General features: G+C 61.5%; 58 non-coding genes across 58 annotated transcripts; all 58 read left to right on the top strand.

Moving 5' to 3' along the window:
* The first annotated feature begins 25,752 nt into the window (after positions 1–25,752).
* Positions 25,753–25,871, top strand: LOC142863038 (5S ribosomal RNA). The gene has a single exon (XR_012913920.1). It is a non-coding gene; the product is annotated as a 5S ribosomal RNA (ribosomal RNA).
* Positions 25,872–29,643: 3,772 nt separating this feature from the next.
* LOC142862729 (5S ribosomal RNA) lies at positions 29,644–29,762 on the top strand. The gene has a single exon (XR_012913827.1). It is a non-coding gene; the product is annotated as a 5S ribosomal RNA (ribosomal RNA).
* A 3,792-nt stretch (positions 29,763–33,554) lies between these two features.
* LOC142862727 (5S ribosomal RNA) lies at positions 33,555–33,673 on the top strand. The gene has a single exon (XR_012913825.1). It is a non-coding gene; the product is annotated as a 5S ribosomal RNA (ribosomal RNA).
* A 3,792-nt stretch (positions 33,674–37,465) lies between these two features.
* LOC142862726 (5S ribosomal RNA) lies at positions 37,466–37,584 on the top strand. The gene has a single exon (XR_012913824.1). It is a non-coding gene; the product is annotated as a 5S ribosomal RNA (ribosomal RNA).
* Positions 37,585–41,371: 3,787 nt separating this feature from the next.
* On the top strand, positions 41,372–41,490 carry LOC142862725 (5S ribosomal RNA). Its single transcript, XR_012913823.1, has one exon. It is a non-coding gene; the product is annotated as a 5S ribosomal RNA (ribosomal RNA).
* Positions 41,491–45,281: 3,791 nt separating this feature from the next.
* LOC142862731 (5S ribosomal RNA) lies at positions 45,282–45,400 on the top strand. Its single transcript, XR_012913829.1, has one exon. It is a non-coding gene; the product is annotated as a 5S ribosomal RNA (ribosomal RNA).
* A 3,793-nt stretch (positions 45,401–49,193) lies between these two features.
* Positions 49,194–49,312, top strand: LOC142862724 (5S ribosomal RNA). The gene has a single exon (XR_012913822.1). It is a non-coding gene; the product is annotated as a 5S ribosomal RNA (ribosomal RNA).
* A 3,792-nt stretch (positions 49,313–53,104) lies between these two features.
* LOC142862723 (5S ribosomal RNA) lies at positions 53,105–53,223 on the top strand. The gene has a single exon (XR_012913821.1). It is a non-coding gene; the product is annotated as a 5S ribosomal RNA (ribosomal RNA).
* Positions 53,224–56,997: 3,774 nt separating this feature from the next.
* LOC142863037 (5S ribosomal RNA) lies at positions 56,998–57,116 on the top strand. Its single transcript, XR_012913919.1, has one exon. It is a non-coding gene; the product is annotated as a 5S ribosomal RNA (ribosomal RNA).
* Positions 57,117–60,889: 3,773 nt separating this feature from the next.
* LOC142863036 (5S ribosomal RNA) lies at positions 60,890–61,008 on the top strand. The gene has a single exon (XR_012913918.1). It is a non-coding gene; the product is annotated as a 5S ribosomal RNA (ribosomal RNA).
* Positions 61,009–64,784: 3,776 nt separating this feature from the next.
* LOC142862722 (5S ribosomal RNA) lies at positions 64,785–64,903 on the top strand. Its single transcript, XR_012913820.1, has one exon. It is a non-coding gene; the product is annotated as a 5S ribosomal RNA (ribosomal RNA).
* Positions 64,904–68,678: 3,775 nt separating this feature from the next.
* Positions 68,679–68,797, top strand: LOC142863035 (5S ribosomal RNA). The gene has a single exon (XR_012913917.1). It is a non-coding gene; the product is annotated as a 5S ribosomal RNA (ribosomal RNA).
* Positions 68,798–72,570: 3,773 nt separating this feature from the next.
* Positions 72,571–72,689, top strand: LOC142863033 (5S ribosomal RNA). Its single transcript, XR_012913915.1, has one exon. It is a non-coding gene; the product is annotated as a 5S ribosomal RNA (ribosomal RNA).
* Positions 72,690–76,463: 3,774 nt separating this feature from the next.
* Positions 76,464–76,582, top strand: LOC142862721 (5S ribosomal RNA). Its single transcript, XR_012913819.1, has one exon. It is a non-coding gene; the product is annotated as a 5S ribosomal RNA (ribosomal RNA).
* A 3,774-nt stretch (positions 76,583–80,356) lies between these two features.
* LOC142862720 (5S ribosomal RNA) lies at positions 80,357–80,475 on the top strand. The gene has a single exon (XR_012913818.1). It is a non-coding gene; the product is annotated as a 5S ribosomal RNA (ribosomal RNA).
* Positions 80,476–84,255: 3,780 nt separating this feature from the next.
* On the top strand, positions 84,256–84,374 carry LOC142862719 (5S ribosomal RNA). Its single transcript, XR_012913817.1, has one exon. It is a non-coding gene; the product is annotated as a 5S ribosomal RNA (ribosomal RNA).
* Positions 84,375–88,148: 3,774 nt separating this feature from the next.
* On the top strand, positions 88,149–88,267 carry LOC142862718 (5S ribosomal RNA). The gene has a single exon (XR_012913816.1). It is a non-coding gene; the product is annotated as a 5S ribosomal RNA (ribosomal RNA).
* Positions 88,268–92,044: 3,777 nt separating this feature from the next.
* On the top strand, positions 92,045–92,163 carry LOC142862716 (5S ribosomal RNA). The gene has a single exon (XR_012913814.1). It is a non-coding gene; the product is annotated as a 5S ribosomal RNA (ribosomal RNA).
* A 3,774-nt stretch (positions 92,164–95,937) lies between these two features.
* Positions 95,938–96,056, top strand: LOC142862715 (5S ribosomal RNA). The gene has a single exon (XR_012913813.1). It is a non-coding gene; the product is annotated as a 5S ribosomal RNA (ribosomal RNA).
* Positions 96,057–99,831: 3,775 nt separating this feature from the next.
* Positions 99,832–99,950, top strand: LOC142863029 (5S ribosomal RNA). The gene has a single exon (XR_012913912.1). It is a non-coding gene; the product is annotated as a 5S ribosomal RNA (ribosomal RNA).
* Positions 99,951–103,722: 3,772 nt separating this feature from the next.
* On the top strand, positions 103,723–103,841 carry LOC142863018 (5S ribosomal RNA). The gene has a single exon (XR_012913905.1). It is a non-coding gene; the product is annotated as a 5S ribosomal RNA (ribosomal RNA).
* A 3,774-nt stretch (positions 103,842–107,615) lies between these two features.
* LOC142862714 (5S ribosomal RNA) lies at positions 107,616–107,734 on the top strand. Its single transcript, XR_012913812.1, has one exon. It is a non-coding gene; the product is annotated as a 5S ribosomal RNA (ribosomal RNA).
* A 3,778-nt stretch (positions 107,735–111,512) lies between these two features.
* Positions 111,513–111,631, top strand: LOC142862713 (5S ribosomal RNA). Its single transcript, XR_012913811.1, has one exon. It is a non-coding gene; the product is annotated as a 5S ribosomal RNA (ribosomal RNA).
* Positions 111,632–115,408: 3,777 nt separating this feature from the next.
* On the top strand, positions 115,409–115,527 carry LOC142862712 (5S ribosomal RNA). Its single transcript, XR_012913810.1, has one exon. It is a non-coding gene; the product is annotated as a 5S ribosomal RNA (ribosomal RNA).
* A 3,779-nt stretch (positions 115,528–119,306) lies between these two features.
* Positions 119,307–119,425, top strand: LOC142862711 (5S ribosomal RNA). Its single transcript, XR_012913809.1, has one exon. It is a non-coding gene; the product is annotated as a 5S ribosomal RNA (ribosomal RNA).
* A 3,774-nt stretch (positions 119,426–123,199) lies between these two features.
* LOC142862710 (5S ribosomal RNA) lies at positions 123,200–123,318 on the top strand. Its single transcript, XR_012913808.1, has one exon. It is a non-coding gene; the product is annotated as a 5S ribosomal RNA (ribosomal RNA).
* Positions 123,319–127,096: 3,778 nt separating this feature from the next.
* Positions 127,097–127,215, top strand: LOC142862709 (5S ribosomal RNA). Its single transcript, XR_012913807.1, has one exon. It is a non-coding gene; the product is annotated as a 5S ribosomal RNA (ribosomal RNA).
* Positions 127,216–130,993: 3,778 nt separating this feature from the next.
* Positions 130,994–131,112, top strand: LOC142862708 (5S ribosomal RNA). Its single transcript, XR_012913806.1, has one exon. It is a non-coding gene; the product is annotated as a 5S ribosomal RNA (ribosomal RNA).
* A 3,778-nt stretch (positions 131,113–134,890) lies between these two features.
* Positions 134,891–135,009, top strand: LOC142862707 (5S ribosomal RNA). The gene has a single exon (XR_012913805.1). It is a non-coding gene; the product is annotated as a 5S ribosomal RNA (ribosomal RNA).
* A 3,792-nt stretch (positions 135,010–138,801) lies between these two features.
* Positions 138,802–138,920, top strand: LOC142862705 (5S ribosomal RNA). The gene has a single exon (XR_012913803.1). It is a non-coding gene; the product is annotated as a 5S ribosomal RNA (ribosomal RNA).
* A 3,774-nt stretch (positions 138,921–142,694) lies between these two features.
* On the top strand, positions 142,695–142,813 carry LOC142862704 (5S ribosomal RNA). Its single transcript, XR_012913802.1, has one exon. It is a non-coding gene; the product is annotated as a 5S ribosomal RNA (ribosomal RNA).
* Positions 142,814–146,591: 3,778 nt separating this feature from the next.
* On the top strand, positions 146,592–146,710 carry LOC142862703 (5S ribosomal RNA). The gene has a single exon (XR_012913801.1). It is a non-coding gene; the product is annotated as a 5S ribosomal RNA (ribosomal RNA).
* Positions 146,711–150,487: 3,777 nt separating this feature from the next.
* Positions 150,488–150,606, top strand: LOC142862702 (5S ribosomal RNA). Its single transcript, XR_012913800.1, has one exon. It is a non-coding gene; the product is annotated as a 5S ribosomal RNA (ribosomal RNA).
* Positions 150,607–154,383: 3,777 nt separating this feature from the next.
* On the top strand, positions 154,384–154,502 carry LOC142862701 (5S ribosomal RNA). The gene has a single exon (XR_012913799.1). It is a non-coding gene; the product is annotated as a 5S ribosomal RNA (ribosomal RNA).
* Positions 154,503–158,281: 3,779 nt separating this feature from the next.
* LOC142862700 (5S ribosomal RNA) lies at positions 158,282–158,400 on the top strand. Its single transcript, XR_012913798.1, has one exon. It is a non-coding gene; the product is annotated as a 5S ribosomal RNA (ribosomal RNA).
* A 3,778-nt stretch (positions 158,401–162,178) lies between these two features.
* LOC142862699 (5S ribosomal RNA) lies at positions 162,179–162,297 on the top strand. The gene has a single exon (XR_012913797.1). It is a non-coding gene; the product is annotated as a 5S ribosomal RNA (ribosomal RNA).
* Positions 162,298–166,075: 3,778 nt separating this feature from the next.
* On the top strand, positions 166,076–166,194 carry LOC142862698 (5S ribosomal RNA). The gene has a single exon (XR_012913796.1). It is a non-coding gene; the product is annotated as a 5S ribosomal RNA (ribosomal RNA).
* Positions 166,195–169,972: 3,778 nt separating this feature from the next.
* Positions 169,973–170,091, top strand: LOC142862697 (5S ribosomal RNA). The gene has a single exon (XR_012913795.1). It is a non-coding gene; the product is annotated as a 5S ribosomal RNA (ribosomal RNA).
* A 3,773-nt stretch (positions 170,092–173,864) lies between these two features.
* LOC142862696 (5S ribosomal RNA) lies at positions 173,865–173,983 on the top strand. The gene has a single exon (XR_012913794.1). It is a non-coding gene; the product is annotated as a 5S ribosomal RNA (ribosomal RNA).
* A 3,777-nt stretch (positions 173,984–177,760) lies between these two features.
* On the top strand, positions 177,761–177,879 carry LOC142862694 (5S ribosomal RNA). The gene has a single exon (XR_012913792.1). It is a non-coding gene; the product is annotated as a 5S ribosomal RNA (ribosomal RNA).
* A 3,777-nt stretch (positions 177,880–181,656) lies between these two features.
* Positions 181,657–181,775, top strand: LOC142862693 (5S ribosomal RNA). Its single transcript, XR_012913791.1, has one exon. It is a non-coding gene; the product is annotated as a 5S ribosomal RNA (ribosomal RNA).
* Positions 181,776–185,554: 3,779 nt separating this feature from the next.
* Positions 185,555–185,673, top strand: LOC142862692 (5S ribosomal RNA). Its single transcript, XR_012913790.1, has one exon. It is a non-coding gene; the product is annotated as a 5S ribosomal RNA (ribosomal RNA).
* A 3,779-nt stretch (positions 185,674–189,452) lies between these two features.
* Positions 189,453–189,571, top strand: LOC142862691 (5S ribosomal RNA). The gene has a single exon (XR_012913788.1). It is a non-coding gene; the product is annotated as a 5S ribosomal RNA (ribosomal RNA).
* Positions 189,572–193,361: 3,790 nt separating this feature from the next.
* Positions 193,362–193,480, top strand: LOC142862690 (5S ribosomal RNA). Its single transcript, XR_012913787.1, has one exon. It is a non-coding gene; the product is annotated as a 5S ribosomal RNA (ribosomal RNA).
* Positions 193,481–197,255: 3,775 nt separating this feature from the next.
* LOC142863008 (5S ribosomal RNA) lies at positions 197,256–197,374 on the top strand. The gene has a single exon (XR_012913895.1). It is a non-coding gene; the product is annotated as a 5S ribosomal RNA (ribosomal RNA).
* Positions 197,375–201,146: 3,772 nt separating this feature from the next.
* Positions 201,147–201,265, top strand: LOC142862689 (5S ribosomal RNA). Its single transcript, XR_012913786.1, has one exon. It is a non-coding gene; the product is annotated as a 5S ribosomal RNA (ribosomal RNA).
* A 3,772-nt stretch (positions 201,266–205,037) lies between these two features.
* Positions 205,038–205,156, top strand: LOC142862688 (5S ribosomal RNA). The gene has a single exon (XR_012913785.1). It is a non-coding gene; the product is annotated as a 5S ribosomal RNA (ribosomal RNA).
* A 3,773-nt stretch (positions 205,157–208,929) lies between these two features.
* LOC142862687 (5S ribosomal RNA) lies at positions 208,930–209,048 on the top strand. Its single transcript, XR_012913784.1, has one exon. It is a non-coding gene; the product is annotated as a 5S ribosomal RNA (ribosomal RNA).
* Positions 209,049–212,821: 3,773 nt separating this feature from the next.
* LOC142862686 (5S ribosomal RNA) lies at positions 212,822–212,940 on the top strand. Its single transcript, XR_012913783.1, has one exon. It is a non-coding gene; the product is annotated as a 5S ribosomal RNA (ribosomal RNA).
* A 3,772-nt stretch (positions 212,941–216,712) lies between these two features.
* LOC142862685 (5S ribosomal RNA) lies at positions 216,713–216,831 on the top strand. The gene has a single exon (XR_012913782.1). It is a non-coding gene; the product is annotated as a 5S ribosomal RNA (ribosomal RNA).
* A 3,772-nt stretch (positions 216,832–220,603) lies between these two features.
* On the top strand, positions 220,604–220,722 carry LOC142862683 (5S ribosomal RNA). The gene has a single exon (XR_012913780.1). It is a non-coding gene; the product is annotated as a 5S ribosomal RNA (ribosomal RNA).
* A 3,773-nt stretch (positions 220,723–224,495) lies between these two features.
* On the top strand, positions 224,496–224,614 carry LOC142862682 (5S ribosomal RNA). Its single transcript, XR_012913779.1, has one exon. It is a non-coding gene; the product is annotated as a 5S ribosomal RNA (ribosomal RNA).
* A 3,772-nt stretch (positions 224,615–228,386) lies between these two features.
* On the top strand, positions 228,387–228,505 carry LOC142862681 (5S ribosomal RNA). The gene has a single exon (XR_012913778.1). It is a non-coding gene; the product is annotated as a 5S ribosomal RNA (ribosomal RNA).
* Positions 228,506–232,277: 3,772 nt separating this feature from the next.
* On the top strand, positions 232,278–232,396 carry LOC142862997 (5S ribosomal RNA). The gene has a single exon (XR_012913887.1). It is a non-coding gene; the product is annotated as a 5S ribosomal RNA (ribosomal RNA).
* A 3,772-nt stretch (positions 232,397–236,168) lies between these two features.
* Positions 236,169–236,287, top strand: LOC142862680 (5S ribosomal RNA). The gene has a single exon (XR_012913777.1). It is a non-coding gene; the product is annotated as a 5S ribosomal RNA (ribosomal RNA).
* Positions 236,288–240,071: 3,784 nt separating this feature from the next.
* LOC142862679 (5S ribosomal RNA) lies at positions 240,072–240,190 on the top strand. Its single transcript, XR_012913776.1, has one exon. It is a non-coding gene; the product is annotated as a 5S ribosomal RNA (ribosomal RNA).
* A 3,774-nt stretch (positions 240,191–243,964) lies between these two features.
* LOC142862986 (5S ribosomal RNA) lies at positions 243,965–244,083 on the top strand. Its single transcript, XR_012913877.1, has one exon. It is a non-coding gene; the product is annotated as a 5S ribosomal RNA (ribosomal RNA).
* Positions 244,084–247,856: 3,773 nt separating this feature from the next.
* On the top strand, positions 247,857–247,975 carry LOC142862975 (5S ribosomal RNA). Its single transcript, XR_012913867.1, has one exon. It is a non-coding gene; the product is annotated as a 5S ribosomal RNA (ribosomal RNA).
* Positions 247,976–250,009: the final 2,034 nt, after the last annotated feature.

The following is a 250,009-nucleotide window of genomic DNA, read 5'->3' as shown; positions in this document are numbered from 1 at the left end:
GAAAATCTGGGGGGTGGGCGGGGGGGATTTCAGGGTTTCTAGAACAAGTGACAACGAACAGGCATGCATGTGTCTTGGAGAAGAGGGAGCTCACAATTGGCAGCACAAGGTCCCGCCTCCACCCCACGTGGGGCAGGGGTGGAGCGGCCGTGGTCCCGGCTCCCAACAGGTGGCTGAGCCTGGGAGAAGCATCCTCTCACGGTGGCCTCCAGGAATCCCACAGGGCTGGGGCTGTGGAGGGAATTTTCACTAAGAGGAGGATTAAGGCATCTTCGTGGACCATGGCCGGAACAACCTCATGAGTAACTGAGCACTTAGTGTGCTCCGAGACAAGGTAGCTTTCAGAGCGAGGTTAATTGGCCTTGCCTCTTTGCAACCAGTTTGTTCAGGGGAGACAAAAATGGCCACGTGTGTGGTGACAATTTGCTTTCTACGTGCCCAGGAACTGATGCACAACAACAGTCATCCCAAAACAACAGCAGCAATAACCAGTGCTTACTCTGGTCGGGTGCCACGCTTCCGTTGTTTAGACCAGGCGTCCTCAAACTTTTTAAACAGGGGGCCAGTCCACTGTCCCTCAGACCGTTGGAGGCCGGACTATAGTTTAAAAAAAACAAACTATGAACAAATTCCTATGCACACTGCACATGTCTTATTTCGAAGTAAAAAAACAAACGGGCAAAAACACCCACGTGTGGCCCTCGGGCCGTAGTTTGAGGCCGCCTGGTTTAGAGCCATATTTATTTAATTCTCACCAGGTGTTACAAGGTAGATGTGATTGTTTTTCTGGTGCTGAGGGTTGTTAAATAAATTATCTTAGACCGCCCGGGTAGGGAGAACTGCTGGAATTTGGCTGCAAAATTGAATTTAGCTCATTTTCTTGTGATTCACTGTCTCTTACTACTTATTCTAAGGCAGTGGTCGCAAAGCCTTGAGTCAAATCCAGGTGTGGGTTGATCTGCGCAGCTTATTAAAGAAGGAGGCTTTTCTCTAGCAATACAATCCAGGTTTCCAGCTTCTCTTGAAAAATCTGAAGATGGGGTCACTTCGGGGCCACTTTTCTTACATGACAGTAACTGGCAGGACATGAGTAGTCTCTGTTTAGAGGGGCATGACCTTGGTTTCTCTCTTGTCTCCAACATTCAGGGACCTCTCCAAATATTTAGGCTACCTGCCAGGTACCGGAAATGATTGGAGTTTGTAGATCCTGAACGAGCCATCCTCATCTCTCCAAAAAAGGTTTCTAAAAATAGTTAAGCTTCTCCGGTAGTTACCGTTCTAAAAGCATGGAGGATGCCAGGCAAATGTTTGACATCCTTTGTACCTTATCATTTGTTACAGCCCTGGGCGAGGGGTGCAGTTATTGACACCCATTTTAATAGGTAAGGAAACTGAGTCTCAGAGAGGGTCAACTATCTGCCTGAGGTTGCACAGCCAACTAGTCAATGGTATTCTGACTTCAAAAGTCTGTGTTCTGGCCCAGGACTTCAAACATCACTTGCATGTGAATTACCAGGAGATCTTGTTCAAATTCAGATTCCAATTTTGTATGTTTGAGGTGGGGCCTGAGATTTTGTCTTCCTTCCTTCCTTCCTTCCTTCCTTCCTTCCTTCCTTCCTTCCTTCCTTCCTTCCTTCCTTCCTTCCTTCCTTCCTTCCTTTCTTTCTTTCTTTCTTTCTTTCTTTCTTTCTTTCTTTCTTTCTTCTTTCTTTTTTCCTTCCTTCCTTCCTTCCTTCCTTCCTTCCTTCCTTCCTTCCTTCCTTCCTTCCTTCCTTCCTTCCGTCTTTTCTTTTCCTTCTCTCTCTCTCTCTGTTTTTTTTCCTCCCTCCCTCCCTCCCTCCCTCCCTCCCTCCCTCCCTTCCTTCCTTCCTTCCTTCCTTCCTTCCTTTTTTATAGAGACAGACTAGAGTGCAGTGGCATGATCCTGGCTCACTATAACCTCAAACTCCCAGCCTCAATCCATCCTCCCATTTCAGCCTCCCAAGTACCGGAAGATGCCACAAAACCCGGCTAATTCTTTTACGTTTTTTCTAGAGATGGGATCTCACTATGTTGCCCAGGCTGGCATCAAATTCTCGGCCTCAAGCAATCCTCCCCCCTCGGCCTCTCAAAAGATTTTGCATTTCTAACAAGCTTGAGGACTGGTCTATGGACCATATGTTGAATAGTGAGGGTCTAGGTCATGGTCAGTAAACTGGGCCAGCTGGTCAAACTTGACCCTTCACCTGTTTTGTGTGGTTCACAAGGTGCATTTTTAAGTGGTTGGGGGAAAAAATCGAAAGAAGAATAATATTTCATGATGCATGAAAATTATACAACATGCAGATTTTGGTGCCCATAAATGAGGTATTATCCGAACAAAGTCACGCCTGTTTGTTTACATCTTATTTCTGGGCTGTTTTGGTGCTGCAATGGTGCAGCTGGTAGCTGGAGCTGAGATTGTTTGGCTCGGAAACCCTAAAACATGAAGTATCTGGCTCGTTGCAAAAAATGTTTGCTGACCCCTGGTCTATACCACTATCTAGGGCAGGGGTCCTCAAGCTTTGTAAACAGGGGGCCAGTTCACTGTCCCTCGGGCCATTGGAGAGTGTGCACTGTGGGCCTGGGACCAGTCGGCTGCTAAGCAGGACAGGCAGTGGCAGCAAAAACACCCGGTGGCTGCATAAATGTGCTAAGTGGCCTGCATGTGGCCCTCGGGCCGTTTGATGACACCTGCTCTAGGGCAATATGCAAGCAGCTTCTCTCGGTTTAGAGTAAAAGAGTCTGAGAATCTTCTGGAATCGGGGCTGGAGGACACATCCCCTCCAACCTGGATGTGAGCTCTGGTAAAATCAAAGGCAGCCAAAGAACCAGGGTGTGGATCAAAGCGATCTCTTACAGGGCACGAGCTGAAGAGGCTCGCAAGACTGGATCAATGAACCTCCCGGGGCTTCTAAGCCCCCTTGTAATCCCTTTAACGTTTCGGCTTTGCAGATAAATGCAGATCGGACTGGAGCATTAAAAGGCGGGCTCTCCGATCCAGCTTCCTGGAGTCCCAGTTTGATGGGCAGCTGACAAGGGAAGCCCAGAGCAGGGGGGAGCGTTGCGAGTGTGCTGTGATTATGCAGAGCGGTTGGTCTCCAGACGACGGGACACTTTTGGTCATGGTGCAGTCGCTCGCTGCAGAGGCAGGACTGGCTGGGGCAGCCAAGGCTGCTCCCTGAAAAGCATCTTTCCTCAGTTGCCCTGGCGATTGTGTTGATGCACAACTGAGGCAGTTATTCAGGATGACCCTGGCCCGGCTTCCTTCAGCGGGTTGTAATTTGGCCAAAGAAGTGGGTTCCCACCGATTATTTTGCTTGGGCTGGAAAACACTCTGTCTAAATCAACTGACTTGCCAAGAAAAGGGAAAACAAGAGAAAGAGAAAAAGAAAGAGAGGGAAAGATTTATGCCTAGAAATTTAAGGCAGGGAGAAAGACACTTAGCCAGCTAAGAAGGTCCCTGATCATGGCATTTAATAATATACTTGATAGAAGATACAATATCTCATAGGATTTTCCTCTAGACCAGGGGTCCTCAAACTTTGTAAACAGGGGGGACAAGGTTACTGTCCCTCAGACCGTTGGAGAGTGCGCACTGTGGGCCCGGGACGAGTCGGCTGCTAAGCAGGACAGGCAGCGGCGGCAAAGACACTGGGCGGGCCGGATAAACAAAGACACTGGGCGGGCCGGATAAATGTTCTTGGCAGCCCACGGGCCATAGTTTGAGGACGCCTGCTCTAGAGGAAATATATCAGTTTATCCAAATATATCAATATTAATCTCTCTGTTTTTTTTTTAAAAAATAGACACAGCTATTATAGAAGATACAAAATCTCTCTCTCGCACACATCCGCATATAAAACATACATATCACAGAGAGGAAAATACTTCTTAGCTGTACCTTCTAGACTGGGAGTCGGCAAACCAGCTGGTGGGCCCAAAATTAGCTTGCTACCTGTTTTGTATAGCATGCTGGCTAAAAATGGTTTTCACATTTTTAAATGGTTGAAGCAAAATCAGAAGAAGAGTCACATTTTGTGGCATGTGAAAACTGCACAAAATCTCAGTTTCAAAGTCCATAAATAAAGTTGCATGGGAACGCAGCCATGCTCATTCATGTAGTGGCATCTGAGGCTGCTCTGGCAATGGCTGAGTGGTGGAGACAGGACTTATGTCCCACAAAACTGAAGCATTTGCTACCTGGCTCTATAGCAAAGCAGTTTGCTGACCCCTAAGCTGGAGCCATGTGTTTCCTTAGATTCAATCAAATTATTTCTTAATATTACTTTCCAGGCCAGGCGCGGTGGCTCACGCCTGTCATCCTAGCACTCTGGGAGGCCGAGGCGGGAGGATCGCTCAAGGTCAGGAGTTCGAAACCAGCCTGAGCAAGAGCGAGACACCGTCTCTACTAAAAATAGAAAGAAATTAATTGGCCAGCTAAAAATATATAGAAAACATTAGCCGGGCATGGTGGCGCATGCCTGTAGTCCCAGCTACTTGGGAGGCTGAGGCAGGAGGATCGCTTGAGCCCAGGAGTTTGAGGTTGCTGTGAGCGAGGCTGATGCCACGGCACTCTAGCCCAGGCAACAGAGTGAGACTCTGTCCCACCCCTCAAAAAAAAAAAAATTACAGAAAATGTGCATTCTACATACTGTCTTTTACAGCTTACTTTTGTCATACTTAGAAATACTTTGGAGATATCCTTCCATGTCAGTCTATAAAGGGCTAAAAGGCCTAATACATTTCTTAGCTTTTAGAATCCATTGTGTGGATTCTCACTGAGTCAAAAATTTCTCCATTCATGGCCACTTTGGTGATTTTCCATTGTTCCCAATTATATACTACAGGACACTAGCTTTTCTTACGCTACAACATGCCTGCGTGCATTTACCCAATTTTATGTTTCTGTGGGGTAGTTGCAATTGCTAGATCAGAGGATAGTCACATTTAAAATTTTAAGAGCTCTTGCCAAATTGGCCTCCAAAATAATGGTGCCCGTTTCTAGCCCCCTTCTTTTAAAAATTGAGCGTATCTGTGTGCTCTTTGGGCTGAAGCTTGGAAATATCTCAGCTTATACAGCAACCTGGTAATTAATTCTTATTGAATTACCCTGAGTGACAATTTATGCCTTACGAATAGTGAGAAAACAACAGAGTATCAATGTCAGTCATTGTTTTTTTTTTCAAAATAAATGTTACTTGTTTTTAATCATAAAAAATGATGCCCACACACACTCTGTTGGAAGGTTGCCATTCATCCTAACGCTTTTGTAGTTTAAGGTTTGTGAGATGAGGGCGAACCTAATAAATTTGTTATTTTGTGGTCTCTTGGTTCAACAAGCTCAAGGGTTTCCCTTTAACCCTGTGATTAATGAGTATCCCAGAGGGATTTCTCTACGGAGAGAAGGAGGATTCCCTAATGGGAATGATTCCCAGATCTTGAGATTTTTAAGATCAAAGAGATTCTACCGTGGGGATGATCTCTGGGGAGAAATGTGTATTTCCAGCCAGTGTTGTAGAAATTTCTATGAAGCTTGTAGAGGCTTATATGGGAGCATTATAAATGAGAAGTTAAAAAGACAGGTTTTGAAGACAGATTGCTGGGATTGTGGTTTTTTGTTCTGTCTTTTACTAGCCAAATGGCCTTGGGCAATTGACTTAACTCCAGCCTCGGTTTTCCGATCCGAGAAATGGGGATGCCATTACTTGTCTTGTGAGGTTGTTTTGGGGCAACGCATGTCATGTCTCCCCACCCCCCACTGTGCATGGCTGATAGCTGGCCTTGATGCTATTAATAGTAGTTGCTTGTGCTTTCAAGAGGAGTTTAATAGAAACAGGACGTGATAAAGGAGTAAGAAGATCTGAATTCAAGACCCTGGAAATTGTAGGTCATGTCATGGATAATAAGTCACTTCCTTATCATGGGCCAAAGCCCTTCATTAGTTAAATGGGAGTGATGATTCTTGTCTCACGGACTAAAGCAGAAGAGATAGAATGGAGCCCCTCCTTACGTGGGACTTCAGGTTCTAAAGGAATGAAACTCCTGGCAGAATAGTACATTCATATTGCATGTCACACGCTCACCTAGTGGCTCATGCGCTTAAGGTGACTAGCGTTTGGTAGAATTGGACCCTAAACCCTCACGATCTCTTTGCCTAAGCGAAATATGCACATGATGTTTATAAAAACGGTTTGCAAGCTATAAGAGGAAGGTAACTTTCAAATTCTGCCCCTGGGATCAGTGTATGAAAAGGGGCTTCTGGCTGGGCAAGGTAGCTCACGCCTGTCATCCTAGCACTCTGGGAGGCCGAGGCGGGAGGATCACTCAAGGTCAGGAGTTCGAAACCAGCCTGAGCAAGAGCGAGACCCCGTCTCTACTAAAAATAGAAACAAATCAATTGGCCAACTAAAAATATATAGAGAAAATCAGCTGGGCATGGAGGCGCATACCTGTAGTCCCAGCTACTCGGGAGGCTGAGGCAGGATCGCTTGAGCTCAGGAGTTGGAGGTTGCTGTGAGCGAGGCTAATGCCTCGGCACTCTAGCCTGGGCGACAGAGTGAAACTCTGTCTCAAAAAAAAAATGGGGGGCTTCTTTTGGGTTCTGTGTCTCACCGATTAGACAGTGAGAAATTCACATCCAAGTTGAGAATCACACAGCATTAAGGAAATTCTTCATCAGTGTCACCGTCGCCTGCTTAATAAGTATGAGTTTTTGTAGCCATGCTAAACAAATGTAAATGCATTTAAAGATCACAAGTGCTTAAGGAGAAGCTCACTCTTCTGAGGCCTGAGAAATAAGGATCTTTGTGCAATATTTGAACCTGAGATCATACCCTGGAAACTCCTGAGATTAGATCTGGCCTGTAGGTGTATTTTGTTAGCATTGCACAAGATCTTACATTTTGAATTACCATGTTTCCCTGAAAATAAGACAGGATCTTATATTTAGTTTTCCTCAAGAATTATCTTCCTCAAGAAGATGTTTTTGTTTTTTTTTTTTAAGTACGGTACAACCATCTACATTGATTCAAATAGAGTGAAGTCGTCTTCTTCTGGAACATCATCCTCACTCTCCAAACCCTGGATTCCATCCTGAATGTCTTGCGACTCTATTTCTTTTAGAACCATTGGCCCCAATCTCTCATGTGGAGCCATAGAGCTCTCACGGGGTAGGTGAGAAGGGCTGCTCGTGTTCTTTCCCACTCTGCAACGACATGCATGGGTTGTGCAGATGCACTGCGTAGCCACGCCCATCACTAGGGCTTATTTTCATAGCCACGCCCAGCACCAGGGCTTATTTCCATAGCCACGCCCAGCACCAGGGCTTATTTCCATAGCCACGCCCATCTCTAGAGTTTATTTTCATTGCCAAGCCCATCACCAGGGCTTATTTTCATAGCCACGCCTACCACTAGGGCTTATTTTCATAGCCACGCCCAGCACTAGGGCTTATTTTCATAGCCACACCCATCACCAGGGCTTATTTTCATAGCCACGCCCAGCACTAGGGCTTATTTTCATAGCCACGCCCAGCACTAGGGCTTATTTTCGGGGTGGGGCTTCTATTGTGCACATGCTTAGACATCCTGCTGGGGCTTATTTTATGGGTAGGTCTTATTTTCGGGGAAACACGGTCGTTCCCAGCCTTTATGATTTTGTATAAAAAAATTCAGATCTGGGCTTCCCCTGGGAAAATGAAAAGACTATCTTTGTTGACTCTGGTCTTGCATTTCTTCTTTCCTTTTGGAAAGAATGTGTATCCATCATTGTCACTGTCCCCACCATTCCCCGTTCCCCACCTTGCCCTGGCCGGGATCACCATCAGAGTTGGTGGCTACGGAAGGGCAGTGAGTGATCGATCGCACGTGGCCTGCAGGATGGTGGGAGTGGCGGCTTAGCAAGCAGTGGCCCAGCTCGGGGACGGCCCTGCCGGGCGAGCCATCCAAGCGAGCAGCCAAGTCCTCCCTCCCTTGGCCACACTCCCGGGAGGAGCTCCCGTTGTTTCATTTATGTATTTTTATTTCCCAGTTTTATTGGGGGCCATCGGGGAAGGGGGGCCTCCTCCCTGCCAACAGCGGTGCTCACAGTTTCTTCGGCCTCTGCAAGCTGGGGCCCTGGGGGTGGCTGGGCTCACCAGGCACGTGGGTGGCTGTAGGGTGCAGCCTGGCAGGTCACAATGACATAGCTGGTATAGGGTCAGGGGTCCTCAAACTTTGTAAACAGGGGGCCAGTCCACTGTCCCCCAGACCGTTGGAGAGTGCGCACTGTGGGCCCGGGACGAGCCAGCTGCTAAGCAGGACAGGCAGCGGTGGCAAAAACACCCAGTGGCAGTCCGGATAAATGTGCTAGGCGGCCCGCATGTGGCCCAAGGGCCATAGTTTGAGGACGCCTGGTGCAGGGGCCGAGGGGAGGGGGCAGAATTATAATGAGGTCCCCGGTGAAAGACATGACCAGCACTGGCTCCTTGGTTCAGGCGTTCTTGAGGACGGCAGGGGTGTCACCGCCCTCCCGGCCTGGTGGCAGTGGTGGCAGCCAGGAGCTGACGTGATCGGGCACCAGCTTCGTGCGTAGCTTTGCTCATGTGTTTCTCTCCATGTCCTGCTGAAAGCAGCCTCCTTCCTGGGGCTCCTCTTTTATCCTCCACTTTTCTAGTTTTTATTTTATTTTATTTTTTGAGACAGAGTCTCACTCTGTCACCCGGGCTAGAGTGAGTGCCATGGCATCAGCCTAGCTCACAGCAACCTCAATCTCCTGGGCTCAAGCGATCCTCCTGCCTCAGCCTCCCGAGTGGCTGGGACTACAGGCATGCGCCACCATGCCCGGCTAATTTTTGTGCTTTATATTTTTAGTTGGCCAATTAATTTCTATGTATTTTTTTAGTAGAGACGGGGTCTCGCTCTTGCTCAGGCTGGTCTCGAACTCCTGAACTGGAGCTATCCTCCCGCCTCGGCCTCCCAGAGTGCTAGGATGACAGGTGCGAGCCACCACGCCCGGCCTGTCCTCCACTTTTTTAAAGACAAGGAAACAGGGAAGTTAGATAACATGCCCTGGTCCACACAGGACTAAATAGTGGAGTCAAGGCATGAAATCGGGTTTTTGGGGGTTCAAGATGACAAGTTCTTGGTTCTTGGTTGCGACAGAGATCTGGCATTTTTTTTGACTCTCCTGGGTGTAAATAGAAAACTGTAGCTTGGGGGAAATATAGTCTTGCATTCTGTATGGCTTGGGCATGAGATCAGACCAGTGTCTGCCAGGAACAGGGTGTCTGAAGACCCCTGGGCTAGTTGGTTTATTTGAGGCTGGGGTCTTAAGAGTGAAATGCCTGTCTCTCAAATCAGAGTACGTGGTGTCCAGCTTACCGAGGTATCAGAAAGATGCAGCATAGTGAGAAAGCGAATCAAATGTAACTCGATTTCCGGTTACTCAGGAGGCCACTTGCAGTTTTCTAATCAGATCTTCCAAATCCTCTGTTCACCATGCAAAAAAATGTGGCGTTAAATTGGGCCGAATGGGACAGATCGTGAAAGGAGCTGCTGCTATTTTTTTTTTTTTTTGAGACAGTCTCACTCTGTCACCCAGGTGTGAGTGAGTGCCGTGGCGTCAGCCTCACTCACAGCAACCTCCAACTCCTGAGCTCAAGCCATCCTCCTGCCTCAGCCTCCCGAGTAGCTGGGACTACAGGCATGTGCCACCATGCCCGGCTAATTTTTTCTATGTATTTGTAGTTGGCCAATTAATTTCTTTCTATTTTTAGTAGAGATGGGGTCTCGCTCTTGCTCAGGCTGGTTTCGAATTCCTGACCTTGAGCGATCCTCCCGCCTCGGCCTCCCAGAGTGCTAGGATGACAGGTGTCAGCCACTATGACCGGCTGATTTTTTCTATATATTTTTAGTTGGCCAATTAATTTCTTTCTATTTATAGTAGAGATGGGGTCTTGCTCTTGCTCAGGCTGGTTTGAACTCCTGACCTTGAGCGATCCTCCCACCTCGGCCTCCCAGAGTGCCCGGATGACAGGCGTGAGCCACCGCGCCCGGCTGGGGGCTGCTTCTTTGGAAATGCCATTCGCCTAACGTTCCCTAGAAGAAAACGCCCCAAAAGGGATCAGTGGAGGGATGGAGTTTGCAGTTCATCCAACCGCGGCCAACTGCACATCAACAAGCATAAAAACAAACAAGAAGGTCATCATCCGGACTTTGGACCCAAGCGTTTGAACATGCGACCCCCAATGCTTTAGGGTTATTGCTGCCACCCACGTTGGGAAAAGAGACTGGAGCAAAAGCACTTTTGGCCGTTGGAAGGCGTTTAACGAGGGCGTTTTTTGATTTTATGTTTGGTAAACCTCTTGGTGATGCGGAAATTGCTTTCACAGTTCTTAAAACATTGGCTCGTTATGTGATTGTGCGTGTGCATGTGACACCCAGAGTGGCCCCTCCAACTTGGAGTTTGAATTGGGCCTCCGGGGTACCTATTAGAAGAATGCAGGGGTTTTCTTTCTTCAAGGATGCTACGAAATTACCCTGATGACACAATTTCTCTGGTGTTTGACCCACAGTCAGGCGCCCAGGAGTGATCCTGGTATTGTCATCCCCGACCACTGGGCCGTTGGACCTTCTCCACCCATTTATTCAATTGTTGGGAGATCCCAACAACAGACTGCTCTCATCTTCTTGAAGTCCCAAATCTGGAGACAGTAGGGCACGTGTCTGTCATCTCGGGCCTGGAATATCTGTAGCCACCGGGAAGGGGACAGACATACGTTTTCCTGGGTTCCGAGAAGGTGGAATGACCTCATAGATGTGTCCCACTGCTTGGCATTGCAGATTTTTAAAACAGAGTTTCAACATCTTGGTGATAACAGCCGTTTTATTTGTTTATTTATCTTTTATTTTTGTTCATGTAGAATGGGTGAACTTTTTTTTTCTTTTTCTTTTTTCTTTTTTTTTGATAACAGCATTTTTAACCCTTTGCACTCGCTTGCTTTTTTCTCATTTTCCACTCGACATTATCCACACTCAACATCCGAGTGCAAAGGGGTAAGACAGGTTTACTTCTTATTTTATTTTATTTTATTTTATTTTATTTTATTTATTTTTGAGACAGAGTCTTGCTTTGTTGCCCAGGCTAGAGTGAGTGCCGTGGCATCAGCCTCACTCACAGCAACCTCGAACTCCTGGGCTCAAGCAATCCTCCTGCCTCAGCCTCCCGAGTAGCTGGGACTACAGGCATGCGCCACCACGCCCAGCTAATTTTTTCTATATATATTTGTTGGCCAATTAATTTCTTTCTATTTATAATAGAGATGGGGTCTCGCTCTTGCTCAGGCTGGTTTCGAACTCCTAACCTTGAGCGATCTGCCCGCCTCGGCCTCCCAGAGTGCTAGGGTTACAGGCGTGAGCCACCACGCCCGGCCCACTTCTTATTTTAAATTAATTTTGATGCACTTGTTGGATAATAAATGTCCGGCTTAGATAATTTGGAAAATGCGGCAAACTCAAGTGATTTCTGGAAAAAAAAATTAGCATAATTCCATCGTCTAGTAATGAATACTCTTAGCGTTATGTTGTGATTTCCTTCTAGTCTGTTTTTCTTGCCGTGGAGTTTTACACGGTTGTGTTGGTTTCCTAGAATTGCTGGAACAAATTACTGTCAACTGGGTGACTTAAAATGACAGAAGCTTCTTTTTCTCACATTTCTGGTGGCTTGAGGCCGCAAATCAAGGTGTCTGCAGGATCGATTCCTGCCTGAGGCTCCAAGGGCAATCTTTTCTGTGTCGCCGTCCTAGTTTCTTGTGGCTGCTGGCATCTTTGGTGTTCTGGGCCGTGGACACGTCACTCCTGTCTCTGGCTCTGTCGTCACTTGGCGTGTTCTTTGTGTCTCTCTGCTTCCCCTCCTGTCTCTTATAAGGACTTACTGAATTTAGACCCACCCTAATCCAGCCTGCTCTCATCTCAAGATCCTTAACCTCATTACATCTGCAAAGACTTTTTTCCAAATGAGGTCACATTTGGAGGTGACATGTCTTTTGGGGGGACCACTATTTAATCCATTGTAATAGTTATGACAATAAAGTATAAAGCACATGCGGGTTTCTTCTTTTCTTCTTCTTCTTTGAGACAGGGTCTTGCTCTGTGGCCCGGGCTGGAGTGCAGTGGCGCCAGCATAGCTCACTGCAGCCTCTAACCCCTGGGCTCAGGCGATCCTCCTGCCTCAGCCTCCCGAGTAGCTGAGACTACAGGCACATGCCGCTGCACCTGGCTAATTCTTTTTTTTTTTTTTTTGAGACAGAGTCTCACTCTGTCGTCCAGACTAGAGTACCATGTGGTCAGCCTCGCTCACAGCAACCTCAGACTCCTGGGCTCATGCGATCCTCCTGTCTCAGCCTCCCGAGTAGCTGGGACTACAGGCATGTGCCACCATGCCCGGCTAATTTTTTCTATATGTTTTTAGTTGGCCAACTAATTTCTTTCTATTTTTAGTAGAGATGGGGTCTTGCTCTTGCTCAGGCTGGTCTTGAAGTCCTGGCCTCAAGAGAGCCTCCCGCCTCGGCCTCCCACAGTGCTAGGATTACAGGTGTGAGCCACTCAGCCCAACCCAAACACAGTTTTATATTCTAAAGCAGTGTGCACAAGCAGGACTTCCTGCATATATTACCTGTGAAAGGTGGTGGCACTGGTTAAGTTAAGGGCGGCGCCTTAACCTTGGGGCAGCCACGTGAGGAATATGCTTTGCATGCTTGCAACAGGAAGCGATTGCACAAGCTGCTGCAAATGCATGGAATTCCGTGATGGAATTTGCTGCCCCCTGTATTGATGAGGTCAGCTCTCTGAATCAGCTGAGCCCAGGTCACTCTACTGAGTCCATTCATCTTCTCTTTGCTTTTGTTGAACCTTGCCAGAGTGATGGATAAGAAATGAACTGGTAGTGTGTGCACAGTTATTTGGAGGAAGAGCTTTCGGCCCTGGGGCCTTTCAATTAATGTCTGGGTAATAAATCCACTTTCAAAGGAAAAGAACAGGCTTCCTCAGAAAAGGAAATGCTTAGTAATTTTAGAAATGGGTCCCATCTCCACAAAATCCTGCCAAAGCTGGCTCGTTCCACCTCCCACTTCTCTGTAAATACAACCAGAAAAAAATGTATATCATTAATTGTACTTTCTACTCTCCGATTTCTTTAAATCCAGTGGGAAAGGATCTAGGTTTATCAGAATATAAATTATCTGAAGTAATAATAGATCATGATTTTTTTTTCTTATTTAAGACAGAGTCTCGCTTTGTTGTCCAGGCTAGAGTGAGTGCCATGGCGTCAGCCTCGCTCACAGCAACCTCAATCTCCTGGGCTCAAGCGATCCTCCTGCCTCAGCCTCCCGAGTAGCTGGGACTACAGGCATGCGCCACCACACCCGGCTAATTTTTTCTATATATATTAGTTGGCCAATGAATTTCTTTCCATTTATAGTAGAGACGGTGTCTTGCTCTTGCTCAGGCTGGTTTTGAACTCCTGACCTCGAGCAATCCGCCTGCCTCAGCCGCCCAGAGTGCTAGGATGACAGCCGTGAGCCACCCGGGCTGGGCCCAGATTATGAATTTTATCATCATCCTATTAGTTATCTTTAATTGAACATTTACAATATGCCAGGGATATCATAGTCTAAGCACGTTCTTGCATTTTCGTATTAAAGCCATTTATGAGATAGACATCATTATTCACACGAGGAAACTGGGGTTGCTGCAAATGTTTATGTGACAGGCAGACTTCAGAGACACTGCAGGGTCACTTCTAGACCACTGCAATAAAGTGAATGTTGCAATAAAAGCAAGTCACACAAAGTTTTTGGTCTTCCAGTGCAGATATAAAAGTTATGTTTATATTATACTGTAATCTATTAAGTATGCAATAGCATCTTGTCAGAAAAAATAATGTACATACCTTGATTTAAAAATACTTTATTGGCCGGGTGCAGTGGCTCACACCTGTCATCCTAGCACTCTGGGAGGCCGAGGCAGGCAGATTGCTCGAGGTCAGGAGTTCGAAACCAGCCTGAGCAAGAGCGAGACCCCGTCTCTACTATAAATAGAAAGAAATTAATTGGCCAACTAAAAATACATAGAAAAAATCATCCGGGCATGGTGTCGCATGCTTATAGTCCCAGCTACTTGGGAGGCTGGGGCAGGAGGATCGCTTGAGCCCAGGAGTTGGAGGTTGCTGTGAGCGAGGCTGACCATATGGTACTCTAGTCTGGGCGACAGAGTGAGACTCTGTCTCAAAAAAAAATTAAAAAATTAAAAATATAACTAAATAAAAATACTTTATTGCTATAAGTGGTAATGACCATCTCAGCCTTCCGTTGAGTCTTAATGTTTTTTTTTTTTTTTTTGCTGATCAAAGGTCTTGCCTGCATATTGGTGGCTACTGATTGATTAGGGCGGTGGTCACTGGAGGTTAAGGTAGCTGTGGCAATTGCTTAAGATAAGAGACCTGTGCAGGTTGCCTCTTCGATGGACTCTTCCTTCGGCAAAAGGTTTCTCTTGAGCACGTGATACTATTTGATCAGCCACAGGACAACTCCTTTCGACATTGGAGTCAGTCCTTTCCAAGGCTGCGGCCGCTTTACTCACTAAGTTGCTGGAATGTTCTAAATCCTTGGTAGCCATTTCAGCAATACTCACAGCATCTTCACCAGGAGTAAATTCCATCTCAAGAAACCACTTTCTTTGGTCACCCATAAGAAGCAACTCCTCCTCTGTTCAAGTTCCATCATGAGATTGGATCGAGTTTAGTCGCATCTTCGAGCTCCACTTCGAGCTCTCTTGTTATTTCCACCTTTGTGGTCATTCCCTCTGCTGAAGCCTGAAGTCCCCAAAGTCATCCACGAGGGTTGGAATCCACTGATTGCAAGCTCCTGTTCACCTGGCTATTTTGACCTCCTCTCATGAATCACAGGGGTTCTTAATGGCATCTAGAATGCCGAATCCTTTCCAGAGGGTTTTCAGTCGACGTTGCCCAAATCTATCAGAGGATTCGCTATCTATGGCAGCTGTAGCCTTACAAATTATACTTATTAAATAATAAGACTTGAAAGTCAGAGTTACAACTTGATCCATGGGTTGCAGAATGGAGCATGAAAGTAACATTCATCTGTGTGTATATCTCCATTAGAGCTCTTGGGTGACCAGGTACCTTGTCAACAAGCTGTAATAAATTTCATATATATATATATATATATATATATATTTTTTTTTTTTTTAGACAGAGTCTTGCTCTGTCACCTGGGCTAGAGTGCCGTGGCATCAGCCTAGCTCACAGCAACCTCAAATTCCTGGGCTCAAGCGATCCTCCTACCTCAGCCTCCCGAGTAGCTGGGACTACAGGCATGCGCCACCATGCCCGGCTCATTTTTTCTATATATTTTTAGTTGGCCAATGAATTTCTTTCTATTTTTAGTAGAGAAAGGGTCTTGCTCTTTCTCAGGCTGGTTTCGAACTCCTGACCTCAAGTGATCCTCCTGCCTTAGCTTCCCGAGTAGCTGGGACTATGGGCATGTGCCATCATGCCTGGCTAATTTTTTTTCTATATATTTTTAGTTGGCCAATTAATTTCTTTCTATTTTTAGTAGAGACGGGGATCTCGCTCTTGCTCAGGCTGGTTTCGAACTCCTGACCTTGAGCGATCCTCCCGCCTCGGCCTCCCTGAGTGCTAGGATTAACAAGCTGTTCATATTTGAAAGAAATCTTTCTTCTGAGCAGCAGGTCTCAGCAGTGGCTGAAGATATTTGGTAAACCATTCTGGAAACACGCACGCTGTCATCCAGGCTTTGTTTAGCCGTTTATAGAGCACAGGCAGAATAGAGATTTAGCAAGATTCTTTGAAGGGCCCCAGGTTTTCCAGAATGGTCAGTGAGCATTGGCTGAGAGTTATCGGCTGCATCGGCCCCTAACGAGAGTCAGCCTGTCCTTTGAACCTTCAGATTCAGGCATTGACTTTTCTTCTCTCTTACGTCTCTTTGCAACTAGCAAGAGCAGATTCTAATAAAGAGCTTTGGAATCGGGGCAGCTGTAGCTTCTGTAAAAGGGGAAAACCAGGAAATATTTTTTTAAAAAAAGAACTTATCCACTGTCATGGCATGAAATATATTTTTTTAATGGTGGTACAATATTTATACCATAAACTTTGGCCCCTTGCCCATTTATAAGTGTGTCGGTTAGTGGCACTGAGCACATGCACAGTGTGGTGCAGCCATGATGGCTGAGTTCTCAGGAATCACCCGTCTGGCGTCTTCAAGGCCACCTAGAGAAGCCTGTGCTGCATGGAAGTGAGGGCGAGCTTTGGAATCAGCTCTGGGTCAGACGTCTCCTCTCTCCTCGAAGCCACTAGCTGTGTGGCTTTCGGCCAGTCAGCAACCTCTCTGAGCTGCAGTGTTACTTCCCTGTAAAATGGTGAGAAGCCTGCTCCTTCAACAGACTGTTCTCCAAGACCGAACTGAACCGAGAGCCTTCTCTAAATGCCTTGCGCAGTGCTGGTGAGTAGCCCATAAAATGTTGGGTCCCTCTCTTCTTTCTTCTCCTTTTTCAGTGTGATTTTTTTTCTTGGTGCAAATGCTAGAGCAATTCAACTCTCCCCATCCCCATCTTCACAGCCTAGAAATTTGTCCGGGAGTCCCAGGAATAAATCTGGGAGTCAGGAAAAAGAAGAAAGCAAGCCCATGACCATGCATTTTGCCAGTTGGCCTGCCTCTGCCTTTTCCAGTTGGAGTCTTAAGTAGCGAAGTGGTTATTTCTTTTTCTTACCCGTGCGTGTGCATGCGCGTGTGTGTGTGTGTAGGATAGTGTTTGGCACACATTGTTGTGTGCATGTGTGTGGGTGTGCCAAAATATAGAGAAAAATGACAGAAAGAGGCCCACTTGAGACGTCACTTCTCTGTGCTGCAAGCCATAGCTGACGAGGAAACCCCCTCTGAAGACCCCAGTGGATTTGGGGAGCATCTTGGATCGGAGAGAGGCACCAACGGTCCAGGACGCCATTCTTGTCCCACGAGAAAAGTATTTGAGGCTCAGCAAAAACACAGGAGGCTACGCTGTCAAACCGGAGCGGTTGGTTATTTTCAGCTCCGTAGAAAATCATATTGTGACAATATTGTGACAATGTGACGTTGTGAAAATCATATAGTGACAATATTATGAGATATTGTGACATGTTGTGAAAATCATATTGTGACAATATTGTGACATTATGACATGTTGTGAAAATCATATTGTGACAATATTGTGATATGTTGTGAAAACCATATTGTGACAAAATTGTGACATGTTGTGAAAAACATGTGACAATATTGTGACACTGTGAAAATCATATTGTGACAATATTGTGATAATATTGTGACACGTGAAAATCATATTGTGACAATATTGTGACATGTTGTGAAAATCATGTGACAATATTGTGACAAACAAGTGACAATATTGTGATAATATTGTGATAAACGTGACAATATTGTGACAAACATGTGACAATATTGTGACAAATATGTGACAATTTGGTGACAATATTGTGACAAAATTATGACAATATTGTGAAAACCATGTGACAATATTGTGACATGTGACAATTTGGTGAGAATATTTTGACAACATGTGACAATTTGGTGACAATAATGTGACAACATGTGACAATACGGTGACAAAATTCTGACAAACATGTGACAATATAGTGACAACATGAGACAATATGGTGACAAACGTGATAATATTGTGACAACAGGTGACAACATGTGACAATTTGGTGACAACAGGTGACGATATGGTGACATGTGACAATTTGGTGACAACAGGAGACAAATTGGTGACAATATGGTGACAACATGTGACGATTTGGTGACAATATGGTGACAACTTCGTGACAATTTGGTGACAATTTGGTGACAACATGCGACAATTTGGTGACAATATGGTGACAATTTGGTGACATGGTGACAACGTGACAATTTGGTGACAATTTGGTGACAATATGGTGAAAACAGGTGACAACATAGTGACAAAATGTGGCAACTTGGTGATAATATGGTGACAACATGCGACAATTTGGTGACAATTTGGTGACAATTTGGTGACAACAGGTGACAATATGGTGACAACAGGTGACAACATGGTGACATTATGGTGACAAGATGTGACAATATGGTGACAATTTGGTGACAACATGTGACAATTTGGTGACAATTTGGTGACAACAGGTGACAACATGTGACAATTTGGTGACAATATGGTGACAATAGGTGACAATTTGGTGACAATATGGAGACAACATGTGACATTTTATTGACAACATGGTGACAACAGGTGACAACAGGTGACAATTTGGTGACAACAGGTGACAATTTGGTGACAACAGGTGACAACAGTTGACAGTATGGTGACAGGTGACAATATGGTGACAACAGGTGACAATTTGGTGACAACAGGTGACAACAGGTGACAATTTGGTGACAACAAGTAAAAACAGGTGACAACAGGTGACAATATGGTGACAACAGGTGACAATTTGGTGACAACATGTGACAATTTGGTGACAATTTGGTGACAATTTGGTGACAATATGGTGACAATATGGTGACAATATGGTGACAACAGGTGACAACATGGTGACAAGATGCGGCAATTTGGTGACAATACAGTGACAACATGTGACAATTTGGTGACAATATGGTGACAACATGCGACAATTTGGTGACAATTTGGTGACATGTGACAATTTGGTGACAATATTGTGACAAAATTATGACAATATTGTGACAAACGTGACAATATTGTGACATGTGACAATTTGGTGAGAATATTTTGACAGCATGTGACAATTTGGTAACAATAATGTGACAACATGTGACAATATGGTGACAAAATTCTGACAAACATGTGACAATATAGTGACAACATGAGACAATATGGTGACAAACATGTGATAATATTGTGACAACAGGTGACAACATGTGACAATTTGGTGACAACAGGTGACGATATGGTGACATGTGACAATTTGGTGACAACAGGTGACAATATGGTGACAACAGGTGACAACATGTGACAATATAGTGACAACATGCAACAATTTGGTGACAATACGGTGACAACATGTGACAATTTGGTGACAACAGGTGATAATTTGGTGACAACAGGTGACAACATGTGACAATTTGGTGACAATATGGTGACAATTTGGTGACAATACGGTGACAACAGGTGACAATTTGGTGACAACAGGTGACAATTTGGTGAAAACAGGTGACAACAGGTGACAACATGTGACAATTTGGGGACAATATGGTGACAATTTGGTGACAATACGGTGACAACATGTGACAATTTGGTGACAACAGGTGACAATTTGGTGAAAACAGGTGACAACATGTGAGAATATGGTGACAATTTGGTGACAACATGTGACAATTTGGTGACAACAGGTGACAACATGTGACAATTTGGTGACAATATGGTGACAATAGGTGACAATTTGGTGACAATATGGAGACAACATGTGACATTTTATTGACAACATGGTGACAACAGGTGACAATTTGGTGACAACATGGTGACAACATGCGACAATTTGGTGACAACAGGTGACAAGAGGTGACAATTTGGTGACAACAGGTGACAATTTGGTGACATCATGGTGACAACATGCGACAATTTGGTGACAACATGTGACAATTTGGTGACAACAGTTGACAATATGGTGACAACTGTGGTCATTGTCACTGCCGATGTCATTGTCACTGCCGATGTCATCACTTTTCATTGTCACTGTCGATATTGTCACTGTGATTGTCATTGTCACTGTCGATGTCATTCTCATTGTCACTGTCGATGTCATTGTCACTGCCAATGTCATTGTCACTGTTGATGTCATTGTCACTGTCATTGTGATTGTCACTGTCGATGTCATTGTCACTGTCACTGTCATTGTCACTGTTGATGACATTGTCATTTTCACTGTTGATGTCATTGTCATTTTCACTGTTGATGTCATTGTCACTGTCACTGTAGATGTCATTGTCACTGTTGATATCAATGTCACTGTCCATGTCATTGTCATTGTCACTGTTGATATCATTGTTACTGTCGATGTCATTGTAACTGTCGATGTCATTGTCATTGTCACTGTTGTCATTGTCACTGTCAATGTCATTGTCACTGTCGAAGTCATTGTCACTGTCGATGTCATTGTCACTGTCGATGTCATTGTAATTGTCACTGCCAATGTCATTGTCACTGTTGTCATTGTCACTGTCGATGTCATTGTCACTGTCATTGTCACTGTTGTCATTGTCACTGTTGATGTCACTGTCACTGACATTGTGATTGTCACTGTCGATGTCATTGTCACTGTCACTGTCATTGTCACTGTTGATGACATTGTCATTTTCACTGTTGATGTCATTGTCACTGTCACTGTAGATGTCATTGTCACTGTTGATATCAATTTCACTTTCCATGTCATTGTCATTGTCACTGTTGATATCATTGTCACTGTTGATGTCATTGTAACTGTCGATGTCATTGTCATTGTCACTTGTCATTGTCACTGTCGATGTCATTGTCACTGCCACTGTCATTGTCACTGTTGTCATTGTCACTGCCGATGTCATTGTCACTGTTGTCATTGTCACTGCCGATGTCATTGTCACTGTCATTGTCACTGTTGTCATTGTCACTGTCCATGTCATTGTCACTGTTGTCATTGTCACTGTCATTGTGATTGTCACTGTCGATGTTATTGTCACTGTCACTGTCATTGTCACTGTCCATGTCATTGTCACTGTTGATGTCATTGTCATTTTCGCTGTTGATGTCATTGTCACTGTCACTGTAGATGTCATTGTCACTGTTGATATCAATGTCACTGTCCATGTCATTGTCACTGTTGATATCATTGTCACTGTCGATGTCATTGTCATTGTCACTGTTGATGTCATTGTCACTGTCGAAGTCATTGTCACTGTCATTGTCACTGTCGAAGTCATTGTCACTGTCATTGTCGATGTCATTGTCACTGTCATTGTCACTGTTGATGTCATTGTTACTGTCGATGTCATTGTCACTGTTGTCATTGTCACTGTCGATGTCACTGCTGATGTCAGTGTCACTGTTGTCATTGTGACTGTCGATATCATTGTCACCGTCAATGCCATTTTCGATGTCATTGTCACTGTCATTGTCATTGTCAATGTCATTGTCACTGTTGATGTCACTGTCCATGTCATTGTCACTGTCGATGTCATTGTCATTGTCAATGTCACTGTCACTGTCATTGTCACTGTTGATATTATTGTCACTGTCGATGTCATTGTCACTGCCGATGTCATTGTAACTGTTGTCATTGTCACTGCCGATGTCATTGTCACTGTTGTCATTGTCACTGTTGATGTCACTGCCGATGTCATTGTCACTGTGGATGTCATTGTCACTGTCATTGTCACTGTCGATGTCATTGTCATTGTCAATGTCGATGTCATTGTCATTGTCACTGTCGATGTCATTGTCACTGTTGATGTCATTGTCATTGTCACTGTTGATGTCATTGTCACTGTTGATGTCATTGTCACTGTTGTCATTGTCATTGTCATTGTGATTGTCACTGACGATGTCATGGTCACTGTCCATGTCATTGTCGATGTCATTGTCACCGTGCATGTCATTGCCACTGTTATTGTCACTGTCGATGTCATTGTCACTGTCATTGTCACTGTTGATGTCATTGTCACTGTCATTGTGATTATCACTGTCGATGTTATTGTCACTGCTGATGTCACTGTCACTGTCATTGTCATTGTCAATGTCGATGTCATTGTCACTGTTGATGTAATTCTCACTGTCGATGGCATTTGTTCTGTCACCATTTGGAGAGCACGGCGGGGGTCCAGGGGGGTGACCCCAACCCTCAGCACCCACCACCGTGCCTGGCACCCCAGCCCACTCCGTGGGGCCTCCTCTTGCCCAAAGTTGCAGCACTGCAGCCAAGCGACAACAGGCATGGCATCGGGACTGTCGGGACTCAGACCAAGGGTCTGGTCTGTGGGAACCAACAGGCTGGAGAAAACCTTGAGAGTCTGAGAGGGGAGGGAGTTGTAGAAGGCCAGGATGTCATTTTGAGGGAGTATGTGACCAGAACTCTTTCCATTGATTTTGGCGTTCTATGGACTACACGTAGGAATCTTTGGTGGTGGCACCGGATGTTGGGGGATGCACAGTCACACACAGACGTGCTCGACAGGCCTACTTTTACTTTTCATTTCGGAGTCATTTTTTAAAAAAAAAATGCCTCTTGGCCGGGCGTGGTGGCTAACGCCTGTAATACTAGCACACTGGGAGGCCAAGGTGGGTGGATTGTTCGAGGTCAGGAGTTCGAAACCAGCCTGAGCAAGAGCGAGACCCCGTCTCTACTAAAAATAGAAAGAAATTAATTGGCCAACTAATATATATATATATATATATATATATATATATATATATATATATATGCAAAAAAAATGTTAGCCGGGCATGGTGGCGCATTCCTGTAGTCCCAGCTACTTGGGAGGCTGAGGCAGCAGGATTGCTTCAGTCCAGGAGATTGAGGTTGCTGTGAGCTAGGCTGACACCATGGCACTCAATCTAGCCGGAGCAACAAAGCTAGACTCAGTCTCTAAAAAAAAAAATGCATCTAACCTCCATTATTGCATTTTCTTTTCTCTCTATTTTCAAGCAGATTATGGGAGTACAAGTATTCAGGTTCCAGGTATTGCCCGTGCCCCCCTACCCCTGTTGCCTTGTTCATTTATCTCTCATGTTTTAGCAGCGAATTGTGTGGGTACCAATGTTAAGGTCGGGTACATTGCCCTCTCCTCGCCTCCCCCATCTGGTGAGAGCTTCAAGTGCGCCCATCCCCCAGTTGGTGCGCACCCACCCCATTCCTAATGGATTTGGATGCCCATCCCTTCCCCCCACACGACCGACCTCCACCCTATCACGGTGATTCCTCTACGTCCCATTAGGTGTCCATGGGTTACTCCCAATTTGACAGTGAGCACGCAGGTGGTGTTCCTGTGTCCATTCTTGGGATACTTGACTTACTGGAACGGGTTCCAGCACCGGCCAGGAGAACACGAGAGGCGCCCTCTCACCGCTGTTCCTCATAGCCAAATAGCATTCCGTGGTGTCCACGCGCCACATGTTATTAATGCACTCCTGCATGGATGGGCACTCCAGTCGCTTCCACATCTTTGCGATTGTGAATTGTGCCCTAACTGTCACCCTACCCCTTACCCAGCCCGTCTCCTCTGCCCCTGCGTGACGCGCTCCTCCCCCGCCAGGCCCGTCACTGTCCTCAGGACCTGCACATGCCTGACCAGCTCCTTCCTGCCCCGGCCAGTCACCGTCACCGTCGCCGTCCTCTGCCCCTGCCTGACAGGCTCCTCCCCGCCCGGCCCACCACCAGGGCCACTGTCTGACTCGCTCCTCCCCGGCCAGGCCCGTCGCTGTCCTGGGCCCCTGCCTGACCACCTCCTTCCCGCCCGGCCTGTCACCGTCCTCCGCCCCTGCCTGACCGGCTCCTCCATCGCCTGGGCCTTCCAGGGGCTTGGTGTGGACGCTGATTACAGGAAGACCTCCAGAAACCCGGCAGCAGGGCGGCCACAGCAGTCTGGCGCAGGCATCGCTAAGTCGCCTCCAGGGGACGTGCCCCGCTGTGCCGCGGGGGCCCAGCCTGGTGTCTTCCCTGAGGCCCTGGGGCTGCTGCTCCCCACAAGGGGAGAGCCTCGGAGGTGGGGACCGCCTCCTGATGGGGACGTCCACGCAGCTCTCCACGTCGGATTCCGGGGCTCTCTGTCCTGCCTGAAGGCCCAGCTGGCCTGCAGGTCCTTAGTGACAGAAACATCCTCAAACTGAGATTGCGAGTCCGGTGGTTGTCTGCACTTTTGTGCTGGGCACCCCAGGGAGGCCCAGGGGCTGGCTGGACAACGCGGTCTGCTCGGGGGCTTTGGAGGAGCAACCGATGCCCTTTGGACTTTGGTAGCAGCCTCCGAAGTGTCTCTGAGACCTGCGCCATGTCGGGGAGGAGGTGGGAGGGGCCGCGACCTGCAGTCCTGTTCCCGGGGTGGCGCGGCAAGTGGCTTCTTCCACAGGCTGCTTGGCCTGGGCTCCCCGCACCTGGGCCTTTGGAAGACTGGCCCTGTTCTTGCCAACGCTTCCTGCAGGGACCTGGAGCTGGGAGGTGGCATCTCCCAGCCCTGGGTCGGGCAGAGCCCCAGCGGGCCATGCCCACAAGCTCTCTCAGCACGGGTCCCCCAGAAGGCTCCTTTGAGACCAGGATTCTCCTGCGGGTGACTTCTTAAAGTCTGGCCCCTGGATGGAGGGGCACCAGGAATAGAGGAGCCGGAAGCGGAAGGGGGTGCCCATGCAAGGGGACATTTTCAGGCCAAGTCCCAGCTTCAGCCTGATCCTCCTGGGAACCCCGGGGTGTACGTCACACCTGGTTGTCCCGCTCTGAGACAAGGAGCCGGGCTTCGCATTCCCACAGCAGCCAGTCGTGGGCTGAGGACACCTGGGGCGTTGGGAACTCCCTGGCTTCTCCTTGGTTTAACATCTAGAGCTGCTTGTGAATCGCGCCGCCACACACACCCGAGCGCAGGTGTCTTCCGCACAGACTGCGGGCCTCGCTCTTCTGAATGCCGCTAGCTCGCCACCCACCCACGGGTGAACCTGGTCAGGGTGCTTTCTCTCAGGGGCAGACTCTTTTCCGGGCGGGCTACCGGTGTCTCTGTTTGCTCGTTTCTTTCTTCCATTTCGGGAAAGTCTTCCTTGCTGGGTGTGGAAATCTCCTATGCCTTCCCTCGCCTATTCTGTCAGCTTTAAAATTCTCTTTCAGTGGCCACCCTCACAGATGGATTAGGAAACTCTTTCCGGTGCACTCATTAGTGAAATGACCTCCAGGAAGCTGGAATCCAATATCTAATGGCCGATTTTTAGCGAGTCCACACGCCAGGGTGGTCGGGGTCCAATGCAGCCCCGGCCAGGCCCAGGCCCGTTGGACTGGGCCACAGGAGGACACGGAGGAGGGTCCCGGCCCCCACGAAGCGGTGCCGGCAGTTCTCCACGGGCTTGGGCGTTTTCCAGAGGTAGGAGATGGAGGGGACTGATTTCTTCAGCGCCCCCCAGACCACGCCACCCCACCCCACCCATGGGACACATCCCCAGAGAGAGACGCCCCATACACTGGCTGTGCCCCAGCCCTGGCCCGGGGGAATAGGCGGCAGCCCACCCACAGGGCGAGGGGGGGGGCGCAGCTGAAAGGGGTTGTGGGGGAGGGCGGCCCCTGGCTGGGGTCAAAGGGCGAGCGTCCCGCGCGTGCGCAGTCAGCGGCAGCGACGCGCTGGGGGTGGGCAGCGGGTAGGTGAAGGAGGCCGGGCGAGGAGACGAGGGGGGCTGGGAGGGCTCCACCTTGGCGAGTCCAGCCGTGGAGGCGCATCTTGTGTGAGTGTGAGTGAGTGTGAGTGTGTGTGTGTGTGTATAGAGAGACAGCCCCCCACCCCGCCCCGCCCCGCCCCGCCCCGCCCATCACCCCCGTCCCTGGGAGCCAGCGGGACCCGCCGGCGAACTCAACCGGCCCGGCCCGGCCCGGCGCGGGGCCTGGGGCGGGAGGCGGCGGCGGGGAAGCCCAGAGAGGCTCGGCTTCTCGAGCGGGGCAGGGGCGCCCTCCGCCGCCGTCTAGGGCCACACCACCCTGAACGCCCCCGATCTCGTCTGGTCTCGGAAGCTAAGCAGGGTCGGGCCTGGTTAGTACTTGGATGGGAGACCGCCTGGGAATACCCGGTGCCACAGGCTGCTTCTTTTTTTTTTTTTTTGGCCTCTTGTTCTGTCCCCTTTCTGGGAGCGCGGCGGCGGCCCGGGGTGGGGGTCACCCCCACCCTCAGCGCCCGCCGCGGTGCCTGGCGCCCCAGCCCGCACCGTGGGGCCTCCTCTTGTCCCAAGCCGCGACACCGCCGCCACGCGGCAGCATGCGTGGCATCTGGACTGTCAGGTCTCAGACCAAAGGTCTGCTCTGTGGGAACCGACACGCTGGAGGAAACCTTGAGAGTCTGAGAGGGGAGGGAGTTCCAGAAGAAGGCCAGGATGTCATTTTGAGGGAGTATGTGACCAGAACTCGTCCCGTTGCTTTTGGGGTTCTATGGGCTACACGCAGGAATCTTTGGTGGTGGCACCTGATGTTGGGGGATTCGGAGTCACACCCAGACCTGCTCCACAGGCCTCCTTTTACTTTTCTCTTCGGATTCATTATTTTTAAAAAGTGTCTCTTACCTCTAGGATTGCATTTTCTTTTCTCTCTCTTTTCAAGCAGATGATGGGAGTACAAGTATTCAGGTGACATGTGTTGCCCGTGCCGCCCTCCCCCCTGTGTTCCTTTTTTTTTTTTTTTTTTGAGACAGAGTCTCGTTTTGCTGCCCAGGCTAGAGTGAGTGCCATGGCGTCAGCCTAGCTCACAGCAACCTCAATCTCCGGGCTCAAGCAATCCTGCTGCCTCAGCCTCCCGAGTAGTTGGGACTACAGACATGCACCACCACGCCCGGCTGTGTTTTTCTATATATATTAGTTGGCCAATTAATTTCTTTCTATTTTTAGTAGAGACGGGGTCTCGCTCTTGCTCAGGCTGGTTTCGAACTCCTGACCTGGAGCAATCCGCCCGCCTCGGCCTCCCAGAGAGCTAGGATTACAGGCGTGAGCCACCGCGCCCGGCCCCCCCTGTGTTCTTATTCATATACCTCTCATGTTGTTCCAGCGTATTGTGGGGGTACCAATGTTAAGGTCGGGTGCCTTGCCCTCTCCAAGCCTCCCCCCTCGGGTCAGAGCTTCAAGTGCGCCCATCCCCCAGTCGGTGCGCACCCACCCCATGCCTAATGGATGTGTATGCCCCTCCCCTCCCCCCACCCGCCCGACACCCACCCGATGAAGGTGATTCCTCTCTGTCCACTTAGGCGTCCATCCGTTCGTACCAATTTGCTGGTGAGCGCGCTCACGTGGTGCTCGTGTGTCCATTCTTGGGATACTTGGCTTCCTGGAACGGGTTCCAGCTCTGGCCAGGAGAACACGAGAGGCGCCCTCTCACCGCTGCTCCTCACAGCCGAATGGCACTCCGTGGTGTCCACGCGCCACATTTTATTGATGCACTCCTGGATGGATGGGCACTCGGGTCGCTTCCACGTCTTTGGGATTGTGAATTGTGCCCTAACTGTAACCCTAACCCTTACCCAGCCCGTCTCCTCTGCCCCTGCCTGACGCACTCCTCCCCGGCCAGGCCCGTCACTGTCCTGGGCCCCCGCCTGACCGGCTCCTCCCCGCCCGGCCGGTCACCGTCCTCTGCCCCTGCCTGACACGCTCCTTCCCGCCCGGCCTCTCACCGTCCTCGGCCCCTGCCTGACCGGCTCCTCCGTCGCCTGGGCCTTCCAAGGGCTTGGTGTGGACGCTGCTTCCAGGAAGCCCTCCAGAAACCCGGCAGCAGGGTGGCCGCAGCAGTCTCCAGCAGCCGTCCCTAAGTCGCGTGAGTGCGGGGGACGTGCCCCCGCTGTGCCGCGGGGGCCCAGCCTGGTGTCTTCCCTGAGGCCCTGCGGCTGCCGGCTGGGCTGCCGCTCCCCGCAAGGGGAGAGCCGCGGAGGTGGGGACCGCCTCCTGATGGGGACGTACACGCAGCTCTCCACGTCGGATTCCGGGGCTCTCTGTCCTGCCCGAAGGCCCAGCTGGCCTGCGGGTCCTTAGAGTGGCAAAAACCTCCGAAAACTGAGACTGAGGGTCCGGTGGGTGTCTGCACTTTTGTGCTGGGCACCCCAGGGAGGCCCGGGGGCTGGCTGGACAACGCGGTCTGCTGGGCGGGGGGTTTGGAGGAGCAACTGATGCCCTTTGCACTTTGGGTAGCAAGAGTCTGAGGTGTCTCTGAGCCCTGTGCCATGTCGGGGGGGGGTGCGGGGCGGAGGAGGAGGAGGAGGAGGTGGGAAGGGCCGGGGCCTGCAGTCCTGTTCCCGGGGTGGCACGGCAAGTGGCTTCTTCCACAGGCTGCTTGGCCTGGGCTCCCTGCACCTGGGCCTTTGGAGGACCGGCCCTGTGCTTGCCAACACTTCCTGCAGGGACCCAGAGCTGGGAGGTGGCATCTCTCAGCCCTGGGTCGGGCAGAGCCCCAGCGGGCCATGCCCACAACCTCTCTCAGCACCGGTCCCCCAGAAGGCTCCTTTGGGACCAGGATTCTCTTGCGGTGACTCTTTAAGGTCTGGCCCCTGGATGGAGGGGCACCAGGAGTAGAGGAGCAGGAAGGGGAAGGGGGTGGCCATGCGAGGGGACACTTTGAGGCCAAGTCCCAGCTTCAGCCTGATCCTCCTGGGAACCCCGCTCTGAGACAAGGAGCCGGGCTTCGCATTCCCACAGCAGCCAGTCGTGGGCTGAGGACACCTGGGGCGTTGGGAACTCCCTGGCTTCTCCTTGGTTTAACATCTAGAGCTGCTTGTGAATCGCGCCGCCACACACACCCGAGCGCAGGTGTCTTCCGCACAGACTGCGGGCCTCGCTCTTCTGAATGCCGCTAGCTCGCCACCCACCCACGGGTGAACCTGGTCAGGGTGCTTTCTCTCAGGGGCAGACTCTTTTCCGGGCGGGCTACCGGTGTCTCTGTTTGCTCGTTTCTTTCTTCCATTTCGGGAAAGTCTTCCTTGCTGGGTGTGGAAATCTCCTATGCCTTCCCTCGCCTATTCTGTCAGCTTTAAAATTCTCTTTCAGTTGCCACCCTCACAGATGGATTAGGAAACTCTTTCCGGTGCACTCATTAGTGAAATGACCTCCAGGAAGCTGGAATCCAATATCTAATGGCCGATTTTTAGCGAGTCCACACGCCAGGGTGGTCGGGGTCCAATGCAGCCCCGGCCAGGCCCAGGCCCGTTGGACTGGGCCACAGGAGGACACGGAGGAGGGTCCCGGCCCCCACGAAGCGGTGCCGGCAGTTCTCCACGGGCTTGGGCGTTTTCCAGAGGTAGGAGATGGAGGGGACTGATTTCTTCAGCGCCCCCCAGACCACGCCACCCCACCCCACCCATGGGACACATCCCCAGAGAGAGACGCCCCATACACTGGCTGTGCCCCAGCCCTGGCCCGGGGGAATAGGCGGCAGCCCACCCACAGGGCGAGGGGGGGGGCGCAGCTGAAAGGGGTTGTGGGGGAGGGCGGCCCCTGGCTGGGGTCAAAGGGCGAGCGTCCCGCGCGTGCGCAGTCAGCGGCAGCGACGCGCTGGGGGTGGGCAGCGGGTAGGTGAAGGAGGCCGGGCGAGGAGACGAGGGGGGCTGGGAGGGCTCCACCTTGGCGAGTCCAGCCGTGGAGGCGCATCTTGTGTGAGTGTGAGTGAGTGTGAGTGTGTGTGTGTGTGTATAGAGAGACAGCCCCCCGCCCCGCCCCGCCCCGCCCCGCCCCGCCCATCACCCCCGTCCCTGGGAGCCAGCGGGACCCGGCCGGCGAACTCAACCGGCCCGGCCCGGCCCGGCGCGGGGCCTGGGGCGGGAGGCGGCGGCGGGGAAGCCCAGAGAGGCTCGGCTTCTCGAGCGGGGCAGGGGCGCCCTCCGCCGCCGTCTAGGGCCACACCACCCTGAACGCCCCCGATCTCGTCTGGTCTCGGAAGCTAAGCAGGGTCGGGCCTGGTTAGTACTTGGATGGGAGACCGCCTGGGAATACCGGGTGCCACAGGCTGCTGCTTTTTTTTTTTTTTTTCTTGCCTCTTGTTCTGTCCCCTTTCTGGGAGCGAGGCGGCGGCCCGGGGTGGGGGTCACCCCCACCCTCAGCGCCCGCGCGGTGCCTGGCGCCCCAGCCCGCACCGTGGGGCCTCCTCTTGTCCCAAGCCGCGACACCGCCGCCACGCGGCAGCATGCGTGGCATCTGGACTGTCAGGTCTCAGACCAAAGGTCTGCTCTGTGGGAACCGACACGCTGGAGGAAACCTTGAGAGTCTGAGAGGGGAGGGAGTTCCAGAAGAAGGCCAGGATGTCATTTTGAGGGAGTATGTGACCAGAACTCGTCCCGTTGCTTTTGGGGTTCTATGGGCTACACGCAGGAATCTTTGGTGGTGGCACCTGATGTTGGGGGATCCGGAGTCACACCCAGACCTGCTCCACAGGCCTCCTTTTACTTTTCTCTTCGGATTCATTATTTTTAAAAAGTGTCTCTTACCTCTAGGATTGCATTTTCTTTTCTCTCTCTTTTCAAGCAGATGATGGGAGTACAAGTATTCAGGTGACATGTGTTGCCCGTGCCGCCCTCCCCCCTGTGTTCCTTTTTTTTTTTTTTTTTTGAGACAGAGTCTCGTTTTGCTGCCCAGGCTAGAGTGAGTGCCATGGCGTCAGCCTAGCTCACAGCAACCTCAATCTCCGGGCTCAAGCAATCCTGCTGCCTCAGCCTCCCGAGTAGTTGGGACTACAGACATGCACCACCACGCCCGGCTGTGTTTTTCTATATATATTAGTTGGCCAATTAATTTCTTTCTATTTTTAGTAGAGACGGGGTCTCGCTCTTGCTCAGGCTGGTTTCGAACTCCTGACCTGGAGCAATCCGCCCGCCTCGGCCTCCCAGAGAGCTAGGATTACAGGCGTGAGCCACCGCGCCCGGCCCCCCCTGTGTTCTTATTCATATACCTCTCATGTTGTTCCAGCGTATTGTGGGGGTACCAATGTTAAGGTCGGGTGCCTTGCCCTCTCCAAGCCTCCCCCCTCGGGTCAGAGCTTCAAGTGCGCCCATCCCCCAGTCGGTGCGCACCCACCCCATGCCTAATGGATGTGTATGCCCCTCCCCTCCCCCCACCCGCCCGACACCCACCCGATGAAGGTGATTCCTCTCTGTCCACTTAGGCGTCCATCCGTTCGTACCAATTTGCTGGTGAGCGCGCTCACGTGGTGCTCGTGTGTCCATTCTTGGGATACTTGGCTTCCTGGAACGGGTTCCAGCTCTGGCCAGGAGAACACGAGAGGCGCCCTCTCACCGCTGCTCCTCACAGCCGAATGGCACTCCGTGGTGTCCACGCGCCACATTTTATTGATGCACTCCTGGATGGATGGGCACTCGGGTCGCTTCCACGTCTTTGGGATTGTGAATTGTGCCCTAACTGTAACCCTAACCCTTACCCAGCCCGTCTCCTCTGCCCCTGCCTGACGCACTCCTCCCCGGCCAGGCCCGTCACTGTCCTGGGCCCCCGCCTGACCGGCTCCTCCCCGCCCGGCCGGTCACCGTCCTCTGCCCCTGCCTGACACGCTCCTTCCCGCCCGCCCGGCCTCTCACCGTCCTCGGCCCCTGCCTGACCGGCTCCTCCGTCGCCTGGGCCTTCCAAGGGCTTGGTGTGGACGCTGCTTCCAGGAAGCCCTCCAGAAACCCGGCAGCAGGGTGGCCGCAGCAGTCTCCAGCAGCCGTCCCTAAGTCGCGTGAGTGCGGGGGACGTGCCCCCGCTGTGCCGCGGGGGCCCAGCCTGGTGTCTTCCCTGAGGCCCTGCGGCTGCCGGCTGGGCTGCCGCTCCCCGCAAGGGGAGAGCCGCGGAGGTGGGGACCGCCTCCTGATGGGGACGTACACGCAGCTCTCCACGTCGGATTCCGGGGCTCTCTGTCCTGCCCGAAGGCCCAGCTGGCCTGCGGGTCCTTAGAGTGGCAAAAACCTCCGAAAACTGAGACTGAGGGTCCGGTGGGTGTCTGCACTTTTGTGCTGGGCACCCCAGGGAGGCCCGGGGGCTGGCTGGACAACGCGGTCTGCTGGGCGGGGGGTTTGGAGGAGCAACTGATGCCCTTTGCACTTTGGGTAGCAAGAGTCTGAGGTGTCTCTGAGCCCTGTGCCATGTCGGGGGGGGGGTGCGGGGCGGAGGAGGAGGAGGAGGAGGTGGGAAGGGCCGGGGCCTGCAGTCCTGTTCCCGGGGTGGCACGGCAAGTGGCTTCTTCCACAGGCTGCTTGGCCTGGGCTCCCTGCACCTGGGCCTTTGGAGGACCGGCCCTGTGCTTGCCAACACTTCCTGCAGGGACCCAGAGCTGGGAGGTGGCATCTCTCAGCCCTGGGTCGGGCAGAGCCCCAGCGGGCCATGCCCACAACCTCTCTCAGCACCGGTCCCCCAGAAGGCTCCTTTGGGACCAGGATTCTCTTGCGGTGACTCTTTAAGGTCTGGCCCCTGGATGGAGGGGCACCAGGAGTAGAGGAGCAGGAAGGGGAAGGGGGTGGCCATGCGAGGGGACACTTTGAGGCCAAGTCCCAGCTTCAGCCTGATCCTCCTGGGAACCCCGCTCTGAGACAAGGAGCCGGGCTTCGCATTCCCACAGCAGCCAGTCGTGGGCTGAGGACACCTGGGGCGTTGGGAACTCCCTGGCTTCTCCTTGGTTTAACATCTAGAGCTGCTTGTGAATCGCGCCGCCACACACACCCGAGCGCAGGTGTCTTCCGCACAGACTGCGGGCCTCGCTCTTCTGAATGCCGCTAGCTCGCCACCCACCCACGGGTGAACCTGGTCAGGGTGCTTTCTCTCAGGGGCAGACTCTTTTCCGGGCGGGCTACCGGTGTCTCTGTTTGCTCGTTTCTTTCTTCCATTTCGGGAAAGTCTTCCTTGCTGGGTGTGGAAATCTCCTATGCCTTCCCTCGCCTATTCTGTCAGCTTTAAAATTCTCTTTCAGTTGCCACCCTCACAGATGGATTAGGAAACTCTTTCCGGTGCACTCATTAGTGAAATGACCTCCAGGAAGCTGGAATCCAATATCTAATGGCCGATTTTTAGCGAGTCCACACGCCAGGGTGGTCGGGGTCCAATGCAGCCCCGGCCAGGCCCAGGCCCGTTGGACTGGGCCACAGGAGGACACGGAGGAGGGTCCCGGCCCCCACGAAGCGGTGCCGGCAGTTCTCCACGGGCTTGGGCGTTTTCCAGAGGTAGGAGATGGAGGGGACTGATTTCTTCAGCGCCCCCCAGACCACGCCACCCCACCCCACCCATGGGACACATCCCCAGAGAGAGACGCCCCATACACTGGCTGTGCCCCAGCCCTGGCCCGGGGGAATAGGCGGCAGCCCACCCACAGGGCGAGGGGGGGGGCGCAGCTGAAAGGGGTTGTGGGGGAGGGCGGCCCCTGGCTGGGGTCAAAGGGCGAGCGTCCCGCGCGTGCGCAGTCAGCGGCAGCGACGCGCTGGGGGTGGGCAGCGGGTAGGTGAAGGAGGCCGGGCGAGGAGACGAGGGGGGCTGGGAGGGCTCCACCTTGGCGAGTCCAGCCGTGGAGGCGCATCTTGTGTGAGTGTGAGTGAGTGTGAGTGTGTGTGTGTGTGTATAGAGAGACAGCCCCCCACCCCGCCCCGCCCCGCCCCGCCCATCACCCCCGTCCCTGGGAGCCAGCGGGACCGGCCGGCGAACTCAACCGGCCCGGCCCGGCCCGGCCCGGCGCGGGGCCTGGGGCGCGGGGCCTGGGGCGGGAGGCGGCGGCGGGGAAGCCCAGAGAGGCTCGGCTTCTCGAGCGGGGCAGGGGCGCCCTCCGCCGCCGTCTAGGGCCACACCACCCTGAACGCCCCCGATCTCGTCTGGTCTCGGAAGCTAAGCAGGGTCGGGCCTGGTTAGTACTTGGATGGGAGACCGCCTGGGAATACCGGGTGCCACAGGCTGCTTCTTTTTTTTTTTTTTTGGCCTCTTGTTCTGTCCCCTTTCTGGGAGCGCGGCGGCGGCCCGGGGTGGGGGTCACCCCCACCCTCAGCGCCCGCCGCGGTGCCTGGCGCCCCAGCCCGCACCGTGGGGCCTCCTCTTGTCCCAAGCCGCGACACCGCCGCCACGCGGCAGCATGCGTGGCATCTGGACTGTCAGGTCTCAGACCAAAGGTCTGCTCTGTGGGAACCGACACGCTGGAGGAAACCTTGAGAGTCTGAGAGGGGAGGGAGTTCCAGAAGAAGGCCAGGATGTCATTTTGAGGGAGTATGTGACCAGAACTCGTCCCGTTGCTTTTGGGGTTCTATGGGCTACACGCAGGAATCTTTGGTGGTGGCACCTGATGTTGGGGGATCCGGAGTCACACCCAGACCTGCTCCACAGGCCTCCTTTTACTTTTCTCTTCGGATTCATTATTTTTAAAAAGTGTCTCTTACCTCTAGGATTGCATTTTCTTTTCTCTCTCTTTTCAAGCAGATGATGGGAGTACAAGTATTCAGGTGACATGTGTTGCCCGTGCCGCCCTCCCCCCTGTGTTCCTTTTTTTTTTTTTTTTTTGAGACAGAGTCTCGTTTTGCTGCCCAGGCTAGAGTGAGTGCCATGGCGTCAGCCTAGCTCACAGCAACCTCAATCTCCGGGCTCAAGCAATCCTGCTGCCTCAGCCTCCCGAGTAGTTGGGACTACAGACATGCACCACCACGCCCGGCTGTGTTTTTCTATATATATTAGTTGGCCAATTAATTTCTTTCTATTTTTAGTAGAGACGGGGTCTCGCTCTTGCTCAGGCTGGTTTCGAACTCCTGACCTGGAGCAATCCGCCCGCCTCGGCCTCCCAGAGAGCTAGGATTACAGGCGTGAGCCACCGCGCCCGGCCCCCCCTGTGTTCTTATTCATATACCTCTCATGTTGTTCCAGCGTATTGTGGGGGTACCAATGTTAAGGTCGGGTGCCTTGCCCTCTCCAAGCCTCCCCCCTCGGGTCAGAGCTTCAAGTGCGCCCATCCCCCAGTCGGTGCGCACCCACCCCATGCCTAATGGATGTGTATGCCCCTCCCCTCCCCCCACCCGCCCGACACCCACCCGATGAAGGTGATTCCTCTCTGTCCACTTAGGCGTCCATCCGTTCGTACCAATTTGCTGGTGAGCGCGCTCACGTGGTGCTCGTGTGTCCATTCTTGGGATACTTGGCTTCCTGGAACGGGTTCCAGCTCTGGCCAGGAGAACACGAGAGGCGCCCTCTCACCGCTGCTCCTCACAGCCGAATGGCACTCCGTGGTGTCCACGCGCCACATTTTATTGATGCACTCCTGGATGGATGGGCACTCGGGTCGCTTCCACGTCTTTGGGATTGTGAATTGTGCCCTAACTGTAACCCTAACCCTTACCCAGCCCGTCTCCTCTGCCCCTGCCTGACGCACTCCTCCCCGGCCAGGCCCGTCACTGTCCTGGGCCCCCGCCTGACCGGCTCCTCCCCGCCCGGCCGGTCACCGTCCTCTGCCCCTGCCTGACACGCTCCTTCCCGCCCGCCCGGCCTCTCACCGTCCTCGGCCCCTGCCTGACCGGCTCCTCCGTCGCCTGGGCCTTCCAAGGGCTTGGTGTGGACGCTGCTTCCAGGAAGCCCTCCAGAAACCCGGCAGCAGGGTGGCCGCAGCAGTCTCCAGCAGCCGTCCCTAAGTCGCGTGAGTGCGGGGGACGTGCCCCCGCTGTGCCGCGGGGGCCCAGCCTGGTGTCTTCCCTGAGGCCCTGCGGCTGCCGGCTGGGCTGCCGCTCCCCGCAAGGGGAGAGCCGCGGAGGTGGGGACCGCCTCCTGATGGGGACGTACACGCAGCTCTCCACGTCGGATTCCGGGGCTCTCTGTCCTGCCCGAAGGCCCAGCTGGCCTGCGGGTCCTTAGAGTGGCAAAAACCTCCGAAAACTGAGACTGAGGGTCCGGTGGGTGTCTGCACTTTTGTGCTGGGCACCCCAGGGAGGCCCGGGGGCTGGCTGGACAACGCGGTCTGCTGGGCGGGGGGTTTGGAGGAGCAACTGATGCCCTTTGCACTTTGGGTAGCAAGAGTCTGAGGTGTCTCTGAGCCCTGTGCCATGTCGGGGGGGGGGGTGCGGGGCGGAGGAGGAGGAGGAGGAGGTGGGAAGGGCCGGGGCCTGCAGTCCTGTTCCCGGGGTGGCACGGCAAGTGGCTTCTTCCACAGGCTGCTTGGCCTGGGCTCCCTGCACCTGGGCCTTTGGAGGACCGGCCCTGTGCTTGCCAACACTTCCTGCAGGGACCCAGAGCTGGGAGGTGGCATCTCTCAGCCCTGGGTCGGGCAGAGCCCCAGCGGGCCATGCCCACAACCTCTCTCAGCACCGGTCCCCCAGAAGGCTCCTTTGGGACCAGGATTCTCTTGCGGTGACTCTTTAAGGTCTGGCCCCTGGATGGAGGGGCACCAGGAGTAGAGGAGCAGGAAGGGGAAGGGGGTGGCCATGCGAGGGGACACTTTGAGGCCAAGTCCCAGCTTCAGCCTGATCCTCCTGGGAACCCCGCTCTGAGACAAGGAGCCGGGCTTCGCATTCCCACAGCAGCCAGTCGTGGGCTGAGGACACCTGGGGCGTTGGGAACTCCCTGGCTTCTCCTTGGTTTAACATCTAGAGCTGCTTGTGAATCGCGCCGCCACACACACCCGAGCGCAGGTGTCTTCCGCACAGACTGCGGGCCTCGCTCTTCTGAATGCCGCTAGCTCGCCACCCACCCACGGGTGAACCTGGTCAGGGTGCTTTCTCTCAGGGGCAGACTCTTTTCCGGGCGGGCTACCGGTGTCTCTGTTTGCTCGTTTCTTTCTTCCATTTCGGGAAAGTCTTCCTTGCTGGGTGTGGAAATCTCCTATGCCTTCCCTCGCCTATTCTGTCAGCTTTAAAATTCTCTTTCAGTTGCCACCCTCACAGATGGATTAGGAAACTCTTTCCGGTGCACTCATTAGTGAAATGACCTCCAGGAAGCTGGAATCCAATATCTAATGGCCGATTTTTAGCGAGTCCACACGCCAGGGTGGTCGGGGTCCAATGCAGCCCCGGCCAGGCCCAGGCCCGTTGGACTGGGCCACAGGAGGACACGGAGGAGGGTCCCGGCCCCCACGAAGCGGTGCCGGCAGTTCTCCACGGGCTTGGGCGTTTTCCAGAGGTAGGAGATGGAGGGGACTGATTTCTTCAGCGCCCCCCAGACCACGCCACCCCACCCCACCCATGGGACACATCCCCAGAGAGAGACGCCCCATACACTGGCTGTGCCCCAGCCCTGGCCCGGGGGAATAGGCGGCAGCCCACCCACAGGGCGAGGGGGGGGGCGCAGCTGAAAGGGGTTGTGGGGGAGGGCGGCCCCTGGCTGGGGTCAAAGGGCGAGCGTCCCGCGCGTGCGCAGTCAGCGGCAGCGACGCGCTGGGGGTGGGCAGCGGGTAGGTGAAGGAGGCCGGGCGAGGAGACGAGGGGGGCTGGGAGGGCTCCACCTTGGCGAGTCCAGCCGTGGAGGCGCATCTTGTGTGAGTGTGAGTGAGTGTGAGTGTGTGTGTGTGTGTATAGAGAGACAGCCCCCCACCCCGCCCCGCCCCGCCCCGCCCATCACCCCCGTCCCTGGGAGCCAGCGGGACCCGGCCGGCGAACTCAACCGGCCCGGCCCGGCCCGGCCCGGCGCGGGGCCTGGGGCGCGGGGCCTGGGGCGGGAGGCGGCGGCGGGGAAGCCCAGAGAGGCTCGGCTTCTCGAGCGGGGCAGGGGCGCCCTCCGCCGCCGTCTAGGGCCACACCACCCTGAACGCCCCCGATCTCGTCTGGTCTCGGAAGCTAAGCAGGGTCGGGCCTGGTTAGTACTTGGATGGGAGACCGCCTGGGAATACCGGGTGCCACAGGCTGCTTCTTTTTTTTTTTTTTTGGCCTCTTGTTCTGTCCCCTTTCTGGGAGCGCGGCGGCGGCCCGGGGTGGGGGTCACCCCCACCCTCAGCGCCCGCCGCGGTGCCTGGCGCCCCAGCCCGCACCGTGGGGCCTCCTCTTGTCCCAAGCCGCGACACCGCCGCCACGCGGCAGCATGCGTGGCATCTGGACTGTCAGGTCTCAGACCAAAGGTCTGCTCTGTGGGAACCGACACGCTGGAGGAAACCTTGAGAGTCTGAGAGGGGAGGGAGTTCCAGAAGAAGGCCAGGATGTCATTTTGAGGGAGTATGTGACCAGAACTCGTCCCGTTGCTTTTGGGGTTCTATGGGCTACACGCAGGAATCTTTGGTGGTGGCACCTGATGTTGGGGGATCCGGAGTCACACCCAGACCTGCTCCACAGGCCTCCTTTTACTTTTCTCTTCGGATTCATTATTTTTAAAAAGTGTCTCTTACCTCTAGGATTGCATTTTCTTTTCTCTCTCTTTTCAAGCAGATGATGGGAGTACAAGTATTCAGGTGACATGTGTTGCCCGTGCCGCCCTCCCCCCTGTGTTCCTTTTTTTTTTTTTTTTTTGAGACAGAGTCTCGTTTTGCTGCCCAGGCTAGAGTGAGTGCCATGGCGTCAGCCTAGCTCACAGCAACCTCAATCTCCGGGCTCAAGCAATCCTGCTGCCTCAGCCTCCCGAGTAGTTGGGACTACAGACATGCACCACCACGCCCGGCTGTGTTTTTCTATATATATTAGTTGGCCAATTAATTTCTTTCTATTTTTAGTAGAGACGGGGTCTCGCTCTTGCTCAGGCTGGTTTCGAACTCCTGACCTGGAGCAATCCGCCCGCCTCGGCCTCCCAGAGAGCTAGGATTACAGGCGTGAGCCACCGCGCCCGGCCCCCCCTGTGTTCTTATTCATATACCTCTCATGTTGTTCCAGCGTATTGTGGGGGTACCAATGTTAAGGTCGGGTGCCTTGCCCTCTCCAAGCCTCCCCCCTCGGGTCAGAGCTTCAAGTGCGCCCATCCCCCAGTCGGTGCGCACCCACCCCATGCCTAATGGATGTGTATGCCCCTCCCCTCCCCCCACCCGCCCGACACCCACCCGATGAAGGTGATTCCTCTCTGTCCACTTAGGCGTCCATCCGTTCGTACCAATTTGCTGGTGAGCGCGCTCACGTGGTGCTCGTGTGTCCATTCTTGGGATACTTGGCTTCCTGGAACGGGTTCCAGCTCTGGCCAGGAGAACACGAGAGGCGCCCTCTCACCGCTGCTCCTCACAGCCGAATGGCACTCCGTGGTGTCCACGCGCCACATTTTATTGATGCACTCCTGGATGGATGGGCACTCGGGTCGCTTCCACGTCTTTGGGATTGTGAATTGTGCCCTAACTGTAACCCTAACCCTTACCCAGCCCGTCTCCTCTGCCCCTGCCTGACGCACTCCTCCCCGGCCAGGCCCGTCACTGTCCTGGGCCCCCGCCTGACCGGCTCCTCCCCGCCCGGCCGGTCACCGTCCTCTGCCCCTGCCTGACACGCTCCTTCCCGCCCGGCCTCTCACCGTCCTCGGCCCCTGCCTGACCGGCTCCTCCGTCGCCTGGGCCTTCCAAGGGCTTGGTGTGGACGCTGCTTCCAGGAAGCCCTCCAGAAACCCGGCAGCAGGGTGGCCGCAGCAGTCTCCAGCAGCCGTCCCTAAGTCGCGTGAGTGCGGGGGACGTGCCCCCGCTGTGCCGCGGGGGCCCAGCCTGGTGTCTTCCCTGAGGCCCTGCGGCTGCCGGCTGGGCTGCCGCTCCCCGCAAGGGGAGAGCCGCGGAGGTGGGGACCGCCTCCTGATGGGGACGTACACGCAGCTCTCCACGTCGGATTCCGGGGCTCTCTGTCCTGCCCGAAGGCCCAGCTGGCCTGCGGGTCCTTAGAGTGGCAAAAACCTCCGAAAACTGAGACTGAGGGTCCGGTGGGTGTCTGCACTTTTGTGCTGGGCACCCCAGGGAGGCCCGGGGGCTGGCTGGACAACGCGGTCTGCTGGGCGGGGGGTTTGGAGGAGCAACTGATGCCCTTTGCACTTTGGGTAGCAAGAGTCTGAGGTGTCTCTGAGCCCTGTGCCATGTCGGGGGGGGGGTGCGGGGCGGAGGAGGAGGAGGAGGAGGTGGGAAGGGCCGGGGCCTGCAGTCCTGTTCCCGGGGTGGCACGGCAAGTGGCTTCTTCCACAGGCTGCTTGGCCTGGGCTCCCTGCACCTGGGCCTTTGGAGGACCGGCCCTGTGCTTGCCAACACTTCCTGCAGGGACCCAGAGCTGGGAGGTGGCATCTCTCAGCCCTGGGTCGGGCAGAGCCCCAGCGGGCCATGCCCACAACCTCTCTCAGCACCGGTCCCCCAGAAGGCTCCTTTGGGTCCAGGATTCTCTTGCGGTGACTCTTTAAGGTCTGGCCCCTGGATGGAGGGGCACCAGGAGTAGAGGAGCAGGAAGGGGAAGGGGGTGGCCATGCGAGGGGACACTTTGAGGCCAAGTCCCAGCTTCAGCCTGATCCTCCTGGGAACCCCGCTCTGAGACAAGGAGCCGGGCTTCGCATTCCCACAGCAGCCAGTCGTGGGCTGAGGACACCTGGGGCGTTGGGAACTCCCTGGCTTCTCCTTGGTTTAACATCTAGAGCTGCTTGTGAATCGCGCCGCCACACACACCCGAGCGCAGGTGTCTTCCGCACAGACTGCGGGCCTCGCTCTTCTGAATGCCGCTAGCTCGCCACCCACCCACGGGTGAACCTGGTCAGGGTGCTTTCTCTCAGGGGCAGACTCTTTTCCGGGCGGGCTACCGGTGTCTCTGTTTGCTCGTTTCTTTCTTCCATTTCGGGAAAGTCTTCCTTGCTGGGTGTGGAAATCTCCTATGCCTTCCCTCGCCTATTCTGTCAGCTTTAAAATTCTCTTTCAGTTGCCACCCTCACAGATGGATTAGGAAACTCTTTCCGGTGCACTCATTAGTGAAATGACCTCCAGGAAGCTGGAATCCAATATCTAATGGCCGATTTTTAGCGAGTCCACACGCCAGGGTGGTCGGGGTCCAATGCAGCCCCGGCCAGGCCCAGGCCCGTTGGACTGGGCCACAGGAGGACACGGAGGAGGGTCCCGGCCCCCACGAAGCGGTGCCGGCAGTTCTCCACGGGCTTGGGCGTTTTCCAGAGGTAGGAGATGGAGGGGACTGATTTCTTCAGCGCCCCCCAGACCACGCCACCCCACCCCACCCATGGGACACATCCCCAGAGAGAGACGCCCCATACACTGGCTGTGCCCCAGCCCTGGCCCGGGGGAATAGGCGGCAGCCCACCCACAGGGCGAGGGGGGGGGCGCAGCTGAAAGGGGTTGTGGGGGAGGGCGGCCCCTGGCTGGGGTCAAAGGGCGAGCGTCCCGCGCGTGCGCAGTCAGCGGCAGCGACGCGCTGGGGGTGGGCAGCGGGTAGGTGAAGGAGGCCGGGCGAGGAGACGAGGGGGGCTGGGAGGGCTCCACCTTGGCGAGTCCAGCCGTGGAGGCGCATCTTGTGTGAGTGTGAGTGAGTGTGAGTGTGTGTGTGTGTGTATAGAGAGACAGCCCCCCACCCCGCCCCGCCCCGCCCCGCCCATCACCCCCGTCCCTGGGAGCCAGCGGGACCCGGCCGGCGAACTCAACCGGCCCGGCCCGGCCCGGCCCGGCGCGGGGCCTGGGGCGCGGGGCCTGGGGCGGGAGGCGGCGGCGGGGAAGCCCAGAGAGGCTCGGCTTCTCGAGCGGGGCAGGGGCGCCCTCCGCCGCCGTCTAGGGCCACACCACCCTGAACGCCCCCGATCTCGTCTGGTCTCGGAAGCTAAGCAGGGTCGGGCCTGGTTAGTACTTGGATGGGAGACCGCCTGGGAATACCGGGTGCCACAGGCTGCTTCTTTTTTTTTTTTTTTGGCCTCTTGTTCTGTCCCCTTTCTGGGAGCGCGGCGGCGGCCCGGGGTGGGGGTCACCCCCACCCTCAGCGCCCGCCGCGGTGCCTGGCGCCCCAGCCCGGACCGTGGGGCCTCCTCTTGTCCCAAGCCGCGACACCGCCGCCACGCGGCAGCATGCGTGGCATCTGGACTGTCAGGTCTCAGACCAAAGGTCTGCTCTGTGGGAACCGACACGCTGGAGGAAACCTTGAGAGTCTGAGAGGGGAGGGAGTTCCAGAAGAAGGCCAGGATGTCATTTTGAGGGAGTATGTGACCAGAACTCGTCCCGTTGCTTTTGGGGTTCTATGGGCTACACGCAGGAATCTTTGGTGGTGGCACCTGATGTTGGGGGATCCGGAGTCACACCCAGACCTGCTCCACAGGCCTCCTTTTACTTTTCTCTTCGGATTCATTATTTTTAAAAAGTGTCTCTTACCTCTAGGATTGCATTTTCTTTTCTCTCTCTTTTCAAGCAGATGATGGGAGTACAAGTATTCAGGTGACATGTGTTGCCCGTGCCGCCCTCCCCCCTGTGTTCCTTTTTTTTTTTTTTTTTTGAGACAGAGTCTCGTTTTGCTGCCCAGGCTAGAGTGAGTGCCATGGCGTCAGCCTAGCTCACAGCAACCTCAATCTCCGGGCTCAAGCAATCCTGCTGCCTCAGCCTCCCGAGTAGTTGGGACTACAGACATGCACCACCACGCCCGGCTGTGTTTTTCTATATATATTAGTTGGCCAATTAATTTCTTTCTATTTTTAGTAGAGACGGGGTCTCGCTCTTGCTCAGGCTGGTTTCGAACTCCTGACCTGGAGCAATCCGCCCGCCTCGGCCTCCCAGAGAGCTAGGATTACAGGCGTGAGCCACCGCGCCCGGCCCCCCCTGTGTTCTTATTCATATACCTCTCATGTTGTTCCAGCGTATTGTGGGGGTACCAATGTTAAGGTCGGGTGCCTTGCCCTCTCCAAGCCTCCCCCCTCGGGTCAGAGCTTCAAGTGCGCCCATCCCCCAGTCGGTGCGCACCCACCCCATGCCTAATGGATGTGTATGCCCCTCCCCTCCCCCCACCCGCCCGACACCCACCCGATGAAGGTGATTCCTCTCTGTCCACTTAGGCGTCCATCCGTTCGTACCAATTTGCTGGTGAGCGCGCTCACGTGGTGCTCGTGTGTCCATTCTTGGGATACTTGGCTTCCTGGAACGGGTTCCAGCTCTGGCCAGGAGAACACGAGAGGCGCCCTCTCACCGCTGCTCCTCACAGCCGAATGGCACTCCGTGGTGTCCACGCGCCACATTTTATTGATGCACTCCTGGATGGATGGGCACTCGGGTCGCTTCCACGTCTTTGGGATTGTGAATTGTGCCCTAACTGTAACCCTAACCCTTACCCAGCCCGTCTCCTCTGCCCCTGCCTGACGCACTCCTCCCCGGCCAGGCCCGTCACTGTCCTGGGCCCCCGCCTGACCGGCTCCTCCCCGCCCGGCCGGTCACCGTCCTCTGCCCCTGCCTGACACGCTCCTTCCCGCCCGCCCGGCCTCTCACCGTCCTCGGCCCCTGCCTGACCGGCTCCTCCGTCGCCTGGGCCTTCCAAGGGCTTGGTGTGGACGCTGCTTCCAGGAAGCCCTCCAGAAACCCGGCAGCAGGGTGGCCGCAGCAGTCTCCAGCAGCCGTCCCTAAGTCGCGTGAGTGCGGGGGACGTGCCCCCGCTGTGCCGCGGGGGCCCAGCCTGGTGTCTTCCCTGAGGCCCTGCGGCTGCCGGCTGGGCTGCCGCTCCCCGCAAGGGGAGAGCCGCGGAGGTGGGGACCGCCTCCTGATGGGGACGTACACGCAGCTCTCCACGTCGGATTCCGGGGCTCTCTGTCCTGCCCGAAGGCCCAGCTGGCCTGCGGGTCCTTAGAGTGGCAAAAACCTCCGAAAACTGAGACTGAGGGTCCGGTGGGTGTCTGCACTTTTGTGCTGGGCACCCCAGGGAGGCCCGGGGGCTGGCTGGACAACGCGGTCTGCTGGGCGGGGGGTTTGGAGGAGCAACTGATGCCCTTTGCACTTTGGGTAGCAAGAGTCTGAGGTGTCTCTGAGCCCTGTGCCATGTCGGGGGGGGGGGTGCGGGGCGGAGGAGGAGGAGGAGGAGGTGGGAAGGGCCGGGGCCTGCAGTCCTGTTCCCGGGGTGGCACGGCAAGTGGCTTCTTCCACAGGCTGCTTGGCCTGGGCTCCCTGCACCTGGGCCTTTGGAGGACCGGCCCTGTGCTTGCCAACACTTCCTGCAGGGACCCAGAGCTGGGAGGTGGCATCTCTCAGCCCTGGGTCGGGCAGAGCCCCAGCGGGCCATGCCCACAACCTCTCTCAGCACCGGTCCCCCAGAAGGCTCCTTTGGGACCAGGATTCTCTTGCGGTGACTCTTTAAGGTCTGGCCCCTGGATGGAGGGGCACCAGGAGTAGAGGAGCAGGAAGGGGAAGGGGGTGGCCATGCGAGGGGACACTTTGAGGCCAAGTCCCAGCTTCAGCCTGATCCTCCTGGGAACCCCGCTCTGAGACAAGGAGCCGGGCTTCGCATTCCCACAGCAGCCAGTCGTGGGCTGAGGACACCTGGGGCGTTGGGAACTCCCTGGCTTCTCCTTGGTTTAACATCTAGAGCTGCTTGTGAATCGCGCCGCCACACACACCCGAGCGCAGGTGTCTTCCGCACAGACTGCGGGCCTCGCTCTTCTGAATGCCGCTAGCTCGCCACCCACCCACGGGTGAACCTGGTCAGGGTGCTTTCTCTCAGGGGCAGACTCTTTTCCGGGCGGGCTACCGGTGTCTCTGTTTGCTCGTTTCTTTCTTCCATTTCGGGAAAGTCTTCCTTGCTGGGTGTGGAAATCTCCTATGCCTTCCCTCGCCTATTCTGTCAGCTTTAAAATTCTCTTTCAGTTGCCACCCTCACAGATGGATTAGGAAACTCTTTCCGGTGCACTCATTAGTGAAATGACCTCCAGGAAGCTGGAATCCAATATCTAATGGCCGATTTTTAGCGAGTCCACACGCCAGGGTGGTCGGGGTCCAATGCAGCCCCGGCCAGGCCCAGGCCCGTTGGACTGGGCCACAGGAGGACACGGAGGAGGGTCCCGGCCCCCACGAAGCGGTGCCGGCAGTTCTCCACGGGCTTGGGCGTTTTCCAGAGGTAGGAGATGGAGGGGACTGATTTCTTCAGCGCCCCCCAGACCACGCCACCCCACCCCACCCATGGGACACATCCCCAGAGAGAGACGCCCCATACACTGGCTGTGCCCCAGCCCTGGCCCGGGGGAATAGGCGGCAGCCCACCCACAGGGCGAGGGGGGGGGCGCAGCTGAAAGGGGTTGTGGGGGAGGGCGGCCCCTGGCTGGGGTCAAAGGGCGAGCGTCCCGCGCGTGCGCAGTCAGCGGCAGCGACGCGCTGGGGGTGGGCAGCGGGTAGGTGAAGGAGGCCGGGCGAGGAGACGAGGGGGGCTGGGAGGGCTCCACCTTGGCGAGTCCAGCCGTGGAGGCGCATCTTGTGTGAGTGTGAGTGAGTGTGAGTGTGTGTGTGTGTGTATAGAGAGACAGCCCCCCACCCCGCCCCGCCCCGCCCCGCCCATCACCCCCGTCCCTGGGAGCCAGCGGGACCGGCCGGCGAACTCAACCGGCCCGGCCCGGCCCGGCCCGGCGCGGGGCCTGGGGCGCGGGGCCTGGGGCGGGAGGCGGCGGCGGGGAAGCCCAGAGAGGCTCGGCTTCTCGAGCGGGGCAGGGGCGCCCTCCGCCGCCGTCTAGGGCCACACCACCCTGAACGCCCCCGATCTCGTCTGGTCTCGGAAGCTAAGCAGGGTCGGGCCTGGTTAGTACTTGAATGGGAGACCGCCTGGGAATACCGGGTGCCACAGGCTGCTTCTTTTTTTTTTTTTTTGGCCTCTTGTTCTGTCCCCTTTCTGGGAGCGCGGCGGCGGCCCGGGGTGGGGGTCACCCCCACCCTCAGCGCCCGCCGCGGTGCCTGGCGCCCCAGCCCGCACCGTGGGGCCTCCTCTTGTCCCAAGCCGCGACACCGCCGCCACGCGGCAGCATGCGTGGCATCTGGACTGTCAGGTCTCAGACCAAAGGTCTGCTCTGTGGGAACCGACACGCTGGAGGAAACCTTGAGAGTCTGAGAGGGGAGGGAGTTCCAGAAGAAGGCCAGGATGTCATTTTGAGGGAGTATGTGACCAGAACTCGTCCCGTTGCTTTTGGGGTTCTATGGGCTACACGCAGGAATCTTTGGTGGTGGCACCTGATGTTGGGGGATCCGGAGTCACACCCAGACCTGCTCCACAGGCCTCCTTTTACTTTTCTCTTCGGATTCATTATTTTTAAAAAGTGTCTCTTACCTCTAGGATTGCATTTTCTTTTCTCTCTCTTTTCAAGCAGATGATGGGAGTACAAGTATTCAGGTGACATGTGTTGCCCGTGCCGCCCTCCCCCCTGTGTTCCTTTTTTTTTTTTTTTTTTGAGACAGAGTCTCGTTTTGCTGCCCAGGCTAGAGTGAGTGCCATGGCGTCAGCCTAGCTCACAGCAACCTCAATCTCCGGGCTCAAGCAATCCTGCTGCCTCAGCCTCCCGAGTAGTTGGGACTACAGACATGCACCACCACGCCCGGCTGTGTTTTTCTATATATATTAGTTGGCCAATTAATTTCTTTCTATTTTTAGTAGAGACGGGGTCTCGCTCTTGCTCAGGCTGGTTTCGAACTCCTGACCTGGAGCAATCCGCCCGCCTCGGCCTCCCAGAGAGCTAGGATTACAGGCGTGAGCCACCGCGCCCGGCCCCCCCTGTGTTCTTATTCATATACCTCTCATGTTGTTCCAGCGTATTGTGGGGGTACCAATGTTAAGGTCGGGTGCCTTGCCCTCTCCAAGCCTCCCCCCTCGGGTCAGAGCTTCAAGTGCGCCCATCCCCCAGTCGGTGCGCACCCACCCCATGCCTAATGGATGTGTATGCCCCTCCCCTCCCCCCACCCGCCCGACACCCACCCGATGAAGGTGATTCCTCTCTGTCCACTTAGGCGTCCATCCGTTCGTACCAATTTGCTGGTGAGCGCGCTCACGTGGTGCTCGTGTGTCCATTCTTGGGATACTTGGCTTCCTGGAACGGGTTCCAGCTCTGGCCAGGAGAACACGAGAGGCGCCCTCTCACCGCTGCTCCTCACAGCCGAATGGCACTCCGTGGTGTCCACGCGCCACATTTTATTGATGCACTCCTGGATGGATGGGCACTCGGGTCGCTTCCACGTCTTTGGGATTGTGAATTGTGCCCTAACTGTAACCCTAACCCTTACCCAGCCCGTCTCCTCTGCCCCTGCCTGACGCACTCCTCCCCGGCCAGGCCCGTCACTGTCCTGGGCCCCCGCCTGACCGGCTCCTCCCCGCCCGGCCGGTCACCGTCCTCTGCCCCTGCCTGACACGCTCCTTCCCGCCCGCCCGGCCTCTCACCGTCCTCGGCCCCTGCCTGACCGGCTCCTCCGTCGCCTGGGCCTTCCAAGGGCTTGGTGTGGACGCTGCTTCCAGGAAGCCCTCCAGAAACCCGGCAGCAGGGTGGCCGCAGCAGTCTCCAGCAGCCGTCCCTAAGTCGCGTGAGTGCGGGGGACGTGCCCCCGCTGTGCCGCGGGGGCCCAGCCTGGTGTCTTCCCTGAGGCCCTGCGGCTGCCGGCTGGGCTGCCGCTCCCCGCAAGGGGAGAGCCGCGGAGGTGGGGACCGCCTCCTGATGGGGACGTACACGCAGCTCTCCACGTCGGATTCCGGGGCTCTCTGTCCTGCCCGAAGGCCCAGCTGGCCTGCGGGTCCTTAGAGTGGCAAAAACCTCCGAAAACTGAGACTGAGGGTCCGGTGGGTGTCTGCACTTTTGTGCTGGGCACCCCAGGGAGGCCCGGGGGCTGGCTGGACAACGCGGTCTGCTGGGCGGGGGGTTTGGAGGAGCAACTGATGCCCTTTGCACTTTGGGTAGCAAGAGTCTGAGGTGTCTCTGAGCCCTGTGCCATGTCGGGGGGGGGGGGTGCGGGGCGGAGGAGGAGGAGGAGGAGGTGGGAAGGGCCGGGGCCTGCAGTCCTGTTCCCGGGGTGGCACGGCAAGTGGCTTCTTCCACAGGCTGCTTGGCCTGGGCTCCCTGCACCTGGGCCTTTGGAGGACCGGCCCTGTGCTTGCCAACACTTCCTGCAGGGACCCAGAGCTGGGAGGTGGCATCTCTCAGCCCTGGGTCGGGCAGAGCCCCAGCGGGCCATGCCCACAACCTCTCTCAGCACCGGTCCCCCAGAAGGCTCCTTTGGGACCAGGATTCTCTTGCGGTGACTCTTTAAGGTCTGGCCCCTGGATGGAGGGGCACCAGGAGTAGAGGAGCAGGAAGGGGAAGGGGGTGGCCATGCGAGGGGACACTTTGAGGCCAAGTCCCAGCTTCAGCCTGATCCTCCTGGGAACCCCGCTCTGAGACAAGGAGCCGGGCTTCGCATTCCCACAGCAGCCAGTCGTGGGCTGAGGACACCTGGGGCGTTGGGAACTCCCTGGCTTCTCCTTGGTTTAACATCTAGAGCTGCTTGTGAATCGCGCCGCCACACACACCCGAGCGCAGGTGTCTTCCGCACAGACTGCGGGCCTCGCTCTTCTGAATGCCGCTAGCTCGCCACCCACCCACGGGTGAACCTGGTCAGGGTGCTTTCTCTCAGGGGCAGACTCTTTTCCGGGCGGGCTACCGGTGTCTCTGTTTGCTCGTTTCTTTCTTCCATTTCGGGAAAGTCTTCCTTGCTGGGTGTGGAAATCTCCTATGCCTTCCCTCGCCTATTCTGTCAGCTTTAAAATTCTCTTTCAGTTGCCACCCTCACAGATGGATTAGGAAACTCTTTCCGGTGCACTCATTAGTGAAATGACCTCCAGGAAGCTGGAATCCAATATCTAATGGCCGATTTTTAGCGAGTCCACACGCCAGGGTGGTCGGGGTCCAATGCAGCCCCGGCCAGGCCCAGGCCCGTTGGACTGGGCCACAGGAGGACACGGAGGAGGGTCCCGGCCCCCACGAAGCGGTGCCGGCAGTTCTCCACGGGCTTGGGCGTTTTCCAGAGGTAGGAGATGGAGGGGACTGATTTCTTCAGCGCCCCCCAGACCACGCCACCCCACCCCACCCATGGGACACATCCCCAGAGAGAGACGCCCCATACACTGGCTGTGCCCCAGCCCTGGCCCGGGGGAATAGGCGGCAGCCCACCCACAGGGCGAGGGGGGGGGCGCAGCTGAAAGGGGTTGTGGGGGAGGGCGGCCCCTGGCTGGGGTCAAAGGGCGAGCGTCCCGCGCGTGCGCAGTCAGCGGCAGCGACGCGCTGGGGGTGGGCAGCGGGTAGGTGAAGGAGGCCGGGCGAGGAGACGAGGGGGGCTGGGAGGGCTCCACCTTGGCGAGTCCAGCCGTGGAGGCGCATCTTGTGTGAGTGTGAGTGAGTGTGAGTGTGTGTGTGTGTGTATAGAGAGACAGCCCCCCACCCCGCCCCGCCCCGCCCCGCCCATCACCCCCGTCCCTGGGAGCCAGCGGGACCCGGCCGGCGAACTCAACCGGCCCGGCCCGGCCCGGCCCGGCGCGGGGCCTGGGGCGCGGGGCCTGGGGCGGGAGGCGGCGGCGGGGAAGCCCAGAGAGGCTCGGCTTCTCGAGCGGGGCAGGGGCGCCCTCCGCCGCCGTCTAGGGCCACACCACCCTGAACGCCCCCGATCTCGTCTGGTCTCGGAAGCTAAGCAGGGTCGGGCCTGGTTAGTACTTGGATGGGAGACCGCCTGGGAATACCGGGTGCCACAGGCTGCTTCTTTTTTTTTTTTTTTGGCCTCTTGTTCTGTCCCCTTTCTGGGAGCGCGGCGGCGGCCCGGGGTGGGGGTCACCCCCACCCTCAGCGCCCGCCGCGGTGCCTGGCGCCCCAGCCCGCACCGTGGGGCCTCCTCTTGTCCCAAGCCGCGACACCGCCGCCACGCGGCAGCATGCGTGGCATCTGGACTGTCAGGTCTCAGACCAAAGGTCTGCTCTGTGGGAACCGACACGCTGGAGGAAACCTTGAGAGTCTGAGAGGGGAGGGAGTTCCAGAAGAAGGCCAGGATGTCATTTTGAGGGAGTATGTGACCAGAACTCGTCCCGTTGCTTTTGGGGTTCTATGGGCTACACGCAGGAATCTTTGGTGGTGGCACCTGATGTTGGGGGATCCGGAGTCACACCCAGACCTGCTCCACAGGCCTCCTTTTACTTTTCTCTTCGGATTCATTATTTTTAAAAAGTGTCTCTTACCTCTAGGATTGCATTTTCTTTTCTCTCTCTTTTCAAGCAGATGATGGGAGTACAAGTATTCAGGTGACATGTGTTGCCCGTGCCGCCCTCCCCCCTGTGTTCCTTTTTTTTTTTTTTTTTTGAGACAGAGTCTCGTTTTGCTGCCCAGGCTAGAGTGAGTGCCATGGCGTCAGCCTAGCTCACAGCAACCTCAATCTCCGGGCTCAAGCAATCCTGCTGCCTCAGCCTCCCGAGTAGTTGGGACTACAGACATGCACCACCACGCCCGGCTGTGTTTTTCTATATATATTAGTTGGCCAATTAATTTCTTTCTATTTTTAGTAGAGACGGGGTCTCGCTCTTGCTCAGGCTGGTTTCGAACTCCTGACCTGGAGCAATCCGCCCGCCTCGGCCTCCCAGAGAGCTAGGATTACAGGCGTGAGCCACCGCGCCCGGCCCCCCCTGTGTTCTTATTCATATACCTCTCATGTTGTTCCAGCGTATTGTGGGGGTACCAATGTTAAGGTCGGGTGCCTTGCCCTCTCCAAGCCTCCCCCCTCGGGTCAGAGCTTCAAGTGCGCCCATCCCCCAGTCGGTGCGCACCCACCCCATGCCTAATGGATGTGTATGCCCCTCCCCTCCCCCCACCCGCCCGACACCCACCCGATGAAGGTGATTCCTCTCTGTCCACTTAGGCGTCCATCCGTTCGTACCAATTTGCTGGTGAGCGCGCTCACGTGGTGCTCGTGTGTCCATTCTTGGGATACTTGGCTTCCTGGAACGGGTTCCAGCTCTGGCCAGGAGAACACGAGAGGCGCCCTCTCACCGCTGCTCCTCACAGCCGAATGGCACTCCGTGGTGTCCACGCGCCACATTTTATTGATGCACTCCTGGATGGATGGGCACTCGGGTCGCTTCCACGTCTTTGGGATTGTGAATTGTGCCCTAACTGTAACCCTAACCCTTACCCAGCCCGTCTCCTCTGCCCCTGCCTGACGCACTCCTCCCCGGCCAGGCCCGTCACTGTCCTGGGCCCCCGCCTGACCGGCTCCTCCCCGCCCGGCCGGTCACCGTCCTCTGCCCCTGCCTGACACGCTCCTTCCTGCCCGCCCGGCCTCTCACCGTCCTCGGCCCCTGCCTGACCGGCTCCTCCGTCGCCTGGGCCTTCCAAGGGCTTGGTGTGGACGCTGCTTCCAGGAAGCCCTCCAGAAACCCGGCAGCAGGGTGGCCGCAGCAGTCTCCAGCAGCCGTCCCTAAGTCGCGTGAGTGCGGGGGACGTGCCCCCGCTGTGCCGCGGGGGCCCAGCCTGGTGTCTTCCCTGAGGCCCTGCGGCTGCCGGCTGGGCTGCCGCTCCCCGCAAGGGGAGAGCCGCGGAGGTGGGGACCGCCTCCTGATGGGGACGTACACGCAGCTCTCCACGTCGGATTCCGGGGCTCTCTGTCCTGCCCGAAGGCCCAGCTGGCCTGCGGGTCCTTAGAGTGGCAAAAACCTCCGAAAACTGAGACTGAGGGTCCGGTGGGTGTCTGCACTTTTGTGCTGGGCACCCCAGGGAGGCCCGGGGGCTGGCTGGACAACGCGGTCTGCTGGGCGGGGGGTTTGGAGGAGCAACTGATGCCCTTTGCACTTTGGGTAGCAAGAGTCTGAGGTGTCTCTGAGCCCTGTGCCATGTCGGGGGGGGGGGTGCGGGGCGGAGGAGGAGGAGGAGGAGGTGGGAAGGGCCGGGGCCTGCAGTCCTGTTCCCGGGGTGGCACGGCAAGTGGCTTCTTCCACAGGCTGCTTGGCCTGGGCTCCCTGCACCTGGGCCTTTGGAGGACCGGCCCTGTGCTTGCCAACACTTCCTGCAGGGACCCAGAGCTGGGAGGTGGCATCTCTCAGCCCTGGGTCGGGCAGAGCCCCAGCGGGCCATGCCCACAACCTCTCTCAGCACCGGTCCCCCAGAAGGCTCCTTTGGGACCAGGATTCTCTTGCGGTGACTCTTTAAGGTCTGGCCCCTGGATGGAGGGGCACCAGGAGTAGAGGAGCAGGAAGGGGAAGGGGGTGGCCATGCGAGGGGACACTTTGAGGCCAAGTCCCAGCTTCAGCCTGATCCTCCTGGGAACCCCGCTCTGAGACAAGGAGCCGGGCTTCGCATTCCCACAGCAGCCAGTCGTGGGCTGAGGACACCTGGGGCGTTGGGAACTCCCTGGCTTCTCCTTGGTTTAACATCTAGAGCTGCTTGTGAATCGCGCCGCCACACACACCCGAGCGCAGGTGTCTTCCGCACAGACTGCGGGCCTCGCTCTTCTGAATGCCGCTAGCTCGCCACCCACCCACGGGTGAACCTGGTCAGGGTGCTTTCTCTCAGGGGCAGACTCTTTTCCGGGCGGGCTACCGGTGTCTCTGTTTGCTCGTTTCTTTCTTCCATTTCGGGAAAGTCTTCCTTGCTGGGTGTGGAAATCTCCTATGCCTTCCCTCGCCTATTCTGTCAGCTTTAAAATTCTCTTTCAGTTGCCACCCTCACAGATGGATTAGGAAACTCTTTCCGGTGCACTCATTAGTGAAATGACCTCCAGGAAGCTGGAATCCAATATCTAATGGCCGATTTTTAGCGAGTCCACACGCCAGGGTGGTCGGGGTCCAATGCAGCCCCGGCCAGGCCCAGGCCCGTTGGACTGGGCCACAGGAGGACACGGAGGAGGGTCCCGGCCCCCACGAAGCGGTGCCGGCAGTTCTCCACGGGCTTGGGCGTTTTCCAGAGGTAGGAGATGGAGGGGACTGATTTCTTCAGCGCCCCCCAGACCACGCCACCCCACCCCACCCATGGGACACATCCCCAGAGAGAGACGCCCCATACACTGGCTGTGCCCCAGCCCTGGCCCGGGGGAATAGGCGGCAGCCCACCCACAGGGCGAGGGGGGGGGCGCAGCTGAAAGGGGTTGTGGGGGAGGGCGGCCCCTGGCTGGGGTCAAAGGGCGAGCGTCCCGCGCGTGCGCAGTCAGCGGCAGCGACGCGCTGGGGGTGGGCAGCGGGTAGGTGAAGGAGGCCGGGCGAGGAGACGAGGGGGGCTGGGAGGGCTCCACCTTGGCGAGTCCAGCCGTGGAGGCGCATCTTGTGTGAGTGTGAGTGAGTGTGAGTGTGTGTGTGTGTGTATAGAGAGACAGCCCCCCACCCCGCCCCGCCCCGCCCCGCCCATCACCCCCGTCCCTGGGAGCCAGCGGGACCCGGCCGGCGAACTCAACCGGCCCGGCCCGGCCCGGCCCGGCGCGGGGCCTGGGGCGCGGGGCCTGGGGCGGGAGGCGGCGGCGGGGAAGCCCAGAGAGGCTCGGCTTCTCGAGCGGGGCAGGGGCGCCCTCCGCCGCCGTCTAGGGCCACACCACCCTGAACGCCCCCGATCTCGTCTGGTCTCGGAAGCTAAGCAGGGTCGGGCCTGGTTAGTACTTGGATGGGAGACCGCCTGGGAATACCGGGTGCCACAGGCTGCTTCTTTTTTTTTTTTTTTGGCCTCTTGTTCTGTCCCCTTTCTGGGAGCGCGGCGGCGGCCCGGGGTGGGGGTCACCCCCACCCTCAGCGCCCGCCGCGGTGCCTGGCGCCCCAGCCCGCACCGTGGGGCCTCCTCTTGTCCCAAGCCGCGACACCGCCGCCACGCGGCAGCATGCGTGGCATCTGGACTGTCAGGTCTCAGACCAAAGGTCTGCTCTGTGGGAACCGACACGCTGGAGGAAACCTTGAGAGTCTGAGAGGGGAGGGAGTTCCAGAAGAAGGCCAGGATGTCATTTTGAGGGAGTATGTGACCAGAACTCGTCCCGTTGCTTTTGGGGTTCTATGGGCTACACGCAGGAATCTTTGGTGGTGGCACCTGATGTTGGGGGATCCGGAGTCACACCCAGACCTGCTCCACAGGCCTCCTTTTACTTTTCTCTTCGGATTCATTATTTTTAAAAAGTGTCTCTTACCTCTAGGATTGCATTTTCTTTTCTCTCTCTTTTCAAGCAGATGATGGGAGTACAAGTATTCAGGTGACATGTGTTGCCCGTGCCGCCCTCCCCCCTGTGTTCCTTTTTTTTTTTTTTTTTGAGACAGAGTCTCGTTTTGCTGCCCAGGCTAGAGTGAGTGCCATGGCGTCAGCCTAGCTCACAGCAACCTCAATCTCCGGGCTCAAGCAATCCTGCTGCCTCAGCCTCCCGAGTAGTTGGGACTACAGACATGCACCACCACGCCCGGCTGTGTTTTTCTATATATATTAGTTGGCCAATTAATTTCTTTCTATTTTTAGTAGAGACGGGGTCTCGCTCTTGCTCAGGCTGGTTTCGAACTCCTGACCTGGAGCAATCCGCCCGCCTCGGCCTCCCAGAGAGCTAGGATTACAGGCGTGAGCCACCGCGCCCGGCCCCCCCTGTGTTCTTATTCATATACCTCTCATGTTGTTCCAGCGTATTGTGGGGGTACCAATGTTAAGGTCGGGTGCCTTGCCCTCTCCAAGCCTCCCCCCTCGGGTCAGAGCTTCAAGTGCGCCCATCCCCCAGTCGGTGCGCACCCACCCCATGCCTAATGGATGTGTATGCCCCTCCCCTCCCCCCACCCGCCCGACACCCACCCGATGAAGGTGATTCCTCTCTGTCCACTTAGGCGTCCATCCGTTCGTACCAATTTGCTGGTGAGCGCGCGCACGTGGTGCTCGTGTGTCCATTCTTGGGATACTTGGCTTCCTGGAACGGGTTCCAGCTCTGGCCAGGAGAACACGAGAGGCGCCCTCTCACCGCTGCTCCTCACAGCCGAATGGCACTCCATGGTGTCCACGCGCCACATTTTATTGATGCACTCCTGGATGGATGGGCACTCGGGTCGCTTCCACGTCTTTGGGATTGTGAATTGTGCCCTAACTGTAACCCTAACCCTTACCCAGCCCGTCTCCTCTGCCCCTGCCTGACGCACTCCTCCCCGGCCAGGCCCGTCACTGTCCTGGGACCCCGCCTGACCGGCTCCTCCCCGCCCGGCCGGTCACCGTCCTCTGCCCCTGCCTGACATGCTCCTTCCCGCCCGCCCGGCCTCTCACCGTCCTCGGCCCCTGCCTGACCGGCTCCTCCGTCGCCTGGGCCTTCCAAGGGCTTGGTGTGGACGCTGCTTCCAGGAAGCCCTCCAGAAACCCGGCAGCAGGGTGGCCGCAGCAGTCTCCAGCAGCCGTCCCTAAGTCGCGTGAGTGCGGGGGACGTGCCCCCGCTGTGCCGCGGGGGCCCAGCCTGGTGTCTTCCCTGAGGCCCTGCGGCTGCCGGCTGGGCTGCCGCTCCCCGCAAGGGGAGAGCCGCGGAGGTGGGGACCGCCTCCTGATGGGGACGTACACGCAGCTCTCCACGTCGGATTCCGGGGCTCTCTGTCCTGCCCGAAGGCCCAGCTGGCCTGCGGGTCCTTAGAGTGGCAAAAACCTCCGAAAACTGAGACTGAGGGTCCGGTGGGTGTCTGCACTTTTGTGCTGGGCACCCCAGGGAGGCCCGGGGGCTGGCTGGACAACGCGGTCTGCTGGGCGGGGGGTTTGGAGGAGCAACTGATGCCCTTTGCACTTTGGGTAGCAAGAGTCTGAGGTGTCTCTGAGCCCTGTGCCATGTCGGGGGGGGGTGCGGGGCGGAGGAGGAGGAGGAGGAGGTGGGAAGGGCCGGGGCCTGCAGTCCTGTTCCCGGGGTGGCACGGCAAGTGGCTTCTTCCACAGGCTGCTTGGCCTGGGCTCCCTGCACCTGGGCCTTTGGAGGACCGGCCCTGTGCTTGCCAACACTTCCTGCAGGGACCCAGAGCTGGGAGGTGGCATCTCTCAGCCCTGGGTCGGGCAGAGCCCCAGCGGGCCATGCCCACAACCTCTCTCAGCACCGGTCCCCCAGAAGGCTCCTTTGGGACCAGGATTCTCTTGCGGTGACTCTTTAAGGTCTGGCCCCTGGATGGAGGGGCACCAGGAGTAGAGGAGCAGGAAGGGGAAGGGGGTGGCCATGCGAGGGGACACTTTGAGGCCAAGTCCCAGCTTCAGCCTGATCCTCCTGGGAACCCCGCTCTGAGACAAGGAGCCGGGCTTCGCATTCCCACAGCAGCCAGTCGTGGGCTGAGGACACCTGGGGCGTTGGGAACTCCCTGGCTTCTCCTTGGTTTAACATCTAGAGCTGCTTGTGAATCGCGCCGCCACACACACCCGAGCGCAGGTGTCTTCCGCACAGACTGCGGGCCTCGCTCTTCTGAATGCCGCTAGCTCGCCACCCACCCACGGGTGAACCTGGTCAGGGTGCTTTCTCTCAGGGGCAGACTCTTTTCCGGGCGGGCTACCGGTGTCTCTGTTTGCTCGTTTCTTTCTTCCATTTCGGGAAAGTCTTCCTTGCTGGGTGTGGAAATCTCCTATGCCTTCCCTCGCCTATTCTGTCAGCTTTAAAATTCTCTTTCAGTGGCCACCCTCACAGATGGATTAGGAAACTCTTTCCGGTGCACTCATTAGTGAAATGACCTCCAGGAAGCTGGAATCCAATATCTAATGGCCGATTTTTAGCGAGTCCACACGCCAGGGTGGTCGGGGTCCAATGCAGCCCCGGCCAGGCCCAGGCCCGTTGGACTGGGCCACAGGAGGACACGGAGGAGGGTCCCGGCCCCCACGAAGCGGTGCCGGCAGTTCTCCACGGGCTTGGGCGTTTTCCAGAGGTAGGAGATGGAGGGGACTGATTTCTTCAGCGCCCCCCAGACCACGCCACCCCACCCCACCCATGGGACACATCCCCAGAGAGAGACGCCCCATACACTGGCTGTGCCCCAGCCCTGGCCCGGGGGAATAGGCGGCAGCCCACCCACAGGGCGAGGGGGGGGGCGCAGCTGAAAGGGGTTGTGGGGGAGGGCGGCCCCTGGCTGGGGTCAAAGGGCGAGCGTCCCGCGCGTGCGCAGTCAGCGGCAGCGACGCGCTGGGGGTGGGCAGCGGGTAGGTGAAGGAGGCCGGGCGAGGAGACGAGGGGGGCTGGGAGGGCTCCACCTTGGCGAGTCCAGCCGTGGAGGCGCATCTTGTGTGAGTGTGAGTGAGTGTGAGTGTGTGTGTGTGTGTATAGAGAGACAGCCCCCCACCCCGCCCCGCCCCGCCCCGCCCCGCCCATCACCCCCGTCCCTGGGAGCCAGCGGGACCCGCCGGCGAACTCAACCGGCCCGGCCCGGCCCGGCGCGGGGCCTGGGGCGGGAGGCGGCGGCGGGGAAGCCCAGAGAGGCTCGGCTTCTCGAGCGGGGCAGGGGCGCCCTCCGCCGCCGTCTAGGGCCACACCACCCTGAACGCCCCCGATCTCGTCTGGTCTCGGAAGCTAAGCAGGGTCGGGCCTGGTTAGTACTTGGATGGGAGACCGCCTGGGAATACCCGGTGCCACAGGCTGCTTCTTTTTTTTTTTTTTTGGCCTCTTGTTCTGTCCCCTTTCTGGGAGCGCGGCGGCGGCCCGGGGTGGGGGTCACCCCCACCCTCAGCGCCCGCCGCGGTGCCTGGCGCCCCAGCCCGCACCGTGGGGCCTCCTCTTGTCCCAAGCCGCGACACCGCCGCCACGCGGCAGCATGCGTGGCATCTGGACTGTCAGGTCTCAGACCAAAGGTCTGCTCTGTGGGAACCGACACGCTGGAGGAAACCTTGAGAGTCTGAGAGGGGAGGGAGTTCCAGAAGAAGGCCAGGATGTCATTTTGAGGGAGTATGTGACCAGAACTCGTCCCGTTGCTTTTGGGGTTCTATGGGCTACACGCAGGAATCTTTGGTGGTGGCACCTGATGTTGGGGGATTCGGAGTCACACCCAGACCTGCTCCACAGGCCTCCTTTTACTTTTCTCTTCGGATTCATTATTTTTAAAAAGTGTCTCTTACCTCTAGGATTGCATTTTCTTTTCTCTCTCTTTTCAAGCAGATGATGGGAGTACAAGTATTCAGGTGACATGTGTTGCCCGTGCCGCCCTCCCCCCTGTGTTCCTTTTTTTTTTTTTTTTTTGAGACAGAGTCTCGTTTTGCTGCCCAGGCTAGAGTGAGTGCCATGGCGTCAGCCTAGCTCACAGCAACCTCAATCTCCGGGCTCAAGCAATCCTGCTGCCTCAGCCTCCCGAGTAGTTGGGACTACAGACATGCACCACCACGCCCGGCTGTGTTTTTCTATATATATTAGTTGGCCAATTAATTTCTTTCTATTTTTAGTAGAGACGGGGTCTCGCTCTTGCTCAGGCTGGTTTCGAACTCCTGACCTGGAGCAATCCGCCCGCCTCGGCCTCCCAGAGAGCTAGGATTACAGGCGTGAGCCACCGCGCCCGGCCCCCCCTGTGTTCTTATTCATATACCTCTCATGTTGTTCCAGCGTATTGTGGGGGTACCAATGTTAAGGTCGGGTGCCTTGCCCTCTCCAAGCCTCCCCCCTCGGGTCAGAGCTTCAAGTGCGCCCATCCCCCAGTCGGTGCGCACCCACCCCATGCCTAATGGATGTGTATGCCCCTCCCCTCCCCCCACCCGCCCGACACCCACCCGATGAAGGTGATTCCTCTCTGTCCACTTAGGCGTCCATCCGTTCGTACCAATTTGCTGGTGAGCGCGCTCACGTGGTGCTCGTGTGTCCATTCTTGGGATACTTGGCTTCCTGGAACGGGTTCCAGCTCTGGCCAGGAGAACACGAGAGGCGCCCTCTCACCGCTGCTCCTCACAGCCGAATGGCACTCCGTGGTGTCCACGCGCCACATTTTATTGATGCACTCCTGGATGGATGGGCACTCGGGTCGCTTCCACGTCTTTGGGATTGTGAATTGTGCCCTAACTGTAACCCTAACCCTTACCCAGCCCGTCTCCTCTGCCCCTGCCTGACGCACTCCTCCCCGGCCAGGCCCGTCACTGTCCTGGGCCCCCGCCTGACCGGCTCCTCCCCGCCCGGCCGGTCACCGTCCTCTGCCCCTGCCTGACACGCTCCTTCCCGCCCGGCCTCTCACCGTCCTCGGCCCCTGCCTGACCGGCTCCTCCGTCGCCTGGGCCTTCCAAGGGCTTGGTGTGGACGCTGCTTCCAGGAAGCCCTCCAGAAACCCGGCAGCAGGGTGGCCGCAGCAGTCTCCAGCAGCCGTCCCTAAGTCGCGTGAGTGCGGGGGACGTGCCCCCGCTGTGCCGCGGGGGCCCAGCCTGGTGTCTTCCCTGAGGCCCTGCGGCTGCCGGCTGGGCTGCCGCTCCCCGCAAGGGGAGAGCCGCGGAGGTGGGGACCGCCTCCTGATGGGGACGTACACGCAGCTCTCCACGTCGGATTCCGGGGCTCTCTGTCCTGCCCGAAGGCCCAGCTGGCCTGCGGGTCCTTAGAGTGGCAAAAACCTCCGAAAACTGAGACTGAGGGTCCGGTGGGTGTCTGCACTTTTGTGCTGGGCACCCCAGGGAGGCCCGGGGGCTGGCTGGACAACGCGGTCTGCTGGGCGGGGGGTTTGGAGGAGCAACTGATGCCCTTTGCACTTTGGGTAGCAAGAGTCTGAGGTGTCTCTGAGCCCTGTGCCATGTCGGGGGGGGGGGTGCGGGGCGGAGGAGGAGGAGGAGGAGGTGGGAAGGGCCGGGGCCTGCAGTCCTGTTCCCGGGGTGGCACGGCAAGTGGCTTCTTCCACAGGCTGCTTGGCCTGGGCTCCCTGCACCTGGGCCTTTGGAGGACCGGCCCTGTGCTTGCCAACACTTCCTGCAGGGACCCAGAGCTGGGAGGTGGCATCTCTCAGCCCTGGGTCGGGCAGAGCCCCAGCGGGCCATGCCCACAACCTCTCTCAGCACCGGTCCCCCAGAAGGCTCCTTTGGGACCAGGATTCTCTTGCGGTGACTCTTTAAGGTCTGGCCCCTGGATGGAGGGGCACCAGGAGTAGAGGAGCAGGAAGGGGAAGGGGGTGGCCATGCGAGGGGACACTTTGAGGCCAAGTCCCAGCTTCAGCCTGATCCTCCTGGGAACCCCGCTCTGAGACAAGGAGCCGGGCTTCGCATTCCCACAGCAGCCAGTCGTGGGCTGAGGACACCTGGGGCGTTGGGAACTCCCTGGCTTCTCCTTGGTTTAACATCTAGAGCTGCTTGTGAATCGCGCCGCCACACACACCCGAGCGCAGGTGTCTTCCGCACAGACTGCGGGCCTCGCTCTTCTGAATGCCGCTAGCTCGCCACCCACCCACGGGTGAACCTGGTCAGGGTGCTTTCTCTCAGGGGCAGACTCTTTTCCGGGCGGGCTACCGGTGTCTCTGTTTGCTCGTTTCTTTCTTCCATTTCGGGAAAGTCTTCCTTGCTGGGTGTGGAAATCTCCTATGCCTTCCCTCGCCTATTCTGTCAGCTTTAAAATTCTCTTTCAGTGGCCACCCTCACAGATGGATTAGGAAACTCTTTCCGGTGCACTCATTAGTGAAATGACCTCCAGGAAGCTGGAATCCAATATCTAATGGCCGATTTTTAGCGAGTCCACACGCCAGGGTGGTCGGGGTCCAATGCAGCCCCGGCCAGGCCCAGGCCCGTTGGACTGGGCCACAGGAGGACACGGAGGAGGGTCCCGGCCCCCACGAAGCGGTGCCGGCAGTTCTCCACGGGCTTGGGCGTTTTCCAGAGGTAGGAGATGGAGGGGACTGATTTCTTCAGCGCCCCCCAGACCACGCCACCCCACCCCACCCATGGGACACATCCCCAGAGAGAGACGCCCCATACACTGGCTGTGCCCCAGCCCTGGCCCGGGGGAATAGGCGGCAGCCCACCCACAGGGCGAGGGGGGGGGCGCAGCTGAAAGGGGTTGTGGGGGAGGGCGGCCCCTGGCTGGGGTCAAAGGGCGAGCGTCCCGCGCGTGCGCAGTCAGCGGCAGCGACGCGCTGGGGGTGGGCAGCGGGTAGGTGAAGGAGGCCGGGCGAGGAGACGAGGGGGGCTGGGAGGGCTCCACCTTGGCGAGTCCAGCCGTGGAGGCGCATCTTGTGTGAGTGTGAGTGAGTGTGAGTGTGTGTGTGTGTGTATAGAGAGACAGCCCCCCACCCCGCCCCGCCCCGCCCCGCCCCGCCCATCACCCCCGTCCCTGGGAGCCAGCGGGACCCGCCGGCGAACTCAACCGGCCCGGCCCGGCCCGGCGCGGGGCCTGGGGCGGGAGGCGGCGGCGGGGAAGCCCAGAGAGGCTCGGCTTCTCGAGCGGGGCAGGGGCGCCCTCCGCCGCCGTCTAGGGCCACACCACCCTGAACGCCCCCGATCTCGTCTGGTCTCGGAAGCTAAGCAGGGTCGGGCCTGGTTAGTACTTGGATGGGAGACCGCCTGGGAATACCCGGTGCCACAGGCTGCTTCTTTTTTTTTTTTTTTGGCCTCTTGTTCTGTCCCCTTTCTGGGAGCGCGGCGGCGGCCCGGGGTGGGGGTCACCCCCACCCTCAGCGCCCGCCGCGGTGCCTGGCGCCCCAGCCCGCACCGTGGGGCCTCCTCTTGTCCCAAGCCGCGACACCGCCGCCACGCGGCAGCATGCGTGGCATCTGGACTGTCAGGTCTCAGACCAAAGGTCTGCTCTGTGGGAACCGACACGCTGGAGGAAACCTTGAGAGTCTGAGAGGGGAGGGAGTTCCAGAAGAAGGCCAGGATGTCATTTTGAGGGAGTATGTGACCAGAACTCGTCCCGTTGCTTTTGGGGTTCTATGGGCTACACGCAGGAATCTTTGGTGGTGGCACCTGATGTTGGGGGATTCGGAGTCACACCCAGACCTGCTCCACAGGCCTCCTTTTACTTTTCTCTTCGGATTCATTATTTTTAAAAAGTGTCTCTTACCTCTAGGATTGCATTTTCTTTTCTCTCTCTTTTCAAGCAGATGATGGGAGTACAAGTATTCAGGTGACATGTGTTGCCCGTGCCGCCCTCCCCCCTGTGTTCCTTTTTTTTTTTTTTTTTTGAGACAGAGTCTCGTTTTGCTGCCCAGGCTAGAGTGAGTGCCATGGCGTCAGCCTAGCTCACAGCAACCTCAATCTCCGGGCTCAAGCAATCCTGCTGCCTCAGCCTCCCGAGTAGTTGGGACTACAGACATGCACCACCACGCCCGGCTGTGTTTTTCTATATATATTAGTTGGCCAATTAATTTCTTTCTATTTTTAGTAGAGACGGGGTCTCGCTCTTGCTCAGGCTGGTTTCGAACTCCTGACCTGGAGCAATCCGCCCGCCTCGGCCTCCCAGAGAGCTAGGATTACAGGCGTGAGCCACCGCGCCCGGCCCCCCCTGTGTTCTTATTCATATACCTCTCATGTTGTTCCAGCGTATTGTGGGGGTACCAATGTTAAGGTCGGGTGCCTTGCCCTCTCCAAGCCTCCCCCCTCGGGTCAGAGCTTCAAGTGCGCCCATCCCCCAGTCGGTGCGCACCCACCCCATGCCTAATGGATGTGTATGCCCCTCCCCTCCCCCCACCCGCCCGACACCCACCCGATGAAGGTGATTCCTCTCTGTCCACTTAGGCGTCCATCCGTTCGTACCAATTTGCTGGTGAGCGCGCTCACGTGGTGCTCGTGTGTCCATTCTTGGGATACTTGGCTTCCTGGAACGGGTTCCAGCTCTGGCCAGGAGAACACGAGAGGCGCCCTCTCACCGCTGCTCCTCACAGCCGAATGGCACTCCGTGGTGTCCACGCGCCACATTTTATTGATGCACTCCTGGATGGATGGGCACTCGGGTCGCTTCCACGTCTTTGGGATTGTGAATTGTGCCCTAACTGTAACCCTAACCCTTACCCAGCCCGTCTCCTCTGCCCCTGCCTGACGCACTCCTCCCCGGCCAGGCCCGTCACTGTCCTGTGCCCCCGCCTGACCGGCTCCTCCCCGCCCGGCCGGTCACCGTCCTCTGCCCCTGCCTGACACGCTCCTTCCCGCCCGGCCTCTCACCGTCCTCGGCCCCTGCCTGACCGGCTCCTCCGTCGCCTGGGCCTTCCAAGGGCTTGGTGTGGACGCTGCTTCCAGGAAGCCCTCCAGAAACCCGGCAGCAGGGTGGCCGCAGCAGTCTCCAGCAGCCGTCCCTAAGTCGCGTGAGTGCGGGGGACGACGTGCCCCCGCTGTGCCGCGGGGGCCCAGCCTGGTGTCTTCCCTGAGGCCCTGCGGCTGCCGGCTGGGCTGCCGCTCCCCGCAAGGGGAGAGCCGCGGAGGTGGGGACCGCCTCCTGATGGGGACGTACACGCAGCTCTCCACGTCGGATTCCGGGGCTCTCTGTCCTGCCCGAAGGCCCAGCTGGCCTGCGGGTCCTTAGAGTGGCAAAAACCTCCGAAAACTGAGACTGAGGGTCCGGTGGGTGTCTGCACTTTTGTGCTGGGCACCCCAGGGAGGCCCGGGGGCTGGCTGGACAACGCGGTCTGCTGGGCGGGGGGTTTGGAGGAGCAACTGATGCCCTTTGCACTTTGGGTAGCAAGAGTCTGAGGTGTCTCTGAGCCCTGTGCCATGTCGGGGGGGGGGTGCGGGGCGGAGGAGGAGGAGGAGGAGGTGGGAAGGGCCGGGGCCTGCAGTCCTGTTCCCGGGGTGGCACGGCAAGTGGCTTCTTCCACAGGCTGCTTGGCCTGGGCTCCCTGCACCTGGGCCTTTGGAGGACCGGCCCTGTGCTTGCCAACACTTCCTGCAGGGACCCAGAGCTGGGAGGTGGCATCTCTCAGCCCTGGGTCGGGCAGAGCCCCAGCGGGCCATGCCCACAACCTCTCTCAGCACCGGTCCCCCAGAAGGCTCCTTTGGGACCAGGATTCTCTTGCGGTGACTCTTTAAGGTCTGGCCCCTGGATGGAGGGGCACCAGGAGTAGAGGAGCAGGAAGGGGAAGGGGGTGGCCATGCGAGGGGACACTTTGAGGCCAAGTCCCAGCTTCAGCCTGATCCTCCTGGGAACCCCGCTCTGAGACAAGGAGCCGGGCTTCGCATTCCCACAGCAGCCAGTCGTGGGCTGAGGACACCTGGGGCGTTGGGAACTCCCTGGCTTCTCCTTGGTTTAACATCTAGAGCTGCTTGTGAATCGCGCCGCCACACACACCCGAGCGCAGGTGTCTTCCGCACAGACTGCGGGCCTCGCTCTTCTGAATGCCGCTAGCTCGCCACCCACCCACGGGTGAACCTGGTCAGGGTGCTTTCTCTCAGGGGCAGACTCTTTTCCGGGCGGGCTACCGGTGTCTCTGTTTGCTCGTTTCTTTCTTCCATTTCGGGAAAGTCTTCCTTGCTGGGTGTGGAAATCTCCTATGCCTTCCCTCGCCTATTCTGTCAGCTTTAAAATTCTCTTTCAGTTGCCACCCTCACAGATGGATTAGGAAACTCTTTCCGGTGCACTCATTAGTGAAATGACCTCCAGGAAGCTGGAATCCAATATCTAATGGCCGATTTTTAGCGAGTCCACACGCCAGGGTGGTCGGGGTCCAATGCAGCCCCGGCCAGGCCCAGGCCCGTTGGACTGGGCCACAGGAGGACACGGAGGAGGGTCCCGGCCCCCACGAAGCGGTGCCAGCAGTTCTCCACGGGCTTGGGCGTTTTCCAGAGGTAGGAGATGGAGGGGACTGATTTCTTCAGCGCCCCCCAGACCACGCCACCCCACCCCACCCATGGGACACATCCCCAGAGAGAGACGCCCCATACACTGGCTGTGCCCCAGCCCTGGCTCGGGGGAATAGGCGGCAGCCCACCCACAGGGCGAGGGGGGGGGCGCAGCTGAAAGGGGTTGTGGGGGAGGGCGGCCCCTGGCTGGGGTCAAAGGGCGAGCGTCCCGCGCGTGCGCAGTCAGCGGCAGCGACGCGCTGGGGGTGGGCAGCGGGTAGGTGAAGGAGGCCGGGCGAGGAGACGAGGGGGGCTGGGAGGGCTCCACCTTGGCGAGTCCAGCCGTGGAGGCGCATCTTGTGTGAGTGTGAGTGAGTGTGAGTGTGTGTGTGTGTGTATAGAGAGACAGCCCCCCACCCCGCCCCGCCCCGCCCCGCCCCGCCCATCACCCCCGTCCCTGGGAGCCAGCGGGACCCGGCCGGCGAACTCAACCGGCCCGGCCCGGCCCGGCGCGGGGCCTGGGGCGGGAGGCGGCGGCGGGGAAGCCCAGAGAGGCTCGGCTTCTCGAGCGGGGCAGGGGCGCCCTCCGCCGCCGTCTAGGGCCACACCACCCTGAACGCCCCCGATCTCGTCTGGTCTCGGAAGCTAAGCAGGGTCGGGCCTGGTTAGTACTTGGATGGGAGACCGCCTGGGAATACCGGGTGCCACAGGCTGCTTCTTTTTTTTTTTTTTTGGCCTCTTGTTCTGTCCCCTTTCTGGGAGCGCGGCGGCGGCCCGGGGTGGGGGTCACCCCCACCCTCAGCGCCCGCCGCGGTGCCTGGCGCCCCAGCCCGCACCGTGGGGCCTCCTCTTGTCCCAAGCCGCGACACCGCCGCCACGCGGCAGCATGCGTGGCATCTGGACTGTCAGGTCTCAGACCAAAGGTCTGCTCTGTGGGAACCGACACGCTGGAGGAAACCTTGAGAGTCTGAGAGGGGAGGGAGTTCCAGAAGAAGGCCAGGATGTCATTTTGAGGGAGTATGTGACCAGAACTCGTCCCGTTGCTTTTGGGGTTCTATGGGCTACACGCAGGAATCTTTGGTGGTGGCACCTGATGTTGGGGGATCCGGAGTCACACCCAGACCTGCTCCACAGGCCTCCTTTTACTTTTCTCTTCGGATTCATTATTTTTAAAAAGTGTCTCTTACCTCTAGGATTGCATTTTCTTTTCTCTCTCTTTTCAAGCAGATGATGGGAGTACAAGTATTCAGGTGACATGTGTTGCCCGTGCCGCCCTCCCCCCTGTGTTCCTTTTTTTTTTTTTTTTTGAGACAGAGTCTCGTTTTGCTGCCCAGGCTAGAGTGAGTGCCATGGCGTCAGCCTAGCTCACAGCAACCTCAATCTCCGGGCTCAAGCAATCCTGCTGCCTCAGCCTCCCGAGTAGTTGGGACTACAGACATGCACCACCACGCCCGGCTGTGTTTTTCTATATATATTAGTTGGCCAATTAATTTCTTTCTATTTTTAGTAGAGACGGGGTCTCGCTCTTGCTCAGGCTGGTTTCGAACTCCTGACCTGGAGCAATCCGCCCGCCTCGGCCTCCCAGAGAGCTAGGATTACAGGCGTGAGCCACCGCGCCCGGCCCCCCCTGTGTTCTTATTCATATACCTCTCATGTTGTTCCAGCGTATTGTGGGGGTACCAATGTTAAGGTCGGGTGCCTTGCCCTCTCCAAGCCTCCCCCCTCGGGTCAGAGCTTCAAGTGCGCCCATCCCCCAGTCGGTGCGCACCCACCCCATGCCTAATGGATGTGTATGCCCCTCCCCTCCCCCCACCCGCCCGACACCCACCCGATGAAGGTGATTCCTCTCTGTCCACTTAGGCGTCCATCCGTTCGTACCAATTTGCTGGTGAGCGCGCGCACGTGGTGCTCGTGTGTCCATTCTTGGGATACTTGGCTTCCTGGAACGGGTTCCAGCTCTGGCCAGGAGAACACGAGAGGCGCCCTCTCACCGCTGCTCCTCACAGCCGAATGGCACTCCGTGGTGTCCACGCGCCACATTTTATTGATGCACTCCTGGATGGATGGGCACTCGGGTCGCTTCCACGTCTTTGGGATTGTGAATTGTGCCCTAACTGTAACCCTAACCCTTACCCAGCCCGTCTCCTCTGCCCCTGCCTGACGCACTCCTCCCCGGCCAGGCCCGTCACTGTCCTGGGCCCCCGCCTGACCGGCTCCTCCCCGCCCGGCCGGTCACCGTCCTCTGCCCCTGCCTGACATGCTCCTTCCCGCCCGCCCGGCCTCTCACCGTCCTCGGCCCCTGCCTGACCGGCTCCTCCGTCGCCTGGGCCTTCCAAGGGCTTGGTGTGGACGCTGCTTCCAGGAAGCCCTCCAGAAACCCGGCAGCAGGGTGGCCGCAGCAGTCTCCAGCAGCCGTCCCTAAGTCGCGTGAGTGCGGGGGACGTGCCCCCGCTGTGCCGCGGGGGCCCAGCCTGGTGTCTTCCCTGAGGCCCTGCGGCTGCCGGCTGGGCTGCCGCTCCCCGCAAGGGGAGAGCCGCGGAGGTGGGGACCGCCTCCTGATGGGGACGTACACGCAGCTCTCCACGTCGGATTCCGGGGCTCTCTGTCCTGCCCGAAGGCCCAGCTGGCCTGCGGGTCCTTAGAGTGGCAAAAACCTCCGAAAACTGAGACTGAGGGTCCGGTGGGTGTCTGCACTTTTGTGCTGGGCACCCCAGGGAGGCCCGGGGGCTGGCTGGACAACGCGGTCTGCTGGGCGGGGGGTTTGGAGGAGCAACTGATGCCCTTTGCACTTTGGGTAGCAAGAGTCTGAGGTGTCTCTGAGCCCTGTGCCATGTCGGGGGGGGGGTGCGGGGCGGAGGAGGAGGAGGAGGAGGTGGGAAGGGCCGGGGCCTGCAGTCCTGTTCCCGGGGTGGCACGGCAAGTGGCTTCTTCCACAGGCTGCTTGGCCTGGGCTCCCTGCACCTGGGCCTTTGGAGGACCGGCCCTGTGCTTGCCAACACTTCCTGCAGGGACCCAGAGCTGGGAGGTGGCATCTCTCAGCCCTGGGTCGGGCAGAGCCCCAGCGGGCCATGCCCACAACCTCTCTCAGCACCGGTCCCCCAGAAGGCTCCTTTGGGACCAGGATTCTCTTGCGGTGACTCTTTAAGGTCTGGCCCCTGGATGGAGGGGCACCAGGAGTAGAGGAGCAGGAAGGGGAAGGGGGTGGCCATGCGAGGGGACACTTTGAGGCCAAGTCCCAGCTTCAGCCTGATCCTCCTGGGAACCCCGCTCTGAGACAAGGAGCCGGGCTTCGCATTCCCACAGCAGCCAGTCGTGGGCTGAGGACACCTGGGGCGTTGGGAACTCCCTGGCTTCTCCTTGGTTTAACATCTAGAGCTGCTTGTGAATCGCGCCGCCACACACACCCGAGCGCAGGTGTCTTCCGCACAGACTGCGGGCCTCGCTCTTCTGAATGCCGCTAGCTCGCCACCCACCCACGGGTGAACCTGGTCAGGGTGCTTTCTCTCAGGGGCAGACTCTTTTCCGGGCGGGCTACCGGTGTCTCTGTTTGCTCGTTTCTTTCTTCCATTTCGGGAAAGTCTTCCTTGCTGGGTGTGGAAATCTCCTATGCCTTCCCTCGCCTATTCTGTCAGCTTTAAAATTCTCTTTCAGTGGCCACCCTCACAGATGGATTAGGAAACTCTTTCCGGTGCACTCATTAGTGAAATGACCTCCAGGAAGCTGGAATCCAATATCTAATGGCCGATTTTTAGCGAGTCCACACGCCAGGGTGGTCGGGGTCCAATGCAGCCCCGGCCAGGCCCAGGCCCGTTGGACTGGGCCACAGGAGGACACGGAGGAGGGTCCCGGCCCCCACGAAGCGGTGCCGGCAGTTCTCCACGGGCTTGGGCGTTTTCCAGAGGTAGGAGATGGAGGGGACTGATTTCTTCAGCGCCCCCCAGACCACGCCACCCCACCCCACCCATGGGACACATCCCCAGAGAGAGACGCCCCATACACTGGCTGTGCCCCAGCCCTGGCCCGGGGGAATAGGCGGCAGCCCACCCACAGGGCGAGGGGGGGGGCGCAGCTGAAAGGGGTTGTGGGGGAGGGCGGCCCCTGGCTGGGGTCAAAGGGCGAGCGTCCCGCGCGTGCGCAGTCAGCGGCAGCGACGCGCTGGGGGTGGGCAGCGGGTAGGTGAAGGAGGCCGGGCGAGGAGACGAGGGGGGCTGGGAGGGCTCCACCTTGGCGAGTCCAGCCGTGGAGGCGCATCTTGTGTGAGTGTGAGTGAGTGTGAGTGTGTGTGTGTGTGTATAGAGAGACAGCCCCCCACCCCGCCCCGCCCCGCCCCGCCCCGCCCATCACCCCCGTCCCTGGGAGCCAGCGGGACCCGCCGGCGAACTCAACCGGCCCGGCCCGGCCCGGCGCGGGGCCTGGGGCGGGAGGCGGCGGCGGGGAAGCCCAGAGAGGCTCGGCTTCTCGAGCGGGGCAGGGGCGCCCTCCGCCGCCGTCTAGGGCCACACCACCCTGAACGCCCCCGATCTCGTCTGGTCTCGGAAGCTAAGCAGGGTCGGGCCTGGTTAGTACTTGGATGGGAGACCGCCTGGGAATACCCGGTGCCACAGGCTGCTTCTTTTTTTTTTTTTTTGGCCTCTTGTTCTGTCCCCTTTCTGGGAGCGCGGCGGCGGCCCGGGGTGGGGGTCACCCCCACCCTCAGCGCCCGCCGCGGTGCCTGGCGCCCCAGCCCGCACCGTGGGGCCTCCTCTTGTCCCAAGCCGCGACACCGCCGCCACGCGGCAGCATGCGTGGCATCTGGACTGTCAGGTCTCAGACCAAAGGTCTGCTCTGTGGGAACCGACACGCTGGAGGAAACCTTGAGAGTCTGAGAGGGGAGGGAGTTCCAGAAGAAGGCCAGGATGTCATTTTGAGGGAGTATGTGACCAGAACTCGTCCCGTTGCTTTTGGGGTTCTATGGGCTACACGCAGGAATCTTTGGTGGTGGCACCTGATGTTGGGGGATTCGGAGTCACACCCAGACCTGCTCCACAGGCCTCCTTTTACTTTTCTCTTCGGATTCATTATTTTTAAAAAGTGTCTCTTACCTCTAGGATTGCATTTTCTTTTCTCTCTCTTTTCAAGCAGATGATGGGAGTACAAGTATTCAGGTGACATGTGTTGCCCGTGCCGCCCTCCCCCCTGTGTTCCTTTTTTTTTTTTTTTTTTGAGACAGAGTCTCGTTTTGCTGCCCAGGCTAGAGTGAGTGCCATGGCGTCAGCCTAGCTCACAGCAACCTCAATCTCCGGGCTCAAGCAATCCTGCTGCCTCAGCCTCCCGAGTAGTTGGGACTACAGACATGCACCACCACGCCCGGCTGTGTTTTTCTATATATATTAGTTGGCCAATTAATTTCTTTCTATTTTTAGTAGAGACGGGGTCTCGCTCTTGCTCAGGCTGGTTTCGAACTCCTGACCTGGAGCAATCCGCCCGCCTCGGCCTCCCAGAGAGCTAGGATTACAGGCGTGAGCCACCGCGCCCGGCCCCCCCTGTGTTCTTATTCATATACCTCTCATGTTGTTCCAGCGTATTGTGGGGGTACCAATGTTAAGGTCGGGTGCCTTGCCCTCTCCAAGCCTCCCCCCTCGGGTCAGAGCTTCAAGTGCGCCCATCCCCCAGTCGGTGCGCACCCACCCCATGCCTAATGGATGTGTATGCCCCTCCCCTCCCCCCACCCGCCCGACACCCACCCGATGAAGGTGATTCCTCTCTGTCCACTTAGGCGTCCATCCGTTCGTACCAATTTGCTGGTGAGCGCGCTCACGTGGTGCTCGTGTGTCCATTCTTGGGATACTTGGCTTCCTGGAACGGGTTCCAGCTCTGGCCAGGAGAACACGAGAGGCGCCCTCTCACCGCTGCTCCTCACAGCCGAATGGCACTCCGTGGTGTCCACGCGCCACATTTTATTGATGCACTCCTGGATGGATGGGCACTCGGGTCGCTTCCACGTCTTTGGGATTGTGAATTGTGCCCTAACTGTAACCCTAACCCTTACCCAGCCCGTCTCCTCTGCCCCTGCCTGACGCACTCCTCCCCGGCCAGGCCCGTCACTGTCCTGGGCCCCCGCCTGACCGGCTCCTCCCCGCCCGGCCGGTCACCGTCCTCTGCCCCTGCCTGACACGCTCCTTCCCGCCCGGCCTCTCACCGTCCTCGGCCCCTGCCTGACCGGCTCCTCCGTCGCCTGGGCCTTCCAAGGGCTTGGTGTGGACGCTGCTTCCAGGAAGCCCTCCAGAAACCCGGCAGCAGGGTGGCCGCAGCAGTCTCCAGCAGCCGTCCCTAAGTCGCGTGAGTGCGGGGGACGTGCCCCCGCTGTGCCGCGGGGGCCCAGCCTGGTGTCTTCCCTGAGGCCCTGCGGCTGCCGGCTGGGCTGCCGCTCCCCGCAAGGGGAGAGCCGCGGAGGTGGGGACCGCCTCCTGATGGGGACGTACACGCAGCTCTCCACGTCGGATTCCGGGGCTCTCTGTCCTGCCCGAAGGCCCAGCTGGCCTGCGGGTCCTTAGAGTGGCAAAAACCTCCGAAAACTGAGACTGAGGGTCCGGTGGGTGTCTGCACTTTTGTGCTGGGCACCCCAGGGAGGCCCGGGGGCTGGCTGGACAACGCGGTCTGCTGGGCGGGGGGTTTGGAGGAGCAACTGATGCCCTTTGCACTTTGGGTAGCAAGAGTCTGAGGTGTCTCTGAGCCCTGTGCCATGTCGGGGGGGGGGTGCGGGGCGGAGGAGGAGGAGGAGGAGGTGGGAAGGGCCGGGGCCTGCAGTCCTGTTCCCGGGGTGGCACGGCAAGTGGCTTCTTCCACAGGCTGCTTGGCCTGGGCTCCCTGCACCTGGGCCTTTGGAGGACCGGCCCTGTGCTTGCCAACACTTCCTGCAGGGACCCAGAGCTGGGAGGTGGCATCTCTCAGCCCTGGGTCGGGCAGAGCCCCAGCGGGCCATGCCCACAACCTCTCTCAGCACCGGTCCCCCAGAAGGCTCCTTTGGGACCAGGATTCTCTTGCGGTGACTCTTTAAGGTCTGGCCCCTGGATGGAGGGGCACCAGGAGTAGAGGAGCAGGAAGGGGAAGGGGGTGGCCATGCGAGGGGACACTTTGAGGCCAAGTCCCAGCTTCAGCCTGATCCTCCTGGGAACCCCGCTCTGAGACAAGGAGCCGGGCTTCGCATTCCCACAGCAGCCAGTCGTGGGCTGAGGACACCTGGGGCGTTGGGAACTCCCTGGCTTCTCCTTGGTTTAACATCTAGAGCTGCTTGTGAATCGCGCCGCCACACACACCCGAGCGCAGGTGTCTTCCGCACAGACTGCGGGCCTCGCTCTTCTGAATGCCGCTAGCTCGCCACCCACCCACGGGTGAACCTGGTCAGGGTGCTTTCTCTCAGGGGCAGACTCTTTTCCGGGCGGGCTACCGGTGTCTCTGTTTGCTCGTTTCTTTCTTCCATTTCGGGAAAGTCTTCCTTGCTGGGTGTGGAAATCTCCTATGCCTTCCCTCGCCTATTCTGTCAGCTTTAAAATTCTCTTTCAGTGGCCACCCTCACAGATGGATTAGGAAACTCTTTCCGGTGCACTCATTAGTGAAATGACCTCCAGGAAGCTGGAATCCAATATCTAATGGCCGATTTTTAGCGAGTCCACACGCCAGGGTGGTCGGGGTCCAATGCAGCCCCGGCCAGGCCCAGGCCCGTTGGACTGGGCCACAGGAGGACACGGAGGAGGGTCCCGGCCCCCACGAAGCGGTGCCGGCAGTTCTCCACGGGCTTGGGCGTTTTCCAGAGGTAGGAGATGGAGGGGACTGATTTCTTCAGCGCCCCCCAGACCACGCCACCCCACCCCACCCATGGGACACATCCCCAGAGAGAGACGCCCCATACACTGGCTGTGCCCCAGCCCTGGCCCGGGGGAATAGGCGGCAGCCCACCCACAGGGCGAGGGGGGGGGCGCAGCTGAAAGGGGTTGTGGGGGAGGGCGGCCCCTGGCTGGGGTCAAAGGGCGAGCGTCCCGCGCGTGCGCAGTCAGCGGCAGCGACGCGCTGGGGGTGGGCAGCGGGTAGGTGAAGGAGGCCGGGCGAGGAGACGAGGGGGGCTGGGAGGGCTCCACCTTGGCGAGTCCAGCCGTGGAGGCGCATCTTGTGTGAGTGTGAGTGAGTGTGAGTGTGTGTGTGTGTGTATAGAGAGACAGCCCCCCACCCCGCCCCGCCCCGCCCCGCCCCGCCCATCACCCCCGTCCCTGGGAGCCAGCGGGACCCGGCCGGCGAACTCAACCGGCCCGGCCCGGCCCGGCGCGGGGCCTGGGGCGGGAGGCGGCGGCGGGGAAGCCCAGAGAGGCTCGGCTTCTCGAGCGGGGCAGGGGCGCCCTCCGCCGCCGTCTAGGGCCACACCACCCTGAACGCCCCCGATCTCGTCTGGTCTCGGAAGCTAAGCAGGGTCGGGCCTGGTTAGTACTTGGATGGGAGACCGCCTGGGAATACCCGGTGCCACAGGCTGCTTCTTTTTTTTTTTTTTTGGCCTCTTGTTCTGTCCCCTTTCTGGGAGCGCGGCGGCGGCCCGGGGTGGGGGTCACCCCCACCCTCAGCGCCCGCCGCGGTGCCTGGCGCCCCAGCCCGCACCGTGGGGCCTCCTCTTGTCCCAAGCCGCGACACCGCCGCCACGCGGCAGCATGCGTGGCATCTGGACTGTCAGGTCTCAGACCAAAGGTCTGCTCTGTGGGAACCGACACGCTGGAGGAAACCTTGAGAGTCTGAGAGGGGAGGGAGTTCCAGAAGAAGGCCAGGATGTCATTTTGAGGGAGTATGTGACCAGAACTCGTCCCGTTGCTTTTGGGGTTCTATGGGCTACACGCAGGAATCTTTGGTGGTGGCACCTGATGTTGGGGGATCCGGAGTCACACCCAGACCTGCTCCACAGGCCTCCTTTTACTTTTCTCTTCGGATTCATTATTTTTAAAAAGTGTCTCTTACCTCTAGGATTGCATTTTCTTTTCTCTCTCTTTTCAAGCAGATGATGGGAGTACAAGTATTCAGGTGACATGTGTTGCCCGTGCCGCCCTCCCCCCTGTGTTCCTTTTTTTTTTTTTTTTTTGAGACAGAGTCTCGTTTTGCTGCCCAGGCTAGAGTGAGTGCCATGGCGTCAGCCTAGCTCACAGCAACCTCAATCTCCGGGCTCAAGCAATCCTGCTGCCTCAGCCTCCCGAGTAGTTGGGACTACAGACATGCACCACCACGCCCGGCTGTGTTTTTCTATATATATTAGTTGGCCAATTAATTTCTTTCTATTTTTAGTAGAGACGGGGTCTCGCTCTTGCTCAGGCTGGTTTCGAACTCCTGACCTGGAGCAATCCGCCCGCCTCGGCCTCCCAGAGAGCTAGGATTACAGGCGTGAGCCACCGCGCCCGGCCCCCCCTGTGTTCTTATTCATATACCTCTCATGTTGTTCCAGCGTATTGTGGGGGTACCAATGTTAAGGTCGGGTGCCTTGCCCTCTCCAAGCCTCCCCCCTCGGGTCAGAGCTTCAAGTGCGCCCATCCCCCAGTCGGTGCGCACCCACCCCATGCCTAATGGATGTGTATGCCCCTCCCCTCCCCCCACCCGCCCGACACCCACCCGATGAAGGTGATTCCTCTCTGTCCACTTAGGCGTCCATCCGTTCGTACCAATTTGCTGGTGAGCGCGCTCACGTGGTGCTCGTGTGTCCATTCTTGGGATACTTGGCTTCCTGGAACGGGTTCCAGCTCTGGCCAGGAGAACACGAGAGGCGCCCTCTCACCGCTGCTCCTCACAGCCGAATGGCACTCCGTGGTGTCCACGCGCCACATTTTATTGATGCACTCCTGGATGGATGGGCACTCGGGTCGCTTCCACGTCTTTGGGATTGTGAATTGTGCCCTAACTGTAACCCTAACCCTTACCCAGCCCGTCTCCTCTGCCCCTGCCTGACGCACTCCTCCCCGGCCAGGCCCGTCACTGTCCTGGGCCCCCGCCTGACCGGCTCCTCCCCGCCCGGCCGGTCACCGTCCTCTGCCCCTGCCTGACACGCTCCTTCCCGCCCGGCCTCTCACCGTCCTCGGCCCCTGCCTGACCGGCTCCTCCGTCGCCTGGGCCTTCCAAGGGCTTGGTGTGGACGCTGCTTCCAGGAAGCCCTCCAGAAACCCGGCAGCAGGGTGGCCGCAGCAGTCTCCAGCAGCCGTCCCTAAGTCGCGTGAGTGCGGGGGACGTGCCCCCGCTGTGCCGCGGGGGCCCAGCCTGGTGTCTTCCCTGAGGCCCTGCGGCTGCCGGCTGGGCTGCCGCTCCCCGCAAGGGGAGAGCCGCGGAGGTGGGGACCGCCTCCTGATGGGGACGTACACGCAGCTCTCCACGTCGGATTCCGGGGCTCTCTGTCCTGCCCGAAGGCCCAGCTGGCCTGCGGGTCCTTAGAGTGGCAAAAACCTCCGAAAACTGAGACTGAGGGTCCGGTGGGTGTCTGCACTTTTGTGCTGGGCACCCCAGGGAGGCCCGGGGGCTGGCTGGACAACGCGGTCTGCTGGGCGGGGGGTTTGGAGGAGCAACTGATGCCCTTTGCACTTTGGGTAGCAAGAGTCTGAGGTGTCTCTGAGCCCTGTGCCATGTCGGGGGGGGGGGTGCGGGGCGGAGGAGGAGGAGGAGGAGGTGGGAAGGGCCGGGGCCTGCAGTCCTGTTCCCGGGGTGGCACGGCAAGTGGCTTCTTCCACAGGCTGCTTGGCCTGGGCTCCCTGCACCTGGGCCTTTGGAGGACCGGCCCTGTGCTTGCCAACACTTCCTGCAGGGACCCAGAGCTGGGAGGTGGCATCTCTCAGCCCTGGGTCGGGCAGAGCCCCAGCGGGCCATGCCCACAACCTCTCTCAGCACCGGTCCCCCAGAAGGCTCCTTTGGGACCAGGATTCTCTTGCGGTGACTCTTTAAGGTCTGGCCCCTGGATGGAGGGGCACCAGGAGTAGAGGAGCAGGAAGGGGAAGGGGGTGGCCATGCGAGGGGACACTTTGAGGCCAAGTCCCAGCTTCAGCCTGATCCTCCTGGGAACCCCGCTCTGAGACAAGGAGCCGGGCTTCGCATTCCCACAGCAGCCAGTCGTGGGCTGAGGACACCTGGGGCGTTGGGAACTCCCTGGCTTCTCCTTGGTTTAACATCTAGAGCTGCTTGTGAATCGCGCCGCCACACACACCCGAGCGCAGGTGTCTTCCGCACAGACTGCGGGCCTCGCTCTTCTGAATGCCGCTAGCTCGCCACCCACCCACGGGTGAACCTGGTCAGGGTGCTTTCTCTCAGGGGCAGACTCTTTTCCGGGCGGGCTACCGGTGTCTCTGTTTGCTCGTTTCTTTCTTCCATTTCGGGAAAGTCTTCCTTGCTGGGTGTGGAAATCTCCTATGCCTTCCCTCGCCTATTCTGTCAGCTTTAAAATTCTCTTTCAGTGGCCACCCTCACAGATGGATTAGGAAACTCTTTCCGGTGCACTCATTAGTGAAATGACCTCCAGGAAGCTGGAATCCAATATCTAATGGCCGATTTTTAGCGAGTCCACACGCCAGGGTGGTCGGGGTCCAATGCAGCCCCGGCCAGGCCCAGGCCCGTTGGACTGGGCCACAGGAGGACACGGAGGAGGGTCCCGGCCCCCACGAAGCGGTGCCGGCAGTTCTCCACGGGCTTGGGCGTTTTCCAGAGGTAGGAGATGGAGGGGACTGATTTCTTCAGCGCCCCCCAGACCACGCCACCCCACCCCACCCATGGGACACATCCCCAGAGAGAGACGCCCCATACACTGGCTGTGCCCCAGCCCTGGCTCGGGGGAATAGGCGGCAGCCCACCCACAGGGCGAGGGGGGGGGCGCAGCTGAAAGGGGTTGTGGGGGAGGGCGGCCCCTGGCTGGGGTCAAAGGGCGAGCGTCCCGCGCGTGCGCAGTCAGCGGCAGCGACGCGCTGGGGGTGGGCAGCGGGTAGGTGAAGGAGGCCGGGCGAGGAGACGAGGGGGGCTGGGAGGGCTCCACCTTGGCGAGTCCAGCCGTGGAGGCGCATCTTGTGTGAGTGTGAGTGAGTGTGAGTGTGTGTGTGTGTGTATAGAGAGACAGCCCCCCACCCCGCCCCGCCCCGCCCCGCCCCGCCCATCACCCCCGTCCCTGGGAGCCAGCGGGACCCGGCCGGCGAACTCAACCGGCCCGGCCCGGCCCGGCGCGGGGCCTGGGGCGGGAGGCGGCGGCGGGGAAGCCCAGAGAGGCTCGGCTTCTCGAGCGGGGCAGGGGCGCCCTCCGCCGCCGTCTAGGGCCACACCACCCTGAACGCCCCCGATCTCGTCTGGTCTCGGAAGCTAAGCAGGGTCGGGCCTGGTTAGTACTTGGATGGGAGACCGCCTGGGAATACCGGGTGCCACAGGCTGCTTCTTTTTTTTTTTTTTTGGCCTCTTGTTCTGTCCCCTTTCTGGGAGCGCGGCGGCGGCCCGGGGTGGGGGTCACCCCCACCCTCAGCGCCCGCCGCGGTGCCTGGCGCCCCAGCCCGCACCGTGGGGCCTCCTCTTGTCCCAAGCCGCGACACCGCCGCCACGCGGCAGCATGCGTGGCATCTGGACTGTCAGGTCTCAGACCAAAGGTCTGCTCTGTGGGAACCGACACGCTGGAGGAAACCTTGAGAGTCTGAGAGGGGAGGGAGTTCCAGAAGAAGGCCAGGATGTCATTTTGAGGGAGTATGTGACCAGAACTCGTCCCGTTGCTTTTGGGGTTCTATGGGCTACACGCAGGAATCTTTGGTGGTGGCACCTGATGTTGGGGGATCCGGAGTCACACCCAGACCTGCTCCACAGGCCTCCTTTTACTTTTCTCTTCGGATTCATTATTTTTAAAAAGTGTCTCTTACCTCTAGGATTGCATTTTCTTTTCTCTCTCTTTTCAAGCAGATGATGGGAGTACAAGTATTCAGGTGACATGTGTTGCCCGTGCCGCCCTCCCCCCTGTGTTCCTTTTTTTTTTTTTTTTTTGAGACAGAGTCTCGTTTTGCTGCCCAGGCTAGAGTGAGTGCCATGGCGTCAGCCTAGCTCACAGCAACCTCAATCTCCGGGCTCAAGCAATCCTGCTGCCTCAGCCTCCCGAGTAGTTGGGACTACAGACATGCACCACCACGCCCGGCTGTGTTTTTCTATATATATTAGTTGGCCAATTAATTTCTTTCTATTTTTAGTAGAGACGGGGTCTCGCTCTTGCTCAGGCTGGTTTCGAACTCCTGACCTGGAGCAATCCGCCCGCCTCGGCCTCCCAGAGAGCTAGGATTACAGGCGTGAGCCACCGCGCCCGGCCCCCCCTGTGTTCTTATTCATATACCTCTCATGTTGTTCCAGCGTATTGTGGGGGTACCAATGTTAAGGTCGGGTGCCTTGCCCTCTCCAAGCCTCCCCCCTCGGGTCAGAGCTTCAAGTGCGCCCATCCCCCAGTCGGTGCGCACCCACCCCATGCCTAATGGATGTGTATGCCCCTCCCCTCCCCCCACCCGCCCGACACCCACCCGATGAAGGTGATTCCTCTCTGTCCACTTAGGCGTCCATCCGTTCGTACCAATTTGCTGGTGAGCGCGCTCACGTGGTGCTCGTGTGTCCATTCTTGGGATACTTGGCTTCCTGGAACGGGTTCCAGCTCTGGCCAGGAGAACACGAGAGGCGCCCTCTCACCGCTGCTCCTCACAGCCGAATGGCACTCCGTGGTGTCCACGCGCCACATTTTATTGATGCACTCCTGGATGGATGGGCACTCGGGTCGCTTCCACGTCTTTGGGATTGTGAATTGTGCCCTAACTGTAACCCTAACCCTTACCCAGCCCGTCTCCTCTGCCCCTGCCTGACGCACTCCTCCCCGGCCAGGCCCGTCACTGTCCTGGGCCCCCGCCTGACCGGCTCCTCCCCGCCCGGCCGGTCACCGTCCTCTGCCCCTGCCTGACACGCTCCTTCCCGCCCGGCCTCTCACCGTCCTCGGCCCCTGCCTGACCGGCTCCTCCGTCGCCTGGGCCTTCCAAGGGCTTGGTGTGGACGCTGCTTCCAGGAAGCCCTCCAGAAACCCGGCAGCAGGGTGGCCGCAGCAGTCTCCAGCAGCCGTCCCTAAGTCGCGTGAGTGCGGGGGACGTGCCCCCGCTGTGCCGCGGGGGCCCAGCCTGGTGTCTTCCCTGAGGCCCTGCGGCTGCCGGCTGGGCTGCCGCTCCCCGCAAGGGGAGAGCCGCGGAGGTGGGGACCGCCTCCTGATGGGGACGTACACGCAGCTCTCCACGTCGGATTCCGGGGCTCTCTGTCCTGCCCGAAGGCCCAGCTGGCCTGCGGGTCCTTAGAGTGGCAAAAACCTCCGAAAACTGAGACTGAGGGTCCGGTGGGTGTCTGCACTTTTGTGCTGGGCACCCCAGGGAGGCCCGGGGGCTGGCTGGACAACGCGGTCTGCTGGGCGGGGGGTTTGGAGGAGCAACTGATGCCCTTTGCACTTTGGGTAGCAAGAGTCTGAGGTGTCTCTGAGCCCTGTGCCATGTCGGGGGGGGGGGTGCGGGGCGGAGGAGGAGGAGGAGGAGGTGGGAAGGGCCGGGGCCTGCAGTCCTGTTCCCGGGGTGGCACGGCAAGTGGCTTCTTCCACAGGCTGCTTGGCCTGGGCTCCCTGCACCTGGGCCTTTGGAGGACCGGCCCTGTGCTTGCCAACACTTCCTGCAGGGACCCAGAGCTGGGAGGTGGCATCTCTCAGCCCTGGGTCGGGCAGAGCCCCAGCGGGCCATGCCCACAACCTCTCTCAGCACCGGTCCCCCAGAAGGCTCCTTTGGGACCAGGATTCTCTTGCGGTGACTCTTTAAGGTCTGGCCCCTGGATGGAGGGGCACCAGGAGTAGAGGAGCAGGAAGGGGAAGGGGGTGGCCATGCGAGGGGACACTTTGAGGCCAAGTCCCAGCTTCAGCCTGATCCTCCTGGGAACCCCGCTCTGAGACAAGGAGCCGGGCTTCGCATTCCCACAGCAGCCAGTCGTGGGCTGAGGACACCTGGGGCGTTGGGAACTCCCTGGCTTCTCCTTGGTTTAACATCTAGAGCTGCTTGTGAATCGCGCCGCCACACACACCCGAGCGCAGGTGTCTTCCGCACAGACTGTGGGCCTCGCTCTTCTGAATGCCGCTAGCTCGCCACCCACCCACGGGTGAACCTGGTCAGGGTGCTTTCTCTCAGGGGCAGACTCTTTTCCGGGCGGGCTACCGGTGTCTCTGTTTGCTCGTTTCTTTCTTCCATTTCGGGAAAGTCTTCCTTGCTGGGTGTGGAAATCTCCTATGCCTTCCCTCGCCTATTCTGTCAGCTTTAAAATTCTCTTTCAGTTGCCACCCTCACAGATGGATTAGGAAACTCTTTCCGGTGCACTCATTAGTGAAATGACCTCCAGGAAGCTGGAATCCAATATCTAATGGCCGATTTTTAGCGAGTCCACACGCCAGGGTGGTCGGGGTCCAATGCAGCCCCGGCCAGGCCCAGGCCCGTTGGACTGGGCCACAGGAGGACACGGAGGAGGGTCCCGGCCCCCACGAAGCGGTGCCGGCAGTTCTCCACGGGCTTGGGCGTTTTCCAGAGGTAGGAGATGGAGGGGACTGATTTCTTCAGCGCCCCCCAGACCACGCCACCCCACCCCACCCATGGGACACATCCCCAGAGAGAGACGCCCCATACACTGGCTGTGCCCCAGCCCTGGCTCGGGGGAATAGGCGGCAGCCCACCCACAGGGCGAGGGGGGGGGCGCAGCTGAAAGGGGTTGTGGGGGAGGGCGGCCCCTGGCTGGGGTCAAAGGGCGAGCGTCCCGCGCGTGCGCAGTCAGCGGCAGCGACGCGCTGGGGGTGGGCAGCGGGTAGGTGAAGGAGGCCGGGCGAGGAGACGAGGGGGGCTGGGAGGGCTCCACCTTGGCGAGTCCAGCCGTGGAGGCGCATCTTGTGTGAGTGTGAGTGAGTGTGAGTGTGTGTGTGTGTGTATAGAGAGACAGCCCCCCACCCCGCCCCGCCCCGCCCCGCCCCGCCCATCACCCCCGTCCCTGGGAGCCAGCGGGACCCGGCCGGCGAACTCAACCGGCCCGGCCCGGCCCGGCGCGGGGCCTGGGGCGGGAGGCGGCGGCGGGGAAGCCCAGAGAGGCTCGGCTTCTCGAGCGGGGCAGGGGCGCCCTCCGCCGCCGTCTAGGGCCACACCACCCTGAACGCCCCCGATCTCGTCTGGTCTCGGAAGCTAAGCAGGGTCGGGCCTGGTTAGTACTTGGATGGGAGACCGCCTGGGAATACCGGGTGCCACAGGCTGCTGCTTTTTTTTTTTTTTTTCTTGCCTCTTGTTCTGTCCCCTTTCTGGGAGCGAGGCGGCGGCCCGGGGTGGGGGTCACCCCCACCCTCAGCGCCCGCGCGGTGCCTGGCGCCCCAGCCCGCACCGTGGGGCCTCCTCTTGTCCCAAGCCGCGACACCGCCGCCACGCGGCAGCATGCGTGGCATCTGGACTGTCAGGTCTCAGACCAAAGGTCTGCTCTGTGGGAACCGACACGCTGGAGGAAACCTTGAGAGTCTGAGAGGGGAGGGAGTTCCAGAAGAAGGCCAGGATGTCATTTTGAGGGAGTATGTGACCAGAACTCGTCCCGTTGCTTTTGGGGTTCTATGGGCTACACGCAGGAATCTTTGGTGGTGGCACCTGATGTTGGGGGATCCGGAGTCACACCCAGACCTGCTCCACAGGCCTCCTTTTACTTTTCTCTTCGGATTCATTATTTTTAAAAAGTGTCTCTTACCTCTAGGATTGCATTTTCTTTTCTCTCTCTTTTCAAGCAGATGATGGGAGTACAAGTATTCAGGTGACATGTGTTGCCCGTGCCGCCCTCCCCCCTGTGTTCCTTTTTTTTTTTTTTTTTTGAGACAGAGTCTCGTTTTGCTGCCCAGGCTAGAGTGAGTGCCATGGCGTCAGCCTAGCTCACAGCAACCTCAATCTCCGGGCTCAAGCAATCCTGCTGCCTCAGCCTCCCGAGTAGTTGGGACTACAGACATGCACCACCACGCCCGGCTGTGTTTTTCTATATATATTAGTTGGCCAATTAATTTCTTTCTATTTTTAGTAGAGACGGGGTCTCGCTCTTGCTCAGGCTGGTTTCGAACTCCTGACCTGGAGCAATCCGCCCGCCTCGGCCTCCCAGAGAGCTAGGATTACAGGCGTGAGCCACCGCGCCCGGCCCCCCCTGTGTTCTTATTCATATACCTCTCATGTTGTTCCAGCGTATTGTGGGGGTACCAATGTTAAGGTCGGGTGCCTTGCCCTCTCCAAGCCTCCCCCCTCGGGTCAGAGCTTCAAGTGCGCCCATCCCCCAGTCGGTGCGCACCCACCCCATGCCTAATGGATGTGTATGCCCCTCCCCTCCCCCCACCCGCCCGACACCCACCCGATGAAGGTGATTCCTCTCTGTCCACTTAGGCGTCCATCCGTTCGTACCAATTTGCTGGTGAGCGCGCGCACGTGGTGCTCGTGTGTCCATTCTTGGGATACTTGGCTTCCTGGAACGGGTTCCAGCTCTGGCCAGGAGAACACGAGAGGCGCCCTCTCACCGCTGCTCCTCACAGCCGAATGGCACTCCGTGGTGTCCACGCGCCACATTTTATTGATGCACTCCTGGATGGATGGGCACTCGGGTCGCTTCCACGTCTTTGGGATTGTGAATTGTGCCCTAACTGTAACCCTAACCCTTACCCAGCCCGTCTCCTCTGCCCCTGCCTGACGCACTCCTCCCCGGCCAGGCCCGTCACTGTCCTGGGCCCCCGCCTGACCGGCTCCTCCCCGCCCGGCCGGTCACCGTCCTCTGCCCCTGCCTGACATGCTCCTTCCCGCCCGCCCGGCCTCTCACCGTCCTCGGCCCCTGCCTGACCGGCTCCTCCGTCGCCTGGGCCTTCCAAGGGCTTGGTGTGGACGCTGCTTCCAGGAAGCCCTCCAGAAACCCGGCAGCAGGGTGGCCGCAGCAGTCTCCAGCAGCCGTCCCTAAGTCGCGTGAGTGCGGGGGACGTGCCCCCGCTGTGCCGCGGGGGCCCAGCCTGGTGTCTTCCCTGAGGCCCTGCGGCTGCCGGCTGGGCTGCCGCTCCCCGCAAGGGGAGAGCCGCGGAGGTGGGGACCGCCTCCTGATGGGGACGTACACGCAGCTCTCCACGTCGGATTCCGGGGCTCTCTGTCCTGCCCGAAGGCCCAGCTGGCCTGCGGGTCCTTAGAGTGGCAAAAACCTCCGAAAACTGAGACTGAGGGTCCGGTGGGTGTCTGCACTTTTGTGCTGGGCACCCCAGGGAGGCCCGGGGGCTGGCTGGACAACGCGGTCTGCTGGGCGGGGGGTTTGGAGGAGCAACTGATGCCCTTTGCACTTTGGGTAGCAAGAGTCTGAGGTGTCTCTGAGCCCTGTGCCATGTCGGGGGGGGGGGTGCGGGGCGGAGGAGGAGGAGGAGGAGGTGGGAAGGGCCGGGGCCTGCAGTCCTGTTCCCGGGGTGGCACGGCAAGTGGCTTCTTCCACAGGCTGCTTGGCCTGGGCTCCCTGCACCTGGGCCTTTGGAGGACCGGCCCTGTGCTTGCCAACACTTCCTGCAGGGACCCAGAGCTGGGAGGTGGCATCTCTCAGCCCTGGGTCGGGCAGAGCCCCAGCGGGCCATGCCCACAACCTCTCTCAGCACCGGTCCCCCAGAAGGCTCCTTTGGGACCAGGATTCTCTTGCGGTGACTCTTTAAGGTCTGGCCCCTGGATGGAGGGGCACCAGGAGTAGAGGAGCAGGAAGGGGAAGGGGGTGGCCATGCGAGGGGACACTTTGAGGCCAAGTCCCAGCTTCAGCCTGATCCTCCTGGGAACCCCGCTCTGAGACAAGGAGCCGGGCTTCGCATTCCCACAGCAGCCAGTCGTGGGCTGAGGACACCTGGGGCGTTGGGAACTCCCTGGCTTCTCCTTGGTTTAACATCTAGAGCTGCTTGTGAATCGCGCCGCCACACACACCCGAGCGCAGGTGTCTTCCGCACAGACTGTGGGCCTCGCTCTTCTGAATGCCGCTAGCTCGCCACCCACCCACGGGTGAACCTGGTCAGGGTGCTTTCTCTCAGGGGCAGACTCTTTTCCGGGCGGGCTACCGGTGTCTCTGTTTGCTCGTTTCTTTCTTCCATTTCGGGAAAGTCTTCCTTGCTGGGTGTGGAAATCTCCTATGCCTTCCCTCGCCTATTCTGTCAGCTTTAAAATTCTCTTTCAGTTGCCACCCTCACAGATGGATTAGGAAACTCTTTCCGGTGCACTCATTAGTGAAATGACCTCCAGGAAGCTGGAATCCAATATCTAATGGCCGATTTTTAGCGAGTCCACACGCCAGGGTGGTCGGGGTCCAATGCAGCCCCGGCCAGGCCCAGGCCCGTTGGACTGGGCCACAGGAGGACACGGAGGAGGGTCCCGGCCCCCACGAAGCGGTGCCGGCAGTTCTCCACGGGCTTGGGCGTTTTCCAGAGGTAGGAGATGGAGGGGACTGATTTCTTCAGCGCCCCCCAGACCACGCCACCCCACCCCACCCATGGGACACATCCCCAGAGAGAGACGCCCCATACACTGGCTGTGCCCCAGCCCTGGCTCGGGGGAATAGGCGGCAGCCCACCCACAGGGCGAGGGGGGGGGCGCAGCTGAAAGGGGTTGTGGGGGAGGGCGGCCCCTGGCTGGGGTCAAAGGGCGAGCGTCCCGCGCGTGCGCAGTCAGCGGCAGCGACGCGCTGGGGGTGGGCAGCGGGTAGGTGAAGGAGGCCGGGCGAGGAGACGAGGGGGGCTGGGAGGGCTCCACCTTGGCGAGTCCAGCCGTGGAGGCGCATCTTGTGTGAGTGTGAGTGAGTGTGAGTGTGTGTGTGTGTGTATAGAGAGACAGCCCCCCACCCCGCCCCGCCCCGCCCCGCCCCGCCCATCACCCCCGTCCCTGGGAGCCAGCGGGACCCGGCCGGCGAACTCAACCGGCCCGGCCCGGCCCGGCGCGGGGCCTGGGGCGGGAGGCGGCGGCGGGGAAGCCCAGAGAGGCTCGGCTTCTCGAGCGGGGCAGGGGCGCCCTCCGCCGCCGTCTAGGGCCACACCACCCTGAACGCCCCCGATCTCGTCTGGTCTCGGAAGCTAAGCAGGGTCGGGCCTGGTTAGTACTTGGATGGGAGACCGCCTGGGAATACCGGGTGCCACAGGCTGCTTCTTTTTTTTTTTTTTTGGCCTCTTGTTCTGTCCCCTTTCTGGGAGCGCGGCGGCGGCCCGGGGTGGGGGTCACCCCCACCCTCAGCGCCCGCCGCGGTGCCTGGCGCCCCAGCCCGCACCGTGGGGCCTCCTCTTGTCCCAAGCCGCGACACCGCCGCCACGCGGCAGCATGCGTGGCATCTGGACTGTCAGGTCTCAGACCAAAGGTCTGCTCTGTGGGAACCGACACGCTGGAGGAAACCTTGAGAGTCTGAGAGGGGAGGGAGTTCCAGAAGAAGGCCAGGATGTCATTTTGAGGGAGTATGTGACCAGAACTCGTCCCGTTGCTTTTGGGGTTCTATGGGCTACACGCAGGAATCTTTGGTGGTGGCACCTGATGTTGGGGGATCCGGAGTCACACCCAGACCTGCTCCACAGGCCTCCTTTTACTTTTCTCTTCGGATTCATTATTTTTAAAAAGTGTCTCTTACCTCTAGGATTGCATTTTCTTTTCTCTCTCTTTTCAAGCAGATGATGGGAGTACAAGTATTCAGGTGACATGTGTTGCCCGTGCCGCCCTCCCCCCTGTGTTCCTTTTTTTTTTTTTTTTTTGAGACAGAGTCTCGTTTTGCTGCCCAGGCTAGAGTGAGTGCCATGGCGTCAGCCTAGCTCACAGCAACCTCAATCTCCGGGCTCAAGCAATCCTGCTGCCTCAGCCTCCCGAGTAGTTGGGACTACAGACATGCACCACCACGCCCGGCTGTGTTTTTCTATATATATTAGTTGGCCAATTAATTTCTTTCTATTTTTAGTAGAGACGGGGTCTCGCTCTTGCTCAGGCTGGTTTCGAACTCCTGACCTGGAGCAATCCGCCCGCCTCGGCCTCCCAGAGAGCTAGGATTACAGGCGTGAGCCACCGCGCCCGGCCCCCCCTGTGTTCTTATTCATATACCTCTCATGTTGTTCCAGCGTATTGTGGGGGTACCAATGTTAAGGTCGGGTGCCTTGCCCTCTCCAAGCCTCCCCCCTCGGGTCAGAGCTTCAAGTGCGCCCATCCCCCAGTCGGTGCGCACCCACCCCATGCCTAATGGATGTGTATGCCCCTCCCCTCCCCCCACCCGCCCGACACCCACCCGATGAAGGTGATTCCTCTCTGTCCACTTAGGCGTCCATCCGTTCGTACCAATTTGCTGGTGAGCGCGCTCACGTGGTGCTCGTGTGTCCATTCTTGGGATACTTGGCTTCCTGGAACGGGTTCCAGCTCTGGCCAGGAGAACACGAGAGGCGCCCTCTCACCGCTGCTCCTCACAGCCGAATGGCACTCCGTGGTGTCCACGCGCCACATTTTATTGATGCACTCCTGGATGGATGGGCACTCGGGTCGCTTCCACGTCTTTGGGATTGTGAATTGTGCCCTAACTGTAACCCTAACCCTTACCCAGCCCGTCTCCTCTGCCCCTGCCTGACGCACTCCTCCCCGGCCAGGCCCGTCACTGTCCTGGGCCCCCGCCTGACCGGCTCCTCCCCGCCCGGCCGGTCACCGTCCTCTGCCCCTGCCTGACACGCTCCTTCCCGCCCGGCCTCTCACCGTCCTCGGCCCCTGCCTGACCGGCTCCTCCGTCGCCTGGGCCTTCCAAGGGCTTGGTGTGGACGCTGCTTCCAGGAAGCCCTCCAGAAACCCGGCAGCAGGGTGGCCGCAGCAGTCTCCAGCAGCCGTCCCTAAGTCGCGTGAGTGCGGGGGACGTGCCCCCGCTGTGCCGCGGGGGCCCAGCCTGGTGTCTTCCCTGAGGCCCTGCGGCTGCCGGCTGGGCTGCCGCTCCCCGCAAGGGGAGAGCCGCGGAGGTGGGGACCGCCTCCTGATGGGGACGTACACGCAGCTCTCCACGTCGGATTCCGGGGCTCTCTGTCCTGCCCGAAGGCCCAGCTGGCCTGCGGGTCCTTAGAGTGGCAAAAACCTCCGAAAACTGAGACTGAGGGTCCGGTGGGTGTCTGCACTTTTGTGCTGGGCACCCCAGGGAGGCCCGGGGGCTGGCTGGACAACGCGGTCTGCTGGGCGGGGGGTTTGGAGGAGCAACTGATGCCCTTTGCACTTTGGGTAGCAAGAGTCTGAGGTGTCTCTGAGCCCTGTGCCATGTCGGGGGGGGGGGTGCGGGGCGGAGGAGGAGGAGGAGGAGGTGGGAAGGGCCGGGGCCTGCAGTCCTGTTCCCGGGGTGGCACGGCAAGTGGCTTCTTCCACAGGCTGCTTGGCCTGGGCTCCCTGCACCTGGGCCTTTGGAGGACCGGCCCTGTGCTTGCCAACACTTCCTGCAGGGACCCAGAGCTGGGAGGTGGCATCTCTCAGCCCTGGGTCGGGCAGAGCCCCAGCGGGCCATGCCCACAACCTCTCTCAGCACCGGTCCCCCAGAAGGCTCCTTTGGGACCAGGATTCTCTTGCGGTGACTCTTTAAGGTCTGGCCCCTGGATGGAGGGGCACCAGGAGTAGAGGAGCAGGAAGGGGAAGGGGGTGGCCATGCGAGGGGACACTTTGAGGCCAAGTCCCAGCTTCAGCCTGATCCTCCTGGGAACCCCGCTCTGAGACAAGGAGCCGGGCTTCGCATTCCCACAGCAGCCAGTCGTGGGCTGAGGACACCTGGGGCGTTGGGAACTCCCTGGCTTCTCCTTGGTTTAACATCTAGAGCTGCTTGTGAATCGCGCCGCCACACACACCCGAGCGCAGGTGTCTTCCGCACAGACTGCGGGCCTCGCTCTTCTGAATGCCGCTAGCTCGCCACCCACCCACGGGTGAACCTGGTCAGGGTGCTTTCTCTCAGGGGCAGACTCTTTTCCGGGCGGGCTACCGGTGTCTCTGTTTGCTCGTTTCTTTCTTCCATTTCGGGAAAGTCTTCCTTGCTGGGTGTGGAAATCTCCTATGCCTTCCCTCGCCTATTCTGTCAGCTTTAAAATTCTCTTTCAGTTGCCACCCTCACAGATGGATTAGGAAACTCTTTCCGGTGCACTCATTAGTGAAATGACCTCCAGGAAGCTGGAATCCAATATCTAATGGCCGATTTTTAGCGAGTCCACACGCCAGGGTGGTCGGGGTCCAATGCAGCCCCGGCCAGGCCCAGGCCCGTTGGACTGGGCCACAGGAGGACACGGAGGAGGGTCCCGGCCCCCACGAAGCGGTGCCGGCAGTTCTCCACGGGCTTGGGCGTTTTCCAGAGGTAGGAGATGGAGGGGACTGATTTCTTCAGCGCCCCCCAGACCACGCCACCCCACCCCACCCATGGGACACATCCCCAGAGAGAGACGCCCCATACACTGGCTGTGCCCCAGCCCTGGCTCGGGGGAATAGGCGGCAGCCCACCCACAGGGCGAGGGGGGGGGCGCAGCTGAAAGGGGTTGTGGGGGAGGGCGGCCCCTGGCTGGGGTCAAAGGGCGAGCGTCCCGCGCGTGCGCAGTCAGCGGCAGCGACGCGCTGGGGGTGGGCAGCGGGTAGGTGAAGGAGGCCGGGCGAGGAGACGAGGGGGGCTGGGAGGGCTCCACCTTGGCGAGTCCAGCCGTGGAGGCGCATCTTGTGTGAGTGTGAGTGAGTGTGAGTGTGTGTGTGTGTGTATAGAGAGACAGCCCCCCACCCCGCCCCGCCCCGCCCCGCCCCGCCCATCACCCCCGTCCCTGGGAGCCAGCGGGACCCGGCCGGCGAACTCAACCGGCCCGGCCCGGCCCGGCGCGGGGCCTGGGGCGGGAGGCGGCGGCGGGGAAGCCCAGAGAGGCTCGGCTTCTCGAGCGGGGCAGGGGCGCCCTCCGCCGCCGTCTAGGGCCACACCACCCTGAACGCCCCCGATCTCGTCTGGTCTCGGAAGCTAAGCAGGGTCGGGCCTGGTTAGTACTTGGATGGGAGACCGCCTGGGAATACCGGGTGCCACAGGCTGCTTCTTTTTTTTTTTTTTTGGCCTCTTGTTCTGTCCCCTTTCTGGGAGCGCGGCGGCGGCCCGGGGTGGGGGTCACCCCCACCCTCAGCGCCCGCCGCGGTGCCTGGCGCCCCAGCCCGCACCGTGGGGCCTCCTCTTGTCCCAAGCCGCGACACCGCCGCCACGCGGCAGCATGCGTGGCATCTGGACTGTCAGGTCTCAGACCAAAGGTCTGCTCTGTGGGAACCGACACGCTGGAGGAAACCTTGAGAGTCTGAGAGGGGAGGGAGTTCCAGAAGAAGGCCAGGATGTCATTTTGAGGGAGTATGTGACCAGAACTCGTCCCGTTGCTTTTGGGGTTCTATGGGCTACACGCAGGAATCTTTGGTGGTGGCACCTGATGTTGGGGGATCCGGAGTCACACCCAGACCTGCTCCACAGGCCTCCTTTTACTTTTCTCTTCGGATTCATTATTTTTAAAAAGTGTCTCTTACCTCTAGGATTGCATTTTCTTTTCTCTCTCTTTTCAAGCAGATGATGGGAGTACAAGTATTCAGGTGACATGTGTTGCCCGTGCCGCCCTCCCCCCTGTGTTCCTTTTTTTTTTTTTTTTTTGAGACAGAGTCTCGTTTTGCTGCCCAGGCTAGAGTGAGTGCCATGGCGTCAGCCTAGCTCACAGCAACCTCAATCTCCGGGCTCAAGCAATCCTGCTGCCTCAGCCTCCCGAGTAGTTGGGACTACAGACATGCACCACCACGCCCGGCTGTGTTTTTCTATATATATTAGTTGGCCAATTAATTTCTTTCTATTTTTAGTAGAGACGGGGTCTCGCTCTTGCTCAGGCTGGTTTCGAACTCCTGACCTGGAGCAATCCGCCCGCCTCGGCCTCCCAGAGAGCTAGGATTACAGGCGTGAGCCACCGCGCCCGGCCCCCCCTGTGTTCTTATTCATATACCTCTCATGTTGTTCCAGCGTATTGTGGGGGTACCAATGTTAAGGTCGGGTGCCTTGCCCTCTCCAAGCCTCCCCCCTCGGGTCAGAGCTTCAAGTGCGCCCATCCCCCAGTCGGTGCGCACCCACCCCATGCCTAATGGATGTGTATGCCCCTCCCCTCCCCCCACCCGCCCGACACCCACCCGATGAAGGTGATTCCTCTCTGTCCACTTAGGCGTCCATCCGTTCGTACCAATTTGCTGGTGAGCGCGCGCACGTGGTGCTCGTGTGTCCATTCTTGGGATACTTGGCTTCCTGGAACGGGTTCCAGCTCTGGCCAGGAGAACACGAGAGGCGCCCTCTCACCGCTGCTCCTCACAGCCGAATGGCACTCCGTGGTGTCCACGCGCCACATTTTATTGATGCACTCCTGGATGGATGGGCACTCGGGTCGCTTCCACGTCTTTGGGATTGTGAATTGTGCCCTAACTGTAACCCTAACCCTTACCCAGCCCGTCTCCTCTGCCCCTGCCTGACGCACTCCTCCCCGGCCAGGCCCGTCACTGTCCTGGGCCCCCGCCTGACCGGCTCCTCCCCGCCCGGCCGGTCACCGTCCTCTGCCCCTGCCTGACATGCTCCTTCCCGCCCGCCCGGCCTCTCACCGTCCTCGGCCCCTGCCTGACCGGCTCCTCCGTCGCCTGGGCCTTCCAAGGGCTTGGTGTGGACGCTGCTTCCAGGAAGCCCTCCAGAAACCCGGCAGCAGGGTGGCCGCAGCAGTCTCCAGCAGCCGTCCCTAAGTCGCGTGAGTGCGGGGGACGTGCCCCCGCTGTGCCGCGGGGGCCCAGCCTGGTGTCTTCCCTGAGGCCCTGCGGCTGCCGGCTGGGCTGCCGCTCCCCGCAAGGGGAGAGCCGCGGAGGTGGGGACCGCCTCCTGATGGGGACGTACACGCAGCTCTCCACGTCGGATTCCGGGGCTCTCTGTCCTGCCCGAAGGCCCAGCTGGCCTGCGGGTCCTTAGAGTGGCAAAAACCTCCGAAAACTGAGACTGAGGGTCCGGTGGGTGTCTGCACTTTTGTGCTGGGCACCCCAGGGAGGCCCGGGGGCTGGCTGGACAACGCGGTCTGCTGGGCGGGGGGTTTGGAGGAGCAACTGATGCCCTTTGCACTTTGGGTAGCAAGAGTCTGAGGTGTCTCTGAGCCCTGTGCCATGTCGGGGGGGGGGTGCGGGGCGGAGGAGGAGGAGGAGGAGGTGGGAAGGGCCGGGGCCTGCAGTCCTGTTCCCGGGGTGGCACGGCAAGTGGCTTCTTCCACAGGCTGCTTGGCCTGGGCTCCCTGCACCTGGGCCTTTGGAGGACCGGCCCTGTGCTTGCCAACACTTCCTGCAGGGACCCAGAGCTGGGAGGTGGCATCTCTCAGCCCTGGGTCGGGCAGAGCCCCAGCGGGCCATGCCCACAACCTCTCTCAGCACCGGTCCCCCAGAAGGCTCCTTTGGGACCAGGATTCTCTTGCGGTGACTCTTTAAGGTCTGGCCCCTGGATGGAGGGGCACCAGGAGTAGAGGAGCAGGAAGGGGAAGGGGGTGGCCATGCGAGGGGACACTTTGAGGCCAAGTCCCAGCTTCAGCCTGATCCTCCTGGGAACCCCGCTCTGAGACAAGGAGCCGGGCTTCGCATTCCCACAGCAGCCAGTCGTGGGCTGAGGACACCTGGGGCGTTGGGAACTCCCTGGCTTCTCCTTGGTTTAACATCTAGAGCTGCTTGTGAATCGCGCCGCCACACACACCCGAGCGCAGGTGTCTTCCGCACAGACTGTGGGCCTCGCTCTTCTGAATGCCGCTAGCTCGCCACCCACCCACGGGTGAACCTGGTCAGGGTGCTTTCTCTCAGGGGCAGACTCTTTTCCGGGCGGGCTACCGGTGTCTCTGTTTGCTCGTTTCTTTCTTCCATTTCGGGAAAGTCTTCCTTGCTGGGTGTGGAAATCTCCTATGCCTTCCCTCGCCTATTCTGTCAGCTTTAAAATTCTCTTTCAGTTGCCACCCTCACAGATGGATTAGGAAACTCTTTCCGGTGCACTCATTAGTGAAATGACCTCCAGGAAGCTGGAATCCAATATCTAATGGCCGATTTTTAGCGAGTCCACACGCCAGGGTGGTCGGGGTCCAATGCAGCCCCGGCCAGGCCCAGGCCCGTTGGACTGGGCCACAGGAGGACACGGAGGAGGGTCCCGGCCCCCACGAAGCGGTGCCGGCAGTTCTCCACGGGCTTGGGCGTTTTCCAGAGGTAGGAGATGGAGGGGACTGATTTCTTCAGCGCCCCCCAGACCACGCCACCCCACCCCACCCATGGGACACATCCCCAGAGAGAGACGCCCCATACACTGGCTGTGCCCCAGCCCTGGCTCGGGGGAATAGGCGGCAGCCCACCCACAGGGCGAGGGGGGGGGCGCAGCTGAAAGGGGTTGTGGGGGAGGGCGGCCCCTGGCTGGGGTCAAAGGGCGAGCGTCCCGCGCGTGCGCAGTCAGCGGCAGCGACGCGCTGGGGGTGGGCAGCGGGTAGGTGAAGGAGGCCGGGCGAGGAGACGAGGGGGGCTGGGAGGGCTCCACCTTGGCGAGTCCAGCCGTGGAGGCGCATCTTGTGTGAGTGTGAGTGAGTGTGAGTGTGTGTGTGTGTGTATAGAGAGACAGCCCCCCACCCCGCCCCGCCCCGCCCCGCCCCGCCCATCACCCCCGTCCCTGGGAGCCAGCGGGACCCGGCCGGCGAACTCAACCGGCCCGGCCCGGCCCGGCGCGGGGCCTGGGGCGGGAGGCGGCGGCGGGGAAGCCCAGAGAGGCTCGGCTTCTCGAGCGGGGCAGGGGCGCCCTCCGCCGCCGTCTAGGGCCACACCACCCTGAACGCCCCCGATCTCGTCTGGTCTCGGAAGCTAAGCAGGGTCGGGCCTGGTTAGTACTTGGATGGGAGACCGCCTGGGAATACCGGGTGCCACAGGCTGCTTCTTTTTTTTTTTTTTTGGCCTCTTGTTCTGTCCCCTTTCTGGGAGCGCGGCGGCGGCCCGGGGTGGGGGTCACCCCCACCCTCAGCGCCCGCCGCGGTGCCTGGCGCCCCAGCCCGCACCGTGGGGCCTCCTCTTGTCCCAAGCCGCGACACCGCCGCCACGCGGCAGCATGCGTGGCATCTGGACTGTCAGGTCTCAGACCAAAGGTCTGCTCTGTGGGAACCGACACGCTGGAGGAAACCTTGAGAGTCTGAGAGGGGAGGGAGTTCCAGAAGAAGGCCAGGATGTCATTTTGAGGGAGTATGTGACCAGAACTCGTCCCGTTGCTTTTGGGGTTCTATGGGCTACACGCAGGAATCTTTGGTGGTGGCACCTGATGTTGGGGGATCCGGAGTCACACCCAGACCTGCTCCACAGGCCTCCTTTTACTTTTCTCTTCGGATTCATTATTTTTAAAAAGTGTCTCTTACCTCTAGGATTGCATTTTCTTTTCTCTCTCTTTTCAAGCAGATGATGGGAGTACAAGTATTCAGGTGACATGTGTTGCCCGTGCCGCCCTCCCCCCTGTGTTCCTTTTTTTTTTTTTTTTTTGAGACAGAGTCTCGTTTTGCTGCCCAGGCTAGAGTGAGTGCCATGGCGTCAGCCTAGCTCACAGCAACCTCAATCTCCGGGCTCAAGCAATCCTGCTGCCTCAGCCTCCCGAGTAGTTGGGACTACAGACATGCACCACCACGCCCGGCTGTGTTTTTCTATATATATTAGTTGGCCAATTAATTTCTTTCTATTTTTAGTAGAGACGGGGTCTCGCTCTTGCTCAGGCTGGTTTCGAACTCCTGACCTGGAGCAATCCGCCCGCCTCGGCCTCCCAGAGAGCTAGGATTACAGGCGTGAGCCACCGCGCCCGGCCCCCCCTGTGTTCTTATTCATATACCTCTCATGTTGTTCCAGCGTATTGTGGGGGTACCAATGTTAAGGTCGGGTGCCTTGCCCTCTCCAAGCCTCCCCCCTCGGGTCAGAGCTTCAAGTGCGCCCATCCCCCAGTCGGTGCGCACCCACCCCATGCCTAATGGATGTGTATGCCCCTCCCCTCCCCCCACCCGCCCGACACCCACCCGATGAAGGTGATTCCTCTCTGTCCACTTAGGCGTCCATCCGTTCGTACCAATTTGCTGGTGAGCGCGCGCACGTGGTGCTCGTGTGTCCATTCTTGGGATACTTGGCTTCCTGGAACGGGTTCCAGCTCTGGCCAGGAGAACACGAGAGGCGCCCTCTCACCGCTGCTCCTCACAGCCGAATGGCACTCCGTGGTGTCCACGCGCCACATTTTATTGATGCACTCCTGGATGGATGGGCACTCGGGTCGCTTCCACGTCTTTGGGATTGTGAATTGTGCCCTAACTGTAACCCTAACCCTTACCCAGCCCGTCTCCTCTGCCCCTGCCTGACGCACTCCTCCCCGGCCAGGCCCGTCACTGTCCTGGGCCCCCGCCTGACCGGCTCCTCCCCGCCCGGCCGGTCACCGTCCTCTGCCCCTGCCTGACACGCTCCTTCCCGCCCGGCCTCTCACCGTCCTCGGCCCCTGCCTGACCGGCTCCTCCGTCGCCTGGGCCTTCCAAGGGCTTGGTGTGGACGCTGCTTCCAGGAAGCCCTCCAGAAACCCGGCAGCAGGGTGGCCGCAGCAGTCTCCAGCAGCCGTCCCTAAGTCGCGTGAGTGCGGGGGACGTGCCCCCGCTGTGCCGCGGGGGCCCAGCCTGGTGTCTTCCCTGAGGCCCTGCGGCTGCCGGCTGGGCTGCCGCTCCCCGCAAGGGGAGAGCCGCGGAGGTGGGGACCGCCTCCTGATGGGGACGTACACGCAGCTCTCCACGTCGGATTCCGGGGCTCTCTGTCCTGCCCGAAGGCCCAGCTGGCCTGCGGGTCCTTAGAGTGGCAAAAACCTCCGAAAACTGAGACTGAGGGTCCGGTGGGTGTCTGCACTTTTGTGCTGGGCACCCCAGGGAGGCCCGGGGGCTGGCTGGACAACGCGGTCTGCTGGGCGGGGGGTTTGGAGGAGCAACTGATGCCCTTTGCACTTTGGGTAGCAAGAGTCTGAGGTGTCTCTGAGCCCTGTGCCATGTCGGGGGGGGGGGTGCGGGGCGGAGGAGGAGGAGGAGGAGGTGGGAAGGGCCGGGGCCTGCAGTCCTGTTCCCGGGGTGGCACGGCAAGTGGCTTCTTCCACAGGCTGCTTGGCCTGGGCTCCCTGCACCTGGGCCTTTGGAGGACCGGCCCTGTGCTTGCCAACACTTCCTGCAGGGACCCAGAGCTGGGAGGTGGCATCTCTCAGCCCTGGGTCGGGCAGAGCCCCAGCGGGCCATGCCCACAACCTCTCTCAGCACCGGTCCCCCAGAAGGCTCCTTTGGGACCAGGATTCTCTTGCGGTGACTCTTTAAGGTCTGGCCCCTGGATGGAGGGGCACCAGGAGTAGAGGAGCAGGAAGGGGAAGGGGGTGGCCATGCGAGGGGACACTTTGAGGCCAAGTCCCAGCTTCAGCCTGATCCTCCTGGGAACCCCGCTCTGAGACAAGGAGCCGGGCTTCGCATTCCCACAGCAGCCAGTCGTGGGCTGAGGACACCTGGGGCGTTGGGAACTCCCTGGCTTCTCCTTGGTTTAACATCTAGAGCTGCTTGTGAATCGCGCCGCCACACACACCCGAGCGCAGGTGTCTTCCGCACAGACTGTGGGCCTCGCTCTTCTGAATGCCGCTAGCTCGCCACCCACCCACGGGTGAACCTGGTCAGGGTGCTTTCTCTCAGGGGCAGACTCTTTTCCGGGCGGGCTACCGGTGTCTCTGTTTGCTCGTTTCTTTCTTCCATTTCGGGAAAGTCTTCCTTGCTGGGTGTGGAAATCTCCTATGCCTTCCCTCGCCTATTCTGTCAGCTTTAAAATTCTCTTTCAGTTGCCACCCTCACAGATGGATTAGGAAACTCTTTCCGGTGCACTCATTAGTGAAATGACCTCCAGGAAGCTGGAATCCAATATCTAATGGCCGATTTTTAGCGAGTCCACACGCCAGGGTGGTCGGGGTCCAATGCAGCCCCGGCCAGGCCCAGGCCCGTTGGACTGGGCCACAGGAGGACACGGAGGAGGGTCCCGGCCCCCACGAAGCGGTGCCGGCAGTTCTCCACGGGCTTGGGCGTTTTCCAGAGGTAGGAGATGGAGGGGACTGATTTCTTCAGCGCCCCCCAGACCACGCCACCCCACCCCACCCATGGGACACATCCCCAGAGAGAGACGCCCCATACACTGGCTGTGCCCCAGCCCTGGCTCGGGGGAATAGGCGGCAGCCCACCCACAGGGCGAGGGGGGGGGCGCAGCTGAAAGGGGTTGTGGGGGAGGGCGGCCCCTGGCTGGGGTCAAAGGGCGAGCGTCCCGCGCGTGCGCAGTCAGCGGCAGCGACGCGCTGGGGGTGGGCAGCGGGTAGGTGAAGGAGGCCGGGCGAGGAGACGAGGGGGGCTGGGAGGGCTCCACCTTGGCGAGTCCAGCCGTGGAGGCGCATCTTGTGTGAGTGTGAGTGAGTGTGAGTGTGTGTGTGTGTGTATAGAGAGACAGCCCCCCACCCCGCCCCGCCCCGCCCCGCCCCGCCCATCACCCCCGTCCCTGGGAGCCAGCGGGACCCGGCCGGCGAACTCAACCGGCCCGGCCCGGCCCGGCGCGGGGCCTGGGGCGGGAGGCGGCGGCGGGGAAGCCCAGAGAGGCTCGGCTTCTCGAGCGGGGCAGGGGCGCCCTCCGCCGCCGTCTAGGGCCACACCACCCTGAACGCCCCCGATCTCGTCTGGTCTCGGAAGCTAAGCAGGGTCGGGCCTGGTTAGTACTTGGATGGGAGACCGCCTGGGAATACCGGGTGCCACAGGCTGCTTCTTTTTTTTTTTTTTTGGCCTCTTGTTCTGTCCCCTTTCTGGGAGCGCGGCGGCGGCCCGGGGTGGGGGTCACCCCCACCCTCAGCGCCCGCCGCGGTGCCTGGCGCCCCAGCCCGCACCGTGGGGCCTCCTCTTGTCCCAAGCCGCGACACCGCCGCCACGCGGCAGCATGCGTGGCATCTGGACTGTCAGGTCTCAGACCAAAGGTCTGCTCTGTGGGAACCGACACGCTGGAGGAAACCTTGAGAGTCTGAGAGGGGAGGGAGTTCCAGAAGAAGGCCAGGATGTCATTTTGAGGGAGTATGTGACCAGAACTCGTCCCGTTGCTTTTGGGGTTCTATGGGCTACACGCAGGAATCTTTGGTGGTGGCACCTGATGTTGGGGGATCCGGAGTCACACCCAGACCTGCTCCACAGGCCTCCTTTTACTTTTCTCTTCGGATTCATTATTTTTAAAAAGTGTCTCTTACCTCTAGGATTGCATTTTCTTTTCTCTCTCTTTTCAAGCAGATGATGGGAGTACAAGTATTCAGGTGACATGTGTTGCCCGTGCCGCCCTCCCCCCTGTGTTCCTTTTTTTTTTTTTTTTTGAGACAGAGTCTCGTTTTGCTGCCCAGGCTAGAGTGAGTGCCATGGCGTCAGCCTAGCTCACAGCAACCTCAATCTCCGGGCTCAAGCAATCCTGCTGCCTCAGCCTCCCGAGTAGTTGGGACTACAGACATGCACCACCACGCCCGGCTGTGTTTTTCTATATATATTAGTTGGCCAATTAATTTCTTTCTATTTTTAGTAGAGACGGGGTCTCGCTCTTGCTCAGGCTGGTTTCGAACTCCTGACCTGGAGCAATCCGCCCGCCTCGGCCTCCCAGAGAGCTAGGATTACAGGCGTGAGCCACCGCGCCCGGCCCCCCCTGTGTTCTTATTCATATACCTCTCATGTTGTTCCAGCGTATTGTGGGGGTACCAATGTTAAGGTCGGGTGCCTTGCCCTCTCCAAGCCTCCCCCCTCGGGTCAGAGCTTCAAGTGCGCCCATCCCCCAGTCGGTGCGCACCCACCCCATGCCTAATGGATGTGTATGCCCCTCCCCTCCCCCCACCCGCCCGACACCCACCCGATGAAGGTGATTCCTCTCTGTCCACTTAGGCGTCCATCCGTTCGTACCAATTTGCTGGTGAGCGCGCGCACGTGGTGCTCGTGTGTCCATTCTTGGGATACTTGGCTTCCTGGAACGGGTTCCAGCTCTGGCCAGGAGAACACGAGAGGCGCCCTCTCACCGCTGCTCCTCACAGCCGAATGGCACTCCGTGGTGTCCACGCGCCACATTTTATTGATGCACTCCTGGATGGATGGGCACTCGGGTCGCTTCCACGTCTTTGGGATTGTGAATTGTGCCCTAACTGTAACCCTAACCCTTACCCAGCCCGTCTCCTCTGCCCCTGCCTGACGCACTCCTCCCCGGCCAGGCCCGTCACTGTCCTGGGCCCCCGCCTGACCGGCTCCTCCCCGCCCGGCCGGTCACCGTCCTCTGCCCCTGCCTGACATGCTCCTTCCCGCCCGCCCGGCCTCTCACCGTCCTCGGCCCCTGCCTGACCGGCTCCTCCGTCGCCTGGGCCTTCCAAGGGCTTGGTGTGGACGCTGCTTCCAGGAAGCCCTCCAGAAACCCGGCAGCAGGGTGGCCGCAGCAGTCTCCAGCAGCCGTCCCTAAGTCGCGTGAGTGCGGGGGACGTGCCCCCGCTGTGCCGCGGGGGCCCAGCCTGGTGTCTTCCCTGAGGCCCTGCGGCTGCCGGCTGGGCTGCCGCTCCCCGCAAGGGGAGAGCCGCGGAGGTGGGGACCGCCTCCTGATGGGGACGTACACGCAGCTCTCCACGTCGGATTCCGGGGCTCTCTGTCCTGCCCGAAGGCCCAGCTGGCCTGCGGGTCCTTAGAGTGGCAAAAACCTCCGAAAACTGAGACTGAGGGTCCGGTGGGTGTCTGCACTTTTGTGCTGGGCACCCCAGGGAGGCCCGGGGGCTGGCTGGACAACGCGGTCTGCTGGGCGGGGGGTTTGGAGGAGCAACTGATGCCCTTTGCACTTTGGGTAGCAAGAGTCTGAGGTGTCTCTGAGCCCTGTGCCATGTCGGGGGGGGGGTGCGGGGCGGAGGAGGAGGAGGAGGAGGTGGGAAGGGCCGGGGCCTGCAGTCCTGTTCCCGGGGTGGCACGGCAAGTGGCTTCTTCCACAGGCTGCTTGGCCTGGGCTCCCTGCACCTGGGCCTTTGGAGGACCGGCCCTGTGCTTGCCAACACTTCCTGCAGGGACCCAGAGCTGGGAGGTGGCATCTCTCAGCCCTGGGTCGGGCAGAGCCCCAGCGGGCCATGCCCACAACCTCTCTCAGCACCGGTCCCCCAGAAGGCTCCTTTGGGACCAGGATTCTCTTGCGGTGACTCTTTAAGGTCTGGCCCCTGGATGGAGGGGCACCAGGAGTAGAGGAGCAGGAAGGGGAAGGGGGTGGCCATGCGAGGGGACACTTTGAGGCCAAGTCCCAGCTTCAGCCTGATCCTCCTGGGAACCCCGCTCTGAGACAAGGAGCCGGGCTTCGCATTCCCACAGCAGCCAGTCGTGGGCTGAGGACACCTGGGGCGTTGGGAACTCCCTGGCTTCTCCTTGGTTTAACATCTAGAGCTGCTTGTGAATCGCGCCGCCACACACACCCGAGCGCAGGTGTCTTCCGCACAGACTGCGGGCCTCGCTCTTCTGAATGCCGCTAGCTCGCCACCCACCCACGGGTGAACCTGGTCAGGGTGCTTTCTCTCAGGGGCAGACTCTTTTCCGGGCGGGCTACCGGTGTCTCTGTTTGCTCGTTTCTTTCTTCCATTTCGGGAAAGTCTTCCTTGCTGGGTGTGGAAATCTCCTATGCCTTCCCTCGCCTATTCTGTCAGCTTTAAAATTCTCTTTCAGTGGCCACCCTCACAGATGGATTAGGAAACTCTTTCCGGTGCACTCATTAGTGAAATGACCTCCAGGAAGCTGGAATCCAATATCTAATGGCCGATTTTTAGCGAGTCCACACGCCAGGGTGGTCGGGGTCCAATGCAGCCCCGGCCAGGCCCAGGCCCGTTGGACTGGGCCACAGGAGGACACGGAGGAGGGTCCCGGCCCCCACGAAGCGGTGCCGGCAGTTCTCCACGGGCTTGGGCGTTTTCCAGAGGTAGGAGATGGAGGGGACTGATTTCTTCAGCGCCCCCCAGACCACGCCACCCCACCCCACCCATGGGACACATCCCCAGAGAGAGACGCCCCATACACTGGCTGTGCCCCAGCCCTGGCCCGGGGGAATAGGCGGCAGCCCACCCACAGGGCGAGGGGGGGGGCGCAGCTGAAAGGGGTTGTGGGGGAGGGCGGCCCCTGGCTGGGGTCAAAGGGCGAGCGTCCCGCGCGTGCGCAGTCAGCGGCAGCGACGCGCTGGGGGTGGGCAGCGGGTAGGTGAAGGAGGCCGGGCGAGGAGACGAGGGGGGCTGGGAGGGCTCCACCTTGGCGAGTCCAGCCGTGGAGGCGCATCTTGTGTGAGTGTGAGTGAGTGTGAGTGTGTGTGTGTGTGTATAGAGAGACAGCCCCCCACCCCGCCCCGCCCCGCCCCGCCCCGCCCATCACCCCCGTCCCTGGGAGCCAGCGGGACCCGCCGGCGAACTCAACCGGCCCGGCCCGGCCCGGCGCGGGGCCTGGGGCGGGAGGCGGCGGCGGGGAAGCCCAGAGAGGCTCGGCTTCTCGAGCGGGGCAGGGGCGCCCTCCGCCGCCGTCTAGGGCCACACCACCCTGAACGCCCCCGATCTCGTCTGGTCTCGGAAGCTAAGCAGGGTCGGGCCTGGTTAGTACTTGGATGGGAGACCGCCTGGGAATACCCGGTGCCACAGGCTGCTTCTTTTTTTTTTTTTTTGGCCTCTTGTTCTGTCCCCTTTCTGGGAGCGCGGCGGCGGCCCGGGGTGGGGGTCACCCCCACCCTCAGCGCCCGCCGCGGTGCCTGGCGCCCCAGCCCGCACCGTGGGGCCTCCTCTTGTCCCAAGCCGCGACACCGCCGCCACGCGGCAGCATGCGTGGCATCTGGACTGTCAGGTCTCAGACCAAAGGTCTGCTCTGTGGGAACCGACACGCTGGAGGAAACCTTGAGAGTCTGAGAGGGGAGGGAGTTCCAGAAGAAGGCCAGGATGTCATTTTGAGGGAGTATGTGACCAGAACTCGTCCCGTTGCTTTTGGGGTTCTATGGGCTACACGCAGGAATCTTTGGTGGTGGCACCTGATGTTGGGGGATTCGGAGTCACACCCAGACCTGCTCCACAGGCCTCCTTTTACTTTTCTCTTCGGATTCATTATTTTTAAAAAGTGTCTCTTACCTCTAGGATTGCATTTTCTTTTCTCTCTCTTTTCAAGCAGATGATGGGAGTACAAGTATTCAGGTGACATGTGTTGCCCGTGCCGCCCTCCCCCCTGTGTTCCTTTTTTTTTTTTTTTTTTGAGACAGAGTCTCGTTTTGCTGCCCAGGCTAGAGTGAGTGCCATGGCGTCAGCCTAGCTCACAGCAACCTCAATCTCCGGGCTCAAGCAATCCTGCTGCCTCAGCCTCCCGAGTAGTTGGGACTACAGACATGCACCACCACGCCCGGCTGTGTTTTTCTATATATATTAGTTGGCCAATTAATTTCTTTCTATTTTTAGTAGAGACGGGGTCTCGCTCTTGCTCAGGCTGGTTTCGAACTCCTGACCTGGAGCAATCCGCCCGCCTCGGCCTCCCAGAGAGCTAGGATTACAGGCGTGAGCCACCGCGCCCGGCCCCCCCTGTGTTCTTATTCATATACCTCTCATGTTGTTCCAGCGTATTGTGGGGGTACCAATGTTAAGGTCGGGTGCCTTGCCCTCTCCAAGCCTCCCCCCTCGGGTCAGAGCTTCAAGTGCGCCCATCCCCCAGTCGGTGCGCACCCACCCCATGCCTAATGGATGTGTATGCCCCTCCCCTCCCCCCACCCGCCCGACACCCACCCGATGAAGGTGATTCCTCTCTGTCCACTTAGGCGTCCATCCGTTCGTACCAATTTGCTGGTGAGCGCGCTCACGTGGTGCTCGTGTGTCCATTCTTGGGATACTTGGCTTCCTGGAACGGGTTCCAGCTCTGGCCAGGAGAACACGAGAGGCGCCCTCTCACCGCTGCTCCTCACAGCCGAATGGCACTCCGTGGTGTCCACGCGCCACATTTTATTGATGCACTCCTGGATGGATGGGCACTCGGGTCGCTTCCACGTCTTTGGGATTGTGAATTGTGCCCTAACTGTAACCCTAACCCTTACCCAGCCCGTCTCCTCTGCCCCTGCCTGACGCACTCCTCCCCGGCCAGGCCCGTCACTGTCCTGGGCCCCCGCCTGACCGGCTCCTCCCCGCCCGGCCGGTCACCGTCCTCTGCCCCTGCCTGACACGCTCCTTCCCGCCCGGCCTCTCACCGTCCTCGGCCCCTGCCTGACCGGCTCCTCCGTCGCCTGGGCCTTCCAAGGGCTTGGTGTGGACGCTGCTTCCAGGAAGCCCTCCAGAAACCCGGCAGCAGGGTGGCCGCAGCAGTCTCCAGCAGCCGTCCCTAAGTCGCGTGAGTGCGGGGGACGTGCCCCCGCTGTGCCGCGGGGGCCCAGCCTGGTGTCTTCCCTGAGGCCCTGCGGCTGCCGGCTGGGCTGCCGCTCCCCGCAAGGGGAGAGCCGCGGAGGTGGGGACCGCCTCCTGATGGGGACGTACACGCAGCTCTCCACGTCGGATTCCGGGGCTCTCTGTCCTGCCCGAAGGCCCAGCTGGCCTGCGGGTCCTTAGAGTGGCAAAAACCTCCGAAAACTGAGACTGAGGGTCCGGTGGGTGTCTGCACTTTTGTGCTGGGCACCCCAGGGAGGCCCGGGGGCTGGCTGGACAACGCGGTCTGCTGGGCGGGGGGTTTGGAGGAGCAACTGATGCCCTTTGCACTTTGGGTAGCAAGAGTCTGAGGTGTCTCTGAGCCCTGTGCCATGTCGGGGGGGGGTGCGGGGCGGAGGAGGAGGAGGAGGAGGTGGGAAGGGCCGGGGCCTGCAGTCCTGTTCCCGGGGTGGCACGGCAAGTGGCTTCTTCCACAGGCTGCTTGGCCTGGGCTCCCTGCACCTGGGCCTTTGGAGGACCGGCCCTGTGCTTGCCAACACTTCCTGCAGGGACCCAGAGCTGGGAGGTGGCATCTCTCAGCCCTGGGTCGGGCAGAGCCCCAGCGGGCCATGCCCACAACCTCTCTCAGCACCGGTCCCCCAGAAGGCTCCTTTGGGACCAGGATTCTCTTGCGGTGACTCTTTAAGGTCTGGCCCCTGGATGGAGGGGCACCAGGAGTAGAGGAGCAGGAAGGGGAAGGGGGTGGCCATGCGAGGGGACACTTTGAGGCCAAGTCCCAGCTTCAGCCTGATCCTCCTGGGAACCCCGCTCTGAGACAAGGAGCCGGGCTTCGCATTCCCACAGCAGCCAGTCGTGGGCTGAGGACACCTGGGGCGTTGGGAACTCCCTGGCTTCTCCTTGGTTTAACATCTAGAGCTGCTTGTGAATCGCGCCGCCACACACACCCGAGCGCAGGTGTCTTCCGCACAGACTGCGGGCCTCGCTCTTCTGAATGCCGCTAGCTCGCCACCCACCCACGGGTGAACCTGGTCAGGGTGCTTTCTCTCAGGGGCAGACTCTTTTCCGGGCGGGCTACCGGTGTCTCTGTTTGCTCGTTTCTTTCTTCCATTTCGGGAAAGTCTTCCTTGCTGGGTGTGGAAATCTCCTATGCCTTCCCTCGCCTATTCTGTCAGCTTTAAAATTCTCTTTCAGTGGCCACCCTCACAGATGGATTAGGAAACTCTTTCCGGTGCACTCATTAGTGAAATGACCTCCAGGAAGCTGGAATCCAATATCTAATGGCCGATTTTTAGCGAGTCCACACGCCAGGGTGGTCGGGGTCCAATGCAGCCCCGGCCAGGCCCAGGCCCGTTGGACTGGGCCACAGGAGGACACGGAGGAGGGTCCCGGCCCCCACGAAGCGGTGCCGGCAGTTCTCCACGGGCTTGGGCGTTTTCCAGAGGTAGGAGATGGAGGGGACTGATTTCTTCAGCGCCCCCCAGACCACGCCACCCCACCCCACCCATGGGACACATCCCCAGAGAGAGACGCCCCATACACTGGCTGTGCCCCAGCCCTGGCCCGGGGGAATAGGCGGCAGCCCACCCACAGGGCGAGGGGGGGGGCGCAGCTGAAAGGGGTTGTGGGGGAGGGCGGCCCCTGGCTGGGGTCAAAGGGCGAGCGTCCCGCGCGTGCGCAGTCAGCGGCAGCGACGCGCTGGGGGTGGGCAGCGGGTAGGTGAAGGAGGCCGGGCGAGGAGACGAGGGGGGCTGGGAGGGCTCCACCTTGGCGAGTCCAGCCGTGGAGGCGCATCTTGTGTGAGTGTGAGTGAGTGTGAGTGTGTGTGTGTGTGTATAGAGAGACAGCCCCCCACCCCGCCCCGCCCCGCCCCGCCCCGCCCATCACCCCCGTCCCTGGGAGCCAGCGGGACCCGGCCGGCGAACTCAACCGGCCCGGCCCGGCCCGGCGCGGGGCCTGGGGCGGGAGGCGGCGGCGGGGAAGCCCAGAGAGGCTCGGCTTCTCGAGCGGGGCAGGGGCGCCCTCCGCCGCCGTCTAGGGCCACACCACCCTGAACGCCCCCGATCTCGTCTGGTCTCGGAAGCTAAGCAGGGTCGGGCCTGGTTAGTACTTGGATGGGAGACCGCCTGGGAATACCCGGTGCCACAGGCTGCTTCTTTTTTTTTTTTTTTGGCCTCTTGTTCTGTCCCCTTTCTGGGAGCGCGGCGGCGGCCCGGGGTGGGGGTCACCCCCACCCTCAGCGCCCGCCGCGGTGCCTGGCGCCCCAGCCCGCACCGTGGGGCCTCCTCTTGTCCCAAGCCGCGACACCGCCGCCACGCGGCAGCATGCGTGGCATCTGGACTGTCAGGTCTCAGACCAAAGGTCTGCTCTGTGGGAACCGACACGCTGGAGGAAACCTTGAGAGTCTGAGAGGGGAGGGAGTTCCAGAAGAAGGCCAGGATGTCATTTTGAGGGAGTATGTGACCAGAACTCGTCCCGTTGCTTTTGGGGTTCTATGGGCTACACGCAGGAATCTTTGGTGGTGGCACCTGATGTTGGGGGATCCGGAGTCACACCCAGACCTGCTCCACAGGCCTCCTTTTACTTTTCTCTTCGGATTCATTATTTTTAAAAAGTGTCTCTTACCTCTAGGATTGCATTTTCTTTTCTCTCTCTTTTCAAGCAGATGATGGGAGTACAAGTATTCAGGTGACATGTGTTGCCCGTGCCGCCCTCCCCCCTGTGTTCCTTTTTTTTTTTTTTTTTTGAGACAGAGTCTCGTTTTGCTGCCCAGGCTAGAGTGAGTGCCATGGCGTCAGCCTAGCTCACAGCAACCTCAATCTCCGGGCTCAAGCAATCCTGCTGCCTCAGCCTCCCGAGTAGTTGGGACTACAGACATGCACCACCACGCCCGGCTGTGTTTTTCTATATATATTAGTTGGCCAATTAATTTCTTTCTATTTTTAGTAGAGACGGGGTCTCGCTCTTGCTCAGGCTGGTTTCGAACTCCTGACCTGGAGCAATCCGCCCGCCTCGGCCTCCCAGAGAGCTAGGATTACAGGCGTGAGCCACCGCGCCCGGCCCCCCCTGTGTTCTTATTCATATACCTCTCATGTTGTTCCAGCGTATTGTGGGGGTACCAATGTTAAGGTCGGGTGCCTTGCCCTCTCCAAGCCTCCCCCCTCGGGTCAGAGCTTCAAGTGCGCCCATCCCCCAGTCGGTGCGCACCCACCCCATGCCTAATGGATGTGTATGCCCCTCCCCTCCCCCCACCCGCCCGACACCCACCCGATGAAGGTGATTCCTCTCTGTCCACTTAGGCGTCCATCCGTTCGTACCAATTTGCTGGTGAGCGCGCTCACGTGGTGCTCGTGTGTCCATTCTTGGGATACTTGGCTTCCTGGAACGGGTTCCAGCTCTGGCCAGGAGAACACGAGAGGCGCCCTCTCACCGCTGCTCCTCACAGCCGAATGGCACTCCGTGGTGTCCACGCGCCACATTTTATTGATGCACTCCTGGATGGATGGGCACTCGGGTCGCTTCCACGTCTTTGGGATTGTGAATTGTGCCCTAACTGTAACCCTAACCCTTACCCAGCCCGTCTCCTCTGCCCCTGCCTGACGCACTCCTCCCCGGCCAGGCCCGTCACTGTCCTGGGCCCCCGCCTGACCGGCTCCTCCCCGCCCGGCCGGTCACCGTCCTCTGCCCCTGCCTGACACGCTCCTTCCCGCCCGGCCTCTCACCGTCCTCGGCCCCTGCCTGACCGGCTCCTCCGTCGCCTGGGCCTTCCAAGGGCTTGGTGTGGACGCTGCTTCCAGGAAGCCCTCCAGAAACCCGGCAGCAGGGTGGCCGCAGCAGTCTCCAGCAGCCGTCCCTAAGTCGCGTGAGTGCGGGGGACGTGCCCCCGCTGTGCCGCGGGGGCCCAGCCTGGTGTCTTCCCTGAGGCCCTGCGGCTGCCGGCTGGGCTGCCGCTCCCCGCAAGGGGAGAGCCGCGGAGGTGGGGACCGCCTCCTGATGGGGACGTACACGCAGCTCTCCACGTCGGATTCCGGGGCTCTCTGTCCTGCCCGAAGGCCCAGCTGGCCTGCGGGTCCTTAGAGTGGCAAAAACCTCCGAAAACTGAGACTGAGGGTCCGGTGGGTGTCTGCACTTTTGTGCTGGGCACCCCAGGGAGGCCCGGGGGCTGGCTGGACAACGCGGTCTGCTGGGCGGGGGGTTTGGAGGAGCAACTGATGCCCTTTGCACTTTGGGTAGCAAGAGTCTGAGGTGTCTCTGAGCCCTGTGCCATGTCGGGGGGGGGGGTGCGGGGCGGAGGAGGAGGAGGAGGAGGTGGGAAGGGCCGGGGCCTGCAGTCCTGTTCCCGGGGTGGCACGGCAAGTGGCTTCTTCCACAGGCTGCTTGGCCTGGGCTCCCTGCACCTGGGCCTTTGGAGGACCGGCCCTGTGCTTGCCAACACTTCCTGCAGGGACCCAGAGCTGGGAGGTGGCATCTCTCAGCCCTGGGTCGGGCAGAGCCCCAGCGGGCCATGCCCACAACCTCTCTCAGCACCGGTCCCCCAGAAGGCTCCTTTGGGACCAGGATTCTCTTGCGGTGACTCTTTAAGGTCTGGCCCCTGGATGGAGGGGCACCAGGAGTAGAGGAGCAGGAAGGGGAAGGGGGTGGCCATGCGAGGGGACACTTTGAGGCCAAGTCCCAGCTTCAGCCTGATCCTCCTGGGAACCCCGCTCTGAGACAAGGAGCCGGGCTTCGCATTCCCACAGCAGCCAGTCGTGGGCTGAGGACACCTGGGGCGTTGGGAACTCCCTGGCTTCTCCTTGGTTTAACATCTAGAGCTGCTTGTGAATCGCGCCGCCACACACACCCGAGCGCAGGTGTCTTCCGCACAGACTGCGGGCCTCGCTCTTCTGAATGCCGCTAGCTCGCCACCCACCCACGGGTGAACCTGGTCAGGGTGCTTTCTCTCAGGGGCAGACTCTTTTCCGGGCGGGCTACCGGTGTCTCTGTTTGCTCGTTTCTTTCTTCCATTTCGGGAAAGTCTTCCTTGCTGGGTGTGGAAATCTCCTATGCCTTCCCTCGCCTATTCTGTCAGCTTTAAAATTCTCTTTCAGTGGCCACCCTCACAGATGGATTAGGAAACTCTTTCCGGTGCACTCATTAGTGAAATGACCTCCAGGAAGCTGGAATCCAATATCTAATGGCCGATTTTTAGCGAGTCCACACGCCAGGGTGGTCGGGGTCCAATGCAGCCCCGGCCAGGCCCAGGCCCGTTGGACTGGGCCACAGGAGGACACGGAGGAGGGTCCCGGCCCCCACGAAGCGGTGCCGGCAGTTCTCCACGGGCTTGGGCGTTTTCCAGAGGTAGGAGATGGAGGGGACTGATTTCTTCAGCGCCCCCCAGACCACGCCACCCCACCCCACCCATGGGACACATCCCCAGAGAGAGACGCCCCATACACTGGCTGTGCCCCAGCCCTGGCTCGGGGGAATAGGCGGCAGCCCACCCACAGGGCGAGGGGGGGGGCGCAGCTGAAAGGGGTTGTGGGGGAGGGCGGCCCCTGGCTGGGGTCAAAGGGCGAGCGTCCCGCGCGTGCGCAGTCAGCGGCAGCGACGCGCTGGGGGTGGGCAGCGGGTAGGTGAAGGAGGCCGGGCGAGGAGACGAGGGGGGCTGGGAGGGCTCCACCTTGGCGAGTCCAGCCGTGGAGGCGCATCTTGTGTGAGTGTGAGTGAGTGTGAGTGTGTGTGTGTGTGTATAGAGAGACAGCCCCCCACCCCGCCCCGCCCCGCCCCGCCCCGCCCATCACCCCCGTCCCTGGGAGCCAGCGGGACCCGGCCGGCGAACTCAACCGGCCCGGCCCGGCCCGGCGCGGGGCCTGGGGCGGGAGGCGGCGGCGGGGAAGCCCAGAGAGGCTCGGCTTCTCGAGCGGGGCAGGGGCGCCCTCCGCCGCCGTCTAGGGCCACACCACCCTGAACGCCCCCGATCTCGTCTGGTCTCGGAAGCTAAGCAGGGTCGGGCCTGGTTAGTACTTGGATGGGAGACCGCCTGGGAATACCGGGTGCCACAGGCTGCTTCTTTTTTTTTTTTTTTGGCCTCTTGTTCTGTCCCCTTTCTGGGAGCGCGGCGGCGGCCCGGGGTGGGGGTCACCCCCACCCTCAGCGCCCGCCGCGGTGCCTGGCGCCCCAGCCCGCACCGTGGGGCCTCCTCTTGTCCCAAGCCGCGACACCGCCGCCACGCGGCAGCATGCGTGGCATCTGGACTGTCAGGTCTCAGACCAAAGGTCTGCTCTGTGGGAACCGACACGCTGGAGGAAACCTTGAGAGTCTGAGAGGGGAGGGAGTTCCAGAAGAAGGCCAGGATGTCATTTTGAGGGAGTATGTGACCAGAACTCGTCCCGTTGCTTTTGGGGTTCTATGGGCTACACGCAGGAATCTTTGGTGGTGGCACCTGATGTTGGGGGATCCGGAGTCACACCCAGACCTGCTCCACAGGCCTCCTTTTACTTTTCTCTTCGGATTCATTATTTTTAAAAAGTGTCTCTTACCTCTAGGATTGCATTTTCTTTTCTCTCTCTTTTCAAGCAGATGATGGGAGTACAAGTATTCAGGTGACATGTGTTGCCCGTGCCGCCCTCCCCCCTGTGTTCCTTTTTTTTTTTTTTTTTTGAGACAGAGTCTCGTTTTGCTGCCCAGGCTAGAGTGAGTGCCATGGCGTCAGCCTAGCTCACAGCAACCTCAATCTCCGGGCTCAAGCAATCCTGCTGCCTCAGCCTCCCGAGTAGTTGGGACTACAGACATGCACCACCACGCCCGGCTGTGTTTTTCTATATATATTAGTTGGCCAATTAATTTCTTTCTATTTTTAGTAGAGACGGGGTCTCGCTCTTGCTCAGGCTGGTTTCGAACTCCTGACCTGGAGCAATCCGCCCGCCTCGGCCTCCCAGAGAGCTAGGATTACAGGCGTGAGCCACCGCGCCCGGCCCCCCCTGTGTTCTTATTCATATACCTCTCATGTTGTTCCAGCGTATTGTGGGGGTACCAATGTTAAGGTCGGGTGCCTTGCCCTCTCCAAGCCTCCCCCCTCGGGTCAGAGCTTCAAGTGCGCCCATCCCCCAGTCGGTGCGCACCCACCCCATGCCTAATGGATGTGTATGCCCCTCCCCTCCCCCCACCCGCCCGACACCCACCCGATGAAGGTGATTCCTCTCTGTCCACTTAGGCGTCCATCCGTTCGTACCAATTTGCTGGTGAGCGCGCGCACGTGGTGCTCGTGTGTCCATTCTTGGGATACTTGGCTTCCTGGAACGGGTTCCAGCTCTGGCCAGGAGAACACGAGAGGCGCCCTCTCACCGCTGCTCCTCACAGCCGAATGGCACTCCGTGGTGTCCACGCGCCACATTTTATTGATGCACTCCTGGATGGATGGGCACTCGGGTCGCTTCCACGTCTTTGGGATTGTGAATTGTGCCCTAACTGTAACCCTAACCCTTACCCAGCCCGTCTCCTCTGCCCCTGCCTGACGCACTCCTCCCCGGCCAGGCCCGTCACTGTCCTGGGCCCCCGCCTGACCGGCTCCTCCCCGCCCGGCCGGTCACCGTCCTCTGCCCCTGCCTGACATGCTCCTTCCCGCCCGCCCGGCCTCTCACCGTCCTCGGCCCCTGCCTGACCGGCTGCTCCGTCGCCTGGGCCTTCCAAGGGCTTGGTGTGGACGCTGCTTCCAGGAAGCCCTCCAGAAACCCGGCAGCAGGGTGGCCGCAGCAGTCTCCAGCAGCCGTCCCTAAGTCGCGTGAGTGCGGGGGACGTGCCCCCGCTGTGCCGCGGGGGCCCAGCCTGGTGTCTTCCCTGAGGCCCTGCGGCTGCCGGCTGGGCTGCCGCTCCCCGCAAGGGGAGAGCCGCGGAGGTGGGGACCGCCTCCTGATGGGGACGTACACGCAGCTCTCCACGTCGGATTCCGGGGCTCTCTGTCCTGCCCGAAGGCCCAGCTGGCCTGCGGGTCCTTAGAGTGGCAAAAACCTCCGAAAACTGAGACTGAGGGTCCGGTGGGTGTCTGCACTTTTGTGCTGGGCACCCCAGGGAGGCCCGGGGGCTGGCTGGACAACGCGGTCTGCTGGGCGGGGGGTTTGGAGGAGCAACTGATGCCCTTTGCACTTTGGGTAGCAAGAGTCTGAGGTGTCTCTGAGCCCTGTGCCATGTCGGGGGGGGGGGTGCGGGGCGGAGGAGGAGGAGGAGGAGGTGGGAAGGGCCGGGGCCTGCAGTCCTGTTCCCGGGGTGGCACGGCAAGTGGCTTCTTCCACAGGCTGCTTGGCCTGGGCTCCCTGCACCTGGGCCTTTGGAGGACCGGCCCTGTGCTTGCCAACACTTCCTGCAGGGACCCAGAGCTGGGAGGTGGCATCTCTCAGCCCTGGGTCGGGCAGAGCCCCAGCGGGCCATGCCCACAACCTCTCTCAGCACCGGTCCCCCAGAAGGCTCCTTTGGGACCAGGATTCTCTTGCGGTGACTCTTTAAGGTCTGGCCCCTGGATGGAGGGGCACCAGGAGTAGAGGAGCAGGAAGGGGAAGGGGGTGGCCATGCGAGGGGACACTTTGAGGCCAAGTCCCAGCTTCAGCCTGATCCTCCTGGGAACCCCGCTCTGAGACAAGGAGCCGGGCTTCGCATTCCCACAGCAGCCAGTCGTGGGCTGAGGACACCTGGGGCGTTGGGAACTCCCTGGCTTCTCCTTGGTTTAACATCTAGAGCTGCTTGTGAATCGCGCCGCCACACACACCCGAGCGCAGGTGTCTTCCGCACAGACTGCGGGCCTCGCTCTTCTGAATGCCGCTAGCTCGCCACCCACCCACGGGTGAACCTGGTCAGGGTGCTTTCTCTCAGGGGCAGACTCTTTTCCGGGCGGGCTACCGGTGTCTCTGTTTGCTCGTTTCTTTCTTCCATTTCGGGAAAGTCTTCCTTGCTGGGTGTGGAAATCTCCTATGCCTTCCCTCGCCTATTCTGTCAGCTTTAAAATTCTCTTTCAGTTGCCACCCTCACAGATGGATTAGGAAACTCTTTCCGGTGCACTCATTAGTGAAATGACCTCCAGGAAGCTGGAATCCAATATCTAATGGCCGATTTTTAGCGAGTCCACACGCCAGGGTGGTCGGGGTCCAATGCAGCCCCGGCCAGGCCCAGGCCCGTTGGACTGGGCCACAGGAGGACACGGAGGAGGGTCCCGGCCCCCACGAAGCGGTGCCGGCAGTTCTCCACGGGCTTGGGCGTTTTCCAGAGGTAGGAGATGGAGGGGACTGATTTCTTCAGCGCCCCCCAGACCACGCCACCCCACCCCACCCATGGGACACATCCCCAGAGAGAGACGCCCCATACACTGGCTGTGCCCCAGCCCTGGCTCGGGGGAATAGGCGGCAGCCCACCCACAGGGCGAGGGGGGGGGCGCAGCTGAAAGGGGTTGTGGGGGAGGGCGGCCCCTGGCTGGGGTCAAAGGGCGAGCGTCCCGCGCGTGCGCAGTCAGCGGCAGCGACGCGCTGGGGGTGGGCAGCGGGTAGGTGAAGGAGGCCGGGCGAGGAGACGAGGGGGGCTGGGAGGGCTCCACCTTGGCGAGTCCAGCCGTGGAGGCGCATCTTGTGTGAGTGTGAGTGAGTGTGAGTGTGTGTGTGTGTGTATAGAGAGACAGCCCCCCACCCCGCCCCGCCCCGCCCCGCCCCGCCCATCACCCCCGTCCCTGGGAGCCAGCGGGACCCGGCCGGCGAACTCAACCGGCCCGGCCCGGCCCGGCGCGGGGCCTGGGGCGGGAGGCGGCGGCGGGGAAGCCCAGAGAGGCTCGGCTTCTCGAGCGGGGCAGGGGCGCCCTCCGCCGCCGTCTAGGGCCACACCACCCTGAACGCCCCCGATCTCGTCTGGTCTCGGAAGCTAAGCAGGGTCGGGCCTGGTTAGTACTTGGATGGGAGACCGCCTGGGAATACCGGGTGCCACAGGCTGCTTCTTTTTTTTTTTTTTTGGCCTCTTGTTCTGTCCCCTTTCTGGGAGCGCGGCGGCGGCCCGGGGTGGGGGTCACCCCCACCCTCAGCGCCCGCCGCGGTGCCTGGCGCCCCAGCCCGCACCGTGGGGCCTCCTCTTGTCCCAAGCCGCGACACCGCCGCCACGCGGCAGCATGCGTGGCATCTGGACTGTCAGGTCTCAGACCAAAGGTCTGCTCTGTGGGAACCGACACGCTGGAGGAAACCTTGAGAGTCTGAGAGGGGAGGGAGTTCCAGAAGAAGGCCAGGATGTCATTTTGAGGGAGTATGTGACCAGAACTCGTCCCGTTGCTTTTGGGGTTCTATGGGCTACACGCAGGAATCTTTGGTGGTGGCACCTGATGTTGGGGGATCCGGAGTCACACCCAGACCTGCTCCACAGGCCTCCTTTTACTTTTCTCTTCGGATTCATTATTTTTAAAAAGTGTCTCTTACCTCTAGGATTGCATTTTCTTTTCTCTCTCTTTTCAAGCAGATGATGGGAGTACAAGTATTCAGGTGACATGTGTTGCCCGTGCCGCCCTCCCCCCTGTGTTCCTTTTTTTTTTTTTTTTTTGAGACAGAGTCTCGTTTTGCTGCCCAGGCTAGAGTGAGTGCCATGGCGTCAGCCTAGCTCACAGCAACCTCAATCTCCGGGCTCAAGCAATCCTGCTGCCTCAGCCTCCCGAGTAGTTGGGACTACAGACATGCACCACCACGCCCGGCTGTGTTTTTCTATATATATTAGTTGGCCAATTAATTTCTTTCTATTTTTAGTAGAGACGGGGTCTCGCTCTTGCTCAGGCTGGTTTCGAACTCCTGACCTGGAGCAATCCGCCCGCCTCGGCCTCCCAGAGAGCTAGGATTACAGGCGTGAGCCACCGCGCCCGGCCCCCCCTGTGTTCTTATTCATATACCTCTCATGTTGTTCCAGCGTATTGTGGGGGTACCAATGTTAAGGTCGGGTGCCTTGCCCTCTCCAAGCCTCCCCCCTCGGGTCAGAGCTTCAAGTGCGCCCATCCCCCAGTCGGTGCGCACCCACCCCATGCCTAATGGATGTGTATGCCCCTCCCCTCCCCCCACCCGCCCGACACCCACCCGATGAAGGTGATTCCTCTCTGTCCACTTAGGCGTCCATCCGTTCGTACCAATTTGCTGGTGAGCGCGCGCACGTGGTGCTCGTGTGTCCATTCTTGGGATACTTGGCTTCCTGGAACGGGTTCCAGCTCTGGCCAGGAGAACACGAGAGGCGCCCTCTCACCGCTGCTCCTCACAGCCGAATGGCACTCCGTGGTGTCCACGCGCCACATTTTATTGATGCACTCCTGGATGGATGGGCACTCGGGTCGCTTCCACGTCTTTGGGATTGTGAATTGTGCCCTAACTGTAACCCTAACCCTTACCCAGCCCGTCTCCTCTGCCCCTGCCTGACGCACTCCTCCCCGGCCAGGCCCGTCACTGTCCTGGGCCCCCGCCTGACCGGCTCCTCCCCGCCCGGCCGGTCACCGTCCTCTGCCCCTGCCTGACATGCTCCTTCCCGCCCGCCCGGCCTCTCACCGTCCTCGGCCCCTGCCTGACCGGCTCCTCCGTCGCCTGGGCCTTCCAAGGGCTTGGTGTGGACGCTGCTTCCAGGAAGCCCTCCAGAAACCCGGCAGCAGGGTGGCCGCAGCAGTCTCCAGCAGCCGTCCCTAAGTCGCGTGAGTGCGGGGGACGTGCCCCCGCTGTGCCGCGGGGGCCCAGCCTGGTGTCTTCCCTGAGGCCCTGCGGCTGCCGGCTGGGCTGCCGCTCCCCGCAAGGGGAGAGCCGCGGAGGTGGGGACCGCCTCCTGATGGGGACGTACACGCAGCTCTCCACGTCGGATTCCGGGGCTCTCTGTCCTGCCCGAAGGCCCAGCTGGCCTGCGGGTCCTTAGAGTGGCAAAAACCTCCGAAAACTGAGACTGAGGGTCCGGTGGGTGTCTGCACTTTTGTGCTGGGCACCCCAGGGAGGCCCGGGGGCTGGCTGGACAACGCGGTCTGCTGGGCGGGGGGTTTGGAGGAGCAACTGATGCCCTTTGCACTTTGGGTAGCAAGAGTCTGAGGTGTCTCTGAGCCCTGTGCCATGTCGGGGGGGGGGTGCGGGGCGGAGGAGGAGGAGGAGGAGGTGGGAAGGGCCGGGGCCTGCAGTCCTGTTCCCGGGGTGGCACGGCAAGTGGCTTCTTCCACAGGCTGCTTGGCCTGGGCTCCCTGCACCTGGGCCTTTGGAGGACCGGCCCTGTGCTTGCCAACACTTCCTGCAGGGACCCAGAGCTGGGAGGTGGCATCTCTCAGCCCTGGGTCGGGCAGAGCCCCAGCGGGCCATGCCCACAACCTCTCTCAGCACCGGTCCCCCAGAAGGCTCCTTTGGGACCAGGATTCTCTTGCGGTGACTCTTTAAGGTCTGGCCCCTGGATGGAGGGGCACCAGGAGTAGAGGAGCAGGAAGGGGAAGGGGGTGGCCATGCGAGGGGACACTTTGAGGCCAAGTCCCAGCTTCAGCCTGATCCTCCTGGGAACCCCGCTCTGAGACAAGGAGCCGGGCTTCGCATTCCCACAGCAGCCAGTCGTGGGCTGAGGACACCTGGGGCGTTGGGAACTCCCTGGCTTCTCCTTGGTTTAACATCTAGAGCTGCTTGTGAATCGCGCCGCCACACACACCCGAGCGCAGGTGTCTTCCGCACAGACTGTGGGCCTCGCTCTTCTGAATGCCGCTAGCTCGCCACCCACCCACGGGTGAACCTGGTCAGGGTGCTTTCTCTCAGGGGCAGACTCTTTTCCGGGCGGGCTACCGGTGTCTCTGTTTGCTCGTTTCTTTCTTCCATTTCGGGAAAGTCTTCCTTGCTGGGTGTGGAAATCTCCTATGCCTTCCCTCGCCTATTCTGTCAGCTTTAAAATTCTCTTTCAGTTGCCACCCTCACAGATGGATTAGGAAACTCTTTCCGGTGCACTCATTAGTGAAATGACCTCCAGGAAGCTGGAATCCAATATCTAATGGCCGATTTTTAGCGAGTCCACACGCCAGGGTGGTCGGGGTCCAATGCAGCCCCGGCCAGGCCCAGGCCCGTTGGACTGGGCCACAGGAGGACACGGAGGAGGGTCCCGGCCCCCACGAAGCGGTGCCGGCAGTTCTCCACGGGCTTGGGCGTTTTCCAGAGGTAGGAGATGGAGGGGACTGATTTCTTCAGCGCCCCCCAGACCACGCCACCCCACCCCACCCATGGGACACATCCCCAGAGAGAGACGCCCCATACACTGGCTGTGCCCCAGCCCTGGCTCGGGGGAATAGGCGGCAGCCCACCCACAGGGCGAGGGGGGGGGCGCAGCTGAAAGGGGTTGTGGGGGAGGGCGGCCCCTGGCTGGGGTCAAAGGGCGAGCGTCCCGCGCGTGCGCAGTCAGCGGCAGCGACGCGCTGGGGGTGGGCAGCGGGTAGGTGAAGGAGGCCGGGCGAGGAGACGAGGGGGGCTGGGAGGGCTCCACCTTGGCGAGTCCAGCCGTGGAGGCGCATCTTGTGTGAGTGTGAGTGAGTGTGAGTGTGTGTGTGTGTGTATAGAGAGACAGCCCCCCACCCCGCCCCGCCCCGCCCCGCCCCGCCCATCACCCCCGTCCCTGGGAGCCAGCGGGACCCGGCCGGCGAACTCAACCGGCCCGGCCCGGCCCGGCGCGGGGCCTGGGGCGGGAGGCGGCGGCGGGGAAGCCCAGAGAGGCTCGGCTTCTCGAGCGGGGCAGGGGCGCCCTCCGCCGCCGTCTAGGGCCACACCACCCTGAACGCCCCCGATCTCGTCTGGTCTCGGAAGCTAAGCAGGGTCGGGCCTGGTTAGTACTTGGATGGGAGACCGCCTGGGAATACCGGGTGCCACAGGCTGCTTCTTTTTTTTTTTTTTTGGCCTCTTGTTCTGTCCCCTTTCTGGGAGCGCGGCGGCGGCCCGGGGTGGGGGTCACCCCCACCCTCAGCGCCCGCCGCGGTGCCTGGCGCCCCAGCCCGCACCGTGGGGCCTCCTCTTGTCCCAAGCCGCGACACCGCCGCCACGCGGCAGCATGCGTGGCATCTGGACTGTCAGGTCTCAGACCAAAGGTCTGCTCTGTGGGAACCGACACGCTGGAGGAAACCTTGAGAGTCTGAGAGGGGAGGGAGTTCCAGAAGAAGGCCAGGATGTCATTTTGAGGGAGTATGTGACCAGAACTCGTCCCGTTGCTTTTGGGGTTCTATGGGCTACACGCAGGAATCTTTGGTGGTGGCACCTGATGTTGGGGGATCCGGAGTCACACCCAGACCTGCTCCACAGGCCTCCTTTTACTTTTCTCTTCGGATTCATTATTTTTAAAAAGTGTCTCTTACCTCTAGGATTGCATTTTCTTTTCTCTCTCTTTTCAAGCAGATGATGGGAGTACAAGTATTCAGGTGACATGTGTTGCCCGTGCCGCCCTCCCCCCTGTGTTCCTTTTTTTTTTTTTTTTTTGAGACAGAGTCTCGTTTTGCTGCCCAGGCTAGAGTGAGTGCCATGGCGTCAGCCTAGCTCACAGCAACCTCAATCTCCGGGCTCAAGCAATCCTGCTGCCTCAGCCTCCCGAGTAGTTGGGACTACAGACATGCACCACCACGCCCGGCTGTGTTTTTCTATATATATTAGTTGGCCAATTAATTTCTTTCTATTTTTAGTAGAGACGGGGTCTCGCTCTTGCTCAGGCTGGTTTCGAACTCCTGACCTGGAGCAATCCGCCCGCCTCGGCCTCCCAGAGAGCTAGGATTACAGGCGTGAGCCACCGCGCCCGGCCCCCCCTGTGTTCTTATTCATATACCTCTCATGTTGTTCCAGCGTATTGTGGGGGTACCAATGTTAAGGTCGGGTGCCTTGCCCTCTCCAAGCCTCCCCCCTCGGGTCAGAGCTTCAAGTGCGCCCATCCCCCAGTCGGTGCGCACCCACCCCATGCCTAATGGATGTGTATGCCCCTCCCCTCCCCCCACCCGCCCGACACCCACCCGATGAAGGTGATTCCTCTCTGTCCACTTAGGCGTCCATCCGTTCGTACCAATTTGCTGGTGAGCGCGCGCACGTGGTGCTCGTGTGTCCATTCTTGGGATACTTGGCTTCCTGGAACGGGTTCCAGCTCTGGCCAGGAGAACACGAGAGGCGCCCTCTCACCGCTGCTCCTCACAGCCGAATGGCACTCCGTGGTGTCCACGCGCCACATTTTATTGATGCACTCCTGGATGGATGGGCACTCGGGTCGCTTCCACGTCTTTGGGATTGTGAATTGTGCCCTAACTGTAACCCTAACCCTTACCCAGCCCGTCTCCTCTGCCCCTGCCTGACGCACTCCTCCCCGGCCAGGCCCGTCACTGTCCTGGGCCCCCGCCTGACCGGCTCCTCCCCGCCCGGCCGGTCACCGTCCTCTGCCCCTGCCTGACACGCTCCTTCCCGCCCGGCCTCTCACCGTCCTCGGCCCCTGCCTGACCGGCTCCTCCGTCGCCTGGGCCTTCCAAGGGCTTGGTGTGGACGCTGCTTCCAGGAAGCCCTCCAGAAACCCGGCAGCAGGGTGGCCGCAGCAGTCTCCAGCAGCCGTCCCTAAGTCGCGTGAGTGCGGGGGACGTGCCCCCGCTGTGCCGCGGGGGCCCAGCCTGGTGTCTTCCCTGAGGCCCTGCGGCTGCCGGCTGGGCTGCCGCTCCCCGCAAGGGGAGAGCCGCGGAGGTGGGGACCGCCTCCTGATGGGGACGTACACGCAGCTCTCCACGTCGGATTCCGGGGCTCTCTGTCCTGCCCGAAGGCCCAGCTGGCCTGCGGGTCCTTAGAGTGGCAAAAACCTCCGAAAACTGAGACTGAGGGTCCGGTGGGTGTCTGCACTTTTGTGCTGGGCACCCCAGGGAGGCCCGGGGGCTGGCTGGACAACGCGGTCTGCTGGGCGGGGGGTTTGGAGGAGCAACTGATGCCCTTTGCACTTTGGGTAGCAAGAGTCTGAGGTGTCTCTGAGCCCTGTGCCATGTCGGGGGGGGGGGTGCGGGGCGGAGGAGGAGGAGGAGGAGGTGGGAAGGGCCGGGGCCTGCAGTCCTGTTCCCGGGGTGGCACGGCAAGTGGCTTCTTCCACAGGCTGCTTGGCCTGGGCTCCCTGCACCTGGGCCTTTGGAGGACCGGCCCTGTGCTTGCCAACACTTCCTGCAGGGACCCAGAGCTGGGAGGTGGCATCTCTCAGCCCTGGGTCGGGCAGAGCCCCAGCGGGCCATGCCCACAACCTCTCTCAGCACCGGTCCCCCAGAAGGCTCCTTTGGGACCAGGATTCTCTTGCGGTGACTCTTTAAGGTCTGGCCCCTGGATGGAGGGGCACCAGGAGTAGAGGAGCAGGAAGGGGAAGGGGGTGGCCATGCGAGGGGACACTTTGAGGCCAAGTCCCAGCTTCAGCCTGATCCTCCTGGGAACCCCGCTCTGAGACAAGGAGCCGGGCTTCGCATTCCCACAGCAGCCAGTCGTGGGCTGAGGACACCTGGGGCGTTGGGAACTCCCTGGCTTCTCCTTGGTTTAACATCTAGAGCTGCTTGTGAATCGCGCCGCCACACACACCCGAGCGCAGGTGTCTTCCGCACAGACTGTGGGCCTCGCTCTTCTGAATGCCGCTAGCTCGCCACCCACCCACGGGTGAACCTGGTCAGGGTGCTTTCTCTCAGGGGCAGACTCTTTTCCGGGCGGGCTACCGGTGTCTCTGTTTGCTCGTTTCTTTCTTCCATTTCGGGAAAGTCTTCCTTGCTGGGTGTGGAAATCTCCTATGCCTTCCCTCGCCTATTCTGTCAGCTTTAAAATTCTCTTTCAGTTGCCACCCTCACAGATGGATTAGGAAACTCTTTCCGGTGCACTCATTAGTGAAATGACCTCCAGGAAGCTGGAATCCAATATCTAATGGCCGATTTTTAGCGAGTCCACACGCCAGGGTGGTCGGGGTCCAATGCAGCCCCGGCCAGGCCCAGGCCCGTTGGACTGGGCCACAGGAGGACACGGAGGAGGGTCCCGGCCCCCACGAAGCGGTGCCGGCAGTTCTCCACGGGCTTGGGCGTTTTCCAGAGGTAGGAGATGGAGGGGACTGATTTCTTCAGCGCCCCCCAGACCACGCCACCCCACCCCACCCATGGGACACATCCCCAGAGAGAGACGCCCCATACACTGGCTGTGCCCCAGCCCTGGCTCGGGGGAATAGGCGGCAGCCCACCCACAGGGCGAGGGGGGGGGCGCAGCTGAAAGGGGTTGTGGGGGAGGGCGGCCCCTCCCCTGGCTGGGGTCAAAGGGCGAGCGTCCCGCGCGTGCGCAGTCAGCGGCAGCGACGCGCTGGGGGTGGGCAGCGGGTAGGTGAAGGAGGCCGGGCGAGGAGACGAGGGGGGCTGGGAGGGCTCCACCTTGGCGAGTCCAGCCGTGGAGGCGCATCTTGTGTGAGTGTGAGTGAGTGTGAGTGTGTGTGTGTGTGTATAGAGAGACAGCCCCCCACCCCGCCCCGCCCCGCCCCGCCCCGCCCATCACCCCCGTCCCTGGGAGCCAGCGGGACCCGGCCGGCGAACTCAACCGGCCCGGCCCGGCCCGGCGCGGGGCCTGGGGCGGGAGGCGGCGGCGGGGAAGCCCAGAGAGGCTCGGCTTCTCGAGCGGGGCAGGGGCGCCCTCCGCCGCCGTCTAGGGCCACACCACCCTGAACGCCCCCGATCTCGTCTGGTCTCGGAAGCTAAGCAGGGTCGGGCCTGGTTAGTACTTGGATGGGAGACCGCCTGGGAATACCGGGTGCCACAGGCTGCTTCTTTTTTTTTTTTTTTGGCCTCTTGTTCTGTCCCCTTTCTGGGAGCGCGGCGGCGGCCCGGGGTGGGGGTCACCCCCACCCTCAGCGCCCGCCGCGGTGCCTGGCGCCCCAGCCCGCACCGTGGGGCCTCCTCTTGTCCCAAGCCGCGACACCGCCGCCACGCGGCAGCATGCGTGGCATCTGGACTGTCAGGTCTCAGACCAAAGGTCTGCTCTGTGGGAACCGACACGCTGGAGGAAACCTTGAGAGTCTGAGAGGGGAGGGAGTTCCAGAAGAAGGCCAGGATGTCATTTTGAGGGAGTATGTGACCAGAACTCGTCCCGTTGCTTTTGGGGTTCTATGGGCTACACGCAGGAATCTTTGGTGGTGGCACCTGATGTTGGGGGATCCGGAGTCACACCCAGACCTGCTCCACAGGCCTCCTTTTACTTTTCTCTTCGGATTCATTATTTTTAAAAAGTGTCTCTTACCTCTAGGATTGCATTTTCTTTTCTCTCTCTTTTCAAGCAGATGATGGGAGTACAAGTATTCAGGTGACATGTGTTGCCCGTGCCGCCCTCCCCCCTGTGTTCCTTTTTTTTTTTTTTTTTTGAGACAGAGTCTCGTTTTGCTGCCCAGGCTAGAGTGAGTGCCATGGCGTCAGCCTAGCTCACAGCAACCTCAATCTCCGGGCTCAAGCAATCCTGCTGCCTCAGCCTCCCGAGTAGTTGGGACTACAGACATGCACCACCACGCCCGGCTGTGTTTTTCTATATATATTAGTTGGCCAATTAATTTCTTTCTATTTTTAGTAGAGACGGGGTCTCGCTCTTGCTCAGGCTGGTTTCGAACTCCTGACCTGGAGCAATCCGCCCGCCTCGGCCTCCCAGAGAGCTAGGATTACAGGCGTGAGCCACCGCGCCCGGCCCCCCCTGTGTTCTTATTCATATACCTCTCATGTTGTTCCAGCGTATTGTGGGGGTACCAATGTTAAGGTCGGGTGCCTTGCCCTCTCCAAGCCTCCCCCCTCGGGTCAGAGCTTCAAGTGCGCCCATCCCCCAGTCGGTGCGCACCCACCCCATGCCTAATGGATGTGTATGCCCCTCCCCTCCCCCCACCCGCCCGACACCCACCCGATGAAGGTGATTCCTCTCTGTCCACTTAGGCGTCCATCCGTTCGTACCAATTTGCTGGTGAGCGCGCTCACGTGGTGCTCGTGTGTCCATTCTTGGGATACTTGGCTTCCTGGAACGGGTTCCAGCTCTGGCCAGGAGAACACGAGAGGCGCCCTCTCACCGCTGCTCCTCACAGCCGAATGGCACTCCGTGGTGTCCACGCGCCACATTTTATTGATGCACTCCTGGATGGATGGGCACTCGGGTCGCTTCCACGTCTTTGGGATTGTGAATTGTGCCCTAACTGTAACCCTAACCCTTACCCAGCCCGTCTCCTCTGCCCCTGCCTGACGCACTCCTCCCCGGCCAGGCCCGTCACTGTCCTGGGCCCCCGCCTGACCGGCTCCTCCCCGCCCGGCCGGTCACCGTCCTCTGCCCCTGCCTGACACGCTCCTTCCCGCCCGGCCTCTCACCGTCCTCGGCCCCTGCCTGACCGGCTCCTCCGTCGCCTGGGCCTTCCAAGGGCTTGGTGTGGACGCTGCTTCCAGGAAGCCCTCCAGAAACCCGGCAGCAGGGTGGCCGCAGCAGTCTCCAGCAGCCGTCCCTAAGTCGCGTGAGTGCGGGGGACGTGCCCCCGCTGTGCCGCGGGGGCCCAGCCTGGTGTCTTCCCTGAGGCCCTGCGGCTGCCGGCTGGGCTGCCGCTCCCCGCAAGGGGAGAGCCGCGGAGGTGGGGACCGCCTCCTGATGGGGACGTACACGCAGCTCTCCACGTCGGATTCCGGGGCTCTCTGTCCTGCCCGAAGGCCCAGCTGGCCTGCGGGTCCTTAGAGTGGCAAAAACCTCCGAAAACTGAGACTGAGGGTCCGGTGGGTGTCTGCACTTTTGTGCTGGGCACCCCAGGGAGGCCCGGGGGCTGGCTGGACAACGCGGTCTGCTGGGCGGGGGGTTTGGAGGAGCAACTGATGCCCTTTGCACTTTGGGTAGCAAGAGTCTGAGGTGTCTCTGAGCCCTGTGCCATGTCGGGGGGGGGGGTGCGGGGCGGAGGAGGAGGAGGAGGAGGTGGGAAGGGCCGGGGCCTGCAGTCCTGTTCCCGGGGTGGCACGGCAAGTGGCTTCTTCCACAGGCTGCTTGGCCTGGGCTCCCTGCACCTGGGCCTTTGGAGGACCGGCCCTGTGCTTGCCAACACTTCCTGCAGGGACCCAGAGCTGGGAGGTGGCATCTCTCAGCCCTGGGTCGGGCAGAGCCCCAGCGGGCCATGCCCACAACCTCTCTCAGCACCGGTCCCCCAGAAGGCTCCTTTGGGACCAGGATTCTCTTGCGGTGACTCTTTAAGGTCTGGCCCCTGGATGGAGGGGCACCAGGAGTAGAGGAGCAGGAAGGGGAAGGGGGTGGCCATGCGAGGGGACACTTTGAGGCCAAGTCCCAGCTTCAGCCTGATCCTCCTGGGAACCCCGCTCTGAGACAAGGAGCCGGGCTTCGCATTCCCACAGCAGCCAGTCGTGGGCTGAGGACACCTGGGGCGTTGGGAACTCCCTGGCTTCTCCTTGGTTTAACATCTAGAGCTGCTTGTGAATCGCGCCGCCACACACACCCGAGCGCAGGTGTCTTCCGCACAGACTGCGGGCCTCGCTCTTCTGAATGCCGCTAGCTCGCCACCCACCCACGGGTGAACCTGGTCAGGGTGCTTTCTCTCAGGGGCAGACTCTTTTCCGGGCGGGCTACCGGTGTCTCTGTTTGCTCGTTTCTTTCTTCCATTTCGGGAAAGTCTTCCTTGCTGGGTGTGGAAATCTCCTATGCCTTCCCTCGCCTATTCTGTCAGCTTTAAAATTCTCTTTCAGTTGCCACCCTCACAGATGGATTAGGAAACTCTTTCCGGTGCACTCATTAGTGAAATGACCTCCAGGAAGCTGGAATCCAATATCTAATGGCCGATTTTTAGCGAGTCCACACGCCAGGGTGGTCGGGGTCCAATGCAGCCCCGGCCAGGCCCAGGCCCGTTGGACTGGGCCACAGGAGGACACGGAGGAGGGTCCCGGCCCCCACGAAGCGGTGCCGGCAGTTCTCCACGGGCTTGGGCGTTTTCCAGAGGTAGGAGATGGAGGGGACTGATTTCTTCAGCGCCCCCCAGACCACGCCACCCCACCCCACCCATGGGACACATCCCCAGAGAGAGACGCCCCATACACTGGCTGTGCCCCAGCCCTGGCTCGGGGGAATAGGCGGCAGCCCACCCACAGGGCGAGGGGGGGGGCGCAGCTGAAAGGGGTTGTGGGGGAGGGCGGCCCCTGGCTGGGGTCAAAGGGCGAGCGTCCCGCGCGTGCGCAGTCAGCGGCAGCGACGCGCTGGGGGTGGGCAGCGGGTAGGTGAAGGAGGCCGGGCGAGGAGACGAGGGGGGCTGGGAGGGCTCCACCTTGGCGAGTCCAGCCGTGGAGGCGCATCTTGTGTGAGTGTGAGTGAGTGTGAGTGTGTGTGTGTGTGTATAGAGAGACAGCCCCCCACCCCGCCCCGCCCCGCCCCGCCCCGCCCATCACCCCCGTCCCTGGGAGCCAGCGGGACCCGGCCGGCGAACTCAACCGGCCCGGCCCGGCCCGGCGCGGGGCCTGGGGCGGGAGGCGGCGGCGGGGAAGCCCAGAGAGGCTCGGCTTCTCGAGCGGGGCAGGGGCGCCCTCCGCCGCCGTCTAGGGCCACACCACCCTGAACGCCCCCGATCTCGTCTGGTCTCGGAAGCTAAGCAGGGTCGGGCCTGGTTAGTACTTGGATGGGAGACCGCCTGGGAATACCGGGTGCCACAGGCTGCTTCTTTTTTTTTTTTTTTGGCCTCTTGTTCTGTCCCCTTTCTGGGAGCGCGGCGGCGGCCCGGGGTGGGGGTCACCCCCACCCTCAGCGCCCGCCGCGGTGCCTGGCGCCCCAGCCCGCACCGTGGGGCCTCCTCTTGTCCCAAGCCGCGACACCGCCGCCACGCGGCAGCATGCGTGGCATCTGGACTGTCAGGTCTCAGACCAAAGGTCTGCTCTGTGGGAACCGACACGCTGGAGGAAACCTTGAGAGTCTGAGAGGGGAGGGAGTTCCAGAAGAAGGCCAGGATGTCATTTTGAGGGAGTATGTGACCAGAACTCGTCCCGTTGCTTTTGGGGTTCTATGGGCTACACGCAGGAATCTTTGGTGGTGGCACCTGATGTTGGGGGATCCGGAGTCACACCCAGACCTGCTCCACAGGCCTCCTTTTACTTTTCTCTTCGGATTCATTATTTTTAAAAAGTGTCTCTTACCTCTAGGATTGCATTTTCTTTTCTCTCTCTTTTCAAGCAGATGATGGGAGTACAAGTATTCAGGTGACATGTGTTGCCCGTGCCGCCCTCCCCCCTGTGTTCCTTTTTTTTTTTTTTTTTTGAGACAGAGTCTCGTTTTGCTGCCCAGGCTAGAGTGAGTGCCATGGCGTCAGCCTAGCTCACAGCAACCTCAATCTCCGGGCTCAAGCAATCCTGCTGCCTCAGCCTCCCGAGTAGTTGGGACTACAGACATGCACCACCACGCCCGGCTGTGTTTTTCTATATATATTAGTTGGCCAATTAATTTCTTTCTATTTTTAGTAGAGACGGGGTCTCGCTCTTGCTCAGGCTGGTTTCGAACTCCTGACCTGGAGCAATCCGCCCGCCTCGGCCTCCCAGAGAGCTAGGATTACAGGCGTGAGCCACCGCGCCCGGCCCCCCCTGTGTTCTTATTCATATACCTCTCATGTTGTTCCAGCGTATTGTGGGGGTACCAATGTTAAGGTCGGGTGCCTTGCCCTCTCCAAGCCTCCCCCCTCGGGTCAGAGCTTCAAGTGCGCCCATCCCCCAGTCGGTGCGCACCCACCCCATGCCTAATGGATGTGTATGCCCCTCCCCTCCCCCCACCCGCCCGACACCCACCCGATGAAGGTGATTCCTCTCTGTCCACTTAGGCGTCCATCCGTTCGTACCAATTTGCTGGTGAGCGCGCGCACGTGGTGCTCGTGTGTCCATTCTTGGGATACTTGGCTTCCTGGAACGGGTTCCAGCTCTGGCCAGGAGAACACGAGAGGCGCCCTCTCACCGCTGCTCCTCACAGCCGAATGGCACTCCGTGGTGTCCACGCGCCACATTTTATTGATGCACTCCTGGATGGATGGGCACTCGGGTCGCTTCCACGTCTTTGGGATTGTGAATTGTGCCCTAACTGTAACCCTAACCCTTACCCAGCCCGTCTCCTCTGCCCCTGCCTGACGCACTCCTCCCCGGCCAGGCCCGTCACTGTCCTGGGCCCCCGCCTGACCGGCTCCTCCCCGCCCGGCCGGTCACCGTCCTCTGCCCCTGCCTGACACGCTCCTTCCCGCCCGCCCGGCCTCTCACCGTCCTCGGCCCCTGCCTGACCGGCTGCTCCGTCGCCTGGGCCTTCCAAGGGCTTGGTGTGGACGCTGCTTCCAGGAAGCCCTCCAGAAACCCGGCAGCAGGGTGGCCGCAGCAGTCTCCAGCAGCCGTCCCTAAGTCGCGTGAGTGCGGGGGACGTGCCCCCGCTGTGCCGCGGGGGCCCAGCCTGGTGTCTTCCCTGAGGCCCTGCGGCTGCCGGCTGGGCTGCCGCTCCCCGCAAGGGGAGAGCCGCGGAGGTGGGGACCGCCTCCTGATGGGGACGTACACGCAGCTCTCCACGTCGGATTCCGGGGCTCTCTGTCCTGCCCGAAGGCCCAGCTGGCCTGCGGGTCCTTAGAGTGGCAAAAACCTCCGAAAACTGAGACTGAGGGTCCGGTGGGTGTCTGCACTTTTGTGCTGGGCACCCCAGGGAGGCCCGGGGGCTGGCTGGACAACGCGGTCTGCTGGGCGGGGGGTTTGGAGGAGCAACTGATGCCCTTTGCACTTTGGGTAGCAAGAGTCTGAGGTGTCTCTGAGCCCTGTGCCATGTCGGGGGGGGGGGTGCGGGGCGGAGGAGGAGGAGGAGGAGGTGGGAAGGGCCGGGGCCTGCAGTCCTGTTCCCGGGGTGGCACGGCAAGTGGCTTCTTCCACAGGCTGCTTGGCCTGGGCTCCCTGCACCTGGGCCTTTGGAGGACCGGCCCTGTGCTTGCCAACACTTCCTGCAGGGACCCAGAGCTGGGAGGTGGCATCTCTCAGCCCTGGGTCGGGCAGAGCCCCAGCGGGCCATGCCCACAACCTCTCTCAGCACCGGTCCCCCAGAAGGCTCCTTTGGGACCAGGATTCTCTTGCGGTGACTCTTTAAGGTCTGGCCCCTGGATGGAGGGGCACCAGGAGTAGAGGAGCAGGAAGGGGAAGGGGGTGGCCATGCGAGGGGACACTTTGAGGCCAAGTCCCAGCTTCAGCCTGATCCTCCTGGGAACCCCGCTCTGAGACAAGGAGCCGGGCTTCGCATTCCCACAGCAGCCAGTCGTGGGCTGAGGACACCTGGGGCGTTGGGAACTCCCTGGCTTCTCCTTGGTTTAACATCTAGAGCTGCTTGTGAATCGCGCCGCCACACACACCCGAGCGCAGGTGTCTTCCGCACAGACTGCGGGCCTCGCTCTTCTGAATGCCGCTAGCTCGCCACCCACCCACGGGTGAACCTGGTCAGGGTGCTTTCTCTCAGGGGCAGACTCTTTTCCGGGCGGGCTACCGGTGTCTCTGTTTGCTCGTTTCTTTCTTCCATTTCGGGAAAGTCTTCCTTGCTGGGTGTGGAAATCTCCTATGCCTTCCCTCGCCTATTCTGTCAGCTTTAAAATTCTCTTTCAGTTGCCACCCTCACAGATGGATTAGGAAACTCTTTCCGGTGCACTCATTAGTGAAATGACCTCCAGGAAGCTGGAATCCAATATCTAATGGCCGATTTTTAGCGAGTCCACACGCCAGGGTGGTCGGGGTCCAATGCAGCCCCGGCCAGGCCCAGGCCCGTTGGACTGGGCCACAGGAGGACACGGAGGAGGGTCCCGGCCCCCACGAAGCGGTGCCGGCAGTTCTCCACGGGCTTGGGCGTTTTCCAGAGGTAGGAGATGGAGGGGACTGATTTCTTCAGCGCCCCCCAGACCACGCCACCCCACCCCACCCATGGGACACATCCCCAGAGAGAGACGCCCCATACACTGGCTGTGCCCCAGCCCTGGCTCGGGGGAATAGGCGGCAGCCCACCCACAGGGCGAGGGGGGGGGCGCAGCTGAAAGGGGTTGTGGGGGAGGGCGGCCCCTGGCTGGGGTCAAAGGGCGAGCGTCCCGCGCGTGCGCAGTCAGCGGCAGCGACGCGCTGGGGGTGGGCAGCGGGTAGGTGAAGGAGGCCGGGCGAGGAGACGAGGGGGGCTGGGAGGGCTCCACCTTGGCGAGTCCAGCCGTGGAGGCGCATCTTGTGTGAGTGTGAGTGAGTGTGAGTGTGTGTGTGTGTGTATAGAGAGACAGCCCCCCACCCCGCCCCGCCCCGCCCCGCCCCGCCCATCACCCCCGTCCCTGGGAGCCAGCGGGACCCGGCCGGCGAACTCAACCGGCCCGGCCCGGCCCGGCGCGGGGCCTGGGGCGGGAGGCGGCGGCGGGGAAGCCCAGAGAGGCTCGGCTTCTCGAGCGGGGCAGGGGCGCCCTCCGCCGCCGTCTAGGGCCACACCACCCTGAACGCCCCCGATCTCGTCTGGTCTCGGAAGCTAAGCAGGGTCGGGCCTGGTTAGTACTTGGATGGGAGACCGCCTGGGAATACCGGGTGCCACAGGCTGCTTCTTTTTTTTTTTTTTTGGCCTCTTGTTCTGTCCCCTTTCTGGGAGCGCGGCGGCGGCCCGGGGTGGGGGTCACCCCCACCCTCAGCGCCCGCCGCGGTGCCTGGCGCCCCAGCCCGCACCGTGGGGCCTCCTCTTGTCCCAAGCCGCGACACCGCCGCCACGCGGCAGCATGCGTGGCATCTGGACTGTCAGGTCTCAGACCAAAGGTCTGCTCTGTGGGAACCGACACGCTGGAGGAAACCTTGAGAGTCTGAGAGGGGAGGGAGTTCCAGAAGAAGGCCAGGATGTCATTTTGAGGGAGTATGTGACCAGAACTCGTCCCGTTGCTTTTGGGGTTCTATGGGCTACACGCAGGAATCTTTGGTGGTGGCACCTGATGTTGGGGGATCCGGAGTCACACCCAGACCTGCTCCACAGGCCTCCTTTTACTTTTCTCTTCGGATTCATTATTTTTAAAAAGTGTCTCTTACCTCTAGGATTGCATTTTCTTTTCTCTCTCTTTTCAAGCAGATGATGGGAGTACAAGTATTCAGGTGACATGTGTTGCCCGTGCCGCCCTCCCCCCTGTGTTCCTTTTTTTTTTTTTTTTTTGAGACAGAGTCTCGTTTTGCTGCCCAGGCTAGAGTGAGTGCCATGGCGTCAGCCTAGCTCACAGCAACCTCAATCTCCGGGCTCAAGCAATCCTGCTGCCTCAGCCTCCCGAGTAGTTGGGACTACAGACATGCACCACCACGCCCGGCTGTGTTTTTCTATATATATTAGTTGGCCAATTAATTTCTTTCTATTTTTAGTAGAGACGGGGTCTCGCTCTTGCTCAGGCTGGTTTCGAACTCCTGACCTGGAGCAATCCGCCCGCCTCGGCCTCCCAGAGAGCTAGGATTACAGGCGTGAGCCACCGCGCCCGGCCCCCCCTGTGTTCTTATTCATATACCTCTCATGTTGTTCCAGCGTATTGTGGGGGTACCAATGTTAAGGTCGGGTGCCTTGCCCTCTCCAAGCCTCCCCCCTCGGGTCAGAGCTTCAAGTGCGCCCATCCCCCAGTCGGTGCGCACCCACCCCATGCCTAATGGATGTGTATGCCCCTCCCCTCCCCCCACCCGCCCGACACCCACCCGATGAAGGTGATTCCTCTCTGTCCACTTAGGCGTCCATCCGTTCGTACCAATTTGCTGGTGAGCGCGCGCACGTGGTGCTCGTGTGTCCATTCTTGGGATACTTGGCTTCCTGGAACGGGTTCCAGCTCTGGCCAGGAGAACACGAGAGGCGCCCTCTCACCGCTGCTCCTCACAGCCGAATGGCACTCCGTGGTGTCCACGCGCCACATTTTATTGATGCACTCCTGGATGGATGGGCACTCGGGTCGCTTCCACGTCTTTGGGATTGTGAATTGTGCCCTAACTGTAACCCTAACCCTTACCCAGCCCGTCTCCTCTGCCCCTGCCTGACGCACTCCTCCCCGGCCAGGCCCGTCACTGTCCTGGGCCCCCGCCTGACCGGCTCCTCCCCGCCCGGCCGGTCACCGTCCTCTGCCCCTGCCTGACACGCTCCTTCCCGCCCGCCCGGCCTCTCACCGTCCTCGGCCCCTGCCTGACCGGCTCCTCCGTCGCCTGGGCCTTCCAAGGGCTTGGTGTGGACGCTGCTTCCAGGAAGCCCTCCAGAAACCCGGCAGCAGGGTGGCCGCAGCAGTCTCCAGCAGCCGTCCCTAAGTCGCGTGAGTGCGGGGGACGTGCCCCCGCTGTGCCGCGGGGGCCCAGCCTGGTGTCTTCCCTGAGGCCCTGCGGCTGCCGGCTGGGCTGCCGCTCCCCGCAAGGGGAGAGCCGCGGAGGTGGGGACCGCCTCCTGATGGGGACGTACACGCAGCTCTCCACGTCGGATTCCGGGGCTCTCTGTCCTGCCCGAAGGCCCAGCTGGCCTGCGGGTCCTTAGAGTGGCAAAAACCTCCGAAAACTGAGACTGAGGGTCCGGTGGGTGTCTGCACTTTTGTGCTGGGCACCCCAGGGAGGCCCGGGGGCTGGCTGGACAACGCGGTCTGCTGGGCGGGGGGTTTGGAGGAGCAACTGATGCCCTTTGCACTTTGGGTAGCAAGAGTCTGAGGTGTCTCTGAGCCCTGTGCCATGTCGGGGGGGGGGGTGCGGGGCGGAGGAGGAGGAGGAGGAGGTGGGAAGGGCCGGGGCCTGCAGTCCTGTTCCCGGGGTGGCACGGCAAGTGGCTTCTTCCACAGGCTGCTTGGCCTGGGCTCCCTGCACCTGGGCCTTTGGAGGACCGGCCCTGTGCTTGCCAACACTTCCTGCAGGGACCCAGAGCTGGGAGGTGGCATCTCTCAGCCCTGGGTCGGGCAGAGCCCCAGCGGGCCATGCCCACAACCTCTCTCAGCACCGGTCCCCCAGAAGGCTCCTTTGGGACCAGGATTCTCTTGCGGTGACTCTTTAAGGTCTGGCCCCTGGATGGAGGGGCACCAGGAGTAGAGGAGCAGGAAGGGGAAGGGGGTGGCCATGCGAGGGGACACTTTGAGGCCAAGTCCCAGCTTCAGCCTGATCCTCCTGGGAACCCCGCTCTGAGACAAGGAGCCGGGCTTCGCATTCCCACAGCAGCCAGTCGTGGGCTGAGGACACCTGGGGCGTTGGGAACTCCCTGGCTTCTCCTTGGTTTAACATCTAGAGCTGCTTGTGAATCGCGCCGCCACACACACCCGAGCGCAGGTGTCTTCCGCACAGACTGTGGGCCTCGCTCTTCTGAATGCCGCTAGCTCGCCACCCACCCACGGGTGAACCTGGTCAGGGTGCTTTCTCTCAGGGGCAGACTCTTTTCCGGGCGGGCTACCGGTGTCTCTGTTTGCTCGTTTCTTTCTTCCATTTCGGGAAAGTCTTCCTTGCTGGGTGTGGAAATCTCCTATGCCTTCCCTCGCCTATTCTGTCAGCTTTAAAATTCTCTTTCAGTTGCCACCCTCACAGATGGATTAGGAAACTCTTTCCGGTGCACTCATTAGTGAAATGACCTCCAGGAAGCTGGAATCCAATATCTAATGGCCGATTTTTAGCGAGTCCACACGCCAGGGTGGTCGGGGTCCAATGCAGCCCCGGCCAGGCCCAGGCCCGTTGGACTGGGCCACAGGAGGACACGGAGGAGGGTCCCGGCCCCCACGAAGCGGTGCCGGCAGTTCTCCACGGGCTTGGGCGTTTTCCAGAGGTAGGAGATGGAGGGGACTGATTTCTTCAGCGCCCCCCAGACCACGCCACCCCACCCCACCCATGGGACACATCCCCAGAGAGAGACGCCCCATACACTGGCTGTGCCCCAGCCCTGGCTCGGGGGAATAGGCGGCAGCCCACCCACAGGGCGAGGGGGGGGGCGCAGCTGAAAGGGGTTGTGGGGGAGGGCGGCCCCTGGCTGGGGTCAAAGGGCGAGCGTCCCGCGCGTGCGCAGTCAGCGGCAGCGACGCGCTGGGGGTGGGCAGCGGGTAGGTGAAGGAGGCCGGGCGAGGAGACGAGGGGGGCTGGGAGGGCTCCACCTTGGCGAGTCCAGCCGTGGAGGCGCATCTTGTGTGAGTGTGAGTGAGTGTGAGTGTGTGTGTGTGTGTATAGAGAGACAGCCCCCCACCCCGCCCCGCCCCGCCCCGCCCCGCCCATCACCCCCGTCCCTGGGAGCCAGCGGGACCCGGCCGGCGAACTCAACCGGCCCGGCCCGGCCCGGCGCGGGGCCTGGGGCGGGAGGCGGCGGCGGGGAAGCCCAGAGAGGCTCGGCTTCTCGAGCGGGGCAGGGGCGCCCTCCGCCGCCGTCTAGGGCCACACCACCCTGAACGCCCCCGATCTCGTCTGGTCTCGGAAGCTAAGCAGGGTCGGGCCTGGTTAGTACTTGGATGGGAGACCGCCTGGGAATACCGGGTGCCACAGGCTGCTTCTTTTTTTTTTTTTTTGGCCTCTTGTTCTGTCCCCTTTCTGGGAGCGCGGCGGCGGCCCGGGGTGGGGGTCACCCCCACCCTCAGCGCCCGCCGCGGTGCCTGGCGCCCCAGCCCGCACCGTGGGGCCTCCTCTTGTCCCAAGCCGCGACACCGCCGCCACGCGGCAGCATGCGTGGCATCTGGACTGTCAGGTCTCAGACCAAAGGTCTGCTCTGTGGGAACCGACACGCTGGAGGAAACCTTGAGAGTCTGAGAGGGGAGGGAGTTCCAGAAGAAGGCCAGGATGTCATTTTGAGGGAGTATGTGACCAGAACTCGTCCCGTTGCTTTTGGGGTTCTATGGGCTACACGCAGGAATCTTTGGTGGTGGCACCTGATGTTGGGGGATCCGGAGTCACACCCAGACCTGCTCCACAGGCCTCCTTTTACTTTTCTCTTCGGATTCATTATTTTTAAAAAGTGTCTCTTACCTCTAGGATTGCATTTTCTTTTCTCTCTCTTTTCAAGCAGATGATGGGAGTACAAGTATTCAGGTGACATGTGTTGCCCGTGCCGCCCTCCCCCCTGTGTTCCTTTTTTTTTTTTTTTTTTGAGACAGAGTCTCGTTTTGCTGCCCAGGCTAGAGTGAGTGCCATGGCGTCAGCCTAGCTCACAGCAACCTCAATCTCCGGGCTCAAGCAATCCTGCTGCCTCAGCCTCCCGAGTAGTTGGGACTACAGACATGCACCACCACGCCCGGCTGTGTTTTTCTATATATATTAGTTGGCCAATTAATTTCTTTCTATTTTTAGTAGAGACGGGGTCTCGCTCTTGCTCAGGCTGGTTTCGAACTCCTGACCTGGAGCAATCCGCCCGCCTCGGCCTCCCAGAGAGCTAGGATTACAGGCGTGAGCCACCGCGCCCGGCCCCCCCTGTGTTCTTATTCATATACCTCTCATGTTGTTCCAGCGTATTGTGGGGGTACCAATGTTAAGGTCGGGTGCCTTGCCCTCTCCAAGCCTCCCCCCTCGGGTCAGAGCTTCAAGTGCGCCCATCCCCCAGTCGGTGCGCACCCACCCCATGCCTAATGGATGTGTATGCCCCTCCCCTCCCCCCACCCGCCCGACACCCACCCGATGAAGGTGATTCCTCTCTGTCCACTTAGGCGTCCATCCGTTCGTACCAATTTGCTGGTGAGCGCGCGCACGTGGTGCTCGTGTGTCCATTCTTGGGATACTTGGCTTCCTGGAACGGGTTCCAGCTCTGGCCAGGAGAACACGAGAGGCGCCCTCTCACCGCTGCTCCTCACAGCCGAATGGCACTCCGTGGTGTCCACGCGCCACATTTTATTGATGCACTCCTGGATGGATGGGCACTCGGGTCGCTTCCACGTCTTTGGGATTGTGAATTGTGCCCTAACTGTAACCCTAACCCTTACCCAGCCCGTCTCCTCTGCCCCTGCCTGACGCACTCCTCCCCGGCCAGGCCCGTCACTGTCCTGGGCCCCCGCCTGACCGGCTCCTCCCCGCCCGGCCGGTCACCGTCCTCTGCCCCTGCCTGACACGCTCCTTCCCGCCCGCCCGGCCTCTCACCGTCCTCGGCCCCTGCCTGACCGGCTCCTCCGTCGCCTGGGCCTTCCAAGGGCTTGGTGTGGACGCTGCTTCCAGGAAGCCCTCCAGAAACCCGGCAGCAGGGTGGCCGCAGCAGTCTCCAGCAGCCGTCCCTAAGTCGCGTGAGTGCGGGGGACGTGCCCCCGCTGTGCCGCGGGGGCCCAGCCTGGTGTCTTCCCTGAGGCCCTGCGGCTGCCGGCTGGGCTGCCGCTCCCCGCAAGGGGAGAGCCGCGGAGGTGGGGACCGCCTCCTGATGGGGACGTACACGCAGCTCTCCACGTCGGATTCCGGGGCTCTCTGTCCTGCCCGAAGGCCCAGCTGGCCTGCGGGTCCTTAGAGTGGCAAAAACCTCCGAAAACTGAGACTGAGGGTCCGGTGGGTGTCTGCACTTTTGTGCTGGGCACCCCAGGGAGGCCCGGGGGCTGGCTGGACAACGCGGTCTGCTGGGCGGGGGGTTTGGAGGAGCAACTGATGCCCTTTGCACTTTGGGTAGCAAGAGTCTGAGGTGTCTCTGAGCCCTGTGCCATGTCGGGGGGGGGGGTGCGGGGCGGAGGAGGAGGAGGAGGAGGTGGGAAGGGCCGGGGCCTGCAGTCCTGTTCCCGGGGTGGCACGGCAAGTGGCTTCTTCCACAGGCTGCTTGGCCTGGGCTCCCTGCACCTGGGCCTTTGGAGGACCGGCCCTGTGCTTGCCAACACTTCCTGCAGGGACCCAGAGCTGGGAGGTGGCATCTCTCAGCCCTGGGTCGGGCAGAGCCCCAGCGGGCCATGCCCACAACCTCTCTCAGCACCGGTCCCCCAGAAGGCTCCTTTGGGACCAGGATTCTCTTGCGGTGACTCTTTAAGGTCTGGCCCCTGGATGGAGGGGCACCAGGAGTAGAGGAGCAGGAAGGGGAAGGGGGTGGCCATGCGAGGGGACACTTTGAGGCCAAGTCCCAGCTTCAGCCTGATCCTCCTGGGAACCCCGCTCTGAGACAAGGAGCCGGGCTTCGCATTCCCACAGCAGCCAGTCGTGGGCTGAGGACACCTGGGGCGTTGGGAACTCCCTGGCTTCTCCTTGGTTTAACATCTAGAGCTGCTTGTGAATCGCGCCGCCACACACACCCGAGCGCAGGTGTCTTCCGCACAGACTGTGGGCCTCGCTCTTCTGAATGCCGCTAGCTCGCCACCCACCCACGGGTGAACCTGGTCAGGGTGCTTTCTCTCAGGGGCAGACTCTTTTCCGGGCGGGCTACCGGTGTCTCTGTTTGCTCGTTTCTTTCTTCCATTTCGGGAAAGTCTTCCTTGCTGGGTGTGGAAATCTCCTATGCCTTCCCTCGCCTATTCTGTCAGCTTTAAAATTCTCTTTCAGTTGCCACCCTCACAGATGGATTAGGAAACTCTTTCCGGTGCACTCATTAGTGAAATGACCTCCAGGAAGCTGGAATCCAATATCTAATGGCCGATTTTTAGCGAGTCCACACGCCAGGGTGGTCGGGGTCCAATGCAGCCCCGGCCAGGCCCAGGCCCGTTGGACTGGGCCACAGGAGGACACGGAGGAGGGTCCCGGCCCCCACGAAGCGGTGCCGGCAGTTCTCCACGGGCTTGGGCGTTTTCCAGAGGTAGGAGATGGAGGGGACTGATTTCTTCAGCGCCCCCCAGACCACGCCACCCCACCCCACCCATGGGACACATCCCCAGAGAGAGACGCCCCATACACTGGCTGTGCCCCAGCCCTGGCTCGGGGGAATAGGCGGCAGCCCACCCACAGGGCGAGGGGGGGGGCGCAGCTGAAAGGGGTTGTGGGGGAGGGCGGCCCCTGGCTGGGGTCAAAGGGCGAGCGTCCCGCGCGTGCGCAGTCAGCGGCAGCGACGCGCTGGGGGTGGGCAGCGGGTAGGTGAAGGAGGCCGGGCGAGGAGACGAGGGGGGCTGGGAGGGCTCCACCTTGGCGAGTCCAGCCGTGGAGGCGCATCTTGTGTGAGTGTGAGTGAGTGTGAGTGTGTGTGTGTGTGTATAGAGAGACAGCCCCCCACCCCGCCCCGCCCCGCCCCGCCCCGCCCATCACCCCCGTCCCTGGGAGCCAGCGGGACCCGGCCGGCGAACTCAACCGGCCCGGCCCGGCCCGGCGCGGGGCCTGGGGCGGGAGGCGGCGGCGGGGAAGCCCAGAGAGGCTCGGCTTCTCGAGCGGGGCAGGGGCGCCCTCCGCCGCCGTCTAGGGCCACACCACCCTGAACGCCCCCGATCTCGTCTGGTCTCGGAAGCTAAGCAGGGTCGGGCCTGGTTAGTACTTGGATGGGAGACCGCCTGGGAATACCGGGTGCCACAGGCTGCTTCTTTTTTTTTTTTTTTGGCCTCTTGTTCTGTCCCCTTTCTGGGAGCGCGGCGGCGGCCCGGGGTGGGGGTCACCCCCACCCTCAGCGCCCGCCGCGGTGCCTGGCGCCCCAGCCCGCACCGTGGGGCCTCCTCTTGTCCCAAGCCGCGACACCGCCGCCACGCGGCAGCATGCGTGGCATCTGGACTGTCAGGTCTCAGACCAAAGGTCTGCTCTGTGGGAACCGACACGCTGGAGGAAACCTTGAGAGTCTGAGAGGGGAGGGAGTTCCAGAAGAAGGCCAGGATGTCATTTTGAGGGAGTATGTGACCAGAACTCGTCCCGTTGCTTTTGGGGTTCTATGGGCTACACGCAGGAATCTTTGGTGGTGGCACCTGATGTTGGGGGATCCGGAGTCACACCCAGACCTGCTCCACAGGCCTCCTTTTACTTTTCTCTTCGGATTCATTATTTTTAAAAAGTGTCTCTTACCTCTAGGATTGCATTTTCTTTTCTCTCTCTTTTCAAGCAGATGATGGGAGTACAAGTATTCAGGTGACATGTGTTGCCCGTGCCGCCCTCCCCCCTGTGTTCCTTTTTTTTTTTTTTTTTTGAGACAGAGTCTCGTTTTGCTGCCCAGGCTAGAGTGAGTGCCATGGCGTCAGCCTAGCTCACAGCAACCTCAATCTCCGGGCTCAAGCAATCCTGCTGCCTCAGCCTCCCGAGTAGTTGGGACTACAGACATGCACCACCACGCCCGGCTGTGTTTTTCTATATATATTAGTTGGCCAATTAATTTCTTTCTATTTTTAGTAGAGACGGGGTCTCGCTCTTGCTCAGGCTGGTTTCGAACTCCTGACCTGGAGCAATCCGCCCGCCTCGGCCTCCCAGAGAGCTAGGATTACAGGCGTGAGCCACCGCGCCCGGCCCCCCCTGTGTTCTTATTCATATACCTCTCATGTTGTTCCAGCGTATTGTGGGGGTACCAATGTTAAGGTCGGGTGCCTTGCCCTCTCCAAGCCTCCCCCCTCGGGTCAGAGCTTCAAGTGCGCCCATCCCCCAGTCGGTGCGCACCCACCCCATGCCTAATGGATGTGTATGCCCCTCCCCTCCCCCCACCCGCCCGACACCCACCCGATGAAGGTGATTCCTCTCTGTCCACTTAGGCGTCCATCCGTTCGTACCAATTTGCTGGTGAGCGCGCGCACGTGGTGCTCGTGTGTCCATTCTTGGGATACTTGGCTTCCTGGAACGGGTTCCAGCTCTGGCCAGGAGAACACGAGAGGCGCCCTCTCACCGCTGCTCCTCACAGCCGAATGGCACTCCGTGGTGTCCACGCGCCACATTTTATTGATGCACTCCTGGATGGATGGGCACTCGGGTCGCTTCCACGTCTTTGGGATTGTGAATTGTGCCCTAACTGTAACCCTAACCCTTACCCAGCCCGTCTCCTCTGCCCCTGCCTGACGCACTCCTCCCCGGCCAGGCCCGTCACTGTCCTGGGCCCCCGCCTGACCGGCTCCTCCCCGCCCGGCCGGTCACCGTCCTCTGCCCCTGCCTGACACGCTCCTTCCCGCCCGCCCGGCCTCTCACCGTCCTCGGCCCCTGCCTGACCGGCTCCTCCGTCGCCTGGGCCTTCCAAGGGCTTGGTGTGGACGCTGCTTCCAGGAAGCCCTCCAGAAACCCGGCAGCAGGGTGGCCGCAGCAGTCTCCAGCAGCCGTCCCTAAGTCGCGTGAGTGCGGGGGACGTGCCCCCGCTGTGCCGCGGGGGCCCAGCCTGGTGTCTTCCCTGAGGCCCTGCGGCTGCCGGCTGGGCTGCCGCTCCCCGCAAGGGGAGAGCCGCGGAGGTGGGGACCGCCTCCTGATGGGGACGTACACGCAGCTCTCCACGTCGGATTCCGGGGCTCTCTGTCCTGCCCGAAGGCCCAGCTGGCCTGCGGGTCCTTAGAGTGGCAAAAACCTCCGAAAACTGAGACTGAGGGTCCGGTGGGTGTCTGCACTTTTGTGCTGGGCACCCCAGGGAGGCCCGGGGGCTGGCTGGACAACGCGGTCTGCTGGGCGGGGGGTTTGGAGGAGCAACTGATGCCCTTTGCACTTTGGGTAGCAAGAGTCTGAGGTGTCTCTGAGCCCTGTGCCATGTCGGGGGGGGGGGTGCGGGGCGGAGGAGGAGGAGGAGGAGGTGGGAAGGGCCGGGGCCTGCAGTCCTGTTCCCGGGGTGGCACGGCAAGTGGCTTCTTCCACAGGCTGCTTGGCCTGGGCTCCCTGCACCTGGGCCTTTGGAGGACCGGCCCTGTGCTTGCCAACACTTCCTGCAGGGACCCAGAGCTGGGAGGTGGCATCTCTCAGCCCTGGGTCGGGCAGAGCCCCAGCGGGCCATGCCCACAACCTCTCTCAGCACCGGTCCCCCAGAAGGCTCCTTTGGGACCAGGATTCTCTTGCGGTGACTCTTTAAGGTCTGGCCCCTGGATGGAGGGGCACCAGGAGTAGAGGAGCAGGAAGGGGAAGGGGGTGGCCATGCGAGGGGACACTTTGAGGCCAAGTCCCAGCTTCAGCCTGATCCTCCTGGGAACCCCGCTCTGAGACAAGGAGCCGGGCTTCGCATTCCCACAGCAGCCAGTCGTGGGCTGAGGACACCTGGGGCGTTGGGAACTCCCTGGCTTCTCCTTGGTTTAACATCTAGAGCTGCTTGTGAATCGCGCCGCCACACACACCCGAGCGCAGGTGTCTTCCGCACAGACTGCGGGCCTCGCTCTTCTGAATGCCGCTAGCTCGCCACCCACCCACGGGTGAACCTGGTCAGGGTGCTTTCTCTCAGGGGCAGACTCTTTTCCGGGCGGGCTACCGGTGTCTCTGTTTGCTCGTTTCTTTCTTCCATTTCGGGAAAGTCTTCCTTGCTGGGTGTGGAAATCTCCTATGCCTTCCCTCGCCTATTCTGTCAGCTTTAAAATTCTCTTTCAGTTGCCACCCTCACAGATGGATTAGGAAACTCTTTCCGGTGCACTCATTAGTGAAATGACCTCCAGGAAGCTGGAATCCAATATCTAATGGCCGATTTTTAGCGAGTCCACACGCCAGGGTGGTCGGGGTCCAATGCAGCCCCGGCCAGGCCCAGGCCCGTTGGACTGGGCCACAGGAGGACACGGAGGAGGGTCCCGGCCCCCACGAAGCGGTGCCGGCAGTTCTCCACGGGCTTGGGCGTTTTCCAGAGGTAGGAGATGGAGGGGACTGATTTCTTCAGCGCCCCCCAGACCACGCCACCCCACCCCACCCATGGGACACATCCCCAGAGAGAGACGCCCCATACACTGGCTGTGCCCCAGCCCTGGCTCGGGGGAATAGGCGGCAGCCCACCCACAGGGCGAGGGGGGGGGCGCAGCTGAAAGGGGTTGTGGGGGAGGGCGGCCCCTGGCTGGGGTCAAAGGGCGAGCGTCCCGCGCGTGCGCAGTCAGCGGCAGCGACGCGCTGGGGGTGGGCAGCGGGTAGGTGAAGGAGGCCGGGCGAGGAGACGAGGGGGGCTGGGAGGGCTCCACCTTGGCGAGTCCAGCCGTGGAGGCGCATCTTGTGTGAGTGTGAGTGAGTGTGAGTGTGTGTGTGTGTGTATAGAGAGACAGCCCCCCACCCCGCCCCGCCCCGCCCCGCCCCGCCCATCACCCCCGTCCCTGGGAGCCAGCGGGACCCGGCCGGCGAACTCAACCGGCCCGGCCCGGCCCGGCGCGGGGCCTGGGGCGCGGGGCCTGGGGCGGGAGGCGGCGGCGGGGAAGCCCAGAGAGGCTCGGCTTCTCGAGCGGGGCAGGGGCGCCCTCCGCCGCCGTCTAGGGCCACACCACCCTGAACGCCCCCGATCTCGTCTGGTCTCGGAAGCTAAGCAGGGTCGGGCCTGGTTAGTACTTGGATGGGAGACCGCCTGGGAATACCGGGTGCCACAGGCTGCTTCTTTTTTTTTTTTTTTGGCCTCTTGTTCTGTCCCCTTTCTGGGAGCGCGGCGGCGGCCCGGGGTGGGGGTCACCCCCACCCTCAGCGCCCGCCGCGGTGCCTGGCGCCCCAGCCCGCACCGTGGGGCCTCCTCTTGTCCCAAGCCGCGACACCGCCGCCACGCGGCAGCATGCGTGGCATCTGGACTGTCAGGTCTCAGACCAAAGGTCTGCTCTGTGGGAACCGACACGCTGGAGGAAACCTTGAGAGTCTGAGAGGGGAGGGAGTTCCAGAAGAAGGCCAGGATGTCATTTTGAGGGAGTATGTGACCAGAACTCGTCCCGTTGCTTTTGGGGTTCTATGGGCTACACGCAGGAATCTTTGGTGGTGGCACCTGATGTTGGGGGATCCGGAGTCACACCCAGACCTGCTCCACAGGCCTCCTTTTACTTTTCTCTTCGGATTCATTATTTTTAAAAAGTGTCTCTTACCTCTAGGATTGCATTTTCTTTTCTCTCTCTTTTCAAGCAGATGATGGGAGTACAAGTATTCAGGTGACATGTGTTGCCCGTGCCGCCCTCCCCCCTGTGTTCCTTTTTTTTTTTTTTTTTTGAGACAGAGTCTCGTTTTGCTGCCCAGGCTAGAGTGAGTGCCATGGCGTCAGCCTAGCTCACAGCAACCTCAATCTCCGGGCTCAAGCAATCCTGCTGCCTCAGCCTCCCGAGTAGTTGGGACTACAGACATGCACCACCACGCCCGGCTGTGTTTTTCTATATATATTAGTTGGCCAATTAATTTCTTTCTATTTTTAGTAGAGACGGGGTCTCGCTCTTGCTCAGGCTGGTTTCGAACTCCTGACCTGGAGCAATCCGCCCGCCTCGGCCTCCCAGAGAGCTAGGATTACAGGCGTGAGCCACCGCGCCCGGCCCCCCCTGTGTTCTTATTCATATACCTCTCATGTTGTTCCAGCGTATTGTGGGGGTACCAATGTTAAGGTCGGGTGCCTTGCCCTCTCCAAGCCTCCCCCCTCGGGTCAGAGCTTCAAGTGCGCCCATCCCCCAGTCGGTGCGCACCCACCCCATGCCTAATGGATGTGTATGCCCCTCCCCTCCCCCCACCCGCCCGACACCCACCCGATGAAGGTGATTCCTCTCTGTCCACTTAGGCGTCCATCCGTTCGTACCAATTTGCTGGTGAGCGCGCTCACGTGGTGCTCGTGTGTCCATTCTTGGGATACTTGGCTTCCTGGAACGGGTTCCAGCTCTGGCCAGGAGAACACGAGAGGCGCCCTCTCACCGCTGCTCCTCACAGCCGAATGGCACTCCGTGGTGTCCACGCGCCACATTTTATTGATGCACTCCTGGATGGATGGGCACTCGGGTCGCTTCCACGTCTTTGGGATTGTGAATTGTGCCCTAACTGTAACCCTAACCCTTACCCAGCCCGTCTCCTCTGCCCCTGCCTGACGCACTCCTCCCCGGCCAGGCCCGTCACTGTCCTGGGCCCCCGCCTGACCGGCTCCTCCCCGCCCGGCCGGTCACCGTCCTCTGCCCCTGCCTGACACGCTCCTTCCCGCCCGGCCTCTCACCGTCCTCGGCCCCTGCCTGACCGGCTCCTCCGTCGCCTGGGCCTTCCAAGGGCTTGGTGTGGACGCTGCTTCCAGGAAGCCCTCCAGAAACCCGGCAGCAGGGTGGCCGCAGCAGTCTCCAGCAGCCGTCCCTAAGTCGCGTGAGTGCGGGGGACGTGCCCCCGCTGTGCCGCGGGGGCCCAGCCTGGTGTCTTCCCTGAGGCCCTGCGGCTGCCGGCTGGGCTGCCGCTCCCCGCAAGGGGAGAGCCGCGGAGGTGGGGACCGCCTCCTGATGGGGACGTACACGCAGCTCTCCACGTCGGATTCCGGGGCTCTCTGTCCTGCCCGAAGGCCCAGCTGGCCTGCGGGTCCTTAGAGTGGCAAAAACCTCCGAAAACTGAGACTGAGGGTCCGGTGGGTGTCTGCACTTTTGTGCTGGGCACCCCAGGGAGGCCCGGGGGCTGGCTGGACAACGCGGTCTGCTGGGCGGGGGGTTTGGAGGAGCAACTGATGCCCTTTGCACTTTGGGTAGCAAGAGTCTGAGGTGTCTCTGAGCCCTGTGCCATGTCGGGGGGGGGGGTGCGGGGCGGAGGAGGAGGAGGAGGAGGTGGGAAGGGCCGGGGCCTGCAGTCCTGTTCCCGGGGTGGCACGGCAAGTGGCTTCTTCCACAGGCTGCTTGGCCTGGGCTCCCTGCACCTGGGCCTTTGGAGGACCGGCCCTGTGCTTGCCAACACTTCCTGCAGGGACCCAGAGCTGGGAGGTGGCATCTCTCAGCCCTGGGTCGGGCAGAGCCCCAGCGGGCCATGCCCACAACCTCTCTCAGCACCGGTCCCCCAGAAGGCTCCTTTGGGACCAGGATTCTCTTGCGGTGACTCTTTAAGGTCTGGCCCCTGGATGGAGGGGCACCAGGAGTAGAGGAGCAGGAAGGGGAAGGGGGTGGCCATGCGAGGGGACACTTTGAGGCCAAGTCCCAGCTTCAGCCTGATCCTCCTGGGAACCCCGCTCTGAGACAAGGAGCCGGGCTTCGCATTCCCACAGCAGCCAGTCGTGGGCTGAGGACACCTGGGGCGTTGGGAACTCCCTGGCTTCTCCTTGGTTTAACATCTAGAGCTGCTTGTGAATCGCGCCGCCACACACACCCGAGCGCAGGTGTCTTCCGCACAGACTGCGGGCCTCGCTCTTCTGAATGCCGCTAGCTCGCCACCCACCCACGGGTGAACCTGGTCAGGGTGCTTTCTCTCAGGGGCAGACTCTTTTCCGGGCGGGCTACCGGTGTCTCTGTTTGCTCGTTTCTTTCTTCCATTTCGGGAAAGTCTTCCTTGCTGGGTGTGGAAATCTCCTATGCCTTCCCTCGCCTATTCTGTCAGCTTTAAAATTCTCTTTCAGTTGCCACCCTCACAGATGGATTAGGAAACTCTTTCCGGTGCACTCATTAGTGAAATGACCTCCAGGAAGCTGGAATCCAATATCTAATGGCCGATTTTTAGCGAGTCCACACGCCAGGGTGGTCGGGGTCCAATGCAGCCCCGGCCAGGCCCAGGCCCGTTGGACTGGGCCACAGGAGGACACGGAGGAGGGTCCCGGCCCCCACGAAGCGGTGCCGGCAGTTCTCCACGGGCTTGGGCGTTTTCCAGAGGTAGGAGATGGAGGGGACTGATTTCTTCAGCGCCCCCCAGACCACGCCACCCCACCCCACCCATGGGACACATCCCCAGAGAGAGACGCCCCATACACTGGCTGTGCCCCAGCCCTGGCTCGGGGGAATAGGCGGCAGCCCACCCACAGGGCGAGGGGGGGGGCGCAGCTGAAAGGGGTTGTGGGGGAGGGCGGCCCCTGGCTGGGGTCAAAGGGCGAGCGTCCCGCGCGTGCGCAGTCAGCGGCAGCGACGCGCTGGGGGTGGGCAGCGGGTAGGTGAAGGAGGCCGGGCGAGGAGACGAGGGGGGCTGGGAGGGCTCCACCTTGGCGAGTCCAGCCGTGGAGGCGCATCTTGTGTGAGTGTGAGTGAGTGTGAGTGTGTGTGTGTGTGTATAGAGAGACAGCCCCCCACCCCGCCCCGCCCCGCCCCGCCCCGCCCATCACCCCCGTCCCTGGGAGCCAGCGGGACCCGGCCGGCGAACTCAACCGGCCCGGCCCGGCCCGGCGCGGGGCCTGGGGCGGGAGGCGGCGGCGGGGAAGCCCAGAGAGGCTCGGCTTCTCGAGCGGGGCAGGGGCGCCCTCCGCCGCCGTCTAGGGCCACACCACCCTGAACGCCCCCGATCTCGTCTGGTCTCGGAAGCTAAGCAGGGTCGGGCCTGGTTAGTACTTGGATGGGAGACCGCCTGGGAATACCGGGTGCCACAGGCTGCTTCTTTTTTTTTTTTTTTGGCCTCTTGTTCTGTCCCCTTTCTGGGAGCGCGGCGGCGGCCCGGGGTGGGGGTCACCCCCACCCTCAGCGCCCGCCGCGGTGCCTGGCGCCCCAGCCCGCACCGTGGGGCCTCCTCTTGTCCCAAGCCGCGACACCGCCGCCACGCGGCAGCATGCGTGGCATCTGGACTGTCAGGTCTCAGACCAAAGGTCTGCTCTGTGGGAACCGACACGCTGGAGGAAACCTTGAGAGTCTGAGAGGGGAGGGAGTTCCAGAAGAAGGCCAGGATGTCATTTTGAGGGAGTATGTGACCAGAACTCGTCCCGTTGCTTTTGGGGTTCTATGGGCTACACGCAGGAATCTTTGGTGGTGGCACCTGATGTTGGGGGATCCGGAGTCACACCCAGACCTGCTCCACAGGCCTCCTTTTACTTTTCTCTTCGGATTCATTATTTTTAAAAAGTGTCTCTTACCTCTAGGATTGCATTTTCTTTTCTCTCTCTTTTCAAGCAGATGATGGGAGTACAAGTATTCAGGTGACATGTGTTGCCCGTGCCGCCCTCCCCCCTGTGTTCCTTTTTTTTTTTTTTTTTTGAGACAGAGTCTCGTTTTGCTGCCCAGGCTAGAGTGAGTGCCATGGCGTCAGCCTAGCTCACAGCAACCTCAATCTCCGGGCTCAAGCAATCCTGCTGCCTCAGCCTCCCGAGTAGTTGGGACTACAGACATGCACCACCACGCCCGGCTGTGTTTTTCTATATATATTAGTTGGCCAATTAATTTCTTTCTATTTTTAGTAGAGACGGGGTCTCGCTCTTGCTCAGGCTGGTTTCGAACTCCTGACCTGGAGCAATCCGCCCGCCTCGGCCTCCCAGAGAGCTAGGATTACAGGCGTGAGCCACCGCGCCCGGCCCCCCCTGTGTTCTTATTCATATACCTCTCATGTTGTTCCAGCGTATTGTGGGGGTACCAATGTTAAGGTCGGGTGCCTTGCCCTCTCCAAGCCTCCCCCCTCGGGTCAGAGCTTCAAGTGCGCCCATCCCCCAGTCGGTGCGCACCCACCCCATGCCTAATGGATGTGTATGCCCCTCCCCTCCCCCCACCCGCCCGACACCCACCCGATGAAGGTGATTCCTCTCTGTCCACTTAGGCGTCCATCCGTTCGTACCAATTTGCTGGTGAGCGCGCGCACGTGGTGCTCGTGTGTCCATTCTTGGGATACTTGGCTTCCTGGAACGGGTTCCAGCTCTGGCCAGGAGAACACGAGAGGCGCCCTCTCACCGCTGCTCCTCACAGCCGAATGGCACTCCGTGGTGTCCACGCGCCACATTTTATTGATGCACTCCTGGATGGATGGGCACTCGGGTCGCTTCCACGTCTTTGGGATTGTGAATTGTGCCCTAACTGTAACCCTAACCCTTACCCAGCCCGTCTCCTCTGCCCCTGCCTGACGCACTCCTCCCCGGCCAGGCCCGTCACTGTCCTGGGCCCCCGCCTGACCGGCTCCTCCCCGCCCGGCCGGTCACCGTCCTCTGCCCCTGCCTGACATGCTCCTTCCCGCCCGCCCGGCCTCTCACCGTCCTCGGCCCCTGCCTGACCGGCTCCTCCGTCGCCTGGGCCTTCCAAGGGCTTGGTGTGGACGCTGCTTCCAGGAAGCCCTCCAGAAACCCGGCAGCAGGGTGGCCGCAGCAGTCTCCAGCAGCCGTCCCTAAGTCGCGTGAGTGCGGGGGACGTGCCCCCGCTGTGCCGCGGGGGCCCAGCCTGGTGTCTTCCCTGAGGCCCTGCGGCTGCCGGCTGGGCTGCCGCTCCCCGCAAGGGGAGAGCCGCGGAGGTGGGGACCGCCTCCTGATGGGGACGTACACGCAGCTCTCCACGTCGGATTCCGGGGCTCTCTGTCCTGCCCGAAGGCCCAGCTGGCCTGCGGGTCCTTAGAGTGGCAAAAACCTCCGAAAACTGAGACTGAGGGTCCGGTGGGTGTCTGCACTTTTGTGCTGGGCACCCCAGGGAGGCCCGGGGGCTGGCTGGACAACGCGGTCTGCTGGGCGGGGGGTTTGGAGGAGCAACTGATGCCCTTTGCACTTTGGGTAGCAAGAGTCTGAGGTGTCTCTGAGCCCTGTGCCATGTCGGGGGGGGGGGTGCGGGGCGGAGGAGGAGGAGGAGGAGGTGGGAAGGGCCGGGGCCTGCAGTCCTGTTCCCGGGGTGGCACGGCAAGTGGCTTCTTCCACAGGCTGCTTGGCCTGGGCTCCCTGCACCTGGGCCTTTGGAGGACCGGCCCTGTGCTTGCCAACACTTCCTGCAGGGACCCAGAGCTGGGAGGTGGCATCTCTCAGCCCTGGGTCGGGCAGAGCCCCAGCGGGCCATGCCCACAACCTCTCTCAGCACCGGTCCCCCAGAAGGCTCCTTTGGGACCAGGATTCTCTTGCGGTGACTCTTTAAGGTCTGGCCCCTGGATGGAGGGGCACCAGGAGTAGAGGAGCAGGAAGGGGAAGGGGGTGGCCATGCGAGGGGACACTTTGAGGCCAAGTCCCAGCTTCAGCCTGATCCTCCTGGGAACCCCGCTCTGAGACAAGGAGCCGGGCTTCGCATTCCCACAGCAGCCAGTCGTGGGCTGAGGACACCTGGGGCGTTGGGAACTCCCTGGCTTCTCCTTGGTTTAACATCTAGAGCTGCTTGTGAATCGCGCCGCCACACACACCCGAGCGCAGGTGTCTTCCGCACAGACTGCGGGCCTCGCTCTTCTGAATGCCGCTAGCTCGCCACCCACCCACGGGTGAACCTGGTCAGGGTGCTTTCTCTCAGGGGCAGACTCTTTTCCGGGCGGGCTACCGGTGTCTCTGTTTGCTCGTTTCTTTCTTCCATTTCGGGAAAGTCTTCCTTGCTGGGTGTGGAAATCTCCTATGCCTTCCCTCGCCTATTCTGTCAGCTTTAAAATTCTCTTTCAGTTGCCACCCTCACAGATGGATTAGGAAACTCTTTCCGGTGCACTCATTAGTGAAATGACCTCCAGGAAGCTGGAATCCAATATCTAATGGCCGATTTTTAGCGAGTCCACACGCCAGGGTGGTCGGGGTCCAATGCAGCCCCGGCCAGGCCCAGGCCCGTTGGACTGGGCCACAGGAGGACACGGAGGAGGGTCCCGGCCCCCACGAAGCGGTGCCGGCAGTTCTCCACGGGCTTGGGCGTTTTCCAGAGGTAGGAGATGGAGGGGACTGATTTCTTCAGCGCCCCCCAGACCACGCCACCCCACCCCACCCATGGGACACATCCCCAGAGAGAGACGCCCCATACACTGGCTGTGCCCCAGCCCTGGCTCGGGGGAATAGGCGGCAGCCCACCCACAGGGCGAGGGGGGGGGCGCAGCTGAAAGGGGTTGTGGGGGAGGGCGGCCCCTGGCTGGGGTCAAAGGGCGAGCGTCCCGCGCGTGCGCAGTCAGCGGCAGCGACGCGCTGGGGGTGGGCAGCGGGTAGGTGAAGGAGGCCGGGCGAGGAGACGAGGGGGGCTGGGAGGGCTCCACCTTGGCGAGTCCAGCCGTGGAGGCGCATCTTGTGTGAGTGTGAGTGAGTGTGAGTGTGTGTGTGTGTGTATAGAGAGACAGCCCCCCACCCCGCCCCGCCCCGCCCCGCCCCGCCCATCACCCCCGTCCCTGGGAGCCAGCGGGACCCGGCCGGCGAACTCAACCGGCCCGGCCCGGCCCGGCGCGGGGCCTGGGGCGGGAGGCGGCGGCGGGGAAGCCCAGAGAGGCTCGGCTTCTCGAGCGGGGCAGGGGCGCCCTCCGCCGCCGTCTAGGGCCACACCACCCTGAACGCCCCCGATCTCGTCTGGTCTCGGAAGCTAAGCAGGGTCGGGCCTGGTTAGTACTTGGATGGGAGACCGCCTGGGAATACCGGGTGCCACAGGCTGCTTCTTTTTTTTTTTTTTTGGCCTCTTGTTCTGTCCCCTTTCTGGGAGCGCGGCGGCGGCCCGGGGTGGGGGTCACCCCCACCCTCAGCGCCCGCCGCGGTGCCTGGCGCCCCAGCCCGCACCGTGGGGCCTCCTCTTGTCCCAAGCCGCGACACCGCCGCCACGCGGCAGCATGCGTGGCATCTGGACTGTCAGGTCTCAGACCAAAGGTCTGCTCTGTGGGAACCGACACGCTGGAGGAAACCTTGAGAGTCTGAGAGGGGAGGGAGTTCCAGAAGAAGGCCAGGATGTCATTTTGAGGGAGTATGTGACCAGAACTCGTCCCGTTGCTTTTGGGGTTCTATGGGCTACACGCAGGAATCTTTGGTGGTGGCACCTGATGTTGGGGGATCCGGAGTCACACCCAGACCTGCTCCACAGGCCTCCTTTTACTTTTCTCTTCGGATTCATTATTTTTAAAAAGTGTCTCTTACCTCTAGGATTGCATTTTCTTTTCTCTCTCTTTTCAAGCAGATGATGGGAGTACAAGTATTCAGGTGACATGTGTTGCCCGTGCCGCCCTCCCCCCTGTGTTCCTTTTTTTTTTTTTTTTTTGAGACAGAGTCTCGTTTTGCTGCCCAGGCTAGAGTGAGTGCCATGGCGTCAGCCTAGCTCACAGCAACCTCAATCTCCGGGCTCAAGCAATCCTGCTGCCTCAGCCTCCCGAGTAGTTGGGACTACAGACATGCACCACCACGCCCGGCTGTGTTTTTCTATATATATTAGTTGGCCAATTAATTTCTTTCTATTTTTAGTAGAGACGGGGTCTCGCTCTTGCTCAGGCTGGTTTCGAACTCCTGACCTGGAGCAATCCGCCCGCCTCGGCCTCCCAGAGAGCTAGGATTACAGGCGTGAGCCACCGCGCCCGGCCCCCCCTGTGTTCTTATTCATATACCTCTCATGTTGTTCCAGCGTATTGTGGGGGTACCAATGTTAAGGTCGGGTGCCTTGCCCTCTCCAAGCCTCCCCCCTCGGGTCAGAGCTTCAAGTGCGCCCATCCCCCAGTCGGTGCGCACCCACCCCATGCCTAATGGATGTGTATGCCCCTCCCCTCCCCCCACCCGCCCGACACCCACCCGATGAAGGTGATTCCTCTCTGTCCACTTAGGCGTCCATCCGTTCGTACCAATTTGCTGGTGAGCGCGCGCACGTGGTGCTCGTGTGTCCATTCTTGGGATACTTGGCTTCCTGGAACGGGTTCCAGCTCTGGCCAGGAGAACACGAGAGGCGCCCTCTCACCGCTGCTCCTCACAGCCGAATGGCACTCCGTGGTGTCCACGCGCCACATTTTATTGATGCACTCCTGGATGGATGGGCACTCGGGTCGCTTCCACGTCTTTGGGATTGTGAATTGTGCCCTAACTGTAACCCTAACCCTTACCCAGCCCGTCTCCTCTGCCCCTGCCTGACGCACTCCTCCCCGGCCAGGCCCGTCACTGTCCTGGGCCCCCGCCTGACCGGCTCCTCCCCGCCCGGCCGGTCACCGTCCTCTGCCCCTGCCTGACACGCTCCTTCCCGCCCGCCCGGCCTCTCACCGTCCTCGGCCCCTGCCTGACCGGCTCCTCCGTCGCCTGGGCCTTCCAAGGGCTTGGTGTGGACGCTGCTTCCAGGAAGCCCTCCAGAAACCCGGCAGCAGGGTGGCCGCAGCAGTCTCCAGCAGCCGTCCCTAAGTCGCGTGAGTGCGGGGGACGTGCCCCCGCTGTGCCGCGGGGGCCCAGCCTGGTGTCTTCCCTGAGGCCCTGCGGCTGCCGGCTGGGCTGCCGCTCCCCGCAAGGGGAGAGCCGCGGAGGTGGGGACCGCCTCCTGATGGGGACGTACACGCAGCTCTCCACGTCGGATTCCGGGGCTCTCTGTCCTGCCCGAAGGCCCAGCTGGCCTGCGGGTCCTTAGAGTGGCAAAAACCTCCGAAAACTGAGACTGAGGGTCCGGTGGGTGTCTGCACTTTTGTGCTGGGCACCCCAGGGAGGCCCGGGGGCTGGCTGGACAACGCGGTCTGCTGGGCGGGGGGTTTGGAGGAGCAACTGATGCCCTTTGCACTTTGGGTAGCAAGAGTCTGAGGTGTCTCTGAGCCCTGTGCCATGTCGGGGGGGGGGTGCGGGGCGGAGGAGGAGGAGGAGGAGGTGGGAAGGGCCGGGGCCTGCAGTCCTGTTCCCGGGGTGGCACGGCAAGTGGCTTCTTCCACAGGCTGCTTGGCCTGGGCTCCCTGCACCTGGGCCTTTGGAGGACCGGCCCTGTGCTTGCCAACACTTCCTGCAGGGACCCAGAGCTGGGAGGTGGCATCTCTCAGCCCTGGGTCGGGCAGAGCCCCAGCGGGCCATGCCCACAACCTCTCTCAGCACCGGTCCCCCAGAAGGCTCCTTTGGGACCAGGATTCTCTTGCGGTGACTCTTTAAGGTCTGGCCCCTGGATGGAGGGGCACCAGGAGTAGAGGAGCAGGAAGGGGAAGGGGGTGGCCATGCGAGGGGACACTTTGAGGCCAAGTCCCAGCTTCAGCCTGATCCTCCTGGGAACCCCGCTCTGAGACAAGGAGCCGGGCTTCGCATTCCCACAGCAGCCAGTCGTGGGCTGAGGACACCTGGGGCGTTGGGAACTCCCTGGCTTCTCCTTGGTTTAACATCTAGAGCTGCTTGTGAATCGCGCCGCCACACACACCCGAGCGCAGGTGTCTTCCGCACAGACTGCGGGCCTCGCTCTTCTGAATGCCGCTAGCTCGCCACCCACCCACGGGTGAACCTGGTCAGGGTGCTTTCTCTCAGGGGCAGACTCTTTTCCGGGCGGGCTACCGGTGTCTCTGTTTGCTCGTTTCTTTCTTCCATTTCGGGAAAGTCTTCCTTGCTGGGTGTGGAAATCTCCTATGCCTTCCCTCGCCTATTCTGTCAGCTTTAAAATTCTCTTTCAGTTGCCACCCTCACAGATGGATTAGGAAACTCTTTCCGGTGCACTCATTAGTGAAATGACCTCCAGGAAGCTGGAATCCAATATCTAATGGCCGATTTTTAGCGAGTCCACACGCCAGGGTGGTCGGGGTCCAATGCAGCCCCGGCCAGGCCCAGGCCCGTTGGACTGGGCCACAGGAGGACACGGAGGAGGGTCCCGGCCCCCACGAAGCGGTGCCGGCAGTTCTCCACGGGCTTGGGCGTTTTCCAGAGGTAGGAGATGGAGGGGACTGATTTCTTCAGCGCCCCCCAGACCACGCCACCCCACCCCACCCATGGGACACATCCCCAGAGAGAGACGCCCCATACACTGGCTGTGCCCCAGCCCTGGCTCGGGGGAATAGGCGGCAGCCCACCCACAGGGCGAGGGGGGGGGCGCAGCTGAAAGGGGTTGTGGGGGAGGGCGGCCCCTGGCTGGGGTCAAAGGGCGAGCGTCCCGCGCGTGCGCAGTCAGCGGCAGCGACGCGCTGGGGGTGGGCAGCGGGTAGGTGAAGGAGGCCGGGCGAGGAGACGAGGGGGGCTGGGAGGGCTCCACCTTGGCGAGTCCAGCCGTGGAGGCGCATCTTGTGTGAGTGTGAGTGAGTGTGAGTGTGTGTGTGTGTGTATAGAGAGACAGCCCCCCACCCCGCCCCGCCCCGCCCCGCCCCGCCCATCACCCCCGTCCCTGGGAGCCAGCGGGACCCGGCCGGCGAACTCAACCGGCCCGGCCCGGCCCGGCGCGGGGCCTGGGGCGGGAGGCGGCGGCGGGGAAGCCCAGAGAGGCTCGGCTTCTCGAGCGGGGCAGGGGCGCCCTCCGCCGCCGTCTAGGGCCACACCACCCTGAACGCCCCCGATCTCGTCTGGTCTCGGAAGCTAAGCAGGGTCGGGCCTGGTTAGTACTTGGATGGGAGACCGCCTGGGAATACCGGGTGCCACAGGCTGCTTCTTTTTTTTTTTTTTTGGCCTCTTGTTCTGTCCCCTTTCTGGGAGCGCGGCGGCGGCCCGGGGTGGGGGTCACCCCCACCCTCAGCGCCCGCCGCGGTGCCTGGCGCCCCAGCCCGCACCGTGGGGCCTCCTCTTGTCCCAAGCCGCGACACCGCCGCCACGCGGCAGCATGCGTGGCATCTGGACTGTCAGGTCTCAGACCAAAGGTCTGCTCTGTGGGAACCGACACGCTGGAGGAAACCTTGAGAGTCTGAGAGGGGAGGGAGTTCCAGAAGAAGGCCAGGATGTCATTTTGAGGGAGTATGTGACCAGAACTCGTCCCGTTGCTTTTGGGGTTCTATGGGCTACACGCAGGAATCTTTGGTGGTGGCACCTGATGTTGGGGGATCCGGAGTCACACCCAGACCTGCTCCACAGGCCTCCTTTTACTTTTCTCTTCGGATTCATTATTTTTAAAAAGTGTCTCTTACCTCTAGGATTGCATTTTCTTTTCTCTCTCTTTTCAAGCAGATGATGGGAGTACAAGTATTCAGGTGACATGTGTTGCCCGTGCCGCCCTCCCCCCTGTGTTCCTTTTTTTTTTTTTTTTTTGAGACAGAGTCTCGTTTTGCTGCCCAGGCTAGAGTGAGTGCCATGGCGTCAGCCTAGCTCACAGCAACCTCAATCTCCGGGCTCAAGCAATCCTGCTGCCTCAGCCTCCCGAGTAGTTGGGACTACAGACATGCACCACCACGCCCGGCTGTGTTTTTCTATATATATTAGTTGGCCAATTAATTTCTTTCTATTTTTAGTAGAGACGGGGTCTCGCTCTTGCTCAGGCTGGTTTCGAACTCCTGACCTGGAGCAATCCGCCCGCCTCGGCCTCCCAGAGAGCTAGGATTACAGGCGTGAGCCACCGCGCCCGGCCCCCCCTGTGTTCTTATTCATATACCTCTCATGTTGTTCCAGCGTATTGTGGGGGTACCAATGTTAAGGTCGGGTGCCTTGCCCTCTCCAAGCCTCCCCCCTCGGGTCAGAGCTTCAAGTGCGCCCATCCCCCAGTCGGTGCGCACCCACCCCATGCCTAATGGATGTGTATGCCCCTCCCCTCCCCCCACCCGCCCGACACCCACCCGATGAAGGTGATTCCTCTCTGTCCACTTAGGCGTCCATCCGTTCGTACCAATTTGCTGGTGAGCGCGCGCACGTGGTGCTCGTGTGTCCATTCTTGGGATACTTGGCTTCCTGGAACGGGTTCCAGCTCTGGCCAGGAGAACACGAGAGGCGCCCTCTCACCGCTGCTCCTCACAGCCGAATGGCACTCCGTGGTGTCCACGCGCCACATTTTATTGATGCACTCCTGGATGGATGGGCACTCGGGTCGCTTCCACGTCTTTGGGATTGTGAATTGTGCCCTAACTGTAACCCTAACCCTTACCCAGCCCGTCTCCTCTGCCCCTGCCTGACGCACTCCTCCCCGGCCAGGCCCGTCACTGTCCTGGGCCCCCGCCTGACCGGCTCCTCCCCGCCCGGCCGGTCACCGTCCTCTGCCCCTGCCTGACATGCTCCTTCCCGCCCGCCCGGCCTCTCACCGTCCTCGGCCCCTGCCTGACCGGCTCCTCCGTCGCCTGGGCCTTCCAAGGGCTTGGTGTGGACGCTGCTTCCAGGAAGCCCTCCAGAAACCCGGCAGCAGGGTGGCCGCAGCAGTCTCCAGCAGCCGTCCCTAAGTCGCGTGAGTGCGGGGGACGTGCCCCCGCTGTGCCGCGGGGGCCCAGCCTGGTGTCTTCCCTGAGGCCCTGCGGCTGCCGGCTGGGCTGCCGCTCCCCGCAAGGGGAGAGCCGCGGAGGTGGGGACCGCCTCCTGATGGGGACGTACACGCAGCTCTCCACGTCGGATTCCGGGGCTCTCTGTCCTGCCCGAAGGCCCAGCTGGCCTGCGGGTCCTTAGAGTGGCAAAAACCTCCGAAAACTGAGACTGAGGGTCCGGTGGGTGTCTGCACTTTTGTGCTGGGCACCCCAGGGAGGCCCGGGGGCTGGCTGGACAACGCGGTCTGCTGGGCGGGGGGTTTGGAGGAGCAACTGATGCCCTTTGCACTTTGGGTAGCAAGAGTCTGAGGTGTCTCTGAGCCCTGTGCCATGTCGGGGGGGGGGTGCGGGGCGGAGGAGGAGGAGGAGGAGGTGGGAAGGGCCGGGGCCTGCAGTCCTGTTCCCGGGGTGGCACGGCAAGTGGCTTCTTCCACAGGCTGCTTGGCCTGGGCTCCCTGCACCTGGGCCTTTGGAGGACCGGCCCTGTGCTTGCCAACACTTCCTGCAGGGACCCAGAGCTGGGAGGTGGCATCTCTCAGCCCTGGGTCGGGCAGAGCCCCAGCGGGCCATGCCCACAACCTCTCTCAGCACCGGTCCCCCAGAAGGCTCCTTTGGGACCAGGATTCTCTTGCGGTGACTCTTTAAGGTCTGGCCCCTGGATGGAGGGGCACCAGGAGTAGAGGAGCAGGAAGGGGAAGGGGGTGGCCATGCGAGGGGACACTTTGAGGCCAAGTCCCAGCTTCAGCCTGATCCTCCTGGGAACCCCGCTCTGAGACAAGGAGCCGGGCTTCGCATTCCCACAGCAGCCAGTCGTGGGCTGAGGACACCTGGGGCGTTGGGAACTCCCTGGCTTCTCCTTGGTTTAACATCTAGAGCTGCTTGTGAATCGCGCCGCCACACACACCCGAGCGCAGGTGTCTTCCGCACAGACTGCGGGCCTCGCTCTTCTGAATGCCGCTAGCTCGCCACCCACCCACGGGTGAACCTGGTCAGGGTGCTTTCTCTCAGGGGCAGACTCTTTTCCGGGCGGGCTACCGGTGTCTCTGTTTGCTCGTTTCTTTCTTCCATTTCGGGAAAGTCTTCCTTGCTGGGTGTGGAAATCTCCTATGCCTTCCCTCGCCTATTCTGTCAGCTTTAAAATTCTCTTTCAGTTGCCACCCTCACAGATGGATTAGGAAACTCTTTCCGGTGCACTCATTAGTGAAATGACCTCCAGGAAGCTGGAATCCAATATCTAATGGCCGATTTTTAGCGAGTCCACACGCCAGGGTGGTCGGGGTCCAATGCAGCCCCGGCCAGGCCCAGGCCCGTTGGACTGGGCCACAGGAGGACACGGAGGAGGGTCCCGGCCCCCACGAAGCGGTGCCGGCAGTTCTCCACGGGCTTGGGCGTTTTCCAGAGGTAGGAGATGGAGGGGACTGATTTCTTCAGCGCCCCCCAGACCACGCCACCCCACCCCACCCATGGGACACATCCCCAGAGAGAGACGCCCCATACACTGGCTGTGCCCCAGCCCTGGCTCGGGGGAATAGGCGGCAGCCCACCCACAGGGCGAGGGGGGGGGCGCAGCTGAAAGGGGTTGTGGGGGAGGGCGGCCCCTGGCTGGGGTCAAAGGGCGAGCGTCCCGCGCGTGCGCAGTCAGCGGCAGCGACGCGCTGGGGGTGGGCAGCGGGTAGGTGAAGGAGGCCGGGCGAGGAGACGAGGGGGGCTGGGAGGGCTCCACCTTGGCGAGTCCAGCCGTGGAGGCGCATCTTGTGTGAGTGTGAGTGAGTGTGAGTGTGTGTGTGTGTGTATAGAGAGACAGCCCCCCACCCCGCCCCGCCCCGCCCCGCCCCGCCCATCACCCCCGTCCCTGGGAGCCAGCGGGACCCGGCCGGCGAACTCAACCGGCCCGGCCCGGCCCGGCGCGGGGCCTGGGGCGGGAGGCGGCGGCGGGGAAGCCCAGAGAGGCTCGGCTTCTCGAGCGGGGCAGGGGCGCCCTCCGCCGCCGTCTAGGGCCACACCACCCTGAACGCCCCCGATCTCGTCTGGTCTCGGAAGCTAAGCAGGGTCGGGCCTGGTTAGTACTTGGATGGGAGACCGCCTGGGAATACCGGGTGCCACAGGCTGCTTCTTTTTTTTTTTTTTTGGCCTCTTGTTCTGTCCCCTTTCTGGGAGCGCGGCGGCGGCCCGGGGTGGGGGTCACCCCCACCCTCAGCGCCCGCCGCGGTGCCTGGCGCCCCAGCCCGCACCGTGGGGCCTCCTCTTGTCCCAAGCCGCGACACCGCCGCCACGCGGCAGCATGCGTGGCATCTGGACTGTCAGGTCTCAGACCAAAGGTCTGCTCTGTGGGAACCGACACGCTGGAGGAAACCTTGAGAGTCTGAGAGGGGAGGGAGTTCCAGAAGAAGGCCAGGATGTCATTTTGAGGGAGTATGTGACCAGAACTCGTCCCGTTGCTTTTGGGGTTCTATGGGCTACACGCAGGAATCTTTGGTGGTGGCACCTGATGTTGGGGGATCCGGAGTCACACCCAGACCTGCTCCACAGGCCTCCTTTTACTTTTCTCTTCGGATTCATTATTTTTAAAAAGTGTCTCTTACCTCTAGGATTGCATTTTCTTTTCTCTCTCTTTTCAAGCAGATGATGGGAGTACAAGTATTCAGGTGACATGTGTTGCCCGTGCCGCCCTCCCCCCTGTGTTCCTTTTTTTTTTTTTTTTTTGAGACAGAGTCTCGTTTTGCTGCCCAGGCTAGAGTGAGTGCCATGGCGTCAGCCTAGCTCACAGCAACCTCAATCTCCGGGCTCAAGCAATCCTGCTGCCTCAGCCTCCCGAGTAGTTGGGACTACAGACATGCACCACCACGCCCGGCTGTGTTTTTCTATATATATTAGTTGGCCAATTAATTTCTTTCTATTTTTAGTAGAGACGGGGTCTCGCTCTTGCTCAGGCTGGTTTCGAACTCCTGACCTGGAGCAATCCGCCCGCCTCGGCCTCCCAGAGAGCTAGGATTACAGGCGTGAGCCACCGCGCCCGGCCCCCCCTGTGTTCTTATTCATATACCTCTCATGTTGTTCCAGCGTATTGTGGGGGTACCAATGTTAAGGTCGGGTGCCTTGCCCTCTCCAAGCCTCCCCCCTCGGGTCAGAGCTTCAAGTGCGCCCATCCCCCAGTCGGTGCGCACCCACCCCATGCCTAATGGATGTGTATGCCCCTCCCCTCCCCCCACCCGCCCGACACCCACCCGATGAAGGTGATTCCTCTCTGTCCACTTAGGCGTCCATCCGTTCGTACCAATTTGCTGGTGAGCGCGCGCACGTGGTGCTCGTGTGTCCATTCTTGGGATACTTGGCTTCCTGGAACGGGTTCCAGCTCTGGCCAGGAGAACACGAGAGGCGCCCTCTCACCGCTGCTCCTCACAGCCGAATGGCACTCCGTGGTGTCCACGCGCCACATTTTATTGATGCACTCCTGGATGGATGGGCACTCGGGTCGCTTCCACGTCTTTGGGATTGTGAATTGTGCCCTAACTGTAACCCTAACCCTTACCCAGCCCGTCTCCTCTGCCCCTGCCTGACGCACTCCTCCCCGGCCAGGCCCGTCACTGTCCTGGGCCCCCGCCTGACCGGCTCCTCCCCGCCCGGCCGGTCACCGTCCTCTGCCCCTGCCTGACACGCTCCTTCCCGCCCGCCCGGCCTCTCACCGTCCTCGGCCCCTGCCTGACCGGCTCCTCCGTCGCCTGGGCCTTCCAAGGGCTTGGTGTGGACGCTGCTTCCAGGAAGCCCTCCAGAAACCCGGCAGCAGGGTGGCCGCAGCAGTCTCCAGCAGCCATCCCTAAGTCGCGTGAGTGCGGGGGACGTGCCCCCGCTGTGCCGCGGGGGCCCAGCCTGGTGTCTTCCCTGAGGCCCTGCGGCTGCCGGCTGGGCTGCCGCTCCCCGCAAGGGGAGAGCCGCGGAGGTGGGGACCGCCTCCTGATGGGGACGTACACGCAGCTCTCCACGTCGGATTCCGGGGCTCTCTGTCCTGCCCGAAGGCCCAGCTGGCCTGCGGGTCCTTAGAGTGGCAAAAACCTCCGAAAACTGAGACTGAGGGTCCGGTGGGTGTCTGCACTTTTGTGCTGGGCACCCCAGGGAGGCCCGGGGGCTGGCTGGACAACGCGGTCTGCTGGGCGGGGGGTTTGGAGGAGCAACTGATGCCCTTTGCACTTTGGGTAGCAAGAGTCTGAGGTGTCTCTGAGCCCTGTGCCATGTCGGGGGGGGGGGGTGCGGGGCGGAGGAGGAGGAGGAGGAGGTGGGAAGGGCCGGGGCCTGCAGTCCTGTTCCCGGGGTGGCACGGCAAGTGGCTTCTTCCACAGGCTGCTTGGCCTGGGCTCCCTGCACCTGGGCCTTTGGAGGACCGGCCCTGTGCTTGCCAACACTTCCTGCAGGGACCCAGAGCTGGGAGGTGGCATCTCTCAGCCCTGGGTCGGGCAGAGCCCCAGCGGGCCATGCCCACAACCTCTCTCAGCACCGGTCCCCCAGAAGGCTCCTTTGGGACCAGGATTCTCTTGCGGTGACTCTTTAAGGTCTGGCCCCTGGATGGAGGGGCACCAGGAGTAGAGGAGCAGGAAGGGGAAGGGGGTGGCCATGCGAGGGGACACTTTGAGGCCAAGTCCCAGCTTCAGCCTGATCCTCCTGGGAACCCCGCTCTGAGACAAGGAGCCGGGCTTCGCATTCCCACAGCAGCCAGTCGTGGGCTGAGGACACCTGGGGCGTTGGGAACTCCCTGGCTTCTCCTTGGTTTAACATCTAGAGCTGCTTGTGAATCGCGCCGCCACACACACCCGAGCGCAGGTGTCTTCCGCACAGACTGCGGGCCTCGCTCTTCTGAATGCCGCTAGCTCGCCACCCACCCACGGGTGAACCTGGTCAGGGTGCTTTCTCTCAGGGGCAGACTCTTTTCCGGGCGGGCTACCGGTGTCTCTGTTTGCTCGTTTCTTTCTTCCATTTCGGGAAAGTCTTCCTTGCTGGGTGTGGAAATCTCCTATGCCTTCCCTCGCCTATTCTGTCAGCTTTAAAATTCTCTTTCAGTTGCCACCCTCACAGATGGATTAGGAAACTCTTTCCGGTGCACTCATTAGTGAAATGACCTCCAGGAAGCTGGAATCCAATATCTAATGGCCGATTTTTAGCGAGTCCACACGCCAGGGTGGTCGGGGTCCAATGCAGCCCCGGCCAGGCCCAGGCCCGTTGGACTGGGCCACAGGAGGACACGGAGGAGGGTCCCGGCCCCCACGAAGCGGTGCCGGCAGTTCTCCACGGGCTTGGGCGTTTTCCAGAGGTAGGAGATGGAGGGGACTGATTTCTTCAGCGCCCCCCAGACCACGCCACCCCACCCCACCCATGGGACACATCCCCAGAGAGAGACGCCCCATACACTGGCTGTGCCCCAGCCCTGGCTCGGGGGAATAGGCGGCAGCCCACCCACAGGGCGAGGGGGGGGGCGCAGCTGAAAGGGGTTGTGGGGGAGGGCGGCCCCTGGCTGGGGTCAAAGGGCGAGCGTCCCGCGCGTGCGCAGTCAGCGGCAGCGACGCGCTGGGGGTGGGCAGCGGGTAGGTGAAGGAGGCCGGGCGAGGAGACGAGGGGGGCTGGGAGGGCTCCACCTTGGCGAGTCCAGCCGTGGAGGCGCATCTTGTGTGAGTGTGAGTGAGTGTGAGTGTGTGTGTGTGTGTATAGAGAGACAGCCCCCCACCCCGCCCCGCCCCGCCCCGCCCCGCCCATCACCCCCGTCCCTGGGAGCCAGCGGGACCCGGCCGGCGAACTCAACCGGCCCGGCCCGGCCCGGCGCGGGGCCTGGGGCGGGAGGCGGCGGCGGGGAAGCCCAGAGAGGCTCGGCTTCTCGAGCGGGGCAGGGGCGCCCTCCGCCGCCGTCTAGGGCCACACCACCCTGAACGCCCCCGATCTCGTCTGGTCTCGGAAGCTAAGCAGGGTCGGGCCTGGTTAGTACTTGGATGGGAGACCGCCTGGGAATACCGGGTGCCACAGGCTGCTTCTTTTTTTTTTTTTTTGGCCTCTTGTTCTGTCCCCTTTCTGGGAGCGCGGCGGCGGCCCGGGGTGGGGGTCACCCCCACCCTCAGCGCCCGCCGCGGTGCCTGGCGCCCCAGCCCGCACCGTGGGGCCTCCTCTTGTCCCAAGCCGCGACACCGCCGCCACGCGGCAGCATGCGTGGCATCTGGACTGTCAGGTCTCAGACCAAAGGTCTGCTCTGTGGGAACCGACACGCTGGAGGAAACCTTGAGAGTCTGAGAGGGGAGGGAGTTCCAGAAGAAGGCCAGGATGTCATTTTGAGGGAGTATGTGACCAGAACTCGTCCCGTTGCTTTTGGGGTTCTATGGGCTACACGCAGGAATCTTTGGTGGTGGCACCTGATGTTGGGGGATCCGGAGTCACACCCAGACCTGCTCCACAGGCCTCCTTTTACTTTTCTCTTCGGATTCATTATTTTTAAAAAGTGTCTCTTACCTCTAGGATTGCATTTTCTTTTCTCTCTCTTTTCAAGCAGATGATGGGAGTACAAGTATTCAGGTGACATGTGTTGCCCGTGCCGCCCTCCCCCCTGTGTTCCTTTTTTTTTTTTTTTTTTGAGACAGAGTCTCGTTTTGCTGCCCAGGCTAGAGTGAGTGCCATGGCGTCAGCCTAGCTCACAGCAACCTCAATCTCCGGGCTCAAGCAATCCTGCTGCCTCAGCCTCCCGAGTAGTTGGGACTACAGACATGCACCACCACGCCCGGCTGTGTTTTTCTATATATATTAGTTGGCCAATTAATTTCTTTCTATTTTTAGTAGAGACGGGGTCTCGCTCTTGCTCAGGCTGGTTTCGAACTCCTGACCTGGAGCAATCCGCCCGCCTCGGCCTCCCAGAGAGCTAGGATTACAGGCGTGAGCCACCGCGCCCGGCCCCCCCTGTGTTCTTATTCATATACCTCTCATGTTGTTCCAGCGTATTGTGGGGGTACCAATGTTAAGGTCGGGTGCCTTGCCCTCTCCAAGCCTCCCCCCTCGGGTCAGAGCTTCAAGTGCGCCCATCCCCCAGTCGGTGCGCACCCACCCCATGCCTAATGGATGTGTATGCCCCTCCCCTCCCCCCACCCGCCCGACACCCACCCGATGAAGGTGATTCCTCTCTGTCCACTTAGGCGTCCATCCGTTCGTACCAATTTGCTGGTGAGCGCGCGCACGTGGTGCTCGTGTGTCCATTCTTGGGATACTTGGCTTCCTGGAACGGGTTCCAGCTCTGGCCAGGAGAACACGAGAGGCGCCCTCTCACCGCTGCTCCTCACAGCCGAATGGCACTCCGTGGTGTCCACGCGCCACATTTTATTGATGCACTCCTGGATGGATGGGCACTCGGGTCGCTTCCACGTCTTTGGGATTGTGAATTGTGCCCTAACTGTAACCCTAACCCTTACCCAGCCCGTCTCCTCTGCCCCTGCCTGACGCACTCCTCCCCGGCCAGGCCCGTCACTGTCCTGGGCCCCCGCCTGACCGGCTCCTCCCCGCCCGGCCGGTCACCGTCCTCTGCCCCTGCCTGACACGCTCCTTCCCGCCCGCCCGGCCTCTCACCGTCCTCGGCCCCTGCCTGACCGGCTCCTCCGTCGCCTGGGCCTTCCAAGGGCTTGGTGTGGACGCTGCTTCCAGGAAGCCCTCCAGAAACCCGGCAGCAGGGTGGCCGCAGCAGTCTCCAGCAGCCGTCCCTAAGTCGCGTGAGTGCGGGGGACGTGCCCCCGCTGTGCCGCGGGGGCCCAGCCTGGTGTCTTCCCTGAGGCCCTGCGGCTGCCGGCTGGGCTGCCGCTCCCCGCAAGGGGAGAGCCGCGGAGGTGGGGACCGCCTCCTGATGGGGACGTACACGCAGCTCTCCACGTCGGATTCCGGGGCTCTCTGTCCTGCCCGAAGGCCCAGCTGGCCTGCGGGTCCTTAGAGTGGCAAAAACCTCCGAAAACTGAGACTGAGGGTCCGGTGGGTGTCTGCACTTTTGTGCTGGGCACCCCAGGGAGGCCCGGGGGCTGGCTGGACAACGCGGTCTGCTGGGCGGGGGGTTTGGAGGAGCAACTGATGCCCTTTGCACTTTGGGTAGCAAGAGTCTGAGGTGTCTCTGAGCCCTGTGCCATGTCGGGGGGGGGGGTGCGGGGCGGAGGAGGAGGAGGAGGAGGTGGGAAGGGCCGGGGCCTGCAGTCCTGTTCCCGGGGTGGCACGGCAAGTGGCTTCTTCCACAGGCTGCTTGGCCTGGGCTCCCTGCACCTGGGCCTTTGGAGGACCGGCCCTGTGCTTGCCAACACTTCCTGCAGGGACCCAGAGCTGGGAGGTGGCATCTCTCAGCCCTGGGTCGGGCAGAGCCCCAGCGGGCCATGCCCACAACCTCTCTCAGCACCGGTCCCCCAGAAGGCTCCTTTGGGACCAGGATTCTCTTGCGGTGACTCTTTAAGGTCTGGCCCCTGGATGGAGGGGCACCAGGAGTAGAGGAGCAGGAAGGGGAAGGGGGTGGCCATGCGAGGGGACACTTTGAGGCCAAGTCCCAGCTTCAGCCTGATCCTCCTGGGAACCCCGCTCTGAGACAAGGAGCCGGGCTTCGCATTCCCACAGCAGCCAGTCGTGGGCTGAGGACACCTGGGGCGTTGGGAACTCCCTGGCTTCTCCTTGGTTTAACATCTAGAGCTGCTTGTGAATCGCGCCGCCACACACACCCGAGCGCAGGTGTCTTCCGCACAGACTGTGGGCCTCGCTCTTCTGAATGCCGCTAGCTCGCCACCCACCCACGGGTGAACCTGGTCAGGGTGCTTTCTCTCAGGGGCAGACTCTTTTCCGGGCGGGCTACCGGTGTCTCTGTTTGCTCGTTTCTTTCTTCCATTTCGGGAAAGTCTTCCTTGCTGGGTGTGGAAATCTCCTATGCCTTCCCTCGCCTATTCTGTCAGCTTTAAAATTCTCTTTCAGTTGCCACCCTCACAGATGGATTAGGAAACTCTTTCCGGTGCACTCATTAGTGAAATGACCTCCAGGAAGCTGGAATCCAATATCTAATGGCCGATTTTTAGCGAGTCCACACGCCAGGGTGGTCGGGGTCCAATGCAGCCCCGGCCAGGCCCAGGCCCGTTGGACTGGGCCACAGGAGGACACGGAGGAGGGTCCCGGCCCCCACGAAGCGGTGCCGGCAGTTCTCCACGGGCTTGGGCGTTTTCCAGAGGTAGGAGATGGAGGGGACTGATTTCTTCAGCGCCCCCCAGACCACGCCACCCCACCCCACCCATGGGACACATCCCCAGAGAGAGACGCCCCATACACTGGCTGTGCCCCAGCCCTGGCTCGGGGGAATAGGCGGCAGCCCACCCACAGGGCGAGGGGGGGGGCGCAGCTGAAAGGGGTTGTGGGGGAGGGCGGCCCCTGGCTGGGGTCAAAGGGCGAGCGTCCCGCGCGTGCGCAGTCAGCGGCAGCGACGCGCTGGGGGTGGGCAGCGGGTAGGTGAAGGAGGCCGGGCGAGGAGACGAGGGGGGCTGGGAGGGCTCCACCTTGGCGAGTCCAGCCGTGGAGGCGCATCTTGTGTGAGTGTGAGTGAGTGTGAGTGTGTGTGTGTGTGTATAGAGAGACAGCCCCCCACCCCGCCCCGCCCCGCCCCGCCCCGCCCATCACCCCCGTCCCTGGGAGCCAGCGGGACCCGGCCGGCGAACTCAACCGGCCCGGCCCGGCCCGGCGCGGGGCCTGGGGCGGGAGGCGGCGGCGGGGAAGCCCAGAGAGGCTCGGCTTCTCGAGCGGGGCAGGGGCGCCCTCCGCCGCCGTCTAGGGCCACACCACCCTGAACGCCCCCGATCTCGTCTGGTCTCGGAAGCTAAGCAGGGTCGGGCCTGGTTAGTACTTGGATGGGAGACCGCCTGGGAATACCGGGTGCCACAGGCTGCTTCTTTTTTTTTTTTTTTGGCCTCTTGTTCTGTCCCCTTTCTGGGAGCGCGGCGGCGGCCCGGGGTGGGGGTCACCCCCACCCTCAGCGCCCGCCGCGGTGCCTGGCGCCCCAGCCCGCACCGTGGGGCCTCCTCTTGTCCCAAGCCGCGACACCGCCGCCACGCGGCAGCATGCGTGGCATCTGGACTGTCAGGTCTCAGACCAAAGGTCTGCTCTGTGGGAACCGACACGCTGGAGGAAACCTTGAGAGTCTGAGAGGGGAGGGAGTTCCAGAAGAAGGCCAGGATGTCATTTTGAGGGAGTATGTGACCAGAACTCGTCCCGTTGCTTTTGGGGTTCTATGGGCTACACGCAGGAATCTTTGGTGGTGGCACCTGATGTTGGGGGATCCGGAGTCACACCCAGACCTGCTCCACAGGCCTCCTTTTACTTTTCTCTTCGGATTCATTATTTTTAAAAAGTGTCTCTTACCTCTAGGATTGCATTTTCTTTTCTCTCTCTTTTCAAGCAGATGATGGGAGTACAAGTATTCAGGTGACATGTGTTGCCCGTGCCGCCCTCCCCCCTGTGTTCCTTTTTTTTTTTTTTTTTTGAGACAGAGTCTCGTTTTGCTGCCCAGGCTAGAGTGAGTGCCATGGCGTCAGCCTAGCTCACAGCAACCTCAATCTCCGGGCTCAAGCAATCCTGCTGCCTCAGCCTCCCGAGTAGTTGGGACTACAGACATGCACCACCACGCCCGGCTGTGTTTTTCTATATATATTAGTTGGCCAATTAATTTCTTTCTATTTTTAGTAGAGACGGGGTCTCGCTCTTGCTCAGGCTGGTTTCGAACTCCTGACCTGGAGCAATCCGCCCGCCTCGGCCTCCCAGAGAGCTAGGATTACAGGCGTGAGCCACCGCGCCCGGCCCCCCCTGTGTTCTTATTCATATACCTCTCATGTTGTTCCAGCGTATTGTGGGGGTACCAATGTTAAGGTCGGGTGCCTTGCCCTCTCCAAGCCTCCCCCCTCGGGTCAGAGCTTCAAGTGCGCCCATCCCCCAGTCGGTGCGCACCCACCCCATGCCTAATGGATGTGTATGCCCCTCCCCTCCCCCCACCCGCCCGACACCCACCCGATGAAGGTGATTCCTCTCTGTCCACTTAGGCGTCCATCCGTTCGTACCAATTTGCTGGTGAGCGCGCGCACGTGGTGCTCGTGTGTCCATTCTTGGGATACTTGGCTTCCTGGAACGGGTTCCAGCTCTGGCCAGGAGAACACGAGAGGCGCCCTCTCACCGCTGCTCCTCACAGCCGAATGGCACTCCGTGGTGTCCACGCGCCACATTTTATTGATGCACTCCTGGATGGATGGGCACTCGGGTCGCTTCCACGTCTTTGGGATTGTGAATTGTGCCCTAACTGTAACCCTAACCCTTACCCAGCCCGTCTCCTCTGCCCCTGCCTGACGCACTCCTCCCCGGCCAGGCCCGTCACTGTCCTGGGCCCCCGCCTGACCGGCTCCTCCCCGCCCGGCCGGTCACCGTCCTCTGCCCCTGCCTGACATGCTCCTTCCCGCCCGCCCGGCCTCTCACCGTCCTCGGCCCCTGCCTGACCGGCTCCTCCGTCGCCTGGGCCTTCCAAGGGCTTGGTGTGGACGCTGCTTCCAGGAAGCCCTCCAGAAACCCGGCAGCAGGGTGGCCGCAGCAGTCTCCAGCAGCCGTCCCTAAGTCGCGTGAGTGCGGGGGACGTGCCCCCGCTGTGCCGCGGGGGCCCAGCCTGGTGTCTTCCCTGAGGCCCTGCGGCTGCCGGCTGGGCTGCCGCTCCCCGCAAGGGGAGAGCCGCGGAGGTGGGGACCGCCTCCTGATGGGGACGTACACGCAGCTCTCCACGTCGGATTCCGGGGCTCTCTGTCCTGCCCGAAGGCCCAGCTGGCCTGCGGGTCCTTAGAGTGGCAAAAACCTCCGAAAACTGAGACTGAGGGTCCGGTGGGTGTCTGCACTTTTGTGCTGGGCACCCCAGGGAGGCCCGGGGGCTGGCTGGACAACGCGGTCTGCTGGGCGGGGGGTTTGGAGGAGCAACTGATGCCCTTTGCACTTTGGGTAGCAAGAGTCTGAGGTGTCTCTGAGCCCTGTGCCATGTCGGGGGGGGGGGTGCGGGGCGGAGGAGGAGGAGGAGGAGGTGGGAAGGGCCGGGGCCTGCAGTCCTGTTCCCGGGGTGGCACGGCAAGTGGCTTCTTCCACAGGCTGCTTGGCCTGGGCTCCCTGCACCTGGGCCTTTGGAGGACCGGCCCTGTGCTTGCCAACACTTCCTGCAGGGACCCAGAGCTGGGAGGTGGCATCTCTCAGCCCTGGGTCGGGCAGAGCCCCAGCGGGCCATGCCCACAACCTCTCTCAGCACCGGTCCCCCAGAAGGCTCCTTTGGGACCAGGATTCTCTTGCGGTGACTCTTTAAGGTCTGGCCCCTGGATGGAGGGGCACCAGGAGTAGAGGAGCAGGAAGGGGAAGGGGGTGGCCATGCGAGGGGACACTTTGAGGCCAAGTCCCAGCTTCAGCCTGATCCTCCTGGGAACCCCGCTCTGAGACAAGGAGCCGGGCTTCGCATTCCCACAGCAGCCAGTCGTGGGCTGAGGACACCTGGGGCGTTGGGAACTCCCTGGCTTCTCCTTGGTTTAACATCTAGAGCTGCTTGTGAATCGCGCCGCCACACACACCCGAGCGCAGGTGTCTTCCGCACAGACTGCGGGCCTCGCTCTTCTGAATGCCGCTAGCTCGCCACCCACCCACGGGTGAACCTGGTCAGGGTGCTTTCTCTCAGGGGCAGACTCTTTTCCGGGCGGGCTACCGGTGTCTCTGTTTGCTCGTTTCTTTCTTCCATTTCGGGAAAGTCTTCCTTGCTGGGTGTGGAAATCTCCTATGCCTTCCCTCGCCTATTCTGTCAGCTTTAAAATTCTCTTTCAGTTGCCACCCTCACAGATGGATTAGGAAACTCTTTCCGGTGCACTCATTAGTGAAATGACCTCCAGGAAGCTGGAATCCAATATCTAATGGCCGATTTTTAGCGAGTCCACACGCCAGGGTGGTCGGGGTCCAATGCAGCCCCGGCCAGGCCCAGGCCCGTTGGACTGGGCCACAGGAGGACACGGAGGAGGGTCCCGGCCCCCACGAAGCGGTGCCGGCAGTTCTCCACGGGCTTGGGCGTTTTCCAGAGGTAGGAGATGGAGGGGACTGATTTCTTCAGCGCCCCCCAGACCACGCCACCCCACCCCACCCATGGGACACATCCCCAGAGAGAGACGCCCCATACACTGGCTGTGCCCCAGCCCTGGCTCGGGGGAATAGGCGGCAGCCCACCCACAGGGCGAGGGGGGGGGCGCAGCTGAAAGGGGTTGTGGGGGAGGGCGGCCCCTGGCTGGGGTCAAAGGGCGAGCGTCCCGCGCGTGCGCAGTCAGCGGCAGCGACGCGCTGGGGGTGGGCAGCGGGTAGGTGAAGGAGGCCGGGCGAGGAGACGAGGGGGGCTGGGAGGGCTCCACCTTGGCGAGTCCAGCCGTGGAGGCGCATCTTGTGTGAGTGTGAGTGAGTGTGAGTGTGTGTGTGTGTGTATAGAGAGACAGCCCCCCACCCCGCCCCGCCCCGCCCCGCCCCGCCCATCACCCCCGTCCCTGGGAGCCAGCGGGACCCGGCCGGCGAACTCAACCGGCCCGGCCCGGCCCGGCGCGGGGCCTGGGGCGGGAGGCGGCGGCGGGGAAGCCCAGAGAGGCTCGGCTTCTCGAGCGGGGCAGGGGCGCCCTCCGCCGCCGTCTAGGGCCACACCACCCTGAACGCCCCCGATCTCGTCTGGTCTCGGAAGCTAAGCAGGGTCGGGCCTGGTTAGTACTTGGATGGGAGACCGCCTGGGAATACCGGGTGCCACAGGCTGCTTCTTTTTTTTTTTTTTTGGCCTCTTGTTCTGTCCCCTTTCTGGGAGCGCGGCGGCGGCCCGGGGTGGGGGTCACCCCCACCCTCAGCGCCCGCCGCGGTGCCTGGCGCCCCAGCCCGCACCGTGGGGCCTCCTCTTGTCCCAAGCCGCGACACCGCCGCCACGCGGCAGCATGCGTGGCATCTGGACTGTCAGGTCTCAGACCAAAGGTCTGCTCTGTGGGAACCGACACGCTGGAGGAAACCTTGAGAGTCTGAGAGGGGAGGGAGTTCCAGAAGAAGGCCAGGATGTCATTTTGAGGGAGTATGTGACCAGAACTCGTCCCGTTGCTTTTGGGGTTCTATGGGCTACACGCAGGAATCTTTGGTGGTGGCACCTGATGTTGGGGGATCCGGAGTCACACCCAGACCTGCTCCACAGGCCTCCTTTTACTTTTCTCTTCGGATTCATTATTTTTAAAAAGTGTCTCTTACCTCTAGGATTGCATTTTCTTTTCTCTCTCTTTTCAAGCAGATGATGGGAGTACAAGTATTCAGGTGACATGTGTTGCCCGTGCCGCCCTCCCCCCTGTGTTCCTTTTTTTTTTTTTTTTTTGAGACAGAGTCTCGTTTTGCTGCCCAGGCTAGAGTGAGTGCCATGGCGTCAGCCTAGCTCACAGCAACCTCAATCTCCGGGCTCAAGCAATCCTGCTGCCTCAGCCTCCCGAGTAGTTGGGACTACAGACATGCACCACCACGCCCGGCTGTGTTTTTCTATATATATTAGTTGGCCAATTAATTTCTTTCTATTTTTAGTAGAGACGGGGTCTCGCTCTTGCTCAGGCTGGTTTCGAACTCCTGACCTGGAGCAATCCGCCCGCCTCGGCCTCCCAGAGAGCTAGGATTACAGGCGTGAGCCACCGCGCCCGGCCCCCCCTGTGTTCTTATTCATATACCTCTCATGTTGTTCCAGCGTATTGTGGGGGTACCAATGTTAAGGTCGGGTGCCTTGCCCTCTCCAAGCCTCCCCCCTCGGGTCAGAGCTTCAAGTGCGCCCATCCCCCAGTCGGTGCGCACCCACCCCATGCCTAATGGATGTGTATGCCCCTCCCCTCCCCCCACCCGCCCGACACCCACCCGATGAAGGTGATTCCTCTCTGTCCACTTAGGCGTCCATCCGTTCGTACCAATTTGCTGGTGAGCGCGCGCACGTGGTGCTCGTGTGTCCATTCTTGGGATACTTGGCTTCCTGGAACGGGTTCCAGCTCTGGCCAGGAGAACACGAGAGGCGCCCTCTCACCGCTGCTCCTCACAGCCGAATGGCACTCCGTGGTGTCCACGCGCCACATTTTATTGATGCACTCCTGGATGGATGGGCACTCGGGTCGCTTCCACGTCTTTGGGATTGTGAATTGTGCCCTAACTGTAACCCTAACCCTTACCCAGCCCGTCTCCTCTGCCCCTGCCTGACGCACTCCTCCCCGGCCAGGCCCGTCACTGTCCTGGGCCCCCGCCTGACCGGCTCCTCCCCGCCCGGCCGGTCACCGTCCTCTGCCCCTGCCTGACACGCTCCTTCCCGCCCGCCCGGCCTCTCACCGTCCTCGGCCCCTGCCTGACCGGCTCCTCCGTCGCCTGGGCCTTCCAAGGGCTTGGTGTGGACGCTGCTTCCAGGAAGCCCTCCAGAAACCCGGCAGCAGGGTGGCCGCAGCAGTCTCCAGCAGCCGTCCCTAAGTCGCGTGAGTGCGGGGGACGTGCCCCCGCTGTGCCGCGGGGGCCCAGCCTGGTGTCTTCCCTGAGGCCCTGCGGCTGCCGGCTGGGCTGCCGCTCCCCGCAAGGGGAGAGCCGCGGAGGTGGGGACCGCCTCCTGATGGGGACGTACACGCAGCTCTCCACGTCGGATTCCGGGGCTCTCTGTCCTGCCCGAAGGCCCAGCTGGCCTGCGGGTCCTTAGAGTGGCAAAAACCTCCGAAAACTGAGACTGAGGGTCCGGTGGGTGTCTGCACTTTTGTGCTGGGCACCCCAGGGAGGCCCGGGGGCTGGCTGGACAACGCGGTCTGCTGGGCGGGGGGTTTGGAGGAGCAACTGATGCCCTTTGCACTTTGGGTAGCAAGAGTCTGAGGTGTCTCTGAGCCCTGTGCCATGTCGGGGGGGGGGGTGCGGGGCGGAGGAGGAGGAGGAGGAGGTGGGAAGGGCCGGGGCCTGCAGTCCTGTTCCCGGGGTGGCACGGCAAGTGGCTTCTTCCACAGGCTGCTTGGCCTGGGCTCCCTGCACCTGGGCCTTTGGAGGACCGGCCCTGTGCTTGCCAACACTTCCTGCAGGGACCCAGAGCTGGGAGGTGGCATCTCTCAGCCCTGGGTCGGGCAGAGCCCCAGCGGGCCATGCCCACAACCTCTCTCAGCACCGGTCCCCCAGAAGGCTCCTTTGGGACCAGGATTCTCTTGCGGTGACTCTTTAAGGTCTGGCCCCTGGATGGAGGGGCACCAGGAGTAGAGGAGCAGGAAGGGGAAGGGGGTGGCCATGCGAGGGGACACTTTGAGGCCAAGTCCCAGCTTCAGCCTGATCCTCCTGGGAACCCCGCTCTGAGACAAGGAGCCGGGCTTCGCATTCCCACAGCAGCCAGTCGTGGGCTGAGGACACCTGGGGCGTTGGGAACTCCCTGGCTTCTCCTTGGTTTAACATCTAGAGCTGCTTGTGAATCGCGCCGCCACACACACCCGAGCGCAGGTGTCTTCCGCACAGACTGCGGGCCTCGCTCTTCTGAATGCCGCTAGCTCGCCACCCACCCACGGGTGAACCTGGTCAGGGTGCTTTCTCTCAGGGGCAGACTCTTTTCCGGGCGGGCTACCGGTGTCTCTGTTTGCTCGTTTCTTTCTTCCATTTCGGGAAAGTCTTCCTTGCTGGGTGTGGAAATCTCCTATGCCTTCCCTCGCCTATTCTGTCAGCTTTAAAATTCTCTTTCAGTTGCCACCCTCACAGATGGATTAGGAAACTCTTTCCGGTGCACTCATTAGTGAAATGACCTCCAGGAAGCTGGAATCCAATATCTAATGGCCGATTTTTAGCGAGTCCACACGCCAGGGTGGTCGGGGTCCAATGCAGCCCCGGCCAGGCCCAGGCCCGTTGGACTGGGCCACAGGAGGACACGGAGGAGGGTCCCGGCCCCCACGAAGCGGTGCCGGCAGTTCTCCACGGGCTTGGGCGTTTTCCAGAGGTAGGAGATGGAGGGGACTGATTTCTTCAGCGCCCCCCAGACCACGCCACCCCACCCCACCCATGGGACACATCCCCAGAGAGAGACGCCCCATACACTGGCTGTGCCCCAGCCCTGGCTCGGGGGAATAGGCGGCAGCCCACCCACAGGGCGAGGGGGGGGGCGCAGCTGAAAGGGGTTGTGGGGGAGGGCGGCCCCTGGCTGGGGTCAAAGGGCGAGCGTCCCGCGCGTGCGCAGTCAGCGGCAGCGACGCGCTGGGGGTGGGCAGCGGGTAGGTGAAGGAGGCCGGGCGAGGAGACGAGGGGGGCTGGGAGGGCTCCACCTTGGCGAGTCCAGCCGTGGAGGCGCATCTTGTGTGAGTGTGAGTGAGTGTGAGTGTGTGTGTGTGTGTATAGAGAGACAGCCCCCCACCCCGCCCCGCCCCGCCCCGCCCCGCCCATCACCCCCGTCCCTGGGAGCCAGCGGGACCCGGCCGGCGAACTCAACCGGCCCGGCCCGGCCCGGCGCGGGGCCTGGGGCGGGAGGCGGCGGCGGGGAAGCCCAGAGAGGCTCGGCTTCTCGAGCGGGGCAGGGGCGCCCTCCGCCGCCGTCTAGGGCCACACCACCCTGAACGCCCCCGATCTCGTCTGGTCTCGGAAGCTAAGCAGGGTCGGGCCTGGTTAGTACTTGGATGGGAGACCGCCTGGGAATACCGGGTGCCACAGGCTGCTTCTTTTTTTTTTTTTTTGGCCTCTTGTTCTGTCCCCTTTCTGGGAGCGCGGCGGCGGCCCGGGGTGGGGGTCACCCCCACCCTCAGCGCCCGCCGCGGTGCCTGGCGCCCCAGCCCGCACCGTGGGGCCTCCTCTTGTCCCAAGCCGCGACACCGCCGCCACGCGGCAGCATGCGTGGCATCTGGACTGTCAGGTCTCAGACCAAAGGTCTGCTCTGTGGGAACCGACACGCTGGAGGAAACCTTGAGAGTCTGAGAGGGGAGGGAGTTCCAGAAGAAGGCCAGGATGTCATTTTGAGGGAGTATGTGACCAGAACTCGTCCCGTTGCTTTTGGGGTTCTATGGGCTACACGCAGGAATCTTTGGTGGTGGCACCTGATGTTGGGGGATCCGGAGTCACACCCAGACCTGCTCCACAGGCCTCCTTTTACTTTTCTCTTCGGATTCATTATTTTTAAAAAGTGTCTCTTACCTCTAGGATTGCATTTTCTTTTCTCTCTCTTTTCAAGCAGATGATGGGAGTACAAGTATTCAGGTGACATGTGTTGCCCGTGCCGCCCTCCCCCCTGTGTTCCTTTTTTTTTTTTTTTTTTGAGACAGAGTCTCGTTTTGCTGCCCAGGCTAGAGTGAGTGCCATGGCGTCAGCCTAGCTCACAGCAACCTCAATCTCCGGGCTCAAGCAATCCTGCTGCCTCAGCCTCCCGAGTAGTTGGGACTACAGACATGCACCACCACGCCCGGCTGTGTTTTTCTATATATATTAGTTGGCCAATTAATTTCTTTCTATTTTTAGTAGAGACGGGGTCTCGCTCTTGCTCAGGCTGGTTTCGAACTCCTGACCTGGAGCAATCCGCCCGCCTCGGCCTCCCAGAGAGCTAGGATTACAGGCGTGAGCCACCGCGCCCGGCCCCCCCTGTGTTCTTATTCATATACCTCTCATGTTGTTCCAGCGTATTGTGGGGGTACCAATGTTAAGGTCGGGTGCCTTGCCCTCTCCAAGCCTCCCCCCTCGGGTCAGAGCTTCAAGTGCGCCCATCCCCCAGTCGGTGCGCACCCACCCCATGCCTAATGGATGTGTATGCCCCTCCCCTCCCCCCACCCGCCCGACACCCACCCGATGAAGGTGATTCCTCTCTGTCCACTTAGGCGTCCATCCGTTCGTACCAATTTGCTGGTGAGCGCGCGCACGTGGTGCTCGTGTGTCCATTCTTGGGATACTTGGCTTCCTGGAACGGGTTCCAGCTCTGGCCAGGAGAACACGAGAGGCGCCCTCTCACCGCTGCTCCTCACAGCCGAATGGCACTCCGTGGTGTCCACGCGCCACATTTTATTGATGCACTCCTGGATGGATGGGCACTCGGGTCGCTTCCACGTCTTTGGGATTGTGAATTGTGCCCTAACTGTAACCCTAACCCTTACCCAGCCCGTCTCCTCTGCCCCTGCCTGACGCACTCCTCCCCGGCCAGGCCCGTCACTGTCCTGGGCCCCCGCCTGACCGGCTCCTCCCCGCCCGGCCGGTCACCGTCCTCTGCCCCTGCCTGACATGCTCCTTCCCGCCCGCCCGGCCTCTCACCGTCCTCGGCCCCTGCCTGACCGGCTGCTCCGTCGCCTGGGCCTTCCAAGGGCTTGGTGTGGACGCTGCTTCCAGGAAGCCCTCCAGAAACCCGGCAGCAGGGTGGCCGCAGCAGTCTCCAGCAGCCGTCCCTAAGTCGCGTGAGTGCGGGGGACGTGCCCCCGCTGTGCCGCGGGGGCCCAGCCTGGTGTCTTCCCTGAGGCCCTGCGGCTGCCGGCTGGGCTGCCGCTCCCCGCAAGGGGAGAGCCGCGGAGGTGGGGACCGCCTCCTGATGGGGACGTACACGCAGCTCTCCACGTCGGATTCCGGGGCTCTCTGTCCTGCCCGAAGGCCCAGCTGGCCTGCGGGTCCTTAGAGTGGCAAAAACCTCCGAAAACTGAGACTGAGGGTCCGGTGGGTGTCTGCACTTTTGTGCTGGGCACCCCAGGGAGGCCCGGGGGCTGGCTGGACAACGCGGTCTGCTGGGCGGGGGGTTTGGAGGAGCAACTGATGCCCTTTGCACTTTGGGTAGCAAGAGTCTGAGGTGTCTCTGAGCCCTGTGCCATGTCGGGGGGGGGGGTGCGGGGCGGAGGAGGAGGAGGAGGAGGTGGGAAGGGCCGGGGCCTGCAGTCCTGTTCCCGGGGTGGCACGGCAAGTGGCTTCTTCCACAGGCTGCTTGGCCTGGGCTCCCTGCACCTGGGCCTTTGGAGGACCGGCCCTGTGCTTGCCAACACTTCCTGCAGGGACCCAGAGCTGGGAGGTGGCATCTCTCAGCCCTGGGTCGGGCAGAGCCCCAGCGGGCCATGCCCACAACCTCTCTCAGCACCGGTCCCCCAGAAGGCTCCTTTGGGACCAGGATTCTCTTGCGGTGACTCTTTAAGGTCTGGCCCCTGGATGGAGGGGCACCAGGAGTAGAGGAGCAGGAAGGGGAAGGGGGTGGCCATGCGAGGGGACACTTTGAGGCCAAGTCCCAGCTTCAGCCTGATCCTCCTGGGAACCCCGCTCTGAGACAAGGAGCCGGGCTTCGCATTCCCACAGCAGCCAGTCGTGGGCTGAGGACACCTGGGGCGTTGGGAACTCCCTGGCTTCTCCTTGGTTTAACATCTAGAGCTGCTTGTGAATCGCGCCGCCACACACACCCGAGCGCAGGTGTCTTCCGCACAGACTGCGGGCCTCGCTCTTCTGAATGCCGCTAGCTCGCCACCCACCCACGGGTGAACCTGGTCAGGGTGCTTTCTCTCAGGGGCAGACTCTTTTCCGGGCGGGCTACCGGTGTCTCTGTTTGCTCGTTTCTTTCTTCCATTTCGGGAAAGTCTTCCTTGCTGGGTGTGGAAATCTCCTATGCCTTCCCTCGCCTATTCTGTCAGCTTTAAAATTCTCTTTCAGTTGCCACCCTCACAGATGGATTAGGAAACTCTTTCCGGTGCACTCATTAGTGAAATGACCTCCAGGAAGCTGGAATCCAATATCTAATGGCCGATTTTTAGCGAGTCCACACGCCAGGGTGGTCGGGGTCCAATGCAGCCCCGGCCAGGCCCAGGCCCGTTGGACTGGGCCACAGGAGGACACGGAGGAGGGTCCCGGCCCCCACGAAGCGGTGCCGGCAGTTCTCCACGGGCTTGGGCGTTTTCCAGAGGTAGGAGATGGAGGGGACTGATTTCTTCAGCGCCCCCCAGACCACGCCACCCCACCCCACCCATGGGACACATCCCCAGAGAGAGACGCCCCATACACTGGCTGTGCCCCAGCCCTGGCCCGGGGGAATAGGCGGCAGCCCACCCACAGGGCGAGGGGGGGGGCGCAGCTGAAAGGGGTTGTGGGGGAGGGCGGCCCCTGGCTGGGGTCAAAGGGCGAGCGTCCCGCGCGTGCGCAGTCAGCGGCAGCGACGCGCTGGGGGTGGGCAGCGGGTAGGTGAAGGAGGCCGGGCGAGGAGACGAGGGGGGCTGGGAGGGCTCCACCTTGGCGAGTCCAGCCGTGGAGGCGCATCTTGTGTGAGTGTGAGTGAGTGTGAGTGTGTGTGTGTGTGTATAGAGAGACAGCCCCCCACCCCGCCCCGCCCCGCCCCGCCCATCACCCCCGTCCCTGGGAGCCAGCGGGACCCGGCCGGCGAACTCAACCGGCCCGGCCCGGCCCGGCGCGGGGCCTGGGGCGGGAGGCGGCGGCGGGGAAGCCCAGAGAGGCTCGGCTTCTCGAGCGGGGCAGGGGCGCCCTCCGCCGCCGTCTAGGGCCACACCACCCTGAACGCCCCCGATCTCGTCTGGTCTCGGAAGCTAAGCAGGGTCGGGCCTGGTTAGTACTTGGATGGGAGACCGCCTGGGAATACCGGGTGCCACAGGCTGCTTCTTTTTTTTTTTTTTTGGCCTCTTGTTCTGTCCCCTTTCTGGGAGCGCGGCGGCGGCCCGGGGTGGGGGTCACCCCCACCCTCAGCGCCCGCCGCGGTGCCTGGCGCCCCAGCCCGCACCGTGGGGCCTCCTCTTGTCCCAAGCCGCGACACCGCCGCCACGCGGCAGCATGCGTGGCATCTGGACTGTCAGGTCTCAGACCAAAGGTCTGCTCTGTGGGAACCGACACGCTGGAGGAAACCTTGAGAGTCTGAGAGGGGAGGGAGTTCCAGAAGAAGGCCAGGATGTCATTTTGAGGGAGTATGTGACCAGAACTCGTCCCGTTGCTTTTGGGGTTCTATGGGCTACACGCAGGAATCTTTGGTGGTGGCACCTGATGTTGGGGGATCCGGAGTCACACCCAGACCTGCTCCACAGGCCTCCTTTTACTTTTCTCTTCGGATTCATTATTTTTAAAAAGTGTCTCTTACCTCTAGGATTGCATTTTCTTTTCTCTCTCTTTTCAAGCAGATGATGGGAGTACAAGTATTCAGGTGACATGTGTTGCCCGTGCCGCCCTCCCCCCTGTGTTCCTTTTTTTTTTTTTTTTTTGAGACAGAGTCTCGTTTTGCTGCCCAGGCTAGAGTGAGTGCCATGGCGTCAGCCTAGCTCACAGCAACCTCAATCTCCGGGCTCAAGCAATCCTGCTGCCTCAGCCTCCCGAGTAGTTGGGACTACAGACATGCACCACCACGCCCGGCTGTGTTTTTCTATATATATTAGTTGGCCAATTAATTTCTTTCTATTTTTAGTAGAGACGGGGTCTCGCTCTTGCTCAGGCTGGTTTCGAACTCCTGACCTGGAGCAATCCGCCCGCCTCGGCCTCCCAGAGAGCTAGGATTACAGGCGTGAGCCACCGCGCCCGGCCCCCCCTGTGTTCTTATTCATATACCTCTCATGTTGTTCCAGCGTATTGTGGGGGTACCAATGTTAAGGTCGGGTGCCTTGCCCTCTCCAAGCCTCCCCCCTCGGGTCAGAGCTTCAAGTGCGCCCATCCCCCAGTCGGTGCGCACCCACCCCATGCCTAATGGATGTGTATGCCCCTCCCCTCCCCCCACCCGCCCGACACCCACCCGATGAAGGTGATTCCTCTCTGTCCACTTAGGCGTCCATCCGTTCGTACCAATTTGCTGGTGAGCGCGCGCACGTGGTGCTCGTGTGTCCATTCTTGGGATACTTGGCTTCCTGGAACGGGTTCCAGCTCTGGCCAGGAGAACACGAGAGGCGCCCTCTCACCGCTGCTCCTCACAGCCGAATGGCACTCCGTGGTGTCCACGCGCCACATTTTATTGATGCACTCCTGGATGGATGGGCACTCGGGTCGCTTCCACGTCTTTGGGATTGTGAATTGTGCCCTAACTGTAACCCTAACCCTTACCCAGCCCGTCTCCTCTGCCCCTGCCTGACGCACTCCTCCCCGGCCAGGCCCGTCACTGTCCTGGGCCCCCGCCTGACCGGCTCCTCCCCGCCCGGCCGGTCACCGTCCTCTGCCCCTGCCTGACACGCTCCTTCCCGCCCGCCCGGCCTCTCACCGTCCTCGGCCCCTGCCTGACCGGCTCCTCCGTCGCCTGGGCCTTCCAAGGGCTTGGTGTGGACGCTGCTTCCAGGAAGCCCTCCAGAAACCCGGCAGCAGGGTGGCCGCAGCAGTCTCCAGCAGCCGTCCCTAAGTCGCGTGAGTGCGGGGGACGTGCCCCCGCTGTGCCGCGGGGGCCCAGCCTGGTGTCTTCCCTGAGGCCCTGCGGCTGCCGGCTGGGCTGCCGCTCCCCGCAAGGGGAGAGCCGCGGAGGTGGGGACCGCCTCCTGATGGGGACGTACACGCAGCTCTCCACGTCGGATTCCGGGGCTCTCTGTCCTGCCCGAAGGCCCAGCTGGCCTGCGGGTCCTTAGAGTGGCAAAAACCTCCGAAAACTGAGACTGAGGGTCCGGTGGGTGTCTGCACTTTTGTGCTGGGCACCCCAGGGAGGCCCGGGGGCTGGCTGGACAACGCGGTCTGCTGGGCGGGGGGTTTGGAGGAGCAACTGATGCCCTTTGCACTTTGGGTAGCAAGAGTCTGAGGTGTCTCTGAGCCCTGTGCCATGTCGGGGGGGGGGTGCGGGGCGGAGGAGGAGGAGGAGGAGGTGGGAAGGGCCGGGGCCTGCAGTCCTGTTCCCGGGGTGGCACGGCAAGTGGCTTCTTCCACAGGCTGCTTGGCCTGGGCTCCCTGCACCTGGGCCTTTGGAGGACCGGCCCTGTGCTTGCCAACACTTCCTGCAGGGACCCAGAGCTGGGAGGTGGCATCTCTCAGCCCTGGGTCGGGCAGAGCCCCAGCGGGCCATGCCCACAACCTCTCTCAGCACCGGTCCCCCAGAAGGCTCCTTTGGGACCAGGATTCTCTTGCGGTGACTCTTTAAGGTCTGGCCCCTGGATGGAGGGGCACCAGGAGTAGAGGAGCAGGAAGGGGAAGGGGGTGGCCATGCGAGGGGACACTTTGAGGCCAAGTCCCAGCTTCAGCCTGATCCTCCTGGGAACCCCGCTCTGAGACAAGGAGCCGGGCTTCGCATTCCCACAGCAGCCAGTCGTGGGCTGAGGACACCTGGGGCGTTGGGAACTCCCTGGCTTCTCCTTGGTTTAACATCTAGAGCTGCTTGTGAATCGCGCCGCCACACACACCCGAGCGCAGGTGTCTTCCGCACAGACTGCGGGCCTCGCTCTTCTGAATGCCGCTAGCTCGCCACCCACCCACGGGTGAACCTGGTCAGGGTGCTTTCTCTCAGGGGCAGACTCTTTTCCGGGCGGGCTACCGGTGTCTCTGTTTGCTCGTTTCTTTCTTCCATTTCGGGAAAGTCTTCCTTGCTGGGTGTGGAAATCTCCTATGCCTTCCCTCGCCTATTCTGTCAGCTTTAAAATTCTCTTTCAGTTGCCACCCTCACAGATGGATTAGGAAACTCTTTCCGGTGCACTCATTAGTGAAATGACCTCCAGGAAGCTGGAATCCAATATCTAATGGCCGATTTTTAGCGAGTCCACACGCCAGGGTGGTCGGGGTCCAATGCAGCCCCGGCCAGGCCCAGGCCCGTTGGACTGGGCCACAGGAGGACACGGAGGAGGGTCCCGGCCCCCACGAAGCGGTGCCGGCAGTTCTCCACGGGCTTGGGCGTTTTCCAGAGGTAGGAGATGGAGGGGACTGATTTCTTCAGCGCCCCCCAGACCACGCCACCCCACCCCACCCATGGGACACATCCCCAGAGAGAGACGCCCCATACACTGGCTGTGCCCCAGCCCTGGCTCGGGGGAATAGGCGGCAGCCCACCCACAGGGCGAGGGGGGGGGCGCAGCTGAAAGGGGTTGTGGGGGAGGGCGGCCCCTGGCTGGGGTCAAAGGGCGAGCGTCCCGCGCGTGCGCAGTCAGCGGCAGCGACGCGCTGGGGGTGGGCAGCGGGTAGGTGAAGGAGGCCGGGCGAGGAGACGAGGGGGGCTGGGAGGGCTCCACCTTGGCGAGTCCAGCCGTGGAGGCGCATCTTGTGTGAGTGTGAGTGAGTGTGAGTGTGTGTGTGTGTGTATAGAGAGACAGCCCCCCACCCCGCCCCGCCCCGCCCCGCCCCGCCCATCACCCCCGTCCCTGGGAGCCAGCGGGACCCGGCCGGCGAACTCAACCGGCCCGGCCCGGCCCGGCGCGGGGCCTGGGGCGGGAGGCGGCGGCGGGGAAGCCCAGAGAGGCTCGGCTTCTCGAGCGGGGCAGGGGCGCCCTCCGCCGCCGTCTAGGGCCACACCACCCTGAACGCCCCCGATCTCGTCTGGTCTCGGAAGCTAAGCAGGGTCGGGCCTGGTTAGTACTTGGATGGGAGACCGCCTGGGAATACCGGGTGCCACAGGCTGCTTCTTTTTTTTTTTTTTTGGCCTCTTGTTCTGTCCCCTTTCTGGGAGCGCGGCGGCGGCCCGGGGTGGGGGTCACCCCCACCCTCAGCGCCCGCCGCGGTGCCTGGCGCCCCAGCCCGCACCGTGGGGCCTCCTCTTGTCCCAAGCCGCGACACCGCCGCCACGCGGCAGCATGCGTGGCATCTGGACTGTCAGGTCTCAGACCAAAGGTCTGCTCTGTGGGAACCGACACGCTGGAGGAAACCTTGAGAGTCTGAGAGGGGAGGGAGTTCCAGAAGAAGGCCAGGATGTCATTTTGAGGGAGTATGTGACCAGAACTCGTCCCGTTGCTTTTGGGGTTCTATGGGCTACACGCAGGAATCTTTGGTGGTGGCACCTGATGTTGGGGGATCCGGAGTCACACCCAGACCTGCTCCACAGGCCTCCTTTTACTTTTCTCTTCGGATTCATTATTTTTAAAAAGTGTCTCTTACCTCTAGGATTGCATTTTCTTTTCTCTCTCTTTTCAAGCAGATGATGGGAGTACAAGTATTCAGGTGACATGTGTTGCCCGTGCCGCCCTCCCCCCTGTGTTCCTTTTTTTTTTTTTTTTTTGAGACAGAGTCTCGTTTTGCTGCCCAGGCTAGAGTGAGTGCCATGGCGTCAGCCTAGCTCACAGCAACCTCAATCTCCGGGCTCAAGCAATCCTGCTGCCTCAGCCTCCCGAGTAGTTGGGACTACAGACATGCACCACCACGCCCGGCTGTGTTTTTCTATATATATTAGTTGGCCAATTAATTTCTTTCTATTTTTAGTAGAGACGGGGTCTCGCTCTTGCTCAGGCTGGTTTCGAACTCCTGACCTGGAGCAATCCGCCCGCCTCGGCCTCCCAGAGAGCTAGGATTACAGGCGTGAGCCACCGCGCCCGGCCCCCCCTGTGTTCTTATTCATATACCTCTCATGTTGTTCCAGCGTATTGTGGGGGTACCAATGTTAAGGTCGGGTGCCTTGCCCTCTCCAAGCCTCCCCCCTCGGGTCAGAGCTTCAAGTGCGCCCATCCCCCAGTCGGTGCGCACCCACCCCATGCCTAATGGATGTGTATGCCCCTCCCCTCCCCCCACCCGCCCGACACCCACCCGATGAAGGTGATTCCTCTCTGTCCACTTAGGCGTCCATCCGTTCGTACCAATTTGCTGGTGAGCGCGCGCACGTGGTGCTCGTGTGTCCATTCTTGGGATACTTGGCTTCCTGGAACGGGTTCCAGCTCTGGCCAGGAGAACACGAGAGGCGCCCTCTCACCGCTGCTCCTCACAGCCGAATGGCACTCCGTGGTGTCCACGCGCCACATTTTATTGATGCACTCCTGGATGGATGGGCACTCGGGTCGCTTCCACGTCTTTGGGATTGTGAATTGTGCCCTAACTGTAACCCTAACCCTTACCCAGCCCGTCTCCTCTGCCCCTGCCTGACGCACTCCTCCCCGGCCAGGCCCGTCACTGTCCTGGGCCCCCGCCTGACCGGCTCCTCCCCGCCCGGCCGGTCACCGTCCTCTGCCCCTGCCTGACACGCTCCTTCCCGCCCGCCCGGCCTCTCACCGTCCTCGGCCCCTGCCTGACCGGCTCCTCCGTCGCCTGGGCCTTCCAAGGGCTTGGTGTGGACGCTGCTTCCAGGAAGCCCTCCAGAAACCCGGCAGCAGGGTGGCCGCAGCAGTCTCCAGCAGCCGTCCCTAAGTCGCGTGAGTGCGGGGGACGTGCCCCCGCTGTGCCGCGGGGGCCCAGCCTGGTGTCTTCCCTGAGGCCCTGCGGCTGCCGGCTGGGCTGCCGCTCCCCGCAAGGGGAGAGCCGCGGAGGTGGGGACCGCCTCCTGATGGGGACGTACACGCAGCTCTCCACGTCGGATTCCGGGGCTCTCTGTCCTGCCCGAAGGCCCAGCTGGCCTGCGGGTCCTTAGAGTGGCAAAAACCTCCGAAAACTGAGACTGAGGGTCCGGTGGGTGTCTGCACTTTTGTGCTGGGCACCCCAGGGAGGCCCGGGGGCTGGCTGGACAACGCGGTCTGCTGGGCGGGGGGTTTGGAGGAGCAACTGATGCCCTTTGCACTTTGGGTAGCAAGAGTCTGAGGTGTCTCTGAGCCCTGTGCCATGTCGGGGGGGGGGGTGCGGGGCGGAGGAGGAGGAGGAGGAGGTGGGAAGGGCCGGGGCCTGCAGTCCTGTTCCCGGGGTGGCACGGCAAGTGGCTTCTTCCACAGGCTGCTTGGCCTGGGCTCCCTGCACCTGGGCCTTTGGAGGACCGGCCCTGTGCTTGCCAACACTTCCTGCAGGGACCCAGAGCTGGGAGGTGGCATCTCTCAGCCCTGGGTCGGGCAGAGCCCCAGCGGGCCATGCCCACAACCTCTCTCAGCACCGGTCCCCCAGAAGGCTCCTTTGGGACCAGGATTCTCTTGCGGTGACTCTTTAAGGTCTGGCCCCTGGATGGAGGGGCACCAGGAGTAGAGGAGCAGGAAGGGGAAGGGGGTGGCCATGCGAGGGGACACTTTGAGGCCAAGTCCCAGCTTCAGCCTGATCCTCCTGGGAACCCCGCTCTGAGACAAGGAGCCGGGCTTCGCATTCCCACAGCAGCCAGTCGTGGGCTGAGGACACCTGGGGCGTTGGGAACTCCCTGGCTTCTCCTTGGTTTAACATCTAGAGCTGCTTGTGAATCGCGCCGCCACACACACCCGAGCGCAGGTGTCTTCCGCACAGACTGCGGGCCTCGCTCTTCTGAATGCCGCTAGCTCGCCACCCACCCACGGGTGAACCTGGTCAGGGTGCTTTCTCTCAGGGGCAGACTCTTTTCCGGGCGGGCTACCGGTGTCTCTGTTTGCTCGTTTCTTTCTTCCATTTCGGGAAAGTCTTCCTTGCTGGGTGTGGAAATCTCCTATGCCTTCCCTCGCCTATTCTGTCAGCTTTAAAATTCTCTTTCAGTTGCCACCCTCACAGATGGATTAGGAAACTCTTTCCGGTGCACTCATTAGTGAAATGACCTCCAGGAAGCTGGAATCCAATATCTAATGGCCGATTTTTAGCGAGTCCACACGCCAGGGTGGTCGGGGTCCAATGCAGCCCCGGCCAGGCCCAGGCCCGTTGGACTGGGCCACAGGAGGACACGGAGGAGGGTCCCGGCCCCCACGAAGCGGTGCCGGCAGTTCTCCACGGGCTTGGGCGTTTTCCAGAGGTAGGAGATGGAGGGGACTGATTTCTTCAGCGCCCCCCAGACCACGCCACCCCACCCCACCCATGGGACACATCCCCAGAGAGAGACGCCCCATACACTGGCTGTGCCCCAGCCCTGGCTCGGGGGAATAGGCGGCAGCCCACCCACAGGGCGAGGGGGGGGCGCAGCTGAAAGGGGTTGTGGGGGAGGGCGGCCCCTGGCTGGGGTCAAAGGGCGAGCGTCCCGCGCGTGCGCAGTCAGCGGCAGCGACGCGCTGGGGGTGGGCAGCGGGTAGGTGAAGGAGGCCGGGCGAGGAGACGAGGGGGGCTGGGAGGGCTCCACCTTGGCGAGTCCAGCCGTGGAGGCGCATCTTGTGTGAGTGTGAGTGAGTGTGAGTGTGTGTGTGTGTGTATAGAGAGACAGCCCCCCACCCCGCCCCGCCCCGCCCCGCCCCGCCCATCACCCCCGTCCCTGGGAGCCAGCGGGACCCGGCCGGCGAACTCAACCGGCCCGGCCCGGCCCGGCGCGGGGCCTGGGGCGGGAGGCGGCGGCGGGGAAGCCCAGAGAGGCTCGGCTTCTCGAGCGGGGCAGGGGCGCCCTCCGCCGCCGTCTAGGGCCACACCACCCTGAACGCCCCCGATCTCGTCTGGTCTCGGAAGCTAAGCAGGGTCGGGCCTGGTTAGTACTTGGATGGGAGACCGCCTGGGAATACCGGGTGCCACAGGCTGCTTCTTTTTTTTTTTTTTTGGCCTCTTGTTCTGTCCCCTTTCTGGGAGCGCGGCGGCGGCCCGGGGTGGGGGTCACCCCCACCCTCAGCGCCCGCCGCGGTGCCTGGCGCCCCAGCCCGCACCGTGGGGCCTCCTCTTGTCCCAAGCCGCGACACCGCCGCCACGCGGCAGCATGCGTGGCATCTGGACTGTCAGGTCTCAGACCAAAGGTCTGCTCTGTGGGAACCGACACGCTGGAGGAAACCTTGAGAGTCTGAGAGGGGAGGGAGTTCCAGAAGAAGGCCAGGATGTCATTTTGAGGGAGTATGTGACCAGAACTCGTCCCGTTGCTTTTGGGGTTCTATGGGCTACACGCAGGAATCTTTGGTGGTGGCACCTGATGTTGGGGGATCCGGAGTCACACCCAGACCTGCTCCACAGGCCTCCTTTTACTTTTCTCTTCGGATTCATTATTTTTAAAAAGTGTCTCTTACCTCTAGGATTGCATTTTCTTTTCTCTCTCTTTTCAAGCAGATGATGGGAGTACAAGTATTCAGGTGACATGTGTTGCCCGTGCCGCCCTCCCCCCTGTGTTCCTTTTTTTTTTTTTTTTTTGAGACAGAGTCTCGTTTTGCTGCCCAGGCTAGAGTGAGTGCCATGGCGTCAGCCTAGCTCACAGCAACCTCAATCTCCGGGCTCAAGCAATCCTGCTGCCTCAGCCTCCCGAGTAGTTGGGACTACAGACATGCACCACCACGCCCGGCTGTGTTTTTCTATATATATTAGTTGGCCAATTAATTTCTTTCTATTTTTAGTAGAGACGGGGTCTCGCTCTTGCTCAGGCTGGTTTCGAACTCCTGACCTGGAGCAATCCGCCCGCCTCGGCCTCCCAGAGAGCTAGGATTACAGGCGTGAGCCACCGCGCCCGGCCCCCCCTGTGTTCTTATTCATATACCTCTCATGTTGTTCCAGCGTATTGTGGGGGTACCAATGTTAAGGTCGGGTGCCTTGCCCTCTCCAAGCCTCCCCCCTCGGGTCAGAGCTTCAAGTGCGCCCATCCCCCAGTCGGTGCGCACCCACCCCATGCCTAATGGATGTGTATGCCCCTCCCCTCCCCCCACCCGCCCGACACCCACCCGATGAAGGTGATTCCTCTCTGTCCACTTAGGCGTCCATCCGTTCGTACCAATTTGCTGGTGAGCGCGCGCACGTGGTGCTCGTGTGTCCATTCTTGGGATACTTGGCTTCCTGGAACGGGTTCCAGCTCTGGCCAGGAGAACACGAGAGGCGCCCTCTCACCGCTGCTCCTCACAGCCGAATGGCACTCCGTGGTGTCCACGCGCCACATTTTATTGATGCACTCCTGGATGGATGGGCACTCGGGTCGCTTCCACGTCTTTGGGATTGTGAATTGTGCCCTAACTGTAACCCTAACCCTTACCCAGCCCGTCTCCTCTGCCCCTGCCTGACGCACTCCTCCCCGGCCAGGCCCGTCACTGTCCTGGGCCCCCGCCTGACCGGCTCCTCCCCGCCCGGCCGGTCACCGTCCTCTGCCCCTGCCTGACATGCTCCTTCCCGCCCGCCCGGCCTCTCACCGTCCTCGGCCCCTGCCTGACCGGCTCCTCCGTCGCCTGGGCCTTCCAAGGGCTTGGTGTGGACGCTGCTTCCAGGAAGCCCTCCAGAAACCCGGCAGCAGGGTGGCCGCAGCAGTCTCCAGCAGCCGTCCCTAAGTCGCGTGAGTGCGGGGGACGTGCCCCCGCTGTGCCGCGGGGGCCCAGCCTGGTGTCTTCCCTGAGGCCCTGCGGCTGCCGGCTGGGCTGCCGCTCCCCGCAAGGGGAGAGCCGCGGAGGTGGGGACCGCCTCCTGATGGGGACGTACACGCAGCTCTCCACGTCGGATTCCGGGGCTCTCTGTCCTGCCCGAAGGCCCAGCTGGCCTGCGGGTCCTTAGAGTGGCAAAAACCTCCGAAAACTGAGACTGAGGGTCCGGTGGGTGTCTGCACTTTTGTGCTGGGCACCCCAGGGAGGCCCGGGGGCTGGCTGGACAACGCGGTCTGCTGGGCGGGGGGTTTGGAGGAGCAACTGATGCCCTTTGCACTTTGGGTAGCAAGAGTCTGAGGTGTCTCTGAGCCCTGTGCCATGTCGGGGGGGGGGGGTGCGGGGCGGAGGAGGAGGAGGAGGAGGTGGGAAGGGCCGGGGCCTGCAGTCCTGTTCCCGGGGTGGCACGGCAAGTGGCTTCTTCCACAGGCTGCTTGGCCTGGGCTCCCTGCACCTGGGCCTTTGGAGGACCGGCCCTGTGCTTGCCAACACTTCCTGCAGGGACCCAGAGCTGGGAGGTGGCATCTCTCAGCCCTGGGTCGGGCAGAGCCCCAGCGGGCCATGCCCACAACCTCTCTCAGCACCGGTCCCCCAGAAGGCTCCTTTGGGACCAGGATTCTCTTGCGGTGACTCTTTAAGGTCTGGCCCCTGGATGGAGGGGCACCAGGAGTAGAGGAGCAGGAAGGGGAAGGGGGTGGCCATGCGAGGGGACACTTTGAGGCCAAGTCCCAGCTTCAGCCTGATCCTCCTGGGAACCCCGCTCTGAGACAAGGAGCCGGGCTTCGCATTCCCACAGCAGCCAGTCGTGGGCTGAGGACACCTGGGGCGTTGGGAACTCCCTGGCTTCTCCTTGGTTTAACATCTAGAGCTGCTTGTGAATCGCGCCGCCACACACACCCGAGCGCAGGTGTCTTCCGCACAGACTGCGGGCCTCGCTCTTCTGAATGCCGCTAGCTCGCCACCCACCCACGGGTGAACCTGGTCAGGGTGCTTTCTCTCAGGGGCAGACTCTTTTCCGGGCGGGCTACCGGTGTCTCTGTTTGCTCGTTTCTTTCTTCCATTTCGGGAAAGTCTTCCTTGCTGGGTGTGGAAATCTCCTATGCCTTCCCTCGCCTATTCTGTCAGCTTTAAAATTCTCTTTCAGTTGCCACCCTCACAGATGGATTAGGAAACTCTTTCCGGTGCACTCATTAGTGAAATGACCTCCAGGAAGCTGGAATCCAATATCTAATGGCCGATTTTTAGCGAGTCCACACGCCAGGGTGGTCGGGGTCCAATGCAGCCCCGGCCAGGCCCAGGCCCGTTGGACTGGGCCACAGGAGGACACGGAGGAGGGTCCCGGCCCCCACGAAGCGGTGCCGGCAGTTCTCCACGGGCTTGGGCGTTTTCCAGAGGTAGGAGATGGAGGGGACTGATTTCTTCAGCGCCCCCCAGACCACGCCACCCCACCCCACCCATGGGACACATCCCCAGAGAGAGACGCCCCATACACTGGCTGTGCCCCAGCCCTGGCTCGGGGGAATAGGCGGCAGCCCACCCACAGGGCGAGGGGGGGGGCGCAGCTGAAAGGGGTTGTGGGGGAGGGCGGCCCCTGGCTGGGGTCAAAGGGCGAGCGTCCCGCGCGTGCGCAGTCAGCGGCAGCGACGCGCTGGGGGTGGGCAGCGGGTAGGTGAAGGAGGCCGGGCGAGGAGACGAGGGGGGCTGGGAGGGCTCCACCTTGGCGAGTCCAGCCGTGGAGGCGCATCTTGTGTGAGTGTGAGTGAGTGTGAGTGTGTGTGTGTGTGTATAGAGAGACAGCCCCCCACCCCGCCCCGCCCCGCCCCGCCCCGCCCATCACCCCCGTCCCTGGGAGCCAGCGGGACCCGGCCGGCGAACTCAACCGGCCCGGCCCGGCCCGGCGCGGGGCCTGGGGCGGGAGGCGGCGGCGGGGAAGCCCAGAGAGGCTCGGCTTCTCGAGCGGGGCAGGGGCGCCCTCCGCCGCCGTCTAGGGCCACACCACCCTGAACGCCCCCGATCTCGTCTGGTCTCGGAAGCTAAGCAGGGTCGGGCCTGGTTAGTACTTGGATGGGAGACCGCCTGGGAATACCGGGTGCCACAGGCTGCTTCTTTTTTTTTTTTTTTGGCCTCTTGTTCTGTCCCCTTTCTGGGAGCGCGGCGGCGGCCCGGGGTGGGGGTCACCCCCACCCTCAGCGCCCGCCGCGGTGCCTGGCGCCCCAGCCCGCACCGTGGGGCCTCCTCTTGTCCCAAGCCGCGACACCGCCGCCACGCGGCAGCATGCGTGGCATCTGGACTGTCAGGTCTCAGACCAAAGGTCTGCTCTGTGGGAACCGACACGCTGGAGGAAACCTTGAGAGTCTGAGAGGGGAGGGAGTTCCAGAAGAAGGCCAGGATGTCATTTTGAGGGAGTATGTGACCAGAACTCGTCCCGTTGCTTTTGGGGTTCTATGGGCTACACGCAGGAATCTTTGGTGGTGGCACCTGATGTTGGGGGATCCGGAGTCACACCCAGACCTGCTCCACAGGCCTCCTTTTACTTTTCTCTTCGGATTCATTATTTTTAAAAAGTGTCTCTTACCTCTAGGATTGCATTTTCTTTTCTCTCTCTTTTCAAGCAGATGATGGGAGTACAAGTATTCAGGTGACATGTGTTGCCCGTGCCGCCCTCCCCCCTGTGTTCCTTTTTTTTTTTTTTTTTTGAGACAGAGTCTCGTTTTGCTGCCCAGGCTAGAGTGAGTGCCATGGCGTCAGCCTAGCTCACAGCAACCTCAATCTCCGGGCTCAAGCAATCCTGCTGCCTCAGCCTCCCGAGTAGTTGGGACTACAGACATGCACCACCACGCCCGGCTGTGTTTTTCTATATATATTAGTTGGCCAATTAATTTCTTTCTATTTTTAGTAGAGACGGGGTCTCGCTCTTGCTCAGGCTGGTTTCGAACTCCTGACCTGGAGCAATCCGCCCGCCTCGGCCTCCCAGAGAGCTAGGATTACAGGCGTGAGCCACCGCGCCCGGCCCCCCCTGTGTTCTTATTCATATACCTCTCATGTTGTTCCAGCGTATTGTGGGGGTACCAATGTTAAGGTCGGGTGCCTTGCCCTCTCCAAGCCTCCCCCCTCGGGTCAGAGCTTCAAGTGCGCCCATCCCCCAGTCGGTGCGCACCCACCCCATGCCTAATGGATGTGTATGCCCCTCCCCTCCCCCCACCCGCCCGACACCCACCCGATGAAGGTGATTCCTCTCTGTCCACTTAGGCGTCCATCCGTTCGTACCAATTTGCTGGTGAGCGCGCGCACGTGGTGCTCGTGTGTCCATTCTTGGGATACTTGGCTTCCTGGAACGGGTTCCAGCTCTGGCCAGGAGAACACGAGAGGCGCCCTCTCACCGCTGCTCCTCACAGCCGAATGGCACTCCGTGGTGTCCACGCGCCACATTTTATTGATGCACTCCTGGATGGATGGGCACTCGGGTCGCTTCCACGTCTTTGGGATTGTGAATTGTGCCCTAACTGTAACCCTAACCCTTACCCAGCCCGTCTCCTCTGCCCCTGCCTGACGCACTCCTCCCCGGCCAGGCCCGTCACTGTCCTGGGCCCCCGCCTGACCGGCTCCTCCCCGCCCGGCCGGTCACCGTCCTCTGCCCCTGCCTGACACGCTCCTTCCCGCCCGCCCGGCCTCTCACCGTCCTCGGCCCCTGCCTGACCGGCTCCTCCGTCGCCTGGGCCTTCCAAGGGCTTGGTGTGGACGCTGCTTCCAGGAAGCCCTCCAGAAACCCGGCAGCAGGGTGGCCGCAGCAGTCTCCAGCAGCCGTCCCTAAGTCGCGTGAGTGCGGGGGACGTGCCCCCGCTGTGCCGCGGGGGCCCAGCCTGGTGTCTTCCCTGAGGCCCTGCGGCTGCCGGCTGGGCTGCCGCTCCCCGCAAGGGGAGAGCCGCGGAGGTGGGGACCGCCTCCTGATGGGGACGTACACGCAGCTCTCCACGTCGGATTCCGGGGCTCTCTGTCCTGCCCGAAGGCCCAGCTGGCCTGCGGGTCCTTAGAGTGGCAAAAACCTCCGAAAACTGAGACTGAGGGTCCGGTGGGTGTCTGCACTTTTGTGCTGGGCACCCCAGGGAGGCCCGGGGGCTGGCTGGACAACGCGGTCTGCTGGGCGGGGGGTTTGGAGGAGCAACTGATGCCCTTTGCACTTTGGGTAGCAAGAGTCTGAGGTGTCTCTGAGCCCTGTGCCATGTCGGGGGGGGGGGGTGCGGGGCGGAGGAGGAGGAGGAGGAGGTGGGAAGGGCCGGGGCCTGCAGTCCTGTTCCCGGGGTGGCACGGCAAGTGGCTTCTTCCACAGGCTGCTTGGCCTGGGCTCCCTGCACCTGGGCCTTTGGAGGACCGGCCCTGTGCTTGCCAACACTTCCTGCAGGGACCCAGAGCTGGGAGGTGGCATCTCTCAGCCCTGGGTCGGGCAGAGCCCCAGCGGGCCATGCCCACAACCTCTCTCAGCACCGGTCCCCCAGAAGGCTCCTTTGGGACCAGGATTCTCTTGCGGTGACTCTTTAAGGTCTGGCCCCTGGATGGAGGGGCACCAGGAGTAGAGGAGCAGGAAGGGGAAGGGGGTGGCCATGCGAGGGGACACTTTGAGGCCAAGTCCCAGCTTCAGCCTGATCCTCCTGGGAACCCCGCTCTGAGACAAGGAGCCGGGCTTCGCATTCCCACAGCAGCCAGTCGTGGGCTGAGGACACCTGGGGCGTTGGGAACTCCCTGGCTTCTCCTTGGTTTAACATCTAGAGCTGCTTGTGAATCGCGCCGCCACACACACCCGAGCGCAGGTGTCTTCCGCACAGACTGCGGGCCTCGCTCTTCTGAATGCCGCTAGCTCGCCACCCACCCACGGGTGAACCTGGTCAGGGTGCTTTCTCTCAGGGGCAGACTCTTTTCCGGGCGGGCTACCGGTGTCTCTGTTTGCTCGTTTCTTTCTTCCATTTCGGGAAAGTCTTCCTTGCTGGGTGTGGAAATCTCCTATGCCTTCCCTCGCCTATTCTGTCAGCTTTAAAATTCTCTTTCAGTTGCCACCCTCACAGATGGATTAGGAAACTCTTTCCGGTGCACTCATTAGTGAAATGACCTCCAGGAAGCTGGAATCCAATATCTAATGGCCGATTTTTAGCGAGTCCACACGCCAGGGTGGTCGGGGTCCAATGCAGCCCCGGCCAGGCCCAGGCCCGTTGGACTGGGCCACAGGAGGACACGGAGGAGGGTCCCGGCCCCCACGAAGCGGTGCCGGCAGTTCTCCACGGGCTTGGGCGTTTTCCAGAGGTAGGAGATGGAGGGGACTGATTTCTTCAGCGCCCCCCAGACCACGCCACCCCACCCCACCCATGGGACACATCCCCAGAGAGAGACGCCCCATACACTGGCTGTGCCCCAGCCCTGGCTCGGGGGAATAGGCGGCAGCCCACCCACAGGGCGAGGGGGGGGGCGCAGCTGAAAGGGGTTGTGGGGGAGGGCGGCCCCTGGCTGGGGTCAAAGGGCGAGCGTCCCGCGCGTGCGCAGTCAGCGGCAGCGACGCGCTGGGGGTGGGCAGCGGGTAGGTGAAGGAGGCCGGGCGAGGAGACGAGGGGGGCTGGGAGGGCTCCACCTTGGCGAGTCCAGCCGTGGAGGCGCATCTTGTGTGAGTGTGAGTGAGTGTGAGTGTGTGTGTGTGTGTATAGAGAGACAGCCCCCCACCCCGCCCCGCCCCGCCCCGCCCCGCCCATCACCCCCGTCCCTGGGAGCCAGCGGGACCCGGCCGGCGAACTCAACCGGCCCGGCCCGGCCCGGCGCGGGGCCTGGGGCGGGAGGCGGCGGCGGGGAAGCCCAGAGAGGCTCGGCTTCTCGAGCGGGGCAGGGGCGCCCTCCGCCGCCGTCTAGGGCCACACCACCCTGAACGCCCCCGATCTCGTCTGGTCTCGGAAGCTAAGCAGGGTCGGGCCTGGTTAGTACTTGGATGGGAGACCGCCTGGGAATACCGGGTGCCACAGGCTGCTGCTTTTTTTTTTTTTTTGGCCTCTTGTTCTGTCCCCTTTCTGGGAGCGCGGCGGCGGCCCGGGGTGGGGGTCACCCCCACCCTCAGCGCCCGCCGCGGTGCCTGGCGCCCCAGCCCGCACCGTGGGGCCTCCTCTTGTCCCAAGCCGCGACACCGCCGCCACGCGGCAGCATGCGTGGCATCTGGACTGTCAGGTCTCAGACCAAAGGTCTGCTCTGTGGGAACCGACACGCTGGAGGAAACCTTGAGAGTCTGAGAGGGGAGGGAGTTCCAGAAGAAGGCCAGGATGTCATTTTGAGGGAGTATGTGACCAGAACTCGTCCCGTTGCTTTTGGGGTTCTATGGGCTACACGCAGGAATCTTTGGTGGTGGCACCTGATGTTGGGGGATCCGGAGTCACACCCAGACCTGCTCCACAGGCCTCCTTTTACTTTTCTCTTCGGATTCATTATTTTTAAAAAGTGTCTCTTACCTCTAGGATTGCATTTTCTTTTCTCTCTCTTTTCAAGCAGATGATGGGAGTACAAGTATTCAGGTGACATGTGTTGCCCGTGCCGCCCTCCCCCCTGTGTTCCTTTTTTTTTTTTTTTTTTGAGACAGAGTCTCGTTTTGCTGCCCAGGCTAGAGTGAGTGCCATGGCGTCAGCCTAGCTCACAGCAACCTCAATCTCCGGGCTCAAGCAATCCTGCTGCCTCAGCCTCCCGAGTAGTTGGGACTACAGACATGCACCACCACGCCCGGCTGTGTTTTTCTATATATATTAGTTGGCCAATTAATTTCTTTCTATTTTTAGTAGAGACGGGGTCTCGCTCTTGCTCAGGCTGGTTTCGAACTCCTGACCTGGAGCAATCCGCCCGCCTCGGCCTCCCAGAGAGCTAGGATTACAGGCGTGAGCCACCGCGCCCGGCCCCCCCTGTGTTCTTATTCATATACCTCTCATGTTGTTCCAGCGTATTGTGGGGGTACCAATGTTAAGGTCGGGTGCCTTGCCCTCTCCAAGCCTCCCCCCTCGGGTCAGAGCTTCAAGTGCGCCCATCCCCCAGTCGGTGCGCACCCACCCCATGCCTAATGGATGTGTATGCCCCTCCCCTCCCCCCACCCGCCCGACACCCACCCGATGAAGGTGATTCCTCTCTGTCCACTTAGGCGTCCATCCGTTCGTACCAATTTGCTGGTGAGCGCGCGCACGTGGTGCTCGTGTGTCCATTCTTGGGATACTTGGCTTCCTGGAACGGGTTCCAGCTCTGGCCAGGAGAACACGAGAGGCGCCCTCTCACCGCTGCTCCTCACAGCCGAATGGCACTCCGTGGTGTCCACGCGCCACATTTTATTGATGCACTCCTGGATGGATGGGCACTCGGGTCGCTTCCACGTCTTTGGGATTGTGAATTGTGCCCTAACTGTAACCCTAACCCTTACCCAGCCCGTCTCCTCTGCCCCTGCCTGACGCACTCCTCCCCGGCCAGGCCCGTCACTGTCCTGGGCCCCCGCCTGACCGGCTCCTCCCCGCCCGGCCGGTCACCGTCCTCTGCCCCTGCCTGACACGCTCCTTCCCGCCCGGCCTCTCACCGTCCTCGGCCCCTGCCTGACCGGCTCCTCCGTCGCCTGGGCCTTCCAAGGGCTTGGTGTGGACGCTGCTTCCAGGAAGCCCTCCAGAAACCCGGCAGCAGGGTGGCCGCAGCAGTCTCCAGCAGCCGTCCCTAAGTCGCGTGAGTGCGGGGGACGTGCCCCCGCTGTGCCGCGGGGGCCCAGCCTGGTGTCTTCCCTGAGGCCCTGCGGCTGCCGGCTGGGCTGCCGCTCCCCGCAAGGGGAGAGCCGCGGAGGTGGGGACCGCCTCCTGATGGGGACGTACACGCAGCTCTCCACGTCGGATTCCGGGGCTCTCTGTCCTGCCCGAAGGCCCAGCTGGCCTGCGGGTCCTTAGAGTGGCAAAAACCTCCGAAAACTGAGACTGAGGGTCCGGTGGGTGTCTGCACTTTTGTGCTGGGCACCCCAGGGAGGCCCGGGGGCTGGCTGGACAACGCGGTCTGCTGGGCGGGGGGTTTGGAGGAGCAACTGATGCCCTTTGCACTTTGGGTAGCAAGAGTCTGAGGTGTCTCTGAGCCCTGTGCCATGTCGGGGGGGGGGTGCGGGGCGGAGGAGGAGGAGGAGGAGGTGGGAAGGGCCGGGGCCTGCAGTCCTGTTCCCGGGGTGGCACGGCAAGTGGCTTCTTCCACAGGCTGCTTGGCCTGGGCTCCCTGCACCTGGGCCTTTGGAGGACCGGCCCTGTGCTTGCCAACACTTCCTGCAGGGACCCAGAGCTGGGAGGTGGCATCTCTCAGCCCTGGGTCGGGCAGAGCCCCAGCGGGCCATGCCCACAACCTCTCTCAGCACCGGTCCCCCAGAAGGCTCCTTTGGGACCAGGATTCTCTTGCGGTGACTCTTTAAGGTCTGGCCCCTGGATGGAGGGGCACCAGGAGTAGAGGAGCAGGAAGGGGAAGGGGGTGGCCATGCGAGGGGACACTTTGAGGCCAAGTCCCAGCTTCAGCCTGATCCTCCTGGGAACCCCGCTCTGAGACAAGGAGCCGGGCTTCGCATTCCCACAGCAGCCAGTCGTGGGCTGAGGACACCTGGGGCGTTGGGAACTCCCTGGCTTCTCCTTGGTTTAACATCTAGAGCTGCTTGTGAATCGCGCCGCCACACACACCCGAGCGCAGGTGTCTTCCGCACAGACTGTGGGCCTCGCTCTTCTGAATGCCGCTAGCTCGCCACCCACCCACGGGTGAACCTGGTCAGGGTGCTTTCTCTCAGGGGCAGACTCTTTTCCGGGCGGGCTACCGGTGTCTCTGTTTGCTCGTTTCTTTCTTCCATTTCGGGAAAGTCTTCCTTGCTGGGTGTGGAAATCTCCTATGCCTTCCCTCGCCTATTCTGTCAGCTTTAAAATTCTCTTTCAGTTGCCACCCTCACAGATGGATTAGGAAACTCTTTCCGGTGCACTCATTAGTGAAATGACCTCCAGGAAGCTGGAATCCAATATCTAATGGCCGATTTTTAGCGAGTCCACACGCCAGGGTGGTCGGGGTCCAATGCAGCCCCGGCCAGGCCCAGGCCCGTTGGACTGGGCCACAGGAGGACACGGAGGAGGGTCCCGGCCCCCACGAAGCGGTGCCGGCAGTTCTCCACGGGCTTGGGCGTTTTCCAGAGGTAGGAGATGGAGGGGACTGATTTCTTCAGCGCCCCCCAGACCACGCCACCCCACCCCACCCATGGGACACATCCCCAGAGAGAGACGCCCCATACACTGGCTGTGCCCCAGCCCTGGCTCGGGGGAATAGGCGGCAGCCCACCCACAGGGCGAGGGGGGGGGCGCAGCTGAAAGGGGTTGTGGGGGAGGGCGGCCCCTGGCTGGGGTCAAAGGGCGAGCGTCCCGCGCGTGCGCAGTCAGCGGCAGCGACGCGCTGGGGGTGGGCAGCGGGTAGGTGAAGGAGGCCGGGCGAGGAGACGAGGGGGGCTGGGAGGGCTCCACCTTGGCGAGTCCAGCCGTGGAGGCGCATCTTGTGTGAGTGTGAGTGAGTGTGAGTGTGTGTGTGTGTGTGTGTATAGAGAGACAGCCCCCGCCCCGCCCCGCCCCGCCCCGCCCCGCCCATCACCCCCGTCCCTGGGAGCCAGCGGGACCCGGCCGGCGAACTCAACCGGCCCGGCCCGGCCCGGCGCGGGGCCTGGGGCGCGGGGCCTGGGGCGGGAGGCGGCGGCGGGGAAGCCCAGAGAGGCTCGGCTTCTCGAGCGGGGCAGGGGCGCCCTCCGCCGCCGTCTAGGGCCACACCACCCTGAACGCCCCCGATCTCGTCTGGTCTCGGAAGCTAAGCAGGGTCGGGCCTGGTTAGTACTTGGATGGGAGACCGCCTGGGAATACCGGGTGCCACAGGCTGCTTCTTTTTTTTTTTTTTTGGCCTCTTGTTCTGTCCCCTTTCTGGGAGCGCGGCGGCGGCCCGGGGTGGGGGTCACCCCCACCCTCAGCGCCCGCCGCGGTGCCTGGCGCCCCAGCCCGCACCGTGGGGCCTCCTCTTGTCCCAAGCCGCGACACCGCCGCCACGCGGCAGCATGCGTGGCATCTGGACTGTCAGGTCTCAGACCAAAGGTCTGCTCTGTGAGAACCGACACGCTGGAGGAAACCTTGAGAGTCTGAAAGGGGAGGGAGTTCCAGAAGAAGGCCAGGATGTCATTTTGAGGGAGTATGTGACCAGAACTCGTCCCGTTGCTTTTGGGGTTCTATGGGCTACACGCAGGAATCTTTGGTGGTGGCACCTGATGTTGGGGGATCCGGAGTCACACCCAGACCTGCTCCACAGGCCTCCTTTTACTTTTCTCTTCGGATTCATTATTTTTAAAAAGTGTCTCTTACCTCTAGGATTGCATTTTCTTTTCTCTCTCTTTTCAAGCAGATGATGGGAGTACAAGTATTCAGGTGACATGTGTTGCCCGTGCCGCCCTCCCCCCTGTGTTCCTTTTTTTTTTTTTTTTTTGAGACAGAGTCTCGTTTTGCTGCCCAGGCTAGAGTGAGTGCCATGGCGTCAGCCTAGCTCACAGCAACCTCAATCTCCGGGCTCAAGCAATCCTGCTGCCTCAGCCTCCCGAGTAGTTGGGACTACAGACATGCACCACCACGCCCGGCTGTGTTTTTCTATATATATTAGTTGGCCAATTAATTTCTTTCTATTTTTAGTAGAGACGGGGTCTCGCTCTTGCTCAGGCTGGTTTCGAACTCCTGACCTGGAGCAATCCGCCCGCCTCGGCCTCCCAGAGAGCTAGGATTACAGGCGTGAGCCACCGCGCCCGGCCCCCCCTGTGTTCTTATTCATATACCTCTCATGTTGTTCCAGCGTATTGTGGGGGTACCAATGTTAAGGTCGGGTGCCTTGCCCTCTCCAAGCCTCCCCCCTCGGGTCAGAGCTTCAAGTGCGCCCATCCCCCAGTCGGTGCGCACCCACCCCATGCCTAATGGATGTGTATGCCCCTCCCCTCCCCCCACCCGCCCGACACCCACCCGATGAAGGTGATTCCTCTCTGTCCACTTAGGCGTCCATCCGTTCGTACCAATTTGCTGGTGAGCGCGCTCACGTGGTGCTCGTGTGTCCATTCTTGGGATACTTGGCTTCCTGGAACGGGTTCCAGCTCTGGCCAGGAGAACACGAGAGGCGCCCTCTCACCGCTGCTCCTCACAGCCGAATGGCACTCCGTGGTGTCCACGCGCCACATTTTATTGATGCACTCCTGGATGGATGGGCACTCGGGTCGCTTCCACGTCTTTGGGATTGTGAATTGTGCCCTAACTGTAACCCTAACCCTTACCCAGCCCGTCTCCTCTGCCCCTGCCTGACGCACTCCTCCCCGGCCAGGCCCGTCACTGTCCTGGGCCCCCGCCTGACCGGCTCCTCCCCGCCCGGCCGGTCACCGTCCTCTGCCCCTGCCTGACATGCTCCTTCCCGCCCGCCCGGCCTCTCACCGTCCTCGGCCCCTGCCTGACCGGCTCCTCCGTCGCCTGGGCCTTCCAAGGGCTTGGTGTGGACGCTGCTTCCAGGAAGCCCTCCAGAAACCCGGCAGCAGGGTGGCCGCAGCAGTCTCCAGCAGCCGTCCCTAAGTCGCGTGAGTGCGGGGGACGTGCCCCCGCTGTGCCGCGGGGGCCCAGCCTGGTGTCTTCCCTGAGGCCCTGCGGCTGCCGGCTGGGCTGCCGCTCCCCGCAAGGGGAGAGCCGCGGAGGTGGGGACCGCCTCCTGATGGGGACGTACACGCAGCTCTCCACGTCGGATTCCGGGGCTCTCTGTCCTGCCCGAAGGCCCAGCTGGCCTGCGGGTCCTTAGAGTGGCAAAAACCTCCGAAAACTGAGACTGAGGGTCCGGTGGGTGTCTGCACTTTTGTGCTGGGCACCCCAGGGAGGCCCGGGGGCTGGCTGGACAACGCGGTCTGCTGGGCGGGGGGTTTGGAGGAGCAACTGATGCCCTTTGCACTTTGGGTAGCAAGAGTCTGAGGTGTCTCTGAGCCCTGTGCCATGTCGGGGGGGGGTGCGGGGCGGAGGAGGAGGAGGAGGAGGTGGGAAGGGCCGGGGCCTGCAGTCCTGTTCCCGGGGTGGCACGGCAAGTGGCTTCTTCCACAGGCTGCTTGGCCTGGGCTCCCTGCACCTGGGCCTTTGGAGGACCGGCCCTGTGCTTGCCAACACTTCCTGCAGGGACCCAGAGCTGGGAGGTGGCATCTCTCAGCCCTGGGTCGGGCAGAGCCCCAGCGGGCCATGCCCACAACCTCTCTCAGCACCGGTCCCCCAGAAGGCTCCTTTGGGACCAGGATTCTCTTGCGGTGACTCTTTAAGGTCTGGCCCCTGGATGGAGGGGCACCAGGAGTAGAGGAGCAGGAAGGGGAAGGGGGTGGCCATGCGAGGGGACACTTTGAGGCCAAGTCCCAGCTTCAGCCTGATCCTCCTGGGAACCCCGCTCTGAGACAAGGAGCCGGGCTTCGCATTCCCACAGCAGCCAGTCGTGGGCTGAGGACACCTGGGGCGTTGGGAACTCCCTGGCTTCTCCTTGGTTTAACATCTAGAGCTGCTTGTGAATCGCGCCGCCACACACACCCGAGCGCAGGTGTCTTCCGCACAGACTGCGGGCCTCGCTCTTCTGAATGCCGCTAGCTCGCCACCCACCCACGGGTGAACCTGGTCAGGGTGCTTTCTCTCAGGGGCAGACTCTTTTCCGGGCGGGCTACCGGTGTCTCTGTTTGCTCGTTTCTTTCTTCCATTTCGGGAAAGTCTTCCTTGCTGGGTGTGGAAATCTCCTATGCCTTCCCTCGCCTATTCTGTCAGCTTTAAAATTCTCTTTCAGTTGCCACCCTCACAGATGGATTAGGAAACTCTTTCCGGTGCACTCATTAGTGAAATGACCTCCAGGAAGCTGGAATCCAATATCTAATGGCCGATTTTTAGCGAGTCCACACGCCAGGGTGGTCGGGGTCCAATGCAGCCCCGGCCAGGCCCAGGCCCGTTGGACTGGGCCACAGGAGGACACGGAGGAGGGTCCCGGCCCCCACGAAGCGGTGCCGGCAGTTCTCCACGGGCTTGGGCGTTTTCCAGAGGTAGGAGATGGAGGGGACTGATTTCTTCAGCGCCCCCCAGACCACGCCACCCCACCCCACCCATGGGACACATCCCCAGAGAGAGACGCCCCATACACTGGCTGTGCCCCAGCCCTGGCCCGGGGGAATAGGCGGCAGCCCACCCACAGGGCGAGGGGGGGGGCGCAGCTGAAAGGGGTTGTGGGGGAGGGCGGCCCCTGGCTGGGGTCAAAGGGCGAGCGTCCCGCGCGTGCGCAGTCAGCGGCAGCGACGCGCTGGGGGTGGGCAGCGGGTAGGTGAAGGAGGCCGGGCGAGGAGACGAGGGGGGCTGGGAGGGCTCCACCTTGGCGAGTCCAGCCGTGGAGGCGCATCTTGTGTGAGTGTGAGTGAGTGTGAGTGTGTGTGTGTGTGTATGGAGAGACAGCCCCCCACCCCGCCCCGCCCCGCCCCGCCCCGCCCATCACCCCCGTCCCTGGGAGCCAGCGGGACCCGCCGGCGAACTCAACCGGCCCGGCCCGGCCCGGCGCGGGGCCTGGGGCGGGAGGCGGCGGCGGGGAAGCCCAGAGAGGCTCGGCTTCTCGAGCGGGGCAGGGGCGCCCTCCGCCGCCGTCTAGGGCCACACCACCCTGAACGCCCCCGATCTCGTCTGGTCTCGGAAGCTAAGCAGGGTCGGGCCTGGTTAGTACTTGGATGGGAGACCGCCTGGGAATACCCGGTGCCACAGGCTGCTTCTTTTTTTTTTTTTTGGCCTCTTGTTCTGTCCCCTTTCTGGGAGCGCGGCGGCGGCCCGGGGTGGGGGTCACCCCCACCCTCAGCGCCCGCCGCGGTGCCTGGCGCCCCAGCCCGCACCGTGGGGCCTCCTCTTGTCCCAAGCCGCGACACCGCCGCCACGCGGCAGCATGCGTGGCATCTGGACTGTCAGGTCTCAGACCAAAGGTCTGCTCTGTGGGAACCGACACGCTGGAGGAAACCTTGAGAGTCTGAGAGGGGAGGGAGTTCCAGAAGAAGGCCAGGATGTCATTTTGAGGGAGTATGTGACCAGAACTCGTCCCGTTGCTTTTGGGGTTCTATGGGCTACACGCAGGAATCTTTGGTGGTGGCACCTGATGTTGGGGGATCCGGAGTCACACCCAGACCTGCTCCACAGGCCTCCTTTTACTTTTCTCTTCGGATTCATTATTTTTAAAAAGTGTCTCTTACCTCTAGGATTGCATTTTCTTTTCTCTCTCTTTTCAAGCAGATGATGGGAGTACAAGTATTCAGGTGACATGTGTTGCCCGTGCCGCCCTCCCCCCTGTGTTCCTTTTTTTTTTTTTTTTTTGAGACAGAGTCTCGTTTTGCTGCCCAGGCTAGAGTGAGTGCCATGGCGTCAGCCTAGCTCACAGCAACCTCAATCTCCGGGCTCAAGCAATCCTGCTGCCTCAGCCTCCCGAGTAGTTGGGACTACAGACATGCACCACCACGCCCGGCTGTGTTTTTCTATATATATTAGTTGGCCAATTAATTTCTTTCTATTTTTAGTAGAGACGGGGTCTCGCTCTTGCTCAGGCTGGTTTCGAACTCCTGACCTGGAGCAATCCGCCCGCCTCGGCCTCCCAGAGAGCTAGGATTACAGGCGTGAGCCACCGCGCCCGGCCCCCCCTGTGTTCTTATTCATATACCTCTCATGTTGTTCCAGCGTATTGTGGGGGTACCAATGTTAAGGTCGGGTGCCTTGCCCTCTCCAAGCCTCCCCCCTCGGGTCAGAGCTTCAAGTGCGCCCATCCCCCAGTCGGTGCGCACCCACCCCATGCCTAATGGATGTGTATGCCCCTCCCCTCCCCCCACCCGCCCGACACCCACCCGATGAAGGTGATTCCTCTCTGTCCACTTAGGCGTCCATCCGTTCGTACCAATTTGCTGGTGAGCGCGCTCACGTGGTGCTCGTGTGTCCATTCTTGGGATACTTGGCTTCCTGGAACGGGTTCCAGCTCTGGCCAGGAGAACACGAGAGGCGCCCTCTCACCGCTGCTCCTCACAGCCGAATGGCACTCCGTGGTGTCCACGCGCCACATTTTATTGATGCACTCCTGGATGGATGGGCACTCGGGTCGCTTCCACGTCTTTGGGATTGTGAATTGTGCCCTAACTGTAACCCTAACCCTTACCCAGCCCGTCTCCTCTGCCCCTGCCTGACGCACTCCTCCCCGGCCAGGCCCGTCACTGTCCTGGGCCCCCGCCTGACCGGCTCCTCCCCGCCCGGCCGGTCACCGTCCTCTGCCCCTGCCTGACACGCTCCTTCCCGCCCGGCCTCTCACCGTCCTCGGCCCCTGCCTGACCGGCTCCTCCGTCGCCTGGGCCTTCCAAGGGCTTGGTGTGGACGCTGCTTCCAGGAAGCCCTCCAGAAACCCGGCAGCAGGGTGGCCGCAGCAGTCTCCAGCAGCCGTCCCTAAGTCGCGTGAGTGCGGGGGACGTGCCCCCGCTGTGCCGCGGGGGCCCAGCCTGGTGTCTTCCCTGAGGCCCTGCGGCTGCCGGCTGGGCTGCCGCTCCCCGCAAGGGGAGAGCCGCGGAGGTGGGGACCGCCTCCTGATGGGGACGTACACGCAGCTCTCCACGTCGGATTCCGGGGCTCTCTGTCCTGCCCGAAGGCCCAGCTGGCCTGCGGGTCCTTAGAGTGGCAAAAACCTCCGAAAACTGAGACTGAGGGTCCGGTGGGTGTCTGCACTTTTGTGCTGGGCACCCCAGGGAGGCCCGGGGGCTGGCTGGACAACGCGGTCTGCTGGGCGGGGGGTTTGGAGGAGCAACTGATGCCCTTTGCACTTTGGGTAGCAAGAGTCTGAGGTGTCTCTGAGCCCTGTGCCATGTCGGGGGGGGGGTGCGGGGCGGAGGAGGAGGAGGAGGAGGTGGGAAGGGCCGGGGCCTGCAGTCCTGTTCCCGGGGTGGCACGGCAAGTGGCTTCTTCCACAGGCTGCTTGGCCTGGGCTCCCTGCACCTGGGCCTTTGGAGGACCGGCCCTGTGCTTGCCAACACTTCCTGCAGGGACCCAGAGCTGGGAGGTGGCATCTCTCAGCCCTGGGTCGGGCAGAGCCCCAGCGGGCCATGCCCACAACCTCTCTCAGCACCGGTCCCCCAGAAGGCTCCTTTGGGACCAGGATTCTCTTGCGGTGACTCTTTAAGGTCTGGCCCCTGGATGGAGGGGCACCAGGAGTAGAGGAGCAGGAAGGGGAAGGGGGTGGCCATGCGAGGGGACACTTTGAGGCCAAGTCCCAGCTTCAGCCTGATCCTCCTGGGAACCCCGCTCTGAGACAAGGAGCCGGGCTTCGCATTCCCACAGCAGCCAGTCGTGGGCTGAGGACACCTGGGGCGTTGGGAACTCCCTGGCTTCTCCTTGGTTTAACATCTAGAGCTGCTTGTGAATCGCGCCGCCACACACACCCGAGCGCAGGTGTCTTCCGCACAGACTGCGGGCCTCGCTCTTCTGAATGCCGCTAGCTCGCCACCCACCCACGGGTGAACCTGGTCAGGGTGCTTTCTCTCAGGGGCAGACTCTTTTCCGGGCGGGCTACCGGTGTCTCTGTTTGCTCGTTTCTTTCTTCCATTTCGGGAAAGTCTTCCTTGCTGGGTGTGGAAATCTCCTATGCCTTCCCTCGCCTATTCTGTCAGCTTTAAAATTCTCTTTCAGTTGCCACCCTCACAGATGGATTAGGAAACTCTTTCCGGTGCACTCATTAGTGAAATGACCTCCAGGAAGCTGGAATCCAATATCTAATGGCCGATTTTTAGCGAGTCCACACGCCAGGGTGGTCGGGGTCCAATGCAGCCCCGGCCAGGCCCAGGCCCGTTGGACTGGGCCACAGGAGGACACGGAGGAGGGTCCCGGCCCCCACGAAGCGGTGCCGGCAGTTCTCCACGGGCTTGGGCGTTTTCCAGAGGTAGGAGATGGAGGGGACTGATTTCTTCAGCGCCCCCCAGACCACGCCACCCCACCCCACCCATGGGACACATCCCCAGAGAGAGACGCCCCATACACTGGCTGTGCCCCAGCCCTGGCTCGGGGGAATAGGCGGCAGCCCACCCACAGGGCGAGGGGGGGGGCGCAGCTGAAAGGGGTTGTGGGGGAGGGCGGCCCCTGGCTGGGGTCAAAGGGCGAGCGTCCCGCGCGTGCGCAGTCAGCGGCAGCGACGCGCTGGGGGTGGGCAGCGGGTAGGTGAAGGAGGCCGGGCGAGGAGACGAGGGGGGCTGGGAGGGCTCCACCTTGGCGAGTCCAGCCGTGGAGGCGCATCTTGTGTGAGTGTGAGTGAGTGTGAGTGTGTGTGTGTGTGTATAGAGAGACAGCCCCCCACCCCGCCCCGCCCCGCCCCGCCCCGCCCATCACCCCCGTCCCTGGGAGCCAGCGGGACCCGGCCGGCGAACTCAACCGGCCCGGCCCGGCCCGGCGCGGGGCCTGGGGCGGGAGGCGGCGGCGGGGAAGCCCAGAGAGGCTCGGCTTCTCGAGCGGGGCAGGGGCGCCCTCCGCCGCCGTCTAGGGCCACACCACCCTGAACGCCCCCGATCTCGTCTGGTCTCGGAAGCTAAGCAGGGTCGGGCCTGGTTAGTACTTGGATGGGAGACCGCCTGGGAATACCGGGTGCCACAGGCTGCTTCTTTTTTTTTTTTTTTGGCCTCTTGTTCTGTCCCCTTTCTGGGAGCGCGGCGGCGGCCCGGGGTGGGGGTCACCCCCACCCTCAGCGCCCGCCGCGGTGCCTGGCGCCCCAGCCCGCACCGTGGGGCCTCCTCTTGTCCCAAGCCGCGACACCGCCGCCACGCGGCAGCATGCGTGGCATCTGGACTGTCAGGTCTCAGACCAAAGGTCTGCTCTGTGGGAACCGACACGCTGGAGGAAACCTTGAGAGTCTGAGAGGGGAGGGAGTTCCAGAAGAAGGCCAGGATGTCATTTTGAGGGAGTATGTGACCAGAACTCGTCCCGTTGCTTTTGGGGTTCTATGGGCTACACGCAGGAATCTTTGGTGGTGGCACCTGATGTTGGGGGATCCGGAGTCACACCCAGACCTGCTCCACAGGCCTCCTTTTACTTTTCTCTTCGGATTCATTATTTTTAAAAAGTGTCTCTTACCTCTAGGATTGCATTTTCTTTTCTCTCTCTTTTCAAGCAGATGATGGGAGTACAAGTATTCAGGTGACATGTGTTGCCCGTGCCGCCCTCCCCCCTGTGTTCCTTTTTTTTTTTTTTTTTTGAGACAGAGTCTCGTTTTGCTGCCCAGGCTAGAGTGAGTGCCATGGCGTCAGCCTAGCTCACAGCAACCTCAATCTCCGGGCTCAAGCAATCCTGCTGCCTCAGCCTCCCGAGTAGTTGGGACTACAGACATGCACCACCACGCCCGGCTGTGTTTTTCTATATATATTAGTTGGCCAATTAATTTCTTTCTATTTTTAGTAGAGACGGGGTCTCGCTCTTGCTCAGGCTGGTTTCGAACTCCTGACCTGGAGCAATCCGCCCGCCTCGGCCTCCCAGAGAGCTAGGATTACAGGCGTGAGCCACCGCGCCCGGCCCCCCCTGTGTTCTTATTCATATACCTCTCATGTTGTTCCAGCGTATTGTGGGGGTACCAATGTTAAGGTCGGGTGCCTTGCCCTCTCCAAGCCTCCCCCCTCGGGTCAGAGCTTCAAGTGCGCCCATCCCCCAGTCGGTGCGCACCCACCCCATGCCTAATGGATGTGTATGCCCCTCCCCTCCCCCCACCCGCCCGACACCCACCCGATGAAGGTGATTCCTCTCTGTCCACTTAGGCGTCCATCCGTTCGTACCAATTTGCTGGTGAGCGCGCTCACGTGGTGCTCGTGTGTCCATTCTTGGGATACTTGGCTTCCTGGAACGGGTTCCAGCTCTGGCCAGGAGAACACGAGAGGCGCCCTCTCACCGCTGCTCCTCACAGCCGAATGGCACTCCGTGGTGTCCACGCGCCACATTTTATTGATGCACTCCTGGATGGATGGGCACTCGGGTCGCTTCCACGTCTTTGGGATTGTGAATTGTGCCCTAACTGTAACCCTAACCCTTACCCAGCCCGTCTCCTCTGCCCCTGCCTGACGCACTCCTCCCCGGCCAGGCCCGTCACTGTCCTGGGCCCCCGCCTGACCGGCTCCTCCCCGCCCGGCCGGTCACCGTCCTCTGCCCCTGCCTGACACGCTCCTTCCCGCCCGGCCTCTCACCGTCCTCGGCCCCTGCCTGACCGGCTCCTCCGTCGCCTGGGCCTTCCAAGGGCTTGGTGTGGACGCTGCTTCCAGGAAGCCCTCCAGAAACCCGGCAGCAGGGTGGCCGCAGCAGTCTCCAGCAGCCGTCCCTAAGTCGCGTGAGTGCGGGGGACGTGCCCCCGCTGTGCCGCGGGGGCCCAGCCTGGTGTCTTCCCTGAGGCCCTGCGGCTGCCGGCTGGGCTGCCGCTCCCCGCAAGGGGAGAGCCGCGGAGGTGGGGACCGCCTCCTGATGGGGACGTACACGCAGCTCTCCACGTCGGATTCCGGGGCTCTCTGTCCTGCCCGAAGGCCCAGCTGGCCTGCGGGTCCTTAGAGTGGCAAAAACCTCCGAAAACTGAGACTGAGGGTCCGGTGGGTGTCTGCACTTTTGTGCTGGGCACCCCAGGGAGGCCCGGGGGCTGGCTGGACAACGCGGTCTGCTGGGCGGGGGGTTTGGAGGAGCAACTGATGCCCTTTGCACTTTGGGTAGCAAGAGTCTGAGGTGTCTCTGAGCCCTGTGCCATGTCGGGGGGGGGTGCGGGGCGGAGGAGGAGGAGGAGGAGGTGGGAAGGGCCGGGGCCTGCAGTCCTGTTCCCGGGGTGGCACGGCAAGTGGCTTCTTCCACAGGCTGCTTGGCCTGGGCTCCCTGCACCTGGGCCTTTGGAGGACCGGCCCTGTGCTTGCCAACACTTCCTGCAGGGACCCAGAGCTGGGAGGTGGCATCTCTCAGCCCTGGGTCGGGCAGAGCCCCAGCGGGCCATGCCCACAACCTCTCTCAGCACCGGTCCCCCAGAAGGCTCCTTTGGGACCAGGATTCTCTTGCGGTGACTCTTTAAGGTCTGGCCCCTGGATGGAGGGGCACCAGGAGTAGAGGAGCAGGAAGGGGAAGGGGGTGGCCATGCGAGGGGACACTTTGAGGCCAAGTCCCAGCTTCAGCCTGATCCTCCTGGGAACCCCGCTCTGAGACAAGGAGCCGGGCTTCGCATTCCCACAGCAGCCAGTCGTGGGCTGAGGACACCTGGGGCGTTGGGAACTCCCTGGCTTCTCCTTGGTTTAACATCTAGAGCTGCTTGTGAATCGCGCCGCCACACACACCCGAGCGCAGGTGTCTTCCGCACAGACTGCGGGCCTCGCTCTTCTGAATGCCGCTAGCTCGCCACCCACCCACGGGTGAACCTGGTCAGGGTGCTTTCTCTCAGGGGCAGACTCTTTTCCGGGCGGGCTACCGGTGTCTCTGTTTGCTCGTTTCTTTCTTCCATTTCGGGAAAGTCTTCCTTGCTGGGTGTGGAAATCTCCTATGCCTTCCCTCGCCTATTCTGTCAGCTTTAAAATTCTCTTTCAGTTGCCACCCTCACAGATGGATTAGGAAACTCTTTCCGGTGCACTCATTAGTGAAATGACCTCCAGGAAGCTGGAATCCAATATCTAATGGCCGATTTTTAGCGAGTCCACACGCCAGGGTGGTCGGGGTCCAATGCAGCCCCGGCCAGGCCCAGGCCCGTTGGACTGGGCCACAGGAGGACACGGAGGAGGGTCCCGGCCCCCACGAAGCGGTGCCGGCAGTTCTCCACGGGCTTGGGCGTTTTCCAGAGGTAGGAGATGGAGGGGACTGATTTCTTCAGCGCCCCCCAGACCACGCCACCCCACCCCACCCATGGGACACATCCCCAGAGAGAGACGCCCCATACACTGGCTGTGCCCCAGCCCTGGCTCGGGGGAATAGGCGGCAGCCCACCCACAGGGCGAGGGGGGGGGCGCAGCTGAAAGGGGTTGTGGGGGAGGGCGGCCCCTGGCTGGGGTCAAAGGGCGAGCGTCCCGCGCGTGCGCAGTCAGCGGCAGCGACGCGCTGGGGGTGGGCAGCGGGTAGGTGAAGGAGGCCGGGCGAGGAGACGAGGGGGGCTGGGAGGGCTCCACCTTGGCGAGTCCAGCCGTGGAGGCGCATCTTGTGTGAGTGTGAGTGAGTGTGAGTGTGTGTGTGTGTGTATAGAGAGACAGCCCCCCACCCCGCCCCGCCCCGCCCCGCCCCGCCCATCACCCCCGTCCCTGGGAGCCAGCGGGACCCGGCCGGCGAACTCAACCGGCCCGGCCCGGCCCGGCGCGGGGCCTGGGGCGGGAGGCGGCGGCGGGGAAGCCCAGAGAGGCTCGGCTTCTCGAGCGGGGCAGGGGCGCCCTCCGCCGCCGTCTAGGGCCACACCACCCTGAACGCCCCCGATCTCGTCTGGTCTCGGAAGCTAAGCAGGGTCGGGCCTGGTTAGTACTTGGATGGGAGACCGCCTGGGAATACCGGGTGCCACAGGCTGCTTCTTTTTTTTTTTTTTTGGCCTCTTGTTCTGTCCCCTTTCTGGGAGCGCGGCGGCGGCCCGGGGTGGGGGTCACCCCCACCCTCAGCGCCCGCCGCGGTGCCTGGCGCCCCAGCCCGCACCGTGGGGCCTCCTCTTGTCCCAAGCCGCGACACCGCCGCCACGCGGCAGCATGCGTGGCATCTGGACTGTCAGGTCTCAGACCAAAGGTCTGCTCTGTGGGAACCGACACGCTGGAGGAAACCTTGAGAGTCTGAGAGGGGAGGGAGTTCCAGAAGAAGGCCAGGATGTCATTTTGAGGGAGTATGTGACCAGAACTCGTCCCGTTGCTTTTGGGGTTCTATGGGCTACACGCAGGAATCTTTGGTGGTGGCACCTGATGTTGGGGGATCCGGAGTCACACCCAGACCTGCTCCACAGGCCTCCTTTTACTTTTCTCTTCGGATTCATTATTTTTAAAAAGTGTCTCTTACCTCTAGGATTGCATTTTCTTTTCTCTCTCTTTTCAAGCAGATGATGGGAGTACAAGTATTCAGGTGACATGTGTTGCCCGTGCCGCCCTCCCCCCTGTGTTCCTTTTTTTTTTTTTTTTTTGAGACAGAGTCTCGTTTTGCTGCCCAGGCTAGAGTGAGTGCCATGGCGTCAGCCTAGCTCACAGCAACCTCAATCTCCGGGCTCAAGCAATCCTGCTGCCTCAGCCTCCCGAGTAGTTGGGACTACAGACATGCACCACCACGCCCGGCTGTGTTTTTCTATATATATTAGTTGGCCAATTAATTTCTTTCTATTTTTAGTAGAGACGGGGTCTCGCTCTTGCTCAGGCTGGTTTCGAACTCCTGACCTGGAGCAATCCGCCCGCCTCGGCCTCCCAGAGAGCTAGGATTACAGGCGTGAGCCACCGCGCCCGGCCCCCCCTGTGTTCTTATTCATATACCTCTCATGTTGTTCCAGCGTATTGTGGGGGTACCAATGTTAAGGTCGGGTGCCTTGCCCTCTCCAAGCCTCCCCCCTCGGGTCAGAGCTTCAAGTGCGCCCATCCCCCAGTCGGTGCGCACCCACCCCATGCCTAATGGATGTGTATGCCCCTCCCCTCCCCCCACCCGCCCGACACCCACCCGATGAAGGTGATTCCTCTCTGTCCACTTAGGCGTCCATCCGTTCGTACCAATTTGCTGGTGAGCGCGCTCACGTGGTGCTCGTGTGTCCATTCTTGGGATACTTGGCTTCCTGGAACGGGTTCCAGCTCTGGCCAGGAGAACACGAGAGGCGCCCTCTCACCGCTGCTCCTCACAGCCGAATGGCACTCCGTGGTGTCCACGCGCCACATTTTATTGATGCACTCCTGGATGGATGGGCACTCGGGTCGCTTCCACGTCTTTGGGATTGTGAATTGTGCCCTAACTGTAACCCTAACCCTTACCCAGCCCGTCTCCTCTGCCCCTGCCTGACGCACTCCTCCCCGGCCAGGCCCGTCACTGTCCTGGGCCCCCGCCTGACCGGCTCCTCCCCGCCCGGCCGGTCACCGTCCTCTGCCCCTGCCTGACACGCTCCTTCCCGCCCGGCCTCTCACCGTCCTCGGCCCCTGCCTGACCGGCTCCTCCGTCGCCTGGGCCTTCCAAGGGCTTGGTGTGGACGCTGCTTCCAGGAAGCCCTCCAGAAACCCGGCAGCAGGGTGGCCGCAGCAGTCTCCAGCAGCCGTCCCTAAGTCGCGTGAGTGCGGGGGACGTGCCCCCGCTGTGCCGCGGGGGCCCAGCCTGGTGTCTTCCCTGAGGCCCTGCGGCTGCCGGCTGGGCTGCCGCTCCCCGCAAGGGGAGAGCCGCGGAGGTGGGGACCGCCTCCTGATGGGGACGTACACGCAGCTCTCCACGTCGGATTCCGGGGCTCTCTGTCCTGCCCGAAGGCCCAGCTGGCCTGCGGGTCCTTAGAGTGGCAAAAACCTCCGAAAACTGAGACTGAGGGTCCGGTGGGTGTCTGCACTTTTGTGCTGGGCACCCCAGGGAGGCCCGGGGGCTGGCTGGACAACGCGGTCTGCTGGGCGGGGGGTTTGGAGGAGCAACTGATGCCCTTTGCACTTTGGGTAGCAAGAGTCTGAGGTGTCTCTGAGCCCTGTGCCATGTCGGGGGGGGGGTGCGGGGCGGAGGAGGAGGAGGAGGAGGTGGGAAGGGCCGGGGCCTGCAGTCCTGTTCCCGGGGTGGCACGGCAAGTGGCTTCTTCCACAGGCTGCTTGGCCTGGGCTCCCTGCACCTGGGCCTTTGGAGGACCGGCCCTGTGCTTGCCAACACTTCCTGCAGGGACCCAGAGCTGGGAGGTGGCATCTCTCAGCCCTGGGTCGGGCAGAGCCCCAGCGGGCCATGCCCACAACCTCTCTCAGCACCGGTCCCCCAGAAGGCTCCTTTGGGACCAGGATTCTCTTGCGGTGACTCTTTAAGGTCTGGCCCCTGGATGGAGGGGCACCAGGAGTAGAGGAGCAGGAAGGGGAAGGGGGTGGCCATGCGAGGGGACACTTTGAGGCCAAGTCCCAGCTTCAGCCTGATCCTCCTGGGAACCCCGCTCTGAGACAAGGAGCCGGGCTTCGCATTCCCACAGCAGCCAGTCGTGGGCTGAGGACACCTGGGGCGTTGGGAACTCCCTGGCTTCTCCTTGGTTTAACATCTAGAGCTGCTTGTGAATCGCGCCGCCACACACACCCGAGCGCAGGTGTCTTCCGCACAGACTGCGGGCCTCGCTCTTCTGAATGCCGCTAGCTCGCCACCCACCCACGGGTGAACCTGGTCAGGGTGCTTTCTCTCAGGGGCAGACTCTTTTCCGGGCGGGCTACCGGTGTCTCTGTTTGCTCGTTTCTTTCTTCCATTTCGGGAAAGTCTTCCTTGCTGGGTGTGGAAATCTCCTATGCCTTCCCTCGCCTATTCTGTCAGCTTTAAAATTCTCTTTCAGTTGCCACCCTCACAGATGGATTAGGAAACTCTTTCCGGTGCACTCATTAGTGAAATGACCTCCAGGAAGCTGGAATCCAATATCTAATGGCCGATTTTTAGCGAGTCCACACGCCAGGGTGGTCGGGGTCCAATGCAGCCCCGGCCAGGCCCAGGCCCGTTGGACTGGGCCACAGGAGGACACGGAGGAGGGTCCCGGCCCCCACGAAGCGGTGCCGGCAGTTCTCCACGGGCTTGGGCGTTTTCCAGAGGTAGGAGATGGAGGGGACTGATTTCTTCAGCGCCCCCCAGACCACGCCACCCCACCCCACCCATGGGACACATCCCCAGAGAGAGACGCCCCATACACTGGCTGTGCCCCAGCCCTGGCTCGGGGGAATAGGCGGCAGCCCACCCACAGGGCGAGGGGGGGGGCGCAGCTGAAAGGGGTTGTGGGGGAGGGCGGCCCCTGGCTGGGGTCAAAGGGCGAGCGTCCCGCGCGTGCGCAGTCAGCGGCAGCGACGCGCTGGGGGTGGGCAGCGGGTAGGTGAAGGAGGCCGGGCGAGGAGACGAGGGGGGCTGGGAGGGCTCCACCTTGGCGAGTCCAGCCGTGGAGGCGCATCTTGTGTGAGTGTGAGTGAGTGTGAGTGTGTGTGTGTGTGTATAGAGAGACAGCCCCCCACCCCGCCCCGCCCCGCCCCGCCCCGCCCATCACCCCCGTCCCTGGGAGCCAGCGGGACCCGGCCGGCGAACTCAACCGGCCCGGCCCGGCCCGGCGCGGGGCCTGGGGCGGGAGGCGGCGGCGGGGAAGCCCAGAGAGGCTCGGCTTCTCGAGCGGGGCAGGGGCGCCCTCCGCCGCCGTCTAGGGCCACACCACCCTGAACGCCCCCGATCTCGTCTGGTCTCGGAAGCTAAGCAGGGTCGGGCCTGGTTAGTACTTGGATGGGAGACCGCCTGGGAATACCGGGTGCCACAGGCTGCTTCTTTTTTTTTTTTTTTGGCCTCTTGTTCTGTCCCCTTTCTGGGAGCGCGGCGGCGGCCCGGGGTGGGGGTCACCCCCACCCTCAGCGCCCGCCGCGGTGCCTGGCGCCCCAGCCCGCACCGTGGGGCCTCCTCTTGTCCCAAGCCGCGACACCGCCGCCACGCGGCAGCATGCGTGGCATCTGGACTGTCAGGTCTCAGACCAAAGGTCTGCTCTGTGGGAACCGACACGCTGGAGGAAACCTTGAGAGTCTGAGAGGGGAGGGAGTTCCAGAAGAAGGCCAGGATGTCATTTTGAGGGAGTATGTGACCAGAACTCGTCCCGTTGCTTTTGGGGTTCTATGGGCTACACGCAGGAATCTTTGGTGGTGGCACCTGATGTTGGGGGATCCGGAGTCACACCCAGACCTGCTCCACAGGCCTCCTTTTACTTTTCTCTTCGGATTCATTATTTTTAAAAAGTGTCTCTTACCTCTAGGATTGCATTTTCTTTTCTCTCTCTTTTCAAGCAGATGATGGGAGTACAAGTATTCAGGTGACATGTGTTGCCCGTGCCGCCCTCCCCCCTGTGTTCCTTTTTTTTTTTTTTTTTTGAGACAGAGTCTCGTTTTGCTGCCCAGGCTAGAGTGAGTGCCATGGCGTCAGCCTAGCTCACAGCAACCTCAATCTCCGGGCTCAAGCAATCCTGCTGCCTCAGCCTCCCGAGTAGTTGGGACTACAGACATGCACCACCACGCCCGGCTGTGTTTTTCTATATATATTAGTTGGCCAATTAATTTCTTTCTATTTTTAGTAGAGACGGGGTCTCGCTCTTGCTCAGGCTGGTTTCGAACTCCTGACCTGGAGCAATCCGCCCGCCTCGGCCTCCCAGAGAGCTAGGATTACAGGCGTGAGCCACCGCGCCCGGCCCCCCCTGTGTTCTTATTCATATACCTCTCATGTTGTTCCAGCGTATTGTGGGGGTACCAATGTTAAGGTCGGGTGCCTTGCCCTCTCCAAGCCTCCCCCCTCGGGTCAGAGCTTCAAGTGCGCCCATCCCCCAGTCGGTGCGCACCCACCCCATGCCTAATGGATGTGTATGCCCCTCCCCTCCCCCCACCCGCCCGACACCCACCCGATGAAGGTGATTCCTCTCTGTCCACTTAGGCGTCCATCCGTTCGTACCAATTTGCTGGTGAGCGCGCTCACGTGGTGCTCGTGTGTCCATTCTTGGGATACTTGGCTTCCTGGAACGGGTTCCAGCTCTGGCCAGGAGAACACGAGAGGCGCCCTCTCACCGCTGCTCCTCACAGCCGAATGGCACTCCGTGGTGTCCACGCGCCACATTTTATTGATGCACTCCTGGATGGATGGGCACTCGGGTCGCTTCCACGTCTTTGGGATTGTGAATTGTGCCCTAACTGTAACCCTAACCCTTACCCAGCCCGTCTCCTCTGCCCCTGCCTGACGCACTCCTCCCCGGCCAGGCCCGTCACTGTCCTGGGCCCCCGCCTGACCGGCTCCTCCCCGCCCGGCCGGTCACCGTCCTCTGCCCCTGCCTGACACGCTCCTTCCCGCCCGGCCTCTCACCGTCCTCGGCCCCTGCCTGACCGGCTCCTCCGTCGCCTGGGCCTTCCAAGGGCTTGGTGTGGACGCTGCTTCCAGGAAGCCCTCCAGAAACCCGGCAGCAGGGTGGCCGCAGCAGTCTCCAGCAGCCGTCCCTAAGTCGCGTGAGTGCGGGGGACGTGCCCCCGCTGTGCCGCGGGGGCCCAGCCTGGTGTCTTCCCTGAGGCCCTGCGGCTGCCGGCTGGGCTGCCGCTCCCCGCAAGGGGAGAGCCGCGGAGGTGGGGACCGCCTCCTGATGGGGACGTACACGCAGCTCTCCACGTCGGATTCCGGGGCTCTCTGTCCTGCCCGAAGGCCCAGCTGGCCTGCGGGTCCTTAGAGTGGCAAAAACCTCCGAAAACTGAGACTGAGGGTCCGGTGGGTGTCTGCACTTTTGTGCTGGGCACCCCAGGGAGGCCCGGGGGCTGGCTGGACAACGCGGTCTGCTGGGCGGGGGGTTTGGAGGAGCAACTGATGCCCTTTGCACTTTGGGTAGCAAGAGTCTGAGGTGTCTCTGAGCCCTGTGCCATGTCGGGGGGGGGGTGCGGGGCGGAGGAGGAGGAGGAGGAGGTGGGAAGGGCCGGGGCCTGCAGTCCTGTTCCCGGGGTGGCACGGCAAGTGGCTTCTTCCACAGGCTGCTTGGCCTGGGCTCCCTGCACCTGGGCCTTTGGAGGACCGGCCCTGTGCTTGCCAACACTTCCTGCAGGGACCCAGAGCTGGGAGGTGGCATCTCTCAGCCCTGGGTCGGGCAGAGCCCCAGCGGGCCATGCCCACAACCTCTCTCAGCACCGGTCCCCCAGAAGGCTCCTTTGGGACCAGGATTCTCTTGCGGTGACTCTTTAAGGTCTGGCCCCTGGATGGAGGGGCACCAGGAGTAGAGGAGCAGGAAGGGGAAGGGGGTGGCCATGCGAGGGGACACTTTGAGGCCAAGTCCCAGCTTCAGCCTGATCCTCCTGGGAACCCCGCTCTGAGACAAGGAGCCGGGCTTCGCATTCCCACAGCAGCCAGTCGTGGGCTGAGGACACCTGGGGCGTTGGGAACTCCCTGGCTTCTCCTTGGTTTAACATCTAGAGCTGCTTGTGAATCGCGCCGCCACACACACCCGAGCGCAGGTGTCTTCCGCACAGACTGCGGGCCTCGCTCTTCTGAATGCCGCTAGCTCGCCACCCACCCACGGGTGAACCTGGTCAGGGTGCTTTCTCTCAGGGGCAGACTCTTTTCCGGGCGGGCTACCGGTGTCTCTGTTTGCTCGTTTCTTTCTTCCATTTCGGGAAAGTCTTCCTTGCTGGGTGTGGAAATCTCCTATGCCTTCCCTCGCCTATTCTGTCAGCTTTAAAATTCTCTTTCAGTTGCCACCCTCACAGATGGATTAGGAAACTCTTTCCGGTGCACTCATTAGTGAAATGACCTCCAGGAAGCTGGAATCCAATATCTAATGGCCGATTTTTAGCGAGTCCACACGCCAGGGTGGTCGGGGTCCAATGCAGCCCCGGCCAGGCCCAGGCCCGTTGGACTGGGCCACAGGAGGACACGGAGGAGGGTCCCGGCCCCCACGAAGCGGTGCCGGCAGTTCTCCACGGGCTTGGGCGTTTTCCAGAGGTAGGAGATGGAGGGGACTGATTTCTTCAGCGCCCCCCAGACCACGCCACCCCACCCCACCCATGGGACACATCCCCAGAGAGAGACGCCCCATACACTGGCTGTGCCCCAGCCCTGGCTCGGGGGAATAGGCGGCAGCCCACCCACAGGGCGAGGGGGGGGGCGCAGCTGAAAGGGGTTGTGGGGGAGGGCGGCCCCTGGCTGGGGTCAAAGGGCGAGCGTCCCGCGCGTGCGCAGTCAGCGGCAGCGACGCGCTGGGGGTGGGCAGCGGGTAGGTGAAGGAGGCCGGGCGAGGAGACGAGGGGGGCTGGGAGGGCTCCACCTTGGCGAGTCCAGCCGTGGAGGCGCATCTTGTGTGAGTGTGAGTGAGTGTGAGTGTGTGTGTGTGTGTATAGAGAGACAGCCCCCCACCCCGCCCCGCCCCGCCCCGCCCCGCCCATCACCCCCGTCCCTGGGAGCCAGCGGGACCCGGCCGGCGAACTCAACCGGCCCGGCCCGGCCCGGCGCGGGGCCTGGGGCGGGAGGCGGCGGCGGGGAAGCCCAGAGAGGCTCGGCTTCTCGAGCGGGGCAGGGGCGCCCTCCGCCGCCGTCTAGGGCCACACCACCCTGAACGCCCCCGATCTCGTCTGGTCTCGGAAGCTAAGCAGGGTCGGGCCTGGTTAGTACTTGGATGGGAGACCGCCTGGGAATACCGGGTGCCACAGGCTGCTTCTTTTTTTTTTTTTTTGGCCTCTTGTTCTGTCCCCTTTCTGGGAGCGCGGCGGCGGCCCGGGGTGGGGGTCACCCCCACCCTCAGCGCCCGCCGCGGTGCCTGGCGCCCCAGCCCGCACCGTGGGGCCTCCTCTTGTCCCAAGCCGCGACACCGCCGCCACGCGGCAGCATGCGTGGCATCTGGACTGTCAGGTCTCAGACCAAAGGTCTGCTCTGTGGGAACCGACACGCTGGAGGAAACCTTGAGAGTCTGAGAGGGGAGGGAGTTCCAGAAGAAGGCCAGGATGTCATTTTGAGGGAGTATGTGACCAGAACTCGTCCCGTTGCTTTTGGGGTTCTATGGGCTACACGCAGGAATCTTTGGTGGTGGCACCTGATGTTGGGGGATCCGGAGTCACACCCAGACCTGCTCCACAGGCCTCCTTTTACTTTTCTCTTCGGATTCATTATTTTTAAAAAGTGTCTCTTACCTCTAGGATTGCATTTTCTTTTCTCTCTCTTTTCAAGCAGATGATGGGAGTACAAGTATTCAGGTGACATGTGTTGCCCGTGCCGCCCTCCCCCCTGTGTTCCTTTTTTTTTTTTTTTTTTGAGACAGAGTCTCGTTTTGCTGCCCAGGCTAGAGTGAGTGCCATGGCGTCAGCCTAGCTCACAGCAACCTCAATCTCCGGGCTCAAGCAATCCTGCTGCCTCAGCCTCCCGAGTAGTTGGGACTACAGACATGCACCACCACGCCCGGCTGTGTTTTTCTATATATATTAGTTGGCCAATTAATTTCTTTCTATTTTTAGTAGAGACGGGGTCTCGCTCTTGCTCAGGCTGGTTTCGAACTCCTGACCTGGAGCAATCCGCCCGCCTCGGCCTCCCAGAGAGCTAGGATTACAGGCGTGAGCCACCGCGCCCGGCCCCCCCTGTGTTCTTATTCATATACCTCTCATGTTGTTCCAGCGTATTGTGGGGGTACCAATGTTAAGGTCGGGTGCCTTGCCCTCTCCAAGCCTCCCCCCTCGGGTCAGAGCTTCAAGTGCGCCCATCCCCCAGTCGGTGCGCACCCACCCCATGCCTAATGGATGTGTATGCCCCTCCCCTCCCCCCACCCGCCCGACACCCACCCGATGAAGGTGATTCCTCTCTGTCCACTTAGGCGTCCATCCGTTCGTACCAATTTGCTGGTGAGCGCGCTCACGTGGTGCTCGTGTGTCCATTCTTGGGATACTTGGCTTCCTGGAACGGGTTCCAGCTCTGGCCAGGAGAACACGAGAGGCGCCCTCTCACCGCTGCTCCTCACAGCCGAATGGCACTCCGTGGTGTCCACGCGCCACATTTTATTGATGCACTCCTGGATGGATGGGCACTCGGGTCGCTTCCACGTCTTTGGGATTGTGAATTGTGCCCTAACTGTAACCCTAACCCTTACCCAGCCCGTCTCCTCTGCCCCTGCCTGACGCACTCCTCCCCGGCCAGGCCCGTCACTGTCCTGGGCCCCCGCCTGACCGGCTCCTCCCCGCCCGGCCGGTCACCGTCCTCTGCCCCTGCCTGACACGCTCCTTCCCGCCCGGCCTCTCACCGTCCTCGGCCCCTGCCTGACCGGCTCCTCCGTCGCCTGGGCCTTCCAAGGGCTTGGTGTGGACGCTGCTTCCAGGAAGCCCTCCAGAAACCCGGCAGCAGGGTGGCCGCAGCAGTCTCCAGCAGCCATCCCTAAGTCGCGTGAGTGCGGGGGACGTGCCCCCGCTGTGCCGCGGGGGCCCAGCCTGGTGTCTTCCCTGAGGCCCTGCGGCTGCCGGCTGGGCTGCCGCTCCCCGCAAGGGGAGAGCCGCGGAGGTGGGGACCGCCTCCTGATGGGGACGTACACGCAGCTCTCCACGTCGGATTCCGGGGCTCTCTGTCCTGCCCGAAGGCCCAGCTGGCCTGCGGGTCCTTAGAGTGGCAAAAACCTCCGAAAACTGAGACTGAGGGTCCGGTGGGTGTCTGCACTTTTGTGCTGGGCACCCCAGGGAGGCCCGGGGGCTGGCTGGACAACGCGGTCTGCTGGGCGGGGGGTTTGGAGGAGCAACTGATGCCCTTTGCACTTTGGGTAGCAAGAGTCTGAGGTGTCTCTGAGCCCTGTGCCATGTCGGGGGGGGGTGCGGGGCGGAGGAGGAGGAGGAGGAGGTGGGAAGGGCCGGGGCCTGCAGTCCTGTTCCCGGGGTGGCACGGCAAGTGGCTTCTTCCACAGGCTGCTTGGCCTGGGCTCCCTGCACCTGGGCCTTTGGAGGACCGGCCCTGTGCTTGCCAACACTTCCTGCAGGGACCCAGAGCTGGGAGGTGGCATCTCTCAGCCCTGGGTCGGGCAGAGCCCCAGCGGGCCATGCCCACAACCTCTCTCAGCACCGGTCCCCCAGAAGGCTCCTTTGGGACCAGGATTCTCTTGCGGTGACTCTTTAAGGTCTGGCCCCTGGATGGAGGGGCACCAGGAGTAGAGGAGCAGGAAGGGGAAGGGGGTGGCCATGCGAGGGGACACTTTGAGGCCAAGTCCCAGCTTCAGCCTGATCCTCCTGGGAACCCCGCTCTGAGACAAGGAGCCGGGCTTCGCATTCCCACAGCAGCCAGTCGTGGGCTGAGGACACCTGGGGCGTTGGGAACTCCCTGGCTTCTCCTTGGTTTAACATCTAGAGCTGCTTGTGAATCGCGCCGCCACACACACCCGAGCGCAGGTGTCTTCCGCACAGACTGCGGGCCTCGCTCTTCTGAATGCCGCTAGCTCGCCACCCACCCACGGGTGAACCTGGTCAGGGTGCTTTCTCTCAGGGGCAGACTCTTTTCCGGGCGGGCTACCGGTGTCTCTGTTTGCTCGTTTCTTTCTTCCATTTCGGGAAAGTCTTCCTTGCTGGGTGTGGAAATCTCCTATGCCTTCCCTCGCCTATTCTGTCAGCTTTAAAATTCTCTTTCAGTTGCCACCCTCACAGATGGATTAGGAAACTCTTTCCGGTGCACTCATTAGTGAAATGACCTCCAGGAAGCTGGAATCCAATATCTAATGGCCGATTTTTAGCGAGTCCACACGCCAGGGTGGTCGGGGTCCAATGCAGCCCCGGCCAGGCCCAGGCCCGTTGGACTGGGCCACAGGAGGACACGGAGGAGGGTCCCGGCCCCCACGAAGCGGTGCCGGCAGTTCTCCACGGGCTTGGGCGTTTTCCAGAGGTAGGAGATGGAGGGGACTGATTTCTTCAGCGCCCCCCAGACCACGCCACCCCACCCCACCCATGGGACACATCCCCAGAGAGAGACGCCCCATACACTGGCTGTGCCCCAGCCCTGGCTCGGGGGAATAGGCGGCAGCCCACCCACAGGGCGAGGGGGGGGGCGCAGCTGAAAGGGGTTGTGGGGGAGGGCGGCCCCTGGCTGGGGTCAAAGGGCGAGCGTCCCGCGCGTGCGCAGTCAGCGGCAGCGACGCGCTGGGGGTGGGCAGCGGGTAGGTGAAGGAGGCCGGGCGAGGAGACGAGGGGGGCTGGGAGGGCTCCACCTTGGCGAGTCCAGCCGTGGAGGCGCATCTTGTGTGAGTGTGAGTGAGTGTGAGTGTGTGTGTGTGTGTATAGAGAGACAGCCCCCCACCCCGCCCCGCCCCGCCCCGCCCCGCCCATCACCCCCGTCCCTGGGAGCCAGCGGGACCCGGCCGGCGAACTCAACCGGCCCGGCCCGGCCCGGCGCGGGGCCTGGGGCGGGAGGCGGCGGCGGGGAAGCCCAGAGAGGCTCGGCTTCTCGAGCGGGGCAGGGGCGCCCTCCGCCGCCGTCTAGGGCCACACCACCCTGAACGCCCCCGATCTCGTCTGGTCTCGGAAGCTAAGCAGGGTCGGGCCTGGTTAGTACTTGGATGGGAGACCGCCTGGGAATACCGGGTGCCACAGGCTGCTTCTTTTTTTTTTTTTTTGGCCTCTTGTTCTGTCCCCTTTCTGGGAGCGCGGCGGCGGCCCGGGGTGGGGGTCACCCCCACCCTCAGCGCCCGCCGCGGTGCCTGGCGCCCCAGCCCGCACCGTGGGGCCTCCTCTTGTCCCAAGCCGCGACACCGCCGCCACGCGGCAGCATGCGTGGCATCTGGACTGTCAGGTCTCAGACCAAAGGTCTGCTCTGTGGGAACCGACACGCTGGAGGAAACCTTGAGAGTCTGAGAGGGGAGGGAGTTCCAGAAGAAGGCCAGGATGTCATTTTGAGGGAGTATGTGACCAGAACTCGTCCCGTTGCTTTTGGGGTTCTATGGGCTACACGCAGGAATCTTTGGTGGTGGCACCTGATGTTGGGGGATCCGGAGTCACACCCAGACCTGCTCCACAGGCCTCCTTTTACTTTTCTCTTCGGATTCATTATTTTTAAAAAGTGTCTCTTACCTCTAGGATTGCATTTTCTTTTCTCTCTCTTTTCAAGCAGATGATGGGAGTACAAGTATTCAGGTGACATGTGTTGCCCGTGCCGCCCTCCCCCCTGTGTTCCTTTTTTTTTTTTTTTTTTGAGACAGAGTCTCGTTTTGCTGCCCAGGCTAGAGTGAGTGCCATGGCGTCAGCCTAGCTCACAGCAACCTCAATCTCCGGGCTCAAGCAATCCTGCTGCCTCAGCCTCCCGAGTAGTTGGGACTACAGACATGCACCACCACGCCCGGCTGTGTTTTTCTATATATATTAGTTGGCCAATTAATTTCTTTCTATTTTTAGTAGAGACGGGGTCTCGCTCTTGCTCAGGCTGGTTTCGAACTCCTGACCTGGAGCAATCCGCCCGCCTCGGCCTCCCAGAGAGCTAGGATTACAGGCGTGAGCCACCGCGCCCGGCCCCCCCTGTGTTCTTATTCATATACCTCTCATGTTGTTCCAGCGTATTGTGGGGGTACCAATGTTAAGGTCGGGTGCCTTGCCCTCTCCAAGCCTCCCCCCTCGGGTCAGAGCTTCAAGTGCGCCCATCCCCCAGTCGGTGCGCACCCACCCCATGCCTAATGGATGTGTATGCCCCTCCCCTCCCCCCACCCGCCCGACACCCACCCGATGAAGGTGATTCCTCTCTGTCCACTTAGGCGTCCATCCGTTCGTACCAATTTGCTGGTGAGCGCGCTCACGTGGTGCTCGTGTGTCCATTCTTGGGATACTTGGCTTCCTGGAACGGGTTCCAGCTCTGGCCAGGAGAACACGAGAGGCGCCCTCTCACCGCTGCTCCTCACAGCCGAATGGCACTCCGTGGTGTCCACGCGCCACATTTTATTGATGCACTCCTGGATGGATGGGCACTCGGGTCGCTTCCACGTCTTTGGGATTGTGAATTGTGCCCTAACTGTAACCCTAACCCTTACCCAGCCCGTCTCCTCTGCCCCTGCCTGACGCACTCCTCCCCGGCCAGGCCCGTCACTGTCCTGGGCCCCCGCCTGACCGGCTCCTCCCCGCCCGGCCGGTCACCGTCCTCTGCCCCTGCCTGACACGCTCCTTCCCGCCCGGCCTCTCACCGTCCTCGGCCCCTGCCTGACCGGCTCCTCCGTCGCCTGGGCCTTCCAAGGGCTTGGTGTGGACGCTGCTTCCAGGAAGCCCTCCAGAAACCCGGCAGCAGGGTGGCCGCAGCAGTCTCCAGCAGCCATCCCTAAGTCGCGTGAGTGCGGGGGACGTGCCCCCGCTGTGCCGCGGGGGCCCAGCCTGGTGTCTTCCCTGAGGCCCTGCGGCTGCCGGCTGGGCTGCCGCTCCCCGCAAGGGGAGAGCCGCGGAGGTGGGGACCGCCTCCTGATGGGGACGTACACGCAGCTCTCCACGTCGGATTCCGGGGCTCTCTGTCCTGCCCGAAGGCCCAGCTGGCCTGCGGGTCCTTAGAGTGGCAAAAACCTCCGAAAACTGAGACTGAGGGTCCGGTGGGTGTCTGCACTTTTGTGCTGGGCACCCCAGGGAGGCCCGGGGGCTGGCTGGACAACGCGGTCTGCTGGGCGGGGGGTTTGGAGGAGCAACTGATGCCCTTTGCACTTTGGGTAGCAAGAGTCTGAGGTGTCTCTGAGCCCTGTGCCATGTCGGGGGGGGGTGCGGGGCGGAGGAGGAGGAGGAGGAGGTGGGAAGGGCCGGGGCCTGCAGTCCTGTTCCCGGGGTGGCACGGCAAGTGGCTTCTTCCACAGGCTGCTTGGCCTGGGCTCCCTGCACCTGGGCCTTTGGAGGACCGGCCCTGTGCTTGCCAACACTTCCTGCAGGGACCCAGAGCTGGGAGGTGGCATCTCTCAGCCCTGGGTCGGGCAGAGCCCCAGCGGGCCATGCCCACAACCTCTCTCAGCACCGGTCCCCCAGAAGGCTCCTTTGGGACCAGGATTCTCTTGCGGTGACTCTTTAAGGTCTGGCCCCTGGATGGAGGGGCACCAGGAGTAGAGGAGCAGGAAGGGGAAGGGGGTGGCCATGCGAGGGGACACTTTGAGGCCAAGTCCCAGCTTCAGCCTGATCCTCCTGGGAACCCCGCTCTGAGACAAGGAGCCGGGCTTCGCATTCCCACAGCAGCCAGTCGTGGGCTGAGGACACCTGGGGCGTTGGGAACTCCCTGGCTTCTCCTTGGTTTAACATCTAGAGCTGCTTGTGAATCGCGCCGCCACACACACCCGAGCGCAGGTGTCTTCCGCACAGACTGCGGGCCTCGCTCTTCTGAATGCCGCTAGCTCGCCACCCACCCACGGGTGAACCTGGTCAGGGTGCTTTCTCTCAGGGGCAGACTCTTTTCCGGGCGGGCTACCGGTGTCTCTGTTTGCTCGTTTCTTTCTTCCATTTCGGGAAAGTCTTCCTTGCTGGGTGTGGAAATCTCCTATGCCTTCCCTCGCCTATTCTGTCAGCTTTAAAATTCTCTTTCAGTTGCCACCCTCACAGATGGATTAGGAAACTCTTTCCGGTGCACTCATTAGTGAAATGACCTCCAGGAAGCTGGAATCCAATATCTAATGGCCGATTTTTAGCGAGTCCACACGCCAGGGTGGTCGGGGTCCAATGCAGCCCCGGCCAGGCCCAGGCCCGTTGGACTGGGCCACAGGAGGACACGGAGGAGGGTCCCGGCCCCCACGAAGCGGTGCCGGCAGTTCTCCACGGGCTTGGGCGTTTTCCAGAGGTAGGAGATGGAGGGGACTGATTTCTTCAGCGCCCCCCAGACCACGCCACCCCACCCCACCCATGGGACACATCCCCAGAGAGAGACGCCCCATACACTGGCTGTGCCCCAGCCCTGGCTCGGGGGAATAGGCGGCAGCCCACCCACAGGGCGAGGGGGGGGGCGCAGCTGAAAGGGGTTGTGGGGGAGGGCGGCCCCTGGCTGGGGTCAAAGGGCGAGCGTCCCGCGCGTGCGCAGTCAGCGGCAGCGACGCGCTGGGGGTGGGCAGCGGGTAGGTGAAGGAGGCCGGGCGAGGAGACGAGGGGGGCTGGGAGGGCTCCACCTTGGCGAGTCCAGCCGTGGAGGCGCATCTTGTGTGAGTGTGAGTGAGTGTGAGTGTGTGTGTGTGTGTATAGAGAGACAGCCCCCCACCCCGCCCCGCCCCGCCCCGCCCCGCCCATCACCCCCGTCCCTGGGAGCCAGCGGGACCCGGCCGGCGAACTCAACCGGCCCGGCCCGGCCCGGCGCGGGGCCTGGGGCGGGAGGCGGCGGCGGGGAAGCCCAGAGAGGCTCGGCTTCTCGAGCGGGGCAGGGGCGCCCTCCGCCGCCGTCTAGGGCCACACCACCCTGAACGCCCCCGATCTCGTCTGGTCTCGGAAGCTAAGCAGGGTCGGGCCTGGTTAGTACTTGGATGGGAGACCGCCTGGGAATACCGGGTGCCACAGGCTGCTTCTTTTTTTTTTTTTTTGGCCTCTTGTTCTGTCCCCTTTCTGGGAGCGCGGCGGCGGCCCGGGGTGGGGGTCACCCCCACCCTCAGCGCCCGCCGCGGTGCCTGGCGCCCCAGCCCGCACCGTGGGGCCTCCTCTTGTCCCAAGCCGCGACACCGCCGCCACGCGGCAGCATGCGTGGCATCTGGACTGTCAGGTCTCAGACCAAAGGTCTGCTCTGTGGGAACCGACACGCTGGAGGAAACCTTGAGAGTCTGAGAGGGGAGGGAGTTCCAGAAGAAGGCCAGGATGTCATTTTGAGGGAGTATGTGACCAGAACTCGTCCCGTTGCTTTTGGGGTTCTATGGGCTACACGCAGGAATCTTTGGTGGTGGCACCTGATGTTGGGGGATCCGGAGTCACACCCAGACCTGCTCCACAGGCCTCCTTTTACTTTTCTCTTCGGATTCATTATTTTTAAAAAGTGTCTCTTACCTCTAGGATTGCATTTTCTTTTCTCTCTCTTTTCAAGCAGATGATGGGAGTACAAGTATTCAGGTGACATGTGTTGCCCGTGCCGCCCTCCCCCCTGTGTTCCTTTTTTTTTTTTTTTTTTGAGACAGAGTCTCGTTTTGCTGCCCAGGCTAGAGTGAGTGCCATGGCGTCAGCCTAGCTCACAGCAACCTCAATCTCCGGGCTCAAGCAATCCTGCTGCCTCAGCCTCCCGAGTAGTTGGGACTACAGACATGCACCACCACGCCCGGCTGTGTTTTTCTATATATATTAGTTGGCCAATTAATTTCTTTCTATTTTTAGTAGAGACGGGGTCTCGCTCTTGCTCAGGCTGGTTTCGAACTCCTGACCTGGAGCAATCCGCCCGCCTCGGCCTCCCAGAGAGCTAGGATTACAGGCGTGAGCCACCGCGCCCGGCCCCCCCTGTGTTCTTATTCATATACCTCTCATGTTGTTCCAGCGTATTGTGGGGGTACCAATGTTAAGGTCGGGTGCCTTGCCCTCTCCAAGCCTCCCCCCTCGGGTCAGAGCTTCAAGTGCGCCCATCCCCCAGTCGGTGCGCACCCACCCCATGCCTAATGGATGTGTATGCCCCTCCCCTCCCCCCACCCGCCCGACACCCACCCGATGAAGGTGATTCCTCTCTGTCCACTTAGGCGTCCATCCGTTCGTACCAATTTGCTGGTGAGCGCGCTCACGTGGTGCTCGTGTGTCCATTCTTGGGATACTTGGCTTCCTGGAACGGGTTCCAGCTCTGGCCAGGAGAACACGAGAGGCGCCCTCTCACCGCTGCTCCTCACAGCCGAATGGCACTCCGTGGTGTCCACGCGCCACATTTTATTGATGCACTCCTGGATGGATGGGCACTCGGGTCGCTTCCACGTCTTTGGGATTGTGAATTGTGCCCTAACTGTAACCCTAACCCTTACCCAGCCCGTCTCCTCTGCCCCTGCCTGACGCACTCCTCCCCGGCCAGGCCCGTCACTGTCCTGGGCCCCCGCCTGACCGGCTCCTCCCCGCCCGGCCGGTCACCGTCCTCTGCCCCTGCCTGACACGCTCCTTCCCGCCCGGCCTCTCACCGTCCTCGGCCCCTGCCTGACCGGCTCCTCCGTCGCCTGGGCCTTCCAAGGGCTTGGTGTGGACGCTGCTTCCAGGAAGCCCTCCAGAAACCCGGCAGCAGGGTGGCCGCAGCAGTCTCCAGCAGCCATCCCTAAGTCGCGTGAGTGCGGGGGACGTGCCCCCGCTGTGCCGCGGGGGCCCAGCCTGGTGTCTTCCCTGAGGCCCTGCGGCTGCCGGCTGGGCTGCCGCTCCCCGCAAGGGGAGAGCCGCGGAGGTGGGGACCGCCTCCTGATGGGGACGTACACGCAGCTCTCCACGTCGGATTCCGGGGCTCTCTGTCCTGCCCGAAGGCCCAGCTGGCCTGCGGGTCCTTAGAGTGGCAAAAACCTCCGAAAACTGAGACTGAGGGTCCGGTGGGTGTCTGCACTTTTGTGCTGGGCACCCCAGGGAGGCCCGGGGGCTGGCTGGACAACGCGGTCTGCTGGGCGGGGGGTTTGGAGGAGCAACTGATGCCCTTTGCACTTTGGGTAGCAAGAGTCTGAGGTGTCTCTGAGCCCTGTGCCATGTCGGGGGGGGGGTGCGGGGCGGAGGAGGAGGAGGAGGAGGTGGGAAGGGCCGGGGCCTGCAGTCCTGTTCCCGGGGTGGCACGGCAAGTGGCTTCTTCCACAGGCTGCTTGGCCTGGGCTCCCTGCACCTGGGCCTTTGGAGGACCGGCCCTGTGCTTGCCAACACTTCCTGCAGGGACCCAGAGCTGGGAGGTGGCATCTCTCAGCCCTGGGTCGGGCAGAGCCCCAGCGGGCCATGCCCACAACCTCTCTCAGCACCGGTCCCCCAGAAGGCTCCTTTGGGACCAGGATTCTCTTGCGGTGACTCTTTAAGGTCTGGCCCCTGGATGGAGGGGCACCAGGAGTAGAGGAGCAGGAAGGGGAAGGGGGTGGCCATGCGAGGGGACACTTTGAGGCCAAGTCCCAGCTTCAGCCTGATCCTCCTGGGAACCCCGCTCTGAGACAAGGAGCCGGGCTTCGCATTCCCACAGCAGCCAGTCGTGGGCTGAGGACACCTGGGGCGTTGGGAACTCCCTGGCTTCTCCTTGGTTTAACATCTAGAGCTGCTTGTGAATCGCGCCGCCACACACACCCGAGCGCAGGTGTCTTCCGCACAGACTGCGGGCCTCGCTCTTCTGAATGCCGCTAGCTCGCCACCCACCCACGGGTGAACCTGGTCAGGGTGCTTTCTCTCAGGGGCAGACTCTTTTCCGGGCGGGCTACCGGTGTCTCTGTTTGCTCGTTTCTTTCTTCCATTTCGGGAAAGTCTTCCTTGCTGGGTGTGGAAATCTCCTATGCCTTCCCTCGCCTATTCTGTCAGCTTTAAAATTCTCTTTCAGTTGCCACCCTCACAGATGGATTAGGAAACTCTTTCCGGTGCACTCATTAGTGAAATGACCTCCAGGAAGCTGGAATCCAATATCTAATGGCCGATTTTTAGCGAGTCCACACGCCAGGGTGGTCGGGGTCCAATGCAGCCCCGGCCAGGCCCAGGCCCGTTGGACTGGGCCACAGGAGGACACGGAGGAGGGTCCCGGCCCCCACGAAGCGGTGCCGGCAGTTCTCCACGGGCTTGGGCGTTTTCCAGAGGTAGGAGATGGAGGGGACTGATTTCTTCAGCGCCCCCCAGACCACGCCACCCCACCCCACCCATGGGACACATCCCCAGAGAGAGACGCCCCATACACTGGCTGTGCCCCAGCCCTGGCTCGGGGGAATAGGCGGCAGCCCACCCACAGGGCGAGGGGGGGGGCGCAGCTGAAAGGGGTTGTGGGGGAGGGCGGCCCCTGGCTGGGGTCAAAGGGCGAGCGTCCCGCGCGTGCGCAGTCAGCGGCAGCGACGCGCTGGGGGTGGGCAGCGGGTAGGTGAAGGAGGCCGGGCGAGGAGACGAGGGGGGCTGGGAGGGCTCCACCTTGGCGAGTCCAGCCGTGGAGGCGCATCTTGTGTGAGTGTGAGTGAGTGTGAGTGTGTGTGTGTGTGTATAGAGAGACAGCCCCCCACCCCGCCCCGCCCCGCCCCGCCCCGCCCATCACCCCCGTCCCTGGGAGCCAGCGGGACCCGGCCGGCGAACTCAACCGGCCCGGCCCGGCCCGGCGCGGGGCCTGGGGCGGGAGGCGGCGGCGGGGAAGCCCAGAGAGGCTCGGCTTCTCGAGCGGGGCAGGGGCGCCCTCCGCCGCCGTCTAGGGCCACACCACCCTGAACGCCCCCGATCTCGTCTGGTCTCGGAAGCTAAGCAGGGTCGGGCCTGGTTAGTACTTGGATGGGAGACCGCCTGGGAATACCGGGTGCCACAGGCTGCTTCTTTTTTTTTTTTTTTGGCCTCTTGTTCTGTCCCCTTTCTGGGAGCGCGGCGGCGGCCCGGGGTGGGGGTCACCCCCACCCTCAGCGCCCGCCGCGGTGCCTGGCGCCCCAGCCCGCACCGTGGGGCCTCCTCTTGTCCCAAGCCGCGACACCGCCGCCACGCGGCAGCATGCGTGGCATCTGGACTGTCAGGTCTCAGACCAAAGGTCTGCTCTGTGGGAACCGACACGCTGGAGGAAACCTTGAGAGTCTGAGAGGGGAGGGAGTTCCAGAAGAAGGCCAGGATGTCATTTTGAGGGAGTATGTGACCAGAACTCGTCCCGTTGCTTTTGGGGTTCTATGGGCTACACGCAGGAATCTTTGGTGGTGGCACCTGATGTTGGGGGATCCGGAGTCACACCCAGACCTGCTCCACAGGCCTCCTTTTACTTTTCTCTTCGGATTCATTATTTTTAAAAAGTGTCTCTTACCTCTAGGATTGCATTTTCTTTTCTCTCTCTTTTCAAGCAGATGATGGGAGTACAAGTATTCAGGTGACATGTGTTGCCCGTGCCGCCCTCCCCCCTGTGTTCCTTTTTTTTTTTTTTTTTTGAGACAGAGTCTCGTTTTGCTGCCCAGGCTAGAGTGAGTGCCATGGCGTCAGCCTAGCTCACAGCAACCTCAATCTCCGGGCTCAAGCAATCCTGCTGCCTCAGCCTCCCGAGTAGTTGGGACTACAGACATGCACCACCACGCCCGGCTGTGTTTTTCTATATATATTAGTTGGCCAATTAATTTCTTTCTATTTTTAGTAGAGACGGGGTCTCGCTCTTGCTCAGGCTGGTTTCGAACTCCTGACCTGGAGCAATCCGCCCGCCTCGGCCTCCCAGAGAGCTAGGATTACAGGCGTGAGCCACCGCGCCCGGCCCCCCCTGTGTTCTTATTCATATACCTCTCATGTTGTTCCAGCGTATTGTGGGGGTACCAATGTTAAGGTCGGGTGCCTTGCCCTCTCCAAGCCTCCCCCCTCGGGTCAGAGCTTCAAGTGCGCCCATCCCCCAGTCGGTGCGCACCCACCCCATGCCTAATGGATGTGTATGCCCCTCCCCTCCCCCCACCCGCCCGACACCCACCCGATGAAGGTGATTCCTCTCTGTCCACTTAGGCGTCCATCCGTTCGTACCAATTTGCTGGTGAGCGCGCTCACGTGGTGCTCGTGTGTCCATTCTTGGGATACTTGGCTTCCTGGAACGGGTTCCAGCTCTGGCCAGGAGAACACGAGAGGCGCCCTCTCACCGCTGCTCCTCACAGCCGAATGGCACTCCGTGGTGTCCACGCGCCACATTTTATTGATGCACTCCTGGATGGATGGGCACTCGGGTCGCTTCCACGTCTTTGGGATTGTGAATTGTGCCCTAACTGTAACCCTAACCCTTACCCAGCCCGTCTCCTCTGCCCCTGCCTGACGCACTCCTCCCCGGCCAGGCCCGTCACTGTCCTGGGCCCCCGCCTGACCGGCTCCTCCCCGCCCGGCCGGTCACCGTCCTCTGCCCCTGCCTGACACGCTCCTTCCCGCCCGGCCTCTCACCGTCCTCGGCCCCTGCCTGACCGGCTCCTCCGTCGCCTGGGCCTTCCAAGGGCTTGGTGTGGACGCTGCTTCCAGGAAGCCCTCCAGAAACCCGGCAGCAGGGTGGCCGCAGCAGTCTCCAGCAGCCATCCCTAAGTCGCGTGAGTGCGGGGGACGTGCCCCCGCTGTGCCGCGGGGGCCCAGCCTGGTGTCTTCCCTGAGGCCCTGCGGCTGCCGGCTGGGCTGCCGCTCCCCGCAAGGGGAGAGCCGCGGAGGTGGGGACCGCCTCCTGATGGGGACGTACACGCAGCTCTCCACGTCGGATTCCGGGGCTCTCTGTCCTGCCCGAAGGCCCAGCTGGCCTGCGGGTCCTTAGAGTGGCAAAAACCTCCGAAAACTGAGACTGAGGGTCCGGTGGGTGTCTGCACTTTTGTGCTGGGCACCCCAGGGAGGCCCGGGGGCTGGCTGGACAACGCGGTCTGCTGGGCGGGGGGTTTGGAGGAGCAACTGATGCCCTTTGCACTTTGGGTAGCAAGAGTCTGAGGTGTCTCTGAGCCCTGTGCCATGTCGGGGGGGGGTGCGGGGCGGAGGAGGAGGAGGAGGAGGTGGGAAGGGCCGGGGCCTGCAGTCCTGTTCCCGGGGTGGCACGGCAAGTGGCTTCTTCCACAGGCTGCTTGGCCTGGGCTCCCTGCACCTGGGCCTTTGGAGGACCGGCCCTGTGCTTGCCAACACTTCCTGCAGGGACCCAGAGCTGGGAGGTGGCATCTCTCAGCCCTGGGTCGGGCAGAGCCCCAGCGGGCCATGCCCACAACCTCTCTCAGCACCGGTCCCCCAGAAGGCTCCTTTGGGACCAGGATTTTCTTGCGGTGACTCTTTAAGGTCTGGCCCCTGGATGGAGGGGCACCAGGAGTAGAGGAGCAGGAAGGGGAAGGGGGTGGCCATGCGAGGGGACACTTTGAGGCCAAGTCCCAGCTTCAGCCTGATCCTCCTGGGAACCCCGCTCTGAGACAAGGAGCCGGGCTTCGCATTCCCACAGCAGCCAGTCGTGGGCTGAGGACACCTGGGGCGTTGGGAACTCCCTGGCTTCTCCTTGGTTTAACATCTAGAGCTGCTTGTGAATCGCGCCGCCACACACACCCGAGCGCAGGTGTCTTCCGCACAGACTGCGGGCCTCGCTCTTCTGAATGCCGCTAGCTCGCCACCCACCCACGGGTGAACCTGGTCAGGGTGCTTTCTCTCAGGGGCAGACTCTTTTCCGGGCGGGCTACCGGTGTCTCTGTTTGCTCGTTTCTTTCTTCCATTTCGGGAAAGTCTTCCTTGCTGGGTGTGGAAATCTCCTATGCCTTCCCTCGCCTATTCTGTCAGCTTTAAAATTCTCTTTCAGTTGCCACCCTCACAGATGGATTAGGAAACTCTTTCCGGTGCACTCATTAGTGAAATGACCTCCAGGAAGCTGGAATCCAATATCTAATGGCCGATTTTTAGCGAGTCCACACGCCAGGGTGGTCGGGGTCCAATGCAGCCCCGGCCAGGCCCAGGCCCGTTGGACTGGGCCACAGGAGGACACGGAGGAGGGTCCCGGCCCCCACGAAGCGGTGCCGGCAGTTCTCCACGGGCTTGGGCGTTTTCCAGAGGTAGGAGATGGAGGGGACTGATTTCTTCAGCGCCCCCCAGACCACGCCACCCCACCCCACCCATGGGACACATCCCCAGAGAGAGACGCCCCATACACTGGCTGTGCCCCAGCCCTGGCTCGGGGGAATAGGCGGCAGCCCACCCACAGGGCGAGGGGGGGGGCGCAGCTGAAAGGGGTTGTGGGGGAGGGCGGCCCCTGGCTGGGGTCAAAGGGCGAGCGTCCCGCGCGTGCGCAGTCAGCGGCAGCGACGCGCTGGGGGTGGGCAGCGGGTAGGTGAAGGAGGCCGGGCGAGGAGACGAGGGGGGCTGGGAGGGCTCCACCTTGGCGAGTCCAGCCGTGGAGGCGCATCTTGTGTGAGTGTGAGTGAGTGTGAGTGTGTGTGTGTGTGTATAGAGAGACAGCCCCCCACCCCGCCCCGCCCCGCCCCGCCCCGCCCATCACCCCCGTCCCTGGGAGCCAGCGGGACCCGGCCGGCGAACTCAACCGGCCCGGCCCGGCCCGGCGCGGGGCCTGGGGCGGGAGGCGGCGGCGGGGAAGCCCAGAGAGGCTCGGCTTCTCGAGCGGGGCAGGGGCGCCCTCCGCCGCCGTCTAGGGCCACACCACCCTGAACGCCCCCGATCTCGTCTGGTCTCGGAAGCTAAGCAGGGTCGGGCCTGGTTAGTACTTGGATGGGAGACCGCCTGGGAATACCGGGTGCCACAGGCTGCTTCTTTTTTTTTTTTTTTGGCCTCTTGTTCTGTCCCCTTTCTGGGAGCGCGGCGGCGGCCCGGGGTGGGGGTCACCCCCACCCTCAGCGCCCGCCGCGGTGCCTGGCGCCCCAGCCCGCACCGTGGGGCCTCCTCTTGTCCCAAGCCGCGACACCGCCGCCACGCGGCAGCATGCGTGGCATCTGGACTGTCAGGTCTCAGACCAAAGGTCTGCTCTGTGGGAACCGACACGCTGGAGGAAACCTTGAGAGTCTGAGAGGGGAGGGAGTTCCAGAAGAAGGCCAGGATGTCATTTTGAGGGAGTATGTGACCAGAACTCGTCCCGTTGCTTTTGGGGTTCTATGGGCTACACGCAGGAATCTTTGGTGGTGGCACCTGATGTTGGGGGATCCGGAGTCACACCCAGACCTGCTCCACAGGCCTCCTTTTACTTTTCTCTTCGGATTCATTATTTTTAAAAAGTGTCTCTTACCTCTAGGATTGCATTTTCTTTTCTCTCTCTTTTCAAGCAGATGATGGGAGTACAAGTATTCAGGTGACATGTGTTGCCCGTGCCGCCCTCCCCCCTGTGTTCCTTTTTTTTTTTTTTTTTTGAGACAGAGTCTCGTTTTGCTGCCCAGGCTAGAGTGAGTGCCATGGCGTCAGCCTAGCTCACAGCAACCTCAATCTCCGGGCTCAAGCAATCCTGCTGCCTCAGCCTCCCGAGTAGTTGGGACTACAGACATGCACCACCACGCCCGGCTGTGTTTTTCTATATATATTAGTTGGCCAATTAATTTCTTTCTATTTTTAGTAGAGACGGGGTCTCGCTCTTGCTCAGGCTGGTTTCGAACTCCTGACCTGGAGCAATCCGCCCGCCTCGGCCTCCCAGAGAGCTAGGATTACAGGCGTGAGCCACCGCGCCCGGCCCCCCCTGTGTTCTTATTCATATACCTCTCATGTTGTTCCAGCGTATTGTGGGGGTACCAATGTTAAGGTCGGGTGCCTTGCCCTCTCCAAGCCTCCCCCCTCGGGTCAGAGCTTCAAGTGCGCCCATCCCCCAGTCGGTGCGCACCCACCCCATGCCTAATGGATGTGTATGCCCCTCCCCTCCCCCCACCCGCCCGACACCCACCCGATGAAGGTGATTCCTCTCTGTCCACTTAGGCGTCCATCCGTTCGTACCAATTTGCTGGTGAGCGCGCTCACGTGGTGCTCGTGTGTCCATTCTTGGGATACTTGGCTTCCTGGAACGGGTTCCAGCTCTGGCCAGGAGAACACGAGAGGCGCCCTCTCACCGCTGCTCCTCACAGCCGAATGGCACTCCGTGGTGTCCACGCGCCACATTTTATTGATGCACTCCTGGATGGATGGGCACTCGGGTCGCTTCCACGTCTTTGGGATTGTGAATTGTGCCCTAACTGTAACCCTAACCCTTACCCAGCCCGTCTCCTCTGCCCCTGCCTGACGCACTCCTCCCCGGCCAGGCCCGTCACTGTCCTGGGCCCCCGCCTGACCGGCTCCTCCCCGCCCGGCCGGTCACCGTCCTCTGCCCCTGCCTGACACGCTCCTTCCCGCCCGGCCTCTCACCGTCCTCGGCCCCTGCCTGACCGGCTCCTCCGTCGCCTGGGCCTTCCAAGGGCTTGGTGTGGACGCTGCTTCCAGGAAGCCCTCCAGAAACCCGGCAGCAGGGTGGCCGCAGCAGTCTCCAGCAGCCATCCCTAAGTCGCGTGAGTGCGGGGGACGTGCCCCCGCTGTGCCGCGGGGGCCCAGCCTGGTGTCTTCCCTGAGGCCCTGCGGCTGCCGGCTGGGCTGCCGCTCCCCGCAAGGGGAGAGCCGCGGAGGTGGGGACCGCCTCCTGATGGGGACGTACACGCAGCTCTCCACGTCGGATTCCGGGGCTCTCTGTCCTGCCCGAAGGCCCAGCTGGCCTGCGGGTCCTTAGAGTGGCAAAAACCTCCGAAAACTGAGACTGAGGGTCCGGTGGGTGTCTGCACTTTTGTGCTGGGCACCCCAGGGAGGCCCGGGGGCTGGCTGGACAACGCGGTCTGCTGGGCGGGGGGTTTGGAGGAGCAACTGATGCCCTTTGCACTTTGGGTAGCAAGAGTCTGAGGTGTCTCTGAGCCCTGTGCCATGTCGGGGGGGGGGTGCGGGGCGGAGGAGGAGGAGGAGGAGGTGGGAAGGGCCGGGGCCTGCAGTCCTGTTCCCGGGGTGGCACGGCAAGTGGCTTCTTCCACAGGCTGCTTGGCCTGGGCTCCCTGCACCTGGGCCTTTGGAGGACCGGCCCTGTGCTTGCCAACACTTCCTGCAGGGACCCAGAGCTGGGAGGTGGCATCTCTCAGCCCTGGGTCGGGCAGAGCCCCAGCGGGCCATGCCCACAACCTCTCTCAGCACCGGTCCCCCAGAAGGCTCCTTTGGGACCAGGATTCTCTTGCGGTGACTCTTTAAGGTCTGGCCCCTGGATGGAGGGGCACCAGGAGTAGAGGAGCAGGAAGGGGAAGGGGGTGGCCATGCGAGGGGACACTTTGAGGCCAAGTCCCAGCTTCAGCCTGATCCTCCTGGGAACCCCGCTCTGAGACAAGGAGCCGGGCTTCGCATTCCCACAGCAGCCAGTCGTGGGCTGAGGACACCTGGGGCGTTGGGAACTCCCTGGCTTCTCCTTGGTTTAACATCTAGAGCTGCTTGTGAATCGCGCCGCCACACACACCCGAGCGCAGGTGTCTTCCGCACAGACTGCGGGCCTCGCTCTTCTGAATGCCGCTAGCTCGCCACCCACCCACGGGTGAACCTGGTCAGGGTGCTTTCTCTCAGGGGCAGACTCTTTTCCGGGCGGGCTACCGGTGTCTCTGTTTGCTCGTTTCTTTCTTCCATTTCGGGAAAGTCTTCCTTGCTGGGTGTGGAAATCTCCTATGCCTTCCCTCGCCTATTCTGTCAGCTTTAAAATTCTCTTTCAGTTGCCACCCTCACAGATGGATTAGGAAACTCTTTCCGGTGCACTCATTAGTGAAATGACCTCCAGGAAGCTGGAATCCAATATCTAATGGCCGATTTTTAGCGAGTCCACACGCCAGGGTGGTCGGGGTCCAATGCAGCCCCGGCCAGGCCCAGGCCCGTTGGACTGGGCCACAGGAGGACACGGAGGAGGGTCCCGGCCCCCACGAAGCGGTGCCGGCAGTTCTCCACGGGCTTGGGCGTTTTCCAGAGGTAGGAGATGGAGGGGACTGATTTCTTCAGCGCCCCCCAGACCACGCCACCCCACCCCACCCATGGGACACATCCCCAGAGAGAGACGCCCCATACACTGGCTGTGCCCCAGCCCTGGCCCGGGGGAATAGGCGGCAGCCCACCCACAGGGCGAGGGGGGGGGCGCAGCTGAAAGGGGTTGTGGGGGAGGGCGGCCCCTGGCTGGGGTCAAAGGGCGAGCGTCCCGCGCGTGCGCAGTCAGCGGCAGCGACGCGCTGGGGGTGGGCAGCGGGTAGGTGAAGGAGGCCGGGCGAGGAGACGAGGGGGGCTGGGAGGGCTCCACCTTGGCGAGTCCAGCCGTGGAGGCGCATCTTGTGTGAGTGTGAGTGAGTGTGAGTGTGTGTGTGTGTGTATAGAGAGACAGCCCCCCACCCCGCCCCGCCCCGCCCCGCCCCGCCCATCACCCCCGTCCCTGGGAGCCAGCGGGACCCGCCGGCGAACTCAACCGGCCCGGCCCGGCCCGGCGCGGGGCCTGGGGCGGGAGGCGGCGGCGGGGAAGCCCAGAGAGGCTCGGCTTCTCGAGCGGGGCAGGGGCGCCCTCCGCCGCCGTCTAGGGCCACACCACCCTGAACGCCCCCGATCTCGTCTGGTCTCGGAAGCTAAGCAGGGTCGGGCCTGGTTAGTACTTGGATGGGAGACCGCCTGGGAATACCCGGTGCCACAGGCTGCTTCTTTTTTTTTTTTTTTGGCCTCTTGTTCTGTCCCCTTTCTGGGAGCGCGGCGGCGGCCCGGGGTGGGGGTCACCCCCACCCTCAGCGCCCGCCGCGGTGCCTGGCGCCCCAGCCCGCACCGTGGGGCCTCCTCTTGTCCCAAGCCGCGACACCGCCGCCACGCGGCAGCATGCGTGGCATCTGGACTGTCAGGTCTCAGACCAAAGGTCTGCTCTGTGGGAACCGACACGCTGGAGGAAACCTTGAGAGTCTGAGAGGGGAGGGAGTTCCAGAAGAAGGCCAGGATGTCATTTTGAGGGAGTATGTGACCAGAACTCGTCCCGTTGCTTTTGGGGTTCTATGGGCTACACGCAGGAATCTTTGGTGGTGGCACCTGATGTTGGGGGATCCGGAGTCACACCCAGACCTGCTCCACAGGCCTCCTTTTACTTTTCTCTTCGGATTCATTATTTTTAAAAAGTGTCTCTTACCTCTAGGATTGCATTTTCTTTTCTCTCTCTTTTCAAGCAGATGATGGGAGTACAAGTATTCAGGTGACATGTGTTGCCCGTGCCGCCCTCCCCCCTGTGTTCCTTTTTTTTTTTTTTTTTGAGACAGAGTCTCGTTTTGCTGCCCAGGCTAGAGTGAGTGCCATGGCGTCAGCCTAGCTCACAGCAACCTCAATCTCCGGGCTCAAGCAATCCTGCTGCCTCAGCCTCCCGAGTAGTTGGGACTACAGACATGCACCACCACGCCCGGCTGTGTTTTTCTATATATATTAGTTGGCCAATTAATTTCTTTCTATTTTTAGTAGAGACGGGGTCTCGCTCTTGCTCAGGCTGGTTTCGAACTCCTGACCTGGAGCAATCCGCCCGCCTCGGCCTCCCAGAGAGCTAGGATTACAGGCGTGAGCCACCGCGCCCGGCCCCCCCTGTGTTCTTATTCATATACCTCTCATGTTGTTCCAGCGTATTGTGGGGGTACCAATGTTAAGGTCGGGTGCCTTGCCCTCTCCAAGCCTCCCCCCTCGGGTCAGAGCTTCAAGTGCGCCCATCCCCCAGTCGGTGCGCACCCACCCCATGCCTAATGGATGTGTATGCCCCTCCCCTCCCCCCACCCGCCCGACACCCACCCGATGAAGGTGATTCCTCTCTGTCCACTTAGGCGTCCATCCGTTCGTACCAATTTGCTGGTGAGCGCGCTCACGTGGTGCTCGTGTGTCCATTCTTGGGATACTTGGCTTCCTGGAACGGGTTCCAGCTCTGGCCAGGAGAACACGAGAGGCGCCCTCTCACCGCTGCTCCTCACAGCCGAATGGCACTCCGTGGTGTCCACGCGCCACATTTTATTGATGCACTCCTGGATGGATGGGCACTCGGGTCGCTTCCACGTCTTTGGGATTGTGAATTGTGCCCTAACTGTAACCCTAACCCTTACCCAGCCCGTCTCCTCTGCCCCTGCCTGACGCACTCCTCCCCGGCCAGGCCCGTCACTGTCCTGGGCCCCCGCCTGACCGGCTCCTCCCCGCCCGGCCGGTCACCGTCCTCTGCCCCTGCCTGACACGCTCCTTCCCGCCCGGCCTCTCACCGTCCTCGGCCCCTGCCTGACCGGCTCCTCCGTCGCCTGGGCCTTCCAAGGGCTTGGTGTGGACGCTGCTTCCAGGAAGCCCTCCAGAAACCCGGCAGCAGGGTGGCCGCAGCAGTCTCCAGCAGCCGTCCCTAAGTCGCGTGAGTGCGGGGGACGTGCCCCCGCTGTGCCGCGGGGGCCCAGCCTGGTGTCTTCCCTGAGGCCCTGCGGCTGCCGGCTGGGCTGCCGCTCCCCGCAAGGGGAGAGCCGCGGAGGTGGGGACCGCCTCCTGATGGGGACGTACACGCAGCTCTCCACGTCGGATTCCGGGGCTCTCTGTCCTGCCCGAAGGCCCAGCTGGCCTGCGGGTCCTTAGAGTGGCAAAAACCTCCGAAAACTGAGACTGAGGGTCCGGTGGGTGTCTGCACTTTTGTGCTGGGCACCCCAGGGAGGCCCGGGGGCTGGCTGGACAACGCGGTCTGCTGGGCGGGGGGTTTGGAGGAGCAACTGATGCCCTTTGCACTTTGGGTAGCAAGAGTCTGAGGTGTCTCTGAGCCCTGTGCCATGTCGGGGGGGGGGTGCGGGGCGGAGGAGGAGGAGGAGGAGGTGGGAAGGGCCGGGGCCTGCAGTCCTGTTCCCGGGGTGGCACGGCAAGTGGCTTCTTCCACAGGCTGCTTGGCCTGGGCTCCCTGCACCTGGGCCTTTGGAGGACCGGCCCTGTGCTTGCCAACACTTCCTGCAGGGACCCAGAGCTGGGAGGTGGCATCTCTCAGCCCTGGGTCGGGCAGAGCCCCAGCGGGCCATGCCCACAACCTCTCTCAGCACCGGTCCCCCAGAAGGCTCCTTTGGGACCAGGATTCTCTTGCGGTGACTCTTTAAGGTCTGGCCCCTGGATGGAGGGGCACCAGGAGTAGAGGAGCAGGAAGGGGAAGGGGGTGGCCATGCGAGGGGACACTTTGAGGCCAAGTCCCAGCTTCAGCCTGATCCTCCTGGGAACCCCGCTCTGAGACAAGGAGCCGGGCTTCGCATTCCCACAGCAGCCAGTCGTGGGCTGAGGACACCTGGGGCGTTGGGAACTCCCTGGCTTCTCCTTGGTTTAACATCTAGAGCTGCTTGTGAATCGCGCCGCCACACACACCCGAGCGCAGGTGTCTTCCGCACAGACTGCGGGCCTCGCTCTTCTGAATGCCGCTAGCTCGCCACCCACCCACGGGTGAACCTGGTCAGGGTGCTTTCTCTCAGGGGCAGACTCTTTTCCGGGCGGGCTACCGGTGTCTCTGTTTGCTCGTTTCTTTCTTCCATTTCGGGAAAGTCTTCCTTGCTGGGTGTGGAAATCTCCTATGCCTTCCCTCGCCTATTCTGTCAGCTTTAAAATTCTCTTTCAGTTGCCACCCTCACAGATGGATTAGGAAACTCTTTCCGGTGCACTCATTAGTGAAATGACCTCCAGGAAGCTGGAATCCAATATCTAATGGCCGATTTTTAGCGAGTCCACACGCCAGGGTGGTCGGGGTCCAATGCAGCCCCGGCCAGGCCCAGGCCCGTTGGACTGGGCCACAGGAGGACACGGAGGAGGGTCCCGGCCCCCACGAAGCGGTGCCGGCAGTTCTCCACGGGCTTGGGCGTTTTCCAGAGGTAGGAGATGGAGGGGACTGATTTCTTCAGCGCCCCCCAGACCACGCCACCCCACCCCACCCATGGGACACATCCCCAGAGAGAGACGCCCCATACACTGGCTGTGCCCCAGCCCTGGCTCGGGGGAATAGGCGGCAGCCCACCCACAGGGCGAGGGGGGGGGCGCAGCTGAAAGGGGTTGTGGGGGAGGGCGGCCCCTGGCTGGGGTCAAAGGGCGAGCGTCCCGCGCGTGCGCAGTCAGCGGCAGCGACGCGCTGGGGGTGGGCAGCGGGTAGGTGAAGGAGGCCGGGCGAGGAGACGAGGGGGGCTGGGAGGGCTCCACCTTGGCGAGTCCAGCCGTGGAGGCGCATCTTGTGTGAGTGTGAGTGAGTGTGAGTGTGTGTGTGTGTGTATAGAGAGACAGCCCCCCACCCCGCCCCGCCCCGCCCCGCCCCGCCCATCACCCCCGTCCCTGGGAGCCAGCGGGACCCGGCCGGCGAACTCAACCGGCCCGGCCCGGCCCGGCGCGGGGCCTGGGGCGGGAGGCGGCGGCGGGGAAGCCCAGAGAGGCTCGGCTTCTCGAGCGGGGCAGGGGCGCCCTCCGCCGCCGTCTAGGGCCACACCACCCTGAACGCCCCCGATCTCGTCTGGTCTCGGAAGCTAAGCAGGGTCGGGCCTGGTTAGTACTTGGATGGGAGACCGCCTGGGAATACCGGGTGCCACAGGCTGCTTCTTTTTTTTTTTTTTTGGCCTCTTGTTCTGTCCCCTTTCTGGGAGCGCGGCGGCGGCCCGGGGTGGGGGTCACCCCCACCCTCAGCGCCCGCCGCGGTGCCTGGCGCCCCAGCCCGCACCGTGGGGCCTCCTCTTGTCCCAAGCCGCGACACCGCCGCCACGCGGCAGCATGCGTGGCATCTGGACTGTCAGGTCTCAGACCAAAGGTCTGCTCTGTGGGAACCGACACGCTGGAGGAAACCTTGAGAGTCTGAGAGGGGAGGGAGTTCCAGAAGAAGGCCAGGATGTCATTTTGAGGGAGTATGTGACCAGAACTCGTCCCGTTGCTTTTGGGGTTCTATGGGCTACACGCAGGAATCTTTGGTGGTGGCACCTGATGTTGGGGGATCCGGAGTCACACCCAGACCTGCTCCACAGGCCTCCTTTTACTTTTCTCTTCGGATTCATTATTTTTAAAAAGTGTCTCTTACCTCTAGGATTGCATTTTCTTTTCTCTCTCTTTTCAAGCAGATGATGGGAGTACAAGTATTCAGGTGACATGTGTTGCCCGTGCCGCCCTCCCCCCTGTGTTCCTTTTTTTTTTTTTTTTTTGAGACAGAGTCTCGTTTTGCTGCCCAGGCTAGAGTGAGTGCCATGGCGTCAGCCTAGCTCACAGCAACCTCAATCTCCGGGCTCAAGCAATCCTGCTGCCTCAGCCTCCCGAGTAGTTGGGACTACAGACATGCACCACCACGCCCGGCTGTGTTTTTCTATATATATTAGTTGGCCAATTAATTTCTTTCTATTTTTAGTAGAGACGGGGTCTCGCTCTTGCTCAGGCTGGTTTCGAACTCCTGACCTGGAGCAATCCGCCCGCCTCGGCCTCCCAGAGAGCTAGGATTACAGGCGTGAGCCACCGCGCCCGGCCCCCCCTGTGTTCTTATTCATATACCTCTCATGTTGTTCCAGCGTATTGTGGGGGTACCAATGTTAAGGTCGGGTGCCTTGCCCTCTCCAAGCCTCCCCCCTCGGGTCAGAGCTTCAAGTGCGCCCATCCCCCAGTCGGTGCGCACCCACCCCATGCCTAATGGATGTGTATGCCCCTCCCCTCCCCCCACCCGCCCGACACCCACCCGATGAAGGTGATTCCTCTCTGTCCACTTAGGCGTCCATCCGTTCGTACCAATTTGCTGGTGAGCGCGCTCACGTGGTGCTCGTGTGTCCATTCTTGGGATACTTGGCTTCCTGGAACGGGTTCCAGCTCTGGCCAGGAGAACACGAGAGGCGCCCTCTCACCGCTGCTCCTCACAGCCGAATGGCACTCCGTGGTGTCCACGCGCCACATTTTATTGATGCACTCCTGGATGGATGGGCACTCGGGTCGCTTCCACGTCTTTGGGATTGTGAATTGTGCCCTAACTGTAACCCTAACCCTTACCCAGCCCGTCTCCTCTGCCCCTGCCTGACGCACTCCTCCCCGGCCAGGCCCGTCACTGTCCTGGGCCCCCGCCTGACCGGCTCCTCCCCGCCCGGCCGGTCACCGTCCTCTGCCCCTGCCTGACACGCTCCTTCCCGCCCGGCCTCTCACCGTCCTCGGCCCCTGCCTGACCGGCTCCTCCGTCGCCTGGGCCTTCCAAGGGCTTGGTGTGGACGCTGCTTCCAGGAAGCCCTCCAGAAACCCGGCAGCAGGGTGGCCGCAGCAGTCTCCAGCAGCCGTCCCTAAGTCGCGTGAGTGCGGGGGACGTGCCCCCGCTGTGCCGCGGGGGCCCAGCCTGGTGTCTTCCCTGAGGCCCTGCGGCTGCCGGCTGGGCTGCCGCTCCCCGCAAGGGGAGAGCCGCGGAGGTGGGGACCGCCTCCTGATGGGGACGTACACGCAGCTCTCCACGTCGGATTCCGGGGCTCTCTGTCCTGCCCGAAGGCCCAGCTGGCCTGCGGGTCCTTAGAGTGGCAAAAACCTCCGAAAACTGAGACTGAGGGTCCGGTGGGTGTCTGCACTTTTGTGCTGGGCACCCCAGGGAGGCCCGGGGGCTGGCTGGACAACGCGGTCTGCTGGGCGGGGGGTTTGGAGGAGCAACTGATGCCCTTTGCACTTTGGGTAGCAAGAGTCTGAGGTGTCTCTGAGCCCTGTGCCATGTCGGGGGGGGGGTGCGGGGCGGAGGAGGAGGAGGAGGAGGTGGGAAGGGCCGGGGCCTGCAGTCCTGTTCCCGGGGTGGCACGGCAAGTGGCTTCTTCCACAGGCTGCTTGGCCTGGGCTCCCTGCACCTGGGCCTTTGGAGGACCGGCCCTGTGCTTGCCAACACTTCCTGCAGGGACCCAGAGCTGGGAGGTGGCATCTCTCAGCCCTGGGTCGGGCAGAGCCCCAGCGGGCCATGCCCACAACCTCTCTCAGCACCGGTCCCCCAGAAGGCTCCTTTGGGACCAGGATTCTCTTGCGGTGACTCTTTAAGGTCTGGCCCCTGGATGGAGGGGCACCAGGAGTAGAGGAGCAGGAAGGGGAAGGGGGTGGCCATGCGAGGGGACACTTTGAGGCCAAGTCCCAGCTTCAGCCTGATCCTCCTGGGAACCCCGCTCTGAGACAAGGAGCCGGGCTTCGCATTCCCACAGCAGCCAGTCGTGGGCTGAGGACACCTGGGGCGTTGGGAACTCCCTGGCTTCTCCTTGGTTTAACATCTAGAGCTGCTTGTGAATCGCGCCGCCACACACACCCGAGCGCAGGTGTCTTCCGCACAGACTGCGGGCCTCGCTCTTCTGAATGCCGCTAGCTCGCCACCCACCCACGGGTGAACCTGGTCAGGGTGCTTTCTCTCAGGGGCAGACTCTTTTCCGGGCGGGCTACCGGTGTCTCTGTTTGCTCGTTTCTTTCTTCCATTTCGGGAAAGTCTTCCTTGCTGGGTGTGGAAATCTCCTATGCCTTCCCTCGCCTATTCTGTCAGCTTTAAAATTCTCTTTCAGTTGCCACCCTCACAGATGGATTAGGAAACTCTTTCCGGTGCACTCATTAGTGAAATGACCTCCAGGAAGCTGGAATCCAATATCTAATGGCCGATTTTTAGCGAGTCCACACGCCAGGGTGGTCGGGGTCCAATGCAGCCCCGGCCAGGCCCAGGCCCGTTGGACTGGGCCACAGGAGGACACGGAGGAGGGTCCCGGCCCCCACGAAGCGGTGCCGGCAGTTCTCCACGGGCTTGGGCGTTTTCCAGAGGTAGGAGATGGAGGGGACTGATTTCTTCAGCGCCCCCCAGACCACGCCACCCCACCCCACCCATGGGACACATCCCCAGAGAGAGACGCCCCATACACTGGCTGTGCCCCAGCCCTGGCCCGGGGGAATAGGCGGCAGCCCACCCACAGGGCGAGGGGGGGGGCGCAGCTGAAAGGGGTTGTGGGGGAGGGCGGCCCCTGGCTGGGGTCAAAGGGCGAGCGTCCCGCGCGTGCGCAGTCAGCGGCAGCGACGCGCTGGGGGTGGGCAGCGGGTAGGTGAAGGAGGCCGGGCGAGGAGACGAGGGGGGCTGGGAGGGCTCCACCTTGGCGAGTCCAGCCGTGGAGGCGCATCTTGTGTGAGTGTGAGTGAGTGTGAGTGTGTGTGTGTGTGTATAGAGAGACAGCCCCCCACCCCGCCCCGCCCCGCCCCGCCCATCACCCCCGTCCCTGGGAGCCAGCGGGACCCGCCGGCGAACTCAACCGGCCCGGCCCGGCCCGGCGCGGGGCCTGGGGCGGGAGGCGGCGGCGGGGAAGCCCAGAGAGGCTCGGCTCCCAGAGAGGCTCGGCTTCTCGAGCGGGGCAGGGGCGCCCTCCGCCGCCGTCTAGGGCCACACCACCCTGAACGCCCCCGATCTCGTCTGGTCTCGGAAGCTAAGCAGGGTCGGGCCTGGTTAGTACTTGGATGGGAGACCGCCTGGGAATACCGGGTGCCACAGGCTGCTTCTTTTTTTTTTTTTTTGGCCTCTTGTTCTGTCCCCTTTCTGGGAGCGCGGCGGCGGCCCGGGGTGGGGGTCACCCCCACCCTCAGCGCCCGCCGCGGTGCCTGGCGCCCCAGCCCGCACCGTGGGGCCTCCTCTTGTCCCAAGCCGCGACACCGCCGCCACGCGGCAGCATGCGTGGCATCTGGACTGTCAGGTCTCAGACCAAAGGTCTGCTCTGTGGGAACCGACACGCTGGAGGAAACCTTGAGAGTCTGAGAGGGGAGGGAGTTCCAGAAGAAGGCCAGGATGTCATTTTGAGGGAGTATGTGACCAGAACTCGTCCCGTTGCTTTTGGGGTTCTATGGGCTACACGCAGGAATCTTTGGTGGTGGCACCTGATGTTGGGGGATCCGGAGTCACACCCAGACCTGCTCCACAGGCCTCCTTTTACTTTTCTCTTCGGATTCATTATTTTTAAAAAGTGTCTCTTACCTCTAGGATTGCATTTTCTTTTCTCTCTCTTTTCAAGCAGATGATGGGAGTACAAGTATTCAGGTGACATGTGTTGCCCGTGCCGCCCTCCCCCCTGTGTTCCTTTTTTTTTTTTTTTTTGAGACAGAGTCTCGTTTTGCTGCCCAGGCTAGAGTGAGTGCCATGGCGTCAGCCTAGCTCACAGCAACCTCAATCTCCGGGCTCAAGCAATCCTGCTGCCTCAGCCTCCCGAGTAGTTGGGACTACAGACATGCACCACCACGCCCGGCTGTGTTTTTCTATATATATTAGTTGGCCAATTAATTTCTTTCTATTTTTAGTAGAGACGGGGTCTCGCTCTTGCTCAGGCTGGTTTCGAACTCCTGACCTGGAGCAATCCGCCCGCCTCGGCCTCCCAGAGAGCTAGGATTACAGGCGTGAGCCACCGCGCCCGGCCCCCCCTGTGTTCTTATTCATATACCTCTCATGTTGTTCCAGCGTATTGTGGGGGTACCAATGTTAAGGTCGGGTGCCTTGCCCTCTCCAAGCCTCCCCCCTCGGGTCAGAGCTTCAAGTGCGCCCATCCCCCAGTCGGTGCGCACCCACCCCATGCCTAATGGATGTGTATGCCCCTCCCCTCCCCCCACCCGCCCGACACCCACCCGATGAAGGTGATTCCTCTCTGTCCACTTAGGCGTCCATCCGTTCGTACCAATTTGCTGGTGAGCGCGCGCACGTGGTGCTCGTGTGTCCATTCTTGGGATACTTGGCTTCCTGGAACGGGTTCCAGCTCTGGCCAGGAGAACACGAGAGGCGCCCTCTCACCGCTGCTCCTCACAGCCGAATGGCACTCCATGGTGTCCACGCGCCACATTTTATTGATGCACTCCTGGATGGATGGGCACTCGGGTCGCTTCCACGTCTTTGGGATTGTGAATTGTGCCCTAACTGTAACCCTAACCCTTACCCAGCCCGTCTCCTCTGCCCCTGCCTGACGCACTCCTCCCCGGCCAGGCCCGTCACTGTCCTGGGACCCCGCCTGACCGGCTCCTCCCCGCCCGGCCGGTCACCGTCCTCTGCCCCTGCCTGACATGCTCCTTCCCGCCCGCCCGGCCTCTCACCGTCCTCGGCCCCTGCCTGACCGGCTCCTCCGTCGCCTGGGCCTTCCAAGGGCTTGGTGTGGACGCTGCTTCCAGGAAGCCCTCCAGAAACCCGGCAGCAGGGTGGCCGCAGCAGTCTCCAGCAGCCGTCCCTAAGTCGCGTGAGTGCGGGGGACGTGCCCCCGCTGTGCCGCGGGGGCCCAGCCTGGTGTCTTCCCTGAGGCCCTGCGGCTGCCGGCTGGGCTGCCGCTCCCCGCAAGGGGAGAGCCGCGGAGGTGGGGACCGCCTCCTGATGGGGACGTACACGCAGCTCTCCACGTCGGATTCCGGGGCTCTCTGTCCTGCCCGAAGGCCCAGCTGGCCTGCGGGTCCTTAGAGTGGCAAAAACCTCCGAAAACTGAGACTGAGGGTCCGGTGGGTGTCTGCACTTTTGTGCTGGGCACCCCAGGGAGGCCCGGGGGCTGGCTGGACAACGCGGTCTGCTGGGCGGGGGGTTTGGAGGAGCAACTGATGCCCTTTGCACTTTGGGTAGCAAGAGTCTGAGGTGTCTCTGAGCCCTGTGCCATGTCGGGGGGGGGTGCGGGGCGGAGGAGGAGGAGGAGGAGGTGGGAAGGGCCGGGGCCTGCAGTCCTGTTCCCGGGGTGGCACGGCAAGTGGCTTCTTCCACAGGCTGCTTGGCCTGGGCTCCCTGCACCTGGGCCTTTGGAGGACCGGCCCTGTGCTTGCCAACACTTCCTGCAGGGACCCAGAGCTGGGAGGTGGCATCTCTCAGCCCTGGGTCGGGCAGAGCCCCAGCGGGCCATGCCCACAACCTCTCTCAGCACCGGTCCCCCAGAAGGCTCCTTTGGGACCAGGATTCTCTTGCGGTGACTCTTTAAGGTCTGGCCCCTGGATGGAGGGGCACCAGGAGTAGAGGAGCAGGAAGGGGAAGGGGGTGGCCATGCGAGGGGACACTTTGAGGCCAAGTCCCAGCTTCAGCCTGATCCTCCTGGGAACCCCGCTCTGAGACAAGGAGCCGGGCTTCGCATTCCCACAGCAGCCAGTCGTGGGCTGAGGACACCTGGGGCGTTGGGAACTCCCTGGCTTCTCCTTGGTTTAACATCTAGAGCTGCTTGTGAATCGCGCCGCCACACACACCCGAGCGCAGGTGTCTTCCGCACAGACTGCGGGCCTCGCTCTTCTGAATGCCGCTAGCTCGCCACCCACCCACGGGTGAACCTGGTCAGGGTGCTTTCTCTCAGGGGCAGACTCTTTTCCGGGCGGGCTACCGGTGTCTCTGTTTGCTCGTTTCTTTCTTCCATTTCGGGAAAGTCTTCCTTGCTGGGTGTGGAAATCTCCTATGCCTTCCCTCGCCTATTCTGTCAGCTTTAAAATTCTCTTTCAGTGGCCACCCTCACAGATGGATTAGGAAACTCTTTCCGGTGCACTCATTAGTGAAATGACCTCCAGGAAGCTGGAATCCAATATCTAATGGCCGATTTTTAGCGAGTCCACACGCCAGGGTGGTCGGGGTCCAATGCAGCCCCGGCCAGGCCCAGGCCCGTTGGACTGGGCCACAGGAGGACACGGAGGAGGGTCCCGGCCCCCACGAAGCGGTGCCGGCAGTTCTCCACGGGCTTGGGCGTTTTCCAGAGGTAGGAGATGGAGGGGACTGATTTCTTCAGCGCCCCCCAGACCACGCCACCCCACCCCACCCATGGGACACATCCCCAGAGAGAGACGCCCCATACACTGGCTGTGCCCCAGCCCTGGCCCGGGGGAATAGGCGGCAGCCCACCCACAGGGCGAGGGGGGGGGCGCAGCTGAAAGGGGTTGTGGGGGAGGGCGGCCCCTGGCTGGGGTCAAAGGGCGAGCGTCCCGCGCGTGCGCAGTCAGCGGCAGCGACGCGCTGGGGGTGGGCAGCGGGTAGGTGAAGGAGGCCGGGCGAGGAGACGAGGGGGGCTGGGAGGGCTCCACCTTGGCGAGTCCAGCCGTGGAGGCGCATCTTGTGTGAGTGTGAGTGAGTGTGAGTGTGTGTGTGTGTGTATAGAGAGACAGCCCCCCACCCCGCCCCGCCCCGCCCCGCCCCGCCCATCACCCCCGTCCCTGGGAGCCAGCGGGACCCGCCGGCGAACTCAACCGGCCCGGCCCGGCCCGGCGCGGGGCCTGGGGCGGGAGGCGGCGGCGGGGAAGCCCAGAGAGGCTCGGCTTCTCGAGCGGGGCAGGGGCGCCCTCCGCCGCCGTCTAGGGCCACACCACCCTGAACGCCCCCGATCTCGTCTGGTCTCGGAAGCTAAGCAGGGTCGGGCCTGGTTAGTACTTGGATGGGAGACCGCCTGGGAATACCCGGTGCCACAGGCTGCTTCTTTTTTTTTTTTTTTGGCCTCTTGTTCTGTCCCCTTTCTGGGAGCGCGGCGGCGGCCCGGGGTGGGGGTCACCCCCACCCTCAGCGCCCGCCGCGGTGCCTGGCGCCCCAGCCCGCACCGTGGGGCCTCCTCTTGTCCCAAGCCGCGACACCGCCGCCACGCGGCAGCATGCGTGGCATCTGGACTGTCAGGTCTCAGACCAAAGGTCTGCTCTGTGGGAACCGACACGCTGGAGGAAACCTTGAGAGTCTGAGAGGGGAGGGAGTTCCAGAAGAAGGCCAGGATGTCATTTTGAGGGAGTATGTGACCAGAACTCGTCCCGTTGCTTTTGGGGTTCTATGGGCTACACGCAGGAATCTTTGGTGGTGGCACCTGATGTTGGGGGATTCGGAGTCACACCCAGACCTGCTCCACAGGCCTCCTTTTACTTTTCTCTTCGGATTCATTATTTTTAAAAAGTGTCTCTTACCTCTAGGATTGCATTTTCTTTTCTCTCTCTTTTCAAGCAGATGATGGGAGTACAAGTATTCAGGTGACATGTGTTGCCCGTGCCGCCCTCCCCCCTGTGTTCCTTTTTTTTTTTTTTTTTTGAGACAGAGTCTCGTTTTGCTGCCCAGGCTAGAGTGAGTGCCATGGCGTCAGCCTAGCTCACAGCAACCTCAATCTCCGGGCTCAAGCAATCCTGCTGCCTCAGCCTCCCGAGTAGTTGGGACTACAGACATGCACCACCACGCCCGGCTGTGTTTTTCTATATATATTAGTTGGCCAATTAATTTCTTTCTATTTTTAGTAGAGACGGGGTCTCGCTCTTGCTCAGGCTGGTTTCGAACTCCTGACCTGGAGCAATCCGCCCGCCTCGGCCTCCCAGAGAGCTAGGATTACAGGCGTGAGCCACCGCGCCCGGCCCCCCCTGTGTTCTTATTCATATACCTCTCATGTTGTTCCAGCGTATTGTGGGGGTACCAATGTTAAGGTCGGGTGCCTTGCCCTCTCCAAGCCTCCCCCCTCGGGTCAGAGCTTCAAGTGCGCCCATCCCCCAGTCGGTGCGCACCCACCCCATGCCTAATGGATGTGTATGCCCCTCCCCTCCCCCCACCCGCCCGACACCCACCCGATGAAGGTGATTCCTCTCTGTCCACTTAGGCGTCCATCCGTTCGTACCAATTTGCTGGTGAGCGCGCTCACGTGGTGCTCGTGTGTCCATTCTTGGGATACTTGGCTTCCTGGAACGGGTTCCAGCTCTGGCCAGGAGAACACGAGAGGCGCCCTCTCACCGCTGCTCCTCACAGCCGAATGGCACTCCGTGGTGTCCACGCGCCACATTTTATTGATGCACTCCTGGATGGATGGGCACTCGGGTCGCTTCCACGTCTTTGGGATTGTGAATTGTGCCCTAACTGTAACCCTAACCCTTACCCAGCCCGTCTCCTCTGCCCCTGCCTGACGCACTCCTCCCCGGCCAGGCCCGTCACTGTCCTGGGCCCCCGCCTGACCGGCTCCTCCCCGCCCGGCCGGTCACCGTCCTCTGCCCCTGCCTGACACGCTCCTTCCCGCCCGGCCTCTCACCGTCCTCGGCCCCTGCCTGACCGGCTCCTCCGTCGCCTGGGCCTTCCAAGGGCTTGGTGTGGACGCTGCTTCCAGGAAGCCCTCCAGAAACCCGGCAGCAGGGTGGCCGCAGCAGTCTCCAGCAGCCGTCCCTAAGTCGCGTGAGTGCGGGGGACGTGCCCCCGCTGTGCCGCGGGGGCCCAGCCTGGTGTCTTCCCTGAGGCCCTGCGGCTGCCGGCTGGGCTGCCGCTCCCCGCAAGGGGAGAGCCGCGGAGGTGGGGACCGCCTCCTGATGGGGACGTACACGCAGCTCTCCACGTCGGATTCCGGGGCTCTCTGTCCTGCCCGAAGGCCCAGCTGGCCTGCGGGTCCTTAGAGTGGCAAAAACCTCCGAAAACTGAGACTGAGGGTCCGGTGGGTGTCTGCACTTTTGTGCTGGGCACCCCAGGGAGGCCCGGGGGCTGGCTGGACAACGCGGTCTGCTGGGCGGGGGGTTTGGAGGAGCAACTGATGCCCTTTGCACTTTGGGTAGCAAGAGTCTGAGGTGTCTCTGAGCCCTGTGCCATGTCGGGGGGGGGGGTGCGGGGCGGAGGAGGAGGAGGAGGAGGTGGGAAGGGCCGGGGCCTGCAGTCCTGTTCCCGGGGTGGCACGGCAAGTGGCTTCTTCCACAGGCTGCTTGGCCTGGGCTCCCTGCACCTGGGCCTTTGGAGGACCGGCCCTGTGCTTGCCAACACTTCCTGCAGGGACCCAGAGCTGGGAGGTGGCATCTCTCAGCCCTGGGTCGGGCAGAGCCCCAGCGGGCCATGCCCACAACCTCTCTCAGCACCGGTCCCCCAGAAGGCTCCTTTGGGACCAGGATTCTCTTGCGGTGACTCTTTAAGGTCTGGCCCCTGGATGGAGGGGCACCAGGAGTAGAGGAGCAGGAAGGGGAAGGGGGTGGCCATGCGAGGGGACACTTTGAGGCCAAGTCCCAGCTTCAGCCTGATCCTCCTGGGAACCCCGCTCTGAGACAAGGAGCCGGGCTTCGCATTCCCACAGCAGCCAGTCGTGGGCTGAGGACACCTGGGGCGTTGGGAACTCCCTGGCTTCTCCTTGGTTTAACATCTAGAGCTGCTTGTGAATCGCGCCGCCACACACACCCGAGCGCAGGTGTCTTCCGCACAGACTGCGGGCCTCGCTCTTCTGAATGCCGCTAGCTCGCCACCCACCCACGGGTGAACCTGGTCAGGGTGCTTTCTCTCAGGGGCAGACTCTTTTCCGGGCGGGCTACCGGTGTCTCTGTTTGCTCGTTTCTTTCTTCCATTTCGGGAAAGTCTTCCTTGCTGGGTGTGGAAATCTCCTATGCCTTCCCTCGCCTATTCTGTCAGCTTTAAAATTCTCTTTCAGTGGCCACCCTCACAGATGGATTAGGAAACTCTTTCCGGTGCACTCATTAGTGAAATGACCTCCAGGAAGCTGGAATCCAATATCTAATGGCCGATTTTTAGCGAGTCCACACGCCAGGGTGGTCGGGGTCCAATGCAGCCCCGGCCAGGCCCAGGCCCGTTGGACTGGGCCACAGGAGGACACGGAGGAGGGTCCCGGCCCCCACGAAGCGGTGCCGGCAGTTCTCCACGGGCTTGGGCGTTTTCCAGAGGTAGGAGATGGAGGGGACTGATTTCTTCAGCGCCCCCCAGACCACGCCACCCCACCCCACCCATGGGACACATCCCCAGAGAGAGACGCCCCATACACTGGCTGTGCCCCAGCCCTGGCCCGGGGGAATAGGCGGCAGCCCACCCACAGGGCGAGGGGGGGGGCGCAGCTGAAAGGGGTTGTGGGGGAGGGCGGCCCCTGGCTGGGGTCAAAGGGCGAGCGTCCCGCGCGTGCGCAGTCAGCGGCAGCGACGCGCTGGGGGTGGGCAGCGGGTAGGTGAAGGAGGCCGGGCGAGGAGACGAGGGGGGCTGGGAGGGCTCCACCTTGGCGAGTCCAGCCGTGGAGGCGCATCTTGTGTGAGTGTGAGTGAGTGTGAGTGTGTGTGTGTGTGTATAGAGAGACAGCCCCCCACCCCGCCCCGCCCCGCCCCGCCCCGCCCATCACCCCCGTCCCTGGGAGCCAGCGGGACCCGCCGGCGAACTCAACCGGCCCGGCCCGGCCCGGCGCGGGGCCTGGGGCGGGAGGCGGCGGCGGGGAAGCCCAGAGAGGCTCGGCTTCTCGAGCGGGGCAGGGGCGCCCTCCGCCGCCGTCTAGGGCCACACCACCCTGAACGCCCCCGATCTCGTCTGGTCTCGGAAGCTAAGCAGGGTCGGGCCTGGTTAGTACTTGGATGGGAGACCGCCTGGGAATACCCGGTGCCACAGGCTGCTTCTTTTTTTTTTTTTTTGGCCTCTTGTTCTGTCCCCTTTCTGGGAGCGCGGCGGCGGCCCGGGGTGGGGGTCACCCCCACCCTCAGCGCCCGCCGCGGTGCCTGGCGCCCCAGCCCGCACCGTGGGGCCTCCTCTTGTCCCAAGCCGCGACACCGCCGCCACGCGGCAGCATGCGTGGCATCTGGACTGTCAGGTCTCAGACCAAAGGTCTGCTCTGTGGGAACCGACACGCTGGAGGAAACCTTGAGAGTCTGAGAGGGGAGGGAGTTCCAGAAGAAGGCCAGGATGTCATTTTGAGGGAGTATGTGACCAGAACTCGTCCCGTTGCTTTTGGGGTTCTATGGGCTACACGCAGGAATCTTTGGTGGTGGCACCTGATGTTGGGGGATTCGGAGTCACACCCAGACCTGCTCCACAGGCCTCCTTTTACTTTTCTCTTCGGATTCATTATTTTTAAAAAGTGTCTCTTACCTCTAGGATTGCATTTTCTTTTCTCTCTCTTTTCAAGCAGATGATGGGAGTACAAGTATTCAGGTGACATGTGTTGCCCGTGCCGCCCTCCCCCCTGTGTTCCTTTTTTTTTTTTTTTTTTGAGACAGAGTCTCGTTTTGCTGCCCAGGCTAGAGTGAGTGCCATGGCGTCAGCCTAGCTCACAGCAACCTCAATCTCCGGGCTCAAGCAATCCTGCTGCCTCAGCCTCCCGAGTAGTTGGGACTACAGACATGCACCACCACGCCCGGCTGTGTTTTTCTATATATATTAGTTGGCCAATTAATTTCTTTCTATTTTTAGTAGAGACGGGGTCTCGCTCTTGCTCAGGCTGGTTTCGAACTCCTGACCTGGAGCAATCCGCCCGCCTCGGCCTCCCAGAGAGCTAGGATTACAGGCGTGAGCCACCGCGCCCGGCCCCCCCTGTGTTCTTATTCATATACCTCTCATGTTGTTCCAGCGTATTGTGGGGGTACCAATGTTAAGGTCGGGTGCCTTGCCCTCTCCAAGCCTCCCCCCTCGGGTCAGAGCTTCAAGTGCGCCCATCCCCCAGTCGGTGCGCACCCACCCCATGCCTAATGGATGTGTATGCCCCTCCCCTCCCCCCACCCGCCCGACACCCACCCGATGAAGGTGATTCCTCTCTGTCCACTTAGGCGTCCATCCGTTCGTACCAATTTGCTGGTGAGCGCGCTCACGTGGTGCTCGTGTGTCCATTCTTGGGATACTTGGCTTCCTGGAACGGGTTCCAGCTCTGGCCAGGAGAACACGAGAGGCGCCCTCTCACCGCTGCTCCTCACAGCCGAATGGCACTCCGTGGTGTCCACGCGCCACATTTTATTGATGCACTCCTGGATGGATGGGCACTCGGGTCGCTTCCACGTCTTTGGGATTGTGAATTGTGCCCTAACTGTAACCCTAACCCTTACCCAGCCCGTCTCCTCTGCCCCTGCCTGACGCACTCCTCCCCGGCCAGGCCCGTCACTGTCCTGTGCCCCCGCCTGACCGGCTCCTCCCCGCCCGGCCGGTCACCGTCCTCTGCCCCTGCCTGACACGCTCCTTCCCGCCCGGCCTCTCACCGTCCTCGGCCCCTGCCTGACCGGCTCCTCCGTCGCCTGGGCCTTCCAAGGGCTTGGTGTGGACGCTGCTTCCAGGAAGCCCTCCAGAAACCCGGCAGCAGGGTGGCCGCAGCAGTCTCCAGCAGCCGTCCCTAAGTCGCGTGAGTGCGGGGGACGACGTGCCCCCGCTGTGCCGCGGGGGCCCAGCCTGGTGTCTTCCCTGAGGCCCTGCGGCTGCCGGCTGGGCTGCCGCTCCCCGCAAGGGGAGAGCCGCGGAGGTGGGGACCGCCTCCTGATGGGGACGTACACGCAGCTCTCCACGTCGGATTCCGGGGCTCTCTGTCCTGCCCGAAGGCCCAGCTGGCCTGCGGGTCCTTAGAGTGGCAAAAACCTCCGAAAACTGAGACTGAGGGTCCGGTGGGTGTCTGCACTTTTGTGCTGGGCACCCCAGGGAGGCCCGGGGGCTGGCTGGACAACGCGGTCT

This window comes from Microcebus murinus, chromosome 20, assembly GCF_040939455.1.
Source record: "Microcebus murinus isolate Inina chromosome 20, M.murinus_Inina_mat1.0, whole genome shotgun sequence".
Classification (NCBI taxonomy): Eukaryota; Metazoa; Chordata; class Mammalia; order Primates; family Cheirogaleidae; genus Microcebus; species Microcebus murinus.
Note: the sequence above shows the minus strand (reverse complement) of the source record. Positions and strands in the feature narration are given on the sequence as shown.